This window comes from Lynx canadensis, chromosome E3, assembly GCF_007474595.2.
Source record: "Lynx canadensis isolate LIC74 chromosome E3, mLynCan4.pri.v2, whole genome shotgun sequence".
Lineage (NCBI taxonomy): Eukaryota > Metazoa > Chordata > Mammalia > Carnivora > Felidae > Lynx > Lynx canadensis.
In genome coordinates this window covers 1,517,513-1,787,427 of record NC_044318.1, presented here as the reverse complement: position 1 = coordinate 1,787,427, position 269,915 = coordinate 1,517,513, and the positions used below count along the sequence as shown (strand labels likewise).

At 59.6% G+C, this 269,915-nt stretch overlaps 10 protein-coding genes, 1 long non-coding RNA gene and 1 other non-coding gene across 33 annotated transcripts in view; 4 read left to right on the top strand and 8 right to left on the bottom strand.

The window, feature by feature from the left end:
• MAPK8IP3 (mitogen-activated protein kinase 8 interacting protein 3) overlaps positions 1–46,092 on the bottom strand; it is a 47,903-nt gene extending 1,811 nt beyond the window's left edge. Inside the window, exons 1-30 of one of the 10 annotated variants that reach the window (XM_030301162.1) lie at positions 45,716–46,092; positions 30,039–30,159; positions 28,721–28,791; positions 28,399–28,490; positions 21,947–22,091; positions 18,178–18,424; positions 17,483–17,585; positions 17,166–17,284; positions 10,643–10,654; positions 9,290–9,307; positions 8,041–8,098; positions 7,726–7,878; positions 7,103–7,157; positions 5,872–6,002; positions 5,351–5,407; positions 5,098–5,268; positions 4,391–4,517; positions 4,152–4,247; positions 3,877–4,032; positions 3,128–3,293; positions 2,292–2,474; positions 2,008–2,197; positions 1,785–1,904; positions 1,627–1,707; positions 1,475–1,542; positions 1,241–1,389; positions 669–840; positions 467–580; positions 233–271; positions 1–57 (exon numbers count right to left, since the gene is read on the bottom strand). The exon at positions 1–57 is cut by the window's left edge and continues 123 nt beyond it. In XM_030301162.1, coding sequence (XP_030157022.1) covers positions 1–57; positions 233–271; positions 467–580; positions 669–840; positions 1,241–1,389; positions 1,475–1,542; positions 1,627–1,707; positions 1,785–1,904; positions 2,008–2,197; positions 2,292–2,474; positions 3,128–3,293; positions 3,877–4,032; positions 4,152–4,247; positions 4,391–4,517; positions 5,098–5,268; positions 5,351–5,407; positions 5,872–6,002; positions 7,103–7,157; positions 7,726–7,878; positions 8,041–8,098; positions 9,290–9,307; positions 10,643–10,654; positions 17,166–17,284; positions 17,483–17,585; positions 18,178–18,424; positions 21,947–22,091; positions 28,399–28,490; positions 28,721–28,791; positions 30,039–30,159; positions 45,716–46,033 — 3,589 coding nt within the window. In that variant the 5' untranslated portion in view covers positions 46,034–46,092. Of the gene's footprint in view, positions 58–232; positions 272–466; positions 581–668; positions 841–1,240; positions 1,390–1,474; positions 1,543–1,626; positions 1,708–1,784; positions 1,905–2,007; positions 2,198–2,291; positions 2,475–3,127; positions 3,294–3,876; positions 4,033–4,151; positions 4,248–4,390; positions 4,518–5,097; positions 5,269–5,350; positions 5,408–5,871; positions 6,003–7,075; positions 7,158–7,725; positions 7,879–8,040; positions 8,099–9,289; positions 9,308–10,642; positions 10,655–17,165; positions 17,285–17,482; positions 17,586–18,177; positions 18,425–20,510; positions 20,694–21,946; positions 22,092–28,398; positions 28,491–28,720; positions 28,792–30,038; positions 30,160–45,715 lie in introns of those variants that run through there. The other 9 variants (XM_030301158.1, XM_030301166.1, XM_030301159.1 and 6 more) reach the window with 9 other exon arrangements.
• Positions 13,174–16,147, bottom strand: LOC115504301. The gene is made up of 2 exons (XR_003965651.1): positions 15,731–16,147; positions 13,174–15,223 (listed from the first exon to the last, which is right to left on the bottom strand). It is a non-coding gene; the product is annotated as an uncharacterized LOC115504301 (long non-coding RNA).
• A 3,611-nt stretch (positions 46,093–49,703) lies between the features above and the next one.
• JPT2 (Jupiter microtubule associated homolog 2) lies at positions 49,704–68,011 on the bottom strand. 3 transcript variants are annotated; one of them, XM_030300854.1, is made up of 5 exons: positions 67,926–68,011; positions 61,158–61,306; positions 55,923–56,065; positions 53,322–53,370; positions 49,704–52,396 (listed from the first exon to the last, which is right to left on the bottom strand). In XM_030300854.1, exons 1-5 carry the CDS (start codon positions 67,967–67,969, stop codon positions 52,209–52,211), a joined length of 573 nt encoding a protein of 190 aa, XP_030156714.1. In that variant the 5' UTR covers positions 67,970–68,011; the 3' UTR covers positions 49,704–52,208. The 3 variants fall into 3 exon arrangements, with proteins under 3 accessions (XP_030156714.1, XP_030156715.1, XP_030156716.1); XM_030300855.1 differs by lacking the exon at positions 67,926–68,011 and adding an exon at positions 63,980–64,121; XM_030300856.1 differs by lacking the exon at positions 67,926–68,011 and adding an exon at positions 61,771–61,810.
• A 4,006-nt stretch (positions 68,012–72,017) lies between these two features.
• Positions 72,018–125,508, bottom strand: CRAMP1 (cramped chromatin regulator homolog 1). Its single transcript, XM_030300111.1, has 21 exons — positions 125,237–125,508; positions 122,740–123,092; positions 113,007–113,209; positions 106,902–107,055; positions 102,201–102,284; positions 99,306–99,354; positions 90,111–90,196; positions 89,561–89,684; positions 88,213–88,294; positions 86,646–87,788; positions 83,780–83,957; positions 81,762–81,943; positions 81,593–81,667; positions 79,228–79,309; positions 78,313–78,417; positions 77,949–78,127; positions 77,432–77,500; positions 76,630–76,861; positions 75,815–75,979; positions 74,722–74,867; positions 72,018–72,329 (listed from the first exon to the last, which is right to left on the bottom strand). The coding sequence occupies exons 2-21, from the start codon at positions 123,089–123,091 to the stop codon at positions 72,165–72,167; spliced, it is 3,855 nt and encodes a 1,284-aa protein (XP_030155971.1). The 5' UTR covers position 123,092; positions 125,237–125,508; the 3' UTR covers positions 72,018–72,164.
• A 1,708-nt stretch (positions 125,509–127,216) lies between these two features.
• On the top strand, positions 127,217–202,664 carry IFT140 (intraflagellar transport 140). Of its 3 annotated transcripts, none has more exons than XM_030301613.1 (31): positions 127,217–127,249; positions 127,916–127,982; positions 131,309–131,486; positions 133,054–133,275; positions 137,350–137,471; positions 137,587–137,729; positions 139,282–139,457; positions 140,430–140,521; positions 141,008–141,114; positions 141,693–141,838; positions 144,796–144,999; positions 145,134–145,206; positions 146,755–146,846; positions 156,898–157,025; positions 159,551–159,668; positions 161,519–161,649; positions 162,984–163,152; positions 164,427–164,558; positions 168,213–168,412; positions 189,160–189,337; positions 189,780–189,970; positions 190,377–190,472; positions 190,692–190,824; positions 191,139–191,282; positions 191,786–191,914; positions 192,026–192,208; positions 195,206–195,412; positions 195,606–195,818; positions 195,908–196,074; positions 197,293–197,434; positions 202,242–202,664. In XM_030301613.1, exons 3-31 carry the CDS (start codon positions 131,340–131,342, stop codon positions 202,449–202,451), a joined length of 4,395 nt encoding a protein of 1,464 aa, XP_030157473.1. In that variant the 5' UTR covers positions 127,217–127,249; positions 127,916–127,982; positions 131,309–131,339; the 3' UTR covers positions 202,452–202,664. The 3 variants fall into 3 exon arrangements, with proteins under 3 accessions (XP_030157473.1, XP_030157475.1, XP_030157474.1); XM_030301615.1 differs by lacking the exon at positions 202,242–202,664 and adding an exon at positions 197,541–198,215; XM_030301614.1 differs by lacking the exon at positions 127,217–127,249 and adding an exon at positions 127,394–127,444.
• TMEM204 (transmembrane protein 204) lies at positions 170,760–185,529 on the bottom strand. Its single transcript, XM_030301641.1, has 3 exons — positions 184,556–185,529; positions 180,505–180,660; positions 170,760–171,506 (listed from the first exon to the last, which is right to left on the bottom strand). Exons 1-3 carry the CDS (start codon positions 184,833–184,835, stop codon positions 171,262–171,264), a joined length of 681 nt encoding a protein of 226 aa, XP_030157501.1. The 5' UTR covers positions 184,836–185,529; the 3' UTR covers positions 170,760–171,261.
• On the bottom strand, positions 186,615–186,746 carry LOC115504635. Its single transcript, XR_003965739.1, has one exon. It is a non-coding gene; the product is annotated as a small nucleolar RNA SNORA72 (small nucleolar RNA).
• Positions 202,665–203,027: 363 nt separating the features above from the next.
• Positions 203,028–215,058, bottom strand: TELO2 (telomere maintenance 2). Of its 3 annotated transcripts, XM_030301621.1 has the most exons (21): positions 214,822–215,058; positions 213,518–213,853; positions 212,296–212,573; positions 211,205–211,273; positions 210,846–210,993; positions 209,569–209,671; positions 209,292–209,360; positions 208,970–209,111; positions 208,686–208,822; positions 208,254–208,333; positions 207,942–208,043; positions 207,583–207,671; positions 207,310–207,401; positions 207,065–207,181; positions 206,902–206,973; positions 205,675–205,839; positions 205,307–205,398; positions 204,817–204,916; positions 204,630–204,694; positions 204,262–204,377; positions 203,028–203,397 (listed from the first exon to the last, which is right to left on the bottom strand). In XM_030301621.1, the coding sequence occupies exons 2-21, from the start codon at positions 213,850–213,852 to the stop codon at positions 203,291–203,293; spliced, it is 2,478 nt and encodes an 825-aa protein (XP_030157481.1). In that variant the 5' UTR covers position 213,853; positions 214,822–215,058; the 3' UTR covers positions 203,028–203,290. The 3 variants fall into 3 exon arrangements, with proteins under 3 accessions (XP_030157481.1, XP_030157480.1, XP_030157482.1); XM_030301620.1 differs by lacking the exon at positions 214,822–215,058 and adding an exon at positions 214,032–214,576 and having other exon boundaries at positions 203,306–204,377; XM_030301622.1 differs by lacking the exon at positions 214,822–215,058 and adding an exon at positions 213,261–213,403 and having other exon boundaries at positions 203,306–204,377; positions 213,518–213,609.
• Positions 215,059–220,228: 5,170 nt separating this feature from the next.
• PTX4 (pentraxin 4) lies at positions 220,229–223,299 on the top strand. The gene is made up of 3 exons (XM_030301635.1): positions 220,229–220,406; positions 220,970–221,633; positions 222,639–223,299. Exons 1-3 carry the CDS (start codon positions 220,269–220,271, stop codon positions 223,277–223,279), a joined length of 1,443 nt encoding a protein of 480 aa, XP_030157495.1. The 5' UTR covers positions 220,229–220,268; the 3' UTR covers positions 223,280–223,299.
• A 4,403-nt stretch (positions 223,300–227,702) lies between these two features.
• On the top strand, positions 227,703–252,495 carry CLCN7 (chloride voltage-gated channel 7). Of its 7 annotated transcripts, none has more exons than XM_030301623.1 (25): positions 227,703–227,904; positions 235,484–235,555; positions 240,005–240,076; positions 240,195–240,260; positions 240,601–240,733; positions 240,955–241,064; positions 241,661–241,741; positions 242,701–242,763; positions 242,883–242,966; positions 243,595–243,688; positions 243,923–243,987; positions 244,436–244,552; positions 245,170–245,224; positions 245,685–245,745; positions 246,253–246,391; positions 247,230–247,323; positions 247,584–247,753; positions 248,738–248,789; positions 249,066–249,193; positions 249,368–249,453; positions 249,703–249,832; positions 250,325–250,384; positions 250,470–250,646; positions 251,057–251,137; positions 251,403–252,495. In XM_030301623.1, the coding sequence occupies exons 1-25, from the start codon at positions 227,752–227,754 to the stop codon at positions 251,487–251,489; spliced, it is 2,430 nt and encodes an 809-aa protein (XP_030157483.1). In that variant the 5' UTR covers positions 227,703–227,751; the 3' UTR covers positions 251,490–252,495. The 7 variants fall into 7 exon arrangements, with proteins under 7 accessions (XP_030157483.1, XP_030157484.1, XP_030157485.1 ...); XM_030301625.1 differs by lacking the exon at positions 227,703–227,904 and adding an exon at positions 230,948–231,055 and having other exon boundaries at positions 240,005–240,069; XM_030301626.1 differs by lacking the exon at positions 227,703–227,904 and adding an exon at positions 231,126–231,835 and having other exon boundaries at positions 240,005–240,069.
• Positions 252,496–253,853: 1,358 nt separating this feature from the next.
• On the top strand, positions 253,854–260,895 carry CCDC154 (coiled-coil domain containing 154; the record flags this gene model as incomplete). Its single annotated transcript, XM_030301634.1, has 16 exons — positions 253,854–254,119; positions 254,220–254,409; positions 254,506–254,552; positions 254,831–254,926; positions 255,383–255,506; positions 256,954–257,055; positions 257,135–257,263; positions 257,346–257,470; positions 257,714–257,840; positions 257,923–258,060; positions 259,119–259,238; positions 259,325–259,401; positions 259,669–259,786; positions 260,065–260,151; positions 260,389–260,576; positions 260,672–260,895. Coding segments are annotated over 16 exons (2,061 nt in total), but the record flags the coding sequence as incomplete, so codon positions are not given.
• A 138-nt stretch (positions 260,896–261,033) lies between these two features.
• PERCC1 (proline and glutamate rich with coiled coil 1) lies at positions 261,034–262,258 on the bottom strand. Its single transcript, XM_030301640.1, has one exon. It carries the CDS (start codon positions 262,256–262,258, stop codon positions 261,491–261,493), a length of 768 nt encoding a protein of 255 aa, XP_030157500.1. The 3' UTR covers positions 261,034–261,490.
• Positions 262,259–269,915: the final 7,657 nt, after the last annotated feature.

Genomic DNA, 269,915 nt, shown 5'->3' with positions numbered 1-269,915 from the left:
CGTGGATGACACCCCCCGGACGGGCCCCCTCTCCGGAGGTGGGGGAGGTCTTGTTGGCTGGGGAGAGAGCAGGGCCCCAGGACCCGAGCCTGAGTAGGAGACCAGATCTCTAGCGGGCGAGGGGCAGAGGGTGGGAGTGCGCCCTCGCCGAGGGGCCGGGCCGGCCTCGGCCCACAGGGCCTCTCAGGCGGGGGCTTCCCTCTAGGGGCGGGAGACAGGTGCTCTGACTTACCCCGGAGCCCCAGGAGCTGGCCTCGGTGCAGGACCACGGCTGGGGGAGATGGGGGGGACGGAACATGGAAGAGAGAGGAGAGGAGTCAGGGGAGCGGCGGCAGGGGGAGGCGCGGGGCAAGGCCGCAGCCCGGGAGGCACCCCAGCCCCCCAGTACGGCCCGGCAGAGCCCGCCCCGCAACCCCGGCCCTGACCCTCGCCCTGTGGCAGCAGCCGTCGGTGGGGGGTGACTCACTCTCGGTCAGCGGGATGGAGATGACGACGCCGTTGCCGGTGCCCACCCAGAGGCGGTTGCCCGCGATGAGCAGGGCTGTGATGCGCACGAAGGAGAAGCCCAGCTTGCCTGTGCCTGGGGGGGGTGGGGGGAGGAGGGGGAGTCAGCATGGCGGGGCCAGGGGCCCTCCCTGCCCGCCCCCCGAGCCGTCGCAGCCCCTCACCCAGCATCTTGCTGACATAGGGTTCGATGTCCACGTCCTGCAGGTGCTGGTGGGTGTGGGCGTGGTAGAGCCTCAGCGTGGAGTCCAGGCGGATGGACACCCACACCCCGTCGCCGATCCACGCCAGCTGCCGGACCTGGCTCTCCCGCCGTGGGTGGGCGTCAAACGATTTCTGTGGGGTCACGGCTGCTTGCGTCAGTGGGGGCGGCGGGGGGGGGTACTCTGACCCCGCCACGGCCACCGGGTCACTGCAACTTCCCCTCTACTGCCTGCTTTGCTCCTCAAGGTCCAGGCTCCTAGGAGGAGCTGTCGCCACCCCCCGGCCCCCTCCGCGCACGGCCAGGTGGCCGAGGGGAGGCATGTGGGGCCCACGTGGTGTCACTCTGACTTGTCACAGAGTGCGGCAGCAGGTGGGATCCGGACAGACGCACTCGCAGCCTGGCCGGTGACGACGTCTCCCCGAGCACGTCTCCCGTGACCCCACGAAGCCCCCAGTGCCTGTGAGAAGGCACGTTGGGAGTGACCTCAGCCGACCGCCCCTGCACGGAGACCCTCCTGCCGCCAGCACTCACCTCGATCTGCATCGTCTTGGGCTGGATGACGTGCACCTTGTTCTTGTAGCCGCACCAGACGCGGTCGTACACGACGGCCATGCAGCGGATGGAGTGGTGTGGGTGGCCCAGGTCCATCAGGTGGTAGTTGCTCAGGTCCCACTGGCCATCTGCAGAGAGCCCAAGACACCTGCTCACACCTGGCCGGGGCCCAGCTCCGCTCACACAGGGGTGGCTGCTCGGCCCAGGCCTCACCTTCGCCTCGGTGGAAGATGGCCAGAGTTCCGTCTGCCAGGGCCACCAGCACTCGCCCTTTCACGTGCCTGGAACGGAATGGTGGTGAGCGGGTGGAGGCCAGGCCACCCCGGGCCCCTCCCGTGCCCTGGCCTCTGCTGGCGGTCACATACACCAGGCTCAGGACGGAGTCCTTCAGCTTGATGGAGTGCAGACACTTCTTCCAGTTGGCCACAGCCGAGTGCACGTAGAGCCTGTGGGAGGAGGCCGTGGTGGGCAGGGGTGCTTGCCCGGGGACCCTGCCCCACCGCGGCCCCAGGGCCCCACCTACCAGCCGTTCTGGGCTCCCAGCCACATGGTGGGGGCAGCGCTGGTGCTGGCCCCCGCAGGGTCTGCACTGGGCTCCGGCTCTGGCTGCACACCCCCCGTGTCGGCCTCCTGCCCGTTCTCGCTGCAGGAAGGATGGCGGCTCCAGGGTGGCCTGCGGAAGCCCGTCCCCGCCCGCCTCCGCCAGTCTCCCTCCCCTCTGCCTGCCCCGTCCCGAGATCGCCCACCTGCCAGGCTGGGTGCTGGGGGCCGGGGTGGGGGCCAGGTCAGTGAAGACGTGCTCCGTGAGGGGCCCGGGCCGCACCGCAGCTGCCTCCGCCTCGCTGGGCCCAGAGTCTGGCACCTCCGTGGCTTCTGTGGCCTCTTCCGTGGACTGAGCTGGGTTGACCTTCCCGTTGGCGACGGCAGCCACCTCCCCTGCGTGAGGAGAAGGTGAGCCTGGCTGGCTGGGCAGTGGGGAGGAACGCGGGGCTCAGAGAAGACAGCCGCCTGGGCTCAGGCCCAGACTCACCTTGGCCCTTGTCCAGCACCGGGGTGTCCCCTCGGGAGGAGCAGTTGCTGCGTGGCACGTTGCAGCGGGTGGCACAGCCCACCAGGGTGATACCCGCCAGCACACCGTCTGCACTGGAGTCTTCTGGGTTTACGTCGCCGTCCAGGAAGATCTCCCCCGGAGGGTAGTCGCTGTCACTGGCCGCTGGGGGGAGAGTCACCGCCCCGTCACTCCTCACCAAGAAGCCCCTACTACAAGACCACACCCAGGGCTCCTGTCCCCGTGTGGGTGCTGGGGGAGGAGGTGGGCCCCAGGCTCTCCTCTCAGGCCAGCCCAGCCTCAGCACGGGGGCCTGCAGGCCACCACCGCCTGGAGGCCTGGGAAGCCTGCGAGAGTGGAGTAGTGAGACTCCGGGCTCTGAACAAAGGACTGTGGTCACATGACAGAACCTTAAGAAGTCTGAGGAGCTTGGAGTCATCTCAGCAAATGGACCCCGGCAGGGCCCTGGCCACCCCCAGGTGCTGGCATGCGGCAAAGCCAAGCCTGGGGGGGGCCCCAGCTCTCCCTGCTGCAGCCGGGCAGTGGGAGCTGGGCCCCCCAGTAGGTCCACGTTCAGCACCCGACTGACATTTCCGTCTGTCCCGGGGCCCAACGCATCTCCTAACAGTTGGGTGAGTGGGCCTCACCTTGGGTCTCGCCAGGTGTTCACAACACTAATGGGGACACCCCCACAGGCTCCCGAGTGTCCACATCATGTCCCAAGCAAGGCCGGGGCCGCCTCTACGTCGCAGCCACGTGCGGAGCGGCACAGACCCCAGCGCTGTGGCTGTGGGCGTCCACGCGGGGCTGGCCCTCACCTGGAATGCTGGAGATGCACAGGACGTGGGCATTGCAGACGGTGAACTGGTCCACCACGGTGCCCGGCTGGTTGGCATCGATGATGACCACCTTGCTGGTGGTCAGGGTGCTGGTGAGGATCCACACGCGGCTGGAGGTGGCATCCACCTCGGGGAGCTCTCTTGCCTGTTTTGGGGCACAGGAGACGGGGGCTGGTGCCGGGTGCGGGCCACACCAGCAGCCGCACGGGGCGGTGGGGCCACCTGGATTCCATCAGGAGATAACCTTGCCTGTGGCCTTAGGGGAGACGGCTGTCCTCCCTTGTAGCAGGGCGACAAAAACTCAGGACTGGACTTTCTACCAAGACCGCTGGCATGTGTGGCCTCACTCCCATGGAGAACTGAGCTCCTGAGTCTAAGTCCCTGCCCCCCAAGTCAGCCTAGGCCACAGAACAAGGACCCGTGGGTGAATCATTTCCTGCCACCCTCCTGTGCACAGCTCGCAAGGACAGAGATGCGCCGGTGGCCTGACCCCTCCAGCCCTACCGCCTGCAGAGCGTCTGGGCCTCCACACTTCCCCACCTGCCGAGGACAAAGCACAGGTCCCGCGTGCCCTGGACAGGGGGTGGGTCCTCAGATGAGCCCAGTCTCCAGCCCTGGCCTTAGTCATCCTGTCTCTGTCACTCCCAACAAGACTCCAGTGCCGGGCACAGCCCGAGTACACACACGGCAGCAAAGCAGGTGTCCCCGGCCCTGCCTTCCACTCTGACCTTCTTCTCGGGGGACGTGTGATTGCTCTTGGTCTCTCCTTCCACTTCCCGGTCGCAGGTCAGAGGGTCACGGCCTGGCGGGGGCTTGACTCCATTCGCGGAGTCGTCCTCGCTCGGTTTCCACCCACTCAGGTTGACGCCCGCAGCACACCACAGCTGGGAGAAGGGTCGTGTGGTCAGGAGCCCAGTCCCCTCCGCTGGCCCCTGGGGGCGGCGGGGCCTGAGACAGGTGCTCCCGCCCACCCCCATGTGCCAGGCGGACCGGGCCGGCTCACCTTCATGGTTGGGTCCTTCTCCACCAGAGGGCGGCAGTACACGGGGACAGGCACGTTCTTCATCCGCGTGTCCTCCTGGCCCCCATTGGGACTCAGCTGCAACCACAAGGCCGAGCGGCCACGTGGGCGCGAGGCGTGGGGCAGAGGGCCGGCCCCGGGCAGGAAGGGCCGCGGGGGCACTGCAGGGCTGCCCCAGCACCCTCCCCGCCCCACCCCGCGCCCCGCGCCCCCTGCAGCACCTGCTTGTACTTGGCCGGCAGGCTCCAGCCGCAGGCCTGCAGCCGCCCGTCGTCATTGCGCACGTGCTCGCGCACCTGCCGGTACTGCTCGCGCTTCTGCTCCCGGCGGGCGGACGAAGTGCAGTCACTGGGCAGGAGACGCGGCAGGTTACTCCTCGGCCGCGCGGGTCTGCCCTGTGGGGCGTGCGCCCCGTGCCCCGGTGCCCGTTCGGCCGTTGCTGCCACCGAGGGCTGGCTGGCAGGGCCCTGCAGTGAGGTGCCCACCCCCCCCCCGCCCCCGCCCCTTAACAGGGCAACTTCAGTCTCCCCACTTCTGCCCTGGAGCCAGATTCTTGGTATCAAAACTAAGGAAAACGTAAAATTCCGAAGGACGCCTATTCCCCGGAAGAAAGCTAACCTTGCTGGTAAACTTCCCATCAGCTCCAAGCGTCCCTGTGGGGCGCAGGCGCACAGGCCAGGCGGGGTTGGGGGGGTCCCCCAGGGCAGGGGAGCGCAGCTGAGAGACTCTGTGCAGGGACTGAGGGGAGGGACACCTGGGGCGCCCCGTCAGGGTGTGGGCACAGAGAGGTTAGCCTCCTTCCCAGCAGGGACCCCGCCCCCAGCACAGGCCTCACGCTCCTGCCTCGGAGCCCAGAGGGGAGAGGCCCCGGGACACGCCGTGTCCTCCTCGCCCCCCGCCCCCACGCAGGCCAGTGGGAGACACTCACTCATCGGGGAAGAACTCCAGAGGCCGGCTGCCAGCCGAGATCTGGCACATGGCATGGCTGCGGCGCTGGCTGAAGCCGGCCGTGGTGGGTGATTTGTAGTGAATGTTCACCGAGGGATAGGAGCGCTTGGCCGGAGGGGGGCTGGAGGAGGAGCTGAAGAGGCGGCTGAAGCTGCCAGCGGAGGCATGGGAAGTGAGGGGCGGCCAGTGGGGAGCCGTCCCTGCCCCCACCCCACCCCGGCGCCCCAACTCACAACTGCCAGATGGTGGACTTCTTCTTCTCCTGGACAGACGGATGCTCTCGGGACGCTCTGCGGGGAGGGGCCGGGAAGGAGCCCCGCTCGGCCAGCGTCCAGTGGACTTGCCCACACACCACACCCCCTCTGGGCCCTACCCAGTCAAACCCTGCACCGCTGTTGCCGGACTTCTCTGGCTTCGCTTGCCCAGGACCTTCTCGGGGGGTGGGGCGGGGGGGGGCCCCTCCCCGTGGCCAGGAACGGAGCCTCGGGGAAGAGGGGTCCCTGCGTGGGTCGGTTCAAATCCCCCGAGGGGTTCCAGCACACCAGGCCCAACATGCCCCAGCCCAGCTCTAGCCCCTGGCCGGGTCGGGGCCCCCAAACAGCTCCCATGAGGCCCCTCCAGTCCTCCTATGAGACACGGGGCTGGGGTGCAGACCAAACTCAATCCCACCGTCAGGGCCTCCTCTGGGGGTCACAGATCACAAAAGGAGATGGGGGTGCCTTCCAGAACCCCAAGGGCAGCCTGGGGGACCCACCTGATCATCTCGGTCCACCGCACGGCCTCCTGAAGCTCCATCAGCCTTTCTTTGTACTGGTTCCGCTCCATGAGCACACGCGCCATCTCCACCCGCGTGAAGCGGCGGCGCTGCGCCATGGGGATCTTGTCCTGGAGGGGGAGGGGGGCGCTGCCGGTCAGCCAGCGAGGGGCCTGCTGGCCGACTCACACTGCGCTTCCTCGCCGGGCCGGCCCAGGTGTGGGCGAATCCCAGGGCGGGTTCCCACGGAGCCTCAGGAAACGTGGCGGGGAGGGTGTGGGCAGGGGGCAGGAGATGCCGGGGGCGTGCCCACCCGCAAAAGGTCACACGATACACTTGAGGGCTACGACACGGCCCCTGGACACCCTGGCGATCCCAGGTGAAACCGTCCGTCAACGCTAACAGGTGAGGCCGGTCCCAGGTGGAACCATGGGAAGACAGGTTCTAGGGAAGGTGCAGTGAGCAGGACCTGGGGTCACACGTCCGAGTAGGACGTGGGAGGTTCTGGCAGATGTGTGGGGTCTGCCGTCTGTGGGTGCTGTGGCACGACCAAGTCCGCTCCGAGGAGCTGTGTCCTGGGCTGCTACAGTCTGGCACAGGGGTGAGGGGCCAGGGGGAGCTGCTGGGCCAGGGAGCACGAGACCCCGGCCCCACGCAAGGAGGCACGGGCCCCGATTGATGCCTCCCGTGGCTCCACGATTCACCCGCACCTTTGTTTCTGCTCCTGGGGGTGGGGTTCGCTGGGCTCAAGGAGCACCTACTGCGTCTCGGATGGCTGCTACGTGAGCAGCACCCTGACACCCCCGAAGCTAAGAGCTGACAAGAGGTGCGGCCAGGACGCACCACTCACTTTGGGACGAGGAGCTGGGCCCCACCCTCTCCTGCAGGAAAGCGGCCCAGTCACCAGACCTGGGCTCTATTCCGGAAAGGAGGCCAGAAGGGGTCCACGAATTACGGGCAAAGGCCCCTACAAACATTCCCTGCATGTCAGGTATGAACCCCCAAGGAGCAGAGGGCTCCTGAGAACATTCCTTGCACCTCAGAGGGGGCCCACAGGCCGAACGGGGGTTCCCGCTAAGAAGGGGCAGAGGAGCTGACAGAGGAAGGATGAGGACGGCCCAGAGACCCAGAGAATTAGCGCGCCCCGGGAGCCCACCCCGCACCACCCGCCCCCCCTGCCCCGCATGTTAATAGTGGAATATACCAATTCTGTACAGAGATAGCTGCTTACATCCTCCACCTCTTCTTTGGGTTCGCGGCGGGCGATGATGGCTTCTGACTTCACTCTGCAGGACGAGGAGGGAAATGTGACTGTGGGGAGGGGGGGCGGAAGCCCACAGCCCCGCTAGCTCACGCCCGGAAGCCCAGATGTCTCTCCTGGCTGCCCAGCAGGGCCGTGGGGCCTGGCTAACGGGCAGGCAGGGCCACGTGCACAGGCGGCAGGGCCGCAGGCCGGCCCCAGACAGGTGTGCGGCACCTGCAGGCCCGACAAGTGCCGCCTGCCCCCCCCCCCGTCACACCCCCACTCCGGTCTGGAGCTACAGGCACCCCTCGGATGAGCATCAGGCTGGAAGAGAAGCCACAGGGAGGTGCAGAGTGCTGGGGAGGGGACCCCAGAGCTTCCTGGGTGCCTGAACTCCCTCCTCCTCAGTAAACATAAGGCACGAGAGTGGCAGGACACCCAAGGCGCGACATCCGTGCCTCCTGGGGGACTCCCGGGAGGATGGGGAGAGGAGGCCCACAAGTGAGCTGGAACAGAGAGGAGGTGAGGCTGCCGCCCGGGGGAGGAGAGGACTGGGGTGGGGGGCGGGCCTGGCCCCTCTTCCTCCCAGGAGCCTCCAGGCCTACGCTCACCTCCTCAACTCCTCCTCCAGGTCCTTGATGCGGCCCTCCAGCCGGGCTTTGGCCTGTCTGGCAGCTTCCAGGTCCCCTTTCAGCACCTCCTGCTCCCCGGACAGCTGGTCCACCTTGGCGATGAGGTCATTCTTCACCACGTTCAGAGCGTTTCTTTGGAAAGGCAGAAAGACGAGGGCTCTGCGTGAGCCAGCCTGCTCGCTATGATGGGGGCCTCCAAGGGGCTGAGAGGTCACAGCTCCGGGTTGCTACAGGGAGGCCCGGCCCTGGGGGACGGCCATCTCAGCAAGCCCTGTGCCAGACAGGAGTCCTTACTTGGTTTCTAGAAGCTGTGAGTTCTCCAGCAGCAGATTCCCCACTTCCTTGCCCATTCCTGCAACAAAAGGCACAGAGAGATTACCTGTGCCTGGCGAGGCCAGACCCTGACACTACTATACCTGCCCCAGAGTACCAAAAATCCTCCCTGGGGGGTGGCTCAGCCCTGGGAGGGCAGAGGCGAGGGCGCGAGGCCAGCAGTCTGGTCTCCGGGAAGCCAGACAATCCCTGCAGAGGGGTCTCTGCGGCTCCTCAGGCGGGCTCTCAACCCAACAACGCGGTCAGGAATGGAAGCCCAGAACAGCCCCTGGAGGGTACTGAGGAGGGCCCTGCTGCCTCAGTGGGCATGGCAGCCCTGGGTTGAGCTCCTGCGGCTATCCACGTGAGGCCAGCGTGCCGCAGGGCCCAGCCGGCACCAGCGTGAGCCGGCCCCAAGGACCACCTCGATCTGTCCTCTCTGCCAGCATCCTCCTGTCTCCCCTCGCCCTTCGGGAGGCACGCCCTTCGCAGGGCCGTCCCCGGGAGAACAGCGGTTGGTGCTGTGGTGATGGGGACAGAGAAGGCAGCTCGGGACGGCACAGAGCCCCCGGCCAAGGAGATGGGATGGCCCCATGGTAGGCGCGGCCCTCCACCGGGGCCAGGAGTAGGGCTGGGGGAACCTGGCCCGCCGCGGTGGGGACAGCAGGAGGCAGGGGTAAGGGAGAGCGGGGAGGACACGCTCCCTGGGGTTGGTGCCCAGAAGGGCCGACCCGGCCCCTGTAAGCCAGCCCCAAAGTGGACCCCGCCGTCTGAGCTTTGCAGGCGCGCCACAGCAACTCCAAAGGACTGAACCTCATCTGTTGGGACAGAAAGCCCCAGAGACCCAGGGTCTGTTCCTCCCATTCACCAGCCCCCCCACCCCCGGTACGAGGCGATCGTGAGACGAGCCCCCCGACACACACGGTGTGCGCAGAGTGGGTTCTGACGGCTGTCCCCATCTGCACCCCCTGGCCTCGGATGTGGCCCGCCCCCCCTCCACCTGTCCAGGGTGTGCTCGGAGGGAGGCGGCTGGGGGGCTCAGCACTGCAGCTCCCCACTCGAGCCCCAACCCCACCCTGGAGCCAGGAGTGCCTGTGGCCCCTGCTGACCCCACCGCCAATCCCACCATGCAGAGCAAAGCAAAAGGCTCAGGAAGCACGAGAAGGTGGGAGGCAGACAGAGGAAGCCAAGAAAGGGAGGAACGCAAACTGAAACAGGGCCTTGGGCTTACCAAAGAAATCATGGCGCACTGCAAGAGTCGTCCCAGTGCGGGAGCCCAGTGCGGGAGCCGGGTGGCGGGGGGCGGGGGGGGGGCAGGGGAGGGAGGGAGGGAGAGAAAGAAGCGCATTAAGCCTCAGTGAACAGCAGGGCGGCGGTGCCGTGTGGCTGCTTCTTGCTGTGTTAGAGGTGGACACGGGGGAGGGCAGCAGGGCCAGGGAGGTGGCACGGAGCCTGCTTCTCGCTGGGTTAGGGGTGCACACAGGGGAGGGCTGGGGGGGCTGGGGGGTGGACACAGGAGAGGGCGGGAGGGAGGGCCGGGGGCTGGACACAGGAGTCGGGGGGAGGGAGGGCTGGGGGGGTGGACACGGGAGGGTGGGCAGGCCGGGGTGGTGGCACGGAGCCTTCTTCTTGCTGGGTTAAGGGTGGGCACAGAAGAGGCCAGGGGTGCCGGGAGGTGGATGCAGGGGAGGGCTAGGAGGGCCAGTGGGTGGCCACGGGAGGGTGGGAGGCAGGGGGGGTGGACACAAGGGAGGCCGGTAGGGCCGGTGGGTGGACACAGGGGAGAGCTGGGAGGGCTGGAAGGTGGACATAGGAGAGGGCTAGGAGGGCCGGGGTGGTGGACACAGGAGAGGACGGGAGGGAAGGCCGGGGGGTGGACACAGGGGAGGGCCGGCGGGCAGGTGGGATGGACACAGGGGTGTGTTGGGAGGGCCGGGGGGTGGCACGGAGCCAGCTGCTCCTTCTGGACATTGCATCCTTGGCTGCACAGGTCACCAGGCCAAGGGCAGGGGGTGATGAGATGAGGGGCCGGGCAGTGTACTTGACCCCGTGCACCAGAGTCCTGGGCCGTGCGGGTGGTGGTTAAGGGCACAAGTCTGCAAATGAGGGAAAGCTGTGCCCGGGGACCCGGCACGCCTTCGAGTACACGGGGGAGGCCGCGTGTGGACGGGCCGGGGCCTCAGAGTCTCCTGCTGCGAACAATCGGAGAAGCCCGGAGCTGGGCCATCTGCCACGTGGGCATGGGACCCCTGACCTCTGGGGTGTGCCTGACAGGGGAGAACCCTGAGAAATGTCACTGGGGCACTCTCTGCCTTTGAGGGACAGGGTCCAGGGCACAGCCATTCTCCCTCACGTGTCAGGGCCATTGTCAGTGGGCTAGTAGAGCAAACCAAGAGAAGCTTCCGAGCGGCAGTAGGCTGGTAAGCAGAAGCACGTGTGCCTTAGTGGCCTGGAGGGGACCCAGGAAGGGACAGGCCGCACAGCCTGTGGTGACTGGACAGCAGTGGGGAGTGTCCCCAGGATGCCCCCCACCGCAGCCGGACAGCGCCGTGAGGAGGGGTGGCAGACGGCTGGAGATACGCACCTGAGAACTCCCCTGGGGCCGTGTCCAGCAAAGCACAGAGAGACGGGGGAAGGAAGTGACAAAGGTCAGTTGGTGACTGGAACCAACAAAATAAAGAAATTCTTATTACAGAGAAAGCAACAACGCGTGAAAGAATACAAGCAGATGTCACCAGGCCTGTGGGCGACAAATCCCACTGGGGACGGCAACCCTGAAGGAAAACAGAGACCCCGAGCGCCGGGCCCCACGCCTGCTCAGCCCTCAGGAGGGCCAGGCCCCCGAAGACGCAGCAGCGACGGCCGGGGAAGGTGAGAGGGTGTGCGCGCGGGGGCTGCGCCGGGGGGCCCGGGGCGTCCAGGCCCCAGGTGCCCCCAGAGCGCGTGAGCTTGGCCTCGTGGCCCCCCGCCTCTCCCGCCAGCCCAGGCCTTTCAGGAAGGGCACGACCTCAGGGAAAGGACGGCCCGAAAAAGAGGAAGAAGCAAGGGCCCGGCTGGCAGGGAGGGAAAGGCAGGCAGAAAGCAGGGGCGCTGGGGACAGGGGTGGAGGCGTGTGGGGCCGGCAGTGCCTTCCTCCTGGGCTCCAAACTTTTCCCAGCTGAAGACTGGGTGCAACAGTACTGTGTACGTGGTCACTTCCTCACTTGACGTAAATGACACAACGCACAACGTGCTGCAGGAACTGAAATGATAAAGGAATGTGCCAGCTCAACAGTGGACGTGACCGCTCGTCTCGACGCCCCAGGGCGACCGTGCTCAAGAGCTGATCTTCTGTCTCTCAGAACTCTTTCCAGATAAACACCAGCTTTTCTTTTTAATATTTTTATTTTTGAGAGACAGAGACAGAGCACGAGCAGGGGAGGGGCAGAGAGAGAGAGGGAGACACAGAACCCGAGGCAGCTCCGGGCTCCGAGCTGTCAGCACAGAGCCTGACGCGGGGCTCGAACTCGTGAACTATGAGATCCCGACCTGAGTTGAAGTGGAATACAAGTGATTGAGCCACCCAGGCGCCCTGAAGAACACCAGCTTTTAAAACACAAAACCAAAGGGGCACCTGGGTGCCTCAGTCGGTTAAGCATCTGACTCTTGGTTTTAGCTCAGGTCACGGTCTTGCGGCTTCGTGGGTTCCGGGCCCACGTTGGGCTCTACGCCGGCAGTGCAGAACCTGCGTGGGATTCACTCTCTCCCTCTGCCCCTCCCTCCCCACGCTGTGTCTTTCTCTCTCCCAATAAATACGTACATACGTAGGCACATACGCACAAACCAAGGGCAAATACCCAGCCTCTTGGGCCGTTTGCTCTGTCCCACCTGACGCCGTGTCACGGGACTGTGCACTGGAGATCTGCACTCGCCTGGGATGAGTGCTCAGCGCACAGGGGCGTGCACTCACCGCCCAGCACCCCGGACTTCCAGGCGGGGACGGGTAGGAGCGACCGCTCACCTCACCCCGCCAGCACGGCTCCGCGGGCTGCACGACCACCTCCCGGCCGTGGGCGCCCTAGCACCTGCTTCGTGTTTGTTGCTCTTGTGAGAAAAAAACAAAAACAAAAACTCATCTGTGTTTTCTCTTTTCTGTCCTGCCTCATTCTTGAAGTTGAACATCTTTTTGTGGTAGGTGGGCATCTTCTGGGAACTTCCCGATTTCATCCTCTGCTCAGGTTCCACTGTACTTGACCTCTGTCAGCGAGGGAGATCACGTATATGTTGACTTGTGCGTAGCCACACCTGGCAGCGCTTTCCTCTACGGTTGTGGCCATGCAGAGAACACTCTCCGGCGTTCTTCCGGTCCCGCTGTCCTTGCGTGTTTGTGTTTAGGTCCGAAGTCCCCCTACAAAGTCTTCTGTGTACGGCGGGAGGTTGGGACCAGACTTCATTCTTGACCAAATGGCTATTCAGCTAATCCACCCGTTTTCCGGTGATGTGAAGCACCACATTCAGCGTCGGTGAATTCCCACGCGGGGCCGGCTCTCCTCACACGAACCGGAGGGGTCACCGGTCTGTTGCCACCCCGGGTCCGCCGCCCTCCGCGTCACAGCTTGTAAACCCTCTGGTGCCTGGAGCGTCAGGCAGCCCTGCAGCCCGTTCCTTCTTAGCCCTTTCCGGGCTCTTCTCACATGTTCTCCTGGACGGAGTCTGGAGTCTGCTCACGAAGCTCTTTGGCCGGGGCTGGGTACGGACAACGGGCTGAGCCGTGAGGCCACCTGGCAGCTTTACAGAGCTCAGCCTGCAGACCCGGAGTGTGCAGAAGTTCTCGATGCATGAGGCCTTTCGTGTTCTTTTTTTCAATGTTTATTTTTTTCTGAGGGGAGGGAAGGGCAGAGAGAGAGGGAGACACAGAATCCGAAGCAGGCTCCAGGCTGTCAGCACAGAGCCTGACGCAGGGCCTGAACTCAACGAACTGCAAAATCATGACCTGAGTTGAAGTTGAATGCTTAACCGACTAAGCCACCCGGGCGCTCCTTTCTATGTTCTTCCGTCATGTTCCCGAGTTCTGTGCACATGGGCTGGTCTCTCTCTCAAGGTTAACGTCAAGACGGCGTCTGGGTCTGGTTGCCACGGGGCGGGACCCCGCTACCTGGGCACAGTGCACCGGGTAGAATGCACGTCCGGTCGGCCTGTGCGGCCTTCAGACTCCAACTCAGTGACGCAGGGTGCACTGCCTGGCTCGTCTGAGCCTCAGTTTCCTCGTCCATGAAGGAGAGACGTGACCTCCGTAGCTCGGGCTCCCTGGTAGACGCCCAGCATGTGCTACGTGGTCACTAGGTGCTAACTCCTCGGCTCCCCAGCTATGTCAGCTCTGAGAGGCGCACTCTCGAAGCACGGCACCTCTGAGACTGGGCGTGCTCTCACGATCGAAGGCGTGTCCCCCTTCAACTTGAAGCAAGGGCTTCCTTTCCTGGAGATTTCTAAACTAACGGTGTATCTTACAAGCGGTGCGGTCAGCTCAGTGAAACGTAACAAGACAGGCCCATCCAGGGTCCTTCCTTCTTTGCTAAAGGAATTCACAGTCCAAATGCCGTGGCGAACAGACACGATCCAAATGCCCGATCCAGACACGCGGAGCTTTGAAGGACGCCGTCCTCAGCCACGCCGACAACATCACCGTGTTTCTGCTATCGCAGGACCTTGCCACTGTGAGGACGGCCGCCCACTGGCCGCAGGCTTTTTGCTGTTTAGCAGCCACACAGGGAACGCAGGGGACAGGCGCGAGGCTCTTCAGAAAGACTCTAGCCGAGCCAGACGACGGGGCTGGGGCCCCTCGGCGAGGGGTCTGGAGCCGACCACAGCCCGTTCCTCCACCCTGCTGGGCAAAGGGAGGGCTCCTCTGCCTGGCGCCCCACTGACACAGTGTGACAGCGCCTGATTCCTTCTCAGCTCCCCGGGGCGCCCTGTCTTTCAGATGCCCGTCGTGCCTAAGGCTCTGGAAGGGCACGCTCAAGAACGGGGCCCACGCCAGCCAGAACAGAGCGGTGCCCAGGGTGGCCACCGGCCAGTGACCAATGACGGGACGTGCTGGCGGGCAGGCCACCCAGAGTCACGGGCGGCGACGAGGCCGGCCAACTCCAGTCATCCTCCACGACCACGCGAGGGACCAAATGTGGAGAAGCATCAGCCACGATGGCCAGCAGTGGATGAACGGCCACGTGAGGTGGGGGCCCGTCTGTGCCACGGAGCACCGCTCTGCCGGGGAAGGATGGAACGCTGACCCCTGCTACAACACGTACAAACCTCACGGGCCCTCGTGCACAGAAAGAGGCCAGGTGGAAGAGGAGGGCCAGGTGACAGGAAGCGCCCGGGAGGGCAAGCGCACAGACACGGACGGGTCACTGTGCGTGGGCGCAGGCTTCCTTCGGTGGGGACAGTGCTCTAGAGCTGTGGGGTGCTGACCTCACGGCCCTGAGCTCACTCAGAGACACTGGACCGTGCGCTCTGGGCAAACCCATGACGTTCCATCCCTAGCAAGCACAGAGGGCGGTCAGTCACGCCAGCTGCTCTGGCTGGACCCGGGTTCAAGTCCCCATTGTGCGGCTTCACTTCACCTTCCCCGGGCTCAGCTTCTTCATCTATGAAATGGGGGCGGCGGCAGCACCCCAGATTAAAGGCAGACGCGCACATCTAACGCTGGTGTGACTCTTCTCGTGACCGTGTCGATGACTGGAACCGTGTCGTGAGACGAGACTGAAAAGCACAAGGTCTGGGACTCCAGCTGGGCGCCTCCCCTACGGTCCCCTCCCCAACCTGCGGCCGGCCCCTAAACACGGCGCGGGGCAGCTGAGCTGCCCACGGCCAGGAACTCGAACGTGGAGCCGGGTCGCGGACACGCGAACGCCGTGTGCCTATGCGCTCTTCCAGGGAGAAGGCCGCCACCTCTTTCATCAGAGACTCAGGAGTGCAGCACACACGAGGCCCTCGCGCCCTCACAGCCTCCAAGGTGGGCCTGGCAGAAAGGTGCTCCTTCGCGGACACACACGTGTGCCCGGTCGCCCACTACAGCCTTGCTCCCGGGCACAAACTCTAGGGACAGGAGTTCCTTCCCATGCCGCTCCCGGCCTGACAGGTGCAACGTCTGAAGAACAGCCAGGCACAAGCCCCACGGAAGCCACATCTGGGAAAGCAACGTGGAGCCAGCGTCAGGAGCCCACATCTCTACGCTGAGGTTCCCACCTCTAGAAACCTGTCCTAAAGAAGTCTCCAGGGGGGCGGGCTGATTTACGCCCATAGGTATCTGTGACCGCAGTATCCAAACAGCAAAAACCAGAACGCTGGCAGAACGGGTTGAGTAATTTACAGTCTCATGCCACAAGGTGAAGCGCACTGGGGGTATTAGCAGGTCAGAGAGATGGTAACATCGCCCACAAAGGGGAGGACAGACATGACCCGAAACCCTCCACGTGCCACGTACGTGTGTGTGCTACGGCACCTGGGAAGGTGCACTCGTCACGATCGTCTGGTTTTTACGCTCTTATTGGCGATTTCTGGTATTATGCGAATATTGTTATAAACGCGTACTACTTTTCCAAAAATAAAAATTGGAACGTATATAGGATTACCTGAACTCTATAAAGGAGAGGGGAAAGGTGTCAGAATATTGAAAATGATTTCCTCTAAGTACCTTTTTTCTATATGTTAACAGTTTCTGTTATTTTTTTAAGTAGGCTTCACCGCAGGCGGCTGTGCTCCCGGGGGGCCTCGGCGGCCCGAGCGAGACAACCAGCAGGGCCGGAGCTAAGAGAGTGAGGCTGTGCAGATGGAAACCACCAGCTGGTGGCCCTCCCTCGTGGGCTCCAGCCGGGCCGCGTCTGCAGCCGGAAGCCTGGCCATCCACCGAAGACACTGCCGTCCGCACAGGGGAGCTGAGCCCGAGGCAGACACACTCTACAAATGTCCTCAAGTCCCTGATGGCCAAAGGTCACCAGTGCAGAGGGACAATGGTGGGAAGTAGAACTCTTCGACGCAAGGGGCGCCTGGGCGGCTCAGTCGGTTGAGCGTCCGGCTCCTGTTTTCAGCTCAGGTCATGATCTCATGGGTTCGTGGGTTCGAGCCCCTTCGTCAGACTCTTGGCTGACAGTGCAGAGGCTGCTTAGGATTTTCTGTCTCTGCCTCTCTCTCTGCCCCTCTCCCGCTCTCTCTCTCTCAAAATAAACAAACATTAAAAAACAAAACAAAACAAACCTCATCCACGTGAGGCAGCTCCACCTCCTTGGGCAGCACGTGACCAAACCCGGGCCACAGGGCCTGCAGGCGGCCTCACGGATTTCTGGGCTGAAGTGGCACCGCCGACTGGCTGCCCCCTCCTAAGCCACGAGAGCTGGGGGTACCATCCCTCCACAGAAGCCGGCGTGGGGAGGAGAGGACAAGCCAGAGCCACAGATCCCCCACAACACGGTCACCCTCCGCCCCGGAGGCTGCCTTGCTGGGAGGAAGGGACCGAGAGCTCTGGTCCTGCAGCAGGCCTTCAGGGGACGAGGTCAGCAGGGGCAGGAGCTGGCGGGGGGGGGGGGGGGCAGTGGGGGTGGGGGGTGAGGCGTGCCACTGCAAGGATCCGATTTCCCACCTGGCCCCGGACCCCGAGGGCAGTGCTCGGCCGCATACATGGCCTCTACATGCCTGACGCCCGCCCCAGGACAGGAAGGAGGCCCCGGAGGGAGTCCACACGGGGAACTGTCTCTGCACCCATTTCTGACCCAGGTGCAGGGAGCTCTGGAGGCGACCACGGTGCCGAGGGCTTGCAGATGGGCACCGACCCTGTCTGGGCATTTTCTGCGAGGAGCACAATTGCTAAAAAGTGCACCGCCTAGGCACGGGCACGGTTTTCAGGGTGACGGAACGCTCTAAAATTAGGCAGTAACACAGCTCTGTGAGCACCCTGAAACCCACCGAACTTTATACTTTAAGGGGATACCTTTTATGGAATGTGAAATATATCTCGACAAAACTGTGAAAAGAAACCCCTAGGTTGCAGCTGACAAAGACTTTGCTTTCATTACGAACAAAAGCAACGGCAGCAAGCCCGAGGCCCTGGGGTCACGGGGGTGGCCTGAGTTTACCTAGCAGGTCCGCTCCTTCATCCACGTCCCCGATGACCTCCGACCCCGCGGTCGACAGTTCGTGGTACAGGGAGTCAGTGTTGATGCCAAAAGCCTTGTTCACGATCCCCTGGGTTGGGCTGTGAGGACATGCGGCCGGGGGAGGGCAGGGTGAGTGGGCAGCGTTCTGGGCTGTGGGCGGGGGCTCTCCAACACCGCCCAAGGGGCCGCTCAATGCCAGCGCTGCCTGTGCAAGAGGCTGCAGGGGGCACCTTCGCCAAAGGCCCCACCTCCACAGTGAACACTGAGCCCACCCGGCCCCCGGGCTCCGTGAGTACCTGTTGCCCGTGCGATCGAGACGGGGCTCCCGACTCATGTCCAGCTCCGGAGTGGAGTCGATGATGTCTTGAACATCAGACCACTCGTCACTGCTGCCCATGCCTGAGGGGTGGGGGGGACACACAGGAACCCCAGGGTTAGGGGGGGGCGCCTGCCCTCTGGCCCCGTATCTGGAGACCCCACACTAGACCCCCGCCAGGCAGGGACCGTCAGGAAAGGGCTTCCTCCTCGCCGGCGGCCACGTGGGGCCCCTTCCTCAGAACCGGGTCTCCTTTTCATGACCTCCAACGACCAGACCCAAAGCCCTGTGTCTCCTCCTGTCCCTCCTCTAGTGAGTGCGTCTGCTGGGTGATGGCAGTGTACCGTCAGAAGCCGGGTTGCCCCCTGAGTCCACGCGCTGAAGCCACAGCCCCCGGGACCCCTGCATGTGACTGCATCCGGAGATGGGGACTCTGAAGAGGTGAAGGCCACACGGGCAGGCCCTGGTCTCATCTGACCGTGTCCTAAGAGGAAGGGACGACCCCACGAGGACACTGCCACCCTGATCGCTCCCTTCTGGCTCCGTGGCCGGGGAGCCCACGAATGTCTGCGCTGTCTGTGCTGGCACCCGAGCTAAAAGCGGTAGCCAGAAGGGACGGCAGGATAGCAGGGGGGGGGGGGGTGCCGCCCGGGAGCACGCGGGCGGCCGAGGCACCTATGCTGACGTTCCGCATCTCCTGTGTGACCTGGACCTCCATGTTGCGGCTGTTGCGCTTCTCCCGAGCCCGCTTGCTGCTCTTTGTGCTGGCGCCGTAGTCCCCCAGCGGCTGCAGGCTCTCGTTGAGCGGCGTCACCGCCGCCGAGGGCACGGAGGACGTGGGCGTGTTGGACTTGGTGCCCGTGGTGCTGGGCGTGGCAGCCGCGGAAGACTGGCCCGACTCGGACATCTCGTCCTGCGGACACTAGGGCCAAACACAGGGAAGGGAGAAGCTCGTCATGTGGGCCACCACGCCCCCAGGCTCTGGGTACGGCCGGGCACGCCGTGCAGGGCCAGCAGGGGCCTTGGTCACCTCCACGGGGCCCCCGTGCTGGGCTCCCTCGGCCACGGTCAAACGGCACTCTGTGCCGGGACCGGGAGGGACAGGAGGACCCCTGCTCTCCTGTCGGGCCAGCTCCTCGGGCCCGGTCCCTTGGTTCACCCAGCCACTCCTCCCACTTTGCAGAGGCTGCTGCCACCTTATTTAAATGCTGCACATCGGGGCTTTTAGCCTACACGCTCCCGGGAACAGCCCGCCGATGCCGCGTGTGATGGACATGAAGCTAGGTGAACGTGACAAGCAACCCTTTGCAGCCAGCGGGGCGGGGTCGGAAACAAGGTGCGCCTCAGGGCGGGGCGGAGGGCTCTACGGGGCCTGGGAGGAGGCTGAGCATGCCTTCGGATCAAGCTACGGGTGCTGCGGCCGGCCAGCCCCGCCTCCCGCCTCCCGCCTCCCGCCCCCCACTCCATCTCCCGCTCCCAGTGCTGGCCGCAGCCAGGGGCTGGGAGGGGCACAGACCTCCCAAACGAACGAACGCAGAGACTAGAGGGAATGTGGAATTCTCGGCCCCCACGGCTCAAGCACCTACACATCTACACAAATGCCAACAAACCGTGACTCTTCTTCCACGGAACGGGTCACCCTCAAAACATTCCCGGAGCGGACAGAGACCGACCATTAAAATGCGCCCTCGGCCGCTGACCGTGAGAGCCTCCTGCCGCGAACGCGCTCTACTTGAGGAAGTACGACGCAGGAAACCAGCCCGCTCCTCTCCCGGTCTTTCCTCCTGAAGCTCCTGACAAGATCCATAACCTGGCCCCACGCGGCTACGAACACCGACAACCGTGACTCACCCCCAACCCGGTCCTCGGTGGGCGCGCCAGAACCTGCCGGCAGCACCCCCAGGCCCTATCACCACCCTCTTGCGGGGCCCAGCTCCCGGTGCGCACCCCAGTCGCCAGCGGCAGTGGCTCACACGGTTTCTCCAGAAGGGGTGCTTCTGGGGGCGCCGAGGGGAAGGAGCTGACGGCAGGGGTGCATGGCCTTCTCCATAAAGCTGGACACACGCTGGGACCCACTCACACCCGCCTTCAACTAGGAAGGCCTGACCAGGCTCCCGTGGCTGCCTCTAGGTGACCGGGAGGCAGAGCTGGTTGGGGACCTCTGAGACCCGCCTTTTCCTGACCCGCGTGGTCAGTGTCAGGCCAGGGCCTGGGGTGGTGACCTCCAGCTTCATCTAACAGGCTGCGGGGACGCGTCTGCCTGGAATCCAAATCGACACCCTCCTCGACCCGGCGGCCAGGTCCGCGGGGATGTGTGTTGATGTGTGGGAACACCCGTGGCTCTCACAACTGGGGACGGGTAGGTGCTCCTGGGGTCCAGTGGGTGGGGGCGGGGGTCCGCTCACTATCCTGCAGGCCACAGGACGGCCCCCACAGCCAAGAACAACGGGCCCGGATTATTAATGTGCTGAGGCCACAGGCCCCGCGTGACAGGTCCTGTCTCCCTGGGGGCACCCCGTCCAAGCATTTTCTATTTGGGTTCCACTGCCTAAGGCCGATTTGAGAAGGAAAAATCCTCTTTGTGACACGAGGCACACTGACAGCCTCTGTGATGGAGCTGCCCCAGTGGTCTGTCCACCCCACACGACACAGGCTCCCAGGCCTCCCGCGGGCAGGGGCCCTCTGCTGCACGGAGCCCCGGGCCAGCACTCGAGAGACGGCCGCAGGGGACCCGAGGCACGGGGAAGTCCGAGAGGGCCGAGGGAGGCCGGCATTCGAGTCCACACCTCTCTGGACCACACGTTTTCTGGGCCGCCTCCTCAACGGCCACGTCCGGTGGCCTGTCTGTGCCCCGCCAGCTGGTGTCTGCGGGTCTGCAGCGGGCCTCCTCGCCCCCAAAGTCACCGAGGGGAACCGTGCGGCGCAGCCAGGCCTCCCCCAGCCCCTGGCTCTCCCTGAGCCTACAGGCCGCCGCCTACCCGCAGGACGCTCCCCTGGCCACCACTTACCTAACGGCAAACCTCTCAACCTCCTAAACCATCAACGTGTGGCAGTGACCTCCAAATGCAAAGAACCCAAACTCTTAGCGGTCATTCCTCACCATGAGTAGCCACAACTGTTTGGTTAAAACACTGAAAATACAGCACATAAAAACAAAAAACAGAACAAAAAAACAACAAAAAAATTAAGAAATTAGAAAGACCTTAAAACCTAGAACACAAAATAAAAAGAACTTAAATGTAATTAAAAAAAGGCAAATAAAACACATATACGAACTGAAACAGAAAACAGGTGATGAAGAGTAAAGCTACTTTGGACGTCGCAGCGGCAGGAAGAGACGCAGGAAGAAAGCTGGTGGGGGTGCGGGCAAGAGGCGGGGCTCAGCGGCCCCGCAACCCCCGCGGCCACCTCCCCCGGCCGCCCCGCATGAGCCGTCACCTCCAGTGGCATAGCCAGGCTCTGCCGGGGGGGCGCACCTGGCCCCCCAGGCCCCTGCCCTTCTGCCCCACCCCCCCACACGGGCAGGTCCATTAACAGGTGGGCTGGCACCCAGGTCAAAGGTCGCAGAGACATGCTCAGTGTCTGCAGCAAAAGCGACAGCGAGTGGGGTCACTTGGTGACAGAACGGGCAGCTTGCAGCCACCTCCAGCAGTCAAGCTGGACGCCCAGGGACGAATGGACAGTCAGCCACAAGCTGCGGCAGGGAGAAGCTCCACAAGTTCAGGCCCCACAACCGCCAGCCCGCCCCAGTCCAGAGGCCCAGGAGCTTGGCCTTCCACAGGCACCTCCAACAGCCTCTGCGGGAAGGGCACCAGGCCTGGGTCGCCTCCTCCAGCCCTGGGGGTGGCATCCTTACCTGGCGATGGGGCCACAGCCTGTCTGGTGAAGGCAGGCTGAGCTCACAGACCGAAACCGGCAGCACGTGACCAGGGGCCCTGAATCAGTCCCTGCCCCTGGCTTTCTCGGGGACCCCGCTGAGGCGTGCACTCCCCAGATAACTGCACACACCCAGGACAGCCATCTCCCCAGACTCGGAGACCCAGAAGTCAGGAGCACAGTAAGGACAGTCTAGAGGAGAAGACGCCGACCCCTCACCCTGGACTTCCCGGCAACTGGCGTGCAAACCTCAGATGCTAGGAGGACGGCACGTTTTGGGCCGGTGTCCAGTCTGGCCACGGGGCTCATGCTTTGGGGCGAGTTGAGGAGCAGACGTGCTTGTGCCCCCAAACAAAGGGTCAGCTCAGCCCTGGCCTGAGGCCCACGCCCCCCAGAGCAGTCCTTCTCTCCAGCTCGGACGCCCCTCCGCGAGAGGCCCTGCGAACCCAGGGGCAGCTGCAAAGGGTTGGCCGCAAAGACAGCTTCCTGAATGAGCATGGGACGATGGGGGGACGGGACGGGGGAGAGGAGGTGGGGGGACCCTCACTCCACAGCACGGCTACAAAACCTGGTAGCTGGAGCTCAACTGCAGCTGGCCGAGGTCACTCAGGTGCCAGTGGTCCCCCGCAGGCACGAGCTTGCCCCCCATCTGTGCACGTACCATGCCGTCGGCCAGGGGGAAGACGTTCAGAGAGGTGGGGCGCTCCTTCCTGCTGAAACATGAGGGAGAAAGGAAGGAAGCGCACATTAGAGGTGGCTCACCATTCGAGAACGGGACTCGCTCTGGACACGCAGGGGCCTGCTCTGAGGGAGCGGGGTCCTGGGTGGGGGCACAGGGGCCGCCTGCCCCGAGCTCCTCTGGAACCAAACGCGGTCTCATGTTCAGGGGAACCTGGGCTGTCCTGCGGGCCTGTGTGATACTTCCTTGTTTCACCGTGACTCACGTTTGGTGATTTCGGTCTTACACCCGCTATGTGCACTAAGAAGTCCCACGGGGGAGCCAGCAGCAGGCCCCCTGGCAACGTGGCCGCACAGAGCGCTCCCGGGGGGAGACTTTACGATGGCGGTCTTTCCTATAGGTGGCGCAGCGTGCCTGCTTGTTGCTGTCGGCCCTGCGTCTGTGTCCTGCGGCCAGACAGAAGGGATCGACCTCTTCGCTCTGTACTTCGCTCCCTGTCCCCCAACCCGCTCCAATGTTCCTTCATGAGATCTCACTGCAAAACGTCAGAACCGACGTGTGCAGAGTGAAGAGGGGCTCCGTCCTCCTGTTGGGTGTCGGTGTCCTTGACAGCCCGAGGGGGCCCCTTTCTCCCACTCCACGCAGTTATTCCTGGTCATCATGGAGCAAAGACCCCAGAGGGGAGTTCTTTTAAAGGTGTGCCAGGAGACAGGGATGAAGCCAGGATGAAGCCGAAAGCTGCCTGCCAAGTTCAGTCCCCAGGGGACGTTCCATTGGGGGCTTCTGATTGGATCCTGGGTGGCACACAGCCCAGGCCGGCCCATGCATGCCCTGCCCCGGGGCAGACACACCACACCCGGGAGAAGGTGGTCCACTCAATAGCCCGTGCTGCCCACAGCTGTTCGGGCCAAGAATTAAAGCCCCCGCACCACAGCATCTCACGCTTGGAGCCTGACCCCGAGAGAGTGTGGTGGGAGGAGTGGCGGGGGGCTTCTGCAGAGTTCCCCAACGGCCGGGTCCAGAGGCTGGACTGTTCTGGAGAGAGAAGACAGGCAGCTTCTTGCGGTGCTTGGAGGGTGCAGGTGACAGGGAGGAGACGTGAGGCCGTCACCCCTGATGTGAACTTGCTGCAGCCAGGCAGGGGCTTCGTGAGGCCTGGCCCTGGGAAGGGTGGGGGGAGGCTCTCTGGCCGCGGCCAGGATGAAGGAGAAAAACACGGGGTCTGAGTTGGAGTCCTGCCTCGTCCCCTTTGAGGCCGGCTCGTGTGTCCTATTCAGCAAGACGCTGCCTCCCCTGGACCCGCTGAGACCTGGCTGTGCCGTCCCAGAGTCAGTGTGTGGCAGGGACAGACCCAGAGGAGTGGAGTGCTCCCGGGGGCTGCACCCTTCAGGGCCTCTCAGGAAGCTGGATTCCCGTGGACGACCTCAGGGGCCTCACGCAGCCCTCGTCACCCGTGACAGAGGACGCGTCCTCAGGCGTGTCTCAGCTGCTCACGTGAGAGCTAGAGACTCAGATCTTAAGAAGGACATCAGGTTAGCAAGCTCGGAGACTGCAGGTCCATCAAAACCTCAGCAAGCCTGAGGCTCAGCCGGGGCTCAGGCTGCCTCCTGCCAGCAGCCCGTCACGCCCCCCTGCCACGCCCAGGTGTCTGGGAAGGCAGCGGCCGCCACACACGGTCAGCACATCCCCAGAGGAGGGGCCTGGTCTCAGGCCACAGCGGCCAGGCTCCCAGGAATGCCCATCGCCTGCTCTTCCCCCTCGGGCCCCCGGGGCCAACGTGGGGATCCCTCTCCTCAGGCCTGGCTCCACCTCCGGAGAGATGCAGAGTGGGTCCCTGGGCCCCAGGTGGAGGGCAGCGTGTAAGCATCCCGCCTCGGAGGACACGTGTCCCCCACTTCCATGGCTCTGTGCACAGACGTGCCTCGTGAGCAGTCAGGCTGCTCTCTTGCAATGGCGTCCTCCCTGGGGACCCAACATCATCTCCTCTCTCTGCTCCTCACGCAGCCACGGGCAGCCGGGTCCACAGTCCCCTGGGCACTTGCTGGGCACTGCCCACCTGTGGCCCAGACCTGTCCGAAGCTTGGCCGCTTCAGAAGCCGCAGCCCTAGGGAGTCACACCGCCTGCAGCGGTCAAGCTGCCCGCAAGGGTCACGGTCACACAGCGGGCTCTGGGCCCAGAATTGGGAGCGACGGTGAGTCCAGGACCGTGTGACACCAGAGCACAGGGTCTCCAGCCCTGCCCGGCCGGGTCCAGCGCGGCAGACCCAAGGTCTGATCTGAGAACAAGGTGGATGCTTGCCGGGCAGGGCCCCTGCACCACCACCTAGTCTGGGGCTGGCTCGGGAACCCGGGCCCAGCCCACTGCCGCCTCTCCACGGCCTCTGAGCGCCACATCCAGACTCGATGATCGGTAACACTGCTGCGAAGAGCAGGGCGAGGACCAGCCCTGCACCTGTAATTAAGAACCACTGGCCGGACTGACTCTCCCGAACCCCAGGGCACCCCGAGCGCTCCGCGCAACAGCGCGGACGCTGCCCCAGGCTTTACCTTTTCCTCCACGACTGGCGAGGACTGCAGGGCAGCGACAGACAAGGGCCGGCACACAGCGGCAACAGCACAGAGGGCGAGACGAGAAGACAGTATTAGAGGGCAGAGGTCAGGAGCTCAGGTCACACGTGCTCACATGGAGGGTGAGTGTGCGGTGCGGGCCAACGGCCAGGCACCCCACTCTGGACTTCCCTCCACAGGAACAGACACGTGGAAACACGCAGACATCTGCACGCGACAGACACACAACACAGACACATGACCCTCTCCGTTTCACCGAGAGGCCCCCAAGTGGGGCCTGCGCAGGCGAACAGGTTGCACACATACTCTGCACAGGGAGGAGGGCGAGTGCCGTCTGGCACACGTGGGCACGTGGGGATGGAGCACGCGTCACACATATCCTAACCCGCGTCTCTAAAGACACACAGACTAAGAAGACCAAGCCAGGAGCGAAGAAAACGCCGGAGTAGGTTTTGCAGCGATCGGTGGCTCCCAGCACCGGCAGCCTCCAGGAGGGGCCAGAGAGACTGAACTTGGAAGCTGGGGCAGACGTACATCTGTCCCCAAAGGGCTGCGGCAGGAGAGGGACACCCTGGAGAAGCAGGTCAGGATGGTGGGGGGGGAGGGGCCTCCCCGGGCCCCCAGGTGCAGTAGCGCGGCAAGAGAAGGCTCATGCTTCCTGTTTCCAGCTGCACTCCCTCTGGGAACGTGGGGTAGAGGCTGTTCACCCGGAAACAGTCCTGAGCAGTCAGACACGCACAGTGCACCCTCAGAGAGTGTGGGCTGCGGGCACGCGATGCAGGAGAGGTGGCCGGTTTCGCGGGCTGCTGAGGAAGTTCAACGCCGAGGGGCCGGCTAGCAGGGCGATGGCGGCCGTGCAGACCCACAGCAACCCCCTCCACCCCCCACCCAGACAAGTGCCGCTCCGGCCATCACCAGGCAGGAGCACCTTCCTCTTGGTGGCCAGAGGGACCCGGCAGAGGCCGACCATATCCAAGGAGGTCTCGGCTGACAGCTCAGGTGCCTTCTTCCTGCGAGTAGGACTCTCTCACACGGGTGGGGCTCTGGCTCAGGAAGGTTTGTTAACGGACTGCTGACGGCCTAGAGACCATGGTGACTACATACCCCTCGACCGTGGGGTTCCCTTCTAGTAGGATCAAATCAGGGGGAAGAGGCTCGGCAGATATCCGCACCAGAGCCCCTCCCTCTCCTGGACAGCCGCCAGGTCCGTGTTACAAAAGAAGGGGCTCCTGTGGGCTCTTGCCAGAGTCCCCCCTCCCCCCCACCGAGGGCGGTACGGTCTACACCAACAGGAGGTGGACTGTCAGCTGAACAGGTTGTGGGGCTGCTTATGACCATCCTGGGGCCCGAAGGGAGGAGAGCGCACAGAGCTTCCACGAACGGCCGTGGGGCCTCGGAGGGGACCCTAGACGGGACCCTGTGAGCCGGCCCCTCTCGAGTTTGAGTCTTGACCAGCAGAAGGGTGGCACCCGCAACGGGCTGGAGCCCAGCTCCGACACCAGGGAGGCTGGAGGGCCTGGTGCCGTGCTCCGTCCAGACCGGCTCAGGGTCGAGGGAGCCACAAGACACGCGGGAGGGCAGGTTCCCAGACCAGGTCCTGCGTCCGGCGCACACGGAGACATCGACGGAAAGCAACCCCATCCTGCAACCGTGGGGCCTCTTCCACATCCAGGAAGAAACTGAGGCCTGACCCGGCCCCCGGTGACGGCCAGGATGCTCGGTGCCCGGCTTTGTAACTTGCGCGGCTTCTGCTTTTGGCTGAGCCTGCGTCGTCCTGAGGTTCTGCGCATCCCTGGGGCCCAGCGTGCTGACCCCTCGTAGAACCCTGCACGCTCATGGCCTCCAAGTCCTGAATTCAGAAGTCACACCTTCCCGGTTTCTGGGAAAACTGGGCCCTTCTCCCTGGGCTCTCTCCTTTGTGACCTTTGAGGTGCTCCTGTCCTAAAGGAGGCTGGCAGGGAAACAGCCTGAAGGTGCTGGAATGCTGCAGCTCTCAGGAACTGGCCACGAGCCCAGCGCTCATCAGAGATGCCCAAACAGCCCAGCTGCTTCAGCCCCAGCCCAGACTGCCCTGACCAACTCCCCACAGAAAACAACACAAAGACCCCTGCCCCAGGTTAGCATTCAAGTGCCGCTGCTCAGAAATCTTCCCGGCACCTCTGAGCGCAGGAGTGAGGACCTCACAGTGCACTCAAGAGAAAATCTCAGCCGTGAACCAGTAGCTTGCGAGATCGCTATATCCCACCTTCAGACATCTGTGACCCAGAAACGATACCTACAGAGTTCTGTCACTCAAACCGTTCGGTCCGTATGCCCTCACTACCTGGTGCTGACTCAGCTAACGAACGGCACAGCGTGTGACACCTCCCTGGGGCGTGAGAATTCACTGCAGGGAAGCGTCCTCAAGGGCCGGCGCCCCCGCTCCCCGCGAGAAGCAGGGGGGCTGTGAAAAACAGGCTGACCGTCCCCGCACCTCCTTTCCTAGGTCCTGCTAGGCCTTCTTCACATGCGTGCTCGGTGTTTCTGTTTTCAAGTCAGACGCCTCTAGCACAGGATACAACAGCTCTGCCCGCTGGTAAAGACCGCGGTCGGCAACGGTCACAGCGGCAGGGCCCGAGCCCTCCCGTCTGCGGCGTGACCCATCGAAGAGGCGGGCACGGAGAAAGCTTTCGCAGCCAGCAAGGGCTTCATGCGACGTGACCGTGACTTGAGGCCTTGGCCTGCAGGAATGACGGGCCACCGCTGGAAATGGACCCATCACCAAGCTCGATCTGGGGGACCTGGGATTCCAACCTCCGGCCCCTCCTCCGACCTACTAGAGACTTGGGACTTCTGTCCCGGCCCACCCGGCCCAGGTCCGTAACCTGCGTCTCCCCAGGCCAACTCCCTCAAGTTGCCGACACCCTCGGGAAGTTCGCTGACAGTCCGCTCCTTTGGGCCTTATCCCGACCGAAGGGCACAGAGTGGGGAGAAAGCAGCTGGCCTCGGCAGGCCTCTCTCCACCCGCCAAATAAAACCAGCGGAGCTCCTGGACTCAGACCAGCGAGGGCCTCTGGATCTGCTGGTGCCACCCTGGCCTGCAGTAACAATGTGGCTCCACGCGGCGGTCACCGGGCTGTCTAGGCCTCTTCCCCACCCACGCATCAGTGCTCGTGATTCGAGGTAGTTAAGGCCCACAGTCACGGAGACCTGGATTAGCGAATGAGACCCACACGCCTCACAGAGATCAGCACCTTCGTTCCTGACTCCTCCTGGGAGATTCCACTTGCTATGTTTTACAAAGGAGAAAATGGGGTGCGGAAGAGGCTGCTCCAGGACAGGGGCCAGAGCTGGGCTTCCAACGTCCCTGAGCGGCCCTGGTCCGGGCGTCCCACACAACACTGCACCGCCCCGCCCGCCTCCACACTCTGGGCGTCTCTGCACCTGTCTGTGCGTGACCCCAGAAGCCCCACGAGTGTCGACGGGAGGCCACAGGCAAGTTTCAGTGAGTAGGTGGGTCCAGAAACAAGGCCCTGAGATGATCAGGAACGGCCACCCCATTATCCCAGGGCCTTTGTAATCGCACATGGCCAGCAGGAGGGCCACCCCGTTCCCCCGGACCGGCTCGGGCACCAGGGGCTCGGGCGGGGCACGTTCCTGCTCCAGCCACGCACCCCGGCCAGGAACCCGAGTCAGGGAGAAGCAGCTCTCCAGAGCGCCCTCTGCCCTCCCGGCCCAGGCACCTCGGGGATGAGGGAACCAGAGAGCCTGCCACCTCCAGCTTCCCGCCTTACCTCCTCCCGGGCAGGCTGCCCTCGGTTTGGCTGTTTCCCCCAACCTGCTGCATCTTGGACCTCTCGATATGTTCTACGTAGGTCTGGATCATCTGTGGAGGAGGAGGCTGCCATGTGAGTCATTCCCACTGACCCCAGCCCCTCTCCCCTCCTCTAACTGTGGTACTTTCCAGGCCCGCTGTGCTCCGACAGCGGTAAAAACGACGCTCGCGAAAGGGAGTCTGGCCAGCACGTGGCTAACCGCTTTCCGGCTGGGGCAGGAGAAACCGGAAGTAAAGGCCAGAAGCCTCGCACGGCTGCCGGGCCGCGGGCGGGCACCCACCTCGGTGTGTCGCTGGTGCAGGGCGTTGTACTCCTTCTTCATCTCGGACTCTCTCTCCTCCAAGCGGGAAACTAGAAAACACAGCCGCCGCGTGTCAACGGCACAACCCGCATCTCCGCGCCCCCTCACTTCCCCTCCGGGCTCGGCACGTGGGCAGAGGGTCCCAGGACAAACTGACGCCTGGTGCAGAGGGCCACCCTCAGGAGAGAACGCCGGGGCCGCCAGAAGGCAGGTCCTGGCTGGTCTGGGCGGCGCCTGGTGTGCTCAGTCCTGCCACGAGGAGAACCGGGGTGCCTGAAGCTCGGCCACGGGCGACTGGCTGCGTCTGAGCTGGCCGGCGGCCTCCGAGACGGAGTCAGGTGCAGACAGGACTCCAGCAAGTGGCTTGTACAAGGGGGCAGAGTTCATACGTGAGTAGCCTCCGTGCCGAGGCAAAGAGCAGAAGACATCTGAAATGTGGGACGGGACACACAAGTGTCCCTTACACGTACCAAAGGCTGCAAAGACCACGCCGTGACCTGCCACCTCCGGGCACGGGGGTTCCCCCTGAGTTGACAATCCCTGCCCCTCAGCAAGGGCCTACTCTGGCCACGAAATGCAGGGAAGTCACCCGAGTGCCCCACAGGCCTGCTGGGGAGCTCACGAGGCAGCCAGGCACCCTGCACCTGTGCCCCACCGAGCAAGCGTGCGGCCAGGACACCTTCCGCCTGTGGCCCTCTGTTCAAACTTCAGCTGTGTCCTTTCTCCGTCACGAAAACTTCTACTCATGGGTCACCATAACGTTGACTTTTAAACAAAGACTTGTGAAAACCGAAACAATGCTTCTTATAACAACCCTCTTCCAAAAGCACTCCATTGCCCCTGCATGCAGGGGACACGGTGATCCTGCAGGCCCCCGGCCAGCCCGGCACCCCCAGGCAGGGCCACGCCGGCGGGCTCCCTCAGCAGGCCTGGCCTCCCGACCACCCAACAGCGGCGTCCCCTCGGTGCCACGCAGACAGGGGCCCGCACCTCACGGGAGCTGTAACCCAAGGGGTCACACGGGATGGCTCGGACTGCAGCCTGAAGCCAAAATGCTTTGTCATCAAAGGAGCCTCGTTTACTTATTTCCACAATCGGAGGCTGATTACGGGAAATGCGTGGCAGCGTAAAGAGGTAAGACAAAGGGTAGGGCGAGTGACAGTGCGGGTAGAATATGGCTGTCCCGGGCTCCCTTGCTCTCCTTTCATCAAAGGCTCTCAACATCCTTCCCAGCTGGGGTCAGCCTGGGAACAACAGACACATTCAAATGCCGGTCCCCCTCTGGCGGGCCACTTACTCTGATCCGCGTAGTTCTTGGCCTTCAGTTCCAGCTGGCGGGTCTGAAACTCATAATGTTCCACCTGGATTTGCAGCTCCTTCTTCTCCTGTTCCAGGGCATCTTCAAACTCGATGAATTTCTACACGCGGGAGGAGAAACAGAGCAGGCGTCGTGAACGCGGGATGCCAGGCGACAGCAGCCTCTCACAGAGGGGTCAAAGGCTTCCGGGACCGACATTCACAGGCTCCCGAGGCCACACGGCCTGTCACCCTCAGGCAGCAAACCCCGACACACGGGGGCCCCTGAGGAGGGGCCAGAGTTTCCCAAGAAACCTTCGGTGTGCATGGGGGGCTCCGTCGGTTAAGCATCAGACTCTTGATCTCCACTCAGGTCATGGTCTCACGGTTGATGAGTCTGAGCCCTATGTCCGGCTCTGCACTGATGACAGAGGCTGCTTGGGGTTCTCTCTCTCGTCTCTGTCCCTACCCCGCTTGTGCTCTTTCTCCCTCTCTCAAAATAATAAATACCCTTATTAAAAAAAAAGGGGGGGGGGGCTCACACCTGGTTTAATGTTCTGCTGTTGCCATCCTGCAATTCCTACTAGTATTTGAACAAGGGACCCCACAGTTCCATTTCCACACTGGGCCCCACAAGTCGGGTACCTGGTCCTTTTGCAACAGAGTGACGTTACTCCTCTCGATACCACAACACACCTAAACGAGGTCAAGTCTACTTGGCTCTTCATCTGTATTCCCATTGCCACTCAGTTCAGGAAGCCATCACTACTGGAATAACCAGCAATGGAGATCGGTCTTGGGAATCTTTCCCTTACATGCTAAGTAGCTAAGCAAAATTACCATCAAATCAAGTGAAAAGAAAGCACTTTGGAAAAAAAAAAAAAAAAAAAAGGACAATTCTTGGGACTCCCGGGTGGCTCAGTCAGTTAAGCGTCTGACTCTTGATTTCCGTTCAGGGCAGGATCTCAGGGTTCATGGGATTGAGCCCCGCATCAGGCTCTGCGCTGACAGTGTGGAGCCTGCTTGGGATTCTGTCTCCCTCTCTCTCTCCCCCTCCCCTGCTCACACTCTGTCTCTCAAACAAACATCAAAAGCAAATGACTGCTACCAACAATTACATGACACGCAAATTCGTGAAGCGTTCCCTATTTTTGTGTTGTATGGAAACCAATTTGACAATAAATTTCATATTAAAAAAACAAAACATAACAAGCCTAGTAAAAATAAATAAATTACAATTCATTTGAAAAACAAAAAGCGATTTCGTTTGTAGGAAGCAGGAGTAACAGCTACGTTAACACATGAAGAGTTTCTCAGAAGATGGGAATACAGGGGTGCCTGGGTGGCTTCGCCGGTTAGGCGCCCAACTTCAGCTCAGGTCACGATCTCATGGTTCCTGGGTTCGAGCCCCGCGTCGGACTGTGTATTGGCAGCTCAGAGCCTGGAGCCTGCTTCAGATTCTGTGTCTCCCTCTCTCTCTGCCCCTCCCCAGCTCACATGGTCTCTCTCTCTCTCTCTCTCTCAAAAATATACAAACATTTAAAAAATTTTTTTTTTAAAGAGATGGGAATATAAAACTGATGGCTGGTTTTGGGTTTCGGGCATCTGGAAGAGTGCTGGAATAACTGCACCCAGGACCCAGTGGCTCAAGGCCTTTGTGTCCCAAGCCGACTTGTCAGTGCCCAGCGGGAGGGGGCGGGAACCCCGGGGGAGGGGCAGACAGGCGCCCCAGGAGCAGGAAAATGCACGCTGATAGTGCGGCTGCGCACAAAATACAAGTCAGTTGTTCTGTGTGCTTGGGACTGAACCAGTGTGTGAAGAATAAACTGTTGTTAACAGACTGATAAGGATATTTTTTAAACTGGGTAATTTTAATTCCCATTACTTAAAAAAAAATTATGTTGGGGCGCCTGGGTGGCTCAGTCGGTTAAGCATCTGACTTCGTCTCGGGTCACGATCTCATGGTTTGTGGGTTCGAGCCCCGCGTCGTGCTCTGTGCTGACAGCGCAGAGCCTGGAGCCTGCTTCGTATTCTGTGTCTCCTCCTCTCTCTGTCCCTCCCATGCTCATGCTCTGTCTCTGTCTCTCAAGAATAAATAAACATTAAAAAAAATTTTTTTTTTAATTATGAAAATAATGAAACGTAGGGGCGCCTGGGTGGCTCAGTCGGTTGAGTGGGCAACTCCTGATTTCGGCTCAGGTTATGAGCCCAGGGTCGTGGGATGGAGCCCCACGCTGGGCTCCATGCTGAGTGTGGAGCCTGCTTGGGATCTTTCTTTCCCTCCGTCCCTCCCTGCTCATGCTCTCTATCCCTCTCTCAATTTAAAAAAAAAAAGAGAGAGAGAGAGAAGAATGAAACGTAAACAACATGTGCTTTTGTAGGAAAATCAGGTGAGAGCGTGAAGTAAAAAGAAGGCTATTTTCAAGAAACCACAATTCTACCCTCTGGAGTCGGTTTAAGATTAGGAGGTGTTCTTCCAGATGTGTGTGGGTGGGGGTGCACAGGGCAGACGTGCAATCTCTTGGACGCAGGGTTGCGTGGCCTGATTTACTCGGTGGCTTCGGGTGGAGCTTCTTTCTACATCCAGAAACACTCTACCACCTCCTCCGTGAGAAGCGGGGCGTCCAGAGCAGATTCTGTCCCGTGGATTACCCGCTGTCGGGGCTTCCGGGCTGCTCGCACACGCCCGTTATTGGGGTCACCGCCTGCGCAAAGGCACGATGGCTACCTGCTCTCGAAGGCTGTGGTCGCACTCGGCTGACGACCCTTCGGCAGGGTCGCCCAGCTCCGGCTCCTCCGGGGCTAGGGCAGCAGCCCTTCCCAGAGCCCCCCCGCTGCCTCGGCACAGAGCTTAACCAGAATGCTGCCAGCCGCACGCGTGGGAAAGCGACCGGCCACGATCGTCCCGGCTTTCAGTTCCCTGCTGACTCTGCGAGTGAACATTTTCCACAAACTGACCGGGTACATACTGCACCTCTTCCACGAGCAGCTCGCTACATCCTGGCCCAGCGTCCTACGACCGTGTCCCCGCTGCTCTCCGTGATCTGCAAGGACATCTACTGTGCCTGCTCGGGTCTGTCTCACAGGCTACAGACACGCCCCAGGACGCGGCTGGGTGCGCACACTGTGCAAGTTGACTTAATGGTCTCTCCTGTCCCGTTGCTTTGAAATGCCACCTTTATCACAGGCAAAACCCTAGTAGAGATTTCGGTCTGTCTGTGAGCCAGTACCAGGGGGCTTTCTGAACGTGGACTGTTAACGTTACCCTTCAATACCTATTCCACACTCATCCTCTCAAGTCCCCTTTCAACGTTTTCTTGGTTATTCCCACTTGCTCATCCTTCTAGAGTGGAGCTTCTTTCTACATCCAGAAACACTCTACCACGTCCGCCGTGATAGAGCACCGTCTGGAGTCACTTCTGTATTTATTTTTGAAGAAGCAGTTTCCCTGTCTCTAAGCACCAGCTCTCTGCACCTCGGGAAGGGGTCCCGGTTTTTGGTGACCAAGTCCTCAGGGCTGGGATGAAGAGAAAAGTCATCGCGAGCCCGTCAAGGGCTGTTTGACAGAAGACGGAAAATTCTCCCTTCCTTTACACCGACCCCACCCGGGGCCAGTGGCACCACTGTGGTTACACACAAAGAAGGGGCCACGTCGTGACAACCGCCCCGTCTCTATTTCGTCACGTGTTACTTGCACTTGACATGTGGAGACCAGCTAAGGGATTTCCAAACTAAAGACCGTGTCAGAAAGCTGTCCTTCCCAGGTTCTTACGAAGCTCAAGACAGACTTTCTTAAGTGTGTCCTGATAGGTGATGACTAAAATTTTTTAACGTCTATTTTTGAGAGACAGAGAGCAAGCAGGGGAGGGGCAGAGAGAGAGGGAGACAACAGAATCCAAAGCAGGCTCTAGGCTCTAAGGTGTCAGCACAGAGTCTGACGAGTGGCTCGAACCCACGAACCATGAGATCGTGACCTGAGCCGAAGTCGGACGCTTAACTGACTGATCCGCCCAGGAGCCCCCCCGACCCCCGATAGGTGATCATTAAAATCCACCTAAGTGCCAGTGCCAGAAAGCTTTGCCATGGAACACAACCACCGACGTGTCTGCAGATTCCCGATGAAGCCAGCCCCGAACCAGACCACAGCAGAAGTCCTCTGACCTTGGCATGTTACGGCTTTCAGCGTCGGGAAGGATGGAGACACTGACCAGGAGCAAGCACCAAGTGAAGCTATGAACACGGGCATCCTTAAGGCCAAAGGCGAAGGGCACGCAGGGGGCAGGGACACAGAGCCCACGGTGGGTAAGCAGGGCATCTGTGGTTCTCGGGCTGCGTGGAGCCCTGTGCCCAAGGAATGGCCCTACGGGGCGGGAACCGCTCCATCCTTAGGGACGGGTCTCTTCCACCCTCTCGCACCCCTGCTCAAAGGCGCGTGGGCGCTCACGTGGAGCAGCCCCTCGGGTGAGCCCAAGTGACCACCAGCAGATGTGAGGACCCCGGCCTCGGGCCCACGCTCTCCACGCTGGCTTCTGGACCACGGCGTGTGCGGCGGGGAGCCCCTGTTCCTGGGCTCCCTGACGTCGGCACCCTACCAGACAGAACCGACTGGGGGCCCCGCAAGGCCTCCGGGTCTGTGACAGCATTACAGACACGACGTGGCATGGACAGCTTGCAAGAAATCCTCCTCTCTTCCCCTCTTGAAGGAATTATTTCAGTGTCATTAAAGTAACTCTGGTTAACAACAGCGCAAGCCCGCCATTCACCCGAAATAGAACACGCAATGGAATCTTCATCAAATATTAGAGGGAACAAATAACGTGGAGGAACAGTGCCTGGCCGAGACGCCATACGGAATCTTTGCGTTTTAGCAGGACACGCTCAGAGCTAGACTCGGGAAGAAGCGCACGTCATCTGGACAAGTGAGGGAGAAGGCAGGGGCGCCCTGGCTGGCAGCGAGCTCAAGAGAGAAGCAAGGAGGCTGCCAACCCCAGCTCCCCGGGCACAGGGGTGGGCCGTGTGGGGGAGGGGCTGGTAGCAGGACACTGTATCATCTGGGTGAGCAAAGTCACCCCAAATTCAACAGATGGCTTCAAAAAGGCAGAAAATATTTAAAAAAAAATTTTTTTTAACGTTTATTTATTTTTGAGACAGAGAGAGACAGAGCATGAACGGGGAGGGTCAGAGAGAGGGAGACACAGAATCTGAAACAGGCTCCAGGCTCTGAGCTGTCCGCACAGAGCCCGACGCAGGGCTCGAACTCACAGACCACGAGATCATGACCTGAGCCGAAGTCGGATGCTTAACCGACTGAGCCACCCAGGAGCCCCAGAAAATATTTTTAATTAGATACTACTTAGTTTAGATTTAAGGGAATCAAGATTTTTCAGTGCTGGCAGACAGGGTAGGGTGGAGAATAAGTAAAGTCTGTAAAGAAAATCTTCCAAAATTTTAAAAGTAGGATCTGACGAGGGGCGCCTGGGTGGCTCAGGCAGTTAAGAATCTGACTCTTGATCTCAGCTCAGGTCATGATCTAACGGTCTGTGAGTTCGAGCCCTACTTTGGGCTCTCGGCTGACAGGGTGGAGCCCGCTTGGGATGCTCTCTCTCCCTCTCTCTGTGCCCCTCCCCCACTCGCAGGAGCTCACATGCAGGCTTTCTCTCTCAAAATAAATCAACAAACATTAAAAAAATAAAGAATCCGTGGGGCGCCTGGGGGGGCTCAGTCAGTTGAACACCCGACTTCGGCTCGTGTCATGATCTCGCAGTTGACGAGTTCGAGCCCCGCGTCGGGCTCTGTGCTGACAGCTCAGAGCCTGGAGCCTGCTTCCGATTCTGTGTCTCCCTCTCTCTCTGCCTCTCCCCCGCTCATGCTCTGTCTCTCTCTGTCTCAAAAATAAAGATAAACACTAAAAAAAAAAAATAAAGAAAAAAAAAGAATCTGTTACAAAATATGACTACAACTGACAAGAATAAAAATTTGAGGGGCGCCTGGGTGGCGCAGTCGGTTAAGCGTCCGACTTCAGCCAGGTCACGATCTCGCAGTCCGTGAGTTCGAGCCCCGCGTCGGGCTCTGGGCTGATGGCTCAGAGCCTGGAGCCTGTTTCCGATTCTGTGTCTCTCTCTCTGCCCCTCCCCCGTTCATGCTCTGTCTCTCTCTGTCCCAAAAATAAATAAACGCTGAAAAAAAAAATTAAAAAAAAAAAAATTTGACCGTCAGCATTTGGGCTGTGTGGGTCTGCATGGTACCGAAGACACAAAAACAAAAATCTCCCACCTGAACCCACTCTACACATAGTAGCATCTCAGGCCCAAAGGTGTCCGGAAGGCGTGACTGCAGCAGAGCGAAAACTCGGTGCACGTGCTGACTATACGTACCACGGGTTTGAGTGCATTTGAAGTTAACCATCTGTCTAACCAAGTCTCCTCAAAATATCACGAAGCACAGGATAACGCACTGTGTTTACGGTCACTCTTGTGACAAGTCTTTTGAGCGCCCCAAAGAGCAAGGACCGGCCAACACACAGTTGAGGAAAACGTGTCCTATTCTCAGCATCTAGACATCAAACACCGAAGGCGCACTTCTAAATACCAAGAGACCACACAATTCTCTTTTTCGATTTGTTTTAAGGAGTCTGCCCCCTCTCTCCCATGAACAAAGTGCTGTTTTATTTTATTTTATTTTTTTTAATTTTTTTCAACGTTTATTTTTGGGAGAGAGAGAGACAGAGCATGAACGGGGGAGGGGCAGAGAGAGAGGGAGACACAGAATCGGAAACAGGCTCCAGGCTCTGAGCCGTCAGCCCAGAGCCCGACGCGGGGCTCGAACTCCTGGACCGCGAGATCATGACCTGGCTGAAGTCGGATGCCTAACCGACTGCGCCACCCAGGCGCCCCCAAAGTGCTGTTTTAAAGTGAAACTAGGGGCGCCTGGGCGGCTCAGTCGGTTAAGCATCCAACTTCAGCTCAGGTCATGATCTCATGGTCTGTGAGTTTGAGCCCTGTGTTGGGCTTTGGGCTGACAGCTCAGAGTCTGGAGCCTGCTTTGGACTCTGGGTCTCCCTCTCTCACTCTCCCTCCCCTGCTTGCACTGTCTCTCTCTCTCTCTCTCTCTCTCTCTCTTTAAAAAAGAAATAAACATTAAAAAAAAGTTAAACTCAACTTTGGTTTTCGAACTTGCTTTCAGGTGAATTTCAAGACACACACTGAAATAACCTGAGCGCGGGCTCTTTCTAACTCAGAACCAGAGAATTTCCTCAGTGTTCCATGGAATGAGGTCATTCATCCCAGTGTGTCCACAAAAGCAAAGGTAAGAAGTAAACCGACCTTTTGTGTCAAATATAAAATTAAAAACACAGCAGAAATCAGTATCCCTAATTCCCAGAACGTAAGTGAGATTATCAGGTAAACACTTTTTATAACGTAATCATTAATTCTGGCAACTTCCATAACACAAGGTTATTTTAACGGCAAAGGAAGTTAACATATTCAATCTAATCCTTCCCTCATATGTGTCCTTTAGGGCAGGCTCATACACAGGAAATAACTCAACTCTGGCTGGTTTGTTAGAAGAGAATCCAGGGGCGCCTGGGTGACTCAGTCAATTAAGCATCCGACTCCAGCTCTGGTCACGGTTCTCACCGTTCGTGGGCTGGAGCCCTGAGTCAGGCTCTGTGCTGACAGCTCAGAGCCTGGAGCTTGCTTCGGATTCTGTGTCTCCCTTGCTCTCTACCCCTCCCCTGCTCAACGTCTCTCTCTCCCTCCCAAAAATAAATAAACATTAAAAGAAAAAAAATGAACCCAACAGAAATCAAAGACCTTGTTTTTTTGCATCCGTCATCATTTAATTCCTTCTGGGGTGGTGCAGGGATAGAGTAGATTTCCAAAAAAGTCCTCTTTTTTGGACTTTTAGGCAGGCAGGGCAGTAAACAGTTGGGGTGCTGGGCACAGACTTCATGCACAGGGGGAGGCGCCCTTCTCCTGGAGGCTGACCCCCTGTGCGGTGATGGCATTCATGAAATGTTTACCGGGCTCTCCCTGGGGCGATGAATCCCTAAGACCTCACACCACAGATGTTCTTTTACAGCTTGCTTTCCAACGGTGTCACCACGTAGACCATGAAACGCAGTGCGGGCAGCGGGGCAGAGCAGCCGGGAAGTTACCCCCAGGTACTGGCCCCCTGAGCCCGGGGGGGGGGGCCCACAGGGTGAGAGAGGAAAGTGCGCTTTTGTATTCTGGTAGGACGCACACCTGTGGGGGGCCAGGCCGTGCAGGAATCCAAGAATCAGGCTGGATTCACAGAAAAAGCAGAAGTTTCTCACATTCATGTCACAGGGACCACTGGTTTAGCATCCGCCTGAACCGAATCCCAACAAATGGCGATGGTTTACTTCACGCTGACTTCCAAGGATTGGCAAGACAGGAAAAATATCTTTATTTTTATGTCTCAAAAAAGATTTTTATGGGTGTGTTTACATACCAAGTATTAACATATACTTTATATGTTAAGTATATGCTATATAAAACACACACGCCAGATACACAAAATACCTGACGTGGGTGGTAACGTGGGACAGAAGGAAGGGAAGATAAAACTAAGAGCCTGACTGTCCCAGCCTGGGACAGATGGCCGAGTCTCTCTCAGGGGTGTGCCCGGCTCCTTGCACGTGCTTGCCCGCCCCGTTCGTACCCGGCCCCTGCTCCTGCGAGGCTGAGAGCACGCATGCCAGGGGCACTCTGTCTGGCCATTCCGTGGGCACAGGGGGCTGCTGTCTAGAGATGAACACGGCAGGCATGACAGAGACCCTGAGCCACACGCGTGAGCAGGCACCCACGGGCTTCCACAGTGCTGAGGAGGGGGCTGGGAAGGCCGGGGAAGGACCCATGAAGCAGCAGGGCATCTGGACAGCGGGCAGAGTTCCTGGGGACGGGAGCCCAGAGACTCTTATGAGAAGTGTTGCTTTGAACCTGTCGCTATTGACAATCAGAATCGAAACTTGCCAGCCTTTGCCCCACAAGGCCTCCCGAACAAGGGGTAGTCCTCGGGGACAAGGACCTGTCCCCACCTAACCTGGCATTCCCCAAATCTCCTGGCCATAAGAGGTGATGGCTACGCGGGCTCCAAGTATCTGCTGTCAGCCACCCACTGCTCGTGGCCTCTCCTGGGTTCGGGGTGTCTCCCCAGGACCCCCGCAGGCAGGGGCTCCCGGGCTGGCCTGTCCCAAGCTACAGCAGCAGGGCCTTGGGCCGCGGACAAATGCACCTCCCCACTTCACCGGCACGGGCGGGACGGACAACGGGGCCAGCTCAGCAGTCAGGGGAGGGTACGGACAACACCTGCAAGAACCCGGATGAGTCTCAAAGTCATTACACAGAAAGACGCCGGACCAAAAAAAGACCAAAAAACTGCACGATTCTATTTATATAAAGTTCTAGAAAACGCAAACTAATCTACTGTGACGGAAAGCGGATCAGCGGTTCCCTGGGGGTGGGGGACGCAGGGAGAGGCCACTGAGGGGCAGAAGGAAACTTCAGGGATGGTGGCGACCATCGTCACCCTGACCGCGGGGACGATTTCTGGGTGTGAACAGGTCAACACTCGCCACACTGCACAAACGCATACAGTGTAGCGCGTTGAAGGGAAGACGCGGCCGGGGTCCCAGATCTCCACCTGGGCCGTGACGCCAGCCATTTTGTGGGCGCTGGGGATCTCTCGACAGGTTCTTCCCAGCCTTTCGAGAATTCCCTCGCCTCCTGCTCTTTCCCGAACAGCTGCCATTCCTTTGTTGTTGCTTATGTCACAATATTTTGCTTTCGTCTGGTCTCCTGTGTCCAATCCTCCTGCTCTGGGTGCTCTCCTCTTTCGGACCACAATCCACAATCACTGCCAGCGGCTCCCTTTCTGGCCCGAGGCTGTGTAAGGGGATGCCTCCTGCCTGCCCTGCCTGCTCTGTCTGCCCGGGGCGGGGCCGCTGAGGCTGTGGCTGTTTATGGGAATTAAAGTGACATAAAGTAAAAACTCACTTCCCCTGTGGCCCGAGCCACCTGTGCAGTGTCAGTGATGCCATGTGGTCACTGGCTATTGAACCGGACAGCTGCCCTGTAGACTCAGTGGTGGAGGCCTTGCCCTCCGGGAACTAGAAGGACGGTTGGGTGTGGTGTGCACTGAGGCAGAGGGAGGCGGCTTCCCTCACCCTCATGCGCAAGGGCGGAGCCCACTCCCGGGTAGGGTGGGCCGACTGGGGCGACAGGGCCCCTCCCTCTGGTCGGGCACTCATCCATCCAAGCACCCAGCATCTGGATGTGTCCACAAAGCCCCTGCGCCAGACGCTGGGGAGGCAGGGGTGCACGGGGACTGGAAGACCATGCAGAGGGGCAGCGTGGGGGGAGCAGAGCGTGGTGCAGGGAGCTGGCCAGAGTGAGGTGGGCCTGGCCGGTTCAAGCATGGGGGTGGGGTGTCGTCTCTGTCCATCTACCCACAGTGGTCCCGTCCCCACTTTTCACCCCGCATCCCGTGCCCCCACTGCACGGGAACATGGACCAGCACCTCCCCCCGTACCTCCCCCCCCCCCCCAGACCTAATCCCCAGAGCCTGCAGCCGAGCCTGGCACTCAGCGGGCTCTGGTGAACGAGGACACGGGTGGGTGCAGGCCCGGATGGGACGTGTCTTTGGAAAAGTCCCCTCTGGTGGAGGGGGGGTTGGGACAGGGAGAGAGGCTGGCAGGCCAGCGTGACGATGCCGACTGGAACCAGGACCGCGGCAAAGGAGACCAAAAAAGCACGGGAAACCTAAAGTCAGGCCACAAGAATGGCCAGGACTCAGTGAGTGTGGGGCTTGGGAGGTAACGTCCTGACCTTTCCCAGAGCACAGGAAACCCGTGCCCGAAAAGGCACATTGGCCCTGCCGCCGATGGCGCCCCTGGCTGTCCGCTGCAGCTCTGTGTTGGCACAGTGAACAGGCCATCCCGCCACCCTCACAATGAATGGGACCTGAGAGAGGTGCCTCCGCCCGACACCCATCTTGTACACAGCAAGGATTTCAGGGACCCCAGGAAATGCGTGACGTCACCTATGGGGGCTCTCTGCTGTCCTGAACCCGGTCACACGGTCACGTGAAAGCCAAACCGAGGAGCGTCCTGCAAAACCAGGGGCCTGTGACAGTCTCAAAAAGTAGAAAGCGAGGACCCGATCCAGGAGAGAGGACCAGCAGGACCCCGGAGTTGTTGGCAGAGTGCGGAGGAGGGATGGAGAGAGAGAAAAGCAGTGCAGGGGGCGCGCGGGGGGCTCAGTCATTAAGCCTCTGACTCGTGGCTCAGGTCATGATCTCGCAGTCACAGTTGGTGAGACCCAGCCCCGCGTTTGGGATTCTCGCTTTCCCTCCCCGCGCCCTGCTACCGCGTACACGTGCCCTCTCTCTCAAAAACAAATAAACGTTAAAAAGTTTGCAAATAAAAAGAACAAGGTAGAAAAGTGCTCCTATTTGGGAATGTACGCAGAGTATTATTTGTGCACCCTCTATAAATGGTTCCAAAACAGCAAGTTTTAGAAAACTTAAAAATAAAAAACCCAGCGGGGTGCCTGGCTGGCTCAGCTGGTAGAGAATGTGACTCTTGATTTCAGGGGTTGGGAGTTTCAGCCCCGTGGGGGGGGGGGAGGGGCAGAGCTCATTAAAAAAAATTAAATTAATACCATTAAAAAAACCCCCAGGTATTAACTTTAATTTAGCATCCGACTTCGCCTCAGGTCACGATCCCCCAGTTCTGGGAGTTCGAGCCCCGTGTCGGGGTTTTTGCTGGCAGCTCAAAGCCTGGAATCTGCTGCAGATTCTGTGTCTCCCTCTCTCTTTGTCCCTCCCACGCTTGTGCTCTCTGTCCCTCTCAAAAACAAACTGAAAACATTATAAACAAACAAACAAACAAACAAACATACATTAAAAAAGAAGCCCTCGCTTGGGAAGAACTCACACTAACTTGTTCCAGTCCTTGACCCCGCTGTCTACCGCCGCCACCGGGCCCGGAGGGTTCCTGACACGGCAGGACAGGCAGGTGGCAGGGCTGTGGGCCCAGAGGCCAGCAGACCGAAGTGGGCACCTTCCACACGTTTGCTCTGGCCGGGGAACGCCCCAACCTGTCTGCACGTTTAAGGGCGATTCGGTGGTTCTCTGGGAGACTCAGGACAGCTACAGCGGGCCAGCCTTTAGAAGTAACCGGGAGAGGCAGTACTGGCCACTAAATCTTAATGGCTTTATCTAAAAAAAAAACCTTAAAGGCTTTTAAGAACTACTTTTAACATTACAACGTGGCAAAATCAGAAGATGACATGCCTTGTCCAAGCAGCAGCGAATTTACTATTTGTCATCTGGGAAACAAGAAGAAAAGCTTCTGATTCAGTGCATTAATTCACTTATGAGAAGAGGCAAAATGATCATCTCTACAGAGTGGATCCAGCTTAATCCTATCCAAATGTTCTCCCGAGAAATAAATTACTTTTACAGAACCAGAAACAGTTTGGGGCAAAACTTTCTTCCCGTTGGATGCCTTCCTTTGGTAGCACCAAATGCCGAGGCATCGGCACACGTTTCTCTGAAAGGGCATCCACTTGGTTGATTTGAATGAGTTGGGGGCACAACGAGTAGTCTCTTTAGGGTGAAGATGATTTTGATGCAAGTAACGGCTATCAAACTCACATCTGGCCGAAAAACGACTGTTTTTCCTCCTATGAACTACGTGCCTGAGCCCTGCCCTGCCCCGGGGAGCCCTCTGCCTGTTCCTCCCTCAAGTCACACTGGGTGGGCAACTACTTGCTCTGTGTTGCTCTCACCCAACTGCCCACCGCCACCCTTCCTAACAGGAAGGAACCTGGTGGATTTAAAAAACAACTTCCTGTCAATCAGATAAGGATTCAGAATTTTTAAGGTCTCCGTAGAAATTTTAGAGCCAGCAATAGGTCCGCTTAGCTGCACAAGCTTGAGCAGGACTCCGAGATCTCAATTCCAAGGGCAAACCCCACACAATCAGAGACCGAGATGCCCAGCGCTTGCCGTCTGCAAATCCACCGAGGTGCTCTCCCCTGACTCAACTAAATCTGCCTCGCCGCAGTTCTCCAGGCAAATGACAGCCAACGAGGAGACTTGGCACTTGGTAGGAAAAGAACTTCGCAGCTGGCAAGCCGCTTGCCCTACAGAGGTGGCCACTGCGGCCGGAAAGGGGCACACCAGGCGATGCGAGTGCAGCTCCCAAGCGCAGGGCTGGTGCTCAAGCCCACGTGGACTCCAGGGCTTGGCCCCGCTGCTTGGCCCCCACCGTCTCTAGCCGCCCTCGCTCCCACCAAATGAGCCATCCCAGAACCAGAACATGCTCGCAATCCCTGGCTGCAGTGATTACGGGCAGCAGTAGGGGGACATGGGTAGTTGCTCTGCTCAAGGCTTTTTAAACAAAACCTGCAGATTCTGTCTGCCTGGAAGGCTACAGTGGCTCAGGTTACCCAGCTGTGACTAAGCCTTCTTGAGCAGAGTGGCCAGGGACGCAGGAGCTACTCTGCGCCACGAACGTGCCTCAGCCTGTGACGTTCCAGCTCCTGTGTTAGGAGACACACATCTGTGATCTCGATTCCCTGCCTAGAAAAGAAGTGGTCTTTTCCACAAAACTGGAAATAAATGTCTGGCAGATTTAAGGAATGAGATAGAATGCCAAAATGGTTACAGTATTTGGCCTTTCTCTTTACTCGTAACATGGCCTGAGGTCTTTCCAAGGGCGTCCTATTAGCAGCTAATCACAGCCCTGGGCCGGCTAGCCAAGCATTTGTCTGCTTCATGGCTTTCTGCTCAGGAAGCTCTAGGCAGCTTCTCTCAAGAGCCGGGCAATGCCGATGCCGGGTCTCGGCCTCAAAGGCAGTGTCCTGCTAACCACACGCACACCCCCCAGCTTGTAATCCAGGCGAGTGCAAGTGGGAGGCAGGAAGCACAGTCACTCATGGCTGCACTCAGAACTGCACAGAGCAGAGCAGAGGCCTGATCCACACCTCGCTAATTTTTTAAGCTGGAAGGTTATCATTGTGAGCCTTACGGTGGTCAATCTTGATCTTCCCCTTTCATCTCTTCTCACCCACCACGGGGACCAGACAGGCACAGGAAGAAAGAAAACACGTCTATGGGAAACATCAGTTAGACATCACGTGGCTGCAGAGAGGAGTCAGAGAAGGGGAGGCCGCAGCCACTCCCCACCACCACGGCCGGGCAAGGGTAACCCCCGCACTCCACTTTTCTGGGGGTGCAGCTCTCTGACCTCTCGCGATAGCATGATACAGAAGAGACCAGGCCAGGAGTCCGGGTAGACTGGGTCCAGCCTGGCTCTTGTAGGGCTTGTGACCTTGGTCCAGCCCCCCCCACGTCTTGGGCCCACTTCCTTCCCCAGTTAGGGCCACTCTGAGCACTAAAATCCTATGAGCTCTTGCACCCCCTCCAGCTGAGAACTTTAAACCAGTGGCCAGACTGGTACCCCAACGAATACACAACAGCCTCTTGACAGATGTGTGACCCCAAAGGCAAAATAACTACCCTGAGTAGGAATGACTTAAGAACCAAACTAGAATGTAAACCACTCCGATTCAAGAAAAAGCCTGAACACCCAAACAATCTTCTGCTTCAATACTAACATCAAAAATTGCGCTAAGCCAAACGAACTGAAAAGAAATGTGGCCCATGTAACAAGCAGCTTCGCATTCATACATCAAAGACTATCACCTAATGCCTAGAATGAAAGACCCTCAGAGAGGCTTAGAGATTGTCTAGAGCACCTGATTCATTTGATGGAAAATCAAAGTCCAGAGTGGGCAGGCGATGTGGACAAGGTCACAGAGGCAAAGCAGGGCTGGGGACCCACACCCCCTGCACCCGCCCGGGGCTGGCACACAGTTGGCACTAAGCATTTGAGAGCGAATGAGTAAGTCAAGCGGTGTTCCCCACAACGCATGGTTCTTCTAACTGGTTCGTAAATAAGTGATTTCCAGGTTACGGAGGTTTCCTAGAACGTAATCAAATATTTCAAAATTCCACTCTTAATTTCCCAGAAGCCAGGGTGAAATTTCTCAGCCTTTTCCACGTAAGCTAATAACATTCCCAACTGAGGGAACCACAAGGCAAAGACGTCACCTCCAGAAACCTGGGGTCTTTCCCCTGGTGCCAGAGGAGCAACCCAGGTGCCGCTTCAGTTAGCTGTTTACATCAATCACCAAATTCATCCATGTCGCTGCACTGGGGCCTAAGGGAAAGGTGTTGGGACAACACCCCGCTTCGGGGCGCAGAACCCCAAGGCCAGATGTCCCGTTTCGGGGAGGATTTAGAATGGCAGCAGCCAAAGGCAGTAACGGGGGGTGGGGGTGGGGGTCTAGGAAACGGCTTCGCAAAAACACACACACGGGCCAAGAGAACGGACGCCTGGAGTGAGAGGTGGGTGTGGAGCGGGCAGAGAGGCCTGGCCAGAGGCTCAGGCCGCTCAGGCTGCCTGGTGCCGCTGGCTGGAGCAGCGGGGTCAGGACCCGGGGAGCGGCCGAGGGGCGCGGGGGGGGGGGGGAGGGGCCCGGGCGGGGCAGGGTCCCCCGGGCGGCGCGGGGCGGGGTCCCCCGGGCGGGAAGGGGTCCCCGGGGCGGGGCGGGTCCCCCGGGCGCCGCGGCCCGGCCCACGCACCTCCTCGGCCTGCTTGCGCAGCGCCTTCTCCCGCTCGTACTGGGTGAGCAGCTGCTCGTTGTCCTCGCGCAGCAGCTCCAGCTCCACCTCGTGCTCCTGGTTCTCGCTGAGCACCGAGTCCAGGTTCTCCAGCACGTTGACCACGAGCGGCATGAGCTCCTTGACCACCTCCTCGTCGTAGCAGTGGATGAGGCGCTCGAACTCGCGGTAGATGGAGCCGGCCAGGCCCGACACCCGCTCCGACATCACCGAGCCGGAGCAGTAGTCGTCCTGGTACACCACCACGCCGCCGCCCTCGTCCATCTGGATCTCCATCATCGCGGCCACCGCCGCCGCCAGCGCGGCCCGCTGTCCGCCGGCGCGCCCGCCCGCCCCGGCTGCCCGTAGTCCGCAGGCCGCGGCCCGTCGCTTCCTCCTCCTCCTCCTCCGCCGCCGCCGCCTCAGGGCTCGGGCGCCGCCGCCGCCGCTGCTGATGCTGCTGCTGCTGCCGCTGCCTAGGCTGCGCCCGTCAGTCAGCGGCCGGAAGTTCTGCTGCCCGGAAGTCCCGCCCGAGCCCCGCGGCGCGGCACCACTTAAGGGTCGCGGGGCCCGTGACGTAGAGGTAGCCCGCCCCCGGGTCGGAAGCTCGGCCGAGCGGGGCAGGGAGCACTTCCGGTCTGGCTTGTCACGGCCGCTGCTCGCCAGCGCACGTCACCCTGAGCGGGTTCCCGCAGCTCCCACGACACTGGTCCGACTTTAAACGTCACCTCGCCCTGTCCCAGGAGCATATGGACACGGTCGTTGCGCCGTAGGGGCTGCGGCCGCAGCAGCCACCCCGCGCCTGCCGCGGCGCAGAGCTGCCTGCCCCTGAGCTCCGCGCGCGTGCGCGCGTCCCCGCGCTTGTGCCCGGGTACCAGCGAAGTGACGCTGCCCATCTTGTCCCCAAGTCCCCGAATAAGCTCTTCCACCCGGGCTGCTGCGCTGTCCTGCGTTGTCCGGCTTCGCGATAGCTGTAATCACCCCACTGGGTTCTGAATTTCAGGGCTTGTCCTTTGAATTTGTCCTTCTTGACCCTACATTCTATGTCTTGATAGGCTCTTATTTCCTCCACTTGCATCCACTTGAATGAAATCGCTTTAGCAAGGTTTTTTTTTTTTGTTTGTTTGTTTTTTAAATCATAATTACAGTATCTGCAGCCTTTGCGAATCTGATTATGCGGTCTGTTGTTTTGGTTGATTCTTGCTTAGGCTGCTCCTCCTTTCCCTTCTGAACTAGGATCCCTTGGATCTTTGTGGAAACACTTTGAAGTGTGAGTTTAGAGTTGCTCCACAGGGATCTGCATTTGCTTTCACCGGTATCTGAGGACACCAACGCACAAGTTACACTTGCATCTTGAGATAGTAGTAGATAGTAGTAGTTGATTAAAAACAACAGCCACTAAACTTGTCAGAGCTTAATACGAACAGAAATGCTCTCATCCCTTTCACCTAATGAAATGCTTCAAGGTCAGTTCATCCTAACCTGACTGCACCAAATCAATGAACTCTCCTGCAGATAATGATGTCCTGAATACTATTGCACAAATTTTCCCCTTGCAACCTAATTTGCCGTATGGATGCTCACCCACCCCATTAGAGATAAACTAAGGTTTCTGTCTCAGATCCAGATTATCTGGATTAAAAAAAAAAAATTATTTTTGAGAGACAACATGAGTGGGGCAGGAACAGAGAGGGAGACACAGAATCCAAAGTTGGACGCTTAACCGACCGAGCCACCCAGGCGCCCCAAGATTATCTGGATTTTGATGCTAGCTAAGTGACTCAGTCACCCCATTTCATTTCCAAACTGAGCCTAAAAATACTACCAACCTCCTAGGAAAGTTCTGAACATTAATAAGCTAATCCATTAAAGGGGCTTCATACATTTCTAGCAATATAGTAAGGGCGCAATATAGAATTGTTAGGTTTATTCTCAAGATGAAGAGTCAGGACAAACAAGTATGTGTAATTTTTCTTTTTAAGCCAATGACAAAAAAAGCTTGTGAGTGTTTTGGGGGAATGTTCAAGACTTCTGCCTTAGGCCTTTTTTCAGAAACATGACCCCTCTGAACCTTCTTAGTACCAAATATACAGTAGGGTAGCCCCCGCTGTGAGGCCAATTGGTCACCAACTTTATTGGTTTCTATTACTAACATAACTGGGCAGATTTACTTGAAACTGGCTAAAACAGAACGAAGTTTTAACAAGATGAGCTGCTGGGCAACTCCTGATGCGTACTTGAGGACGCCACTCATGTACTGGGGCGACATAAGCTAGCACTTGCTTTAACAGACTTCCATTCAGATTTGTAAGCTAAATTGGGGCACAATTTTTTTTCCCTCTGCACATGACCCTAAAATGTAAGGTGAGTACTTGGGTTTCAAAAGTGCTGCTTTGGCCCGGCTCTGTGGCACAACGGATAGCATCCAGGAGTGCGCTCGTCATGATGAGCAAAGGGCGATGTATCAAAGTGTTGAATCGCTATACTATACACTTGAAATAGTACACTGTTTGTTGACTAACTGGCATTTAAATAAAAACTTTAAAAAGGTTATACTTTAATTTGCTAGGAAGTCACCTAGGACCCTGTAATGTCTCCCTTAATTCTTCCTATGCTGAATTTTGATGGCACTTCGTGGTCAAACATACAACAGGAATATTTCACCCGTGATCTTCAAGAATGCTAAGGATTAAGGAGATAATAAGAAATGACCGGGTAACAAAGGAGGAATATACATTCTTGCCACACTTGAAAATAGAACAAGTTCCGTTCCGCTAATGGAGCCAGTACATTCTGGAGAAAGCACAGGACGTGAAATGGCAACCCTTTCATGTTTGTCGATCGCTCCCTCACCGTAACATTCGTAGAGTTACCTTGGTCCTTTCAGACGTAGCCACTGCCCAGCTGCTGGAGACAAATGGGTTGTGACTCTCCAGGACTGAGCTGCCCTGTGGCTGGGGCCGCTTTAACGTTACCAGTGCCTAGCGCACATCTTGGGACATGCTCTGCACTCGAACCCGTTTTCGGAAAGGATGAACAAACGAAGACGGCGTCCGCGGCGTATGTCCGGTTTCTTTCTGATATGCTATTCTGGTGCTGGCTGTGGTCCAGCAGGGAGAATGGTGTGCGGCCTCCTGCGGGGTGGGGCTGTGGGGGGGGCCTCCCAGCAGGTGGTCTGAGTGGTTTCATCACCCTAGGTCCATGTAACGCATATTGTTTGCTTTTACGACAAAGGGAAATAGCTATCATGTAAGAGGGAAAGACATTCAATCTGCTTTCTTTGCAAGACTTTAATCTAATGGCAGACTAAAAGCTCAGCACCACATCTACTTATTACCAAGCTTGTTACTGGAGTTGGAAAGCCCACTCAAGAGGCAAGTTCAATGCTGTCATTTCTTTAGGAAAACAAGTGTCATTTCTTTAGGAAAACAAGTGGTGCAAAAAATGATTACCTTTAACTTACCTACAGAAACCCAAGAGGACACTGGCAAATTTCTGTTCATTCTATTCAAAGTTAGGTCTTTGGTTTCCAAATTTAAAACTGTAAACCCATGGGGCGCCTGGGTGGCGGTTAAGTGTTTCACTTCAGTTCAGGTCATGATGTTGCAGTTTGTGGGTTCGAGCCCTGTGTTGGGCTCTGTGCTGACAGCTTGGAGCCTCGGGACTTCTTCAGATTCTGTGTCTCCCTCTCTCTCTGCCCCTCCCCCACTCGTGCTCTGTCTCCCTTTCTCAAAAATCAACCTTAGAACAATTTTTTTAAATAATAAAACAACCCCTGTAAATCCATAACCTCTGAGAAGATTCACTTGGGCATCCTCTGGCTAAATGGTGCAGGGGTGGGGCGGGGAGGGGGTGAAGGCAAACCCCTTCAGCAAAGAACACCTGTGAGGGAAGGTGCAGGGTCCAGGCATCTCGGGAAACGGATGCTGAGAAGCACATGTGAACGTGCACACAAAAGACTGACCCAGACTTCGAGTACGTGATTGCGAAGTTTAATTCAACGTGTATACCCAGTCCTGCTTTGTAACAAGATGCCCCTATCAAAACTACATTGTGCTGTGAGTACAGACTTCTCGTTTTTGATACAGCTCTGGAAAAAAGTTGGCACCAAATGCACATAAAAAAAATTTTAAGGCTTAATAAAAATACAGGCATAACTTCTCAATGCAGCTGAGAGATTGAAAACAGGATGCTGAGTTAATGCATCTTCCAAATACAGGCAGTCCCCAGTTACAGAGCGTTTTCCACACAGGAATGGCCACCCCACTGGCTCACAGGAGCAGAAAGGCCTCTCCTGCTCCTCCCAGTGGCCAGACCACCAGGCACCCTAAACTTGTTTCTGCGGCCCCAGGGAGGGAAGGATGGAGATCAAAGGCAGCGCGTCTGTCTCCACTGCACAGAGGCTCTGGCTACAGTTCTGGTTTCCCTCCATTCCCACCCCTACCCCCCGATCTGTGCCTGAGATCCCTGCCGGTGGACAGAAGTAGAGAGCTCCTCCTTGCTTCCTCTCGCTGGGTGGGCAGCGAGGGCAGGGGTGAAGCCACAGGGGCCAGCACTACGGTATCAGGGTTCCTGGCAATCCAATTTGGAATTCACAAATCAGTTTCTTGCACACTGAAAACCACAAGACAGAGTCATAAATGGTACTTCATTTCTACGAGAACACTGTGTTAAGCACGTTAACGTGTGTTTGGGCTTAAGCCCTAACCACCATTTATGACATTTTTTAATGGGGGGGGGGGGGAGATGCTCTGAGTTCCAACCAACTTTCCTATAAATGGCCATTTGAAAGGTGGAGACAGGAAGTACTTGCACGAGACAGGAAGAGTTGCATGGAATGAGTTTCTTGGCTCCAGAGAGCACAGGGCAGTTGAAAGGGGGAAAACGGTCTTTGGTTGACAAAGCCACGTGCACCAGGTGTAAGAGTGGAGCTCGGCAGGTGGCTCCCGCAGGCACTTCGGTGTCTAGGCCACGGTGGGTGTGACTGAACCCAGCGTTGTTGCTTTTCTACACTGTGATAAGGATGCAGGTGTTTTTAGCACATGGCACTGGCTTTGTAGGCACTCGTACTGACAGGTACCCCCACCCAAACCCCGTCCCCTGTGGGCTGTTGGTCCAATGTGAGTGAGCCTAAGAACAGAGAATGTAGCCCTGTAGGGGCAGGCGGGAGAAGCCTTCGCCCGACAGATCAGAGCGACAGGACTCTGGCCAGCCCGTTATCTCAGCTGGCGAGTAGCAGGAATTGGCCAGTTGAGACTTCACTATCGAACCATTTCATCTTCTGGCCCAAGGTCTCCAGGTTTCCTCTGGAAACTGAACATGGTCCGGAGGTTCTGCAAAGCTTTATAAAGAGCAGCTAAGCAAACTTTGCTTCCTCTTTACTCTACCTGAGCAAGTGACTTTTTCCTAGAAAGGTGTCAGAAACAGATCAGCGTCCACAGTCACTTATGTAAAGCTGGGATTTTATAATAGCTCTTTAGGTATTATTAAAGATTCAAACCTAAGAACCCAAGGTTCAGGAGCACTGCTTCCTCCCACCGTCAACAGGACTAAAGATGTAGGAAGGATTTAAGTAACCCGCTGTCTGGATGCATGTGGACAGTTTTAAAGCTGCAGAAGTCAGGGGGGCTGGCCAACAGGAAGATCTGACTTGAGAAGGGGTCTGTCCGCCTGGCTGGCGATGGGCACGGACCCAGCATGGAGGCCGCTGAGGAAAAGAGGGGACAAATCACAGTGAAACCAGCCTGCGCATGGCCAAGCGTCTGGATGGCAGACACGGAGCACCTCAAAATGCTGCCACAAAGCGTGAGACTGAGAACGACTTTTTGGTTTCTGCTGACAGCTGCCGAACACGAGCAACTGACGTGTCAGGAAATGTGCGGAGCCACACGCTGGGGCTGATGGCAAAGGAGGCACCGGGGGGCCACAGCGGCAGGCACGGGAACCGTCCTGCGGTCAACGGGGTGAGGATCTGAGGGGCCAGCCACCCAAAGACCCCACCCCCACCAGTCCCCGCCCGTAGTGTTCTGGCCAACACCTTGCTCCTGTATCCCACGGCAACACACATGTTGTTTTTGATTTTCTTGCCAAGGCTTTAAATTTAAACTCTGCTGCCGTGTTAGTGATTTCTGGACCCCCGGCCGGCCAGCAGAGTGCCAGTGCGGCAAGGCCGAGGGCAACCCCATGCCACCAGGACTCACCGTGGCCCGGCCCCACTGGCCCCCGCGCCCCTCGCAGAGCCCCATCACGTCTGCAGTTACAAGCAAGGCCCGTCTTCTACCCACCAAGACAGGTCTCCCGGCAGTCTGGAAGGTGAGGTCCTCCGCGGCTCTGGGATGGCCACGTGCCCGAGCTGCGGCTTCAGATACACAACAGACCCTTTCCCCACCCGGCTCCTTTGGGCTACAAGACTACAGTATTTGAAATCCTATCTCTCCGGTGTTTTGTCTGGCTACAGGGGAAGCGGCAGCCCCTCTTAGTAGAAGGAGATACTGGATTTGCCTCCAGGCGGGTTCAGGACTTTGTTGTGAGAACGAGGGCGGGGGCCCAACCTGGGCTCGTGGCTGTCAGCTGTGGGCATGGGCACAGGCTGCTGGGTGCGGCCTGCGTCTCCAGGGCCGCCCTTCTGCCCCAGCTCTTCTCCTGGCGAGGTGCTGGCTGCGGCTGTGGGACAAAGTCAGCATGCCATCCCGTTAGAGGCGGCCCAGCAACCAGACAGGCGAGCTCCACATAAAGGCTGGCACAGACCAGCCGCCAAGGGCACACCATAACGAGCACAGAGCAAGGCTTCCGTCTTGTCCCAAGAACACATACCGATTAGCAGAGGGCATTCTTGAACCAGGGCTTCATACCATAAACTCTTTGGAAAATTCCTTAAGTTAATTATTCCTTTACACTGCTTTTTGGACCCCATTCCCCTTTCTTCCACGTCAAGAACAAATAACAAACTTTCTCAACTTGAGCATGACGAGGAAGAGAGGGATCCAGCAAGGTGAGGCAAGGCTTGTGGACAGTCACTCAGCCTTTCTAGATGAAGGGACTCCCGTTTATCTTGGTTCCCCATCGGGGGAGTGGTGACTCTCAGCACAGCCAGCTGGGAGGGCGAGGCACAGGCTGGCACGCACCTGCCAGCGGGGCAGCTCTCCCGGCCACACACCGGCCTCACGGTCCCCCCCCCCCCCTTCCCACTCCACCGGTCTTGCTGTCCCCTGTGCGCTTCTCTTCTGCATCAGTGCTGCCTGCGCTACCCTCGGTCATACGTCCATTCAAGGCTTCAGATCCCTGCCCTTCACTACATGACATCAGCTTCTAGAAGGGGACCCCCAGTCTTAGACGTAGGCTGACCACCAATGACAAGAAGTGAAGAAAGGCCCATGGCGGCCCACTGGGAAGTTTTCACCCACCCAACTGAGCCCACGTCCCTGGCTTTCTTCAAATACTACACATCCTCTCAACAACAAACACGACCTTGCCTGTTTTTGTCAGCAGGCCGGAAGGGGCATGGAATATTCCCTCATCCCCTGGGGACACACCAGCAACTCTCCCAGAGCGAGCACACTCAGGGGAGGGACAGAAAACAGCAGCTCACCTTTAGGGGCCGACTTTGGGTCTTCTCCTTCGCACAAGAACACGTGGTCCTGCAACAAGGCAAAACGCAGGTCAACACATGATTCAGAAACATTTTACCCACCTTCAAATGTATGATAAAAATCGGAGCACAGACGGGTTTATTTACTTTTAACTTTTAAAAATGTTTTCACTGTGGAGAATTTTACCCACGGACGGTGACACAAACCCCCACGTAACATACTGCAGCGACAGAGACATGAGCTCTCTGCCGTCTGGGGCTCAGCCACACTTCCAACTGCGATGTTGAGCGCCTTTTTTTTCCTCTAATTTATTCTGAGAGAGACCACATGCGCATGTGAGCGCAAGCAGGGAAGGGGCAGGAGAGAGGGGTAGAGAGAGAATCCCAAGCAGGCTCTGCACTAGCGTAGAGCCTAACGTGGGCCTTCACATCACAAACTGAGATCCTGACCTGAGCCAAAATGAAGAGTCGGACGCCTAACCGACTGGGCCCCCAGGCCGCCCCTGCTGAGCATGTTTTTATGTGCTTACTTGTAGATCTTCTTTGGGGGAAATGTCCAGTCAAGTCCTTTGCCCATTTTTGAATCAGACTGTCTTTCTGTTGCTGAGTTTCGGAAGTTCTTTATGTATTCCTGAGAATAAACTGCTATCCGATGATAGGATTTGCAATGCAAACGATCTCTCCTGCTCTATGGGTTGTCTTTTCATTTTCCTAACAGTGTCTTTTGATGCACTTAAGTCTAAAAAATTTCTTTTAAAGATTTTTAAGTAATCTCTACATCCAACGTGGGGCTTGAACTCATGACCCTGAGATCAAGAGTCACACACTCCTACTGACGGAGCCAGCCAGGCGCCCCTAAAGTTTTCAATTTTAATGAAATCCAATGTACTTACTTAAAATTTTGTTCCCAGTGTTTAGTGTCACGTTTATGAAACCACTGCCAAAGCCACGCAAACACTGATCAGGCACCCGGCCAGCTCCGTCAGAAGAGCTCTTGGGGGTCATGGTCATGAATTCGAGCCGCACGTTGGGTGCACATTATTTTAAAAATGAAATCTTAACAAACACAACAAAACAAAGCACAAAAAGATTGTGAAGAATTGTCCCTATGTTTTCTTCTAAGAATCTTACTGCTTTAACCCTTAAATTTCGGTCTTTGATCCATTTTTAGTTCCTATCTATACACAGTGGAAGCTAGGAGTCCGCCTCCACTCTCTGGCACGCGCATATCCAGTTGTCCCGGCAGAAGAGACTGTCCTCCCCCATCGAAATGATCCAGGCGTCCTTGTGCAAGTACCAATTAAACCCGCACGTGAGGGTCTATTTCTCAGCTCTCCGTGCTACTCCACGGTCTCCATGTCCTCAGGCCAGCACCACACTGTATGGACGAATGGAACTTTGTACCGAGTTCTGAGACTGGGAAGTGAGAGCCATCCAACTTTGTTCTTTGTCAAGCTGTCCGGCTACTCGGCGTTCCTTGAGATTCCCTATGAATTTTAGGGTGGGTCTTTCCCTTTTTTACAAACAAAAAGTAAAACCAAACCAAACAATGTGATTGGGACTTTGATAGGAATTGTATTCTTTTAAATTTTTTTTAACGTTTATTTATTTATTTGGGGGGGGGGGGGCTCAGAGAGAGAGAGTGAGAGAGAATCCCAAGCGGGATCCACACTGTCAGCGAGGAGCCTGACGCGGGCCTTGAACTCTGGAACCATGAGATGACGTGAACCGGAATCAAGAGTTGGATGCTCAACCCGCTGAGCCACCCAGGTGCCCCAGAAGTGTAATGTTCAATCTCTTTTTAACCGTCGGGATTACTGACTGGCCTCCTGTGACTGCTACGTAGAGCCCTCTATTTTGCATTACTCTGCCTGAATCCCTGTGGTATCAATTAACGTGAAGTTCGGTCTGACTCTGCCTCGATTTTTTGACAAGAATTCAAAGGTGGTCTATGATGTTCTATCAAAAGGAACAGCCTGTAATTTCTGGTGGTCCCGTCTTGTGATGTTGTGGCGTAAGCCCGGGGGATTCCTAAGCTTATCCCCCACATGACGTCAGCCACAGATGCTCATCGCCGAGATCCACAGTTTCATTACAAGTTGGCAAAATGGTGATATTTGAATTCTGTTATTCCTTCCTCATTTTTGGCTGAGTACTCCTGTAAAAGGAAAACTCCCTCCACAGCAGCCACCCTGAGGTGCGGCTCACGCGGGAATGCTGGCACATGGTACATTCTGTCCTCCGGCACTCTCCCGGCAACAATTAGACTTTTCCAAGGATGATGATGAGCCCGTGAATTCGAAACGCCGGAGCAAGTTTAATCTAATGGGGCTGCTGTGCTCCCGGTGACCACTAGCACCTGCAGGGAAGGACAGTCGCCCAGGTCGCCCATCGGCACACGAGACCAGCTTCCCAGGCTACAGTCATCACGAGGCTGGCGTGTAGTCTCCCGTGATTCAGGGGAGATGGGAAACCCTGTGTCTAGCGACCGCACTCAGGAAAACCAACGTCAGCCACTTTGCCTCCTCCCCCTCACACACCACACCTGCCTCAGAGCCTGTTTTTCCTACTTTCACGTGTGCTACCTGACGTAGCCCATACCTTGGGTTTGTTTGGGTGTGCTGAAGGCGACGTAGCAGCAACTGGGGACCCAAAGATATCGCTGGTCTTCCCACCGGGTGGGTTGAGACGTTGTCGCGTCTGCACAGGCGTGGATTCGTCAAAGATACCGCTTCCTTTCCCCCCTGTGGAAACAATTACACAACAGTGAGCAAACCCACGACATCCATCTGGTCCCATCCTCGACGTTCATTACTTCAGAGACTTCTCCTCCTAGGGACACCTCAGTGCCAGTCCCTGGTTTAGGCCAACAAGGTTGGGGTGATTGGGTTGATGAGGGTCCCTAAAGCCCTATGTCAGACCTGCTTTTTTGGGGGCCTTCTGGGACCCTCATTTCTGGAAGCTGAACCAGGCTGGCCTCTAGAGACAAGACGGTAAGGTGGCATAAAACACCACTTCCCATCTACTAAAATTTCCTTAACTTTCAACTTGGTGTGTTGTCTGTTGAACAGTCTTCTTCATTAAACCCGTGAAAAGTTCTTTATGTTAAAAGCAAATAGCTGTTGCACTTTCAGGTCAGACAGACATAAGTGAATTTAACAACATGTCATATTCAAGGCAGACCTGTAATCTGGAAAATAACACAGATCAGTCATTCTTCTGACCTCATTCTGGCCAGAACGCCCAGTGACAACTACATGCGTCAGCAAATTTCAGACACGGAACGCCTTGCAGTACAGGTAAGTGACTTGATGAGCCATAATGAAGATATGCATCTAATGCCTAACTTTTCACAGCTGATGACTCTGGCCAGACACCAAAGTCAACGCCCAAAAGCCTCCGTGAAGCAGAGATGGCTGTCACACAATGCCAGCTGGCCGTCTCTTCACTCCACAGATGCCAGCTCCTCTAGGCACGCGGGGGCGGGGGAGGGCTGTCACAGTCACGGCCCTCATGTACCAAGGATGTACCTTAAAATCTCACAAGAGGAAAAAAGATGCATCCCACTAACTAGCTAGGTGACCACACACAAATTACTTGGCCTTTCTGTGCCCGCAAATCCTCAACTCCAGAATGAAAGGACCTTGCTCACAGCGCTGTGAGCGGATTCAATGCCTCACTGTAGCTCAGACATCACATGCTTAGAAGGATGCCAGGGACACAAATGTTCCAGAGCGTTCGCTGTGTTGTCTACGTACCGATAACAAAACATCTCCTGGATGTATATACCGCTCAGCGACAAAAGGCACACAACATTCTGTACAGCGTATATTCACTTGTATCTGAATCAACAAAGTGGTTACTCCACGTCCCCCCACCCCGCCCCGGGGGGCCGTGTGCACACAGGACACGGGATGGACGGGGTGCAGGACTCACGACTGCTTATCATGTCATTTTTCGCAGCGCTGAGCTTTGCCTACTGTTTAAGAAAGCACGTGGCGAGCAGTCCCTGCTTGGCTCTAGTAACACGCACAGCTGACACGGAGAAACACGAGCACGCAGGCCCGTGGGCTCCCAGGGGATGGGCTCCACCGCCAGAGTGGATGGTGACCCAGAGCGGCTGCTGGGATGCCAGTGTCCCGGGGCCACCTGTGCAGGAAGCGGGCGCATGCTCGTGTCACCTTGGGGCGTCCACACACCTTGCCCTCCCAGGCCCTGCACACCGGGCTGGGGAAGCCAGCACAGCATGGCACAGCACTGGACTGCGGGGGGAGCTCCTGAACAGCCACTTGGCAACTGAGCCTGGACAAGTGGCTCCAACCCTCTGGCCTTGTGTGTCAACTGTCAGGAGGCGATACGTAACAAGAGGACCGACCTAGGGCGGCTGGTGAGGGGGCAGCGAGTCTAGGGGGCAGAGCGGGACCGGGCAGATGAGCCCTCAGTGATCCCCAGTGATGCTGCTGAGCTACAGTCAGCAAAAGCGTCTCCACCACAAAGTGGAGAAAAGTACTGCTGAAGGTCGTCCCATACTGTGTTGTTTCTGGTTGTGCTATACAAAGCCTTAATTAAATTCTTTTAAAAATGTGCACTCAGCTTTTAAAAAAAATGGAACATAAAAGTAACTCAATTTGGGGGCACCTGAATGGCTCAGTCGGTTAAGCGTTGGGCTCAGGTCACGATCTCACGCACGGTTCTGAGATTGAGCCCTGCTTTGGGCTCTGCGCTGGACGTGGAGCTCGCTTAGGATCGATTCTCTGTCTCCCTCTCCCTCTCCCTGCCCTCCCCCCACGTGCACGCATGTGCTGGCTCTCCCTCTCAGAAAGACAAACAAAAGTAACTCAAGTTGAAGTTTTTGGCTAAAGACACTGATCGTTAAGGAAAAAAACCTTTTTTTAATGTTTTATTTTCTTAAGAGCACATGACTGGCAGAAGGGCAGAGACAGGGAGACAGAGGATACGAAGCAGGTTCTGAAGCAGGCTTCACGCTGACGCACAGAGCCCGACACAGGGCTCGAACTCACGCACCTCTAGATCAGGACCTGAGCCGAAGCCGGACGCTCAACCGAGCCACCCAGGTGCCTCCAAAATTTTTTTTAATTATAAAATGTAACTGAAAATCTCCTAAGACATAATTGTCTCAAATAACGACACAGCCAACACCCAGGTCACCGCCGGCCGAAGCGTACAGAGGACGACCAGCTCCCAGAAGCCTGCGTGTCTCCCCCGCCCCAGGTCACCACACGCCTGAGTTTTGTGGAGACCGTGGCAATGTCGGTGTGCTGCTCCTGTGTGTAGGTCCAGCCCTACACAGTACAGCTCTGTTCCTGCCCTTTATGAGGGGTCAGCCTGCGTGTCTGCTGGTCGACATTTACCTGGGCAATGAATTCAGCTGAGGAAGGAAAGGTGCTCGATGCACTCATAACCGAAGGAAGATGAAGTCAAGGTGCGCTCTTTGAAGAATCAAAGTGCGTAAGACAGACATGGCGTCGGCAGGGTGGGGAGCACGTGCGGCACAGGGGGTGGCCGACATGGGGGGCAATTTTAAATGATCCCGCAATTCCATTTCTAGACACTTACCACAACTGGTTTTCCAGGCGGTAAGTTCAGAACACGAGCACTGGAGTCCAGAAAAGTGCCATCTGAGGGCTAGTTCCGCCCCTGGCGAGGTGGGAGGTCCAGGTGCTGCAGGGAACCCCCTGAGCCTGTTTCCCTCTCTGTAAAGAACCCCGCCCCCCCCAACCTCCTAGGGGTGTAGAGACAAAGCACCGTGAAAAATATCCGGTCCCTGTTGTTAGAACTGGAGGACAAGCTGTGGGAGATGTGAGCCGGGCAGCCAGCAGAGCCCACGCGTGAAGGGTCGGTGAGCACTGGGCCCGACCACGCCGGTGAGTCCTCAGCGATGATGGCGAGCTAAGTCACACCCTCCGCCCCGGACACGTGGGCAGGGGCTTAGGTCTGCGGGGGCGGGCCACGCTGGCACGCTTCCCTTTCAGGCTTCCCTTGAGAGTTCCACACAGATGGTTTCCAAAGAGCACCTGGCAGGACCGAAAACAGGCCCCAAACGACAGGACCACGAGGTCCATGCAGGAACCCAGCCCAGGGAGTGAGTTCCGGCAGCTGTGGCCACATCTTGGGACCACACACCACACAGAGGCTCTCCTGTTCTCCCTCTCTCTCCCTCTCTCCAACCAGGAGGGGCCCAGGCTGCCCACTGGGGAATCACTGGAGGGTGTGCCAAGCAGCACCGCCATACTTCCCAGGGAACTCGCCACCCCAGGGGCAGCCCCAGACACCCTGCCGAGCCAGCGGCCAGTCGTAGGTGCAAGAGGCACATAAGGTAACCTACACGGCTATCGCGGACACACAGGAAGTGCAGGGCTGACCCCTCCGGCCCACACCTGTACGCCAGATGCGAGGAGAATGTTGCTCACTTTGCAGAACTCCTGCTTCTTCTGCTACACCCAGAACTTTAACCCTCCGCCCTCCCTCGCCATAAGAAAACCACCAACCAAACACAGAACTAGCCGTTCGTCTAGGGTTTGGTAAAGAAACACGTGCAGCAGGGCTGCAGCGGCGTGGGGAGCCGTTCGAGCCTCGCTTCCGCAGCGTCTGCCATCTGGGTCCGGCCTCTCAGATCTTCACTGACGAACAAATGTTATCCTCCCCAGGATACAGGTAACTATCACCGTGGTCACTCAACTGGATAGTCTATCAGCCAAAAAACATTTTTCTAAGACTGTCTCACTGTGACTACTGGAAGGTGGGCCAAACGGTAAAGCGTTATATGAACAGAGTCATCTTTTTAGAGCTTCTATCCCATTGACAATCGGATTAAAATGCTCTCCCTAGGGGCGCCTGGTGGCTCAGGTCACGATCTCACGGTTCCTGAGCTCGAGCCCCACATCAGGCTTTGCACGGATAGCACGGAGCCTGCTTGGGATTCTCTCTGCCCCTCCCCTACTTGTGCATGCGCTCATGCTCTCTCTCTCAAAAATAAACATAAAATATCTATTACATAAATATTCTCCCTAAGAAAAATGTTTAAATGCGTAACCTGCACATAATTTCTGAAATCACAAGGGGCCCTTCAAACAACTGGGAGAGCCTCCCTTGGTGGGAACCGAACCCCTTCGTCTCCTCTGTATCCTCAGGGCCTGGATTCAGCCAGGGTCTGTGGTCAGAGGAAGGAGGATTCAAGAATGACTGAGCCACCGTCAGACAAAAAGCAGAAGTCAGGATAAAACTGTCCATACATTCCAGGGGCGCCCAGGGGGCTCAGTCGGTTAAGCATCTGACTTTGGCTCAGGTCATGATCCCACGGTTCGTGGGTTAGAGCCCCACGTCGGGCTCTATGCTGACAGCTCAGGACCCAGAGCCTGCTTCAGATTCTGTGTCTCCCTCTCTCTCTGCCCCTCCCCCACTCACACTCTGTCTCTCTCTCTCTCCTTCAAAAATAAACAAACATTGGGGCGCCTGGGTGGCACAGTCGGTTAAGCGTCCGACTTCAGCCAGGTCACGATCTCGCGGTCCGGGAGTTCGAGCCCCGCGTCGGGCTCTGGGCTGATGGCTCAGAGCCTGGAGCCTGTTTCCGATTCTGTGTCTCCCTCTCTCTCTGCCCCTCCCCCGTTCATGCTCTGTCTCTCTCTGTCCCCAAAATAAATAAACGTTGAAAAAAAAAAAATTTAAAAAAAAAAAAAAAATAAAATAAACAAACATTAAAAACATTTAAAAAAAAAGGGGGGGGGTCAGCACAAAGAAATAAAAAATGTTATCAAAAGAGCAGCATAGAACCGAACAGACAGAGGCAGAAGGATTAATGGCTCACAAAGGCCCTACCTGGGGGATTGGTCCTCTTAGGTATGTTCTGAGGCTCTTCAGTTGGTCCAAAAATATTAGATGCCATCCTATTGGGCCTGCTTGAAGGAGCAGCTTCTTCTGGACTTCCAAAGAGATTGCTGGCCTCTCCTCCCGGGGGCTTCATGGCCCTACGAGCACAGAGGGAGTGTGAGTCACTGATGGCCCTGGACATCACCATTCAGGCAGTACGGCATAACCACACAGGACAGATACACCTTCTGATGTCTAAGAAAAAATTACAATTATTTAACACTAGCCCCTCTAGAAATGGTACACTTGCAAATTATTGTGACCTGTGGTAAGTAAAATTAATTTCCCTAACACAAAGTGACAGCCACATTCAGTAGAGTTTAATGCTAATTTTAATTAGTACACAAGAGTACACAATACTACAAACACAATTGGGGTGCCTGGCTGGCTCAGTCGGTGGAGCGTGTGACTCTTGCTCTTAGGGTCGTTAGTTCAAACCCCACGTGGGGTGTAGAGATTGTAGAAATTCCTTAAAGAGTTAAATTTACAAAATTAAAAATTTAATGCCACAAACGCATTCGGTAGTGTTTAATATCATAGCTGACATTTGTTAAGTACTTACTATTTCCGTCAACTGTTCCAAGGAGCGCACGCAACAAACCCTCTAAGGCAGGCAGTATTTTCACAGACGGTGCATCAGAGACAGAGAAAAGTCAAAGAAAGGTCGTGTGGGAAGGAGCAGAACCAGAAGGCAGGCCCAAGCAGTCTGGGTCTAGAGTGCAGACTACAGCCTCAGGCCTCTGTTAAAGGCTCTAAGAAGAAACGAGGGTCAGGACTGGTCTGTGCAGTCCACACTAGAGTAATCGCCTCGGGTCCTGAAGTCCGGTAAAACCAATAGAAAGCCGATCACAGAGATCGGAGGACACACCCGCCAGCACAACTGCTGGCTTCACCTCAGCACACAGGCACCACGTGACCACTCGGGCACCCCCCCCCCCCCCCCCCCCCCGCAGCATCTACCCCGAGTCTCGACCGGTGAGAAAACAGCCTGCATCATTTGGAGGCTTTCAGGAAACATTTACGAAGGGGAAGACCGGGACCTCGAGTCACTTTTTATTGCGGTAACTGAAGAGTTAAGAAACTTTCACAAAGCTCCGCCTGGACTCCCCCAGAGCTTCAAACCCCGTCAGTAGAGCAGTGGCGCACCGAGTTCGTGTGCATCTTTGCAGAACACGTACAAAGATCTTAAAAATGCATTTTAAAGGCGAGAAGGCACTATTGAAACGGACTTTGAAACCGGGGAGCGGCCCGTGTGCCTTCACTAGTCCTGGGCAACCGGACCATGCTACAGACAGGGGGAAACTGAAGGAAACTCAGAGCTCGAAACCACGTGAAATGCATGAGGCTTTGCAGGCACTGCGCATAACTTAGGTCACAAGAAAAAAAAAAAAGAAAAAGACATTTAAAATGCTTTTTGTTTCCTTAAAAGAGCGAGAAAGGGAGGGGTGCCAGTCGGTTAAGCACCTGACTGGCTCAGGTCATGATCTTGCGGTTTGTGGGTTCAAGCCCCATGTCGGGCTCTGTGCTGATGGCTGTGTCTCCCTCTCTCTCTGCCCCTCCTCCACTCGCACTCTGCCTCTAAAATAAATAAACATTAAAAAAATTAAAAAAAAAAATAAAGAGCTAGAAAGGGAGCTGACCATGGACTATAATTTAAAGCGAAGGGTGTTCTCAGACTCTCTCTGGCTGTAGAGCAGGACTGCAGAAAAGTACCCTCTGCTTTATACAGGGCAGATGACGTGCCAGCTGGGACCCAGACACACTCCACAGGCAAGCCTTGCTATACCACGTGCCAGCAGGCCTTCCACACGGTGCCGGTGCCGAATCCCTGGCTGCCTGGGAGGGTGGGGAAGGTGGATACCTACTCAGCAGTTAGTATTTCCTTAACGATTTGGTGAAGGAAAAAAAGTTACTTTCATTTGAGAGAAAAAAAAAAGAAAAAAAGAAAACCAGTAACAAGATTTAAATTAGGAAGTTAAAAAAAATTTTTGTTTCTAACATTTATTTATTTTTGAGAGACAGAGCAAGGTAGAGCATGAGTGGGGGAATAGCAGAGAGAGAAGGAGATACAGAATCTGAAGCAGGCTCCAGGCTCTGAGCTGTCAGCACAGAGACTGATGCAGGGCTTGAACCCACCAACTGTGAGATCATGACCTGAGCCGAAGTTGGATGCTTAACCAACTGAGCTACCCAAGCACCCCAGAAAGGTCTTAACAAGGTCAGTTTCTGCAGTGACAGGGCAGAACCTGCTTGGGATTCCCTCTGTCTCCACCTCTCCCCCTCTTGCGCCCACACCCCTTGCACCTGTGCTCTCTCAAAATAAACTAAAAAAAAAAAAAAAAAAGGTCTTAATAAGACCTCAGGTCACCTACTTTGTTGGCGACCACACTAAGGCCATCTGACTTCTACACCATTTATAGATCACACAGCCCAGTCTCACACTCCTGGCTGGCTACAGCAGGCCAGACATTCTCGGGTCTCTACAACCATCTCGCTGACAAATGGGATGGGGATCTGCAATCTTCAGAACTGAACTGAATTTATCATCAAGCCTCCTGCTGAGTTCAAATTCCTATTTTACGAGTTTACTTGAAACATGGCTCTTCCTTCAACCTCCCAGGTCCTGCTCTAATCTGAAGCGGATTCCTTCTGATTCAGAGCTCTTTAGGACTCTCTCCACAACCTTGTAATCTCCCGGTCCCCTGTGCCCTGCACCCTTGCTTCGCTCATCCGGGGGCCCAAGTGCCTGTCCCTGGGCACGTGCACCATACCCTGTGCACGGAAAGATGGCAAGAGCAAGTCCTGAGCCTGGAGCAGCTTTGTTTGTGGGGAAAGCCAGCGCCGTGCGCCGGGGGCTCTACTGTTCCAATCAGCGATGCCACTGAGCGCTGGGTCTTACTGAACTTAAGATCTCTGTGGAGGAAGCAAGGCCCAAATTGAGTCTGTGGTCTCTGTGTGGGAGGGGTACTCCCGGGGGCAAAGGAGGGAAGCCAGAGTTAATGGAGATGACCAAATATTAATTTGGGGTGGTGGAAATATAGCGTTTATTACATTATGCTATGTACCTTCCTGAATTTTATTTTACTTTGAAAACAAAGGGAGCACAAGAAGCCCAGAATGCTGCAGTCAAGAGATCGCTGTGCCTGCTGACCAAGCTACCTGGGTGGTGACATCTTCATCACAAGGCGTGGGGTGGGCGCTAGGGCTGCCCACCCTTGGAGCAGATCTGCAGACCACACAGGCTGCCCAACAGGATCTCAAATAAGGGGACTGAGAGTGAAAGAGGTTATTCCGATAAAAACAGAACCCATGGCAAAGGCTCCGAGTGGCCTCCAGGAGGCTCATTACCAGGTGCAGTTATCACTAGGACACTAACTGCAGGGAGGCAGATGGGAATACTGGTGAGTTCAGAACTCCCAAAGGAGGGGCACGATCCAATCACCTTTTTCTCTCGTCTTACCCCTCAATATATTCCAATAAAAGCATTCAAGTACACAAGAGGAGCGAGAGGGCACGTGACAAAGAAAAGCCACAGATAAAGCTCAAGGGGACGGCGGTACCAGCAGAGGCAGGTCCCCGTGCCCCTGACCCTCCCTCCGAGAGCTCGCGTCCGGGTTTCAGAAAAGCTTTCTGGGGACTGCTCAGACTTGGAGAGAAGCGGTAACAAGACTTTCCAAACGCACAGTTTACAGCTTAGGTGGATGACCTCAGACTAATGCTGGCTGGAGTGTGATGCCTGGACGGCTCAAAATCTCTTTAACACAAGATAACCCCTTAGCAAGGGAGGAGAAGATGTAGGCTCTTCAAAGAGGAAATCCCGGCCAGGTGGTCTTGCAGCCACCACTTGACTCCCTCCCTCAACAGCCAAAGAAACGTGAGCCTTACAAGGCCCATCTGGCTAATCAATCCTTTAACATGGCTGCGGAAACCCAAAGCTTGTGACCGATCCCAGCAGCAGCTTCCAATCACATTGAATCATTCAACCAAGAAGACTGCTTTTCCTTCTTCAACGTTCTCCAAGAAATTGTCTCCTGTCCATAATACCCTCTCCAAAGGAAGCGTGAACTGATACTTTAGAGCAGAGGCTCTGCAGCTCGAGAAGTCCATAGGACATCAGCGTCAGGGTGTTTATTCGTTAACGCCAACGTTTATTGGGCATCCAGTGCCAGGCCACGTGCATGACAGGGGACAGACCCAAGGACAGAAATGAGAAAGTGCTAGAAGGGGCCTCCACCCAGCGGGCACAAGTGATGCTCCCCAGTGGTTCCTGAGCACCAGAATATGGGTGCATTCTGGGCACTGCGGGATGAACCTCTGGCCCCCGCCAGTACAGATCTAGACGTATGTGACTGGATTGATAGCTAATTACCTGGTCAGGTGTAGAAGTGACGACTGCCCTAACTCCCCCGGATGTACAGGGTTTCAGCAAATCAAAGCGGCTCTCTGAAGGAATATTTACACTGTATCGATCTCAACAGCTGCTACACACACATATTCCCTTCTACTTTTAGGTCAAGGCTGGGGCACAGAAGAGGCTCCCGGTAATAGGAACTTGTTGGCATCTACAACCCCCCCCCCCCACTCTACAGTACAAGCTGGCTGCTCCAGTGCCAAGACAGACCTTCTCCCTAGCTCTGGCAACTGTAATCTATGTGACTTCTAATACCCACACAGCGTTTACAAGTTAAAAAGAGAGCTTGCCATGTGCTCCTGAATGTTGAAGCCGAGTCAGAAGCCCAACAATTGGTCATTTGCTTCTACTACTTGCAGTAAGCCTGGTTCTCCATCAGCAAGGCAGGGAAGACACTGCCTGGCTCCCAAGCTATAGGGTTAGGGGAGGGCAGCGCCTGGTCCCACAAGGCCCCGGAATCAGGGGAGGGCAGCGCCTGGCCCCACAAGGCCCTGGGATCAGGCGAGGGCAGCGCTTGAGGGGAGGGCAGCGCCTGGCCCCACAAGGCCCTGGGATCAGGGGAGGGCAGTGCCTGGCCCAACGGGGCTGCGGGACCAGGGGAGGGCAGAATCCCGCCACATGGGTCTGCGGGATTAGGGGAAGGCACAGGGGTTGGCCCCACGGGGCTGCGGGATCAGGGGAGGGCAGCACCCGGCCTCACAGGGCTATGGGACCAGGGGAGGGCAGGGTCCGGCCCCACGGGGCTGCGGGATTAGGGGAGGGCAGCGCCCGGCCCCAGGGGGCTGCGGGACCAGGGGAGGGCAGCGCCTGGCCCCAGGGGGCTGAGGGACCAGGGGAGGGCAGCGCTTGGGCCCACAAGACCCTGGGATCAGGCGAGGGCAGCGTCTGGCCCCACAGGGCTGTGGGATTAGGGGAGGGCAGCGCCCGGCCTCACAGGGCTAAGGGACCAGGGGAGGGCAGCGCCTGGCCCCAGGGGGCTGTGGGACCAGGGGAGGGCAGTGCCTGGCCCCACGGGGCTGAGGGACCAGGGGAGGGCAGGACCCCGCCACATGGGTCTGCGGGATTACGGGAAGGCACAAGGGTTGGCCCCACGGAGCTGCAGGATCAGGGAGGGCAGGACCCCGCCACACGGGTCTGCTGGATTAGGGGAGGACAGGGGCTGGCCCCACAAGGCTGCAGGACCAGGGGCGGGCAGGGCCCCAACACATGGGTCTGTGGGATTAGGAAAGGGCAGGGGCTGCAAGATCAGGGGAGGACAGGGCCCCACCACATGGGTCTGCGGGATTAGGGGAAGGCACAGGGGTTGGCCCCACGGGGCCGCAGGATCAGGGGAGGGCAGCGCCCGGCCTCACAGGGCTGCAGGACCAGGGGAGGGCAGGACCCTGCCACATGGGTCTGCTGGATTAGAGGACAGGGGCTGGCCCCACAAGGCTGCGGGACCAGGGGAGAGCAAGGCCCCACCACATGGGTCTGCGGGATTAGGAAAGGGCAGGGGCTGCAGGATCAGGGGAGGGCAGCACCCCGCCTCACAGGGCTATGGGACCAGGGGAGGGCAGGGTCTGGCCCCACGGGGCTGCGGGATTAGGGGAGGGCAGCGCCCAACCCCAAGGGGCCGCGGGACCAGGGGAGGGCAGCTCCCGGACTCACAGGGCTATGGGACCAGGGGAGGGCAGCGCCTGGCCCCAGGGGGCTGTGGGACCAGGGGAGGGCAGCGCCTGGCCCCACGGGGCTGCGGGACCAGGGGAGGGCGGGGACCCACCCGAGGGGGCTACGGGACCAGGGGAGGGCAGGAGCAGGCTCCTCGGAACTGAGGGATTAAGGGAAGGCAGGGCCCCGCCACATGGGGCTGTAGGATTAGGGGAAAGCAGCGCCCGGCTCCTCGGGATTAGGGGAGGGCGTGGGCTGGCCCCACGGGGCTGCGGGATTAGGGGAGAGTAGCGCCCGGCCCCACAGGATGCAGGATCCAGAAGGACACCCACGGTGACCCCCCCACCTCTCGGCCCCGTCCACCGCACACCGGCGCTAGCACGGGGTCCGGGAGGGCGGGTCCCCGTACGCACCGGCATGGCCCCGAGGCAGCACACCGCTCGGCCAGCGTCCCCGGGCGCGCCGGACACGGAAGGGAACGCGGGCCCGTGGTGAGACGCGAGGGGCGGCGCGCCTCGGGCCTTCCGCCGAGACCCTAGCGGGCGCGGGGAACGCGTCCCGCCTGAGCGCCCGCCTCTCGGACGGGGAAGAGGGGGGCCTCGGCTCTGTGAGGTCACCCGTCACCCGCGCCCCGCCACGTGGCCGCGCCCGCCACGCACCTGGAGCCGGCCCGGCTGCCCTCGCTCTCCAGGCCCTGGAACATGTCGCCCGCTGCCCGGCGCCTCCTGGCCCGCTGTGCCGCCGTTCCCGCCCGGCCCCACGCAGCGCGAGGTCCGCCCGCCGGAGTCCATTAGATATCGCCAATGCCAGTCACGCCGCCGCAGCCAATAGCGACGCCTGGCCCCGCCCCCGCCCCACCGGACAGGCCCTGGACGAGGCCCGCGCCGCGCTCGCAGCCGATTGGTGAGAACAGATGCCGCTCAGGCCTCGGGCGCGGACATTGGGCAGCAGGGCGGCAGGGGCGGAACGTAGCCCCACCCGAAGCGGACGCCAGGGCCGCCCGATCCCCTTGCGCAGGCGCGGGCCGCGCACCCCGGAAGCGCCTCAGGGCCGGGGACCGCCGCCCGCCCTGGAGGCGCGCGGGACTGCCCGGCGTGCGGCAAGCGCCCGCTAGCCGGGCTGCAAAGACGTCACTCGGGGACCGCGCGAAGGAGAGGCTCACTCGGGAAGTATTAGATCAAGTATTAGTATGTATTTATGCACAATAATAAAAACAGATTTACAAGTTGAACTGGAAATTTAAACATAAGAAGTTTAACAGCTTTTGTTTATTATATTAAATAACCAAAACACCTTTTATTCCCAAAATTGGTAAAGAATAAATAATATAATTTACAATATGGTACAAAAAATAATCAGGAAGGACAGGCATTCTGCTTTATACATACACTGTATATGTATATTTATAATCTATAAAACAAATTCACATCTCAAACAAGCCGAAACCTTAGATGATATGGCTTAACGATTATCGAAAGAAACAGCGGTAAGTTCTGCGGCCCAGACCATAGCTCTAGCGTCAGCTATCCTGTTACAAAACAAAGGGTCCAGGTTGCTGTAGTGCTTCCAAGACTTAACGTGAGTTACAAATTACTGCGGGGTCCAGAGAGGTCTGACAGGAAAGGTTTGCGGTGGGTTTCTTCCTTTTTTTTCATAAGACAAGGTGCCCTATTTTCTCACAAATGCATTTGATAGATCTCAATGTCTTAAAAAAAAAAAAAAAAAAAACAACTGCTGCTTTCCTCCTCTACTGGTCTCCAAAATATTTTATTCCATAACTTTTCTTTGCACAAGTTTGGATCCCATGCTGTGATCAAGTTAAAAGATGCTATCAAACTGAAAAGGACACCCTTTCCAGGATTCTGATGCTAAGTTGGAAATGTGAGAAAGAAAGTAGATCAATGGATGAAATGTTTTCAAATATCCCCACTCCCTGAGCAAGTACTCTACACCTAGGAGATACGGAAAGATGAGGAAAATGTCACCAACAATCCTATGTGGGGCCTCCAGCTTCGACTTCTGTCTCTATTTTCTAGAGTGTAATGCTCATCACTGGATAGTCACCATAGGAATCAAGGCCCAAACACACCAACTCCCTGGAGACCAGCTATCTCCCGTCTCAATCTTTAAAGAAGATGAATCAGCAAAAAGATCCCAGACAGCAGTAGACTGACTCGGGAGGGATTTTCTGAGGAACAGCCCTGGTCTTACAATGTGCTCGAATGCACGAAGAAAGCCAGAGGTTCACACGGAGATGACAACTTTCGTTGGGAAGGCAGAGGAAGATAAAGGAAGAGGGAAGTTTCTCTGCTTGGGTCTTTTGAAAATTCCAGCCCTGAACATTAGCTGCTTATTTTTATACACATACATTCAGGCTGGGAGAAAACACACTCATGCTTTTAATGCTAACGACGCCACTTCCCCTTAGCGTGGCGAGCAAATGCTTATTTATACCTGTCTGGTTGCTGCAGAAGTGGCAGAACTCTCTGGAATCGTGTCAGCTTTATTACAGGTGAGAAGAGTCCATCCACTGTCCTCATTAACCCACCTCCCAGCTGGATGACACTCCAGAGAGTCTGTGGTCCAGCCCCCAAGGGGAGGAGACACTAAATGGCCTACAAAAGCTGATCCAGATCCCTACTTTTCCTCCTTTTAGGTGTCATTGAGCAACCTGTGCCACCCTACCCACCAGAGTGCCTCGGGGCGTCCCCTAAGGAGAGCAGCTTAAGACCTTCTACCGTCCCTGGCAACGTGCACACTGCCACCAGGCACTGCTCCCAGCACCGGTGCCATAATGTTACTTGGCGTCTCTGGTCCCAGACAGTGGGAGTAGAAGCAAGTTATGAGTGGCCTGAACTTGGTCTGGTGTCCTAACCTACTAAAGACCTAACAAAGTCAGATGCCCAGGGACAGATCTGCTGATCTGATCACCTCAACAGGGCGCTATTTCCAGGAAACGGACGGATGGATCACAAAACCACATAAGCTAGTTTAAAGATGCTGTGGTTCAAGTGATGCCATCTGTATCTTTTATTAAAGGGGCGCCATGTCCCTCTCCGACACATCTCCAGAGCTTTAGGATTTTCTGTAAGAGTCCAGAAGAGTGGCTTTATTGGTGCTATTTGGACCCAGACCCAGACCCGAAAGAGGGAAACCTCCTTATAGGCAAGAGCTCTGAGAGACACTTAAGACGAGGGAAGGAGGCTACGGCCCGGAAGCCCAACTGCCTGCTCTCCTCCACTGCTCGGGGGGAACGACCCTGCCCGCAGCCTGTAGCGGCCACATCCGTCTGCTGAGACGGTGAGATCAGGAGCATCCCCTCTGCTCGCATAAGACCTTTTCTCCCTTTTCACGCTGCCTCAACTCTTCACGGCGGACAGGGAGAGAAGCCCGTGTAGAGGGCCGGGGCTGGCCCGGGAGGCTGCCGCTCCATTCTGCTGCCAGTCGGGAAGAGGAAAGAGAAACGGTGGTCAGTTCTGGCGGGTTTCAGAAGCCAAAGAGCCTGGCTGCGGGGCGGAGGGTGAAGCAGCAGGTGGGACGGCGGGACGCAGGTTTCACCTGAGCAACACCACAGCACTGGCTCCCGGCCGCCACGGATACGGCCGCATGGTGCTTTGTCTGTGGAGCCTCCCAAGGCCGAGAAGCAAAGGAGCCTTGTTGGCTCCGCTCTGCGGGAAGACCGGGCACGGAACCATCTGCAGCGATGCCAAATGGTCACCGGGGCCGGGGAGCACACCAGAGGGATGTGGTTTTGTGTGCTCCGACTACACCCAGGCGTTCTGACCTCTGCTTGCGTTCCCCGCGCGGGAAGAGGAGAGACGGAAGGCCACGGGGTGGAAACAACGTGAAGGATGAAATCTGCGCGCCTGGGAGGCTCTGCGCGAAAGCCCATGGAAGGGACAGGAGATGCTGAGGCAGAGAAACCCCTCCCCACAAGGCCCGTGCCGTCAGGTGCCAGACAGCAGCATGCCGGCAGATCAGGAGCTTGTTGGCAAAGGCTCAAGTGTGGTCCCAACAGAGAGAGAACATCTTAGTTGACCAAGAAGAGACTCAGATCGCCAGGAAGAAACTTGAACACAGGAAGGAAACCATTAAACTCTGCTCTTCTCTGACATCTCCTAATTCTCAAAACACGAGGAAAACTCTTTTCCAACCAGTTTAGCAGAACTTTTCCCCTAAAAGTCCACACAACCTGCGTAAAACAGGATTCTTTCCTCCTTCCCATTGAGTCAGAACAAACCTCTAGGTTTCTGCGGTGATGGCACCCGTTAGGCCGCCCTGTGATCCGAGGGTCCTCTGAGGGGTCTGCTAAGGGTAGAGACCCCACGAGGCAGAGCTTAGGCCATGCCCTGCTGTCCCTGTCATCACTCTGCAGAGAAAGCAACCCAAGAGTGCATAGGTTTGGCAGAAAGAAAGCAGCGGTGGCTGGAAGCATCCCTGCAGAGAATGGGGAGGCCGCAACTCCCTGGGACCAGTGACTACGCCAAGGCACACCCATTCCTTTCCCTCAGAAAGAAAGCCCACTGGAACATCGAGCACAACAACTGAGGCAGAAGCGTGGGCAGAAATGTGGTTGCTATGCTGACCCTAACAGGAGACCCCATGGCTGGCAGGGAATTGCTCCAGCCCCATGGCCACGGCTGACATAGGCCCTTCCAGAGAATTCGTCCTCGTGTCCCGCGCCACCACTGGCCTCTGCCCGTTGGGACACGACTTGCTGCGTGTTGTGCGTTCTGGGGTGCAGAAGTTCCTCTGTTCGGACCGTCCTCTGGAGGGCCTGGGCTTGATTTGTGTTTTCTCTAGCCTGAAGAGGGCTACACCTACCACAGTTGAGGACCACCAGCCACGTGAGCCCTCCTCTGCAGCCTCCAGGATGCCCTGCCAGTGACGAGGTGTGGTCACTGGGACAGGTCACCGACGGGGGGCCCACCTCCACTGCCATCAAACAGGACCTCTCGGCGGCTGGGGTCGGCGATGGCTAGCTCTTGGGCCAAATCATTGAATCGAGATATGTAATCGATGCTGTTTTCATTCATCATGCACACCAGCTGGGAATCCACAACCTGTGGGGCAGAGGACACAAGGGAAGACCATGTCAGCCGGTGACTGGCTGGCTGCTGGACCGGAAGCGAATGGCCACCATGACGGGGACTTCGGTGGATGGCCAATGAACCTGGCGTGTGTATAGTGAAGATTAGAATCCCCCAGCAACTAGCCATGTCACAACGGCTATGCTGTCACTTTGAGCACTGCCTCTCTTGACAGGTGTGCACAACAGCTAACCAGGCTATCCGGCGGCCGGGATCAGAGTGGTAGTTCCCAGCACACAACACTTAACGGGAGACGATCAATAAGCAACGAGGCAAACGAGACGGAAGCAGAGATAGCGGGTGGCCACAGGGGTGGGGAGCACATGGCCAGGAAAGAAATAACAAGTGCAAAGACCGTGAGGGAAGACAGGCTTTGGCTCTTGAAGACACGAGCAAGCTAGCGGACAGGGCAAAGGAAGGAAAACAGGGACAAAGACCAGCGTGTGCGGAGCAGAGCCCTGGGCACAAACACAGGAGACTCGGTCGTCAGTGTGTGTCGTCTGCCTCCTTTGCAAGGGGCGTTGCTTTTGTGCACTCGGGGCCCAGAGCAGTGCCTGGCATGGAGTAGGCCCCGGGTAAGTATTTGTCAATGAATTGCATGACACAGTGAACAAATGAGAAGGCTTTGAAAAATTCTGAGTACAGCTATGGTAGGAACCCGAATTTTAAATTTTTTATGAGAGGCGCCCGGCCAACTCAGTTGGAAGACTATGTGACTCCTGATCTTGGGGTCATGAGTTTAAGCCCCACAATGCGATGAAGACGTTACTTAAATAAGTAAACTTTAAACTTTTTATGAGAAATATCATAGAAACTAAACTTCGTTTTCAAAAAGTAAAGCAAATAGTGTCTCTCTTCTCCATGTACGTCCCCCATCAGCTTCATCATTGTCAATCTGGGCCAGCCTGGCTCCACATTTCCCACCTACAACTCACAGCCATCGCCTCTGTTCACATCTTATCAGAAGGGCCTGGAGAGGGCCTAGGATGAACCCGGGCTGATCCTGGGAAGAACCGGGGGTCAGTCTAGCACGTGCCTGGGATGAACCTGGGGTGGGTCTGGGGTGGGCCCAAGAGTCTACACTTCTAACAGCTCCAGACACTGCCGAGCTGCTCTGGGGACCGCCTATGAACCACGAGGTCCTGGCGTGCCGTCTACGGGTACGTGTGCTGCACTTGTCTGCACGGACGCTGAGCGCTCGTAAGCGTCCGCGCACACACGGGAAGGGGACAGATGGGCTGTGCACGTGACCGCAGAGCCATGGGGTTTAAGAAACGTGCAGGGAGGGTGGGTACGGCGTTCTTCTGTCTGTGTCTCTGTCTGGGCAGAAGATCTGTTCACATCCCGGGTCGGCTCGAAACTCTGCAAAGCCTCCCTGCGAGGCCCCCACATCTCCAGGCACAGGTGAGGACTCACAGAAGCTGAGGATCCCTGGGAGACAGCCGTGAGCGCCCTTCCCTCCAGAACCTGACTATAAAATCCCCAGGAGATACCGCTGACGCCTGGACGTCCCACAGGAAAAGTATGTAAGAAGCGTTGCTTGAGAACCTAACAACTGACTCGACCCTTCGGGGTGGGGGGACCTAGATGTGGCGTTCTCTCCCTCTTAGGCACATCCTCTGCCTCAGTCTGAGCGCCAGGGCTGCATGCCCCACACTAGCTCAGTGCACCTGTGTCCACTCCGTCGACGGGCACCTGTCCTCGCTGGCCTCACCTGCTTGTTGACACCATTCGCTCCTTGTGGGGCGGGTACCCGGGGAGCCTCGTGAGCAGACAATGAAACGGGCCTCTCAGACCGAGTCTCAGCTCCACGTCGAGGGTCTGCCATCACCCGACGCAGGCAGGAGCCCGGGGGAGCAGAGCCCACTCTCCAGCTTCGCTGGCCAGCAGCCTCCTGCCACGACGCAGGGGAATGCTGCCCGTGCTGTCTCTGCCTGTCGGGGGCAGCGCCGATGACGGGCCTCTACCGCTGCCTGCACTGTCCCTGTCTATCGGGGAGGGGCAGCAACGATGACAGGTTCCCTACCACTGCCGCCCACTCGGCTAAAACCAGAAGCAAGGCGGCGAGGAGTGGCACTCCCGCCTCGGGTCACGCAGCTGCTGTAGGACAGAACGAGATCCAAACCCTGGCCGGGCTGCCCCCAGAGGCCCAGCGGTTGGCCCGACGCCAGGGCGTCCCAGGCTCCCAGCCTCCAGGGCCGAGCTGTCACTTAGGGTATGTCACGTGCCGCCGCGCGGGAACGGACGCCGCCTCCCTAGTCGGGAGAACTCGCAGCTCTCAGGCACCACACGGGCCGGCTGGAGGGGAAGGCCAGCTCCGGGAGGCGGGCTGGTGGTGGAAGTTGGGCGAAGGCTGCGCACTCACCTCAGCGACGTCAGCCAGTGACCTGGACACGAAGGAGTCTCTCGAGTTGCCATCCAGCAAGCTGGGGCCCAGCAGAGAGGTGCCGCTGGGGGGCCCCGTGGGGGTCGGCAGCATCTTCCGGCTCTTCTCTGGGGAGATGAAGCTCGCTGCCGAGAGAAGGAGAACGCATGCTGAGGCCGGCTAGCCCGGACCCGTCCAAGGGGAGGATCCCGCGGGCCGCACGGGGCCGGCATCAGCCCCATGCTCATGTGGGTGCAGCCGTTACGCGGTGCGTGGCCCTTCTCACACGGGGAGGCTGGCAGAGCTCTCCGTGCAGCGTCTGGTCATCACTCTCTCCTCCGTGTAAGGTAGTCTCCAACTCTTCATAATTTATATTTGACCTCGCAAACACCCGCACTGTCCTTTGCGATTTCATCATCGACGCTGCCTACCCGTACCGCCATCGATGGAGCCCCCACCGTTCGGGGCCACCGGGCCTGGTGCCCACACGTGCGCCGACCCGGCTCATCGTGTGTACAACAGCCCCTTTCAGGGGCCACCAGTCCCCTGACGACGCGCACGCCCAGCTGCCCTCAACACCAGGTGCGCTGACCCCAACGTGCCACAGGAGCTCCTCCTGTGTAGGCCACAGAGGCTGGTGTGGCTGTCCTTAGTAGCTCCTCCCACCATACGAACACCTGGCTCCTGGGGAGGGGACCCATCCCACGATGCTCTGATCTTCAGAACACGCTGAGGATGGGGGAGGAAACTGAAAACCCCCCGAGCCGCATCCGGCCCTGCCGACAACAAGGGCAGAAGGCCCGCGCAGGCAGGAGCCAAGATAGGGGGCGGCCCGTTGAAAGGCACAGGAGACTGAGGGGCGAGGCACCCATCTCAGCTGGGCTGAAGGTCACACGTGTCCACGTTCGCCATAGCACGGTGATGTGCATTTCCCCTGCATAAGTGCCGCGGGATGCACCCCGAAACAGGATAGGAGTTCTAGGACTTCTGCCGCAGTGTGGAGACGTTAGACTCCAGCCCCCGCCTGATGTGCCACGGGGAGCCCGCTGGCGCCCTGCTGGCCTGCGATGACGACCCAGGCGCCTACACTCACCAAACAAGCTGCTGAGCGATGAGTCTGTGGGATCGCTGGGGCACCACTGGGGGTCGTGGGTGGGGGAGGCGATCCAGTCCGGCTGGGGGCTGCTGGATGGGGACGGAAGGCTCTTGGAACTGTCACTGCCATTCAGCTTCGCTGGAGAAAGAGGGACTCCCTCACCTGTCAACAGACACCCCGGATCAGAGATGGCGGTGGGGGGGGGGGGGAGAGCACCCCACCTCCCCAACCTGCCATCAACAAACAGCAGCACGGCACAGTCGGGCACCACTGAGCGCCTAGACCCGGGGCCACGCGGGGCCCCGTGGAGGATGAACAATATTGGCCTGCAGGGGAGATGCGTGGTGGCAACCCCAGTAGCTGTGGTTATGACTGACAGGGCCAGACCCCATGTTGCGGGCCACCCCAACCTGTCACTGGTGCCGACACCAGCCCTCTGAGGCACACGCTTCCCAGCTTCACCAGGAAAACGCACGACGGTGCGAGCTGAGTTGTGTGTGAATCCATAGCCGGAAGCAGACCAGCTGTCTGGGGAGCCAGGGAAGCCAGGGCCCCAAAGGCCCCAGGCCAACACCCTCCAGGGGCCCGCACAACCAGGATTCACAGCTAGCCAGAAAGAGGCCCTCTCTGAGCCTTGGGCTGCAGAGGCCTTGCGGGCCCTCCACTGGGGCCGCCCCCACAGGCAGCAGACCCTCCACACCCCAGAGGGGACTCAGGACGGGAGCGTGCCCAGCAAGTGTGCAGACACCTGGCAGGAGGTCAGGTCCCCGGGGGACCTAGAAAGGAGGGCACACGGGCGCCCTGACCCTCACCATACTGGCCGGAGCTGATGGCGATCTCGATGATGGAGTCGCTGATGTGCGTGGCGGGCTCGCCCTGCGAGAGCACGTCCTCAGGCGGGCCGGGCAGGGAGATGTCCAGCAATGCGGAGACGTTGGGCGGGGACAGGCGGCTGCTGGAGCCCTCCGGCGCGGGCACGGGTGTGGGGAGCCCGTTGTGGAGGGGAGCCTTGGCCAGCTCAGATAAGGAGAGAACGGGTGAGCCCTGGGCGGAGACACAGCGGGTCAGTGAGGAGCACGGAATGCAAAATCAGCCTCAGCTTCACCAGCAGTGACACGTGACAGGCGGACTGCCGCAAACGAGGACCCGAGCGGTCGCTTCTTCCTCCCCGGCGAGGAACACGCACAGGGGATTCACTTCTCTTGAAACCACTCCAGGGCGGGCAGCGCGGGAGGGCCTGGCAGAGGCGGCCGGCAGGACAGCTGGTAAACCGGGCAGAGGGGTAGTGCCGGGGGGGGGGGGGGGGGAGGGGCGCTACCCACTGCCACCCTCCTCCGCCTTGGCCCAGGACACTTAGTCCTTCCAGGGGTGCATCTGAAACAGGCCGCCTTGCGGAGGAGAAGGAGGAAGGACTTGAGGTGGAGAACACACGTTCACCTGTCTGGGCGAGGCAGGTGGACGGACAAAGCCACCGGGCGGCAACGGCTGTCTGTGTGCCCTTGCCACAACCTCCGGAGAAGCAAGGCGAGGGTCAAAGGAAGACCCCGAGGGTGGGGGCCTGGCCTAGGGGTCCCGGGGCAGGCACCGCGCTCAGCAACTGACAGCACATCCTACCTGGAAACTGTCCGTCACTGGCTCCTGCTCAGACCTCGAGGGAACGCTGACGAACGGGCCGCTGGCGCCCTACAACACCACCAGGACAGCCCGTGACCCTCCGCCCACACCTGGGGTCGTCTGCCAGTTCAGAAGGCAAGCCAAGTCCCAGCAAAGCCCGAGGGCACGGGCGGTGGGGGGAGCCGGAGGCCAGGCGGGGAGACAGGGCGAGCGACTTCTGCAGACAGACAGAGCTCCACGCCTGTCTTAGCTCTGGATCCTGCCGCCTCACAGCAAGCCTGTCCCCACTGCCTTTCTCGGTGGCTCTCCCCTCGGGACCACACGATGCTCACCCACGCCATGGCCTCCCTGGTTCGGGCACTCTCCTCCGGCCTACCGGGGCCCGTCCACTCCTCAGGCAGAAATGGGAGCCCAGCGTGACCTCAGCCCGTGGCCTTGGTGCCCACATATCTGGAAAGTGACCGACCTATCCCAGAAGCTGGTGGGGATGCGAAGAAGCCTTTCTAAACACACTCACCCCCACGGCAGGGATGGGGTCTCCGTTCTGGTGGGTGCCGGTGGAGTCCTGACCCGGGACGGTAGCGGTCACCTCGTCCGAAGAGAGCGGGGAGATGCCAGACAAGCCCTCAGTGTCCAAGACAGGCAGGGGGCTCCCGGGGATGATGCCGGCACTTTTAGCTGCCAAGTCGATAGCACCTAGCAGCAGAAAGGACATTTCGAACCTCGGCTCCAGGGACACCCTGACACGTGCCCCAGGGGGCTCCCTCACACCTCATTTCCAAGAAGGCCAAAGGCCCCGAAGGGTAACCACACACAAGGACTGCAGGAGAAGAGAACAGAAACCTCACTTGGAGGCTGTCGTGCTGACGACAGAAACTTACTGGCCAGATGGCCCGGGGCCTGGGGTGGAAGGGCCTTGGGCACAATCGGCCGAGACAGGGCCGCTTTGGTCAGGGAGGACTGGATGGGCCGGAACGAGCCTCTGCCTGTGAGGACAAGAACAGAGACAGACGCGTCGGCCTGCACCCTCCGACCGCACAAAGGGGGCCGCACACGGTTTCCTTTGAAGCCGCAGACAGAAGGTGAACCATTTCAGGAAGCACTGAGCCTCCCAAACCCTGGCTGACGTCTGACAGGGGTCAGACGGGGTCAGACGGGGAGAAAGCCCCGGCTCCCGGGACTCAGCGCCGCCACGCTCCCCAGGCCGCTGGAAGGGTGCAGTCGTACTGCCGCCGGCGCAGGCCCGAAGGGGGACGTGCGCCCGCACAGCCTGACTCTGCCTCGGCAGGTGGGCGCCCCCGCTGGACGGGGCAGCTGAGAGTGGGCACGAGGAGCCATCGACACTCTGGCGCGTGCACCCGACAGGTGCGGATCGAGGCTGGCTTAGAGGGTGCGTCGCAGAGTGCGAGCTCCGCTCGCCATCCCTACTGTGTAACAAAGTGTCCCTCAAGAGCCAGGGCTCCTGCTGCGCTTCCAGACCCGTGGCAGCGTGCCATGCACACGCCAAGGTCACACCTGCCGGGGGCGGACGACAGGTGCTCCCCGGACACTAGCGAGCAGAGCCTCCAAGCCAGGGCCCCCGAGCCCACCTGTGAAGGAAGCTGCCCGCACCCCGCCTGCCAGGGGTCCAGGCCCGCCGCTGCACGGCCCCGGCCCACACGGGGGCACACCCGGTGTTTGTGGACGGGACGCACAGAGGAATTCTGGGGAGGTCATGCCGAGAGCCAACGGCACAAACGTCTAGCGTGCCCAAAGATGAGGCCGGGTGTAGGGGAGGAGTGAAGCCAGGCACTTACCAGTTATGGAAGAATTGGACAGGATGGAAAAGGAACAGACGTTGTGGGACTGGTTTTCAGATGGTCGAGGAAGAAGTGTTCTCTGTGGAGGAAGAGGACCCTGTCATCAGGTGATGGAGTGGCCCTGGCACCAAGAATCACTCAGGGGATGAGTGACGGGCTGGAGGGGACATTCCAGGTAAGAGGGGCCCGAGTGGGGCTCCGGCACTAGAGCTGATGATACGAGGGCCCCCAGGGCACCCGAGGACAGCTGTGTCCATGGACCCCAAGTCCCTGAATACTGGAGCCTCTCCGGGTAGAGCCCTGGGGAGCGATGCCAGGCTAACCCAGAACGCCCCAAGTCCTGCACAACTGCTCACGAGCGCTGGACGGGGACAGTTACGAGACACACCCTAGATCTGGGACTCCTCACGTTTGCGGTGAAGAAAATAAAGTGGCTCCTTGCGACGCAGATGGGCAAAGGGCCTTCGCCACTCTGCCCACCCGTCCCTGCTCCTGGCCTAGGTCTCCTGGGTGTGAATAATTAAGTGCCAACCGGGCCACTGCCTGGTAGGGAATTATGGGAATTGCCGAAACCGTTAGTCACTGAAGTAAAACGTGAACGCGGTCTGACACCACAAAGCGTCACGAGACGCTGCCGGCTCTGGGTGCACAAGTGTAGTCTCCCTATCCCGCAGAGGCTCCCCGAGGCGTCATCACAGAGAGAAGGTGGCTGCTACCAGGGCCGCTAACGACACAGAGGGCCGACAGGTCTGCTCAGCTACCAGGAGGCAGCCGGGCAGCCCGCTTCCACGGCAAGGAGCCGTGCAGGTTGTGTGTTGGCCTCGCTTCAGACGTGCGCCGATGGAGAGGGGGACAGGAAATGCCGGGGCTGCAGCAGCCCCGCCGCCCTACTCTGGACGTGTGACAGCAGCCTGGATGGCAGGGGAACGAAAGACCAGGGCCGTGTGCCAATGACACTTTCCATAAAACCGTAAATGCAAAAGAGCACATACTGTGTGCGGTTCCGTTTACGTGAAACGCTCAGAGGAGGCAAATCCACAGAGACAGAAAGTGGGCTGGTGGTGGTCGTGGCTGCCAACGTCTGGGGGGGAGGGGCAATTCAGGTAACGTGAAGATGTTCTGGGATCAGACGGCGGTGGCAGGCGCACAGCCCTGGGAACGTACTAACGCCACTGAACAGTACACGTCAGGCCTTTACGCCGCGCGAATCGTGAACCGATAGAGTCGTCACAAAACTAAAGGCCGCCACGGAAGGCCACGCAAGTCTGTAGTCCTGGATGGACTCCCACGAGCCAGCCAGCATCCTCCCGCTTCCCCGGGCAGGACTCGCGAACTTCACCCGACACGCAGCTTCCACGCGCGGCACACACGGGACCTGGAATACAACCGTCTCCCACATCCACAGGGGACGTGTTCCAAGAACCCCCCCGGAGGCCTCCAAGTGCACGTGGCATCAAACCCCGCGTGGGCTTTTTCTGTGTGGACACACCTGCGATCAAGTTTGTAAGTTAGGCACGGTAACAAATCAACAACGCCGAGTCACGATGCGGTAACACCATGACGATATACTGGAACGGGAACGTGTGAGCGTGGTCTCGAAGGATCTCGGCGCCGCACGGACTCCTGTCCCTCAGTTCGTCGCCCACGTGAGCGGCACAGGCACGTGACGCAGCGAGCCTACTGCTGCCCTTGTGACGGGCTGTCAGGACAACGTCTGCTCCCCGCTGACCTCGGGTACCATCCGTGGCTAAGGGGGGGGCTGCTCTACACCATTCTGCGTCAGCCCTGTCGTGTCAGCTCACTTCTAAGGAAGTTCATCTCGAGACAGGAAGACGACAGCACTAACAGAGACCTACGCGTTTATTCTCACGTAACACGTTGGTCAACGTCTAAGCTTACGGTCCTTTCAGAATCCGAGCGTCACCCCTTTTATCTTTTTACCTGTAAGTACAAATGCCCCTGCAGTCGCAGGCCTGTTGCTCCCGGGCTGTGCCCTCGGGGCCGCATGTGGCTCCTATGGGGTCTCTGGCACTCACCGTTAGGAGCTCAGGAGAGCCGTTCCGCCCACCTTGCCAACTGCTTCCACTGACTATGTACACATAAACAGAGGCTCCGACGGTCCTCGAACGTATCCCCGCCCGGGACACTCTTGGGACTCAAATCCCCACAACTTCCTGGTTGTTTTGCAAGGGCTTTCCAAGCTATGCAAAGATTATCGTTACTTCGGGGCACAGTCAGAGCCCCCGTCACTACTCCGTCCCAGGCATAAGGAAGGAAGGAGGGGCGGAGGCCTCGGTCTCACAGGAGGAGCCGCAGGAAGGCCGAGGGGTGGGAGCACCCAGATTCCCAAGGGCACCCTCACCTGGACCACCAATGGCTTCCGCAGGTGCCGGTTCCGCAACTTCCTGGGCTTCGGCAGGAAGAAATCCGACTGCATCTGTGAGGAGACGGCGCGGGCCTGAGAGCGAGCCCCCAGAGCCCCCGGGACGCAGGGCCCCCCCCTCTGCCGGCAGGGCGCCGCCCCCACTTACGCTGATGGAGTTCAGGTGCTGACGGAAAGTCAGTTCTGTCTCCTTACTGGGAGAGTAGAGCTTCCCGTGTCGGCTGTTGGGCGGCAAAGTAGTGGGGACAGCGAAAAGGCCACCGTCTGAGTCACTGCTGCCTGTGCTGGAGGGGCCAGCCACCAACAGGGGTCTCGGCGGGTTTCTCAGACCTAGAGACCAAAGGAGAGCCAAAACAACCACTCACCCAGCAGCACCCCCAGCGCAAACAGAGCGGTCTCAGGAAAAGAACTGGGAAGGAATTCGAGACAACTATTCCGATTTCAGTCCCCAAACCTGCTTTCTATCTTCTCCCTGGAACTCTAGCTCCCACTGTGAGTAAAACCTTGGCCCTCGCCGATAAAGGCACTCTGCCGCTTTCATCGACAGCAGGAAGTGCAGATAGGCCTTCAAAGACATTTAAGAGCTGGAAGAACCTTCCAGATCATCTTGCGTAGACCAGAGGTCAGCAAGCTTTCTCTATAAAGAGTCAGAGAGTAACTGCTAGCTTGCTGGGCCATACAGTTCTGCAGCTGTGGCGTAGGCGGCCGGCCCCCAGCAGCCTGTGCGCCTGCGCGAGGCCACGCGCCACGGTCTACCGGTCCCGGCTCTCAATCTCTGTTACACCAGAAACAGCCCAGAGATAAAAGGACAGAAAATATTTACTTAGGAACCACGACTTTGGGACTCTGCTGTTTCCTGCATGCCCCCTCACTTCGTGGTGGACACGGGTCCCCTCTCCTTAGCTCATTTACAAATGTGTGGAATTCAGCTCCTACTCGTGCAGTCCAGAGACAGGCCCTCGAGGCACTAGTTGGACTCTGGCACCACAAACGTGATGGTCTAGAAGGATCCCCAATTCAGAAAGAGATGGGTGTCAGGGTGCCTGGGTGGCTCAGTCAGTTAGGCATCCGACTTCGGCTCAGGTCATGATCTCAGGGTTCCTGGGTTCGAGCCCCACGTCGTGCTCTGTGCTGGCAGCTTGGAGCCTGGAGCCTGCTTCGGAGTCTGTCTCCCTCTCTCTAACCACCCACCCCCCTTCCCCCACACTTCATGCTCTCTCTCTGTCTCAAAAATAAACATTAAAAAAAAAAAGAAAGAGATGGGTGTCCAAGAATGCACAGAATTATGTAATTTCAAAAACAGAACGGAAGGCAGGAAAAGACCACACCATCCACCAGCCAGCCCCACCATCGACACTTGAGCCTCCATCTGCAAGGACACCAGACCCAGTCTCGGTCACCCCAGAGGACACCACACGGTGCTCTCGTTCAACAGGCAGGCTATTCCCAACACACAGAAAACAGGAAGCTAGTGACGTGCTCAGAACGTCTCAGAAAACAACCCCGGAGAACCACTAACACACAGGACACTAAGTCTGTTCGGTCAGATTAAGAACAAGGCGTGGGGCTGGTGGTCAGCACGCAGAGACCCCGGCTGGCGAGGGACATTCAAGACGTCCAGGACGGCCGAGGTCCTGCAGCGAGAGCACCCACCTACAGGGACCGTTATGACACCCTTCACACCTGGCGAGGACGCACAGCATGTGCCCATCCTCAACGCCTGTTGCCCCGTGTACCAGGTAACCCAAGTCATGACCCCGAACTTAAGCTGTTCCCCAGTTACAGCTGGGACAGAGGGACAGCGCAGATGGGCAGGCCAGAGTTAACTGCTCGGGAATCCCTCAACCCGAGGGCTGACTTGTAACGTGAAGGGAAACACTCCCTTCTCCGACTCGTAGCCGCCGATTCAGCATGTTAGAGAGGCTTCCGCTGACCTCACAAGGATCCCCCGAAGCGACCCAACTGTCACGGGCCACCCCTTGTTTCCCACCGGGAGCGCCCCAGGACCTCAAAGCCTTATGTGCCAGGCACGTGCTCACCTCCCCGTGAGGGGTGGGGATTTCTGCTCTAACACCCGGGCCAGCGGGGCCGGGCGTCAGGCATCCCCGTGCCCTCAGCTGACATGGCCCACGCGGCCAGGAAGTCACCGGGACGGATGGGTCTCACCTGAGGAGCAGGACGCGGAGCTCGGAGAGAAGGCCTTGCTGTTGCGCAGGGCGGACTGGCTACGCGGGCAGCGCGGGCTCCGGGAGCTGACGGTCACCACCTTCCCTGGCGGGGTCGCGGACTGCTCCTCCTGGGCGGGCCTCGCAGAGGCCGTGGAGCTGACGTTCCCTTCTGGAGCCTGGGACAGAAAGGGCCACCACAGGAGCCCAACTCAGCCCGTGAACAATGGTTCTGGGACGAGTGCCCCCGAACGGAAGGCAGGAGAATGCCCTCAAGCTTAGGGGACACCAAAGGGCTCAGAGACCACACTTCTACAATGGCAAAGTGCAGCGTCCCCAAATCACTTGGCAGAAGGCCACTTTTAAAAGCCCTCGGTCGGGCAGGCCCTCAGGGGCACAACCATTCTCTGTTCCTGGTTTCGCTGCCCGTAGGTGACACAGACAGGCCACCCCCTCGTGCGGTGACAGGAGGCAGAGATGTGTGAAGGTAGCGGGTCTCCCACCAGCCTACGAAGTGCTCGCGCTGCTGGAGGGAGCCGCTGGATGGCCGGTGACACCAACCACGTTTCAAAGGCCCGCCCGAGGGGGATGCACCGGCCTGTCCTGATCCTGAGCCGGAAAGTCTCTACAATTAACCACGCTCACAGTCCAAAAGCCCTCTGCGGAGTCGGAATGCCAACCTCGGGGCTCTGCAGGCCCCAGCGCGGGCTGCTGACCCGCAGGGGCCCCGGGGGGAGACACGCCCTCAGGCCCACCTCAGGCCTCACTCTGGTGACCTCCTCCCCGACCGCCCCCAGGGCCCACCGGGCCGAGCTTTCTGTGAATTAGGGAGCCCCATCCCCTGCTGTCAGCACAACCTGGTCTGCTCTGCTTGTTCAGTGACCCTGCGTCTTCCTGTGCCCCCCCAGCCCCTGCCCACCTTTCCCGTTCTGTGGGACCCTCCCTCTCCGTCCCCTCCCACGTGGCTTATCCAGCGTCCCCATCCAACCAGCCAACAGCGCGCCCAGCAGCCTCCCGTCGAGGTCCCGGCTGTCTGGGGCCCGGGCGTCCGCTGCACTTGCTGGCAGGCTCAGCCGGCCCGCCTTTCACTCAAGGTCTCTGCGCTCAGCTTAGGCCTCTGCCCGCTGGTCCTCACACCTGAGCCGTATCAGAATTGCCTGGGTCCGGAGGTCCAGACGGGGTCTCTGGGCCACAAGAGCCTGCATCTCCCACAAGTCCCCAGGAGACGTGGAGGCTGCTGGGCCCCACCCTGGGGCCATGGGTCTGAGCACCCTGCTTTGAGTTCTCTGCAGTGTTTCCAAGCTGCTCCTCCCTCCTCTCCCAGGCAAGGCCAAGGCCAGGACCCGCGTCCCCTGCCGCCCCAGGCTTCTCAGGAGCTGGCCTCACTTGGCCTCCTTCCCCAGGGTGCCGGACATGCTTCTGTCTCACCAGGATCCTCCCCTGAGGCCTCCAAAACCCTAACTTGAGATTGCTTCCTAAATTCTTCATCTCTGTCCAGTTACCCAAACACGGCCCCTGTCTGCGCGCAGGTCGCCGGCCTCCACACCACTAAATCTAAAAGCTGCTGCTCACCCTCGGGCCACACCCATGCGGCCTCTGCAGCACCCGGCCGGTTCCCACCCACCCGAGAGCGCCACCTCCCCCACGGCACCACTCGCACCCTCCACGTACTAACGGAGCACCTCTCAGAGGCAAGAGCCGTGCAGGGACGCAGCCAGGAAAGGGATGGGGAGCCTGAGGGAGAAGAATGGGAGAGGGGGGAGGAGGCTCACCGAGGGCCGTCCGCCCAGGAGAAGCGGGTGTGCTGTGTAGACGGGACTTGGCACCGAAGGGTCCACAGGGACCCCACAGTCCCATTCTGTCCCCCAAGCTCCACTCCCTCCTGGCCACCATGTTCTGCCCGGAGCTCACGGACCCTCATGCTACCGCTGAGCCCACACAGCAACTTAGGAACCCGCTGCCGCAGACTCTGTTTCTTGTGCCCAGGAAAGCCCACCGGACTTTCTCATCGGTGGCACCTTCCCACCCCGTCTCTGCTGACTGGACGCCCCAGGAGGGGGTCACAGCCACTCCCCTGGCTTAGGGGCCACCCCATCACAGAGCCTCCTGAGGAGCCCCGGAGCCCTCACCGCGTGGGGCGGAGCCAGCACCCGTCCGTTCTCACCTCCTCCCTCCTCTGAGCCTGTGCCACCGTCCTCCAGGACGGCCACACTAAAGCACAAACTGCCCTGTCGTTCTCTCTGCTGTAACTCGCAACGTTCCTGACATGAGCCGAAGCCCAACCCCCACTGGGCTCCTGGAAGTGGCTGCTGCATCGCCGTCCCCTCGGCCAGCACGTGAGGGCTCAGCGTGATTACTGAGGCCTAGCAAGGCACGGCTTACTGGTCACTGTCGTCTTTGGAGCCTGGTGTGAGCCACGAAGGACAGTGCCCGGGCCTGGCAGCAAACAGGAGCCCTGCTCTGTGAAGCATGGCCTCTGTGGTCACCCCAGTCCCTCCTGTTGCCCTTCCAGCTGAGAGCCCTGGGGTACATGGTCACCCTGGGCCCTCCTCCCCTCTTGCTGAGAGCCCCGGGCACATGGTCACCCGGGTCCCTCCTCCCCTCTCGCTGAAAGCCCTGGGGCACATGGTCACCCTGGGCCCTGCCTCCCCTCCCGCTGAGAGCCCTGGGGCACGTGGTCCCCCCCTTCTCCCCTCCCTCTGAGAGCCCTGGGGCGCATGGTCCCCCAGGTCCCCCCTCCATCTGAGAGCCCTGGGGCACATGGTCACCCTGGGCCCTGCCTCCCCTCCCGCTGAGAGCCCTGGGGGCGCAGGGTTATCCCGATCCCCCCTCCTCCCCTCCCGCCAAGAGCCCCGGGGCGCACTCACCAGCCTGGGGTTGACCTCGGTGGAGATGAGCTTCAGGAGGCAGCTGAGCAGGCGCTGCTTGTGGAAGGTGGGGGGCGGGGAGCCGCCGCGGGGGCCCTGCGCCTGCCCGCCGGGGGCCTGGCCCTCGGGGCCCAGCACGGCCAGCCAGTCGTACTCCAGCTGCAGCTTGTTCGGCTTGCCCATCATGAGGTAGACTTCGGCCAGCGTAAGGCTTTCGGAGGTCTGCAGGTTCCAGCCCTCCTCACGGAGCTGCTGGGCGAGCCGGCTGGCAGGGACGTCCTTCGGAGGCTTGGCGGCAGGCTGTCCCTGAGGCAGGGGTTCCAGGGGGCTCCCCTTGTCCTGGGGCTCCTCCGCGGGTGCGTCTGCCAAGTCTTTAGTGCAAACATCTGGCTGGAGCCCGGGACTGGACTGAAGCTCTGGACCCGGTGGGGCCCGGACGGGGGATGGGGCCCCGGCCCGGGCAAGGTCAGCCGCCTCCGCGCTGCCAGGACCACGAGTCTCTGGGGAGGGGCACCCCGGGGGCCGCGAGTCCGCGCATCGGCACTGCTCGGGGATGATGAGGTCCTGACAGGACTTCATGTAGCGGGGGAAGGGGTCAAGGAGGGAGAGCTCCTCCTCCAGCTCTGGGAGCTGGCCGCAGGTGCACGGCACGTCCCCGGGCTCTCGGGCGGGGCCATCTGCAGGAGCAGCCGTGGGGGTCTTCTCGAGCCGCGCCCCCGCATCCTGGAGCCTGTCAGGAGCGTCTAGACCACCGAGGCTTGGGGCGGCCCCCTCCCCAGGGGCACTTTCAGGGGAACTCTCTCCGGAGCTCTGCGAGGCGTCGGTGGACGGAGGGGGACGTCCGGGGCCCTTGCCCTCGGCGCCACCCCGTGGACACTTCACCTGGCCCCTGGCCGTGCCCTGGCCGCTCTGGATGCCCAGGATCTGCGCTGGAGGCAACGTGTGGGTGTCCCTGGCGCTCTGCCTGCACCGGCCGCCCTCCTGCCAGTGCACCGTGCAGAACGCTTTGGAGTGCACCACGCGGGCCACGCCCGGGAGCGGTGTCAGCGTGCAGCTCTCTCCGGGGAACAGGTGCAGGGCCACCTTCTCCTGCGCGGGCGCCGCGAGCGAGTGCTGCAGCTGCCGGTCCTCCAGCGTCTTCCGCTGCCACAGAGGTCAAGGAGCAGCCGCAGCAGTGGGCCCCACCGGGCAGCGCCGGGCCTCGAGCAGACCACCGGCCAGGCACCTCCTCCCTCACCGATGTCACACCCAACGAGCCCCTCCCGGCTGGGGGCAGCCCGGGACACAGGAAGTCTCGGGCTGTCCTCGGCCGTGCCACTCAGCCTGCCAGCGGGGACGCCGTGCACGCCCCCTACCCCGAGCCACATGGACCAGATGCAGCCACCGGCAGTGTGGACAACAGGAAGGAGCTCACACCCGAGCCCCAGGACAAGGGGCTACAGGTTTAGTTCTGGTTCTACGTAACCCCGTGGGCCCGCTGTACTCTCAGGCCAGAGAAGCGAGACCCCACCCTCAGGCGCAGGGGCCGCGGGGTTTGGGCGAGTTTGTTTTAGTAGTAAAAGGATACGATCCGCACTTCGTGGAGCGCCCACTTCTGTTTTAAGAATTCGATGAGGCTGGAGACCTTCCGGTGGAGCTCCACGATCATCCTGCCGAGAAATCACAGGCAGGACAAGGCGGCCATTACACAGGGAGGGGACCTTCTGAAGGGCAGCGTGAGGCCATGAGGCGAGGCCATGGGATCGAGGAAGGGGTATCAGAGGGGCCGAACCCACAGTACCCCAGCAGGCCACACACTCCTTGTCTTAGAAATGAACCCTTTAAATTCAAATAACTAGAAACTCACACGAAACCGTAAGAAGACAAGAGCAATCCCTTGTGCCCACTGCACACAGTACGAGATCTCCCTCAGGACACAGGCCGTGATATGACCCACCCTCCTATTCTGTTAGCACCTTTTGGGTCCAGAAAGCGTGGCCTGACCAGACTTAATCAATACCAAAAAACTTAAAACAAGGAAACAATGAGGTCCTGACACAAACAAACCTCAAAAAAGTCCTGCTCCCATGGAGCGCCTGGGTGGCTCAGTCAGTTGAGCATCCGACTTCGGCTCGGGTCATGATCTCGTGGTTCTTGAGTTCAAGTCCCGTGTCGGGCCCTGTGCTGACAGCTCAGAGCCTGGAGCCTGCTTGGGATTCTGTGTCTCCCTCTCTGTCTGCCCATTCCCCCCTGTCCCCCAACCCCGTGTCTGTCTCTCTCTCTCTCTCTAAAAAAAAAAAAAAAAAGAAAAAGAAAAAAGTCCCGCTCCCTGAAAGAAGCCAGACCTAAGACCACATGGGCACCATTGTCTTTAGTGAACTGTCCCCGGCAGGCAAATCTAGAGACAGACAGCAGATGGGTGACGGCTGGAGGCTGGGGGGGGGGGGGGGGGGGGGGGGGGGGCAATTTAGTGAAACGTTTCCTTTCAGGGAACCGAAATGTTCTGGAGCCAGACGGAGGAGATACTCATACAACGCTGCGCGAAGGTCCTCAAGGCCCCCGAGTCAGATGCCTTGAAGTGACCAACGGTTAATTGTACGTTGTAGAATTTGACTCAACCAAAAAAGAGGAGGTATAAACGGAAGACGGTGCACGCCCACCACGGGGCCCCGTACACGAATCAGACCTACACGTCCAGGAAGATGACGAGAGAGGAGCGGAAAGGGCTTTTGAGGGTAAACACAAGGGAAAGATTCTGGAGCCATCAACCTGGGAACCACATCATGCACCCTGTGCTTGGCCCACGAGCACCTGCCCAGGTGGGACTCCGGGTCTGAGGGCCACAGTGAGCGCACGCAGGGTCAGAGAGCGCGAAGGCCCGTTCAGAGCACTGGGGGAGCCCCACTGCTCCCCACGGAGGCCAAAAGCCACGTTACCTGAGCCTCGGGTTCTGAGCCAGGCTCTGCACGCGGGCCCAGGCGTGGTTGTTCCTCGGCTGCAGCTCCACAGGGACTTTCAGGGGCAGGCGCACCGGCTTCTGGTCCTCGTCGTCACTCAAGCCTATGACAAGAAGGGGCCGTGAGAGCCGGGCACACGGACGCCAGTGCAAAATGTGAAAAGGTGCTCCAGGCAGACGGCCTCGAGAGTCTCGAGAGGGAGACTGGCAGGGGAGCCTGCGAGGCTCCACGTTCTGAAGGAGAACTGCGATGTGGCCGCTTGTGCATCTGGGAGCCTGAGCCACGGACCAGGCTGCGACGGGCCAGGAGAGAGTCACCTGCGACGCCGGCTGCCACTTGGTCTGAACGAGCCGGGGCCTCTGAGGGCACCCTGATCTCCTATGCGGATGCGCTGCCGTGACCAGGGGTTTCAACTGCAGGTGCCGCCAACCGGCAGGACCACATTTAGTAGACTCTGAACCAGCTCGAGACTCCGAACCGTCCATCGAGAGCCCGCGCGAGCCCCTGCCCCAAGTCCGTGTTCACGTACCATCCGGGTCACACAGCTTCTTCAGAGCTCGGCACATGGGCGCTTTGATCCGCAGGTTTCTCCCTTTGTAGCGCACGGTGGTGGCCCTGGGAACAGAGTTTCAAGGAGACAGTGAAGCCTCCAAGTGACCGGCCGCTCCCCACCCGGCACACACACAAGGGCCAGCCTGCCCGGAACACACAGAGCCTGGGTAGGTGAGGGTCCCCAGGAAGCTGCTAGGGTCACAACTGTGCATGGCGAGACCTCATCATGACCCGGGCGGTTCCACTATTTTCCTGCCCGAGCCTCACGCTGTAGAGGACATCTGCGCGCCCTCTGGCCTGACGACCGGCGTGGCACCAGCTGCTGTCCATCCCCTGGAAAACCCACCTCGCAGAAACCCCCATCAGACATCAAACGCGTGCCCTTCTCTCCTCCCCTTCTGCCTCAGGTCCCGCGAGAGAAAGTCTGAGCCCCCCTCGCGATGAACACCACTGTAAACCACGGCAGTGGTGCCGGGGGAGTACGGGACACTCTCAGCCGGCAGGCACGGTGCCACTTGTTCGTGCTCTCCAGAACTGACCTGTGGGCACATCCACACTGTCACAGCTGTGGGTGACACTCCGTCTGGATGCTGCTATGGCCAAAATGTATATAGTACACAAACTAAAGTAATTCCGTGTACCGACAAATAGGAAAACCACAACGGTAGCTCCTTTCAAAAAGCACACTTAGAATGCTCCAGAGATAATAACGGCCGGCTGCTCTGCAAAGCGGCAGTGAAGTCACGCACGGGCAGGACAAGTCCGAAAGACGCTGCAGCGCCACTGCCCTGGGCCCTGCTGCTCTCTCGCTCTGCCTCCGGAAAGTCACAAAGGATGCACGTTGGCTGGAGCTGCCGTACAAAACACGGACCTCCGGAACGAGCTACCCGATGCCAGTGAGCGAAAGCGGTTTTCATTTTGGAAAAATGGTCAAGGTCTGTATACCGTTTACGACTGTGCGTTAACCAGTTCTTCGAATGCTGGCCAGCTGGGACCCCCTCCAGGAGAGCTGCTCTGTCCTTGCCATTTCTGAGAAAACCTCGGTGAAAAAGTTACAGAACGCACGCGGTGTGCTTCCAAGGATGTGAAAAAAGTGACGGATTTCTATCTGTACGCGCCGACCTCAGAAGGACACGCGTGGAATCTGCGCACAGTTACTTCTGGAGAGGGAAGGGGGTGGGGGGCTGGGGTCCGCTTCTGTTTTACACTGAGGGTGTGCACCACTGACGTTTTTACAAGGTCGTACTGGCACACCACTCACGTAGCTTTACACAGTATCGCCCTGAAATGGGAGCTCTGAAGGCCAAGGGCACCCTGCAGTGGGGCGCGGCTGGGGGGCACACACATCGCACACGCCACAGCGCGTCCCAGCCTCTGCCTCTGAGGAAACAAGGCCGCACGCCCCTCCTCCTTGGCAAGGAAGCCGCTCAAATTTCCAACACGGGTCCCCTAAAGGGCAGACTTCACCACTGCCCCCCGTTGAGCGTTTCTAGGGCCAAGCGGGAGGCGCGACGTGGGGCAGGGCTGACGGCTGGAGACAGCCCGCTCGAACAGGAAGTTCAAGGATTCCAGCAGCGACACGCCCGTGGCCTCCGCCTCTGTACCCGGCGCCCCCAGTGTACCGCTGGGCCCCCTGTGCCGGGAATCCGATGCGGGATGCCACGAGCGGCACTGAGGACGGGCAGGCTGCCCAGAGACCAGGGGGCACCAGGAGGCCTCCTCCCCTGTGTCAGGTGGCACAATTCAGACGGCGTCTATGCAGAACGTGCCCCTCGCTCCACTGAGACCAAACACGTGCAGTATAATCATCTCAGTCCGGGAAACGGAGGTGGCCACGTGCGGCCGGGGGCGTGCCACAGATGGCCTCAGTCCCGGCCCGTCCCCAGCGACAGCTCTGGGGCTGACGGGCCTCTCTGCCCGTCACTTCTCATTCCGTCTGTGCCAAACCAACAACACAGAGCGGGAGGGGCCGTGCCAGGGGGCACCTGCGCTTGCGATAATCACATTTTCCGTTAAACTGCTCTTTTGAGACTTCCTTTTTTTTTTTTTTTTTTAAAGTGAAATTGAGCAGCCTTTGGTAGGACCAGAACATTCTGAGATTACAATCCCTTCCCTATTCTCTCAAATGGAAGTTCTATGAGTGGCCTGAGGCCAGAGCCTGCAGGGGCAAAGCCGTACTTGAGCTCGGCTCTGGGAGGCCAGGCAGCAGCACCCCAGGGCTCGGCGTCTGCACGAGACTCACAGGTTGCCCTCCGACAGGTTCACACACAGAGGGCTCCATGCAAACCGCCCCCCTATCGTCACTTTGACACAACAGGCAACAAGCTAATTCCTCTACACGTACATGCACAGGAGCCTGGCTTTCCCGTCTGCAAAATCACGAGATGAACCCAGAAAGCGCGTGCTAAGTCTATGCTGCCCGCCTGCAACCATCCTAGGGAGAGGGGACCTCAGAGCTCTCCTCAGCCCGTCTGCTCCCGAGTCCCACAGATCTGTAATGAAAGGACACCCACAGTTCACCGAACAAAGCCTGCATGAGAAGCAAGGATGGGAAGGCACTTAAATAAATGCCCCACGAGCTCCGGCCTTAAATAAAGCTGCAGTTCTCCACGGGCACCGTACGGATCCCCCCCCCCACCTGCTTCACCTTTACGGGCCATTTGCTCTGTTTGTGGGAACCAGGGTCTGCTGCTGGAAGAATGGACACATCAGGCAGGGGGACACAAGGGAAACCTAGAGACAGACCCACACAGCAAGGCCCCTGGCTTCACACAAGGGCGCAAAAGAGCCAAGGGAGGAAGGACAGTGCTTGCAACAGATGGAGCTGGAGTAAGCCGTCACACAGCCCACAAAAACCCACCCCGGCATAAAGGGCACGTCACGTATCACGGACCAAAATTTCCCACCATAAGACTTGCATACAAAGACACGCAGCGGCGCGTGACCTTCGGGCACACGAAGTTCTCGGACGAGACCCAGAGGTCACGGCCTGCACAGAGAGATGGCGGACGGCACCCTGGCGGGACCGGGCACCTCGCCCTGCCGTGGGCACCACGAAAGCGGGACAAGCCGCAGACCAGGGGAAAACACTGCCCGCCGCCTATCCGACACGAGGCTCGTGTCTGCGAGGAGGGAAACAGAGGCAAGAAAAATGCAGTTTCAGGTAAGCCTCTTGAGGGCCCGCAGCCCCCTAACACCCGGAGCACGCCTGTGACCTTCCGCGAGGAACTCATGGCAGCCTTCCTGCCTTAACGTTTCTGTTTGATTAAGGACTAAAAGTTACCTTAGCCTAACAGGAGCTAGCCCCTCCAGGTCCTGAAAGCCTGCTTCCAAATTCCTTAGAGACTCACCCTGTCCCTAACCCCCACTAACTTAAAAGCATATACTCAGCCACTCCTCACAACCCCAGTGCGGCTTTTTCTGCCCACGGGTCCTGGCCCCCTGCTTTAATAAAATCACCTTTTTGCACCAAAGACGTCTCGAGAATTCTTTCCTAGCAGTTTGCTCACGAACCCCATCAGATGACACCTGGAGAACTTTCTAAACTCAGTAATAAGGAAACGGACATGAGATTTGAGCAGGCCCATCACCAGAGACAGACAGAAGGACAAGCACAAGACATTCAATGCGGTCTGTCGCCAGGGAAACGCGCACCAACACCACCGGGAGATGCTGCTGCCCGTCCCCAAGGACGGCTCAGGACAGCTGCCACGCCAAGCATGCAGGGCGTGGGCAGCGCCCGGGACGGTCACTGGAGAGCGGCACGCCATCTCCCCACGGAGCGGCACATGCTCACCTGTGGACTTGCCCAGGCGACACGGAACACACACCCGCAGGCGAAGGTTTAGAGCAGTTCCTTCTGTGTAACAGTCCACGTTCCTCACCAGGGGACAGACCAGGGGATGGCGCAGCAGGGACACTGCTCTGCAGGAAAAGGCATGAACTACGGACCCAAAGGGACCGATCTCAAGAGAGTACCGCTGAGTGGAAGATGCCAACCTCCGAAGGCCACACGTGGCATCACCCCCATTTGGATGGCGTTCCGGGAAAGGCAGGACCACAGGGGTCAGAGAGCAGCTGAGGGGCTGCCGGGGCTGGGTGTGGGAGGCGGCCACGAGGGGGCGTGGGGGTGACGGAGCCGCCCGTATCTGGATCGGGGTGGTACCCAACTCTGCACACTTCTTGGAACTCAGAAGAGCAAGTGAGAGGAGCCAGTCTGAAAAGGACGTCTGCTGTACGACACCAACTCAGCGACATTCTGGAAAAGTCAGCTGTGCAGACAGTAAAGGTGGGAGGTCACCAGGGGCAGGGAGGAGGGAAACGACCGGGGAGCATGGGGGACTCCCGGGACAGTGACACTACTCTGCAGGATCCCGGAACGGCGAAGCAAGACACTGCACGCTTCACTGTTGTTCACGGGCCATCGTGAGACACGGGCACACACACTGAAGACGTCAGCTCAAAACCCACTTACTGCCAGCGACACGCGGCACGGACCACAGACGAGTCCACAGTCCAGCAGGGGAAAAAGACACATTAAAACACAACAGGACAAGTAACACACGCCCCACGCGCGTGCACACTCTGGATGCACTCCTGCACTGGTAAATCCAGGTGAAGGGTAAGGAGCTGTCTGCCATACCTCTGTTCCAACCTTTCCGATGTTTAAACTTTTTCACGATAAACTGCCTGGAAGGCCAACAGAGTGACCGTCTTGCTTCTTAGACACAGGCGAGTTTGCTGTGCGACACGCGTCTGTCCGAGCAAACAAAGCAGCTGGCAGCACCTGGCGTCGATGTACTTCTCCGCCTGGGATCTGCCGGGGGGCGGGGGGGCAGGGAGGGGCGCCCGGGGAACCACGACGGACCGGTAAAGGGCCTGACAGGTGAACACCCGCAGCGCTGGATGGAGTGCCGTGCTGACCAGTCACATGCAAAAGACGCGTCACATCCAGACGTCACGGAGTCCCAGGGCTAGGGAGGGGCGGCCCAGTTCGCAGCTGAGGGACGAGCAAGAGCCCGTCACCGAGGGCACGGAGGGAGCGTCCCAGATGGGGCAGCAGGAGGAAACGGCAGTCAGAAACCCGAATCCCAGTGAGGCGTGCAGCCTGCCACCCACAGCTGCGTTCCGGCGACTCTCCGGAGCACCGCCCCACCCCCAGCCACAGCCTCGGTGATGGGGCCAGGAGGAAGAAGGAAGAAGGAAGCAGGAGCCAGGGTACCACGCCCTGTGCTGAACCTGCCGCAGCCCAGGGCCTCACGAGCTCTGCACCAGAGCTGGCTCCTACCCGTCCCGGAGGGAGACCAGCACTGGGGGGTCTCCCTCACCCCAGAGCCCTCCAGGGGCTCCTAGACGGTCCTACCACCAGGCAGTGACAGCACCCATGCACGATGAGGCCCAGTCAAGGCTGAAGCCACAGATGTTACGTTTTCGCTGCCAAAAATACAGACAAATACGTTTTATAAACATAGCTCCACAGAACAAATGTGATTATAGCAATTTAAAGCTAATAAAAAAGAACACCTTTCCCCAACATGGAACTTTTCTCTCCTAAATAGACAAAGACACTATTATTAAAGACTCAAATAACAAAAGACACGTGTCAAGTCAAGAACGGGGACGCCCCACTGTGTGGGTGGCCCAGCTGGTTAAGTGTCCGACTTTGGCTCAGGTCATGATCTCACAGCTCCTAACTTCAAGCCCCGGGATGGGCTCTGTACTGACAGCTCAGAGCCTGGAGCCTGTTTCGGATTCTGTGTCTCCCTCTCTCTGCGCCCCTCCTATGCTCACGCTCTCTCTCTCAAAAACAAACCCTGAGGGGCGCCTGGGTGGCTCAGTCGGTTAGGCGGCCGACTTCAGCTCAGGTCATGATCTCATGGTCCGTGAGTTCGAGCCCCGTGTCGGGCTCTGTGCTGACAGCTCAGAGCCTGGAGCCTGTTTCAGATTCTATGTCTCCCTCTTTCTCTGATCCTCCCCTGTTCATGCTCTCTCTCTCTCTGTCTCAAAAATAAATAAATGTTAAAAAAAACAAAAAACAAAAACAAAACAAACCTTGAAAGAAAAAAAAGAACGGGGGTACAAAGAGAACCCCAGTGTGAGGTGGGAGCCCCGCATCGAGCCACCTCACTGTGGCCACGCAGCCACGCACACACCCCGCCTCACTTCCAGAAAAAGAACAGAGGCCCCTATGTCCCGCCCAGGAACGGGTCTTCTCTGTGATGCCCTTTTGCTAGCGAGAGCCAATCTGAGATGTTACAAGCGTGGCTTGCCCATTGATCTGACCGCTCTCTAGAAGTGGGGTGGGGTCAGAGGGCATACGCACCGAGCTCCCGCTGTTTGCAAACACCCACTGTGGACGGCCGAAGCTAACGCCTCTCCATTCACGCCTACCACTGTGACTGTCTGCCTTCCTTCTTCTCCTGAGCAGAGGGGGGTGGTACAAGGCATCTAGGGAGGCGGGCGTTAAACATTGACCCCCTTCCGGATCTGGGTGGGGTCATCACGCACTCACAGGGCTGTGCAGGAAGGAGGCTCCGAGGGCATCCCTGCAGCGGTCCCCTGGCAGCACGGCTCAGGGAGGGAAGTTGCTGCCGGGGGACTCCGGCTGCAGCCCCACACCTGTGCATTCAGAGAGTTCACAATGGAAGGTAGACACCCTCTCACGCCCTCAACGTGACCTGCTACTGTCAGCCTTGACCTTGTTCTCGGGGTGAGGTCGTGTCCCATCTGGCTCCTTCCCGCCTCCCCGCGCATAGCCCACACCCTAGGGGGAAGGAGCCGTGCTCCCCTCCCAACAGGCAGAGGCTCTACACAAATTACGTGGAACCTTGCATGGGAAGTTCACCCCTTGTCCCCCACAGAGTCACCCAATCACCGATGGCATCGGTCCAGACTCACGCGTGTTTAATGTTTACGGGTCATAACCCAACTGTAAACATTCAAAGCAAACAGAAATCCTTGCTTGTCCAGAATAATCCTGACCATCACGTTACCTCTGGGCTTTACTGTGATGGTTCCTCACTGAGACCGAGGGCGCCCGGTGCCGTGTCTGAGGTTACCTGGACCTTCGGACCCCCAGCTCAGGGCCCGGGGCTCTCCAATCTCTGGCAGCCCCTAAAACTGATCCTCTGGACACTTTCAAACTTATCAAAACACGCCTTCCTCACATCAGATCAACCATGAGGCATCAGGCCCGCGTGCCTTTCCAGAAGCCCAGGAGCCCACCCTCTCCCCGTGCGGGCCCTCCCAACAAGACCAAGACAGAGCCTAAGACAGAGCCAAACGAACTGGCTTTGCCATCAAGCTGGCCACACACGCCCTGAGCAGAAAGAACCAGGAAGAGTCTCGGCCAACGACTCGGGTGACTCAGGTACAAGGTCGAGTGAGAGCTCCCCCAAAATCGCATCCGGGGACAGCACTCCGCCTCAGGGCAGCTCTCGCCCGCTGGGCAGACGGTAGCGTCAGAAACCACCTCGACCAAGGACTTCGCCTGCCGTCCAAGGCTCCTTAGGTGCACACAAGCCGTTCAAAGAGCCCACAAACTCAGAAACTGTAGCAGGCGGCTGGCGGGGGAGGGGAGCCAAATGACCCACAAGGCCACAGCTGGTGGCCTCCAGGAGGCTCCCTCTGCCCAAAGACGAATTTTTAAGGTGACCCGCACTCCCTGGCACGGGGGGGGGGGGGGGGCGGGGGGTGAATCGGGGCTCGCCGGAGCAGCGGTGATACGCACAGCCCAGTTACCATCGGGCCTGTTCACAGAAATAAGCCCCCGGAACTGAACAGGGGCATCTGTAAGGGAAGACGCCGGGCTGGAGCCAGAGCACAAGTCACACGGCTGGCCCCACTATCGGGGGCTCACACCTGAGGGACAGGCCTGCAGACCACCCGACAACACAATCAGGGAGGAAAGGGACCTAGGTGCAGGAAGGCCGTGACTGCAGAGGTGGTAGGGCCGACCAGCCTTCCACCAGCAGGGGGCTGGGGACGGCAGGTGAGTCCAGCTGAGACGAGGAGCAGGGATCTGGGGAGAGTACACGAGCTCGGGGCGGGGGGACAGACACGGCAGCTGGCGACGGGGGCCAGGCCGAGAGAGAAATGCACGCACACAGAAGCTGCAGACCGCCGAACGGGGGTGGTCAGGGCACCGGCTGGAGCAGCTATGAGAGGCCGAGGGGCCACACTGCCTCCACCTGACGGGAAAAGAGCAAGCGGTGGCCAGGGGAGACCTGAGAGTGTGGGGTCGGGGCCTTTCCCAGAAAGAACTCCCAGAGGCTTCCAGCTGGGGCCCAGGAGACGTCTAGGACACGACGGGATTTATAAATCGAGGCACAGAATTGGGGACAAGTTAGATTTGGAATCCCTCACCCACAAACAGGGACAGAAGCCCCGGGGAGCACTAACACGGCCCACGGAGAGCACGCAGGGGCACAGAGCTCAGTACGCCCTTGGGATGGTCCCAGGAGGGGCGAAGGAGGAGAGAAGACCGGGCAGTTACAGGGCTGGAGAGCCGCGAGTCAGACACTTGGCTGGGGGCCGGGATCACCTAGCAAGGCTGACAGCGCAGGAGGGCTCCAAGGCCAACACCGGAGTCGGGGCCAGGGGGCAAAGCACACGGTGCCACTGGGACGACGGGAGATGGGGCACGTGGCAGGGGCCACGTGCCACCTCCGTGGCAGGAACGGCCTCTGCAGTTGGGCTAAGCAAACAGGAGAACCCCAAGCTCCCGGACGCCGTGAGGGTGAGGGCAGAATGCAGCAGCATCAGACCTCGCTTCGCCTCGTGGGGCACAGAGCCCCAGCAGGTGCAGGAAGGGGCAGCACAGGAAAGGGACCGGGAGGGCGACAGAAAAGTGGAAGAGGGCTTGCTCTGGTGAGAGGAGAAGGCACTCCCCAACACGAGGTGGGAAAGGGAACGTGAGGCGGGGAGGGCCGCGTGGACGCTGCCACCCCCGTGGGGGACCCGAGGGAAGAACGAGACAGGGAGCAGCCCAGGCCAAGTCTCCCTGCTCTCCTGGGGCTCTGAGAGGCTATCAGCTTGAACCCTGGGGAGGTCAGCACTTCAGGGACCTCGGCGAGCAAAGGGAAGAAAACCCCACGCATCTTCAGCTCTGCATCTCAGGGAAGGGCGCACGCGTCCACACAACAGCAACGCTCCCCGAGACGGGCCTACTCACCCCGCCTGGATGAGCTCGTTCAGCTTCGTGGCATTCTTGTCGTCCATACCTAAATGCAAAATAAATAAACGTGAGCATGGAGTAGTTCGGAGCAAACTGGGTAAACGGTCCCAGGTTGTTATCTTCAAGTAGAAAGCAAACACCCCAGTTCCTTTACAGAACATTCAGGGATTTCCAGAACACAACCCCTCCGGCAGCCGCGGCTCCTCCGGCAAAGCCGGTGCTGAAGGTGCTGTCGGCACCTGCACGGCCCTCCTTCCCTCGGGACTTTCTCAGGGGAAGCAAGCGCTGACTGCCTCCGGCCCAGACCCCCGGCACGCTGCACCTCTCCTCATCCCTAGCCTCCGAGCTCAGAGACTCGCTTCTCAGGGCACCCGGCAGGCACACTTCTCCCTCTGGGCACGTGCCATCCTTGGGCCCGGTATCGTCGGTTGTGGATGCCTAGGTGCCCGGGGTGGACGAATGACAAAGCGAGACCCTGTGCGTTCAGTAGAGCAGACGCCACGTTCCTCTGCCCTCCCAGGGTTACTGCTGTCCTCAACAGAAGACACAGGGACAGAGAGCACGCGGAGGTGGTGGGGGTTTGAGGGTCGTTGCAAAATTCTTTGGACTCTTCTGTACGTTTTGGGGAAACGAAATTAACAGGCCATAAACACACAACCAGGCGGAAAAGCAAGACAAGAACAAAATCCTTAGAGCGGCCAGAGAAATGTGGTGCATCCCCTCCAGAGGCACGAGGACACAACGGTCAGCGGCCTCTCACCAGAAACAGCGCAGGCCAGAGACAGGGGAATAACAGCTTCAAAGAGAAGACAGGGAAAACTATCAAACCAGAGCTCCACATCCGGCAAAAACACCTTTCGAGAACGAACACAACCTAAGGGCTCCTGGGTGGCTCAGTCGGTTAAGCGTCCGTCTCCTGATTTCGGCTCAGGTCATGATCTCACGGTTCGTGGGCTCGAGCCCCACGCTGGGCTGTGAGCTGACAGTGTGGAGCCTGCTTGGGATTCTCTCTTGCTCTCTCCCTCGCTCTCACTCTCAAAAATAAATGTTAAAAAAAGGTTAAGAAAAAGAAAAAGAAAACAACATAAAGCTTTACAGATGACTCACCACTGAAAGAATTCACAGCCACACACGACAGCTGTGTGGCAAGAAAGACCAGCGCGAGTCCCGCAGACTGAAGGGAAATGGCGCAGAGGGAGCAGGTGCTGGGAAAGAGGCGCGGCAGGGGGAGGCAGGTGCGCAGCCAAGCAGCCGCCCTGCAAAGAAAAGCTGCCCAGACACACGGGTGTCTCCCGGGCCCCCCAACACCAGCCCCTGTCACAGAAAGCCCCCGTGTGAGACTCAGTCCTGGGGGCAAGAAAACCTGTCACTTAATGGCCAAGGAGCCTACGGTCACTCGTTTTCATCCAACTGGAGCGTCCTGAGCCCCAGGGACAACGCCTAGGACAGGAGCTGCCACGATGCTAGACATGAGCAGTGCACGTCCGAATCCCAGGAACACAGCAGAGACACCACGTCCGCTGCTTCAGGATTCGTGAGTCTAGAGAGCTCAGGGAGAAACAGGCGTGTCCACCGCTGGCACGCCCTGAGCACGCTTTGTGCACAGCCCGGAAGCGGCTCCCGACGAGCAGTCACGAGAGGCTGTGGCCTGGGGGTGCCCTGCACGAGGCAGTACCCCGAAGCCTGCCCTTCCCTGCAGACTCACAAAACGACACAACAGTGTCCCCGCAAATGGACCCGTCGGGGGAGTGTTGTGGGGGGTGGGGCGCTCAGGCAGGGCCTCATGGGGTGCGTGTGCGAGAGAACGTGCAAGTGTGACGTGCAACTGGGCTGGGAGGAACCGACGAGGCACCACCGGCAGGACTGGGTCAGCTGAGCTGCAGGGCGGCAGGAAGAGGGGCTGAGGTCCAAGTGCAGGGGATCCTGCGATAGCCACGGAGGGTGACGGTAAGCCGCCTAAAGTTAGGGAGCAAGGCGCTGACAGATCAAGGCCAGCATCACGCAAAGTCAGACTGGCTGAGACACGGGCACAGCAGGGACAAAGAAGGGGCCCCACACACCACCCACCAGAGGACACAGGCGGGGAGCCAGGCTGGCCTATGCGGAGCAATCCATAAACGCCTGTCCCCCCCTCCTCTGCTTCCACGCCCCTGCCCCGCTGCCCCCTCTGAGTGGCCCCTCGCACGGTCTCATGGGGCCTCGGGAGCGGCCCTGTGGGTGAGCGCTCTTCCCCCGTGCGACGGTGGCCAGGGGCACCTGCAGAGACCAGCGCGCCCCTCTCCTTGGAGGTCACATGGGGAGGCAAGGTCGGCCACGAGCTGCTCGGTGCCCCAGGAAGGCCAGAGCAGCCAATGTCCATCGGAAATCTGGGTGCAAGGAGACGAGCACCGAGACACCCGCGGAGGGACCTGGACCCTCCCAAGTACCAGTGTCTCGGGAGACCAAACGTGAGGCTGTTCTCGTCTACGGGCCCAAGGGGTGCCACAGGCTCAAGTGGGACCACGTCCCCAACTGGCGCCCAGACAAGTGCGTTGGGTTTTCCGGGAAAACTGAACGCGGACGGGTACTAGGGAAGACGGCAGCACGTCGAGTGGTGACAGGAAGGCGGGCACGCATGACAACATGCCTGGGTCTAGGACGCCTGAGCGAGAGGGCGCGCACGTGTGGGGAGGGGTGCAGGGACGTGGCCAATGTCAACGACACGCCGGCCTGAGGGAAAGTGAGGGTCTGTGGGGCCGTGGTGCTCGCCAGCGCACCGCACGTAAGACGTTTTCAAGAGTCAAGTCGGGGAAAGGAGAAGAGCCATGGCAGTAAAGACCCAACGGCGACGGTACGGCAGGCCCCGTGAGGAGCAGCCACACGTGCGGGGACCCCCTGGAGCCCCATACTCACAGCCCCCAACCTTCTTCCGCAGCTCGCCATAGCAGATCAGACCATACAGCTCCTGGGACGACTTCTTCAGCCCACGGGAGAACACTGAAAGATGAAGGACGGACAGCGTTAGGGGGGAAGACACACACGCCGGGGTCGGCCAGCTCGTGGCAGGGAGGGGTGTGCGGGACGTCGACTCTGGGGACACGGAGTGGCGAGCCCACGGGAACACAGGGCCGCTTTTCAAATCTGCAAAGTGAGAAGTTAAACAAGAAACCTGGGGAGGGGCTAGAAGATGAGTGATGTCCAGGCAGCGCGATGGCCCCCAGGAGGAGAAACTGGGAGGGGGGTGTGGCCAGCTTCAGGGAGGCGGGGGGGGGGGGGGGGCGGGGGGGGGCGGGGGAGGGGGGCGGGCGTGACCACTCAATCTGTCACACATCTCTCTGCGCACACACAGAATCTGCCTGAGCTCTGTGTGAGGCCGGCAGTCCCAGAACCGGGGAGGTAGGGTGTCGGACCATCTCTGACCGCTGACCAGCCCGCCCCGGGCCCCGGGCCACACGGAAGAAGAGCCACAGCCCCTACGATTACAAGTATTGACACCCAAGTCCTCAGCAACAGACCCCCTTCATGGGGAAGCGATGCATCCGGGTCAGACGCCACACATCCCTGCCCGCACCCTAGGTCCTGGCCTCTGGTGTGAGCAGAAGGCTTCCAGAAGCTCCTGAAATGACTGAAGACAGACTCGGGACAGAACATGTCCCTTTCACACACCTCTCTTTCCTGCTGAGTTGTTGCCTGGAGCCGTCCTGGACCCAGACAGCATGCAGGGACGGCAACGCAGAAGGAGGGCAGGCCCTAGGTCCCTGGCACCCGCCTGGACCGCCTATGCGCTGAGGTCTGAGACGCGAGAGAACCCTTCCATACTACCCAAGTTCCACGGCAGCTGCAAGCAACCTTGGATACAACTTATCAGCCCAGCCCCAGCAGTCTGGTGGCTCTTATGTCGCCTCACAGAGCCGTGACCGGTGCACCTGAGCCTCCACTGTCCTCACGACTGCTCTCTCCGGCCTCTCCTCGGAGACCCCTTTCCAAAGTCGCAACGTTCACCCATGTGTGATTAAACCACCAGGCAAGGAAAACTACGATATATTAACAACTAGAAAATAAGACCTCGAATAAATGATCTAAAACAAAAGCTCCAAACGTCGCACAGGCTGCAAGGAGCCGGGAGCTGCTAACACCACCGGTCAACTGCTCCTCAAGGTTCTCCTGACAAAGACGCAAGGTCTCATTGGATTCCCACAGGAGATCGCTACTAAGGATGCTTTAGGGTCCGCTGGGCAGAGGACGAACAAGCACGGGTCGTACCGACAACAGAACGGTGACAGCCATACAAGGGAACGAGGCTCTAACGCCCGCAGTGACGTGAATGCACAAAGAAGACGCGATGCTCGGTGTGAGAGGTCACACGCAGAAGGCCACACGCTGTTTGGTACCGTCTGTGTGAAGCGTCCAGAGCAGCCAATCTACGGCTGCAGCGGCTGAGGACGGGTGGGCGGCTGGGCAGCACCGAGCCCTGAACTAATGCCCGTGCGCCACGAAGGGGCGGCCGGCTGCCACCAACGTGCACCAACGTGCTCGCTGGGATCGGCCAGAAACCCAGGCGGAGCCGCCAGCTCAACAGAAAGAAGGCTCTTCTCGTGGGCCACTATTCTTAGACGCCAAGAAGCACACAGGTCAGGTAAAGGACAGCGGGGACGTGGGCCACACCGTACAGAAGGGAGCCCTGGGTCTGAGCCCGCAGGGCCTGCTGTGGAACCGACATGAGGTGCAGGGGTGGGACCCGAGAGCGGCGGCTCGTCCACCCCTCGGCCCAGTCGGGGAAAGAGCCGAAGAGGAGTCGCACCTGCCGGGACCAGGGGGGTTCAGGAGGCCATCCAGGAGGAGGAGGCGACAAAAACACAGAAAATCGACCCTAAGTGCCTCTCAAATCCAACCAAGAAAAAACCCCTGTGTGTGGTACTGCATCTGCCCTGGGGACCCGAGTGTCCCCAAAACAGTGGCCACTCTGCCCACAGTCTGGTCGGCATGAAAGACAGTGTGTCCGCTGGCGGTCCCAGAGTGACCTCCCCCGTCTCGCCCTGCAGCTTTCTCACGTGAAGAGAGCTTTCTGGGACGAGCCCCTGGGGCAGAGCCCCCTCTCGTGGATGACTGAAAGCCGCTAGAGAACAGGATGTGCAACAAAAAAAAGTATTAAAAAAAAAACACAAAGAGCCAAAGAACTACGACTGTGCCTGCGGCCGCCGGCACAAAAACATCTGTGAAGATGATGGATGTTGTCGAGTCTCAGACTCGACAGGACCTGGACCAGTGGTGATGTTTTCAAATCAATTAGAGATCCAAGCAGCGCTCTCAGGCAGGGGTGAGCACAGCCAGCAAACACACGGACGCCGTGGGGACAACCTGGTCAACGATGACACATGGCTGACTGGCCACCACGCACCCAGGCCAGCAGACGATCTTCCGTGACTGGTCACGTGGACACCGAAAGCAAATGAACAAAACAGTATCGGCAAGAGGGCTGCCGACTCTGACCGGGTGGTCCCCATCCACGGAAGGGGCAGGCTGCTAGGAGGTGCTGGACCCACCCATCGCTCTGTGATCTGCTCCGCCCCGAGGCGCCAGCGGAAGGTGCTCCAGCAGTGAGAAATGACGACGCTTGCTGGCCAGACAGCAGCTCAGCATGGCCAACCCCTGGGCACAATCGTGCACTGCACACGGGGCCTTGGTGGGAAGGCAGACGTGCCGCGAGGGGGACAAGACACTCAAGATGAGACGCAGCTCGTTTCACCTGTCGTGTGAATTTACCCAAAGAAAGGATTTCTGGAGGAGACTGCCGTGTGGACAGGGACGCCGCATTACTTAAAAACACGAGAAGTGAGGTGCCGGTCTGAAAGGAAACATTTGCGGTAACGCCGACTCAAGGAAACAAGGCTGAACAGAAAGCACACGGAGAAATCCCACAGTGGCGGGAGAAGGTGGCCTGCAAGCCGACGCACAAAGGAGGGAGGGTGAGCCACTGTGCTGAGAACACGGCGGGGGCGTCTGGGGAGAGGGCACTGGCTTGGCCGTGGGGCTCGGCTCCCCCGCTTACCGTCAGGAAAGGATCTCCGTGTCCGAACCCGGGTTTTCTCGTGTGCCCTCGGGGTGGCGTGCTCAGCGAGCACAGAGCGGGCCAGCCAGCAGACCACAGGGGGCAGGGAAGGATCCGGGCCCGGCAGACGCGGCCCCGCTGTGGATCTGGCGACGTGAGGGGCAGACTAGGAAGGGCAGGACCAGACGGGGAGAAGAGCGATGCTCTAGAACAGGACCAAAGGGGACCAGGCGGTGGGGACAGACCCCAGAAGCTCTGAGGTATGACCAGCAGGACTCTGACTGGCGGGTCACAGATGTCCACAAAGATTCAAAGGGAAGAAACGGCAAGGGACGGTGTCAGGTGATAACCGTGACCATCTAGAGCTTAGGCGCCCCCTCCCCAAGGGCTCCCAGACAGGCCAGTGGCAGCGAGAAAGGATTCCTCTAGGATAGTGGTCGCCAAATGCAGGCCAAATGCAGCCCACGGCCTCTTTTTGTGAAGGAAGTATTTGGGGAACACGGCAATACACACGTGTGTACATCTGGTCTACAAATGAGCTAAGGCGGCAGAACGTGGCAGTTTTGTTAAAGACGGTAAACCCCGAAGTCCCAAATATTTACCATCCGGCCCTTGACACAAAGGCACACCCCTTGAATCGTGCTCTCTGGGCCTTTCTAAGGTCAGAGGAGGAACCCCAGGTGCCAGGGGGAGCCAGGGAAGAGGGGCTGATGGGTCACCCTGGGTGGTGCTGGCTCCTGCGTGGCTAAAATACACCCCAATGTGCCGAGGGAACGGCCCACAGGCGGGGCCCAGGCGGCAACACGGGAGTCCCCAAGGGCTGACACAAAGGGCTCACGGCAAAGGCTCAAAGTGGGGATGACCACTGCCATCTCGGTCGTCCTACGTGAGGATTCGTATTGTTTACACAGAAGGGTCAGAAATGAACGCAGTCGGGAGAAGCAAACGTCTGGAAGGACGGAGCTACAAAAGCGGTTGTGGAAGTGAAGACCAGCGTTGAGAAGGGTGGAATCAATGATCGAGTGCTGGTGTGACCCGTGGGGACAGAGGGGCTGGTCAGAATGGCTGCTTCGAGAGGGACGTCAGACCCGCACTGGAGGATGACCCGGGTGGGTGAACTGAAGACACGGCTACCCAAGCCTGGCCTCAAACCCAGACGTGAGCCTCGGGAGAGCTAGCCCTCCACCCCAGCCCTGCCCAACCCCCGCCCGGAGGAGCCACCATCGGGAAGAGAAGGGTGGGCGTTGGCTGTGTGTGCGCATGGTGGGGGGGTCCGATTCTGGCCTGCTGCGCCTGTGGCCGCCTCTCCTCATCCACTGTGGTGATCCCCCCTCCCAGTGGGGTACGCAGGCCCAGAGCACGAGGAATGCATTCAGCTCAACGGCCGGCGGTCACCAGAGGTACCAGCAGCCGGAGCACCGCGAGGCACGGGAGCCCTGGCAGCAGGGCCGGGTGAGAACCACGCCGCGGCGTGTCTGACGGGTTTGCCGGAAACCAGCTCCGACCGGGAGCCGGCCGCGCCTCCCACCTGCCACCTCCCGCGAGCCAAGCCTCGGCACACTCACCGTTATCAAAGTCAATGTACTTGGTGATCTTGTGCCACGTGCGGTAGTAGAAGTGGCGGACCTGCTCTTTGTTCTTCACCATGCTCGCGGGCTTCCCTTTCTTCTTGTACTTGAGGGCGATGTTGTTCTGGATGGCTTCAAAGTCTTTCCCGTGCTGGAAAATTAAGCGCACGTTAAAGGCACAGAGCTTACAACAAGGCAGGCTTCCGTACCGCACAGATGCTTCCCGGGAAAGGAGAAAGCCGAACGGACCGTGCAGCGGTCAAGCACGTGTCCTTCACGGCATCAGCTTCAACCTCGCCTCTCCAGAACCTCAGGGGGTTTTTTTTGTTTTGTTTTTTGTTTTTCTGAAACCCCAAAGATGTGCGTGAAGACTGAGGTCTTAAGTGGAATAATGGATAAGGCAGCAATAGAAACTCAGGGATAAAACCGTCATAGCATGGGAGACCAAAGAGTAGGACCCCAGAGCAGGAGGACACAATGCTCATGGCTCAGATGAAAAGCTTAATGCCCAGAGTCCCCTAGAGACCATGAAAGAAGACAGCACCATGAAGACAATTGTGCGAACACAGAACAGAAAGACGAAGGAGCTCAGAGTGTTGTATACCTGACCTCTTAAAACAATACAACCATCCAGAAACATCCTCACTGCTCTGGTCAAACAAAACGCATCCTATACTCAAATACGGGCCGCAAATATAAACACTTAGAGAACCACAGAATATGCTCTGAATACACCTATGGGCCATCCTTCCTTCAACATCTTCATGCAAAAGCTGAGAATTTCTGAGAATTTCAGACTGGAACTGATGCTCCAGAGAACACCGTCACCACCAGCACTGTTCTGGAGCTGCAGATGCCATCGAAGCTGAGGCAGTGAGGAGTCCTGGGGAGGGCCCAGAGATGACAGCATGCCAGCAGCACTGTGCACCCCCAGCACCCATATCTTGGTTTCTAAATCCCACTTCCCGAGAGGAACCAGGGCCTCTTGGAGAGATGGGAGCAGGGAAAGTACCAGTGAGGCTGGAATATCTTGCTGTGCACGGATGCAAGTGCCGACGGCACCACAGGAGCTTGGGGGAAGAACACAGGAGGCAACCTGAAGAGGCTCCCAGTGGACAAATCTGCCACAATCTGGGCAACAAAACCATCAATGGTGTGAATAGACTGTGACCCAAAGACTAGCCTACATATCCCTGAATCCACATATAAAGGAATTACTGAATTCACACCTAAATACGGGAGACGAAAGAACTTTTTCTTGAATGAGATTTCCAACTAATAAGTGTAGGAATAATGAAGTCAGAAAATCGTGACGGACAAACGCTGCAACAATGGTTATTTCAGATAAGAAGTGGCAATAGTGGCTAAAGTTAGTGAGGAAAAAATGAAAAATGGGGTATTTATTTACGTAGCCTCAAAGTAAAAAAAAAAAAAAAAAAGACTAGGCAGCACAGGACCTGGCAGGTGCCACCTGAATGCAGTCACCAGGGGTCACACCACGAGGACAGGACAGAACACCTCACACATTCCAGACAGGATGCACCCAGGACAGCCCACACTCCCGTGGCTTCCTTGACAAAAGTGCAAAGTGTGTTTAATCATAAGGAAAGCTCAGAGAAGCCCAGAGCTAGGGGCATTCCACAACCTAACAGACCACAAGTCTTCAAAGGGTCCAGGTCTTGAGAGCCAGAAGGAGGTCCCCAATGGAGTGCTCAGGAGTCATGTCCACTAAATGCAACGTGGGACCCTGATCCAGAACGGACATCAGTGGGAACACCAGCTAAACCTAGTAACACCTGCGGGTCAGTAAATGCTACGGTCCCACGTCGAATCTCATCATGCTGGCCCCACTGAGGTTACGTACACATCGGGAAAGGTATATGGAATTCTCTGTCCTCTTTCTGCAAGTTTTCCTCCAAGTCTGAAATTCAAAGTTAAAGGGTGCCTGGGTGGCTCAGTCTGGTTAAGCGTCTGATCTCGTAGTCCATGAGTTCAAGCCCTGCGTCAGGCTCTGTGCTGACAGCTCAGAGCCTGGAGCCTGCTTCGAATTCTGTGTCTCTCTCTCTCTGCACCTCCCCCACTCGCACTCTGTCTCTCTCAGATATAAACGTGGAAAAAAAAATTTTTTTAATGTAAAGTTAAGAGGCATCGGGGTAGCTTAGCTGGTTAAGAATCTTACTCGTGATTTTGGCTCAGGTCATGATCTCACAGTTCGTGGGATGGGGCCCCGTGCTGGGCTCTGTGCTGACATCATGGAGCCTGCTTGGGATTCTCTCTCTCCCTCTGCCCTCTGCCCATTCCCTGCTTGCTTTCCTCTCTCACTCTAAGTAATAAGCATTTTTTTTTAATGAAAAATGAAAGTTTGAAAAAGAACTCGTTCATTGTTTAAAAAAACAGCTTGGGCACCTGTGTGGCTAAGTTAGTTCAGTGACCCACTTTGGCTCAGGTCATGATCTCACAGTTTGAGTTCGAGCCCTGCGTCAGGCTCTGTACTGACAGCTCAGAGCCTGGAGCCGGCTTTGGATTCTGTGTCTCCCTCTCTCTGCCCCTCCCCTGCTCATGCTCTCTCTCTCTCTCTCTCACTCTCTCAAAACTAAACATTGAAAAATTTGAAAACACACACACACACAACGGCAGGTAAAACACGAAAAGGCGTCTTCGATGCCCTCCTCTGGGCGCCCGGCTCTCCGCAGCCCCCCGCCCCCCACAGCCCTTGATCAGAACCACAATGCAACGCGTGCAGACGGCCTCTCCATCTCTCGGCTTCGCTGCACGGCGGGAACCAAACCCACGAGGCACAGTGGGCTCTCAGTGGGCTGGAACCAGAATCTGGGTTTGGTGATTCCCCATCCCGTGTTCTAAGACGACGCTGCCTTCTGAGTTCCTGGGGTGCCTGTCAGCATGGACTTAAAACTTTTCAAGCTCCTGTTACACTCCCTAATCAGATCGGCCCTTCGGGGCGGCTTTTTCGCACCCTGGCACCGCTCCCGCGCTCTGTCCCGCAGGGGCCTGTACCCACAAGCTACCCGGGGAGAACTAAGCACGGGAGCCTGGCCACTGAGGCGGAAGTCACAAACGTGAAAAGGGAAAACGGGAAGTCGGCAACAGGCTTTGTGAAGAACCAACCAACACCGAGCGGGTAATGACGTCAAGGATGACAACAGTGACGTCAGCTCCCTGACAGGGGCCACGGCCCACACCCGTTGCCACAGGAAGAGTCTGGGACAGGCCTGGCCCGTCTGCGTCCCTCCCGGAACCGTCCCAAGTTTCGTGGGTGGCGAGGGTGGAACTCCTGCCTCTGGGAAGTGTCTGAAACAGGAGACAGCACAGAAATGTCACCCCCCACACACACAGGGTGACAGAGGCTCCGTGCCGTCACTAGAGTCCTGCACGGGTCGGGCTTGAACTGCCCCTCCCCGTTCCTCTCGGTCATGACAGCTGCTCAGTCCCTTGTGCCTCTCTGTGCCGAGCTGGGTCTGTGTCGCTGGAAGCACAGCTGAGTCCCACGTGTGCGTGGAAAAGGCAGGAGTGACTGACACACACCGCAGGGGCCCCCACGCCCCTCAGTCCAAGCCGTTCTGTCACCCCCCCAACCCCAGCTCGTCAGCCCTACATCAAGGCCTCGCCAGGGTCCTGCCGAGCCCACGTCAGACACACAGCTCAGTGGTAAAGCACACACTCGTCCTCTCTCTCTCATGCACAAACACACACGACACGTGGGACACCCAGTCTCAGCTGTGGAAAGCATGAAGTGACCAGAAATGTCAACTATTATGGTTAATCCAGGATTTCAGAAGATCTCAAACACCTCGCTGGTGGAAAACGTACAACCAGAAAGCTGGCCCAGCGACAAGGGACTGAACTAATTTACCCAAAGACAGGCGGGGCTGGTCACTGCCAGGGAACCCTCCCCGCACTTTTTAACAGACGAGCGTATCTTCCGCCCTCGTTCTGCACCCCGGCAGCCAGACCCCCACAGAGCTGCACCCCCCGCCACCCCCCGGGAAGGAGGGGCCACACCAAAGCAGCTAAGGTTTCAGGTGAGGGTCAGCTACACATTCAAGGCCAGTCCTCAGCCCTCCGGTCTTCCACGCCTAACACACAACTTCAGGGAGGCCTAGTCTGGGGACGTGAGTATACAAGACCAGCCCGTGCCGTGCTCTGAAACCGTCACGGGGAGGGAAAGAACATACTTGACCTGTGTGAGGGACTCTGCACCTGGCAGGACGAGCCTCAAATACACACTCCGTGATCTCCCCGGACGACTGAGTCCCTCGGCATGGACACGGTGGCCTCCTCCAACAGGGACAGCAGAACCGAAGCACTCCCCGGAGGGAGAAGGGCAGCCAGGGGAATATTCTGCCATCGGCACGGAGTCTTCCCTCCGCGCGGCTCTAATCTCTCCAAGGACACTTGGGCGTATCAGGTCCAAAGCCCCTTTCTGCCATGAGCCCTGTTTGCCAGGCTTGGGAAGACTTTTCCATCACTCCCATTACTTCGCTATTAAAGGAATCAGGCTCGGGGCACATGGGTGGCTCAGGGGGTTAAGCCTCCGACTTCAGCTCAGGTCATGATCTCAAGGTTCGGGGCTTTGAGCACCACGTTGGGCTCTGTGCTGACAGCTCAGAGTCTGGAGCCTGCTTCAGATTCTGTGTCTCTCTCTCTCTGCCCCTCCCCTGCTCACACTCTGTCTCTGTCTCTCTCTCTCTCTCAAAAATAAACAAACACGGAAAAAGTTAAAAAAAAAATAAAACAAAGGCATCAGGCTCGCTGACTGAGCAACCCACTCGTGACACCGCACCCCAATGAGGCAACCTACAACACCACACGTACACGGGCGTTCGCTCCAGCGCTACTCATCACAGAATCCGGAAGGAACCACCCCAATCAACAACACAAAGACGGTTAAACAGAGCAAGGGTTGGATGGAGGGTAAGCACTGAGGTGCTGCAGGCCACTAGTGTCTGCTGTCACTGCTCGATTTGGTCACTGTAGTCAAAAGCGGCCAGAAACCACGTACAAGTGAATGGGTGTGGCTGTGTCCCAAACTTCGTTTATAAAAACAGTAAGCACGCAAGCCGGTTTGTTCGCACGTGAAGTAGAATATTTTTAGGCGTTAACAGTATACCGAGCAAAAGAACTGTAACGTACCACAAAAGGGTACTTGAGATTAGTAAAAAGGGTATGTCTGGGGCGCCTGGTGGCTCAGTCGGCGGAGCGTCCAACTTCGGCTCAGGTCACCATCTCATGGTTCATGAGTTCGAGCCATGCTGACTCAAGTCATGATCTCACGGTTCCTGGGTTTGAGCCCCGCATCGGGCTCTGTGCTGACAGCTCAGAGCCTGGAGCCTGCCTTGGATTCTGTGTCTCCCTCTCCCTCTGCCCCTCCCCGGCTCATGCTCTCTCTCTCTCTCAAAAATAAAGTAAATGTTGAAAAAAAATTTTAATAAAAGTAAAAAGAGTATGTCCACTACGGTTGCAAATATTTGGGAAAGCAAAACAGAGAAGTGAGAAAGGTTGGCAGGGAGCACAGCAGTGAGCACGGCAGGGAGCACGGCACCTCTCTTTGGACATTGGGATTGGGATCGGGGGCGGGGGCAGGGGGGGACAGCTTCTATTTTTAGGACTTTCCACTCTGTCCCAGGTCAGCTGTGACATCTCTCAGGGTTGAGCTGCCTGCTCTGACTGATGTGCCAAGTGTCCCCTTGTCCCTCCCTGTCAGGGACCGACCAAGCCTCCCGAGTCAGCCCACTCAACTGCACAGGGAAGGCACAGGGACAGGACAGCGCTCTTCAGGAGAGAATGTTCCTGAGACAACGGAGAGACTCTTGGAAGAGAAGGAAAGGAATCCAACAGAGACGCTTCCTAACAACCACCTCACTCTTAACTGGCTTTTAAAGTCACAGGGTGAGGACACAGGGCGAGGTCCATGGCGAGGCATGGGTCTCGGGGACCCACGCCTACAGCCCACCAGGGGCTCCCCACCGAGCTGCTGAGCTAGGAGATCTGGTAGCCACGTGGCTAGCGAGGCAAAGGCAAACAGGGAAACGCAGACAGAGGCGAGAGGCTGGCCGTGCCGCCTGTCCTGGCCCCAGAGCTCACCTCGTACAGCCCCTCGAAGAAGGTGTTCTTGTCCTCTGTGCTCCACGACTCCCACTGCCGCCGGGCCTTCTTGCCTTCTTCCTTCTCACCGCCTGATGACCCCAAGTTCCGGGAAGAGGAGCGGGAGCCCCCGGCAGGGGCGGCAGGGGCGGCAGGGGCGGCCCCAGACCCATTTCCAGACGACGATCCGCCACCGTCGGCTCCTTGGAGAGAAAGAACTATACAGTGATCTGTTCTGAAGGCTGCAGGGCTCGGGGACGCCCCGCGGCACCCGCGTCAAGGGTGGCGCCACACGGGACGGCACCTGGGACCCACCACTTGCCCGGTGGGGCTGTTCACCGATGACCTCATGCTGACCTGACCTGACCTGACTCCTTCCGATCTTTTTACGGACAGCAAAAGCAGAAAGAGGTTTCTGTGGACCCACTGAGAGAGCACAACGTCCCCACCGGAGGCAGACTGCCCTTTGCCCCGTGACCTGAAAACACACGTCACGTGTCACAGCGTCTCTCTTTCTCAGATGTGTCTGGGGTGAAGTAATTCTAGTCTTTCCAAAAGAACGCAGTGAAATTCAAACTCAAGAAAACATTTAAGCATGTGTGAAATACCACCATCTCTTAGAAACAACCCATACTTCAGAATGCAAATCACTTGATGCCTTTAAAGGAACCTTTAAAAGATCTCAAAGGTCCTCTTTGTTGAACAACTTCCACCGACAAAATCTGACATTCCAGAGTGACTGGACAAGCCCGCAGGTGCTCTGCCAGCAACAGTGACGAGTCCCGGGAACGCACGCTGAACGGGAAGAGCACGGCGAAGTGTGACGGCTTGGCACTCCCGGGGGAACGCAGGCAATCCGCGAGGGGCAAGGGTCACCGGTAGAACACGTTTACGACCTAGCCCACTCCTCCCACCCATCTGGCTCCTTCCTCAGAGAGAAGGGAAGCCCCCGCACACACCCACGATAGCCGGACTCTCCCCCAGGGACCTGCAGGACCATCGGTGGGGAGCAATGCAAACTCTCAACGGCTGGGGACGGGGGTAAAGTAAGACCATAAAGATAAAAGCACTTGGGAAAGCAAAAGCGAAACCAACGCTGAATATCGTGAAATGCTTTCCCAGTGAGATGATCGGCGGCTTGTCCAGGGAGGCCGCCTCCCCGCTCGCTCAGGCAGGGCCTCCCGGCGAGGTACGCCCGCCTCACCCCCTTGACAGGCGTGCGCCTCCAGATCCGGGGCAAAGACGGGGAGTTCACAGCAAAGCACAGGACGTGCAAAACTTTAAGCCCAGTGATCCATCTCCGCTGGCCAAGACCACCCTGGAGAAACATGAGGCGTGGAGCGGGGGTGGCCTGAGGGACGGGGGGAGGCAGGGTCACCGCGCACCAAGAGGTCTGCCGGACCGCGGCTCCACGTCGCTGTGCCGAAATAAGGAGCATTTTCCCCACGAGTCAGCCCCCAGAAAGCAGAATGCGTTGTCACACATGCAGAAAGATCACGCGGCTACGCAGAATGGGTGGGATTCTCTCACGTGGAAAAGTATGCACAAGTTCAGGGACTTCAAAAGCCAACAAGACTGGGGCCCAGAAACCGCCGTTCGTCACCGCTGCCCTGTCCAAGTCACTGCCGCTACCACGAGAGACCCTATACACACACTAATTAAAACTCAGTAAAACACAAAACTCATATCCTCGGTCACACCAGCCACGTTTCTAGCGGTCAGTGTCCCCAAGTGGCTAGTGGCCCCTGTGCGAGACAGCACAGACTACTTCTACCGTGGCAGGAAATGCCAGCGTGGTGTCCGGGAGCTTGATGCCCACGGTCCCAAGCACGCTGTTGGAGGGGAAGACACAGTCAGGGTTTGCCAGCGCGGCCCGTGTGCCTGTCACTCATTGCGCCGCCCACGCGCACAACAGAACCGTCCCCTGGGCGTCCTCCCTCCTCCCAGGGGGCTGAGGGTGTGCGCCACACACATCTGACTTCGTCCATTCCTCACCAAACCAAACCCAAGATGTGACCTAGCGAACAAACCCAACACCCCCCAGGACGCCTCCAACAGGCGGCGACCTCCGAGCACACCTGTCGGGACACCTGGCTTCACACCATGCCCTGTAGAGGCGGAGGCGCTTCTCCCGCCAGGGCACCGACACCCTGAAACCCAGGCACTCGTGGCTGATTCTGGAGCCTGTAATTCCTGAGGTGTAGCGACCCGAGGAAGGGCTGGCTGATCGCCCCTGCGCCACCCACAACAAAGGATTTCAGAGTCCTTTTCAACCTGTGACGAAACGCTCGCTTAGCTCTTTTTCCAAAACAAGAGCGACCCGCCCGGCAGGCCTATCGGTGCACCCGGGGCCGCCGGCTCCGCCAGCCCATGCCTGGGGCTGCGTGTGCTCGGAAGTCACACGCGCGTCTCTGCGGTCTACGACGCAGGCAGCCCGCCAGCTCTCGCGACAGGTCCCCGATCACGGTGCCGGGGAGACTCCAGATCAGGGGAGTGCAGCCTGAAGGCCAACAGGACCGAAGCGCTTCCGAGCAGAAAGGAACCTCAGGGACAGAGAGCAGAGTAAAGCGAATGTCTGAACATTCTTGTTCAACAAACAAAGCAAATCACGCCAAGTAACTATTTCTAGTGTTTGCTGACCATCACTTGAGACCTCGACTGCTTCGTGAAAGTCAAGTAGGATCGCACAGTTTCATTGGGAGAGGACATGCTGTCCGGCCCATCCCCCAAATTCCGGCCGAGGACGGAGGGCGCCTCATCCCGGCTTATTCAAGCCCTCAGCCGCGGGCAGAAACAAGACGCAGGAGCAGAGACACTGTGGCAGACCGTGACGCTGGGTCCCCGGGAGACGCCACCACCAGTGCAGAAACATTCAGATGCCAAGAGCGACGCGTGAAGGGGGAGAGGGAAGCCAGCGAGGACAGAGGGGAGCTGCCGCAGGGGGAAGAGAAGACCGCCGTGAGCAAGACCGGGTTGGGTATGGGGGCTTTCTCAGGGCTGGGAGTGGATGCGCGCAGAGGACCAAGGCCCACGCCCCAAGCGAGGCCACAGGGAGAGCGAGAGCCTGCGTGACGAGAAGTCAGCGTCCAAGAAACCTGGAGGGAGGGGCGCCCGCGTGGCTTAGCCGGTTTGAGCCTCCGACTTCGGCTCGGGTCAGGATCTCACGGTTCGTGGGTTCAAGCCCCGCGTCGGGCTCCGTGCTGATGATGTGGAGCCAGCTCGGGATTCACTCTCTCTCCCTCTCTCAATGCCCTCTCCTACTCACGCTCTCCCTCTCAGAAATAAATAAAAACACTTAAAACTCAAACAAACAAACCTAGAAAAAAAACGTACAAGAGAAGGATCCCAACGGCGAGGTCGCAGAACGTAAGAACAGGCTCTGACCTTTCTGTGCCCAGGCCTGGCACCGGGCCTCACAGCAGACACTTGACGAGAGCTGGGGCACCGCAGGAGAGCAGGTCAGAGGCCCCCCGCCAGGCCCCGAAGCCCAGTGCCTCCAGAACAGAGCCCACCCTCCCTCTCAACCTGCTTCTGTGCCCCAGTCCTCCAGCTGCCCAGGGGCCGCCCAGCTTCTCCCCGTTCCCAGGCCAGCCCTGTACCACCCCTGAGTGAGACAACTTTAACGGCCTCCTCCCCCGTCTCCAAATCATCAACCCTGGCCATGGCCTGCCCTCCAGAGCGTGCACCTGACAAATGCACACGTGTGGCCGGGGTCTGCCGGCTGTCGCGGCCCACTCCCCGCCGGGACGAGCTAGGCCGTCTGCCTCCTGCATGCGCCCCCCCCCCACCACATCTCTGCAGGAGCCCGGGGCACCATCACTCACGCCCCTCACGTCACTGGAATAGGAGACGATGCCCGCCTTCCGAATGGGAACACTGAGGCACAGGGACAGTGGCCTGGCGGGCACACCACGCAGCTGCTTGGACCAGGAAAGGAGGGTGGATTTCTACGGCATCTTTACAGCACGTTTGAACGCTTTACTCCTTTCTGTCTTCACGGTGTGCGGTTATTATCCACATTTCAGAAACAGGGAGACCGAGACTCCAAAAGCACGAAAGCCCTGAGGCCTCTGGGCAGCTAGAACCAAGCCTCCTATTCCAAACCCCGGCATCCTCCCCTTGAGCCACACAACACCATGGTGGCTGACGCCCGCATCACAGATGCTTCTGTATTTTTACTACGCATCGAGCTGAAAAATCCACGGATTTCAGGACGGAGGGAACTTGACCTCGACATCCTTCCCTCAGCCTGCGACGCAAAAAGGAACGGATAGGTTCAATGACGTGCCCAAGCTCACTCGGCAGTCAGCGGCAAGAGTTAGGACTGGGGAGCACGTGTACCGCTGAAAACAAAACCGTGGGACGTGACCACGTAAGACACAGAAGACACACTAACTCGCTATCCTGGACGTTTCCTTTCGAGTCTGGGGAGCCTCCTTCCAAAGGTACGAACGCAGAGACTGGCAGAAGACCCGCACCGCGAGGTGCTGCGTGACGTCCCCCGAGGGGGACTCGGGCAGGCCACCCCGCACTTCGTCCACCCTCAGCTAGAAAGACGTTCCAATGTCTGCGGACGGAAGCGCGTCTCCAGGCACCGGAATGCTTCCTCGTGGCCTGGGTCTGCGGTGAGAGGGGACGGGGACCTTTCAGAGGCCGAGCATGACACACGCTGGTCCGTTCACCTGGCCGCCTCTGGTCACAACATGCCACGGTCGAGACAGGGGCTGCTTCTGTGCCCCTCGTAGCGCACGCCCTCCACGTCCGACGCCACAGCGGCCAGGCTCGCTCTTAGAGCCCAGCCGTGACTGAGGGGACGCCCTCGCCACCAAGGCCGGAAGGACGACGTGGAACAAGGCCCTTCCCGGGCAGGGCGTCGCGTCAGCAGACGTGGCGCACGCCGGTCTTCCGCAAGCTGCTTGCCTCCGCCAGGACGCCTCCCCCCTGCTCGGCCTTTGCCGGGTCTCCACAGAGCGCAAGGGACACCGCAGCCGTGCCGTCGGGAGTCCCTGCGTGGGGTCCCTGCCTCCGAGACATCCTCTTCCACCAGCCGAAGGTGACCTGGACCCACACGGTCCCGGTGCGTGTCCCGGGCCCTGCCCGCAGCGTCTGCTGCGTCTCCAGCCTCCACACGACACCCAGCCTCGACCTCAACGCGCCCGGGGCTGGTCTCCCTCCAAGGCACACGAAACATACGCCTTTTTCAGCGAATGACGAGATTTTCTGCAGGTAACTCTCGAGACCCCAGGCAAACACGACACCCGAGAATCTCTTCGGCCTTTCACACGTCGGTCTTCGGCGCTAACGCTGCGGTCACACGAGGTAAGATGCTTGCGCACGCCACCGCCCACGACAAAGCTCGTTGTCGCGTTTCCTCTGTTCTCTTTACCACTTCGTGTAACCCAAAACGAGACACGGTGTACAGCGTAAAACGAAAATCCAATGGAATCCTCGGTGGGCCAAGGGCAATTCCACAAGCGGGCGCCGTAGAAACGGTAGTTCTGATGTTAACAGCCAGCGAGGTGTTTGAAAATCAGCTCCACCTTCCAGCCAACACTCGGATGTTGCCTTATCTACTCGCCTATGCTCTCTGTCCGGCTCTTCAACGTGAAGCCAGTGCAGTCTGTATGACCCTGAATTCAGTCTTTCACGGAGAGCCCCTGGGCTACGGGTGTTTTCCTCTCTATCCCGCACAGCTTCCTCAGGGCCCAGATTTGAGGTGGCCAGGGACGCAGGTCTCCTGACCCGACGTGCGGTCAGGGGTCACAAAGCAGCACCGTGTGTCAGGGCTACCGTGTCTTCTACAATGTGCCGCACCACATGGGGCGCGGGGGGGAACACCCCGCCTTCCTCCTCCTCTTCTCCCCAAGAGGTCTGAGAGCTCTTGGCAAAGCCTGGTATCCCTGCCCAGGCGGCCGCGGTGGGCTCCGTAAGGTCATCGCTGAAATTTTTTTTTTTTAATTTATGTTTGAGAGACACAGAGAACCAGCAGGGGAGGAGTAGAGAGAGAGAGACAGAGGATCCGAAGCAGGCTCTGAGCTGTCAGCAGACAGCCTGAGGCGGGGCCAGAACTCACAAACCACGAGATGGCGACCTGAGTCAAAGTCGACACTTAAACTACCGAGCCACCCAGGCGCCCTGCCGCCGCACCTGGTTTTATTAAACGTCACTTACCGACTGACACTGGGCACAAGAATCCCAGGCCTGGGGCCTGGCCCAAGAGCCCGAGAAGTGACAACACGAGCGACCGGAGCAGATGAGGAGCAAAGTGCCGGTGCCGACGGACAGAAAGGCCCCGGGGGGGGGGGGGGGGGGGGGGGGAGGGGCGCACTCTGACCACGCCCTGCGCAGGGCTCTCCCAGAGGCCCACACACGCAGAGCTCCACTGACTTCACGGAACCTACCTTCCAGAATGCTCTCTTGAAACACAGAGGACCCACGTCCAGACTGCAAGCTGACCCCTTCATCCCTCAACATTACCTTAAGGTGGCTTTCGCCACTATCTCAGCCGACCCATTTGGAAAGTAAAGAACCTAACGTTTGGGCCGCTGAAGGGACCTCCGTTTGTCCCACAGCCGAACCGGCCCCACAGCAGCTCCGGGGGTAGAACCTGGGTCTCCCGACTGCCGGCTCACCTCTCTTTCCAGTATGGTATTCGTCTCCCAAAGGCTGACCCCATTGGGGTGGCAGAGCTCACATGATGTCTTCTAAAAACACCAAGAAGCTACGAGTAGCCCACAGTTTGTGCAAAACATACGCAAGTTCTGCACAGGGATTTGCTGATTCCCTCAGAACGAGCACAGAGAAACCAGGTGACACGGCCCAACTGTGGAGCCCGCACTTTCACGACCAGCCTGCCCGCAGGTGGGTGGAAGGAAGGGTCTTGGGCAGGGAGCAGGGGAGAGGGAGGGCAGCAATGCAAAGCGAGAGTCTACTCTGCACCCGCCTCAACTGGCCCGACAGGGCAGGTAGCAGCTCACGGGCGTTCCTGGGACCTCTCTCTCCCCCTCCCCACAGGTGACACCTGCCCGTGTCCACCTGCCCAGCCTCTCTAGCTCCCTAACCTCAAAACTATCCACGTTTCCTGTAACAGAGGCGTTGGGAGATTCTTAACGACTTACACCAGGGCTTAGCGGTGATATTTACTGCACCGAGGCAGACGCTGGCGTTATCCCGGTTCACAAAGAAACCAAGCCTCCGAGAGAGAGACAGGTTTGCTCAGTCACCCACATCGCGAACTGGCCAAAGGCAGAATAGCCTCGAGAGCTCTGTGTCCTCGACCTGGTTCTTACAGATATGTGAATTCTGGGTTTCAGGCTCAAACACATCCTTGGTTTGCAGCTTACCTTCCGCTTAGCTAGAGCCCGTCATTCAAACAACAAACTTCAGTTTCTGCACCCACTTGACACTGAGGTAACAGATACGAGATGCCCGGCACCTAGGTGCTAAATCCTGACCTTTAGAATTCAAAAAGAATTTAATGCAGGATCGTGCTAGAAAAAAGTCACTGTTTGTTGAAGTTGACAAAACACAGTCCTCTTGGAGAGCAAGAAAACAGCACTGCGGACAGCAATCCAGGGGGACTTCCTTCCCTCCACAAGACCATCCCCCCTACACTCACCGCAAGCTTCGCACGCCTGTCTGCAAGCTATCGGCCAAAGAACCGCCAACAACCAGACGAATGGAAATCTCATTTTTTGAAAAAACTAAAAAACGCTAGGACTGTTCATTTCCCCCTGGATCTGCGCTCCACACCCCAGGTGGAGATTTCCACAATCTGTAAGACAGATGCCCCTCTAAGAAGTGTCTGCAAAGGTTACGGGGCACACAGTCAGAACCTGACCGTTGCTGGCTACTAATGGAGATGATAAGCAAGCAGAGGTTCCCGAGACACGTGGCAGGGCACCGTGAAGTGTGGAGCCAACATGAGACCCCACCAGGGAACTCCAGGCTCAACCTTCCCTGTGAAGCAAAGCAGACATGCTTCCGACTCCTCTCCTAAAAGCCACCATTACGGTTTGACTTTACTCTCACTCCGGGAAATATCAGCTTGCTAAAATAAGAAAGTACGTAGCTCCCAAGAAGCACATATCCTGACAAGCTTCCGTTTTCCTAACGGAAAGTCGATCGCCACTCAGAGCCACACTCTGGGACAAGAATCGACGATGTGATGTGAGGCTCCTCCAGGGGCCCTTCCCCATCGGAGCCACACTCTTCTGGGCAAATGAAAGCAAACCTCCCCTCATCACCTGACAGCTGTGAGTCTAACCACACACCAAAACCAGAGCGCCGCGGCACCTGACGCACAGCTGGCCATTTACAGGTGACCAAGGGCTTTCACTTGGCCCGTCACACGTGAGCAGCCACCGCTGTGCCTGGTTTCTCAGGAGAATGGGCGCCTCTCTCTGGCAGATTCAAGAAGCCAAACAAGCAGACGAAAGGTCAGAGGGCCAAGTTGGCAAGGCCCTGAGCTCCGCCAGAGCTTCTGAAGCCACAAACCATCGACGGCATCCCAGGGGCTGAGCTGACTTACGCACCTGTAACCAGGAGCGGAAAAGCTATTTGGTTTACACAACAAATAAAGCAAATTAACGTTTTCCTAATTAACTGACAACTCTCACACCAACGTAAACGTATGTGACCCAAGGTTTAATTTCTGAAACGTGCCAAATTACCGCACACTTACAACTTTACTTAAACCCAATCTACCAAAAACAAAAATCTGGTAAAGCTAGGATGATTTCAGAGGCCGGCCTCCTCAGATGAGGACAAGGCAGAACTCCGCTGAATCGTACACATTTGGCACAGGTCTCCAAAGTGGGTTCTTTCTCTATTGGTTTCTGAAATCTTTCCTTCTTAAGATGATCAGGGCCGTCTAATAAATTTCACTTACCTTTTCCCAAGGAACTAAACATGAGGCTTTTTTTTCCTGAAAAACTCATTGGAACTTTGTTCCATTTGCTACCTGTAAAAGTGCTGCAGACTCGGCCTCGAACGAAAAGGACGTTAAGAGCAGCTCTCTTACAGAGAAAAGCGGTACACGACGGAGAACAACACAGCAGCAGCAGCACCACGGCGCGGCTCTCCTCCCGGTTCTGGAAGGGACCCTAGTGAAGCTGCACTCCTGTCCATCGGGCCAGAACGCGGGGCCAACACCGCAGACGGTAGGTACGTCCCAGGCCACAGGTGTTCTCACTACCTCCTGCCCCAGGGGACAGCCTTTCGTGGCGCCCGGTGGAAAGTCTAAGGGCTGCATCCCCGTGTCCTCAGCACTTTTGAGCCTAGACTACAGGAGGCAGGGAGCGATGGGCCCAAGTCAGACTCTGTGATCCGTCACTTTTGGCTTCTTATCAAATGAGTTTCAAAAGCCCACTCCTTTGTTGTACGTCCACCAGCTCGTGTCCAGGAAAGAGACATGGTAGGTATTTCGCCTTTCCTCTCCCAACTATTGTCTGTGGTTTAAAGAGCCCACCGTGTAGGTCACCGAGGCTGCTCTACCAGGAAAACCCCCCCCAGACTCAGGAACCCATTGTACTTGCCCAGAACGCATACTCACTGCCTCTTGCCGGAGTTTCAGCACGGAGAGCAACAGCCTCTTGGGAGGAGAAAGGGGGCACGTCCCCTGCCCAGTGCCACCTGAAGTGAGCGGCAGCGCGCGCGGGGACGCGGGCGGGGGTCCCTGTGAGCCACCCCCCCGGGGTCCGGGGCACACCCTGGAGGAGCGGGGGTCCCGTACCTTTTCCTCGCGGCCCCGAGCCGCCGGCGCCGCCGCTCCCCCCGGCGCACGACGAGTCCTTCCTGAGCCTCTTGCTCTGCGGCCTGACGCTGGACCGGAGGAAGTGGTGCTGGTCCTGCGGGCAGGCGGGCGGCGGGGACGGGGCCTGCGGGCCGCCTGCGGGCGCAGGGGGGCCGTCGCCGCCGTCCCGGGGGGTCCTGGCGTCCCTCTTTGTGCCGCCGCTCTCCTCGGCCGCGTCCCCGCCGCCGGGCCCCTCGCCCTCCAGCGAGTCCTCCTCGGCCGACCGCTTGCCCAGCCGCTTGAGCCCGTCCTCCCCGCCGCCGCCGCCGCCGTCACCCAACTTCACTGTCATCCTGGCGGGGCAGGGGAGGGGACCCCGGTGAGGCGCGCGCCCGGCAGCCTGCCCGAGAAGTTTAGCGCACCGATGCCCTCTCAACATGGCCGCCGTTGTTTGTTCCCGATCCCCTCCCGGCCGCCCGCCGCCGCCGCCGCCGCCGCCGCCGCCCGGCCCGGCCCGGCCCCCGGCCCCCGGCCCCCGACGCCGACCCCGGCGAACGGCGGCCGGCAGGCGCGGAGGCGGCGGGGCTGGCGGTCCGGGGGGCCGCGGCCGGACCGCCCTGCCCGCGCGGCGCCCCGGCCGGCGGGGTCGTGGGGTGGGGGTGGGGGTGGGGAGGGCCGGGGACGGCGGGCCCCGGAGGCGGTCCCGGGGTCCCGGGGCCGAGCCCCGAGCCACCTACCCCGTGGGGCCGCGACTCATGGCCTGCGCGGCGGGCGGCTCGCGCGCCGGCGTCTCCCAGAGCCGCCCCAGCCTCGGCGCCCGCGCCCCCGACCCCACCCCTCCCCGCCCCCAAAACGCGCGGGGCTCCGGGCCCGCGCACCTGCCCCACACGCCGCTCCCCAAAGTTGGCCCCGGAGCGGGGGCGAGGGGCCCGGATCCACCCCGCCAGGGGAGAGGCGCCGGCTCGCCTGCGTGCACAGGGGACTCCATGGTGGCCCGCGGCTGCCGGTCCGCCTGCTTATTTTAAAACACACGTAAAGAATAATAAGCTCGGGGTTTCTGGGAATCTTGCTTCCTAGGGTGGGAGGTGTGTGCTGCTGCCGAGATTTACGAATTAAAAATGCTTCTACAACAAAGGAGCCTGGGGCATGGAACAGGTTGGAGCCACCAGTGAACGTGACATCCGCAGACACGTCCAGATCCAAATGCAAGAATGGGCAGAAGACGGGGTCGTGTAAAAATTCTCGACAACCGTTGATAAAACCCTTGCATTAACTTTGTTACCCGCGGCAGTGTGAAATGTCAACCACAGAACTTGAGGACCCTAAAAATGTGCGCAAGCCCGAGAAGCAGATCCGCTCAAAAACTGAGTCAGGATCAGGAAGCATCACATTATAAGCCCCAAAAGGGTCAGTAATGTGTACCTGTGATAAAGCAAGAAAGATGAAAATTAGATTCCTCAACAGGTGATGATACTATGTCCAAACTGTTTGACATCCTCAACAAAGCTGCTGAGAATGGAAAAGCTTCGTTCAAAAGGGAAAAGACAGCAAGGCATCCAGGCTATGGGTGAAATACAGGAATAGGGGCAATGGTCTCTCACGGAAACATTTAGAAAAGAGTAAAAATCAGCAAAAAATCATAGTAACACCTCCCACTGCTCCGATGTATTGTCACAAAATGATCTGTGCCAGTTTTCATCTGCTGGAATTGGTCTTACAAATTATTCGAATTTAAGGAATGACAGTTAAGAAAACAAATACAAAAAAAACTCTGCCAAAGAACAAAACCATACAGGGCAAACACCCAAACTTTTTAGAGGACTTCACTGCACAGCACTTAAGACGACCTATTTCTCAACCTATCGTTCGTACTTAAGAAACCTGGGAATACCCCAAAGGGCCTTTCTCTGGGTTATAATGCGGAGAAACCCACTCCCAGGGACCTTTTATCCCCAAAACTACCCACAGTCAAGCCAGGCAGGACCCACGCAGGGCATACACCGGCCACAACACAACAGACTTGCCTGTGTGCCTGGCTGAATACAGGGAAGACCTGAACGCAGAAGGACACGGCTTCTCAGAACCAAAAGGATATTGACACATTTCAGAGTTTTCCCTTACAGGAAAAGGAAACCGCGGGGATGGAATCCTTTGACCGAAAACCTCCAACGCTACTTCCTGACCGTTCGCAGAGGTGGAATCACCTCAAGCGAAAAATCCCGACTCGACACCGTTTTGTCAGGCTTCGGGAAGGAAAAAGCAAAACCCTCCCTCCCCTCTCCCGGGCCGACTTCTGGCTGCACACAAAGAGCGCTGTCACCGCGCCACTCCTCGGTCCGGACTCCGCCGGGCCACCCCGACGGAGTACCGCGTGCGTAAGCACCGACTCGAGGGCACAGGCCGCTTCTCCCGCAGCCCCGCTCCACCTGGGGCCCGGGCCTCGCCATGACAGGCGGTCGGGGCGGCCCACCCCTCCCGAACCCTGGCCCCCGGTCACCTTCTTCATCAACGCCTCGCAGCGGCCTGGCTTCGCGGGCTCCCCGGGGGCCTCCCGGGCGCCCGCAGAACCGGCCGGGCCGGGCAGCCCCGGCCCCCGAGAGCCCGCTGCACAGAAGCCGCGACGTCGATGTGGTCCTCCCGCCTCGGAAGCAGTTGCCCGGGGGCCCTCGCCCCGGCACGTCCCCTCCGCGGCAGGCGAGCGGCTGACGAGGCTGCGGGCGCGGGTGCTGCCGCCTCTCAGCTCCCGGAGGCCCGGCCAGTCGCGCTCAGCAGCAGTTCCGGCTACGGCAGCCGGCGGAGACGGCGGGCACTGCGCGCGGGGCGGGGCGGGGCGGACGGCGCGCGGGGCGGGGCAGGGCGGGGCGACGCGCGCGGGGACGAGCACGCCCGAGTTTCCAGCGGGCGCGCCCCCCTAGGGGCGCTGCCATTGGCCAGCAGCGGGCGCGCGCGCTTGCACGTACGGACGCTGGGAGGGGGCGCGGGGCGGGCCTGCGACGCTGGTAGTGTTGTGACGCCGGCCTCGCGGCCGTGCGGGCCAATGCGTCTCTCCGGATTGGCGGATAGACAGCCAATAGGGCCAGCGCCCTGGCTGTGATTGGCCGGAGCCGTGTTGACGGATGCGTGAGAAGTAAACGCCGCCTCAGCTCAGAGTCTTGAATCCGGCGCGAACCGGGTTTTTGACGACAAAGTATACAAACGCAACTGAGTGAAATAAATACGCCCTTTATTAGATTGAGTGTGTGCTTTTGAAGTTTCTTAGTGCAGTGGATGGCGCTGGGCACGTGGGTCATATTTCTTCGTCATGGCGATAAAGGAGTGTGTTCTAAATTCTCGCGTTTATTGCGGAAGAGAGGATAAGCGGGGTGGTGTTCGAGGGTACAAACCTGGAAGGAGCAGCGAATGAGTCATAGAGCTCTAATGCACAATAACACGGATGCAGACGATAATATTGTACTTAGTTACGTCATATGACCGATGTCGCTACAGCCGCCACATAACATGAATGCATCAAAGTAACACGCAGTACACCTTAAACCTACAGTGTCTCATGTCAGGGTTTTTTTTTCCCCAATAAATGTTTTTGTTTCTGAAAATGAGGTCTTTAAAAACGGCATATTCCTTGTACCTATGTGATCCAGCACCTATCCTGTCGGATCCAGTAGTATCTGCATTTTCCTTTTATTTTTTTCACTTAATGTGGACTTCTTTGCTGTAGCAACATTTTTTTCCCTTTAACGACATGACTTTGCTGTGTTGTTCAAAGTTAATTTCCAAGTTTAAGCACGCCTGACCGAAAAGGCCAGGGCGCACGTTCTAGTGCCTTTGGGAATGCAATCTGCCGCCCCGAGTCACATTGGTTTCTAATGGGATGAAGCCATAGGTACCCTTGGCTACCATTTTCTCGCCAAAGGAGTCCATACGGCCCCCAAAGCGTTGCATGCACATCAAGTATTACGTCGAATCAATCGGCTTTGCTCAGAAATCCTCTTGAACCACACCCTCCTCCTTGAGATGAGACAAAGTAGAGCCCAGCCAACGGTGTACGGTCCCAAAGACTGAAGAAGATGAACCGAAGAGAATCTTAAGGAAGATGGCGTTCCATTTCTCCTCCACACTGTCAGCTGACCAACCCGTTTATTAAGGTGTAACTGCAGGAGCCGGTCCCAACAGGCTTTGCATCCTCATCACACCTATAAAAATGTCACCCGCTTCCCTTCTCTGCGCAGCACAGGCAAATGCTGGCCTCCTAGCTCCCCTTTCTGAGCTGGCGTTGTTGGTTGTAAACTGCGACGGGGACAAAATGCCCCGCAGCACCGCGGAGCTGGCCGCCGGCGGGGACCCGCCAGGGACTCTTGCCCTTGGCGCCTCACGAACACTCTCGACCGTATTCGGCTCTTTCCGGCCTCTCGAGGCGCTTCGGGTGGCCTCGGCCTCCGCCGCTCTCACGTTCGGCAGTTTCCGCGTTCCGCGCGCAGCCGTTGTCCGGGCAACGCGCTGCGGCTCGGCGGAGGTGAGTGGGGTCGAAGGGCGAGGGCTGCGAGCCGCCGGGTAGGGGCTCCGTGGCGGTCTGGGGCGGGGGAGCGGAGCGATGACGAGCCGGGCCAGACCCCGGTCCCGCGGACCCCCGGGCCATTTTCCTCCGGAAACCGGGCCTCGGCCGAGCGGGTCGGGTCGGGGTCGGCGGGAGCTGGGCGCGGCGTCCGAGGTCAGCACGCGATGATGGCCACAGCGGGCTCAGTCCGGGCTCCACCGACGGCCGCGGGGCGGGACGAGCCCCCGGCCGGGCCCGGGAGGGGAGGCGGGCGGCGCCGGCAGGGCTCCCGGGACCCCCGCGGGACGGGGTTGGGGTTTGAAAACCGCCCGTATGCGCGGCCGGTCGGCCTTCGCGTGCAAGGCCTGCGGCTGTGACCCTGAACCGTCTGCGGTGAGGGGGCGCCGGCTGGGTGGCCGCGAGTGCCCGCGCCCCTGCATTCTGCCGCCGCCCCCCAGAGCCTCCCCTCGCCCCCCCCTCGCTGCTCAGTCCGCCTGCGCACCCCGAACGCCCAGCCGAGCCGGGCGCCCCGAGGCGGTGGTCCGCGGCAGGGACTGGTGTCGGACAGAGCAAATCGCTTAGAACTAACGGAATTTGCTTCTTTTCCTCAAAGTTTGTACATTTGCCACTTTTTTGTTGTTCTAGAGGCCCTGAGTTTAAGGAAAGGAAGTGCGCTTGTTTGCGAACTGATGCCACTGATCGGTGTCGTTAGGTAAGGATAATATTGTTAGTCACCTCTTCTTGTGTTTACTCTGGTAGCTTTTGTTTATGGTCATGCAGATAATACTTCTTCGTGGTGGAAAAACGTTGAAACGCAGGTACAAGGAATGGTGAGCAATCCATCACACTGGGTAAAAACGGACTCACCCACCTTGGCCGCTGTTTGCAATAAACCAGCAAGAGCATCTTCCCTTGCTAATCAATCTCTTCATCGTATTCGCCTGGAGGGGGTGCTGTTCTCAGGGCTGGGGGTGCAGCCAGGGACTCCCACCTGCAGCAGGTAGAGAAGTCAGTCAAGCACACATTTGCAATAAAGTCTGAAGGACTTTGCAAATGAAGGACCGGCCTGTGTGGGGACGCCGTAGAGAAGCCTAGAACAACCTGGTAGTGAAGTCAGAGAGGGATGGGGCTTCTGAATATCCAAAGGTGGAGTGGGGGGGAGGGAGTCTCCCAGGAAGTCCCAGGCAGGAAAAAGTAGTTTAAAGACCTGAGAGTGGGCCGCCTGGCTGGCTTAAGCCGACTTGGGCTCAGGTCATGATCTCACGGTTCCTGGGTTCGAGCCCCGCATCGGGCTCTGTGCTGACAGCTCAGAGCCTGGGGCCTGCTTGGGATTCTGTGTCTCCCTCTCTGTCTGCCCCTACCCCGCTCATGCTGTCTCTCTCTCTCTCTCTCTCTCCGGGTCAAAAATAAATAAAACGTTAAAAAAATAAAACCTGTGAGCACCCATGCTTATTCCACAGTGATGTTTGAGACAAAAAATACAGGGGAAGCCAGGTTTTACCTCAAATGCTGTGGTAACTCTTCCTTCAGTCTAACAAAATTAACGTGACTTATTTTTCAGAGCAATATTTTCACCAAGTAAACTTGTTAAACACGAGTACAAATTTGTCATAGCCCCAAATTTCCACCCTTGGTTGGCGGCGACACATGAAAACTCAAAAGCTTTCCTTTGCTTTAACGCAAACGTTTCCTTTCGTTTAAACGCCCCGATTTTTATGCGGTTTTTTTCCGTTGTACTGACTTCATTTGAAAGTGCATAAGGATAATCGGAGCCCCGTCCAGAGTGGATGTCCCCTTTGTGATGGGGGGGAGAGGTCTCTGGATCCTGCCCCTTCCCCTGACTCCGGCCCCCCACGCCTCCCGCCTGTGCCTCCCTGCTCCACCAGCAGCCCCCAGCATGTGCTCTTTACTCCATGGCAGTGAGAACACCACCTCAGAAAGTGTGCGTGTGTTTCGGACTCAGAATATACTCAGCAGAAAAAGGGGAACGTTTGATATGTGACTGTTCATTTGTACCTTCGTGCATTTAGCTTCTTCCTGAAACGGGTTTCCTTCTCTAAATCCAAGCTGAGACTTCGAGGCTTCCTCTGATGCAATTATTGTTGCTGCTAAAGCAAATGGCATAGTCCATTCTCCACTCCGATGGTAGAGCGTCGCAGCATCCATTTTTTTTTTAACACCATTTTTTTTCTTGTGGTTAAATATACGTAATATAAAATCTACCATTGTAATTATTTGCGTGTATACATTGACGTGTGGTGTAACCATCCCCACCAACCCTCTTCAGTATTCTTCATCTTCCCAAACAGAAATCCTCTCTCCATTAAACACTAGCTCCCCATCCCCCAGCGCTACAGGCCCTGGTACCCACCCTTTCACTTTCTGTCTCTTTGAATGTGACTGTGCTAGGTCCCTCCCAGAGGTAGAAACACACTGCATTCGATCTTCTGTGATTGGCTTATTTCGCTGAGCGGAACGTAACGTCTCCTACGTTCATCGATATTGTCACGTGTCAGAATCTCAAGGCTGGTTCATTCTGTGTCCTGTACGTGCACCATATTGTGTTTCTCCATTCATCTGTCAAGAGACCGTGGTTGTTCCGTCTTTCTGGCTACTGTGAATAGTGCTGCTGTGAACGTGCGTGTACAAGGATGTACCCAACCCCCTGCTTTCAGTCTTCCGGGTGTACACCCAGAGGTGGAGCTGCTGAACTCTGTGTTTGAGTTTACAGGAACCACCATACCGTCTTCCACAGCGTCTGCACCAGTTTGCACTCCCACCGGCAGTGCACGAGGGTTCCGATTTCCCCACATCTTTGCCAAGAGTTATTTTCTATCTTTCTGGTAACAGCCATTTTTTAAAAAATATAAGTTATTGCTGCGTTAGCTAACATACAGTGTATACGGGGTGCTCTTGGTTTTGGGGGTAGATTCCCGTGATTCATCGCTTACGTACAACACTCAGCGCTCATCCCAACAAGTGCCCTCCTCGCTGCCTATCACCCATGTTCCCCTTCCCCCCGCTCCCCCATCAACACTCAGCTTGTTCTCTGTATTTAAGAGTCTCTTATGGTTCGTCTCCCTGTTTTTTCCCCTTCCCTTCCCCCGTGATCTTAAGTTTCTCAAGTTCCACATATGAGGGAGAGCCTGTGATATCTTTGACTGGCTTATTTCACTCAGCTTAATACCCTCCATTCCATCCACGTTGTTGCAAATGGCAGGATTTCATTCCTTCTCATTGCCAAGCAGTACGTCTTCTACGTAAACCACATCTTCTTTATCTGATAACGGCCATTCTAACGGGCATGACGTTGAATACTTTTAAATGATAGCACACGAACCTGCAAATATTGTCTTATCTGCCAGTTAGCTGCCCCAGGCTGACTCGAGGGTGTGAGAAGTGGGCAGCGGGACTGGCCAGTCACGCACCGTCCCACCCTCCTGCGCAGGGCAGTACGCAAATCTTTTCCGGGAAAGAAAGACATTAAGTACGGAGAACGAATCAAGTTCACCGTCCCTGCTGTTGCCATGGCTTCATTTTTTCGATTCTCTAACAAAGAAGCCCTCTTGGCCTTCTACTACCTGAGGGTCTGATGTTGAAGACAGCCGTGGTCTTCAGGCTTTATAGCAAATCGAATACTAGGTTTTTCTATATATTTCTGTGAAGCAGTTTCACTTCTATTTGGCTGGAGATTTTTGCACAAAGGGCAGCTATGGAAATACAAATTGTCCTCCTTATGATTGGAATAAGGATGTCGTCTGGCCTGCCGGGCTTTACTTTATTGTTTTGATGGCAGTGTTTTCTTCTTTCCGTCGTGCCTGGATCATTCCGGGTCCAATTTCTTGCTTCTTACTGTACGCTTTCCCCCTGTTAGAGCTCTCTTCCACATAAAGTTGCCTGCATGGTCTTAAGGGGCCTTTGTCAGTTGCATCATGTTCCGACGTTGGCTTCATGATGCTCGTCCTTCCCAGCTCCTCGTACGGTCGCTGTCTTTGCTTTGTTCAAAACCAGCAGGACTTGGCCATCTTTCCCACGCAGGTTTGAGCCCTGACTTGGTCTGAGTGTCATCATGGCCCTGTATTTTGACCACCGAGTGGAAGCCCCGGACTCCGTTGGGTCTCCTTCCCACATCCACTGGCACCCTGTGCATCCGTTCCTGGCCGTTGCCTCCGTCAGCCCGACCTCAGGAGGCAGCGTGGATGTATACCTGGAACAAGTGAGTAGTAAGAAGCCACAGTGCTGACTCCCAGAGCTCTGGCTCTTGTCTCCTCTTCGTTCTCACGTATATGTGTGCACACGGGTGTGGGGGAGTGTGTGGCATGTGGGGGATGTGTGTGTGTATGTGTGTGTGTGTGTGTGTGTGTGTGTGTGTGTGTGTGTATCACGTTTTCCTGGGGTTCAAACTCCCAATATTATAAAAGCCCTTCAGTGTGGACAGTTCTCTCAGCCCCGGCACTTAGGTTGGGGACATGGTTAGGAGTGTCTAGCAGATTCCACAGTCAGCCTGTGGCCTCTGACCAGAGCCAACCCCTCCGTGCATCTGTGCGTCCCGGGCCAGTCTCCTGTTGGCCACGTTGGCCATCGGAAGCTCTGCTGGTGTCCTGTGGCCGCCATAACGAATCCCCGTGAGCTGAGTGGCTTAAAACAAATCTGTCCTCTCACAGTCCGGAGGCCACAGTCTGAAATGAGGGCTCCTCAGGGCCACGCTGTCCCCGAAGACTCTGGGAGAGGACCGTGCCAGCCCTCATCCTGGCTTCCGGCGGCCGCCTCTGCTTGTACCCACATCGCTCCACTGCCATCATGTGTGTGTCTCTCTCCCCTTCTTGTAAGGACACCAGCCATTGGCTTCGGGCTCATTCTAATGACCTTTTCTTAACCTGATCATGTGCAGAGGCTCCATTTCCAAATAAGGTCGTGGCACAGGTACCGGGTCAGGACTTCAGCACATCTCTTTCCGGGATGGCTCTTTGAGAGCTTTGTGGAAGCCCCCCGACCCCCTGCTCCCCACCGCTCTCCGTGCACGACACCCCTCACGTGTCACAAAGACAATCTCCCTTCCCGCTGCAACCCTCTGCAGCCCCACCGCACCTTCACTGGTGCGGCGAAGGGCATCAGTGATGTCTGCGTGCTTCTGGGTCCTATCTGAGGTCCCCCGCTCCTGGAAAACAGCCTGGAGGTCAGAGGGGCCGCAAATAACTTTGGCATTGCAGACCCTGGAAAGGCTCCTGGGGTCACCCAAGAGCCTGCCCTCAGGGGTGCCTGGGTGGCTCAGTCGGTTGAGCGTCCGACTTCAGCTCAGGTCATGATCTCGCCGTCCATGAGTTCAAGCCTCATGTCAGGGTTGGTGACACTCCCCCGCTTGCACTCTGTCTCTGTCTCCCTCAAAGTAATAAATAAACATTAAAAAACTTAAAAAAAAAAAAAAAGAGCCCGCACTTCTAGAACCTTGGGGTCAACGCACTTGACCTCCGGGCCTAGTGCTTATTTTTGTAAATAAAGTTTGATTGGAACCCACTGAAATGCTAGCTAGCAACCAAGCCGTTGTGAGTATGAGGTATGAGATCATACGCCTTGATAACCTGGTCAGCGTGGTCAGTTGAGTCTTAATTCTATGTGTTCATAGCCAAGGGTAAGATTGGTGTTTCTATGAAAATTAAGTAGAACATTTCCTTAATAAACAGATCTTTAGATCCTCTAGCTGATACCGATTTCATTGATCAGCCAGAAGTTCCACAGTAGCTGTCTCCCTTCACCACGTGGGATTTACCTCTTGTCCGTTGTAGGGTGAGCATGCGCCCGATACGCATATCGAGAGGTCGTTCCGGGTCACTTCCTTGTGCTGGCATCCGACGCGAATGATCCTGGCTGTTGGCTGGGAGACCGGAGAAGTGACAGTGTTTAATAAGCAGGACAAGGAGCAGCATGCGGTCCCCCTGACCCACACCAGCGACATCACCGTCCTCAAGTGGAGCCCCAACGGGAACTGCCTCGTGTCGGGGGACAGGGTAAGCAGACGTGGTTGTCACTGATTTCGGATCGCTGCATCCCCGTCGGTGCTGTTAGAGTGCAAGTGGGGAAGAGTGTTAAAGGTCAGAATTTGAGACATAGTGGTTGCTGACTTCACTTGACCTTGTTGGATGTCATGGCAGAATCTGTTTTATACTGAAAGTAAGGTTTGAAAATTTCATCCTACCGTCATACTCTGGCAGAGGTGTGTCTGTAATTTTTTAAGTGAACTTTTCTAGGAAACTATGTTCATCAAGGTGAGGTGACTGTTACAGGTACTGTCACGTTTATGCTCCCCCCACCCCCCACCCCCGAATCAGCAGGTTCCCTGAGCACACTCCTTCGTTGCCTGGGAGGCCCTGGTCCTAATTGTCTAGCTCAGGGCTTCCTCATGGAGCTCACTTTGCCCCCGGGGGACAGTTGGCAGAATGTTTCTGCTGTCAGAGTGGCTGGAGGGGGCCGTCTACTGGCATCTAGTGGGTGAAGACCCGAGGAACTTCCCACAACACAGAGTTATCAGCCGACAGTGCTAAGTAAGTGTTCCCAGGCTGAGAGTCAGCATTTATACCTAATTCGATTCACAGACAGGTGGCAGAAACTTTACACTGTGGTCATTCATTTCCCTTGGGCAAGGTAATACGTTTACGTGTGTCAAAGTCCACAGACTATGAAAAGGTCTCTACCGTGACAGGACTCTCCAACCCCATGCACTCCGCTCCCCTCCACCCCGCCCTCCAGTGCCCACAGCTTCCCGAAGCTTCTCCCATTTCTTCCGATTCACAGCAGCACGTACCGATGCATTCTGTCCCGTTGCCACTTCTGAAAAATTTCAAGCTATTAAAGGAGTTGAAAGACTAGCCCGAGGAGCACCGTGTACCCTTCACGTAAATTCTCTGGTTGTTACATTTTGACACGTCTGCTTTCTCTATCTTTTCCCCTGAATACTTGAGAATTTGTCGCAGAGATCACACTTCACCCCAGGTCCTCTGGCGTTGATGTCTTGAGGACAAGGACTTGTACACAGCTGCCATGTGTGTGGCACTCGCGCTGAGGAAGGCAAGCGCTGAGGCGGCACCCTCTCGGGCTGTCCCGTCCTGTCCCGTCCACGGCAGGTGTTGTCCTAACCCAGAATGTGGCCAAGGACCACGCGCTGCGTTTGTCCCTTCTCTTTGGTTTCCCTGAATCACGAACGGTTCTCTGGTCTCATCTTTCCTTTCTTCTCTTGTTTTTGGTATTTGGTGACATCACCAAACAGAGGAGTCCAGACAGGTTATTTTGTAGACTGTCCCTCAGTATAGACTTGTTGTGCTTGGCAGGGGGTGGCAGTTAGGTGACAGGTAGCAATGTGGGGAGCCTTGCAGGTTCCCGGAGCCAGTGCCAGCAGGGGTGGGGAACAGGGTTCCCCAACACCGAACACTAAGTAGTCCTTGTGCACGGGGTGCCCAGAATTCAACTCCATTCTGACACCGTGCACCTAGAGACAGCGCCAGGTCCCACGGGTCAAGGCCTCCGTCCCGCACCCCCACCCCCACCCGTGCTCCCGCCACAGGCCACAGAGTGGAGGGTCCTCCTCGGGCTCTTGCAGCCAGTTAGAGCGGCTCCTAGAGGCCAGGGAACCACGTACTCGCGCTTAGCGGTGTGTGGAGGATGCGATAAAGGACACGAGGCAGCAGCCGGATGAAGAGACGCACAGGGCACGTCCGGGGAGGGCGCAGAGCTCCCGAGTCCTCGAGTCCTCGCCAGGTGCCACTCCCCCCACCCCTCCCTGCCCGGAGGCCTGCGATCGCAGTCCTGGGCGGTTATGGAGGCCTCGCTGGAGCCCTCTGACCCGTGGCGGGTCCTCCCGGCAGCCACCCCGCCCCTGGGCAGAGACCCAAAGTCACCTTCGTTAACGTGAGCGGAGACACCTCTGTGGCCCTTCTCACGGGAGATTCCGTGAACCGGTGGTGAGGGAACGTTTGGTCCTCTGAATGAGCGAGGACATATTTGTTATCAGTCAGGGTGTCGTGGGTCCTAATGTGTCACGGGTCACGTGAAGTGATGGTATGTCCCGACACTCACGTGTCAACACACTGACTGCGCTTTCGTCTCGTACGACATTAGACTCTTGCTCGTGCGTGGGGCTGATTTCTTGTCTTCCGAGGTGACCTGTGTCTAGAGTGTATAAAACCGTGATGAATGTTGTCGCCACAAGGGAGACCGGGCGGCTCAGGTGTTGCCTCCGGTCTGGCACCTGGTTACCAGAAACCCGAGGGGGCTTTGCTGAGAGACTTTGTGTGTAAGTTGCCTTTTAAGGCCGACACTACAGCTGATCCTGGAACCACCTGGGAGTTAGGGGCATCAAGCCTCTCCCAGTCAGAGATCTGAGTATAACTTTGACTCCCCAGAAGCTTACCTGCTAACAGCCTCTGTTGACCCAAAGCCTGGCCAGTAACATAACAGTTGAATAACAACGTTTTACGTGCCGGGTGTATCATATACCGCGTGCTTACCATAAAGTAGGCTGGAATAAAGAAAACTGCAAAAAACTCACACGGCAGAGGAGATACGTTTACGGCACCATACCCTGAAAGTCCACCTATAAAGGACCCACCTCAAGACCCGAGTTGTTCGAGGGCCATCTGTATCTGGAAAGCACTTTCCCGTTTACGATGATATAGTGCTCTCGGGCCTGAGGGACGATCGGGGGCACGCTGAGAGAACAAAGGATGGGAAGAAGAGTGTGTGGCAGCCTCCTCGAGCGGGAGATGTGTCCTGACAGCTGCGTGGGCCTCCTTGCTGACGGATTCTATGGAAGTGGTGCCGTTTGGCAAAGCTCAGCATGCCTCCGCAGCCACGGAGGCCTCCTGGCCCGGGCCCGATGGCACCGTCTCCCCACCCGACCTCTCGCGCTCGTGAGCGCCCTAAGCTTGAGAGCTCGATGACTTAAAAATTGCACACGTAGTACGCCTGTCCCCAGGTGGTGGTTTCCTGGGAAAATGGCTGATCCCAGGACTGGGGCCGGGCCCTGAGCCCAGAGGATCCGGAGAGCCAGCAAGTAAGGGAAGTGCTCGCAGATCCCGCGGTCCGGGCTGGGTCGGAGGGACGCAGGAGCTAACGAAAGACCTCCCGGTGGCCGAAGCTGGAGCTCGAAAGTGAACCAAGTGGTGCTGGATTGTAACCCAAAGCGGAAAGTCACCGTCTGTGACATAAACAGGGGTATGAACCCGTGATGTAGTAATTAGTGAGTGGTGGAGAAGAGACAAATCTCTCGTCCTGAAGAACCCAAGCGATTATGTAGATGGTCCACACTCAAGCGGGTGACTTCGTTCCAAATAGTACGGGACGGAGAGGGGGGAGAAGCAAAGACTTCACCGTGGACGGGGTCATCCAAGGGACCTCACTGGGCGGAGAGGGTCAGCAGTGGCACAGATGAGGCTCGTCAGTGGCACCGATCACCCGTGTGACGTGACGTGACGAGAAGGGCGCGCGGTCTCCGTGGCCTTCTCCCCGAACCTACAACCCAGCCCAGTCGCGAGAAGAGCGTCAGACGGGTCCTGACGGAGGGACGCCCCACATCATCCCTGACCAGTCCTGCAAGCTGGGGGGGTCAGAGACACTGTCCCGGCCCAGAGGAGCCTAAGGGGACGTGACGCCCAGATGTCCTGTGGCTCCTGGTGGGGGGGGGACCCAGGGAGAAAGTAAGTGTGAATAAAGCACGACTCTAGTCAATACAGTACGTCAGTGTCGGCTTGTTAAATCTGGGAAACGCACTATGCTAAGTAAGGTCTGCTCACGGGAGAAGTGAGGGGTGGAGAACAGGACTTCTCTGAATGATCTCTACTGCTTTTGGTAAATCTGAGTCTATTCAAAAATTGAGTTTTGAAAGCTGGCTGTGTGGCAGGTGTTATCTGGGGGAGTGAGGGTGGCAGAGGGCGCACGGAAGGCTCCTGTTCCTCCCACGTTCACGGCGCACGCATAACAGTTTTGTGACTTGTCGTAAAAGGAATCGGCCTTTATTCTCTCGCACCGCGTAACCCTCCCACCGGTCACCGTAAGATCGTGTCTCCTTCACACGGTGTTGGGTTTTCCAGCTTGGCGTCCTGCTCTTGTGGAGGTTGGACCAAAGGGGTCGGGTACAAGGGCCTCCTCTGCTGAAGCACGACTACGGAAAACACCTAACCCACTGCATCTTCCGGCTTCCCCCTCCTGGCGAGTGAGTAAGAGCGCGGGGCTGGTGCGGGGCGGGCCGCGGGCACATCTGCAGTGACCACGCCTTCCTGTAAGGAACCTCTGGGAATCTGACTTCCTGTCGTGTCTGCCTTCCAAAGGGACCTCGTTCAGCTGGCGAAGGCGGCTGTGAGTGGCGATGAGCGAGCCCTGGACATGTTTAACTGGAGGAAAAGCGGCTTTGGGAGTCTCCTGAAAATGGGCTCTCAAGAGGGACTGTCGTTCTTTGTCAGCCTGATGGATGGTGAGAATCTTAGGTGGGGATTCTAGGACATTGAAGCGTTTAGGGGCGTCTGGTAGGGACTGTGAACAAAGAGGTGATGTCTCTGCATAAAAAAGCAGTAGCCTGTGTGTGTGCCAGCCTTAGAGTGACGTGTCAGCGACTCTTGGCCATCACTGACCCAGCGTTCAGAGAAGGGCCTCACCTGGTCCTGATGGAGGCGGACGGGCTCGGCTTGTGTTCGGAGGGTTCTCAGGACGAGGCCCCGTTGGTACCTCACCCCGCCCCAGCTGCTCCCGTGTGCAGCTCCGGGCAGGGGGACGGTGCTGCCCTCTTGTTGTCCAGTCTGTGTGGCCCGGAAGCGCCCTGACCTGAGCTCTGGGGAGGGAGTGTGACAGGACAGGACGGGCGGGGGCACCGTCTGTCTGGGTCCTGACTCCTCAGTGTGAGCAGGGACACGGGCACCCACGGCAGCAGATGAGTGCGGTATGGGGTGCGGGCAAAGAAGAAGGGTTACAGTCATGGGAGACACGAGTGTGCATGCCGCAGGAGTGAGAGCAGGGAAGGGGGGCTCACAACGGCTTCCACAGGGCGGGCCGCCGCGCAGCTCAGCCTTGACGGGAAGAAGAGAGCAGAGGGCAGCTGCCAGGGCTGGGCTTTGCCCTTGTTAGGGTAGAGATACCACTTGTTTCTGGAGGTAAAAAGAGACGGCTGATGGAGGGGACTTGGAGGAGGTCCAGAGGGCCAGGCGTGGTACAGAGCCGTGGGCGGTGCCGGGAGGAAGAGGCCAGCGCCAAGGCCCCCTTAGCAGGGAGTCGAGGAGATGATGTGGGAAGAAGGCCCAGTGGGCAGGGGTGCGCGGTGGGGACAAGCCTGGCTCTGGAAGTGTCAGGCCTGCCCCTCCCACAGGAGCTGTGGGCCTCGGGAGGGTCACCCTGTGCAGTCAGACCCCTGCCTGCGAGCTCGCGGGACACGTCAGCTGAGTGAACACGTGTGGGTGTCACCAAGCCTGCCACAGATGCTCGCTGAGGCGGTGCCGGCACGGTGACGTCGTGCTGACCGCGGGCCTCGGCACAACCTTGAACTTGTAAGGTTGAACGGGAAGTCACGTTATCCTTGGAAGCAGATGAGAGCAGACGGGGAGGGTGAGGAGGCTCCTGAGGGCAGCAGACGGGGCTGCTTGGCGGGCACTCACCGGAGGCTCCCCACCGACTCAGAAGGCTGAGGAGGGGCCGGCAGGCCGGGCAGAGCAGGGGAGGGAGGGCCTCTGTGTCGGGAGAACGCGTGCGGCTGCGGGAGGGCCGTGGCTCCAGGTCTCGGCGTCTGGGTGAGGGATGTGCACCTAATGTCAGCACAGCAGGGGGAACAGAGAGTTTCGAGGCCACCCGGCAGGTGGGCAGGGCTGAGAAGTGAAGCTTATTTCAGACATGGCCGGGGAGTCTATGTGCAGACGGCTTTTCAGTGTTTGGTTTATAAAGTTTTATGATGGACGTGTTTATGCTTTGCAAACGCACCTAAGTAGCTACAGGGACCGCCGGCGAGTGCCCCCCACCTGGACTGACCCCTTTGCCCTTAGGGACGGTGCACTATGTGGACGAGAAAGGCAAGACCACCGAGGCAGCGTCCACGGACAGCTCGGTGCAGGCGCTCTTCTACCTGGAGAGGAGGGAGGCCCTGGTGGTGGTCACGCGGAGCCTGCTGCTGTCCCTGTTCGTGGTGAGGCCCGAGGGCGAAGCGGAGGAAGTGATGAAGGTAGGCGGGCAGCAGGGCGGCCGGGCCGGGCTTCACCCGACCTGAGCACCGCCGTCCAGGACCGTCACGAAGGTGACTCCGTTCCCAGGAGCTTTGCGGGAATCCGCCGACGGGCGGGGGCGGGAGAGGGCGGCCAGCTCGCAGCCTGGACACCCGGCTCTGACTAGGGACAACTGCTCACCCCGCAGCAGCAGCTCAGTTGACCTTCACGGTGGGAACGGGATGGGGGACAACGTCCTGCTTCCCACCCTTGTGCAGATGGGGCCCTCACTTCCCTCCGTCACAGCCGCCGCTGCCCCCCCTCCCCTGCACGCGCCCTGTTTTGCCCCAAGGCGTGTCAGTCGCCCTCCTGGGCAGCACACGTCCAGCTGTGGGGCTGCCGAGATCCAGCGAGGCCTGGAGCAGGTGTCTCAGCCCCATGTTGGCCACCGCTCTCGGCCTGCCGCTCAGCGAGGGCTGGTCCACCCTGCCTCTGGCCGGTCCCCTGGTTTGTACCAGCTGAGTCCACGTTCCTGAGAGAATTCTGAAATTCTCCTGACGATGATCCTGTAGGTTACCGAGCTGATTGATTTCTTGTGAATAGGTGTTTACACAATTACTTAGTGCCCCTGGCACAGCAGTGGAAAATAGGGTCCTGAGTCATGTGGACCCGGGTCCAGATCCCCGTGAGCCTCTCACTGGCCGGGGGGCCCGGGCAGAACGGGGTCACGACACCTGCCCGAGAGCGTGTGGTCATGTCTGAACGGGGCTCGCCTCGGTAGTTGCTCTAGAAACGCGCTCACCATGCGCCATGCGTGGAAGCCACAGTCGTTAGCCATTTAACATACCACAGAGAGTCGGTGGCTGAGTGGGCGTCGCCTTTCCATGTGTCTCCGCCCACCCGGCTGGCACATCCCCACCAGGCCACTGCACACTGGACGCTCTGGGCTCCAAAGAGCAACGTGCTTCCTTCAGGTTGTTTCTCGTCATCAGGTCAAGTTGAGTGGGAAGACGGGTCACCGGGCAGACATCGCGTTGATCGAGGACAGTGTGCTCGTGACCGCCGTAGGGGAGCCCATCCTCAGGTAAGAGCCCGGATGCTCGGCAGGCACCGCCATCGAGGGTCAGTCCCTTTGGAGTCACATCCATACAACCAGCTCTGAGGGCAGAGAGTAGAGCACAGCACCGACCCAGGCGTCCCCTCTCGGCCCTCACCGGGCAGGCCCGTCCCGATTCCGACGCGTGGTTTTCTCGAGCCTGGCGTATGTGGAATCACATCTTGGCTTATCTACCTGCCTCTGCTCCATGTGATACTTGGGTTTCTCCCATGTTAATGCCTGTGGTTGGGGTCCCTTCGTTCTCGTTGTGACCTGGTGTGTCACGAACCCTGCTCCCTTTGAATATGAACAAGGCATCAAATAGATCTAAGCATAATGACGGCGGGCCTTTCGTGTCGAAGTCCCCTGGGCTCCGTCTGCTTCCCGATCGCTGTGCACATGGAGCAAGACCCTGGGAGGCGGGGAAGGGCGCGACGTGGTCCCCTGAATGGCGCCATCTGCCTTTCATTGTAGATTCTGGGATTTGGAAGGAGGAGAGAATTACGTGCTGAGTCCAGAAGAGAAGTTTGGTTTCGAGAAAGGAGAGAATATAAACTGTGTTTCTTACTGTAAAGTCAAAGGTGAGCCTTGTCGGGTGCCGGAGAGAGAGAGGCGGCCTCAGTCCTCGCTCTGTGGGCTGCAAAACGGCTGGTGGCGACTCAGAGAGCGGTAGATGGGTTGTAACTGTCAATCGCCTGAGCAAAGTCACTGGGGAGCGGGAAAATGACAGCACGTGAAGGTCGGCGGGTTTGCTCGACAGTGTGGCCACCGTGGGTACAGGCAGGTGACCTGTGTTCCCTCCTGAAACCGCGAGGAAAAGCGTGGGAAAGTAACGATACGCATGCATGTGCCTGTACGCACGTGTGCACGCGTGTATACACACGGAGGACAGGAAAACGGGCGACGAGCCAGGCCATCGTTTATTTTGCGCCTGCCGGGCACTGGGTGCCAGGCTAGCCCCAGAAGCAGCACCGAACGGGCACACAGGCCCCTGCTCTCGTGGAAAATTCAGAGGAGCAGCGCCAGCACCCCCGGCGCACGCGGGTGAGGGCGGGGCCGGTGCCGGAGCTCACCGGGCAGAGGGCTGGTTCGGATGTTTGAGAGCCTTTGCCCCTGCCTTTAACCCTTTCACCTCAGAGAGCTTCGTTTTTACCCGCAGGTCTCCTGGCAGCGGGCACCGATAAGGGGCGAGTTGCCATGTGGAGAAAACTGCCGGGCCCGCAGAGCGGCCGAGCGGCCGAGGGCAAGGACGGGTGGGCCGTTCAGACCCCCGCTGAGCTCGAAGGCAACATCACACATATCAAGGTACGCGGCACCGGGGCGCTGGGCACTCTCTCCGCCCTGTGACGGCGGAGGACGTGATTGGCTTTGAACCTGCCAGTTCTTCAGCCTAGGGCCCTATAAAAACAACAGAATGACTCTGAAGGCCTTTGGGGTTTCGGAACTGTGGATACGGGACTGTGGGTGTGTAGTCCTCGGTACCCGTGTTCTCCGTCCACCCACCCTCTCTCCGTCACCTCTCTCTACGCTGACAGCAGCTTTGTCGAGATGGGTAACACCCTGGTTTTCCTTTCAGTGTATTCGGAGTGTGCACTCCTCCCCCTCCAACCCCCCATCCCCTGGCCTCTGTGCGCACACGCGCGCGCTTTCTGTCTCTGGGTTTGCCCGCACTTGGCGTGTCGTAGAGACGGAACCGTACAATCCGCCGCTTTCCGTGTCCGGTCTCTGTCACCGAGCGTCACGTGTCCCCCGTCCGTGCCCGTTATGGTGCATGTGGGTGGTTCATCCCTTCCCACAGCTGAGGGGCGCCCAGTGCGGGCATGGACCACGTTTCGTTTCCGTTCTCCTTCCGTCCGTTCCATCGATGGACACATGGGTTGTTTCCACGTCTGGATTTGTTGTGACTCACGTGGCCATGAACGTTTATGTACAAGTTTCTGTGTGGACATATGATTTCATTTCTCTTGGGCGTATGCCTTTTCTGCTCTTTTATTATGAATTGTCTCCCTGTCGATGGCCCGTATCTGGGGAGATGCAGTGTCACACCTTCTTTCGCTTCTCTAGGTGCCGTTACCTGTATTGTTTGAATATGTTTGTAGTGGCTGCTGTGAAGGCCTGTTAAACGTGACGTCTGGGCCTTCTGGCAGTTTCTGTTTGCTTTTACTTTCCAGGGTGTCTGTCATACCCTCCTGTTTTACGTGGCTCTCGATTTTTGGTTGCAAACCGTTCCTCTAGCCGCCCCCCCCCGCCTCTAGGGTTTCTTGCTGCCGCTTGTTTATTTGTTTGGTGGCTGGACCACCGCAGTGACGTCTCTGTCCCCTGGCGCAGCAGGGACCGTGAGGCTCTCTGACCGTCCTCTCCCTGATCTGCCGAACTTCGTGTCTCAGCCGCCCTCAGCTGCTGGCCAGTGGCTCTGGGCATCGATTGCCCCACGGTCCAGTCCCATCCGATTTGGGCAGGTGTGGTCTTTGAGCTCAGGGTCGGTACTTCGTTGTGACCCAGTAAGGCCGCTCTAGGCGTGTCTGTCCCCCATTCCCTCTGGGCATCGGTCTGGCTTGTGGGGAGCTTGTAGCTCTCGTGAAGCTCCCAGCCTCCTCCCGATGCTCACACCCAAACCCCTGCTCTCTCCGAGAGCACCCTGAGGCTCGGACTTGCCCACGTTCTGTTTCCAGCGAGGTCACCTCCTCTGGGGAGCGCTTCGGAGCTCTGTTCCCATGGGCTGTCTCTCCTCCTGGGGGAAGAAAGTCTGAGTCCCCCCTCCAGGGCTCAGAATGGGGACGGTGGCCACTTCCGTGCAGTGATACCTTGCCTGCCCCGCGAGCAGGGAGCCGGGCTCCGCGGCCTGTGGTCTCCTCAGGCCGCCTCTCCCAGAGTGGAGCCCACGCACCATGAGCGAGCCGGGGTGTGGGCGCGGGGGCCCGGCATTCTCGGGCACCCCGTGAGCCGCAGGGACCCCACCCTCACAACGTGGAGCCGGGGGAGTGAGAAACGCCACCTGGGAGATGCTGTGGCCGCGATGAGACAGGGAGCCGACCTCCCGGCCACACCTGCCCGGGGGGGGTGGGGGTGGGGAGGGAGGGCGCCACAGACGCTGCTGTTCCTGCCGGGTCCAGCGGACTTTCCTGAGGCCTTCTTCATTTGCCTCTTGCCCAACTTCCAGAGCGTTAGGTGGCCGTTGCCTCACACTTTCCTCGAGTTGTGCCCACCCCCGCCTCAGGGCTCCTGACCTGCTGCCTCAGACCTGGTCCTCAGACCTGCGGTGTGCGGTCCTCTGAGACCAGATCTACCTGAGCGCAGCCGGGTCAGGACAGGAGGACACACGTGCTAAGTGGTCAGGGGCGCCATATGGCACTTTGGGGGCTACCCTTAGACCCTTGTGGCACAGCCGGAGGTAAAAGTCGCTTCTCGGTGAAGTAGGGAGTTAAATATCTTACCGAGGCCGAAACGAATGGCTGCAAAGAGCATAGATTATTATCAGGTCGGCAGAGAACGTACGACTTTCTCAGATTTGAAGAGATAGGAAGAGCCCTGCTAATTTTCCTGAAGAACTTAAAGAGAAACCAAGTAAGCGCTGAGACATTCCTTAAAGAGAAGCCTCGATCTCATAAAAGTGTCATTTCTTCCCAAGTAAACTTACCCGTTACGTGTACGTCTGTGCAAATCATGACCTTTTTTTTTTCCCTTCCGGAGGAATTCAACAAAGTTAACTCCTCTGGGAGAGCACATGGCACATGGCTGAGGAAAACACGTACAGAATCAGAACATTTCCGTATCCCCGACCAGAACATATCTCAAAACTACAGCAATTAAAACAGTGCACGCTGGTCGCGAATGGGTAAACGTAGCCGTGGAACGGGATAGCGCAGCCAAAGCCAGACTGAGGTAGATTTGGAGGGTGATGTGAAGTTATCAAAGCAGGAGTTCGTGTCACCGGAGGAGAGCCACGCGATTTAATACACTGTGTCAGCCTGCTGTCCGTTTACAAAGACTAAACATCCCTAAATTGACAATTAACGGGTCAGAACAGACCGGAGACGGGACAGCCACGCCAGTGTCTCCCTGTCGCGTCACACCTCGAGCGTCCGCGTTTTACGGTTTTCCGTACAGCGCGTACTTTACGCATAAAAATCTGTAAATCGGTTTCCATAACGAGGGGAGGTAGTGCCGGGAAAACTGTCGACGCTCCGCGCGTGTGCCGCTGTCCTGACCGCGCCTCCCTCCTCTTTGCCCCACTCTCGTCTCGTCTGTGGCGCGGAACCCAGTGGGGCTCGCGGAAGAGCCTGCTGGCGGTCAACAGCATCAGCTCCGTGGTGATCCTCAGCGAGCAGGCCATGTGCTCACACTTCCACCAGCAAGTGGCCGTGGTGCAGACCTCCCCAAGCCTGCTCAGCGTGTCCTTCCTGTCCACGGGCGTGACGCACAGCCTGCGCACAGACATGCACATCCGCGGGGTGTTCGCCACCAAGGTGACCGTGCGGGGAACGCTGGGCTCGGCCGGGCTCTTCGGTGTGGACAAAGGACCTGGCCAGCTGTCTGGGTCACTCGGGGCGGTAAGGGTGCCGGTGGCAGGTTGCTTTATGATCTCCGTGACTCTCTATAGGATGCTGTTGCTGTCTGGAACGGAAAACAGGTGGCGATCTTCGAGCCTTCTGGAGCCACGTTACGGAATGCAGGTGAGAGCCTTGTCCCCCCACGGGGGGCTCACAGCACCCTGCTTTTATCTTCTCGCCATCTAACAGGGGTGCTGGTGCCCATGGTGTGGGCCCTGGCCCAGGGCTCCGGCCCTTCACTGATGGGCGGCACCCTACCGAAGCCAGCGGGGGTGGCCCGGAAGCCCTCCTGGGCGCCGGGACAGTGAACAGCCGCAGTGCTTTCTGGGGAAGGGGGTTGCTACGATAACCCGGCTTCTGAACTGGTTCCCGACCCGCTCAGAGCAGGAGCCCCGTGGCACCTTGACCAAAGCCAGCCTGTGTCTGGAAACGTGAGATGGGCTGTCAGAGACGCTCTGTCAGCCTCCGCCTCCTTCTCACGGGCGCCTTTCCCTCACTCTTCAGCACAGGCCTGCGGGAGTGTCCTGGGGCTGCTGTGACAGTGACCGCAACCTAGGCAGAAATTTTCTCTCTCACAGCCGTAGAGGTCAGGAGTCCAGACTCACTTTCCCCGGGGCCAAATCGAGGTGCCGACAGGCCGCGCTACCCCCTGAGCACTTGGGGAGTCTGTCCCTCGCTTCTTCCAGCGTTTGGCGGCTGCTGGCCATCCTTGGCTTGGGCCCCACCGTTCCAGGGCCTACCCGCACCGTCACCTCGTTCCTGTTGCAAATCGGCTCCCACTTACGGGGACGCTTGTGGTTGCCTTTAGGGCCCACCTGAGTCATCCGGGACAATCTCCCCATCTCACAACCCTCCAGCTTTGCCCTTATCCTCACATTCACGGCTCCAGGGATGAGGACCTGACAGCTCTGGGGGTCGTGTCCAGCATACCCGAACGAACCTCGGGATGCGCTTCTCGGCCGGCTCTCCTATACGGTTGTCATGTCCACCCGTGCTGACCCCACGGGTCCAGTCATCGCGTGCTCTGGGAGGCTCTCCCTGTGGGCTTGTCTGAGCCGCTCTCACGTCCCTGGGGGTGTTGCTCCCTCACCCCAGAGGAGGCTGTCCCCGCTTCCCAACCCCTCCCTCCTTTTCTCCTCTAACACTTCATTGCCTAAATTTTCCTAGAAGACTTTTCCTGCCCTGCCTCGTGTTCTGGCCTCACTTAACGTCCTCTCTTCCAGGGCAGACCCCCTCAGGGCAGGGATGAACTTCTTGCCTCACGGGAAGACAGCACGGCAGGTGCTGACGTATTTTCTGTCTCGTGTGTGTCATCACCTCCCTGACTAGATAAGAACCGGTCTAGACCCAGAGACTAGGGCTGGTGGCCTCCAAAGGTCCACCTAGAGTGGACGGACACCTGCTTGAACAGCCGCACCAGCTACTAGTTGGAGGAGAGAGGAGACGGCTAGTGAGTGGGGCAGGGCGGGGTCCCTAGTGCCGCAGCCCCGCACCAGCCCCGGGCCTGCACGCGCCGTCCCCGTGCCTCGGGCCTCACTTTCCCGCAAGAACGCACCCCTCACTGCGCTGTGGTGAGGGCCGGGGCGAGAAGGAAACGTGCGTGAGGAGCTGAAGTGTGAGCACGTGTGCAAAGGTGGGCTGCCGTCGTATCCTGTTCATCTCTCGTCCTAGGAACCTTCCTGTGTGAATCTCCAGTGTTAGCCATGCACGAGGAAAACGTTTACACCGTGGAGCCAAACCGAGTTCAAGTTCGAACCTGGCAGGTAAGTCATCGCTCTGGAGCGAGAGGGTTTGATGGTAAAGCAACTAGAACGGTGTAAACGGCCATCTGTCAGTCCAGCCACAGCCACCTACGGACTGCACGCGGCCAGACCGTAGTCCCCCGGCCCGGTGCTTGGTGGTAAACCGGACCCCAGGCTGGCTGCTCCACCGGTGACTGCCGGGATTTGTGATATCGGGGGGCGGGGCAACGGCCCCGCACAGTGATAAGGACTGGGTCGCTGGACCCCGAGGCCGCGGGCTGGAAGTGGGAGGAAACGTCTGCCGCAGTTAATGTCCATCCTGAAGGCTCTGGACAGGCCCTGCCCTGCACGTTGTGTCCGTACCCCAGACACGCGCAGGAGCCCGGGGCTGACCGGGTGCGTTAGTTTCCTGAGCCTGCCATCCCAAAGCACCATAAATCGAGCGGCTTAAGGCAATAGAAATTTACTTTCCGCAACCCAGGGGTGGGCAGGGCTGGCTCCTTCTGAGGTTCTGAGGGAGCGTCCATCCCACGCATCCCCTGCTTCTGGCGGCCCCGGCGTGCCTTGCTGTGCGGATGCATCGCTCCGTCTCCGCCTCTGTGTTCACTTGGCCCTCTTGTGTCTGTGTCTTGTTCTCTGTGTCTTAGAAGGACGCTCGTCCTCGGATTTAGGGCCAGCCTAATCCAGAGCAGTCTTCTCTTGAGATCCTTAATTCCATCTGCAAAGACCTTTTTTCCAAAATAAGGTCACGGTCACAAGTTCCAGGTGGACAGATTTAGGGGCCACCACTCAGCCCGGGACACGCAGCAGCGTTGTGTCGAGGTCGGGAAAACTTTCACGGCCCCGGTCTCAGCTCTTAGTGGGACTGCGTCGTCTGTCTCTGAGTCCTTTGCTGGGATCCGTGTTCGGTTTCTGTGGGCTGCAGTTCGCCTGCGCCGTGTCATCCACTGCTCACCCTGCGTGCCGCAGATTTCCAAGTTCTTCCTGGTGGGGCTCAGGGCGGGTGGGAAGTGCCCCTCGGGGAGGCCCTGGAGTAGAGCCTCACGTGGGGATGCCGCCCCCCGCCCCACCTCCTCCGTGAGGTCCTCAACCTGTTTGAGGTGGGAGGGGAGGCAGAGAGAGAGCTGCAGGGAAGGAGGCCAGAGCCCGCTGCCGCTGGCATTGGTTGGGGACACCTGTTGAGGCCAGGAGGGGCCATGTTAACAGCCCATGAATGGCGCAGCTATGTGAGCACAGGTGGCCCGCGGGCCCCGCTGTAGGGTTGGGGGGTGGACAGCCAGCAGAACTAGGCTCATCGGGGAGTAGCAGAGAATTGCATCCGGGATGAGCAAGTTACAGCAAAACCACAGCAAGTCTGCGGAACCGGGAGAGGAGGCTCTTCTGCGGGTGCGGGGAGGCTGTTGTAGACAAAACGTCCCCTGGGGTGAGCTGGGGGCTGGGCTGTTGTGGGAGGGGACCTCCCTCCTGCTGGGGTAGCAGTCTACGCTTGAACAACTTATAGGCAAGGGGGCCAAGCCCCCAAGCAGTCAAAATCCACATGTAACTAGACTCCCCAAAACTCTGGTGCCCGGAAGCCTTACCAGTAGCACAGTTGGTTAACGCATATTTTGTAATACGTGTTGTACTACACTTGATCTTAGCCGAAAGGCCAAGAAGCAATTATCTGTGTTACATACTGTATTTTGACAATAAAGCAAGCTAGGGAAAAGAGAAGAAAATCACAAGGAAAATATCTTTAGTCTGTACCATATTTACAAAGAAATGTGCAGGTCAGTGTGTAAGTGGACAGCGCGGCTCAGAGCCCTGTTGTCCAAGGGCCAGCTGCGTATCCACTTGCACGATTGGTCTCTTCCTGTGGAGTCTGCAACCGACCTGGCAGGTGGGGCTGAGAGCGCCCCCTGCCGGCCTCCTGACTTTTTTTTTCTAACATTTATTTTTGAGAGAGAGAGGAAGATACAGAATCTGAGGCAGGCTTCAGGCTGTGAGCTGTCAGCACAGAGCCCGATGTGGGGCTTGAACTCTCAAACCGTGAGATCACGACCTGAGCCGAAGTACGATGCTCAACTAACTGAGCCACCCAGGCGTCCCCCGACTCCATTTTCTAAACGAGGTTTCCCTTTATTCTCACATTTCCCCTTTTTGATCAAGATCTTTCTTTGAAAGCATCACTGATCAAGTCACGTTTTCCATATTTAGTGGTCCTGTTCCTCCGTGCCAGGAAGGACCTTGCCTGGTTGTCCTGTCCCACATCACAGGTCAAGTGCATAGCTTGCTGCAAACCACTTAGGGCCACGTTTCAGTAACACAGAAGGTCAGGAGGCGGAGAAAGGCAGCCTGAAGGTACACAAGCCTAAAGTTTGTACGGTTCCAGTGCCATAAGCCTTGGAGATCATCTCCTTGTTGGGTACGTCGTGTTTTAAAAGTTTGAAGAAGTGGGGCGCCTGGGTGGCGCAGTCGGTTAAGCGTCCGACTTCAGCCAGGTCACGATCTCGCGGTCCGTGAGTTCGAGCCCCGCGTCGGGCTCTGGGCTGATGGCTCGGAGCCCGGAGCCTGTTTCCGATTCTGTGTCTCCCTCTCTCTCTGCCCCTCCCCCGTTCATGCTCTGTCTCTCTCTGTCCCAAAAATAAATAAACGTTGAAAAAAAAAATTAAAAAAAAAAAAAGTTTGAAGAAGTAACAAAATACAGACCTTAAGATAACATACAAAAGAGGAAGTAACACGATAAGGCCAAATCATATGACGAGCCAGGACCAGGTGTGAAGGGAGCCGACTGAAATACTTACCAGCACTTACTCTGACGTAGGGGGAAGGGTTCTCCCTGCGGAAGCAAACTGAGGCCGTGTCTTCCTCCTGAAATCTCCCTCGACGACAGCCACGAGGGCAGCACAGCGGGCCCGCAGGGGCACCCTGAAAGAATGAGCTGTGCATCTGGGCGGATACAGTGCAAGCAGAGAAAGAAAGCAATAGATGAACTTCTTGCAAAACGGCAAAACTTCAAAGACGTCTTAAATCAGTACTGTCATCTCAAACGCGCTGTGTGGAACCAGAGGTGTTCTCACCGATACAACACGTACACTTGTAAATTCAGACACCGTGAATCTGGGTAATAGTTTCGACGAAGGAAAGACTTCTGCAAATTCTGAACCTTCTCGCTCTTCAGAAAACATTTGTGAAAATGAAAGATTCATGTGTCATTGGATCATGACGAGGCTTCAGCGAAAGGCCATAAACGAAGAGGTTTGCCCTTTCTCGAGGGTGTGGGAAATGCAGACGAAAGCGTCCCTGTCATGAAAGACAGCAGCTGCAGCGGCGAGGAGAAGGAGCACGGGCCTGGGCTGCACGTCTTGGCAAAGCGGTCTCGTCCGCCTCAGTTCCAGGAAATCTGTGCTCTCAGGTCACCGGACGGCACGCAGGGCCACTCGGGGTTCACTGCTTCGTTTAGATGCATCACATGAATCCAGAGTCTATTTCCTGTAGTTCGGCAGCACAAAGGCTGGTTACCCATGGCTGATAAGAACCTTTCCAGTGGGGAAGAAAGTCTTTCTGGAGGCTTCTTTTCTGACAGCCTCCAGGTGGCAAGGCTGATCTAAGGTCACCGTCTCCCAGGAGCGCACGGTGAAAAGATCGCTCTGTCAAAGCATGGTTCTTTTTAATGGAAGCATTTAGGCCTTTACAACATTGAAGTGCATCTCCTGTTATCAGCTGTGAGTCAGAGGTGGCAGGGGCCAAGTGCACTGACACCCTGTGACGACCTCACAGGGTGAGAGCCTAGGAGTCCCCACGGCGGGGGATCTCAGATACAGGACCAGCCACAGTGCTTTAGGCCACGATGGTTGGAGGGCCTCTACGCATTTTGCCAACTGAGTCTTAGCGGTGCCGTTAGGTGAATGTGACTCACCCACGGTGACGACGCTGCACAACCAGCCAGACAGGACAGACTCACCGCAGCGCCCGCCTGGGAAATGGGTCCCCTGGTCACTGCATAGCTGGAGAGCGGTTCCATAGGGGTAATGTTTTCTGACAGAATTTTAGCCACAGAAATGGCAGGGGCCTGTGTGTGAGGAAAACTTCGGCCCAGTGAGAAAAGATACGGACCGCGACCAAAACATACTACGTCCATGAGACGAGCATGTTTTATGAAACGAGCAGCCTTCTCCAGATTATACGTTTGACAGGCAGGGCGAGCGAGGCGGGCACTTCTCGTGGCACTTCTCTTAATACTTCTCCACGTTTGTTCATGAACCTTATCATTTTGTGAGTAAACCAGTGGTTTAATACGTGTCTGGTGGTAACAAGTGGGACTTTGGAATTTCTGGCGGGGCCGGGGTGTTACTTGGTCGAACTTTTATCAAACCGACAATTACCAATGTTTCCAACATTGTCTTTCTCTTCTGGGGCCAATCGTTGGGCATCTCTGGTCAGTTGTTCCAGATCGTCATTTGGAAGAACATCCCTTTGGAAAATGACTGAGGTCTAGCTACCGGCCTCCCTGACAGCGGCACTGTTGGTGGAAATAGCAGCCTAGTGGTTTCCTTTGGCCTCCAGGGAGCCAAGTCTTGAATGCCCTTAACGACAGTCAGAGCTGCTGGCCAAAGTGAGGCTTCTAATACATTTCAGACGTAGGAGCCATCTGAAATTTCATCCCCATTGGAGCTAAGGAAATCTTGTAGCTCCCGGAACGTCTCCAGATCCCGGGCGGCCCCGAAGGCACACCGAGTGTTGGCGTAAATGTGTGCGGTTTTACCCCGGCTGAGGTCCGAGCTCCGGGACGGGCCTGTGGCAGCCTGTTGGGCTGAAGCAGCAGGCGGTAAAGCAGCCGCCTCGATGGCTGCCACGGGAGTTGCTGTAGCAGAACTGGCACGGTGCCCGCCGCTTCCCTCCGCAAAACCATGAAAGTGCGCGTTGGTTGGACGAGTTTCCTGTCACTTGTGATGGGCAAGGTGATCTGTCCGCGTCAAGCAGTCATGAGGGGTTTCATGTGCGTCCAGGTGGAGTCCTCGTTCTGAGATCGGATGCCCAAAGCGTCGAGCCTGAGTTTGAGCAAACTGCAACCTTTCTTTGGAGACTTTGTCTCTGTTTTTTTTTTTAAGTTTATTAATTTTGAGAGAGGAGAGAGAGAGGCTGTGTGTGAGCAGGGGAGGGTCAGAGCGGGAGAATCCCAAGCAGGCTCTGTGTTGTCCGCGCAGAGCCCGACGCGGGGCTTGATTTATGATCGGCGAGATCGTGACCTGAGCTGGAATCAACAGTCGGACATTTAGCCACCTGAGCCACCCAGGCGCCCTGGAGACTTTGTGTCTTTAAGGCCAGAAGTTTTAACAGGTGAACGCTGTTTCCCACGAGGAGAAGCAGAAGCAAAGCAAATCCTCTACATGCTGTAACAGCCCAGAGTCTCCAGAAAACTGCATCCAAATCCGCTTTAAAGGTTTGCGAAAAGGAGGAAGGACACTCTGAGAAACACTGGGGCATTGCTGGCTATCCTCGTCAACTAGAATACTAAAAACGCACACATCAATTGCGGTGAAACTTTTGGTTGCAATGGATGTTGGCATAGGAGGGTTGGGAACAAGGGGGTGCCCAGGGGCAACTCATTTATTGTTTCCAGCTCAACAGACCGACACGCTCAGCCACTGGTTTTTCTCATAGGTAAAACGGGGCTGTTACAGGGTCTCGTCCAGGGGATAACAAGGCCCTGAGCCTCATAAGTCATCATAGGTCTCGTGCCTTGAAGGACATCTATATTTGAGGGTCCTGTTCCGGGGACAGGTTGTGAGGAATCTGTTTGAATCTTGATGGCACATGCAGTATGGATTCCGCCAATGTCGGTTGAGGATTTTGCTTATAAAGGGGATAGTAGCTCCTCCAATAGGGACAAGTAACCAGTGTCCCCAGACTCGGCCCCGGTGCCATCAGAGAAGGAGCTAATAAAAGACGCCAAAGGGTCTTTTACTTTGAGTACTGCTGTCAAATTGAGAGTTAATTCCCCCTTTTGGGAGAAAAAAAATTCTAGCCTGATACTTTCCTGAGAAAGCTTGACCCAACAGATGACTAGTCAGAGGAAGTAAGGAGAAAGGGTGTGTGTCTCTCACAGGACCTAGACAAAAGGAAAGGGGCTCAGGGACAGGAAACTGTTGGGCTCTATTGGAACCACCCACTATTTGAACTGTTTTGGTATTCCAGTATTCTAAGGCCGGGGCAGCTTCACAGCAGTGAGGTTGAACGGGAGTGTGGCCCCGGTGTCAGTAAGGACAGAGGGTCATTCCCAATTTGGAGAGTAGTTTGAACCAGTTAAGAGGGAACATTGGGAAGAGCCCCTGTACCTCTTTGGAGCCCCATTACTGGCAATTAGGAGGGCCTGGAAAGGCTGGCCGGAAGGCTGAAGGTGCCTGGTGTGCTTCAGCCCGTAAGTAATAACAGTCTTTTCCAGTGTCCCGGCCCTTTGCAGTAATACCAGAAAACAGGCGTATTTGGTTCTGTCTAGAGGCCTTCGTTTGCCACAGTTGAAAATTAAGAATTTTAGCAGTTTTTCTTTTAGGCGATTCATCCAGGATGCACCCTGGCTGGTTTGCCAGATAACTCCATGTGGAGTGGATGTCATTTCCCATTCCATCCTGGTTGTAACTAAGACCCGGGTTCAGTCTGTGAAATAAACAGTTAAATGCGACCCAGGTGGGCTCGACATCTAAAGACCAGAGGGGCACCTGCGTGGTGGCTCAGTAGGTTAAGCGTCCGACTCTTGACCTCGGCTCTGGCCATGATCTCATGGTTTCGTGAGTTCAAGCCCCGCATCGGGCTCTGTGCTGACCGCATGGAGTCTGCCTGGGATTCCCTCTCTTCTCTCTCTTAAAATAAATAAACACTTAAAAACATTTTTTTAAAGAAGACCAGTATTTTCTTTGAAAGCGATCTGAAGTCAATTATAATAGTTTTAAAAAAAATTTTTTAATGTTTATTTTTGACAGAGAGACAGAGCATGAGCGGGGGAGGGGCAGAGAGAGAAGGAGACACAGCATCGGAAGCAGGCTCCAGGCTCTGAGCTGTCAGCACAGAGCCCAATGTGGGGATTGAACTCATGAACTGTCAGATCACGAACTGAGTCAAAGTTGGATGCTTAACCGCCTGAGCTGCCCAGGCGCCCCTGAAGTCAATTGTGATAGTTAATGAACAGGTTCATCAGCCCTTTTTATGTTCTCTTTTTGCAAATATGAATTTTATTCCAATCAACAGGCTTGGGAAGAGCTACTGTAATTGCTTGGTGATTTCCAGTGAGTGTTCTAGCACCTTGCAAAATCACAGAGTTTAGTTTTTCTAAATCCCTTTCGGAATGTTCCCATCGGGCTAGGTTCATCCAGTATTTGGCCTGGGCTCATGCACTAAATGATAAAAATAAGAAACCAGGTTGGTAAGTTCGAATAAATGTTAAATTATTCAACAAACCTATGGCGGGGCAGGTCCCAGTCACTTTAGGAAACTGCACCTAAGGCTCACGATTCATCCTTGGGCCACGGAACATAAAAAATTCAAGGTTTATTTGGATCTTCGGAAGCCTTAACTTTAAGGAGGCAGGTGTGAATAGTTCAGGAGTGGAGGGAGACTCAGAGGAAAAGGGAAGTTTGACAAAAGGATTGGAGTGAGGCAGCAGCACTGTGTGGGAGTGGGGGCAGGTGCAGAGTGAGGAAGAGAAAGTGGCCCCAGAGCTGGGGCCCAAGCACAAGGTGGCTGTCAGCCTGGGGATAAGGACCACCGGGGGAGAGGAAATAAGAGTCCTCAGAGGCCATTTTGACTTATTTCAGTTGTTTGTCTGCCTCAGTTAATTCAGAAATGGTATTTTTGTAAAGAGGCAAACTGAGAATCCTGAAAACGTCTGCAAGTGTCAAGGCACCGATTAAGGTGGGCACCCCGTTCAGGCTTGTGTGTTTCGAGGTTGTTTTTGATTTTTTCGAGTTGGAGCTTTGTGATTTAATTTTGAGCAAAACAATTTGAGGAAGATCAAACGTTCCCCATAATGGCTTTTGAAGTTAGAAATTATTTTTCGTTAAGTCTGTCCATTTGGTTAGAAATCCCATTAGGAGGGGGCATAGTTTTTAAACGTGGGTCCAGTCAGGATCCCAGAAAGGAGGGGCATGGCATGACCTCAAGAGCATTTTGGTGCCTAGGATCCTATATCTTACGAGCTTTTTTTCTAAAAAAAAAAAAAAAAAAAAAAAAAAAAAAAAAAAAAAAAAAGACCTAAACAGTTGCAAAAAGAAGTTGGACCAAAGGCCAAACAACTCTCAAAAAGGACAAAGCCTTAAAACATCTCAAGTAAGCCCAGAGAGCTCAAAACACAGAGCAAGGCTCAAAATCCAGGAGCAAACCTACCCTCCAACCCCAAGGTGGGTGGCACACTTCGGGGAGCCCAGTGGGCTCTGTGGGCACCGGCACCTGTTTGCTCAACAGCCTGGAGTCACTGGGAGTCTTCTCCTCGTGTTGATTTTCACAGGGTGGTCAACATGCTGAGAAAGGATGAAAGGCATACTGGGAACGGGAGCGTGGCCTGCTGGGGAAGGGTGAAAGGCACACTGGGAACGGGAGCGTGGCCTGCTGGGAAAAAGGGTGAAAGGCCTGTGAAACATGGAGACGACTGACAAGCCCGCTGACGGCCTTAGGGTCCTCCAACAACAGACAGGCTGTAGCCGGGTGTGAATTTTCTAACTAAAAGGCATATGTCCCTGTGGAAACTCGTAATCAACGTGCAGTAGCTCTCGGGTTTGGAAAGCCTGGGGGCGTCTCTGCACACCGTGCTCCCCACTCTTGAGGACGTACACACGCACACCGCGGTCGTCGTTGCCTCTTTGAGACGACGCCGGCTGCCATGCACCGTCCACTTCTCTAGGGGGACTCCTTTCCGGGCCGGGAGGTGGCGCTCCACTCGCCCCCGGTGCTTTCTGCTGTTTGGTGTCGGTGAGGGCACCTCGATTTCGGGGGCCCGAGCTTCCGAAGAAGGGGCTGGTGGGGGCGGAAGCAGTGGGAGAGGAGGCAGGAGTACCGGCTGGCCTGACTAAAGGCCCTCACCCGAAGCCCGCGGGGGGTGTGAAGCCCGGAGGGATGGGGACAAGCATTCCGGCTTTAGTTTTGTTACTTTCTGCTGGAAGATGGGTTTTGTGTGTGAGCGGCGTGGTGGGGGGGGAACTGCCCGCAGTGAGGTCAGGTGGGCGGGGCCACGGTGCGGTCTGAGGACCTGGAGCCAGGCAGCTGGGAACTGAGGCCACAGCCGGGGAAGGGGCCAAGCAGTGCTTGGGGGTGGTGGCAGTTAGGTGACAGGCAGCAACGTGGGAAGCCTTGCAGGTTCCCGGAGGAACAGGGTTCCCCACCAGCGAACACTAAGTAGTCCTCGTGCACGGGGTGGCAGAAGTCAACTCGGTTCTGACACCATGCACCCAGAGACGCGCCAGGTCCCACGGGTCACGGCCTCCGTCCCGCACCCCCACCCCCACCCGTGCTCCCGCCACAGGCCACAGAGTGGAGGGTCCTCCTCGGGCTCTTGCAGCCGGTTAGAGCGGCTCCCAGAGGCCAGGGAACCACGTACTTGCGCTTAGCGGTGTGTGGAGGATGCGATAAAGGACACGAGGCAGCAGCCGGATGAAGAGACGCACAGGGCACGTCCGGGGAGGGCGCAGAGCTCCCGAGTCCTCGAGTCCTCGCCGGGCGCCACTCCCCCCACCCCTCCCTGCCCGGAGGCCTGCGATCGCAGTCCTGGGCGGTTATGGAGGCCTCGCTGGAGCCCTCTGACCCGTGGCGGGTCCTCCCGGCAGCCACCCCGCCCCTGGGCAGAGACCCAAAGTCACCTTCGTTAACGTGAGCGGAGACACCTCTGTGGCCCTTTTCACTGGAAATTCCACGGGTTTTGGCAGCCGTGAACACCACACACCCCTGAGCCTTCCCTGTGTAGTGTTAGAATCTGCTAGGTTCTGCGCGTCTTACCTGAGAGCCTGCTTAGTGCAAACACGATTACCTGTGAGTAATGTTCAGTACCAAAAGTAAGATGCTACGTGCACGCTGCTTCCCTTAATCATTCTCCTTTCCTTTTCCTCAGGGGACCGTGAAACAGCTCCTACTGTTCCCAGAGGCAGAGGGGAGCCCATGCTTCCTTGACGTCTGTGGAGATTTCCTGGTTGTGGGGACAGACTTGGCTCACTTTAAAAGCTTTGATCTTTCCCGAAGGTACGGTCTCTGTCCAAATAAAAGTATAGATGTATATCGGGAGATATTGCGGGTTCAGATTGAGGCCATTGCAATAGAGTGAATTTCTCAATAAAGCGAGTCAGATTAATTTTTTATTTTCTCGGTACATGTAAAAGATAGGTCTGTTCTCTAGTCAAGTGTGCAGTAGCATTATGTCAAAAAAAAATGTTCGTGCCTTAAATAAGAAAGCGGTTTGTTGCTAAAAACCGCCGACCGTCACCTGAACGTTCAGCACCTGTGAGCACAGGTCACCGTAACAAATATGCCAACGATGAAAAGGTTTGAGATAAGGCAAGAATTACCAGAATGGAACCTGAAGACACAAAGTGAGCAAATGATGTTGGCAAAACGGCACCGACTGACTTTTTGACCACGGGGTTGCCGCAGACCTTCCGTTTGTAAAAAACACAGTGTGTGGGACGGGCAGTAAAGTGAGGTATGTCCGCACACTTTATAAAAACTAACCAGGAGACAGTGTGGTGGGCAGAAATGGACAAGAGTCATTTCAACGTTAACGTACCGCTGAATTTTTTGAAATGCTCTGTGTCTTGGCTTTGAAAATTTGTTTTGGGCCCATTCTATTCTTGGGTTTGTGCTGCTGTCCGGTGAGCGTGGAGTGAAGGCAATATTGCTAACGCCTAAACAACACCCGTGGCAGCTAGAGCTTTGCTTTACCTTGGTGCAGTGTTTGGAAAAAAGAAGGATCTCTTTCCATTCCTTTTTTGTTGTTTTTGTTTTTGAGAGAGAGAGAGCGAGAGAGACAGCACACATTCACGTGAGCAGGGGACAGGGGCAGACAGAGAGTGAGAGTCCCAGGCAGGCTCTATGCTCAGCGCAGAGCCTGATGCAGGGCTTGATCCCACAACCCTGGGATCATGACCTGAGCAGAAATCAAGAGTCAGACCCTCAACCAGATGAGCCACCCAGGGACCCCTTGGCTTAAATTCTTAATACTTGCGTAGTGGGGGAGGGCACATATGGGACGAGGGTTGAGCAGGCAGAGCCCAGGGGAGTTTTTAGGCAGTAAAATTTTCTACGTGGTAGGGGCACCTGGGTGGTTCAGTCGGTTAAGCATCCGCCTTCGGCTCCGGTCATGATCTCACGGTCTGTGGGTTTGAGTCCCACGTCGGGCTCTGTGCCGACAGCTCAGAGCCTGGAGCCTGCTTCGGATTCTGTGTCTCCCTCTCTCTCTCACCCTCCCCCACTTCCAATCTGTCTCTCTCTCAAAAATAAACATTAAAAATGTTTTTCTGTGGTGAATACAAGGCACCACGGTTGTCAGAGCCTATAGCACTTTACAGCAGAAAATGAGTCTTAATGTGCGTCAGTTTTAAAAATCTTTCAGGGGATCACAGGATAGAGTACGGAATGTGACAGTCACCTAAGTATGGTAGAAATGTGTGAACCAGCCCTCGGAGAGGCGGTGCTGACCCCGGCCCTTCGGGTAGTGGTGGTGGTGGTGTTGATACTGGGGGCTGAGGGACCAGACACAGGACCGCACTGCCGTCCACAGAGCTCCCCGCACAGGGCACAGGGCAAGCGTCCCGCGCCGCCACTCAGCTGCACAGAGTGAAGGTGCAGGTTTTGGGAGCCGGGGCTTCAGTGTTGGGAGGAGGTGACATAAGCGAGGGGAGGAGGCCAGAATGAGCCTCGTGGCGAAGGGTTGAGCACAAGTCACGTTTAGCTTCATACGGACACAGACGTCGGGTGCGCGTCGAGACATCTCCGGATACACGTCCGGGCACCAGTGAGTCCGCGTGCGGGGCCTTGTTCTGCCAGCACGCCCAGGGCCCAGGTGCGGGTTTCCACAGTGCTCTCCAACAGGACCACGAGGCTCCTTGGAGAAATTCTAGGACGGAGGCAGGAAATGTCACAGGAGCCTGGAGTCAGACAAACTGTCCCAGCCTGGGGGGCCTAAGGACACGGGGCCTGGAAGGGATCCTGGGACACAGAGGACACCAGGGAAGCACGGAGGAAACGAGAATTAAGTGGAAACAGTCGGGAGGAGCCACCGCTGCCGACCCAGTGCCGTTTGTAACAGCGTCACGCCAGAACCCAGTAAACGGGCTAGAGACACGCGTGTTTGTACGTGGCACGTGGGACAGCAGCCCGTTCTGGCAGGACGAATGGCCAAAACGTGTCGCAGGGACACAGGCTGAGCACAGAGGAGTAGGGGGAGGGATACGTATTCACTTCTGTTCGTTAAACCTGGGAACTTTACAGACTGACCCAGACGTTGAATCAGTATGTTTATGCCTGAAAGTAATACGACGTTATTGTCGTCGTGCCTCAGTTTAGCAACTTAAACTGCTGACGCTCGCCCTGTACCCTGATCTGGGCCCTCTGCCGCGGCGCAAGACCCCCGGCGTGCGAGCAGCCACGCTTTCGAGGAGCCCCGAGTTCTTTGAAGGAAGGTTTCTGTTCTCTCAGAGAGTGGGCTCTGGCCCTGTGAGCTGCCCAGCCACAGGCCTGCGCCTCCCCTGAGCCCCCGTGTCCCCCTACAGAGAGGCCAAAGAGCACTGTGGTGACCGGAAGCTGGCCGATCTGATCCCGGGCGCAGCGGGCATGGCCTCGCTCAGGTGTAACGCCAGCGGCGGCAAGATCAGCATCCTCCTCAGCAAGGTGGGTGCGCGGCGGCAGCCGCTCCCTGGACCGCGGCCTCCTCCGGCCGTGCCCACTGTGCTCCCTTCCTGCCACGAGACCTGAGCCCCCACCTGTCCCCGGTCCCTGGTTCCTCTGAGACAGGGGGTCCCCCTGTGCAGGGTCCCCCTCTGCACCTCTTTTCTGTGCCTTTTCACCAGCCGGCTGCGTTCTCTTGGCATGAGAGGGCAGCAAGGCCCTCTGAGCCTCTGGCTTAGAGAAGGCAAGGACAGCCAGGGAGCAGAGTCTGACAGAAGGGACACGGACACGTCTGTCCTGCCCTGCAGGCAGTGAGCCTTGCTGCCCACGAGTTTGCTTGCGAATCCATTCGTTCACCACCTACTTACCGGTTGCCTTCCGGGAACCAGACACTGTGTTGGGCACCGCGGACACAAGCCGATGCTTAATTAGGAGAGTGTGGCCCCTTCCTGTGGACAAACAGACGGTCCAACTGCGGGCCATGCCGGGCGGGAGGCTTCCAGACGGGCATGTGGCAGGGGCAGGGGAGGCACAGGGAGACGCGCCCGGAGTATAAGCAGGTGGTACAGCGCGACCCGAGGGTCTGCCATCCCTGGCAGAGGGTTGAGGCTGAGGCCGGCACGGTCAGTGGGCCATCACACGGGCGCCGGCCTTGGCGCAGGGGCAAGACAGGACCGTCACGTAGCATCTTTCTACAGGTTGCTTCTCAGCGGTGGGGGGGTGTGCAGAAGTCTTCTGGGGGTTGGGGATCATCTGGGGCGGGGGGCATGGATGGGCGGGGACTGACTCCACCCCGGGCAGCCACGTGGAGGTTGAAAGGGGAACGGTGGGGCGTCTTGTCTCAGTGCTGAGTTCGAGGCTCCTCAGGGTGGCACGTGGGCCAGCGAAGACAAGCCTGAGTCTCAGAGGCTAAGTCTGGCTGGAGATGGGGGTCCTCGGGCGGCAGGAGGGCGGTGCCAGAGCCCAGGGGCACGGAAGCAGAAGCAGGGTGGGCATCCCAGGACACGGCACCATGTCCCTGCTGCTGGGGTGAATGCATGGCACGGGTGGGGACAGTGCGGTGACGCTAAGGGACAAAAACATCTCTCCTTGCACCAGGAATTCTTGTCCGCGGTGAAAGAAAACATGGCAAAGAAATAAAGTTCAGGCAGCACAAGCGAGCTTGTGGTGAAAACCAGCTGTCCCCAGCCCCGCTGGCGCTCCCCGCGGGAGGGTGCACTTTGGAAAGGAGGGGCTGGCGCAGGCAGTGGTCCACCGTTCCCCTGGGCGGGGGGCGGGGGGCGGGGTGGGGGCAGGAGGCTGGGCACCTTCAGTGTCGCTGACGCATCTCCCGGTTCGTTGTTGGTCTTTCCTCTCGCGGACAGTGTTTGTGATGAGAAACCGCTGATGCCATCGGGCTTACGGTGTTCTCTGAAGTTTTGAGGGGCTGATCTTCTTGTTTTTCTTGAGTCCTCAGGCCCCATTTAGCGTCCTGCCGCCTGGTAAGACAAAGCCTTGCACAGTCTCCCCGAGTCGTTGGCATTCGTTCCCCCACCAGCCAAGCTGCTCCCCTTCTCTCGTCTTCATTCGCCTGTGTGAGAACTGGCGCGTGGGGATCCACTCCTCCGTGTCCCTGTGGTTCATCCACCTCAGCCGGACAGCTGGTGTTGGACCTCCACAATGTTCTAGAGTTTCTCGGCCCCCTGAAATTACAAAGTACCCACCGGACAGCTGTCTCGGTGGGACAACGGTGCACCGACACCCACGTTAGGAGTGCTGGAGTGGCTGGTGGGTCGTGAACGCCACACGCTTGTTCTCAAACCCACGGGGTGCCAGCCACGTGGTTCCGTGAGCCCCGTTTTGTCTTCCCCTAGGCTGACGGCAGCCCCGATTCCAAAATCTGCTTCTATGACGTGGAAATGGACACTGTGACTCTCCTGGACCTCAAGACGGGGCAGATTGATCGGAGGGAGACGCTGTCCTTCAGCGGGCAAGAGACCAAGAAGTAAGGCTATGATTCGGCGGGACTTCAGTGTAAAGCTAGTGAAAATGATACACAGCTTCCGAGCAGGTGGTGGCTGAGTGACGCTCCAGACTTGAAGGCCCTTAGCAGGTGGTGGTGGAGGAAACAGTGAAGCCAACAGCCCTGACAGTTGGGATGGATGGGAGCCCCTGGGGTCCTGGAATTACCCAGCAGAAACGGGCTTCTGGAAGGGCAGTGGCAGCCATGGGCACAGGGTGGCCCGGATGTTGGGGGGAGTGGCGGTCACTCAGCCTTGTCTGCACCTGGGAAGGGAGCGTGTCTGTCTGGGTGGTGGTGTCTTTCTAGAAAAGTAATCACTGCTCTTCAGGGAGTTCGTATAACCTGTGTTTGAGTTCCTGCTGCTGCCAGGGACACGCTCGCCCTGCCCCACTGAGGGCTCACCTCTGACTCTGGAAAGTGACACCTGAGGGCCCAGTGTGCGGCTCAGGACCCAGGGCGCACGCTGCGGCCGGCACCCACACCGCGTGCCCGACAGCAGAGCCCGAGGCCGGCCTTGCCGGGCACGTGCTCCTTTTCTCTGTTACGGTCCCCTCCCACTCCACTGCTGAAACCCTTTTCCAGAACCTTCTTTCTCCTGGGGGCTTAAACTGGTCGCCACTGGTGGCCCTGCCCGAACAGGCCCGTCCTCACCTCTCCCCAGCCTCGCTCTGCTTTCTCGGCCCTAAATGTCCGCTGGAATCTCTTGTCATCACCTGCACCTCATTTCCAGAGATCACTCTTGTCTCGGCTGTGTGCTCGGAAACCTCACAGCTCACCCCTCCCTTAGTCGCCTCGGCTGTGACTCGTCCCATTTCCCTTGTTTGAATCATGTCTCAGACTCACGCTTTCCCTCTGCCCTCCACCTTCAAGCCACGTCCTCCCCGGCCCGGCCTGTCACTCCTCCGGTGGCAGCAGGGACGGTGCGTGGCCTCCCCGCAGACTCCCCACCGCTTCTGAGATCTGACCTTCCTTTGCCTCCAGACCCACCTTGTCTGTGGGCAGCGCACCTACCCCTCGGCACGTGTCCGCCCTACAGGACGCGAGGTCCACACCGGCCCTGGCAGGCGCCCTGTGTGGAGTCTCCAGAGCCACGGCGTCACACGCCCTCCGACGAGGCTGCCCTGGGCCTCTTTGACTGGCTCTGTTTGATGTGAGCGTGCCCCCAGCAGGCTGGCTGCAGCGTGCTGTGGGAAGGGGCCCCGGAGCAGGCAGTCTGTGGAGCGCACAGCAGCCTGCGGACGCGGACGCCGACCCTGGGCACGCGTTTCCAGAGCGCATCTCAGCCCTCGGGACTCAGGATGGGCCTTCTCTTTCAGGAGCCCCGCCTTTGCGGACGAAAGACTGAGGGATCTCGTTCCTGTGAGCCACTTCTGGGACCAGAGCGAGCCCAGGCTGTTCGTGTGCGAGGCCGTGCGGGAGGCGCCGGGGGCCCCGCTGCAGCCCGGGGACAGGAAGCCCCCCGCCGAGGACGGCCCGGACCCCACGGTACCCTGTCTGCGTCGTGGTTGTCTCTTGGTGCAGGGGTCTGGGCAGGTTCACGGTCCTGACGTGGTTTATGGGAAAGCTGGAGGGAGGTTGGTGCCCGTGGAGCAGTCTGCCTCCTCGACACGTGGCCTGCGTGGCCTCTGGGTTTGCGTGGCGGCGGGCCCCACCCTCTCTGCTCCCACTCGGGCTGTCCTGTTTTAGTTCTCCCATGACGTCGAGTGCTGCATATTACTTTCTCCCTGGGACCGAGCCTGCCACCCTAACGGTTAACAGAGCTAACCCATGGCGGGCGTGTGTCCTGGGGCTGGGTCAGCAAGGCCGGTTCCCACTGACCTCCTCGCCCTGACCCCTGACCTCCACCCTACCAGGCCCCCCCCCACCCACCCCCCCGTAGCGTCCAGGACTCTGATGCTTTCCTTACGTACGTTGTCAGAACGTCTGGAGCTCCCTGGGAGAGGCCAGCAGCCGGCTGTGCCTCCCTGTGATGACCTTGTTCCGAGAGGGGTCTGTAGCAGGTCCCAGTAAGTCGGCAAGGGCAGCCAGCCTGCTGACGCTGGCGGCCTTGTGTCCCTGCCAAAGGAAGTCCCCCCTCCCCAGGGTGGTGAGCACAGGGCCCAGGATTATCAGCGGCGGGTGTCTGTGCCCCCAGACATTCAGACGCACGGCCGATCCTTGGTTCTGAAACGCTGAGTGGTAAACAGGTGGCATCTCCATGACTGTGTGACTGGAACAGGAGACGGCCCCGGGCGGGCGGTGAGGGTGCGTGCTGATTGCCACTCTGGGGCCCTTGCCGGCACGCTGACCGGGTGCCGCGTCCGGGCTTCTCGAGGAGGGTGAGGCCCGAGAGGGCTTCGCCACCTGGACCTCCTGCTGCTCCTGTCCACGGGGGGCTGGACGGCACTGCCGCCCCGGTCCCTCCCCCCCCCCCAAGAGCGGATGAGAGAATCTTTCTGCTGCTGTCTTTGAAATGAGAGTCGAGGAGCTGAACAGAAAAACCGACACCCGAGAGTTCTTTGGTGTCGTTCACCAGCTGGGTGGGGAAAGATTTGTTTTTGCTACAAGAAAACCCGTCCCTAAGAGGGTCTAGCGGCTCTCCACGCAGGATGTGGCACATCTTCCAGAAGGGGGCTAGTGGATTATCCGCACGAGGCTGTGTGCCCACGTTCGTCCTTCTTCTCTGTGTGTCAACATCCTGGCCGTGAACGTGGGGATCAGATACACGCTGGAAGGTGACGTGGTCACACCAGAGCCGACGGCGTCTCCCTCTCCCTCAGGCTGACGTGCTGGTCCTGTCCTTCTTCGTCACCGAAGAGCATGGCTTCTTGCTCCAGGACAGCTTCTCCCGGCCTCCCGCCTACCAGACCCTTCTGGGAATTCAAGTGCCTCACTATTACTTCACGAGGAAGGTGGGAGCCCCGCGAGCGCGGGGCCGCGTTCCCGGGTCCCAGCGGGGCGGGGGGGTCTCTGGCGGCCGCGGCTCACCCCTCATTACGCACCGCGCACCACGCGCTCTAATTTGTGCCCCAAAACTCCAGCAGCTGGGAGGCCCCCGGGTCAGGAAAGTGACAAGCCTTGGCTGTGCCGTCAAGACAAGGTAGCACGGACGTGACGTGTCCGCGGTCCTCGGGTAGGGGACTAATGGTGATGCGGGCGCAGAGGTGGCCCCTGGGGACAGGCCAGCCTGTGGCTTTTCAGGAAGCGTGTCTCACTCACATGTCTGCTTGTTTATTTTCGACGGAACGGGATTGTTTTCACACACGTGCACGCTCCCAGCTAGCTTGTCTTGCAAAGAGTTGTCTGCCTCCCCTGGGGCTTGGCCTCCTTGTCGCCAGGGTCTCCGGACCCGTGAGTGTCTCACGGCTCCGCCCACAGCTTTTCTTCATTCCCTTATTTTAAACCATCTCTGCCCTCATGCCGGCATTTTTCTGGATTTCATTCTCATTTCACGTTCCTCAGGAACATTCGTCTTTCCTTTGACCTGAGGACTCAAAACATCATGAGAGTGAATTTACGGGTCCTCCTATCGAGTTTTCCTCCTAATTTCCCTGATTTGGTTTGAAGCAGGGTTCAAGAGCGAACAGTCAAGAAAGAGTTCTTGAGATGTTCTGGTACAAAGGGGTGGTTTTATTACGGCAGGGGGACAGGACCCGTGGGCAGAAAGAGCCGGACCGGGGTCATGAGAGGCAGCTGTTATCCTTGGGAGTTGGGCGGGCGGAGGATGGTAATGACAAGGAGGTTTCCAAACGGACCGTCCGTACGCTGGGGACTCCAGGATCCCGGAGGCCTGGCTGTCGTCCGGCTGAGGGGGTTTTCCCGCTAGCAAAGCATTACCGACCGTGAAGACAGTGGGGTTCCTGGGGGAACGTCTGCTCTGCCGGCCTCAAATATTTCTCCACGGGCTGCAGGTTAGAAGGAAAGTGAATCTTATCCGCATTTCCCTTGTTCTGCCCGTTATTCCCAGCGTGGACTTTGGTTTCTCCCGTTCGCGTGAGCCTTCCGTGTTCCCCTCACCATCCGGCCCCTGGACTTTGCCTTACTCGTACGTGGCCCCTTCTGCTTGCGTTCCTCTGTCCCTCTGCCCCCAGGCTTGTCGGGGAGTCTGATGGCACAGCAGCCCCGGTGTGGGAGCCGCACGCCTACGTCGCTCCGCATAGCCCCTGTCCTGGCTCAGACGGTGGCTTGAACAGTCCGTCACCACGTTGTAACGCAGGAAATAGTTTATGAACTAGATTAGCAAAAGAGGGAATCTTATTAACTTGATCTCTAAAGTGCTAGTAAGAGGAAGCTGTGAAGTATCGTGTTTCTTTAAAAGCTGCCCTTCTTCTGGATTACTGAACCGTATCCGAGGCCGTCAGCACCGCGTCCGGAGGTCCCCTGTCTGCACACTTGAGGGTGTGGATGAGAACGTGACAACCCGGGGTCCCCAGCTCAGTGCCCCCTCTCGGAACAGAGCTGAGGCTCCGAAACGAGGGCAGCGGCCATTGCCTGTGGCGGGTGAGCCACGGCACTCTTGTTTCTGTGAGAATTCCCCGGCGCAACCACAGTGGGCCCGGTTCTGATCATAATGGGGCACCGGGTCCACAGCAGACTGACCGGCTGGAAGTCTGGCCTCTGCCTCGCAGTGTGTGCACACGTTTTCTGAAAGTTCCCGCTCAGGGCCGACTCTGCAGCTTTCAGCCTCCTCCTGACGTGACCCGGCCTGCGCTCATCCACCCAGACTGGGGGCTGCCCCAGGCCCTTTGCTTATGCTCTGCTCTGTGCCTGGAAGGGCCTTGCCATCCACACCTGGGTCTGACAAATCCTACCAGTGTTTCAAGTGCCCCCCCAAGTTAGAGACTTTAGGTGAACGTCAGGGAGCAGCAAGATGGGGGGCTGCTGAGAACCGAGTGGGGGCAGGGGTCACGCAGCAGCAGCCACGGCGATGAGATCTGTTAGGGTTCCTAGACCCAATTCCGCCGTGGCGAGGGAGCCCGCCACAACACGAAGAAAGTCTCAGATACCACCTGGAGGCCTGAGAATTCAACTCCATTTTTTTCTTTTTTTATTTAACACTTACTCATTTTTGGAAGACCGAGAGCGAGTGGGGGAGGGGCAGAGAGAGAGGAAGATACAGAATCTGAAGCAGGCTCCAGGCTCTGAGCTGTCAGCACAGAGCCCAACGTGGGGCTCAAACTCACAGACCGTGAGATCATGACCTCAGCTGAAGTCAGACGCTCAACCGACCAAGCCACCCAGGCGCCCCCATTTTTTTTTTTCTTAAAAAGATTTTTTTTACAGAAGTGTAGTTAATATCCAAAGTTACACTGGCTGCAGGTGTACAACATAGTGACCTGACCCTTCTGTACACAGCTCTATGCTCAACACAGTCCAGTCGGTTCTGACACCGTGCACCCAGAGACAGCACCAGGTCCCACGGGTCACGGCCTCCGTCCCGCACCCCCACCCCACCCGTGCTCCCGCCACAGGCCACAGAGTGGAGGGTCCTCCTCGGGCTCTTGCAGCCGGTTAGAGCGGCTCCCAGAGGCCAGGGAACCACGTACTCGCGCTTAGCGGTGTGTGGAGGATGCGATAAAGGACACGAGGCAGCAGCCGGATGAAGAGACGCACAGGGCACGTCCGGGGAGGGCGCAGAGCTCCCGAGTCCTCGAGTCCTCGCCGGGCGCCACTCCCCCCACCCCTCCCTGCCCGGAGGCCTGCGATCGCAGTCCTGGGCGGTTATGGAGGCCTCGCTGGAGCCCTCTGACCCGTGGCGGGTCCTCCCGGCAGCCACCCCGCCCCTGGGCAGAGACCCGAAGTCACCTTCATTCTGAGGCCTTATCATGGGGAAATTCCAGGGGTTTTAGCAGCTGTGAGCTGTGAATCTGTGGTGAAGAAATGTATGGTCGTTTGAGTGACCGAGTACACACTTGTTATCAATGACAACGTCCCAGGAGACCAGGGACTAGCCAGGGGAGCCGGGTCCAAGGAGCGTGGGCCGTGACCACGTTTAGAGAGGCAGAGAACCGGGGCCTTCGCAGAGAGAAAAGCAGATGATGCCGGAGGCGGGGCGCGTGTGGGCCCCAGGCGAGATGGAGCAGAGCAGCACCTGGCAGGGCGGAAGGGAGCAGGGGGGGGAGGGGGAGGGCCCAGGTGCCGTCAGCACGTTGTCTCCCCAGGCCCGTCTGGGAAGCGCTGCGCAGGGTCAGTGGTTCTTCTGAAAAACATCAGTGAGGGCACACGACTAATCTGGGTTATGGCTTTGGAAAGTTCTGCCGGAAATCTTGTTGGCGTTACTTGATTCTAGGGCCCCGTGCCCGTGCGAGAGCACCTGGCTTGGCAGCGAGACCTCTCGAGGCCGTGGAGTAACCGAGGGGTCGGCATTCGTGAGCTAGAGGCTGAGGGACAGGTCCCTACGCGGGACAGCCTGTGCTTTCTGCTGCCTGAAACCGGCGCCCACAGCTTTCCCGGTGCCCGGCAGGGACGGCGGCCACCTCCGCGCACGGGCACGCGTCTCGAGCAGAGGCTCAGTGTGCGTATCCGCTTCCCCGACCCGACAGCTAACGGTGTCCTTTGTCATTCAGCCAGGAGAAGCAGACGGGGAAGACCAGGGGGACCCGGGGCGCCACCGCGTCCCCCACCTGGTGGGCAGGAGACCCCTGCGAGACTTCGTCGGACTGGAGGGCTGCGATAAGCCCACTCAGGATGCCATGCTCGACTTCAGCTTCTTTGTCACCATCGGAGACATGGATGAAGCTTTGAAATGTATCAAGCTCATCAAAAGGTGAGGACTCTGCTCGCTGAGGTATGAGGGCACGTGTGCACCTCCGGGAGCCTCTCTGTAGGCCTCTGTCCCTTCTCGAGGTTCTGAGAAGCAGTAACTCTTCTGTGACTGTGTCACAGAGGATCTCCTGGTTTGTCACCCACGGAGGCAGGTGAATTAGGCAGCACAGCAGGGCGTGGGCAAGCCCAGCTCCCCTCTGCTGGGCTCAGAGTCTCTTGGGCTGCTGTGTATTTGATTGATTTTTAAGTGTTCCGGGTACCTCCTAGTCAAAAGTTCTGCAGTCGCTAGATATTCGCAGTACCTGTTCCTCTGGGAATAATTGCTACTAAACAGGAAGGTTTCGGTAACAGACACCTGAAACAGTACAGGGAAACACAGTTAAAATCGCTCTAAATTAAAAAAAAAATTTTTTTTTAATGTTTATTTTTGAGAGAGAGCATGAGCAGGGGAGGGGCAGAGAGAGAGAGAGAGAGAGAGACAGAATATGAATCCCAAGCAGGCTCCAGACCTCGAGCTGTCAGTGCAGAGCCTGATGCGGGGCTCGGACCCATGAACCCCGAGATCATGACCTGAGCCAAAGTCAGACGTTTTACCGACTGAGCCGCCCCAGGCGCCCCATGCTCTAAAATGTTTAATCAAAGGCTGTCTCCAAGCAGCCTCGTCTCCATTCCTGAGAGAATTCAGCAACTCTTCTCAAGAGCACTTACAGGCGTTCACATCCAAAGGGCAGGAAAATTATTACGTGGTGAAAGTGAAGCGGGAACACAGAGATGAAAACTGAACCTGTCACCTAGAACAGCCCCTCGTTTGCGGTGATGGTACTTTTCAAACGAGCGCGTGACTCCCAGTCCCTTGTCTTATTTCTAAAACTGTGGCCAAACCTTGTTTCTGGAGCAGGCCGTGTCCACACTGACCTCTCTACGAGAGGGCTCTTCACTTGACAGGTGAACCAGAGTGGCTGATGGCACAGCCTAGTCTTTCTCTGGCCTCCTTTCATTTACCATAAACACAATCACAACTACGTGGTTAGCTTTAATACTTTAACGTACCTTAGCATAGTCGTATGTGTAATATTATGAAATCGTACATCTTTTTTTACGTTATTTATTTTTGAGAGAGACAGAGTCAGTGAAGGGGTGGGGGGGACAGAGAGAGAGGGAGACACAGAATTCGAAGCAGGCTCCAGGGTCTGAGCTGTGAGCGCAGAGCCCGATGTGGGGCTCGAACTCATGGACCGTGAGATCATGACCTGAGCTGAAGTTGGACGCTCAACTGGCTGAGCCCCCCCAGGCGCCCCTGAAATTGTACATCCTAACTGTTTCATTATTCTTTTAAAAATCTATTATTTTTAGCATGTGCTTGGGGGGTGCGGAAGGGTCCATTGTGGAAGGAAGCTCGGAGGGAGGAAGGTCAGACTTAAACGTTCCCATGAGTGTGCTGGGGTGGGACACAAATCTGGTTATTTCTACAGCATGTGATGAGTTTATTGTAAATGGTCAAGCTTTAGATGCTTTTCAGTCGTTCTCACTTGCGTTATGATTTTTAAAGCACGAGCCGCACCGCACTGTATGTCTCACTGAAGACAGGCTCCACACAGCTACCTCATGTTCACCAGAAGGTCGAAAGAGCGAGGCCTAACGTTTTTTAGTGGGAGGCGGCCTGGCTTGGGGGGAGGCGGCCTCATGTTGGGGGAGGCGGCCAGCGGGCCTCTGATCTGACCCTGGCTTGGTGTGCTACCCGCGGGCCCCAGTGTCAGCTTCCTGGGGATCACTGCCGCCAGGTGGCGCAGGGCCAAGCGTTTCAGTGCACAGGAAGCGTCCAGGTGGGTGCGGTGGGCACTCTGTCCTGACAGATGTGGACAGGCATCCGGGGTTCTGGAGGGTGAGGGCCGGTGTTGGACCCCTCAAGTGCAACTCTTCAGTGTTTTCCGTTTGGCCTGGGGAGTAACAGCTGACTCACCTCCTCCCGATTTAGGACCAGTGTCATTTGCAATCAGTGTCGTGTCACGAAGGCATCTGTAGACCACCCAGAATTTGGCTGAAGCTAGGTTGAAGGTTTTTATAGGGGAAAAGAGTAAAGCGGTCTCTCTGAATTTTCTTAAACAAATAAACGTTTCCCCCTCTTCCCCTGCCAGTGGTGGACCTGTCTTACCACAGTGTTCGTCTGCAGGCCCTTGGTGGAGCAGGAGTGTAAGGGCCTGAGCGACCCACAGGTGTCTTCCCACCGGGCCTTTAAAAATGTTTCAAGCCTTCCCTTCCTGCCGGCCCACAAAATGCCACAAGGCCAGACCAAATTCTTTTCACCCGCGTGGCAGCGTGATGGATAAAACACGAGTTTTAGACAGCGGTGGGAAGTTTGCATTTTATTTTAACTTAGAAAAATAATCAGGAGCAAAACGGACATTACTGACACAGTCCTGTCATAAAACCGTAGCCATCTGGTTGTAAATTCTAAGTCACTCGAGGAAGATCACGGACCGTTCCGGAAAATCTTCCCGGGTAGTGTGCTTTACCAAAGTAAATGTGACCGAGGACCCACCCCTCAGCAGATAGAGAATAAATTAATCCTAGACCGAGGCGCAGAGTGAGCTGGCTGCCGTCCTTGCACCTGAGGAGCTGCTCTCCTCCTGGAACGTGCGGACAGTGAAGCCCAGTGGTGGGCGCATCAGGAGCGTGGCGCAGGCGGTATATAACCACGTAATATGCTTATGTGTAACGTAGTAAACGCAGCTGTGGGTCGTACATGTATATATGGGAAACCCTACGGATGGCCCGCACGGACAGCCCTGCGGCTTCTACGCTGTTTGGTTATAGTGGAGAGAGTCCTGAGCAGGTGTCCCCCAGCGGCCCTCAGCACGGTGACTCCACGTACTCGTTGTCCAGCCCTCGGCGGAACCGCGCGGTCAGGGAGCGGCTGATGACAATCACCCGGGGTGCGATGCAGTCCTCTCTCCTGTGAAGGATGTTCCAGATGAGCATGGCGGCTGCCAGGGTGGCCAGGAGGCAGGCACCAATGTTCAGGTAGCAAGACCAGGACAGGCTGGTGTACGGGCCGATTCTGTAGAACGTCACCAGCCCGATGACCAGGACGAAACCTGCAAGTGAGAGAGGAGAGTTCAGAAAGGCCCGTGTGGAGCCGGGGCAGGACCGGCCGCTCCGTCTGTAGAGCCCTGCGGACACGCAGCCCCTGCTCCCCCTGTGGGCCGTCGCCCCTTTGTGTGCCACGCTTCAGCGTGGAGCCGCTTTTCATTGGCCTCTGTGGGCCTTTATGACCTTGGGGGGGCCGTCTAATCCTGGCACGGAACAATTTCCGGGGGCCCCGTGAGAAAGCTGCCTGGTCCCGGCACACTATCCCTTTGGTCCAGCAGGGCCGGGCCATTTCCTCTGCGTGAGCTGCTCCCGGCTTGCAGAAATGCTCCATTCGAAAGTAAGGCGTCCCTTACTCTCCCAGTTTATCGGCTCTTGCCTCAGGGAAACGCGGGTTTCGTGCCTGGGGCCTGCCGCCTAGGATAACAGGACACTGGTGTTTGATAGAGTTCAGGGCTGAGTCCGGGCCGGGAGCCCGTACGGGCACGAAGGAGAGGCCCCGCCACTCCTTGTGTGGGTCTCGGACCCCTCAGCCAGGAGGCGCCGGATGAGGCCGCAAGGAGGCGTGATGCCGAGCCGGAGCCGTGGCCGGAGTGGCTGGCGTGGCTGGAGAGGGCAGGGAGGGCTGGGCAGAAGCAGGGGCCTGGGTGGCTCTCACCACACCTCCGCTGTGGCGACCTAGGGGAAGCCGTGTCTTGGAACCCAAAGCACCTGACGAGGACAGAGCTGCTTACAGTGATCCGGACGGAACCCTGGGCGCCTGCCGGACTCGCCCGTGTCCCCCGCCCTGGGCTCTGGCCAGGCCAGCCTCCCGCTGCGGTCCCTCCCCCGCCCTGTGCTGTGACATCCGTCCGTCTGTTCCTGTGGTCCCTCCGTCCCCCACAGCGTCCCCTGCTTTCCTCAGGAAACCAGACCCTGCACGACCCCCGTTGCCCCGGAGCTGAGCCGCAGTGGTGCCAGCTCATGGTTCTGGAAACTTATAAATTAGTGCAGGACGGGGGCAGGGGTAGGGGGGAGCCAGCTTTCACAAGCAGCACGGTGTCATTATCGCGGCACCTTCCAGAAAGCATGAATTAAACATTGATCCACCCCAGTCATGTGCTAAACAATAGTGGCAGTGACTAATCTCTGTTAATTCTCCGCAGTACTTAGGAGAGCTTTTTATACACAGAAAGCTTCTGGATACTTCCTTTCTGTTAAAAATAACTATTTCTCTTTGTCATGCACACTGACAGAAAGAATCTTCTGGCGTTTCTCTCTCCCGGTGAAGAGTGTATCCCTTGCTCGTCGTTCTGTGGCCCCAAGTTTTGTGTTGTCGGGGAAAGGAGTCCGAGTCTGTGTTTTGTGCCATGACAATGAAAACACTTGGTGTGTGCCCCTCAGTTCTCTGTGTCTTCGGGCATTTTCTGCCGGCGAAGGGAGCTCCTTGTGCACCATTCTCCACAAGGCCCGGCAGGATGGGGCAAGCAGGGAGCACCGGGAGAGCAGGCGAACGCGCAGGGTCGTGCCTGAGGTCACCCAGGAGGCACCGGGACGGGTGCTCCCACAGGGCAGGCGGGAGCCTTCTGTAGGGAGCCAGGCCGAGCAGAGGGCACACCAGCGGGTGGGAAGGGGTTCACCCGAATGGCCGCCGCGGTCCAAGTCTGTGCCCGCCCGTCGCCGGCGTCTGGCGTCCTTGCGCTGCTTATAGGAATGTCTGTAAACCTCTGCTCTGCGGCCTGAGCCCCGGTTCTGCAGCATCATTTGTGGCGGTGGACAGCCCCTCCCCAGCTCCGCGGCTGACTGGGGTCGGCCGACAGCACTGAAGAGTAAGGATGGGTCTGTAAAGTCCGTCGCGAGACATTTCGGGACAGGCCGGTGCAGAGCTGGCCCTGAGCCGGAAGGATCCAGGCCCCCTAGCTCACCGGCACCGGAAGGGAAAAGGCGCCTGTCACTCAGATGCGGGTGCCGGGGCCGCCCGCCTTTGCCAGGCCTCGAGTCTCCGCCTCCGCCCTCTGTTAGGCTGCAGCCACGCTGGCCCCTTTTCGCTCCTCCGGGAACCCGGGTTCCAGCCTCTCCGGGCCTTTGCTGCCTCAGTCGGCCCGTGCTGGCCCAGCCCTGGGGAGGAAGACTGCGCTCGGAGCTCAGCCCGGACGCCCGGCCTGTCCCCCACTGTCACCCCTGGGCTGGCGGGAGGCCTCCCGGAGGGCCTTCCAGGAATCCCTTACGGAGTGAATTATTTGAGACAAACCAAGTAGATCCCGTGGTGCGGAATTAAATGCGGCGTGGCCTCTGGGAAGGAGGCGTGACGAAGAGCGACTTTATAGCACCCAAGCCCGTCGGAGGGACGGGGCCCTTTAGCCGCGATGGCGTCTCTCAGCGTTGGAGCCACAGCGGGACGTGCCAGTTCCCGCTCTGCCCCCTCTGCCGGTTTCCACACGCGTGTGCTGTGCGGAGGCTTGACGCGTCCTCGGGGAGCCGAAGCGGCGCTCTTGTTGGGCTAACCAGGGAGGTGCGCCCTGGCCCAGCACGGTGAGCGCAGGTGGGGGAACGCTGCGCCGGGGGAGCAGGCATGAGCCGGCACAGACCCTCCCGGAGGGTGGCCACCTGTGGACGGGGCACCTCCAGGCACTGAAGACCCTGACTCACGGGACCCGTCCCCGACGCGTGTGGGCGGAGCGGCCGCCGGCTTCCCACCCCCACCCAGCACCCACGCGCCGTCCGAGCCCCGAGTGGCGGGTGCCCCTCGGGCCCATGCTGGCCGGCCTCATGGGGTTACTGAAATGTATTGTTGCTTATGTTCTCAAGACGAGCGTCGGGTATTTCTGAAAGCAGGGTCGCTGTCTCCTGTTGCCGTCCGAGTCTGTTTCTTGGCCCCTCCCTGGGGCCGTGCGGCCCACCCGATGCTCAGATTCTGGCGTCACAGCGTGGAACGTTTTTCATGTTAGAGATGAAGGAACGGGCGGGGGAGGACAGAGTAAAGAACAAGAGTTCCCAGGTGCACCAACGAGCTGCGCGTGGCGCCCACGTCCCGCAGTCGTGGGTGACAGAGGTGGCGGCTCCGTGTCAACGTGGAGCCTGCCGGACGGAATCTTAGAGTCTGGCCGGCGGTAGGCGGCACCGGGCGGGTTTCCAGCACAGTCTGCGGTGCGTGTCCCCTCTCTGGCTTGGTTCAGAGGCTGCACCTTACTTGGCTCTTTTTTCTAGGAGAAGTGGGGGGGGGGAATCTATAGTGAAAACCGGTTTAGAAATCTGCGTCGACATGACTCATCCTGTGTAAAGACCAGTTCAACTCAGAACACGTGTGGCCAGAGAAGGGCTTGACTCCCCAACATTAAAAAATGGCTTTAGAAAAGCCTCTCCTCAAGCGGGAAGATGCAAAGAACCTGCCAGAACCGCGGTACGAGCACAGAACCGCGAGAAACGCCCGAGCCACGCGGGGGGATGTTCCGGCCGGTCGCGCGAGGACAGGTGACCCCGTCTGGGTCCCCGGGGGCGGTACGAATGGCACAGACACGGGGATGTCCTGCGTGCCCTGTGTCGGCAGTGGAAAGGATGGGGCACATTAGGCACGTGGCCCTTCATGAAGTTCTCCTGCGGGGCGAGGGGCCCGGGTGTGGGAAGGAGCCCCGGCCCCGCCGGCCTCAAACCACGGGCTTCCCGGCTCTGGCACGTGGTGTGGAGACCCCCTGGGAGTGTCCTGGAGACGGCTCTCCCAGGACTTGTCAGCGATGGTCACGTCTGTCCAGAAACACACAAAAGGGGCGAGTGTGAGCACAGCCTGAATTCTGCATGCGGAGTCAGTTCCATTCTCGCGAATCTGTTTCCAAAGCAAACAGCCGCTTCCTGTGAGCCGGCCACGCGGGCGCTGCGAATCACAGCTCGGCCTGCACGGCGTCCCTTTCCCCTCGCTTCCTTCCTGCCTGCTTCCGAGGGCTGCGGTGCCTGTCACAGGGCCTTCCTGTTGGAGTGACTGTCGAGCACACGCAGGTGGCGTAAGGAGAGACCGTGCAGCTGAACCCTGAACCTTCACACAGCACGCCTGCCCCGTGGTGCCTGCGACTTAGGTGTCGTGACGGCTTCCAGGGAGAGCGTTCCCAGACAAAGAGCACATGGCCCGTCTCGGCACGGCCGCAGCTGGGATGTCCCAGCTTCTGTGAACAGCAGAGTGACGGGGTCCACACGCTCCTTCCTGGAGGGAGGGATTCTGGGAAAGGAAGAGCTGAAGGTTCGACGGGTCTGGTCACCTTTCCACGGAGCTGCAGCTCCCACGCGGCGCCTGGCATGCCAGGGCTGAGGGCGCCGAGGCCCCCAGAGGACGTGGAAGTGAGCGACAAACTCAGGATGTGGTTGGGGTGCAGACCAGCGCTGTGGAGGCAGGGGCCAGAGACAGAAGAGCACTCCATCCAGACCAAGCCAAGCCCTGTTCTTCGTGAAAAACAAAAACTCAGATATTCCCATGAGAGGATCCCCGAGCCTACAAATGGCAGAATCCCCACCAGCTCACGAGCCGCCAGGACCGACAACATCAGCATTCTCACGGGCACGGGGTGCTCAGTGTGCATGTAAATTTTGCCATCCCAAGATAAAAAAATGCTGATTTCCAGAAGCAGAGAGAGGAAGCCAGAGACGCGGGGCCCAGGAGGTTCTGCCATGATTCTGCTCCCAGGGTCGTCCCGCTGGAGTTCCGGAGGCTTCGCGTCTGGAGGAGGAGCGGGCTGGTGAAGGTTGGCGTCCACTGGCCGGGCCACGTGTGCAGGGACCCCACACTCTGCAGTGCCAAGGGACAGAGCATAAGCCTGTGAGCTCGGGGCTGCTCGTTAGCGGCCTAGAGGACGTGAGGAGTCCCTGGACAGGGGTCCCGAGGACAGCCTGGTGCTGTCATGAAGGGGTTCAGCACAACGCAGAACACTGGCCTGCGCGAGTCGGTTGTTCATCTGTCCTCAAACTACAGCGTTTCATGGTGGGATTGTGCTGTACGGAAAGCCCTCGGTCTGAAAAAGCTGCAGGGCCTCTCGGATGACAGACGAGGAGGCTGGACTGAGATTCTGCAGACGTGGAGATGAGGGGCCACTTAGGATCAAAGCTAATCGTAAACCAGGAGTCACATCAAACGTTACAAAGTCGCGGACGCTTGAGACGGAGGAGAAGCCTGACACCACGGTCGATTTGTCACCGGTGGACCCAAAGCCAGGGAAGTGGGACGCCTGGACTACGGGCCCCATGCTGGGACATCACAGAGGGACTGGAGTTTTCCTCAGCGCCCCTGGGCGTCCCCGACACAGTGGGCCCAGCCGGGTCGGCCGTCGGGGCCCTTGCTGCAGCGCGGGAGGACTTCCCGGTCTCCGGAGGGGCTGGGAGGTGCCGCACATGCTCTCCGGTGAGCAGTGGGGGTGAGGGAGGGGTGTGGAGGAGGGAACAGATGAGCGGCCTAGTCCTTGGGTCCCCCACCGCGTCATCAGGCAAGACAAGAAGCAGAGACTGCTAGCCGAGGGCTCTCGGGACTGGGGCCTCACCCCCAGGAGAGCTCAATGCAGTTATTGCAGAGAGGCCAGCCGCGTGGGACCCCGACGCCAGCCTGAACGTGCACCTGCGGCCACGGTGCTCTGAGACCACTTCCGCGACGACCAGGGAGTTGCCCTTCAAAGCTGCAGCTCGACTGAGGAACAGAGCCCTGAACAGCCGTGAGAGTGTCCCGCCTGGAAATAATCCGCCTGGGGACAGATTTGGTTGGTTCCCGCGCGGCAGCTGGAGCCCGGGGGCCACTGGCACCTCACAAGCCATAGGTGGGGTCAACTTAGGAAAGTTCGGAGCCACCAGCGTTCTGGCAAGGAGACTCCCCTCCCCTGTGCTGGCTGCTCCGGCACGCACGCCAGGCTCCGTGGGGAGTCTTCGGCTGACCCAGGAGCCCTGACGACGCTGCCCTGTGGCATCCCCAGCAGACACGAGGTTGGAGGTCAGGGTAATCACAGCGGCAGGTGTGGCTGAGCCTGCACCTCGGGTCCCGGCTGCCCGAGAGCACAGGGTGAGGTGGCTCATCCAGGGCCTCGGAGCCTGGTGCAGCACCTCGACGCCCCAGGAAAAGCCCCGGTATGCTCAGGAACCCTCCAGAGCAAAGGAGCCTCCCTGTGACGCGCCTGCCGGGCAGGCCGCCTGCCGAAGCCGCCCTCGACTGTCTTGCTCCGGGTGTCACTTAGGTGTCTGATGCAGGGTCCGACGGCCACCTGCCTGCGGTTGTCAGACCAGGATGACCGTGCGTTTCGTGCACACGAGCAGGGAGACCAGACACGGACAAGCGAGAGAATAGAGGACAGGGGAAGGGTCAGCAGAGCCAGCTGCCAGGAGCCTGCATGGGCACATGGCCATAGCAGGGGGCCGCCCATGGCGGCTGTTCACCCTGGGATGGGGTCCGCCAGGCCGCCACAGCCCCCATGGGAGCTGTTGTCACAAGGAGCACGTGGAGGCCACACGGGGATGTTAAACTTGTGGGCGGAGGTGGAATAAGGGACAGAAAGCGTTTCCAACTCTAAAGCAAATTAGAATTACACGTGGAAAGTTCTACAAGGAGGCGGGAACCTCCCGTGTGGCAGCTGGAGCAGGTGTGAGGGACAGAGCGGCGGACAGGAAGGGAGTCTGGCCCCTGCACGCTCCAGCTCGCCCCGCCGCCCCGCGGACTCGCCTGCACCATCTCTCCCTGCTGCCCACCCTCTGGCCCCGGCACTGGGGACTGAAGGTTCGCTTGCATAACAGGTACCAGCAGGCATTTCCCCTCCTGGGACAGGATATCCCGGCGCCCTTCAGTCTCTCCCTGACTGTTTAAAGCAGACCAGAGCACAGGAAAAAACCTAACTCTAAAATTAGCAGCGTGGTGGCAGAAAGGCACACGGCTGCATTCTGTACTGTTTGTCAATGAAACAAGTCTAAACACGGCCAAGTGCATTTCCTTTCTGGGCAAAACAGACCTGTGGGGGTGAGGGCAGGGCGCCACCAGGAGACGCCTGCAGGGGCAGGAGGGGCCCCAGCGCCCCTCGGCGCTCCTGGCTCTTCCCGGCGGCCTCCGCCTGTGTGATGGTCTGTGCGCGGCGGCCCCACGGTCTGGAAACGCCCGGGAGAGAGAGCGCCTGCCCCACAGGCAGGACAGGCCGCGGGGTGGCCTGGGCTGCCGCCAGGCAGCCGGGTTTACCTAACGGGGCCCCCGGGCTGCCTTTTCAAAACTATGTTATCTGGAAACAACGCTGTCTTGCTCTGAAGTGAGGGCTCGCAGGAAGTGAGCCGACCATTCGACGCCAAACCTGCCATTTCTCTCCCGTAATTCTAATAAAAGATGCCGTGGTCCGTTTGGGCTGCCACAGGGAGTTACTTCCAGGATCCAGATCTGTCCCTTTCTTTGCTAGGTTGTCACTGAATGTCCGTTCCTAATCTTCCACTTCCTTCTGGGAGGGGTGGAATTTCAGATAAGCTCCCTGTGGTAGGGGTGGGCAGTCTCCACGAGGCCAAGGACCCCGTTTGTGCCTTATGGCCCTGAGGTCAGCAGAGGGCAGAGGGGTAGTTTTCTGAACGGCCGCCGTCCTTTGGGATGTCTGTGTTTCTACCCACAGCCGTGGACGAGGCAAAGAGGCCGAGGTGATCAGACATCCCAGCCCACCTGCCTCTGTAATTCTCAAGACCAGCCTGCTGGGGGCAGACAGAGGGGCCGGTGGGCTGGCGGTTTGCCCCGACCCCCACGGATTGCGGGTGGCAGAGCCGGCGTGCATGCCCGGCACCCCTGCCCCAAGGCGACTCCTTCCTGGAAGCCGCCTGGTCGGCCCTCTGTGCTCCCAGGCCCTGTGGGTGACGGGGCCGTGGGGAAGTGACCGGCCCAGGACCACCCGCCTTCTATGAAAAGGCGCAGAAAGGCCTGTTTCCAATTCCCGATTCCCACCCGGGTCACTCGCAGCGTGTGAATTCCTGCCAGTCGGTCAGCTTCCCTCTCCAGAAAGATAAGGGCCGGGGGCCATTATTCCCGGAATGATTCACTTCAGACTTCCTGCCGTTTCTTTCGCCGGGTTTGTTGGAACTGTACCTTCAACTTTGGGGCCTGCTGCAATTCTCTGCTGGCTGGAGAGGCAAGCGGGTCGGCCGATAACGTCCCCACACCCTGGCCACGCCGTCCCCGCTTCGGACCGCGATCGTGCTTTCCCCAGCAGGCAACAGGGGACCTGAACTGCCCCCAGGTCTCGGTGATCAGGAAAACTGAGCCGGCGGCCAGAGCCGAGGGCACACCAGCAGAGGAGCCCCTCTACTCGCCGGGCTCACCTGGACAGCTTCCGTGGCTACCTGCGTGGAACCTCCCAGAAGAGTCGCACTCCTCATTTACGACTCCCACCACCCCTCTCAGCTTTTCAGGACCACGGGTGCGTCCGCACCCTCCCTGTCCTGCTACCCCCAACAGCCGCCCCTAAGGCCTCGCCACTCTGCGGCCTCCCGGCCCGCTCCCGTGGCAGCGCGGGCGGTGGGCGTGGGTGCCAGGACACGGCGCGTATGCTCGGACACTGGTGTCCTCTCTGCTTTTTGCTGCTCACGAGAAAGGGCCCGTAGCTGAGCCAGGCCGGAACCACGAGCTTGCCCAGACCTCCCCGCTAGCACAATGTGAGCGGGGAAGGCAGAGGCGTGGGCTCAGGTGGGGGCTCTCACCCTGCCTGTGCCAGGCTGCTGCACTGTTGCGGGAGGACCGTGAGCCCAGACCACCAGCCACACCGGCTGCGTGGTCCCAGACTGTGGGAAGCAGAGCAGGTCACTCTAGAGCCTCAGCAGCCGGTGTTAAAATGGAAAAAGGCAGGAGCTCAGGAGTGAACAGAAATACCCATCCGGATGCTTCCTGTGTCTTCACTTCCCCAGGCGCGTTTTTGTGTCATTTCCACCCCAGCGACGGGCCAGAGGGTGACCCACAGGGGTTGTGGTGACAGGAGAAGGCCACAGTGGGCCCAGCAGCCCCCCACGAGCTGAGGGTGCAGTCGCTCTGCCTGCCCGGGGCCCGAGGCTACTTACTCGCCAGCTGGAACGCGGCGGCCATGGCCTCCTCCCAGCACTGTGAATCAGGCGACATCAGGGGCAGGCCCGTCAGACCCAGGACGAAGGTGAGCTGACCCGCAGCGAGTGCCGCCGTGGCCACCAGGTTGCAGGCGCGCATCATGTCAAACTGCACTGTGAGAACGACAGGGGGAGACGGGTGGTCAGCTCAGGTCGGGACTCCACGTGTGCCCGGAGCCCCGCGGCCCTCTCTCCCTGGCTCCTAGCTCCCCACTCCCCTCGTGCCCCAGGCCCGGGGGCCAGACGCACGGGGGATGCACCACAGACGGGGTCAGGGCTGCGGTGCTGCCTCGAGAGGCCCGTGGAGAGACCTCCCACGTGCCGGGCAGCAGAGCGCCGGCCTGCAGCAGTGCACCCGCCGTGAAGTCGGACCCCTACCGCACGGAGCCCCCGCCACGAGAACAGAGGACCGGCCCCACCGGGCCCCAGCCCACGGTGGTATCTGTGACTCGCCCACGGGTGGGCAGGCGGCCTTCAAATTTCGCAGCCGAGGAGCCCAGAGGGAACAGGGCCGCTCCTGCCCACTGTGTGTCCAGCGGCTTCCTCCTTGCCGTTGTCCCTGAGCGCAGACCCGCGCAGGACTGTAGCAGTCAGGGTGGCCCTGCGGGCAGAGAGGCTTCTGAAAGGAGAGGAGGAGGGAGGGGCCGCGGGAGGATGACAGTCCCCACGGCTGAACACCTTCCGGAGCCGGCAGCTGCCTTTGACCTGGTTTGCTGTGTAGATGAGCTGTGTAGACGGTGAGCGTGGCCGGTTATGCCCTCCCACAGGGAAGACACCGCTCTCTTGCCCTGTGGGCTGACAGCTCACACACCGTGTGTTTCAAAGTCGCCTCGAAAAAGTCCCTGCGGTTGCTAGAAGGCCTGACGCTCCTCTGACCCAGTAAACGGCAGGGGTGCCAGGGGCCGGACCCGGCGAGTGGGAACTCCTGGTGCAGAGGGAGGCACCGGCACCGGCACCGGCACCCGCGCTTCCTCGCCTGCCCTCTGGGCTGCGAGCCAGGCTTCAGGCCGATTTGCTCGAACCTTCCTGGCTGCCCACACAGTCTTCGGGGCACAACCCAAGTCGCGGCCAGCCTGACCAGTGGCCACACGTGCGTGCAGGAGACCAGACGGGCCCTGCTGTGCGGACGGAACGGGCTCCAGGCGGGTCCTTCCCGTGCACTGGAAGACTGGCCGGCCTCCCTTCCCGTGGAGGCCCCGCTCTTCGTATGCTCTCTGGGGGGGTCTTCCCGCTCTGTGTTCTTTGCTGTTACTTGTACCGATACGTGACCACACACAAGTTTCTTCTACGCTAAAAGGCGGTCGAACGCGGGAGGTGGGGGCGACCTCAGAGACGAGGGGCGGTAAACACGGTGGGCACTAACAGCCCAGGACCGCGGGCACTCCGGTTCAGAGCCAGACCCGGGGGAGGTAAGGCTGGATGTACACAGAGGAGAGTGGCCTGCGTGGCCCCGGGAGCCAGGGCCCTGCCCTCCCGCTCGCCCACCCCCAGCTCTCTGTCCCAGTGCACTGCCCGCGGCCCCGCGTGCCGCCCCCACCCCCTCAGCCTCTGCCCCCGTGGACGTGAGGATGTAGGCCAGAGGGTACAGCACCGACTGCCCGAGCCCACTCCCCTGACCAGTCGCGGGGGACCTGCCCAGCAGGCGTCCGCCACGCCCGGGGTACGTGACCTCGTGCATAGCCTGGGCAGCGGCACCCAGCAGAACTGTGACATGAGGGACTGAGGCCGGGCAGTGTGATGCGCACAGTTGCGCCTGGGGCCCCGGAGCCGTACACGTTTACCCGTGCCGCGCCTCGCTTCAGAAAAAGGCTAGGGTGCTGGACGGAATGCCTGGAATCCGGAGCTGTGAAACACGCGCAGAGAGCCACGCTGCCGGGGACTTGGGTTGTGAGGTCTCCGTGGAAGCTAGGGGAGGACCTCGGGGACGCTGCGTCCCCACATGGCCTCACGGGGACGAAAGCCACCTGAGCAATGGTCCTGCAGGACAGGACCCCGTGTGCATGGGGGGCCAGCCCCGGAGTCCCCGACCCGGCACACTTGGGACACCCTGCAGCGGGGTCCCCTGACCCGTCATGGCGGGTGGTCCCTCGCCGTGCTCATTCCATGAGTGCAGAGTGGCTCTTACCGGGCCACGCAGGGGCCCCCAGAGCAGAGCGGACAAGCGTGTCCGCCATCGTCCCACCTGCCTCAACGTCTGAAGTCTCTCGGGCCCTGAGAAGGGAGCTCGGAGCAGATTGAGCCCGGCCTGACGCCACACATGCCTGCCTGTCGCGGACGGAGACGACCGCGGAGCCTGCAGGTGTTCAGGGCTGAGCGGGCAGGTGCTGGCGGAGCGCCACTGCTCCCTCCTGCCCCATCCCTGTGCCCAGCGGAGCCGCACGCCGGGTGCTGGTGTGACGGGTGGCGGCCGCGGGCCGGGAGATGAGGTGCCAGAGCCCCCGCAGGAGCGCCGGGCAGCGCGCAGTCCGCCCGTTCGCCGCTCCTGCTGCCCTGCGCTCGCGCCCTGGGGCAGGTGAGAAGCGTGTCAGCAGCTCAGTCTCCCTCACGAGAAGCTTCCATGGCCTTTCCCTCGTTTGCGGCGAATATTTGACACTCGTGTCGGTTAAGGATTAGCTCCACAGATGCCGTACCCGTGGGAGGATGTCCTAGAAGTCTTACGAGTTGCTGATCAGGTTGTCGGGGGATGCAGGCGGCTGGCCGGGTGGGAAGGGGGTCTGGAGGCAGAGCACGTCCCAACCCGTAAATCCTCCTCCTGGCCTCGGCAAGGGGACAGAGGGTCTGGACGCCCAGGGCGGGCACCAGCTGGAGCTTGAGGCCCGGGCAGGGGCTGGGTGATGTGGGCTGCCTCTGGGCCAGGGGTGCTCTGTGGGCCAGGACAACCTCAGAACCCAAGAGGCCTGCCCTCCGCCAGCCAGTCTCCTGGCACCCAAGTTCAACTGCACTGAGTTTTGAGAGCTTGCGGAAAAGTTTGAAATTCCTGCTTGTGGCGGAGGGGGAGGGGCTGACAGGCACAGCCCCCCCCCCCCCCCCGCCAGAAGACTCCCAGACCCAGAGGAAGGGGCTCTGAGCAGAAAAACTGGGGTGGCCTCCCCACAGGGACCTTGGTGGAGCACGTGCCTCTTGCAGCCTCTGTCTCTGCCTGTGGAACGGGACCCCACCCCCACCCCGGCCCCTGAGCCGGGCAGGGCCCCCGGCACGTGGCAGGTGGGGGTAGTCACCGATGAGGACTCTGGGCACCCCCCGAGAGCAGTTACAAAACCCCCACCGAAGCCTCACGTTCTCTAAAGGACCAGCTCGAGTTCGGTCTCCTGCTGATCTTGGAGTTAGACCCTCAGCAGCAGCTTCACAGGGTCCACTCCGGAAGACCTCTGCCTGTCAGCCACTGTGACCACATAGGTGACACATTAGGTGACAAGTGTCTTACACCTGTGAGCCCTTTGCTCCCCTACCCTCAAACCTGACCCCACGGTCAAAGTCCTGTTCCCACCTTCCAGAGTGGTGAACAGACCGGCCGCGGGCCACCAGCTGGGGCGGGGACAAACCCGTGAGGGGCTCTGCTCTCCAGAGCCACTGTCCTGAGCCCCTTCCCTGCCCCCAGGCTGGTCCCCTCCCAGAGGTCCTGTCTGCCATCTGACCCGAGTCGCTGCCTGAACGACTCTGTCAATCCGTGGAATGAAGTCAGAACTCAGCCGTGTTTTTAAGCTTCTTGCTTATTTCACTCACTAACGATCTGTATTTTCCATCAAGGAAAGTGTATTTTCCTTGATTTCGTTAACGTATCTGCCCCCATAGCTTTGCATAAAGGCAGAGAAAAGCCCCATGCTCTCCCAAGAATTCCACCCAAAAGGAGCCAGAGTCAGGTCTGGCTCAGCAGAACTGTGGCCGGGGCTCCCCTGGAGGGTGAGCACAGAGCTCGGGGTTTGCCCGGGTCCCCGTCACCAGACGCGCGCCCCATGCCCACGACGTGCCCCGACCGTTCTAAAGGAGACGGAGAAGTCGGCAGACTTACGTTTGACGGTGCCTCGAGCCTCCTGGAAGCCTGCCGCCTCGGAGCCCCAGCCCAGGGCCTCACAGTCTCTGGCGTCCGCCGGCCCCGGCCGGGCCCCGGGGCTCGGCCCTCCCCGGGTCCCATCTGCCAGCCAGCAGGACTTCCACAGCCCCACGCTCCGCCTGCGCCCGTCCTCCAGCGTCTGGTACACCCAGTTGGGGGTGAAGGCCGCCGCGTTGTTGAGGACAAGAGAGACCAGGGCCACCAGCACCGCTGTGGCCACCAGTTTCTGAACAGTCATCGCTGACTGCCGGTGCCGTCCGCTTGTCCTGGAGAAAGTCCCAGCCCCGGTCAGTCGCTGTGGCCAGGGAGAGCCGAGACCAGCTAGGGGCTGCTAGAGGACATCACCGCTCATTCTCAGAGGCGTCTGGAAGGCCCATGTGACAGGTGCCGGTGAGCCCACCTGGGCCCGTCCTTACCCTCCCTCCTGCACCTGGAGCAGGGCCAGGCCCCAGCTGCAGCCAGCCTCTCCGCCCATCCCGGGGAGGGATCCGGGGCGCCAGCAACAGTCCAGAGTGGTGCGTGCGCCGTCTTCCTGAGAAGCTAGGCCTCTCCTCCCCGTGAGCCACCGGAGAGGTGGGCGGCGACGTGGGGGTATGTCCCGCCTGGCTCCCTAGAACCAGCTCCTCGGAGCAAACCCAGCAGCGGGGCTCCGAGCGGGGCCGGTTCAGCTGTGCCGGAGCGCTTCAGCCTCTGGCTGCCCGAGGCCCTGCCCTGTGCCTCCGCCGCGGAACAGCCGGTCCTGGAAGGCAGAGGGCCTGCTGCGGGGAAGTGCCTGTGCGTCTGTGTGTGTGCGGCGCGCGCGTGTGTCCCCCCCTCGGCAGAGAGGAAATGGTTGTTTTTGAGGCTGTTTTTTGTGAGCTGGATGGAGGGCGTAGCCAACTGCAACAAAGAGCGGCAAGGCTGCTGCAACCAGACGCCGACAGGACACGTTTCCTGAGAGGAGAGCAGGGGGCTTCTGAAGCCCTGCTCCGGGGCCCTCCTCCCCTGCCCTCCCGGAGCAGACCCACGGTCCCGCCAGCCTGGCACTCGGGCACCACGAAGCAGCCACGGCGGCAGATAACCGCCCGGAGCATGAGCCCCTGCGCTGGGCCTGGGGACATCTGCACCCAGCTCAGGACGGGCAGGGCTCTGGTGGCCAGTCACCGGCTCTAAGGACTTGCCGGCCGTTCCCCCAGCGCGTAGGTACCCACGGTGCCCCGGCCCTGGTCGTGGCAGTTCACAGACGGTGGAGGAAATGGCCGGGCATGGTAGAGAGGCCTCCTGACACAGGCCTTTGCCTGGGTCGGGGCCACACCTGCAGACCTGCCGGGCCAGAGCATTGTCCTGGAGGTGCAAGAAGGTGGGCTTCTGGACGTGCAGGGCAGGTGGCCCAGCAGGGCCTGAGGGCAGAGGGCACATCCCTGCCGAGGGGGCTGCAGCCCCTCTGCGTGTGCAGACACTCGGGGGAGGCTGTGCCACCCCACTGGAGAACCCCATGCCCGACCGGGGCCCCGGAGCGGCTGTGCACAGAGAGAGCGGCGCCCGCACCCCCCTCTACAAACACACGTACCCTGGACGTCGCGCGGGGAAAGCCCTCGGGCCCCTCTGGCTGCTCGCCGCCTTCACTAGCTGCCCGGCCAGCACCGGGCGCCCTCGTTATGGGAGAGGAGGCCACACACCTGCGAGAGGGGCCCGACAACCTGGAGAGGGACGGGCTCGGTCCCCTCGGCTTGGCCCTGTCCGCACCTGGGACGCCTGTGCCCTGCTCGCCTCCCGCTTCTGGAGCTCTGGAGAGTTCCAACGACTTCGACACCGAGCAGGCCTCGTGCCCTGGAAGCCTCGGCCCCTCGTGTGTGTGTGCGCAGGGGGAGGGGGGTTCAGTTTTACAGTTCATTCAATGGCAAGCAGTCATCGTGAGATTAGTAACCGTTGTGTTCAAAAAGTACATTCGAGCTTGACGTGCCGTCGGTCTCAAGGACGGTCAGGTACCTGGAGTCACAGACTTTCCCCACGTGACCCGTCATGTAAATCAGACTTAGTTTCTCACCAGCGTTGATAAGAGCAGACCCAGGGAGAGAAGTCGGTCTGGGGTCACGTGCATGGTCTTAACCTGGCGAGTGCTTAGGTTGTGCTGATGATCACAACATCAGGATGGCGGGAACAGTCACAGCCCCCCCGACTTTGCATCCCATTCTTGTGGGGGGGGCCCTGTGCCTGCTGCCTCGGGGAGCCCCACGCCACCAAGCCTATGACCCTGAAAGGTGGTTGGGGGAGGGGTGGGCAGGTCCTTGGAGAATCATAAGTCTCAAGACAACGTCTGTGCTTTGGGTCCCTGATGGGCTTTGCCCGTGTCACAGCACGTGTCCTTTGTAGCAAATGTGCCAGCTGACTTTTTCCCACTTGCCTTCTTTCCTTGGCTTGTGCTCTCTCCCACCTCTGCTCCAGCCTCCCAGAGGCTGGCGGGGGGAGGGGGGGGCAGGGTCCTGTCTGCCCTCCAGGGGCACCCCTAGCCCTCCGCCTATGGCCCCTTTCTCCAAGGTCTGGGACCAGCGTGTAATTCCGAGTCCCTGAGCGCATGGTAGAGGGGTCACCTCGCCAAGGCACCTCTCCCCCGTTTTCCTTTAGAAGGGATCAGTCCCCTCCCCCTCATTTATTTAGGTCACTTCTCCCAGGGTGGACTTTGGTGTCTACTGGGTCAGCTCCCTCCAGCCCCTCTACCAGGTGAGGCAGGGAGGCCCAGGCCACTCACTGGGTCCTCCTGTCAGGCCATCGGCCATCTGGCCCTGCCCACAGAGGACCCTCCTCAGCCACCCGTGGGACCGCGGGGCCCACCCTGGGCACCCAAACCCCCAAGGGCCCTCCCTGTGCCCCAGAGCTGCTTGCGCCGGGCACTGTGGCGGGAGCTAAGAGCGGCGAAGCCGGGGCTGCTGGGTGCACCGGGAGGCCGTGAACCCTGCAAGCCTGAGGGGCAGGCCCGAGAAGAGGGGCCTCGGGGGCCAGTTCCGGCAACTCTTCCAAGAGAGGCCGTCTTGAGGCCAGGCCCCTCGGCAGGCGGCCCGTGTGCCTTGGCGTCAGCGTCTCTCATGTTGATGAAGTGCAGATGTGAGCGTGTCGTGGCGGGGACGACAGGAAGCGCGGAGCTGCAGCGGGCTGGCGGCTGTCCAAAGCCCAGGGCCCCCGGTCCTGCGTGCAGGCCGGTGGCGGGGCTCCCGGGCCCACAGCCTCAGCCCCGCGGCCAGGGCTCGGGCTGTCCTCCCGACACATGCTTGTCCCCTGCTCGTGCGTACGGCCTGCCGGACCCCTCGAGCCTAGGAGCGCACCGGAAACCGAGTCGGGAAAGAGCTGAGATGAACCGCCGGGTTCCTTTGCTTCTTTGGGTTTTGCCCCTCCATCATACGCAGATGGCAGCCATCTGTGCTCACAACTCGGCAGAGGGTGGGGACACACGAGGACCCCGGGCCCCGGCCCGCCCCCACACTGGTCTCAGCCTCGGGTGGAGAGTACGTTAAAGAAGGCTCTGATGTGGAACGCGTCCGGAAGGGAGGGGGAGCCTGTTTCCATCCAGTACCTCGCGGCGGCCCTGGCTCGTCCGCCTGGCGGAGGAGGGGCAGCGACTCCATCAGTTCCGTGAGCCGGAAGAGAGCTCCTGAGCTCTGACTGCGACCACCAGGCTCACCGGTCACCACCGGCCCTCCTGGAGCCCCGGCCACGTGCTCACGTGCCTCCGCTGACAGGAGGTTCTGCCCTGACAAGCGTCCCCTCCCTCCCCCTTCCTCAGCAGTCCCGCTCTTCACAGGCAAGGCTGCGGTTAGATGCACTGACCACACAGCCGGGGGCCCCAGGGGCGCCGCAGACCCAGCCGCCCCCTCCTTGCCCGCGCTGTGCAGAGAGGATCTGAGTGCAGGGTGCACAGCGCCAGGACCCCTGAATTCTATTGTTTCCCAAGGTGGGAGGGGGAAGCTACCTCAAGGCAGAAGTTTCTAGACCCAGGGAGGGCAGGAGCCCCAGGTCATTGTCGGCAGGAGAGAGGTTGCTGGAAGGTTAAGGTGGGGGGTGGGACCCATACCTCCGAACCTCCCCTCCTTGGGGCTGCGTGGGGTCACGGGGGCCCGTGGGTATGAGGACAGGGACGGGGTCCGGGGGATGTGCTGGGACCCCTGCCTCTGTTCAGCCCAGGTGAGGGGCCCTCCGACCCCACGCTGGGCATCGTGCACTGGTCCTCAGTCCATCAGGCTTGGGGCCCCGCACCCCCTTCCCCAGGCCCCTTGGGGTGTGAAGGTTCTACGGCCCCCCCTCCCTGTGGCCTTTTCCCTTCTTCCTCGGCCCAGCTGAGGGCATGGGCAGGTGTGTTTCAGAGGAGCATTTGCACAGCAGAAGGCCATCAAGGCAGGGAGGAAAACGTCCTGAGCACGTCCCTGGCCCTGTCGGTTGCAGAGGACACGCAGGTGGCCTTCAGCCCCGGGAGGAGTCGGGGCCCCGGTTTGCCGTATCGCTGTGCCGAGGAAGCCCGTCCGGCACGCGTCTCTGTGGGGCTGGTGGCGTGAGGGCCCCAAGCTGACACGGCTGCCGTGTCCCCCGCACAGCGAGGCAGTCTGGGAGAACATGGCCCGCGTGTGCGTGAAGACCCAGCGGCTGGACGTCGCCAAGGTGTGCCTGGGGAACATGGGCCACGCGCGCGGAGCCCGAGCGCTGCGCGAGGCCGAGCAGGAGCCAGAGCTGGAGGCCAGGGTGGCCGTGCTGGCCATACAGCTGGGCATGCTGGTGAGTCCGGCAAAGCCCCAGGGCGGGCGGGCGGCGCAAGGGGGGGGGCTGCCCTGCGGCCGAGGTGGGGTTGCGGCTGGCCCCACTGGGGAGGCCATGGCGTCTGCTCCTCTGGGTCACTAGCTTCCGCCAGAAAGCAGAGCGAGGCCCCTGAGGCGCCACCGAGGCCTGTGTCCTCCGCCGCTGTCCTCCCCGTCTCAGGCACGTGCGTGAAACTCCCAGGCCGTCATGCACCTGGGAGGCCAGGTGGGGCTGGGATCCGCAGGACGGTGCAGCAGGCGGGATCTCCTCCCCGGCATGCAGGGGCAGCCCCCCAGCCTTCCTGGCTGATGCTTTCTCCCCGCGGGACACACTGCCACGCTGGCCTGGGCATCGCCGCGCCCAGGGGACACCAGCAGGCTTCCTGGAGCCCGAGGGCCCACGCTCGCTCTCCCCTCTCCAGGAGGACGCCGAGCAGCTGTACCGGAAGTGCGGCCGCTACGACCTCCTCAACAAGCTGTACCAGGCGTCCGACCAGTGGCAGAAGGCCGTGGAGGCAGCGGAACTGCGGGACCGCATCCACCTGCGCACCACCTACTACAACTACGCCAGGCACCTGGAGGCCAGCGCCGACCGCAGCCTGGCCCTCAGCCAGTGAGCGAGGGCCCGCAGGGAGGGCCGGGACGGGCCCCTGTTCCCCCTGCTCCCTCGGCCAGTGAGCGAGGGCCCGCGGGGAGGGCCGGGACGGGCCCCTGTTCCCCTGCTCCCTCGGCCAGTGAGCGAGGGCCCGCGGGGAGGGCCGGGATGGGCCTGCATGCCCCTGCTTCATTCTCTGCCCCGGGGAGGGCCTTGGAGGCGCTCAGAAGAAGCTTGTAGGCTGAGGCACCGCCTCAGAGCAGGTGGCAGCCTTCTGGGTGGGAGGCTCTGCAGGGCAGCTGGAGCTCAGTCTCGTCAGAACCTCAGGCCCCCGAGCGTCTCGCGCTGGGCTCTGGTCTCCGGGCCTGGGGTCGCCGGCAGCGCTGAGACCACGGGAGGAGCCACTGCCCCTCTGGCCTTGCAGCTACGAGAAGTCGGACACCCACCGCTTCGAGGTGCCCAGGATGCTCTCGGAGGACCCACAGTCCCTGGAGCTCTACGTCAATAAGATGAAGGACAAGTGAGTGTCGCCGCCAGGTGGTGGGCAGACGCAGGGTTGGCCGTGGTGCCCAGGGGCATCCTGCCGCTGCTTCCCTCGGGTGGGTGGCGGGGTGGGCGGAGCATGAGGCATCCGTGCTCTCCTGCAGAGCTGCGCCCTCCTGGCTGCTGGTGGCGCTGGGGTCCCGGGGCTCCTTTCCAGGGTGTGCAGGCCCTGAAGGGGATCGTGGGCTCCCCCCAGGACCCTGTGGAGGTGGTGGGCCCAGTACCTGGAGAGCCAGGCAGAGATGGACGCCGCACTGCACTACTACGAGCTGGCACAGGACTACTTCTCCCTGGTCCGCATCCACTGCTTCCAGGGCAACATCCAGAAGGTAGACGCCTCTGGGGCTCCTGGGGGCTCAGTCGGGTAAGCCTCCTATCTCGGCTCAGGTCATGATCTCATGGTTCGTGGGGTCCAGCCTCGCGTCGGGCTCTGTGCTGACAGCTCGGAGCCTGGAGCCTGCTTCCGATTCTGTGTCTCCCTCTCTCTCTGCCCCTCCCCTGCTCACTCTCTGCGTCTCTCACTCTCTCAAAAATAAATAATCATTAAAAAAAATAATAAAGAAGGTCGGAGGGGGCCGGGGGCAGGCCTGCCGGGTGTGGGGAGGCAGAGACATGGCCCCAGGGCTCCCTGCTCTTTTTCCAGGCTGCTGAGATCGCAAATGAGAGCGGAAACTGGGCCGCGTCCTATCATCTGGCCCGCCAGTACGAGAGTCAGGAGGAGGTGAGGCAGGCAGTGCACTTCTACGCACGCGCACAGGCCTTCAACAACGCCATCCGCCTGTGCAAGGTAGGCGGCCGGCCGGCGTGCAGCCCCTGGTGGCTAAAGCCGGGCAGGTGGGAGGCTCTGTCCAGGTCACTTCAGAAAGAGGAGAGGGTTGTATCGCGAGGCCCTATTCCCCACCCCGGCCTGTTTCCACCACGCCCGCCTCACTCTGGGCGCCGGGAGCGTCCGCCCCCCATCCGCCTGCCGCAGCCTCCTTGGCGGTGTTTGTAAAAGCGAGCACTCAGGCTGGCTTGGCGCTTGGGGCCTGTGCACAGCAAGGGGGGACATTCTGAGTGGGCGAGAGTGTCCCCGCCCAGCCTGGAGAGCCCTCGTGTCAGATAGGTCCTACAACATTGTTAATAGGAAGAGAAGGGAGCCCCCCCAGAATTCTGTGTGCGGACCCGGGGAGACATTCGACACTGGAAACCACAGTCATGTAGACCAACAGCGTGCCGGGCAGGGGCGGTGGGCTCCTCGGGCGCCCTCAGCACAGTGCACAGGAGGCCCTGGCGACCCCGTCCCCGCAGGAGAACGGCCTGGACGACCAGCTCATGAACCTGGCCCTGCTGAGCTCCCCCGAGGACATGACGGAGGCGGCGCTCTACTACGAGGACAAGGGCGAGCACGCGGACAGGGCGGTGATGCTGTACCACAAGGTGAGCCAGCGGCCGGGTACCCCGGGGCCTGCCGCCGTGCCGGGGGCGCCACTCGGGCGTTCTCGGGACCTGGGGCCTGGGCGGCCGCTCAGAGTGCCCCGCCATCCACAGGCCGGCCACTTCTCCAAGGCTCTGGAGCTGGCCTTCGCCACCCAGCAGTTTGTGGCCCTGCAGCTCATAGCAGAGGACCTGGACGAGAGGTCGGACCCTGCCCTCCTGGCCCGCTGCTCGGACTTCTTCCTTGAGCACAATCAGTACGAGAAGGCGGTGGAGCTGCTCCTGGCCGCAAAGAAGGTACGGCCTGGGGCCCCCGCGTGGCGCCCACTCAGGCACCGAAGCCCAGGGCCACCTTTTCCAGACACGGTGGATGTAGTTTTGCCGTCTCTCATGGTTACGGTTTCACAAGAAGGCTGTGGCTCTGGCCTGTCCTGGGGGTGTTGGAGCCTGGGAACGGGCTCACCCGTGCAGCCCCTTCGTGAGTCTTCACGTTGTAACCAGGGCGGCGTGCTCGTCCTTTCCGTGTGTGCGGCAAACACACGTGACATCAGATTTAGCATCTGAGCTATTTTCTAAGTGTGTTTAAAAAGTTTTTTAGCTTTATTTATTTCAGAGAGAGAGAGAGAGAGACAGACAGAGCATTCACACGCAGGAGGGGCAGAGAGAGAGAGAGAGAGAGAGAGAGAGAGAGAGAGGAGAGAATCCCAAGCAGGCTCCGTGCTGTCAGGGCCCAACATGGGGCTCAAACTCACGAATCATGAGATAATGGCCTGAGCCGAAACTAAGAGTCAGACACTTAGGCGACTGAGCCCCCCAGGCGCCCTGCTCTTTCTGAGTGTCAAGTGCGTTGACATTGTGGTGCAGTCTCCACGTACCTCCTTTCATCTTGCAAAACCGAAGCTCTGTCCCCCTGAAATGCCAGCTGCCCATCCTCCCCTAGCCCCGGCACCCACCGTCTACCTCCTGTGTCTATGAATTTGACGACTCCGGAGACCACACGTAAGTGGAATCGTACAGGATCTGCCCTCGTGGGTCCGGTTTGTTTCACTGAGTGTCGTACCGTCAAGGTTCATCGGTGCTGTAGCAGGTGTCAGAACCTCCTTCCTTTTTCCGGCCAAGTAGTACTCCGTTCCGCGTAGGCAGTGCCTCGCGTTTCCCTGCCCTCGGACACTGGCTCGCCTCCACCTCTTGGCTCCTGTGAATACTGCTGCTGCGAACACGGGTGTACAAATCTCTCTCCGACCCTGCTTTCAATTCCTGCAGGCATTTACCCAGAAACGGAATTACCAGACTATCTGGCAACTCGGTTCTAGTTTTTTGAGGACCCTCCAGACCGTCTTCCACAGCCGCTGCCCCGGTTTTCATTGCCAGCAGCCGTGCACAGGGCTCCCATCCCGCCACGTCCTAACCGTCACTTGTTGGTAACGTTTTATAGAGAGCACTCTCAGGCGTGTTGCAGCCATACTCTACGTAGAAGGCTTGTCCCTGATAGCCACTGAATGGAGATGAAGAAAACTGTTAGCCATGCGAAATCAGCCTGTCCAAATTGGAAGTTCTTTCTTCCTGAAGCCAGAGTTGTGCTTGTAGCCTCGTGCCTCCCTGGTGAGCGACACGAGAATTCTCGCCCAAGTAAGAGGCACGTGCCGGGTTCTTGGCCAGACCCAGCAGATAGATGCACATGTCCACCCTGCCTAAGGCAGCCCCAGGCCTAATCTGAGCCAGCAAAAACACCACAGGGCTTTTTCTAGCCAGATAAGTGGATTCTGTAGTTTCACAGTGAAACCCAGATAAGCCAGAACAGCCGGGAAAAATTTGGAAGATTAACAGGCGGCGACGAGGCCCCAAGGTTGTAAAACGCATCGGAGATAGAACACTTGAGGTCGAGTCCATGAGCAGGCCTACGGGTCAGTGGAAAATATTAGAAAACCCAGAAGGAGAACCATTTACGTAGGCACATCTAGCAGGTGCTGAGGAGCACTTCACAACCGGGGGCAAAAGGTGAACCGTCCGCTCAAAGGGGTGGATGCAACGAGGCAGCCACTTGGGGAGGCACGCAAGTAAACCCTCTTCGTCTCCTGTGTCCCAGTAAGTTCCAGATGTGTCTACGATTTAAGTGTGCCAGTGAAACGGCAGCCGGCACCGAAAGCCACGGGACATCTCGTACAGTCTGAAAACACAGAAGGTGTGTTCTGAGTAGGATTCAAAACCCACTGGGAAAGACTCATTGATGTAACCAAATATAAATTTGAAAATAACACGTGGAAAAAACACCATAAAAAAGTAAAGATAAATAATAAAATGAGAAAAGATATGTTCTACCTCTATCCCAAAGTCTCCTGTTCCTAATATGTATGGAGTTCCTATAAACAGTAGGAAATTTACCAGCAACTCACAAGGAAAGGACAAAGATTATGGACGGTTTCTTTTAAGAAGGAAACGTAGGTGGGGACGCCTGGGTGGCTCTGACAGTTAAGCATCTGACTGTTGATTTCAACCCAGGTCATGATCCCAGGGTCGTGAGTTCGAGCCCCATGTCAGGCTCCTTGCGGATGGCTTGGATTCTCTCTCTCTCCCCTCCCCCCCAAAATAAATAAGTAAACTTAAAAAAAAAAAAAAAAAGGAAGGAAATGTGGGTGGTTCCAGCACATCAGATTCTTAGCCTCGTTCGTAATAAGAGAAATACAAATCAAAACTCACGGAGATCCCGTTTGCCCCGGATTCCACCCATGAAGGTGAAAAGGTAAGCAAACCCCCTGGATTGTCGTGGGACGCAGGTGTGCTCGGGCAGGACAGGAACGCGGCAGGCACTGCCCGTCCCGGCCCGGGATCAGTCCCAACAGCGCACTGGCAGGCGGCCGTGGGAGTGGCACGCCAGGGCTGTACCCGCGTGACGAGGCAGGTGTGCACCTGCGGGCGGGGCGGCGAGGAGCCAGCGTCCTCTTGTGGTGGAGCGCCGCGCAGCCATCCAAACCACAGAGGTGGCATCTCCTCCAAGACCTGCCCTCAAGTGAAGCATACAAAATTTCCCCTAAATTTTTAAGAAAATTAATTCAAACCCTTAACTTAAAAATTTGAGAAGAATCGTGGAAGAAAATCAATTTCTGGCTTCTCTTTCCTCCCACAAGCAGGACAGTGTGCTCTGGGGCTCCCCGCCCCCCGCTTGCCCTGCATAGTGCATAGCGTGACACGGTCACCCGGCTGAGCGTCGGCCTCTGCGTGGTGAGCCGCCGCCCCGGGCCCCGTGGTGACCGCCCCTTCCGCCGCCCCCCCCCCCCCCCCCCCGGCGCCTTGCAGCACCACGAAGCCCTGCAGCTCTGCCTGGAGCAGAACATGACCATCACCGAGGAGATGGCTGAGAAGATGACCGTGCCCAAGGACTCCAAGGACCTGTCTGAAGAGTCTCGGCGCCAGCTGCTGGAGCAGATCGCCAACTGCTGCATGCGCCAGGGCAGCTACCACCTGGCCACCAAGAAGTACACGCAGGCGGGGAACAAGCTCAAGGTGAGCACGCCCGCCGGCGGGGTGGCACCCACGTGCCCGTGAATTGCGTCTCCGCTTGCCCCAAGTTTAAGCGAGTTTAAGCCCGACCGACTTTCCCTGCCCGGGCTTGCCTGCGTCCTGCGGGGACCAAGGAGCCCTGAGCTCCCTCTGGTGGTGAAATCCTCGTGAGCCCGCCTGGCGCTTCCCCGTCTAGGCCATGAGAGCGTTGCTGAAGTCGGGGGACACGGAGAAGATCGTGTTCTTTGCGGGCGTCTCGAGGCAAAAGGAGATCTACATCATGGCTGCCAACTACCTGCAGTCCCTGGACTGGCGGAAGGAGCCGGAGATCATGAAGACCATCATCAGCTTCTACACCAAGGGGCGGGCCCTGGACCTCCTGGCCAGCTTCTACGAGGCCTGCGCCCAGGTACACGCCCTCCGCCCGGTCCCCGGTCCCCCCCGCCCCCGGGGCAGCTCGTGGACCCCTGCGGGCCCTGACGGGTCTCCTCCTTGCAGGTGGAGATCGATGAATACCAAAACTACGACAAAGCCCACGGGGCGCTGACCGAGGCCTACAAGTGCCTGGCCAAGGCCAAGGCCAAGAGCCCCCTGGACCAGGAGACCAAGCTGGCTCAGCTGCAGAGCAAGATGGCACTGGTGAAGCGGCTCATCCAGGCCCGAAGGTGCGTTCACAGGACAGCTGCACCTCGGACCCCACGGAGCCCCCAGGCTCCCCCTCACGGCTGGGAACCAGACCCGGGTGTCACATGCAGCCAGCACTCAGCAGGGAGCCCCGTGAGCCCTGGGTGGGAGGTGGCGGGCACTCCGTGGGGAGCCCCGTGGGCTCTGGGTGGGTTGCGGTGGGCATTCTGCGGGGGTGGGGGCCCCGTGCACCCTGGGTGGGATGCATGGACGTCATGTTGGGTCCTTCACACTAAGTTTCTCCTGGGGAATTCTCAAACCTAGGTGCGTTCCCAGGCCAGTTCCAGAAAAAAAAACAGAGAAGTCTGGGGTGGGGGCAGTGAGGCAGATGTGGGTCAGGAGAGCATGTGTGTGAGGGGAGCCTGGGGCCTTCTAAAGTGTGTGCAGAGCTCCAGCTTGATGGTTGGGAGCCGGCGGGCCACCACAGCACCCAGTGGTGCGGGGACGGTTTGAAGGGCGCTTGCAGGCAGCAGGTTGTTGCTGTTTTTAGGAGAGACCATGTAAATTCGGACATGATGCCAGTTTTTATCTCCTGGCAACCCACCCGGCTTTGCCAGGAGCCCGCTGTGTGGGCAGCAGGGTTCGGCTTATGCCTGAACCAGTACAAGCCTTTTCCTCATCTGGGAACAGGCTTTTAAAAGAAAAGTTGCAAAAATATTTTGAACCTTTGTACAAAGTGGGGCTCCCTGCTTGGATACGTAAGTTCTGGAATATCTGCTACACCTGGGCTGCGGGAGGGAGAGAGCCGGACATTGGGAAGCAAGGAGCAGGGCGCCCTGGAGCTCCTTCCTGGTCCCCCTGCCGCTTACACCACCCCTGTTCGGCGACGGACCCCGGACCCCAGCGTGTTGTGTGCAGCGCGCCGCTGCGCTGGTCTTCGCTGGTGCTCACCCCCTGCCTGACCTCCTCGGGCAGGGCGCCCTGCATCCCCCTGCATCAGTGTCCCCCTCCAGACTGGTGGGCCGGCAGGGATTGGGGTGACAAGCTGAGTGTAGCACAGTAGCAGGAGTGCGAGCTAGCCCAAGTTTCCATTCAACGAATCGGTGAGTTTATGAATGAACCCAGTAATGAATCAGTTTAATTCATGGGAATTAACTTCACAAAAGTTTCTGCCTCGGACTCCAGGAGCTCCTCATTCAGGTGGGGAGGCTGCTCTGACCCCTGACCCCTGACCCCGGCCGTGTTCCTGCTCTGGGCAGGACATATGCCGAGGACCCTAAGGAGGCGGTCAAGCAGTGTGAGCTGCTCCTGGAAGAGCCCGAGCTGGACAGCAGCGTCCGCGTCGGGGACGTCTACAGCTTCCTGGTGCAGCACTACCTGCGGACGGAGGAGTTCCAGGCGGTGAGGCGGGGCGGGGGCGGGGCTTCCGGGGAAGGGGGCGGGCTCCGCTTCGCGGCCGTCCCCGCCCTCTGAGCCGCAGGTGTTTCTCCTGTGTTTGATTTTTCAGCCTTTTTTATTTGGAATAATTTCAAACTGAGAATTACAAGAATAAGAGAACCCACACATAACCCTTCATCAGATTTGGCAGGTTTAAACATTTTGCTACGTTTACTTACTCATTTTACGTGTGTGTTTTCAAATTTCTATTTTCTACCTAACACGGGTATTTTTCTGAGCGCTCTGAGAATCGCAGGCGCCCTGCCCTTCCCGCTTGGTTCGCAGACACTCGGGTAGATGCCCAGGGCTGGGATGGTGGGGTTGTGTGCTAAGTGTGTGTTTAACGTTTTAAGAAACTGCCAGACTTCTTCCTTTTTGTAGTGTCTTTTTCGAAACTGCCAGACTTCTTCCTTTTTGTAGTGTCTTTTTCACGGTTGGTTTCAAGGTTATTCTAGCCTTATAAAATGCACTGGGGAGCATGCCCACCTCCTGTATTTTCCAGAAGAGTTTATGTAAGATTGCTGTGATTTTTTCCTTCCTTGTTAGAATGCCTACCTGAACCCACCTGGCCTGGAGCTTTCTTTGCGGAAGGGTTTCAGTGATTCATTTTAGCAGAGCACTTCTCAGACATTTTGGTGTCTGGACCCCTTTGCACTAGGAAAGTTATTGAGGACCCAAAGACCATTGGTCTGTGTGGGGCGCACCTACCAGGATTTACTATTACCCAATAAAACTAATGTAAAAATATTTGTTAATTCACTTAAACCCGCGATATGTTAACATAAGTAACATTTTCATTGAAGCAATTTTATATTTTTTATATTTTGCAAAACAACTTGAGTGAGGAAAGTAGCACTATGTTACATTTCTCCAAATCTCTCGTCCGGCTAAATCCGATGGGATCAGTTTCTGCTTTTGCACTCAATTTGGTAAAATAGGGTTTTTCTTAGCTGAAATATATGAAGAAAATGTAGCCTCACAGCAATACATAGGTGAAGGGGCCTTTTCAGACACGTGCAGGCCACCTTTGATGCTGCGCCACAAGTCAACAAGTGGTAATTCTTTTTTTTTTAATGTTTATTTTTGAGGACAGAGGATTTGAAGCAGGCTCTGTGCTGAGAGCAGAGAGCCCAATATGGGGCTTGAACTCACAAACTATGAGATCATGACCTGACCTGAAGTCAGCTGAGCCACCTAGGCGCCCCAGGTGGCAATTCTCAAAAGTTAGTTGTGATGTTGGAATGCTGTTGTATTCTGTCACATTTAAAACTCGATGGTCTGTCTCAGATCTTTTACACACGCATCGTTTTATGACATCATGTTGTTTGCGGAGTTAGAAGATGTTGACACATTTCATTATATGTATCAGAACACCATATTTGCAGAAATCACCACCAGCCTCGTCAGAAAATATGGCATTGGGAAGACGTCCGGCTCGTGGTGGCCGATATGTAAGGTTTCTGAAATCCTTCCGTTTGAAAGCTCAGCCTTTATCCTTGGCAAAACTATTGCCTGTTACTCTTTTCCTTGATGTGGTGGCCCCCTTGGTTCCTTTTTGAGACAGTCTGCCACGAACCCGAGTCTGAGTAGCCACGCTTACCTGCAGTCACGTTTACAAGTAAAGGCGGTATTCTATGCGCGAGCGGCCACTTTTGCTCACGACCTCCAAAGCTGTGCCTCGTCTCCGCGCACGTTCGGTACGACCCGTCTTTCACTTCCACCATCCTGGTGGGTGCGTCGCGGTAGCTCATGGTGGTTCCAGTGCCCCTCTCTCTCTGACCACCGGTGTTGCACAGCTGCTCATAGGTTCGTCTCCTCCTCCAAGTGCCTGAATCCTCCCCTGTCAGTTTGTTGGGGGTTTGTCTTCTCAACGTTGCTTGTGGCCCTTATGAATTCTGGGTACCTTTCCTTTACCAGCGTGTGACCACTAGTGCTTTCTCCCTGTCTGGGGGAAATTCCCTCCTGTCCCCCTCTCCTCTCCTTACGGAACTCCAATTATCTGTGTATACTATCCCCTGGTTCAATTGATTGTCCTCTTTTTTCTCCAGAATTCTCTCTGGTTTTCATTTTTGGTGGTGGCTTTTACTGTTGCTTCAAGTTTACCAGTCCTGTTCAGTACTCTGATGTTGCTCCTGGGCCTGTATTACACCTGCTGTTATAATTTTCCCCACTAGTAGCTTCTGGATCACATCGAGTTAGCTCCCTTGTCTTTTCTCTCGAGTTTGGTCACATCTTGTTGTTGTTCCTTACGTCTAGCAGTTCCTGGACATTATGGATAAACCACCATAGAGACTCTGGAATTTTTAGGTTCCTTCCTTCCTTTCCTTTCCTTTCCTTTCCTTTCCTTTCCTTTCCTTCCTTCCTTCCTTCCTTCCTTTCTTCCTTCCCTTCCTTCCTTCCTTTCCTTCCTTCCTTCCTTTCCTTCCTTCCTTCCTTCCTTCCTTCCTTCCTTTCCTTCCATCCTTCCTTTCCTTCCTTCCTTTCTTCCTCCCTCCCTCCCTTCCTCCCTCCCTCCCTCCCTCCCTTCCTCCCTCTCTCCTTCCCTTCCTTCCTCCCTCCCTCCCTTCCTCCCTCTCTCCTTCCCTTCCTTCCTCTCTCCTTCCCTTCCTTCCTCTCTCCTTCCCTTCCTTCCTTCCAGCATTGCAGGCAGCAACAAGAGCCTCTATGCTCAGCACATCACCTTGGGCTTGGCTTGAAGTCAGCCCCTGTCCCCACCACATGCAGCATGTGCTAGCTAGGTTGACCAGAGAGCCGAGTTCCTGCTCAGGGTGTGGGCTCCCCTCAGCGATTGTCTTCTGACGTCTCCTCACTTCTGGCAGCTGCAGTTGACCTCAGTTCTGGTTCTGGTTCTTCGAGTCCGTGAGGGTGGGTTTTCTATGTGACATTCAGCTTCCCACAGTGGCCCTTGTTTGGAGCCTGTGGGACTTAGCAACCTTAACTTAGAAGAAATAAACATGAGTGGTGAGGTGGACAGACCTAGGTCTCCTCCGGGCAGGGAAAGAAGGCCCCTGTCGCTGCTCTGGTGTCTCCCATGCTCCCTCGCACTCACCTCACCACCGCGTCGGAGCCCAACCCCAAGGCCCCTGACCCTGGTCAGTGTCCTCAGTGGCCAGGACATCCAGGAGCACTTCTGTCTTTGTCACCCTTCAGCTGTGTCTGGTGACCGTGCCTGCCTTCTGGAAACTGCTTCCTTGCCCGTGCCGACACCAGCTGTGCACGCGGAGGGTGACGCCCCTGGGCCACAGTGCAGCCCTGCGGTCTGTGGCAGACCCCACCCCGGGGGGGCACGCCCTCAATTCCCCTCGCTCCTGAAGCTCAGAGCCCTGGCATTGGCCTTGGCCTGCCTTGTGCTTGTGTCCCGTGAGCCCTGCATGGTGCCTGGGTCACACAGGCAGTGGACACATTCTCGGGAAATCTCTTCCTGTGCGGGTGTCCCCCCACCTCGCTTGAGAATGCCAGAGGGCTTGCATTCTGCCCATCCTCCATCCTTCCAACACTCATGGCTCACCTTTCCACTTTCATCTTTCTCTCTTACTTTTTATATCTTGGTTCTGTCTGCTCAAAATAAACTTGCTCAGGAAATTTATCAACTTTAAGAAATGCTAAGATTAAGGGCACCTGAGTGACCCTACCTGTTGAGCATCTGACTTCAGCTCAGATCATGATCTCACGGTCTGTGACTTTGAGCCCCATGTCAGGCTCTCTGCTGTCAGTGCAGAGCCCGCTTCAGATCCTCTGTCCCCCTCTCTCTGCCCCTCCCCCCGCCCAAACCAAACATTAAAAAAAAAGAATACGAAGATCTGGAGCACCAGGTTGGCTCAGTCAGCTAAGCGTCTGGCCCTTGATTTTAGCTCAGGTCATGATCTCGCAGTTCATGAGATCAAACTCAGTGTCGGGGTCTTTGTGGACAGTGTGGAGCCTGCTTGGGATTCTCTCTTTCTCCCCTTCCCCCACTCACACACGTGTGTGCTCTCTGTCTCTAAAAATACACTTTATTTTTTAAATGTTTATTTGAGAGAGAGAGCAAGCAAGGGAGGGGCAGAGAGAGAGGGAGACACAGAATCCGAAACAGGCTCCAGGCGCTGTGATGTCAGCGCAGAGCCCGACCTGGGGCTCGAACTCATGAGCCTGATCATGACCTGATCCAAAGTCAGACACCCAACTGACTGAGCCACCCAGGCGCCCCTCCAAATACACTTAAAAAAAAAATTAAGATCTGATCTTTCCCATAAACAGTTTCAAAGCTCCTAGAAATTTTGATCACATCTGAGCTGATATGAAGCGTACCTTGGGAGTGGGCCTTAGAAGCCACATGGGACCCTGTTCCTCCCCTCATTCTTGTGTGTGGCCCTCCCTGTGGGTGCAGCAGGTGTTAGCAGGTGCGGGCAGGCGAGGGCAGGTGTGGGGCGGGCGTTGGCACGTGTGGAAGGGGGGACAGGTGTAGGCAGACGTAAGCAGGCACAGCAGGCGAGTGACGGGCCTGGGCACATGTGGACAGGTGTGGGTCCTCGAGCACAGGCCGCTCACGGGACTCTCCGGGGCAGCCGGCTGGACCTGTTCGGCCGGGGGTGCTGATCACAGCTGACAGCATTGACAGAAGCTTAAAGTCGGACACCTCGGAAAGGCCGTGCAGTCACAGACAACTGCCCTGTTGGGAAGGTGTCCCTCACCACCTGGGGCGGGTGCCCAGGAAGCTCCGTGCCCCGGACCGAGGGGGTGGCTCCCCTGGTTCTCGCTGCGGACTAACCCGGTAACGGCTGTCCCCACCCAGGCACACGGGTATCTGGAGGAGATGCGGAAGAAAGCGCCCTCCGCCAACATGTCCTACTACGTGAGCCAGCAGACCGTGGACGCCGTGCACCGGGGCCTGGGCCTCCCTGTGATGCGCGCCACGTCCGGGCGGGCCCGCCACAACAGCGTCGACGACCGCAGAGAGGCAGACGACGAGGTGCAGGAGGCGGAAGAGGATGGCGAGCCCTGACAGCCACTGCTGCTCCCCCAGAGCCTGCCAGGGTTCATGGCAAGAGCCTGACTTTCTCGTTGAAATGACAGCTGTGTCCGACACCCCAGGGCACCGGCTGTCCTGCTCAGAAGGGGCCTTGAGGTCCCTTTCCTGCCCAGGGACTTGGTTCCTCTTCTCCAGGACCGTCTCCCAAGCATAGTCTGTAAGGCCTAAAAACCTTGTGGAACTCGATGGACTGCAGATATTAGCGTGTTCACCGCGCCTCGTCCCAACACCCAGGCGAGTTCCAGGAGAGCACGTCTCACGGCTCCCGGCAGGACACGCCATCCCTGACCACGGGGCCCGGCGTCCACTGGAACAGAGACATAGGGGTGGCCAGCACGTGTGTGGGGGGGGTGCAGTCCTCTGCACGAGGCAGCCTGGTGGCTCCGTCCACGTGGGCGTGTCCCATCACCAGCCCCCACCGTGAAGGGCTGGCCCCACGACACGTCCGTGCAGGGAGGGGGACCTTGGGGTCTCCCACCCCCAGCTCGTCACCAGCTGCCAGAACCGTGTCCCCCTTCAGAGGGACATCGAGGCACCGCGGACCCTGCCTGAGCAGTCAGTGCCAAGAGGAATGGGTTTGAACACCTCTGGCTCCTTTTTATTCTTCCACTTTGTTGCTTTTTAAAGTCTGCGTTCAGGTGAGGAACAGGCTTGGGGACAGGCTGAGAATCAGCCCATAGGGGCCCCAGCGGCTCCCTCCCTCCTCGGGGACCCCCCCCTCCTGCCATGTTCGGGTGGCCCTGTCTGTGGACGCAGGGCCAGAGGCCCTCCCGCGGGCTGCTGGCGGGGCGGGCCTCCCTCTCCGGTGAGGACTAAGGAGAAGCGAGGGGGAGCAGTCGGTCTCTGAGTTTCTCCAGAAGCAGCAGGGCTTTCACAGCCAGCATCCTGCAGTCCTCGTCCGCGTCCCGGTCAGCCACATCTGCCAAAGACGAAAATAGGGCAGGACATCGGCGGCGCCCACAGCCGGGCAGGCCAGCCCTCATTTCCTCTTAGGGAGTCATCCCACACGAGCCCCCACAGGGCCTGGTGGGGCCTGGCCGTGTGCGGGGGCAGCACCCCACTCTCCCTGGGGCTGGGCGCGCAGCCAGCGGCCGGCGACAGGGAGGCAGCGGGACGGAGCGGACACCATCGTCTCCGCGGGGAGGCCACCGGTCCCGGGAAGCGGGACGCCACACGCCTGTGGCACGGGGCCCGAGGACCCGGAGCCGACCGGACACGCGTGATCGGACAAAGCCCAAGGGCGCTCTGCCAACTAACTGACGCGACAAGAGGGGCCCGGCCTGAACCCCGGGCCCCCGAGCGTGGCGCCACGTCAGAGTGTCTACTCCCGGCCTGGAGCCCCGGGTGGACACCGGTGGGTGGGCAACACAGGTGCCTACGGGCAGGAGGTCACGTGTGCTCCAACAGACTTTTCAAAGAGAACACTGTGGTGAGGGGTGGGAGGGAGGGTGCAGGGAGGTAAGTTTATCCAAGTTAGTTGGCGAGTCTGGTGAGGTAACGTGCCTCCTGCATGGCTCTTGTGACCTTACAGAAGATACAGAATTTTCCAGAACAAACACACCGTCTCCCACATCGGGGCACCTTCTCTTGGGTCCTCCTGCAGGACCTCCCCAAAGTGACTCAAGAACAGCTGAGTCCCCACCCCCCCACCAGGGACCATTTCGTGCACAGACGGGGGGGATGTGACGGTCCTGGGGCCTCTGCACCGCCCCGTGCCCCGATGGCCGCTGCACCAGCCTCCAACCACCCGCCTCGCCCATGCAGCTGGGGGCCTGGCACTCACCCGCCAGCCAGGATCGGGTTTCCAGCAGCTCGTCTGGCAGGTCTGCCAGCAGTCGCTCGGCCGGAACACTGAGGAGGACGGAGGAGACCGCGGACAGCAGGCCCCGGCGCACGTAGCTGCCAAGCCAGGCCGGGACGCTGAGCGCCGACGGAGCCCAGGCCAGGGAGACCCCGCTTCTCCGCGGTACAGCAGACCCACGGGCAAGCAACGCCCGCTCCAGCCGCCCTGCCCCTTCGTGCTTGGGAAGCACCAGGCCGCCCCGCCTCTCGGCCACGCCCACGGGAGTCGCCCCCCCACCTCCTGCTGTCCTGGGAGCCCCGCCTCCACGTCCACGTGGGACCGCTTTCCTCAGCCACACGGCCACTCACGCGTCACTGTGGAAGCGAAGGGTCCACACGAACTCCAGGAGGGCCTTGCCCATGGTCACAGCCACCTGAAACAGCAGAGGCCAGTGGGCAGGGGTCCTGGCACCCAAAGGTGGGTCCCAACAACCCAGCCCCAGGGCCAAGGGGAGGCCCACCGGGAGGACGGCCACCGGCTCCGCCTCCCACTCACCGTGGTGTTCACAGCCAGGTACATCAGGGCCCCCAAGGTGTGGGCCAATCTCCCGAGAACCAGCTGGTCTTCTCCCAAAAGGTCGAAGGTCACCAGCGGTCTACAAGAGCATCAGGTGTGTGTGTGCGGGACGCGTGGTCGGGGCTCTTTCTCCAACCCCTGGGCCACCAAGGGACAGCCAGCGCCCTGGAGGCGCCCCCTCACCGCACGTCCCCGTGTGGCTCCCACAAGCCATGAGGAGAAGGCGTCAGACAGACACAGAGCGCGTGGAGCATCGAGGCTCCACGGCGAGGCTCCGGCCCCGCCCACCGGGAAGCCGCCAGCAACCCGCCATCCGTGACAGACACCGCAGATCCTGACGCCCTCGCTTTGCCATTTAAGCTACGAAGGACCGAAAGCCAGGTGGTGACCTTGCTGCTGCCCAAACCCCGCCACAGACCCCGTCCTGGGAAGCCTCCGGTACTCGAGGGCGTCCAGGCCTCCCGCTCACCTGTCAAAGTGCCGAACGAGTGGGAAGAAGAAGTAGCCGGCCACCGAGCTGAACTGGTTGGCGCCAGCGTCCCGTCCCCGCCTGGCAGAGCCCTGCAAACATGGTGCGCACAGGTGCCGCGTCCCTTCGCTGTCCCGTACGCACCCCCGTCACAGCCCCGGCCCACGCGGACACGGCACATACAGGCCGTTTCTTGCTGACGCAGAATTCCGGGGCTTTTTTCGCACTTGCATATTAAAGCCATGCGGCTCTGATGCCCTAAGGCACGTGTCCCGACACGCAATTTGTACCCAACGCCCTCCCTCCACACAACAGCAGTGTCGGTGCCGCCCCGTCCCCCACCAGGACCTGAGCCCGGGCTGGCTGACCTGCGAGAACCGCCGGGTCTTGTTTCTGATCCGCTCCTCCACGACCGCGCGCCAGGCGGGAGCCACGGCGCTGCCGGGCGGGGGGGCGGGGCCCCGGGGGTCGCACTGGGGGGCCTTGGGCGCGCGGCCAGGCCGAGACAGCTCCTGGGCGGCCAGAGTCAGGACCTAGAGGAGCGGGAGACCCGGGGCAGCGGTCCTTGTTCTAGGGAGGGGCGGCATCTTCTCAAACCCGAGGTAAACTGAGTGCCCGTCGGCGCCATCGGCCGTCACAGGCTGCGCCAGGGAACATTCTGGGGACCGCACGGGAAGTCAGTTCCGGCTACCCCAGGATCGCTTCACTTTGTGGGGGACAGAAGGGAAAGGCGGCCCCGCTCCTGCGCCCGGAGCTCCTGCGGTTCCAGAGCCTCACCGACCTGCTGCCCAGCCGCCTGCACACAGGTGGGCCCCGGAACAGGCCTGCGCCGTCACATGCCTGGAGCCCTGGAACAGGCGGGGCACGGACAGCAGCCTGGTGGCTGCAGGCACCCGGCCGGGCAGTGAGTGCTAAGGGCTGTTCCTCTGAGGGTGACACAGGACACTGAACCGTCAACGTACCAGATGCCCCTGAACTGCAAGCACGGAGGTGGTGACTGTTCAGCGCCGTCTCATGAGACACGCAGCGTCACGCTTGCCGTCTTGACAGCCGTGCGCGCACAGCTCAGCGGCAGCAGGTGCGTGCACATCGTATGGCCGTCGCCACCATCGTTCCAAGACTCCGTCTTCCCAGACGCAGCCCTTTCCCCTGCGACGTGCCCTCCCCGCCGTCTACTTCAGTCTCTCTGATTCTGACGGCCCAGGGACCTCACGCAAGTGGAATCCTACAGGGTCCTCTGGTTCATCCACGTTGTGGCAGGTTACCACGTCCCTCCTCTGCGAGGCCCAAGTAACATCCCGACGTGTGCACAGACCACATTTTGTTTGTCTTAAGATGGGGAACTGTACCGCGTGGGAATTCTGTCCCAATAAAGCTTCTGTCTCAGATGAAGGACACGGCCCCTACTGAATCCTGTGCGCCGCCCAGAAAACACCAGGCAGCTGCCAGTCCCAGCCCCTGGGTCCAGCCACGGGGGACTTGGGGAGGCCTCTGGTCCTGACCGTGGAGCTTTCGGCAGGGCGCTGTGCCAGGCCTGGCCCTCGTGAGGGCAGCTTGGGCGTGACAGGTGGGACGGAGGGCCCCGGGGCACTTACATCCAGAATGTCCATGCGCTGTCGGAGGCTGAAGTTGAGGGCGTAGAACTGCGAGGTCAGGTACTCTGCTACCTGAGCCAGGCACACGAGAGGCCGCTGTGGACGCCACCCAGAGGCGGGGCCCCAACGCAGACACTGACTGGGCGGCGGGACGGGGACTCACCGGGGCCGGGTCTGTGACCACGACGGCCACAAGGGCTCTCTGGCGCAGCCCCTCAAAGCCCTCCACGCTCGTCTTCTCCTCCAGGTGCAGCAGCACCTTGGCCAGCTCCACACTCACCTGTGCGCAGGGGTCGGCGTGCCTCAGGCCCTGCGGCCCTGGGCCCCCGCAGCCCTCCACCTCCCCATCCCTGCCACGGGCCTCCTAGGCAGACACACACCCCTCCCCGACGTCCCTGCCCCACTCACCTCGCGTGCAGCAGCCGGGTTCCTGATGACCAACGCCTCGAGGGCCCGCAGGGCCGCCTCCCAGCGCTCCCAATCCTCGGACGAGGTCAGGGCTGCACAGAACACACACGGGCCTGCACTGGTCCCCAGCCCTGACCTTGCAGAGGCAGAGCCGGCAGCCAGGGTGTGGACCCTGGGCAGAGGCAGCCGAGTCCCGGGACACGCAGGGTTCCTACGGCTCAGCCACCCCAGGGCAGGCGCTTGGAGGGGCCTCCCGCCAGGGAAGAGACCCACCTTCCACGCAGTCCCGAACGTAGGTGGGTGCCTTGCTCTTCTTTAGCTCTTGGTCCCCCGACATGTCATAGGGGACAAGCTCATCGTCACTGGGGAAGCAACAGAGGCCGGCGGGGCCTGCCCGTCACCCGGGAGCAGACAGGCCGTGCTCCTGAGTCCCGGGAATTCACCCCAAGACCTTGCGCCTCAGGAACGGCACACTTTCCTACGGGAGGGCACTCGGAGAGAGGGCGGCCGCGGGGCCGACCCGTGGCCTCCAGACAGCGTGGGCCGTCCACTCCCACGCTCATGCGCGGCTCTGAGGCCAGCGCGGGACTGCTCCCCCACCTCTGTAGTTTCTACCCGAGGCCTCCCCCTACCTGTCCAGGTCAGAGCCTGAGCCTTCCGGCAGGGCCTGGGGGACGCCACCGTCCACGCTCCCTCTGCCGGGGGTCCCTGCAGCCTCTGGAGTGACGACAGGGCTGTGGGGAGCAAAGAAGGAACCCGTCGGGGAGGCCCCACACAAGCTCCTGGCCCCGGAACCCACCTTCCCCAGGGAAATGCTCTCCCGGCCCCCACCCTGCGCTTCTCGGCTTCTGTCTCAGCAACGAGCCCAAGACGACGAGGCAAGGGAGCAGCAGGAAGCGGGCCCGCCCAGCTTGGGGTGGAGACCGGGGGCAGGAAGCCCTCACCTCGCCTCCAAGGGGCTGCCGGCCGCAGGCCAGGGGGCTGCCAGGGCCAGCATCTCACGGCTCAGCTCGTCTTCCTCGTACTGCAACGCACACGGGCTGGAGCGAGTCACGGGGAGCGCCCGCCACCACCCCCCACTTGCCCCACTTGACAAGTGTCCACGTGGCAGTGGGCGGTGCTGGGTGCACGGGCTCAGGAGCCCGCCCTCCTGAGGGGCTGCTCTCCCCCCCACCCCCACCCAGGAGGACGTCCCAGGGGCTCAGCAACGGAGGGGAGGGGACGCCAGAGAGATCGCTTCCAAACACCTCCGGAATCCACCCGGGGCATCTGTTCAGGCACCGCTGAGGGGTCAACACGCAGAAGGTTCGTGGGCCTGGACCCCAGAAGGCAAGGGGATACCAGGGAGGGAAACACAGGGCGCGGCCCTTGCTCACCTGGAACTTCAGGGGTGGCCCCTCAGGGTGGAGCCGGGCGCTGGCCACCTCGGCCACGATCATGCCCAGACGGCGCACAACGGGCAGGCTGCTGTCCAGGCGACTCTTCACCCCCGCCATCAGGCTAGTCAGCAGCTCTGGAAGCACCAAGCCCACACTGAGCACTGGGGGGGGCCAGTAGGGACGGGCGGGGACAGGAGGGGACAGCTCTGCACAGTGAGCACGGGGGGCTGGCAGGGACAGGCAGAGACGGGGTGGGGACAGTGTCGGCGTGGCCCACTCACCGTCTCGGCTGTCCTGGAGCTCCGCATCCCCCAGGAGCGCCAAGCAGATGAGGACGGCCTTGCTAACGTAGCGCTGCTGCGCCAGAGGTGCGTGGCGGACGGCACTGCAGCTGCCCCACGTCTCCAGGAGCCCCTTCAGTGCCTGGCGGGTGGCGCGGCCCGGTTACACAGCCGCAGCGACCTCCGCACCACAGCGCGGGAACGCACGGGCCTCGGTGCCCCCGTGCTTGCCAGCGTCCTCTGTTCCAGGCGGGAACGTTCTCTCTCTCCCACCAAAAGGTGGTCCCAGAACACCCCAGACAGAGGACCAGACCGCGCTTACCTGTACGAGGAGCGGGCGCCGTTGGCTGTCCGTGGCCAGGTACCCCAGCAGGCTCTGCAGCATGGGCGTCTGGGACAGAAGCCAGGCATCCTGTCACTGTCTGTCGGCAGACGCCCGCTGCCCACCTGCCGGGCTAAGACCCGTCTGCCCAGGCTCCCAGAGCACAAACGGCTCTGGGCTGAGGGTCAGCGGGGTTTCCCGGACAACCGAGCTCAGCTGCACCTGCTACGGTCACTTCTCCTGGGCCCCCAGGGTGGCCCTCGGCCCATGCCCTCACCGAGTACTGGTACTGTAGGAACAGAAGTTTCCGGGTCATCACGAACTGGGCCTTCTTATTTTTCATCACCAGGTTGCCCAGCAGCCGTGAGAGGACTTCAGGCCTGTGAGGCACAGTGGGGGGGGGGGGGGGGGGGGCGGGGGGAGAGGGAAAAGCATGAACCCCAGATCTCAACAGGTCCGAGCTGCACCCCTCCCCAGCTCTGTGCTAACCACTGGGAGCCCAGGGCCTGTGCTTCAGCTCGGACTCCGTCCTGATTCGCTCTCCTCCCGGTAACGTGGAAACCTGGGACAGCCCAGTGCCTCCGTGCAAGAGGATGTCCTTTCCCCGCTCTGCCCAAGCGGAGCAGGGGTGGCCAGGCTTATCTGGGAAGGGCCAGAGAACAAAAGCTCTATGTTTACGGGCCATCGGTCTCCGCAGAACTCCTGCAGCCAGAAGCAGCCAGGGGCGTGTGCGTGAGCGAGCGCGGCTGTGGACCCACAAAACGGTTGTAAAAACGCACGGTGGGCTGAGTTTGGCCCAAAGTCCGCAGTTTGCAGACGACTGGTGTAGAGTGGGATCCCTCCCCGCTCCCCTCCATGGGTGAGAGCCCAGCAAACCCTCCAGCCGGTGTGGAAAGACGGGAGGATACAGCCCTTCCTCCCTCGGCCCTTTCACGTTCTACGCAAAGTCGTAAAGATGACAAGGAAAAGAAAAAAGAACGGCAGCAGGAACCAAAAAAACAGAAACAGAAGAGACAAACCCATGCAAACCAACCCACAGCCTCAGGGCAGGAGCGTGACACAGCCCGGAAGACAGAAGCCATCGGCTGGCTCGCGGCCTGAAGCGCTTACAGGGCAGTGTGGACACCTTGTAAAAGCCACAAACCAAGGACTAGCTGGGAGGGACCAGAAGCGCCTGGCAGGGGGTGAGTGCCTTCCTCACATTATTTTGCAAATAAGCACCCGGCAGCAGAGGGGGTGAGACCTCAGACGGTTCAGAGAGAGAACACGGGTCCCTGGACACACACACCCGCGCCCAGAACCGAAGACACAGCCGGCGGGACCCAGCCAGCAGGACCCACGCTCACGCACTCGCGCCAGGGGACGCCGTCTGAAGGCGGGCGCCATCGCACACGCACATGCCTGCGCAGCCCCGGGGGTGGGGGGTAGCGAAAGGGGTCTCCACGGCCACAGCCAGGGGAGGGGCTGGGCTGGGCCGGTCCGCCACGGCCTCACCGCATGAGGTCCGACAAACCAGAGGCTTGGGCGCCGCCGCCCGCCCTCCCGGCTCCTTACCCCGCGGCGACCTCCACCAGTCCCGTCAGCAGCGCCTCCACGGCCCGGTCGGGCACACGCTCCGCCAGGCGCCAGCAGACCCGCTGCCAGAGGCAGCTGCCCTGGGTGAGCGCCGTCAGCCGCGGCACCAGCACGCCCAGCATCTCCTCTGAGGGAAGCACACGGGGGCCCCTGAGCCCGGGGCCGGGGGGCCGGGCGATGGACATCAGCCCACCCGGGGCCAGGCCCAGGCGAGGGAACTGCGCCGTCTTCCCCCTCCCGGGAGGGCCGACGGGAAGCGGGGGGGGGGGGGGGGGGGGGGGAGGGGGGGGGAGACGCCCAGACAGCGCTGCGGACCCCCCGGGACAGGAAACACTCACTCTGCCTCCCGCGGACACAGGCTTTCCCGAGCACCTGCGACAGGAAGGAGACGGAGCAGTCCCAGCCACCTGCGGCAAGAGGGAAAGCGGGATTTTCAAGAAGGGCGACGGTTAGGGCCACGGGACAACACCTGCCCAGGCGGGGACAGACCTCGTTTCCAGACAGGCGTCTGTGCGCCGTAAAAGCACCGTTTTTCTCGATCTGATTCCGACTGGAACCTCAACAGCTGGAAGCCAAGAGTAATCGCAAAAAGCCTCACACGCTCTTGCTCACCTAATCCCCACAATGACCCCACAGAGCGGGGACCGGTGTGGTGGCGCGGGGAGGGGGAGGCACCAAAGGCCACGTGAGGCGGGCGGGCGGGAGGAAACAGGACTCGGGGACAAGGGGAGGATGGCGCCCCAGCCCCACCGGAAGTGGCCACCCTGAGACGGTCACGATGCACTCTGCCACCTGAAGGGAGCGGCTGAGACCCTAAAAGGCGAACTGGACGCAGTCACCCAGCCGAGAAGCGGACGTGGCCCACAGTCGCTCTGGACACGTTCAGGACATGCTGGCGACTCCCCCCAGCACAGAGCAGGCACGGCCTGGCAGGGGCCCCAATGGAACCCGTGGGCTCCCTCCCGATCTACAGTGGCGGAGGCTCCCTCGTGGGGCGGGCACAGGGACCACGTGAGCACACGCGTGAAGGGCCTCTAGTGGCGCCCGAGCGTGGCACCCACTCCACGGCCTTGGCCGGTGGGATGCTGGACGTGCAGGGGTGAGACCCTGAGCTGCCCCGTGGTGGGAGAGCAGACACCAGGGCACCAGGGCCCGTGGAGAGCAGCCCCGTCTGGACGGCTCCACCGGCAGGCCAACCAGGAGCTAAAGGATTCAAGGTCAGCTCCAGCTGCAAGGTCAACAGCCAAGAACGGGTGAAGCTCAGGGTACAGGTCGCTAGCTCCCCACACAGGAGGCAACATCTGACCTGCCAACGGCATCGCCCCGAGAATCCCAAGTCCCCAGAGGCCGTGAGAAGCCGGGGGGGGAGGGAGGAAAGGGACGGTGGCCAGAGAAGCCGGCCGGAAGGACAGCGCGGAGGGGCCCGCACCTCGGAGGGAGTCCACCACCGCCTGCAGCGCCCGCATCATCTCCTCGCCGAGCAGAGGGAAGTAATTCTGGGGGAGGAACGCGTCCAGGTTCTCCCGCTGCAGACGGTTGCCCAGGCAGTCGGGCAAGCCCACCACCTTGGCGAGGAGCGTCTCCTGGAGCAGCGGGGACGCCGGCTCCGTCACCTGGCGACACTGGCCCTCCATCACAGCGGCCATCCTGCCCGCGCTCAGGAACCTGGCCAGGAGCTGTGCCATCTTCATCAGACGGAAGCTCGGGCTGCAGCAAGAGCAGGTGTGACGGTTGGAGCGGCGAGCCCCCCACCCTCGGCGCCCCCCGCCCGGAGGGGGAGCCACGGCCGTCAGTAAACCAGTAGTCCCACGGCGTCATCAGCGCTTAAAAAAACGAGCATTTAAATCCCGCCGCTGGGGCGCCTGGGTGGCTCTTGATTTCCGTTCAGGTCACGATCCCAGCGTTTGTGGGATCGAGCCTCGCGTCAGGCTCCGTGCTGACAGCCTGGGGCCCGCTTGGGATTCTCTCTCTCTCTGCCCCTCCCCTGCTCATGCTCTCTTTGTCTCAAGCTAAATAAACATTAAAGAAAACAAAAGGTCTACATCCCAGTGCCAAATAGCCAGCCAGTGGTGCGGCGTGAGCGCCCGCCGGGCCCCATGGAGTCACCGACGCCACCTCCTCTCCCGCTCCGCGCCACAGGGCGCTTGCCGCTTATCTCCGGAACCGCTCAAACCCAGCTTCGCCACCGCACGAAGGCCGCGTCCCCACAGGCCCGTCCCGTGCTCTGACACCTGAGTCTGGGAACCGCCTTGAGCAAGTCCCCCCCCCCCCCAGGAGTTTGCCGGAGCACCCCGGGGGCCTCACTGCAGAGCTGACAGCCACGAGTGAGGCCAAGGGCCCGCGGACGCTGGCGAGGCCCACCGCCTGCCTAGGTCACCTCAGCCCGGAGCTCACCCGCTGCCGAGGCCACCGGGATGGGGACGCTCCTGCCCCCTCCCTTCACCAACACGGCGAGACCTACTGCTCCAAGAGCCTCTTCGTCGCAAGGGAGGTTAACAAACTGCTTTCGGTGTCCAGGGGCTCTGCTCCTCCCGCACCTTTCAGGACACCAAATTCTCACAGAACCTGCTGGTTCGCAACCCTCCCGGCCATGCCCCTGCCTCAGACGTTACAAGTGCCCCGGAATCGGGCCCCCCCCCCCCCCGACTCACCCGGCGGCACCCTCGATGGACTCCATCAGCACCAGGAAGGCCTGGTCAGCCGGGCCCTCCAGGAAGAAGCTGGCCCACAGCTCCTCCACCTGGCCGTCGGGCAGAAGCCCCAGCCAGCCTGGGCTCAGCCTGCCCACTAGACACCTGAGGAGGGCGGAAAAGTGCACCCTGGCGAACTCCTCCTGCTCCCCGGGAAGGGCTGGGTTCTCCGCGCCGCTGAGATACCGCCTCAGGGACCCCAAGGTGGAGAGGACGCGGCCGCCATCCTCACAAGAGGAAAGGGTGTGAATCGCTTCCCGCACGGTCAGCCGGACTGCAGAGCGCGCTGGGTCCATCCTGGGGCGCAGAGAAGCACATGAGAAGGCCGAGGAGCCCCTGGCATCTGCGCCAGTCACAGCTCACATACGCTCAGACCCTCTGGCCCCTCTCGTTAAGCTTCTGGGGACCCCATCTCTCCTCACCCCTGCTGTCACCCAGCAGCATCCTCCCCTCCGGCATCCGTCACCATTCCTACCAAGAGTCTGTGTCATAGCTGGGGCCTCCATGATGCCCTCTACAGTAGGGTCACTGTGCCCCAGGGCCACAAGTGGGGGTGCTGTTGGCATCTCGTGAGCGGGTGGCAGAGGCCGGGGATGCTGGTTACACAGCCCACGTGTGCAGGACAGCACCCACGACAGAGGGTGATCCAAACCCAAATGCTAACAGTGCTGAGCTTGAGACCCTGGGCTACCTGCGTTGCAGCATTTCTAACTGCCTGACCGTCCGTCTAACAGACTGTCCGTCTGCCAAACCCCCTTCTTTCCCAGAAACCATCCCATCTGTAGGTAGTATTTCGGGTCAGGCGCCCCTGCAGCACTGAGTGCCGTTACGCAGGCACCTGTCCATCACCAGTGACCCAGCCCTAGATAAGCCTGCCTCAGGGGACCAAGGAGGGTCCCCAACAGCCTAGGGCCTCCTCACCCAGCCGGGTCTAAGCGGGCTCCGGTGGCCAGCTAACACGCCAGCGACCCGCCAGTACCACACCCCCCTTCACAGCTGTGCCGGAGCCCACGTCACGGCGCCCAAGTCACGGCGCGGCCAGCAGGGGTCCCCGAAGCGGGGGTGGGGGGGGGCGAGTCTCGGGAGCGCATGGGTCTCCGGGGCGGGAGGGGATCTCGGGGTGGGCGAGGGTCTTAAGGGTAGACGGGGTGTCGGGGCGCGCACGGGCCTGGGGACGGACGGGGGGGGGGGGTCTCAGGGTGGGCCCGGGTCTCGGGGAGCGCACGGGTCTCCGGGGCGGGAGAGTGTCTCGGGGAAGCGCGCACCCGCTCGATCTCGGAGTCTCCAGGGTGTGCTCAAGGCCCGCCCCGCCGCTGCCGCCCCGCGCCGATTCGCCACGGTCGCCGAGGCCCAGTTCCGCAAGCGGTTCGCGGACTAGAGACTGAGAGCGCGGAGCACGAGCTCCCCGCGCGCTGGCAGAGCTGCTGCTGAATTTTTCGAGCCTGCGAGGCCGGTCCCGCGGTCCGATAGCGACGAATCCGCCGCGAGGCTGGGGAAGCCGGAAGAAGCGTGGGCGAGCGGCCGCTTCTGCGCCTGCGCCGGGCGGGGCGGGGCCCTGGTGGGCGGGGGCGAGCGCGCGCGCCTCCGCAGACACCCGCTGAGCGCCGAGCGCGCTCCCGGCCAACTCCGGGGCTCTGAGCCGCGGCCGCCGGCTGAAAGCAGCGAGGGCTCGAATGGGTTCGGGTCCCGATGGGCGGCCCAACAGGGGTGGGCACCGCACGGTTCCGCGCGGGGGCCGCCAGCCCCAGGTGGCCCTGTAAATTGGCCGAAATCCACTTCCTCGGTGGTCACGTTCCAAGGGCTGCCCTCCGTCCTGACGAACGGGCGGTGGGCAGTGCCGTGGGCGATCTGGAAAGACCTCACAGGGGAGGCGCCGCTTCAGCCTCGACTGCCCTTGCGAGGGAGCCCGGGAAGGGTGTATTCATTCAGCATGCACAAATTAAATGCCTACTGCGTACAGCAAGCACTCTTCCAGGACAGAGAATGAAGAAAATAAAGTGCCCGCTCACAAATCAGGGGCACAAGCTGGGGCGCCTGGGTGGCTCCGTCGGTTGAGCGTCGACTTGGGCTCAGGGCATGGTCTCCCGGTCCGTGAGTTCGAGCCCCGCGTCCGGCTTGCTGCTGTCAGCCTGTCAATGCAAAGCCCGCTTTTGGATCCTCTGTCCTCCTCTCTCTGCCCCCACCCTGAGCGCGCGCTCTCTCTCTCTCCTTCAAAAATAAATAAACTTTTTTTTTTCTTAAGTTAAAAACAAATCAGGAGCACAGTGAGATACAGGAGCGATAATGTCCGTCGGCAAAGAGAGATAAGAAAGTTCAAGCAGGCTGAGGAGTCTCCTGTTGGAAGGTTCGCCCTGGGTGCAGGCAGGAGAACGGCCGGTAGGGGGCAGCGGCGGTCGCAGGGTCGCAGGTGCGAGGCTCGTGCTGCGCAGGTATGGGCCTGGCGGTGAGGACGGCTGGCCTGGGATGCTTCTGCAGGAGCGGAGCCGATGGAGTGGGTGTGGGCTGTGACAGGTGCGAGGAGTCCAGGACGATGTCTTCCTGGGACTCGGGGAATTCCTCCCAGTCCGCTTCTGGATGAGAGCCTCACTCTCGGGTTCCTACAGCAACTTCATTCAACTTCCATCCCCGTGTTTTCCCCAAGCCTATGAGGCCCATAGGTGCGCAGAAGATAAACTTAAGCCTATACGTATTTGAAAAATGCCTTTGGGCCAGTTCACATTGGAGCGAGATGAAATTTTTTCTAAATTTTTTAACATTTATTTTTGAGAGAGAAAGAGAGAGAGAGAGCGAGTGGGGGAAGGGCAGGGAGAGAGGGAGACACAGAATCCGAAGCAGGCTGCAGGCTCCGAGCCGTCAGCACAGAGCCAGATGCGGGGCTCAAAGCCACAAACCACCAGATCATGACCTGAGCCGAAGCCGGACGCTTCGCCGACGGAGCCACCCAGGCGCCCCATGAGCGAGATGAACAATTTTAAATGAAACTAACTTGGGGGCGCCTGGGTGGCTCCATGGGTGAAGCGTCCGACCTCGGCTCGGATCATGATCTCACGGTTGGTGACATGGGGCTCTCTGCTGTCAGTGCTTGAGACCCTCGGTCTCCCTCTCTCTCTGCCCCTTCCCCACTCAAACTTACTCTCAAAAATAAATAAACACTGAAAATAATTTTTACTCAGAAATGCTAAAGTGTGCTTGTGTACTTTTGGCAGCCAGCATTCAGTTCTCTGAGGAATGGCTCAGTCTTTCCCACGTGACCAGGTGTTTCCTCTGCGGACACTTTTAGCATCTTCTCCATCCTCCGTGGGGTCCTGACCCTGGAGGAGAGACCTGGCCCCCTCTGGCGTGTGGCCTTGGGGATGGTGGGTGCTTTGGGCTGTGACACCTTCCTGGATTATCTTCCCCACTTCCTTGAGTCTCACTCTCTACACTCGTGTTTTATCGGGTTGACCTCAAAGGCTGTTTTTTTCCCTTTTCTTCCCCATCTCGTCATCTTTCTGCCCTACTTTCTGGGCAATCACTCAAACCTTGTCTTTCAGCTTTGCGGATTTACTTATTTATTTGGAAAATCCTCGTTTTCATTTTCAAGAGCAACTTCTTCCTCTTGATTATTCCTTTTCTCATAAGATCCATTTTTTTTTTTTTTTTTTTTTTTTTTTTTTTTTTTTTTTTTTTTTTTTTGGCCTTGCAGACACAAAGCTTTTCTTCCCTCTCCGGGGGTAGTGATTAAGATGTTTTTGAGCTTTTCCTTGGCTCTTGGCATTGTTCCGCCCGGGGAGATTTCTGTCAGCAGGTCCCAGGGTCCAGTGACCCTTAGCTGAGCCGTCACATGAAACATGAGACAGTGAAGGGCGGGAAGCTCTGTATGTGGACGAGGGGAATTTGTTTTGATAGATGGGGGAAGGGAGGTGCTTTCTGTTGGTAAATGCAAGTTCCCCCAGGCCCGAGGAAGCTCCCGCCCTTGAGTCGCTGGATTCTACTCCTGAGACCAATATTGCCCTGTGTGTTAATTAACTAGAGTGAAATAAAAACAAAAAAATCTAAGAGAATTTTTTTAAAATAGCTCCCACCCTCCTACCACCTACCTGGGGGCAGGTGCCTGGCTTTGGTTGCTGCTTTCTGGAAGCTAGCGGAACCTCAGAGTCCCACAAGCCAATATGTAGACATTTATTTCGATTACTCGCTTTCAGCATTAGCCTTAAAATAAGTGAATTTTGTGTATAATTTCCACTACGATTATTTTTTTTTAACTGGCGATGAAGGAGATTGAAAGTCACCTGACGCAGTGCACCTGCACGCACTTGCACGCCCGCACACGCTTGCACACTGCAGACTTGCACACCTACACGTGCTCACATGCCTGCACACAGCTGCATATCCAGTCTTTCCCCGGGCAATGCTGTCCCATCACAATAGGTTGTGAGCCCCATATGTGACGTTAGGTTTTCTGTTAGCTGTACTAAGACGGTAAAAAGGTCAGGTGAAGATCATTTTAATTTTACATACACAATACAAATATATATATACGTACGTCTTAAAGTAGGCTCCACACTCAACACGGGGCTTGAACTCATCACCCTGAGACCAAGAGCCGCGTGTTCTACTGACTGAGCCAGCCAAGCGCCCCAAGAACATATTTTGTTTAACCCAGTCGATCCAGAATATTACCATTTCTTTTTTTTTTTTTAATTTTTTTTTCAAGGTTTTTTATTTATTTTTGGGACAGAGAGAGACAGAGCATGAACGGGGGAGGGGCAGAGAGAGAGGGAGACACAGAATCGGAAACAGTCTCCAGGCTCTGAGCCACCAGCCCAGAGCCCGACGCGGGGCTCGAACTCACGGACCGCGAGATCGTGACCTGGCTGAAGTCGGACGCTTAACCGACTGCGCCACCCAGGCGCCCCCAGAATATTACCATTTCAATGTCACATGTAACGTACGATGCTTAGTGAGATCTTTCACATTCTTTTTTCGTATGAAGTCCTGTAATCCAGTGTGGGTTTCATTACACCCGTGGTGCAGCGCAATTCCGACCAGTCACATGGCAGGAAAGGGGGGGGTGGTTGTTCCGGGGTCAGACGGCTCGGCTCCAGAGAGCCACCTGACCACATCCCGCGGCAGAGCTGACGTGCAGAGGAGTCGCCAGCTGCAGGAGGTCGAGCAGGCACTGGGGACCGGGCAGCTCTGTGTCCAGATTCATGCGAGTCTCTTCACTGAAGCCTGTGCCGTGTCCCAGCCTCCCCACCATCCCTGGACACCCCTAGCCTCTCAAACCTCCGTGTCACAAGCTGCATGGTGGTTCCCAAAAAGTAGATCCAAGTTCACGAATGCAAGCTTATTCAGAGAAAGAGTCTTGGTGGATGTAATTAAGTTACAGACCTCAAGATCGTAATGGATTATGCAAGTGGGCCCGAATCCAGGGAGCAGTGTAACTTACAAGAGACAGAAGGACAGAGACACGGGGGAGAAGCCCGTGGGAAGACAGAGGAAGAGAGTGGGGTGACGTGGCCACAAGGAGAGCCCAGGGCTGGACCAGGCAGGAGGGTCCTCCCCTGAAGCCTTGGGGAGGAAGGAGAAGGGCCCTGGGACGCTGGTCTCCAGAACTACAAGAGAATAAACTTCCATTGTTTTAAGCTCCCCTGTGGCGATCACTGGTTACACTAGCACGGCCATCGGCCTAAATAAATGGGGCAGGTGGGGACCTCATCCCAGGGCCAGCTGTAGGGACCGAGATGCAGGGAGGAAGCAGGATAAAAGCACGGTCAGTTCAACACGCGGCTGTGCTCAGACATGCATGGCTCCTCTGCCCCCCAGGTGCCCCTTCGATGGCAGCAAAATGACAAAGGTGAAGGAGCCCAGGGCCAGGGGAACACAAGGGACAGAGACAGCAGCAGGAGCAAGGATCCAACTGGCCTGGGAGAGTGATAGGTGGAGGGTGGAGCAGGGGGAGCCCCAGAGGGCCAGAAGTGCGGCAGTGTCCTGGGCAGCAGCCTACGGCCAGTAACCAATGGAGGTCCAAGGTCAAGGTCCTCAAGGCTCCAGGGGGAGGACCCTTCCTGCCTCGTCCGGCCCCTGGCTCTCCTGGTGGCCACGTCACCCCAGTCTCTGCCTCCGTCTTCCCATGGCCTCCCCGCCGTGTATTCGCGTGTTCTGTCTCTTCTAAAGACACCCTGATTCAGCATGGTCTCATCGCCAGACCCTTAATGACACCCGCAAGGGTCTTTTTTCCATACAGACTCCCATTCACAGGCACAAGGCAATTCACAGAGTTAGGACTCAGACCTACCATTTCGGGGACCACCATGCAGCCCGCCACACAACCTACACCCCAAAATAAGTTAAGACGTCTCCCAACCCCGTCCTCTGCCTTATCCAGAGGAGAGAGATGGGCCTCATGGGACTGGCACGCTGGGCCCCACCACAGACCTGGCCCCGGGGGCTCCCTGGCCCTGGCTGGGCCCTGTCCTGTTTCCGCTTCTCTTTGGTGGGAACACGAGTCCGTGCGTCCCTGCTAAAGCCATCACCTCCGTCTGCCTCTGAGCCAGCCAGGCTAGGGCTCTCACCCAGAAGAATTATTTTCCGGAGAAACTGTTTGCCTCTGTTTTTAAGCTCGTGTCCTTGGGACACGTGACCATCTCCCCGGAGCTCGCCGGCTGGCGGACAGATGCTTTGCACGAAGGTGGTGGAGGGAGGAAGCTCGCTCCCGCGCGTCCTCGGGATGGGCGGCCCGCGGACGACCCTGTCTGTCTTCCTTATTTTTGTGCCTGTGTATCTGCATGGGGTTCTGTCTCAGGAAGCCGGCCCTGCAGCGCAAAGAAAACCATTTTTCGAGAGGCTCCGCAGACTAGAAGAGCAGGTAAGGGTGCCCAGTTACGCGGGGCAGTTGGTGGTGTCACAGAAACAGAGTGGGAAGTTGTCGGCGCTCTGGGGACCCAAACGTGGAGTCCTCGGTTCTTCCGTTCAGCCGATGCTATTGTCACCTGTGGTTGGAAGGCAGCACAGAAGGTTACTTAGGCTCTGTTATGAAGATAAGCCAAGTGACCACGGGACCGGGTGGGCGTCGGGCTGGGAGGGGGCACGGGGAGCCCTGGGGGGAGCAGCTGGAGGGGCGCAGGGTCACGGGGGGGCAGGACCCTGAGGGTCACAGGGCCGGGGGATGTGGGGCGGAGGGGGCGTGGGAGCCCGAAGCCCTCGCCCCACCTAGTGCAGCCCGGGGCCCTCGGGTTGGTCACCCACGTCTCTGAGCTCGGCCGCCCCGGGGCCGCGGTAATCGGCCCACCCCTCAGCAGCGGCCTGGGGATCACATCAGTGCGGAGCACGGCCAGGGCTTGGTAGGCGCCCAGACGCATGAGCGGGAAGTCATGTGCCGCGTCCTCCCCGGCCCTCGGCCCTTGTGATGGCTGTGTGTCCTCTCTCTAGTTTCGGAGGCTCCAAGAGGTGACCCTCACACACCTGCGGGGCCTTGCCAGCAACTACAACCTGTCCTACGACATTGACACTCGGTTCCAGAGCCTGGCCCTGGAGACCCAGGCCGTGGCCCTGGCCGTGAACCGGTCACAGGCCGCCGTGCAGGGCGACCTGGGCCGTCTCAAGACCTGGATGCAGAAGTCACAGCGCAGGAGCCGGAAGCTGGACTCCAGGCTGCTGGCCTTGGACTCCGCCCTGAGTGACAGGGACAGGCAGCTGGCCCAGGCGGGGAAGGAGCGGGAGGCACAGGGGGATGGCCTCGCCGGCCTGGGCCTGGCCCTGCGGGCCCTACAGGACACGGTGGCCGGCCTCACGCACCTGGTGCAGAGCCAGGGCGCCAGGCTGGCTGCTCTCGAGGGACGGCTGCAGGTGGCCCGTCCTGGCGCCGTGGCCCCGGGGCCGACTCCGGCCCTGCCCCCGCCCCCGCCGCTGCCCCTGCCCCAGCTGGGGCTGCCAAGCCCAGGCTCCCCGAAGCTGCAGAGGGGTGGGCAGGCACTCAGAGCTCCGCCTGAGCCCGGGGACCCACCTCAGGACTTCGCCGGCCGTCTCCAGGGGACGCGGGAGCCACCAGGCCCAGGCAGCCGGCGGACCCGGCCGCCCGAGAGACCAGGAGAGAGTAAGTACCATGGCCCGCCCTTCCCCCGCTGGTGCCTCCTTGGGCCTCCGGTCCCTTCTGAACAGCCTTCTCCCCAGAGCTGTGCGGAGAGGACACTGGCCTCACAGTCGCACCTGCTGGCAGGAAGGAGGGGGCCGTGCAGGGGATGGTCTGTCTGCGGATTCCCCGCAGCCTGGGCGTTAGGGACAGATGGGCACACAGGACTGGGGCGCCGCCCGGGGTAAACGCCCCTTCATCCCTGAGTCCAGTGGGCCAGCGAGTTAGAGATGTAGGTCCGCAGCCTGCCAATCGGGACCTCGGAGCAGGTACAGCCGCCCCGGGCCCACCCCCTCCCCCATGGACCCTTGGTCAGGCAGACCTGAAGGGCAATGACCCCAAAGATGTTCACGTCCTGATCCCTGGGCCCTGTGGATGCGTCACCTCACACAGCAAGGGGAACTTCCATCTGCGATGACGCATCCTGAGATGGGAGGGGAGCTGGGATTATCCCTTCTAGGGGAGGCAGGAAGGTCAAGATCGGAGAAGGAGGTGTGACCCCAGGGGCAAAGTTTAGACGGATGTACAGGAGGGGCCGTGAGCCACGGAGTGGGGGCATCGCTAGACTGGAAGGGCAGCAAAGGAACCACGGCTGCCCACGCTGTGAGTTGAGTCCGGGGGAGAGACCCGCGTCTGGCTTTTGACCTCCAACCTGCAGACCCGGAAGACACTGAATTTGTGTGGTTTTGAGCCTCTAAGTTGTGGGGCTCCCTTACAGCAGCCCCGGGGGGCTCAGTTCTGCCCAGGTGTGTGACTGCCCCAGCTCCCGGTGTCCCCGGCTGCGAGACAGGCTGGTGGTTCGGCCGCAAGGACCAACAGGGCCGTGCACAGCCACCCTCGCAGTTACCGCCTGAGGCAGGTCGGCCACGGGGGTCTGTGGCCGGTGCCCCACAGCAAGGGCAGTGCCCGCGGTCGTGGGTGCTTCTGCGGCCCCCTGGTGCCCGGGCTGACTCTCCCGTCTGTCCCCAGCCTGCAACGTGGGCCCCGTGCTCGTCTTCCCCAACACCTCCACCCAGAACGTCGCCTTCCTGAGCCCCGGCTTCCCCGCAGGCCTGCGGGCCCTGTCTGTCTGCAGCTGGGTCCGCGTGGCCTCGGGCCACCTGGGCACCCTGCTCTCCTACGCCACCGAGGAGAATGACAACAAGCTCGTGCTGCACGGCAGGGACTCCCTGGTCCCTGGCTCTGTCCACTTCGTGATCGGAGACCCGGCCTTCAGGGAGCTGCCCCTGCAGCCACTGCTGGACGGCCGGTGGCACCACGTGTGTGTCATCTGGACGTCCACGCTGGGCAGGTACCGGCTCCACGTAGACCGCAGGCTAGTGGCCACCGGCTCCCGCTTCAGGGAGGGCTACGAGATCCCTCCAGGGGGGTCGCTTGTGCTGGGCCAGGAGCAAGACAGCGTGGGGGGTGGGTTCGACAGCTCCGAGGCCTTCGTGGGGAGCGTGGCGGGCCTGGCCATATGGGACCGGGCGCTGGTCCCCGGGGAGGTGGCAAGCCTCGCCACGGGGAGGGGGCTCCCTCCGGGCGCTATCCTCACGCTGGACGACGCCCACCGGGTGGGCGGATTCGTGCAGAGGGTGAACTGCAGCTGCCTGGCGCTCTGTCCCTGAGGCTTTGTTCTCGGGCTGGACGGGGACAGCCTGAGCAGCACCAGCCACCCGTCCCCCGGCCCCAGCACCCCCCCCCCCCCGTAGAGGGCCCCCTCCCGGACTGGGGAGGAGACAGGGCAGCGTGGAGGGAGGGGGGGGGCGGGCCACCGGGCAGAGCGGGGCTGTGGGAGGATGGCAGGCAGGGACAGAATGGGCTGTGACACCATGCCAGCTGGGCCCCACCTGCCAGCAGGGAGCGCAGGACTCCAGGGGAGACTCTCTGGGCTGGGGCTGCCGATGGAGAACCCCGTTTTCCTGGAAACAGTGTGGGTGCATTTGAACTACCGTGGGCCTCTCTAAGGCGGCTTATGGAAGAGTCCTTCTGGGCTGTCCTTGCTCCCGTGTCCCTCGTGGAGAGGACCAGGGATCCATTTCCTGCCCCGGGGCTCCACTGCCCTCTGCCGGGTGCCCTGGGGGTTCCCTTAAGGTGCTGTGGTGGCTGGAGAGGCTGCCGGAGCCGTCGGGACGGGGGACCCACAAAGGGAGCAGGCTATTCAGGAACGAACGGCAGCCTCGCCGGACCCTCACCGGAGCGCGTGTCACCAAGTTCACCCGTGTCACGGGCGCAGTCCAAAGATGATCAGCGAGTTTACCGAGCTGGGCAACCGTCACTGCGTTCCACTTTGAGGGGGTTTCCACGGCCCCTCACCCGCAAACCACGCCTGCTCGTGGTCGCTCCCGCCGCCCCAGCCGCCGCGACCACGGAGCGGCTCCCCGTCTCGGCCGACCTGCCTGGACGTCGGACATCTCTCGTGACGGAATCCCACTCCGTGTCCACCTCTGCCGCTGAGCCCCCCGGCCTCGCCCACGAGGCAGCACGTCAGGCACCCGTCCTCTGCTGTGCCCGCCCCCACCAGCTGATGGGCACTGGGGTTGTGTCCAGGCTTCGGCTTCAGCGAATAAAGCTGCTCCGGGCATTGTCACGTGAGTCCCTGTGCAGACACGCGCTCCCATTCCCTCGAGTGGGCACCCGGGAGGAGGTTTTCGGGGCCACATGGTGGGGCGGGGTTTACTGTGTTGACATCGTAGGGTGACGGACATTAACCCCTCCGGGAGTGGAGATGCCCAAACCGAGGAGGAGCCAAACCCAGGCTCACAGAATCAGGAAGGAGTCAGTGTAGACAGAACAGGGCAGTCGCCCCCTCCCCCCCACCCTGCCCCACGTGGGAGAGGTGTGGAATCACTGAGTTTGGAAACGGGCTGGGTTCTCAGCACTCCCCCTGTTGAGTTTTATTTATTCTTTAAAGATTTTATTTAAACAAATTTTTTTCATTTACGTTTATTTATTAGTCAGAGACAGAGCGTGAGTGGGGGAGGGGCAGAGAGAGAAGGAGACACAGAATCCGAAGCAGCTCCAGGCTCTGAGCTGTCAGCACAGAGCCCGACACGGGGCTGGAACTCACGGACCGCGAGATCGTGACCTGAGCCGGAGTCGGACGCTCAACTGACTGAGCCACCCAGGCGCCCCTAAAGATTTTATTTTTAAGTAATGTCCACACCCAACATGGGGCTCAAACTCACAACCCTGAGGTCAAGAGTTGCACACTCTACCGACTGAGCCACCCAGGCATCCTGAGAACTGCCCCACTTTAAAAGTGAGAAGGGGCTCCTGGTGGCTCAGCGGTTAAGCATCCAACTTCGGCTCAGGTTGTGTGATCCGTTCGTGAGTTCGAGCCCGGCATCGGGCTCTGAGCGGGAGCCTGCTTCGGATTGTGTCTCCCTCTCTCTCTCTGCCCCTCCCCCACTCTCACTCTGTCTCTGTCTCTCTTTCTCAAAAATGAACAAACATTAACGAAATTTAAATAAAAATGAGAAAGCAAACTGGAGAGGCCCCCAAGCCCGCACCAGCCCAGCCTCAAGGGACCCTGGTTTCAGCCCTGCAGCTGCCCCGGGGAACAGGTGACTCCCTCGCTCTCTGCAGAGCTGTGGCCCCAGCAATCTGGGGCCTTCCGCTCAGACTCAGCCAGGCACCTCCCCCTACGCCACCTGTCCATGAGTCAGGGTCTGAGGAGGGGTTCTGGAACTGAACCCCCCCCCCCCACCGGGTGGCCACGTGAATGCCCCCTGAATCACTGGGCTCTGCTTCCTCTGGAACTTCCCCAGGGCACCACACCTTCAGGGAGAGCTGCGCCTTCTCTTTCTTCCCAGGCGCCTCGGGCTCTTTCTGGAGCTCTTGCTCTGTCCCACTGTGCCGTTAAGGAAGGAGAGAGAACATCTTTCTTTAGGGAAGACTGGTAATCTGAGCAGTATTTCTTCAGAGACAGCTGGGCCCCCTGCATAAAAAGACCGCTCAGGATGTTACTTCTGAGTGTCCCCCCCCCTTGGGTGCTTCTAACACCCCGGGGTCCAGGTAGCTCACAGCAGCACCCCTACAAGTCCATAAACCCTAAACCACAGGGATTTGGCAAAGACAACATCGCCGTGGGCTCTCACATCCACATTCAGGAAACTTCGTGGGAGAGGGGATCCCAAGAGGGCACAGCGGCCTGGGGAAGGGCTTGCAGTCAGGGCTGACCCAGCGGCAGGGGCCGGGGGGGGGGTTCTGGTAAGTGAGTATTTGAGACAAGGGAAGCCATCCAGGGTTTGGAGCAAGGCAGTCTGAATGGGGCCATCCCCATGGGGCCAGTGACAAAGTCCCTTGTGCATTTTGAAGCATGATCTGTCGAATCCCAGCTGTGACCTGAGTCTGCCGTGTTTCTGGGTAAAGAGGACAAGACGACCCAGGTGTCCTCCTTATGTTGCGGGGGCCAGGGCCTGATAGGAAGCTGGGGCTGGTTTCTCTCTTCCCCACCTGGCCATCTATCCTCTGCAAGGGCCACTGGTCCCGCAGAAGCACAAGTCCAGGCCCTTCGTCTGACAGTGTTGGCCTTTAGGACCAGCCTGGCCCTGCTTGGCGACAGGGATGCCCCCCACCTCCAGCAGGATCCCTTCATCCCCCATCGGTTCTCACCTCCCTATCACTCAGCTCAGCACTTCTGCTGGCCTGGACCCCATCATCCACTCCACTCGGTCAAATGCACCCAGCCCAACCCTGCCTGCTCCTCTGGGCCGGTGTGTGCCAGCCTCCGTGCGCTGGGCCACAAACTGGAGGCCACCATGCCGCTCTTGTCCACCACCAGAAAGGGCAAAGCCCTAAGACGCTAATGACAAAACACCTCTTTCGAAAGAATGTTATTCTTAGAATTTCCAGAAGAGCATTGCACAGTAACTGTGGGGAAAATTTAAAACCCAGTTGGGGATTTCTTTCCTGTTAGTTTGGTTTTAGTTTTGATTTTGAGTTATTCGGGGGAGGGGCTCTGTTACCTTCTCAGCCTCAGAGCCTCTAACACACTTTTTAAAGTTGTTTGTTTGTTTGTTTGTTTTTTTAATGTGTATTTATTTTTGAGAGAGAGCGCGAGCAGGGAAGGGGCAGAGAGAGAGGGAGACCCAGAATCCTAAGCAGGCTCCAGGCTCCGAGCACGGAACCGATGTGGGGCTCGAACTCACGAACCGTGAGATCATAACCTGAACCGACTTCTGTCGCTTAACTGACTGAGCCACCCAGGCGCCCCTCTAACACACTTGTTACATTTTTTTCTTTTGAAAAGTTTCAAACCTAAAATACAAAAGTTGTAAGAGGAATACATTGCACCATCATAAGTGCTTGGCCTAGACTGACCGAGTCAACATTCTGTCACATTTTGTCCTCCCTGTCGGTGGCCACCTGTCATTATGATGACCGGGCCATCCACCTGTATAGGTCGTGTGTCTCGAGAACAAGGACCTTCCCTGCGGTGACTCCAAGACAATGCTCAGCCTTGAGCGCTGAACCAGACTATCCTACCACCCAGCGCAGGGGCCATCGGGAGCCTCAGTCTGCCCGGTGGCGTCAATCCCGTGTCACACAGGGCGGTCCCAGCCCTTTGTGGAACAGAGCTGCCCAGCAGTTTAGCAGATGTCCCCCAGTCTGCGTGTGCGTGATTCCCCACCGTGATTCTGCAGCAATGCCACAGGGGCCACGTGTCTCACGGGCGCCGGCGACCGCTCACTCCCCGGCAACCCGGCGGCCACGTGTCCACCCGTCCTTCCGCGCTACTGGTCGGCGGCCACCTGCCCTCTTCCCCTTTCCTCTGGTCTCGTCCGCGCGGACGCCGGCCCTCCCCTCCATTCCTGCCGTGACCCGTTCTCGGAAGCCGGACTCCGGTCGGTCACCCAAGCGCCCGAGCGGGCGGCGCCCCTCTCGTCGACCCCAGCTGCCGCGGAGCCCCCACCACCCAGGACGGCGCCGGGCGCGGGACTACAACTCCCAGAAGGCCCCGCGCGCGCGCGCCCCTGCGCGGCCGCCGTCGCGCATCACGTGGGGCTGGCCTCGCCGGTCACGTGGCCGCGGCGCGGGTCACGAGAACAAACACTCGGCCGCCGCGCTTTCCGGGCCGGTTCGGCCGCTGCTGGCCATGGCCAACGTGTCCAAGAAGGTGTCGTGGTCCGGCCGCGACCTGGACGACGACGAGGCGGCGCCCCTGCTGCGGAGGACGGCGCGGCCCGGGGCGCCAGCCGGCGAGGGCACGCCGCTGCTGAACGGGGCCGGGCCCGCGGCCGCCCGTCAGGTGAGTCCCTTCCGCCGGGAGAGCCCCGGGCCCGCTCCTCAGGCCCCCCGCCGCCGGGAGCCGGGAGCCGGGCGGGTGCGCCCCGGGCGGCCTTGGGCCACGCCTTCCCGGCCGCTCCGTCTCGCGGGTCAGCGGCTCTGGCGGGCGAGGGGTCGCCGGGTCGGCGGTGGCCCCGTGCCCAGCGGGTGCTGGCGGGCGCATCGGTGCTCTGACCATCCCCCTGCCGAAGAGGAGGCAGCTGAGGCTCGACTGGTTCCGGAACGTGCCCCGGGGCCGCTTTGGCAAATGGCAGCGCTGGCTGGAACCTGGGCCCTGGGTTCTGGAGTCTTGGGAGGGAAGCTCTGGGCCGGGTGACTAGTGGGGTTCGAGGGGCCGGCCCGGCTCCACGAGCTTCCGCTTGCACAGTGTTCTCTGGCGGTGGGGAGCTCTGCCGGCCCCCCTTTTCTGCAGGCACCAGTACGGGGCGATCTTAGGAAGGACGAGTATTTCCACCCAGGTGCCCTTAGCAATTAGTTGAAACTGGGGCGTCCACACAGACGCTGGGAGCGAGTCAGGGTGGTTGCGGGGTGGTCAGCACATCGGCGATGCAGTGGAGGTGTTTGATGAATTGCGTGTGGTGTTGATTTTGAGTTCTTGGACTCTTTTTATCCATCGCTTGCTCTTACTGTTTTTGCGTTTATTTTTCAGTTTTTCTTGTCCTGGTCTAGATCTGTCCTTTAGACGTTTGGACAGTGTTTAAAGATGAGAGAGGACCCAAGCCTCAGGCTGTTTCTCTAGGGCTTATCTTTGTACCGCCCCCCCCCCCCCCAGAGGCATCGGACAGCCAAAGCCCACGTCTGCTCTTTGAGTGAAATCTTAACGTTGAAATGCTTTCTGTGTCTATATGAGAAGTGATCTGAAGTGGCTCACTTGGGGGGAGGGGGAACGCATAAGGGTGCTTTGTCATTTTCTTCTTGGAACGTTATTTTTTCATCTTCTAAAAGAAAGTAACCCGAGGCCTACAAAATGGAAGCATAAAACTGGCTTTAATTAAAGAAATTGGAAACTTTGGGGTGGAATTTGGGTTTATCTCGAGAGTGAACGTGCTGGGGTTTCCCACTTCTCTCTCTTTTCTTTAGCGTTTCTATTTATTAGTGAGAGACAGAGAGAGACAGAGCACGAGTGGGGGAGGGGCAGAGAGAGAGGGAGACACAGAATCCAAAGCAGGCTCCAGGCTCCGAGCTGTCAGCCCAGAGCCCGACGTGGGGCTAGAACCCAGGAACTGTGAGATCATGACCTGAGCCCAAGTCAAATGCTTAACTCACTGAGCCACCCAGGCGCCCTGGGGTTCCTCGTTTCTCTTTGCAAATAGACACAGGAGTTGGCTCTTATGGTTTTTGTTTTGTTTCATTTTCTTTTTTTAAGAGCTCTTTGAAATCTTTTCTTAAAAAAAAATTTATTCCCTTAAAAAATGCTAAGCTCTTTGTTCAGCTGTGTTAGGTAGTAACAGACTAGCCTTTCTTAAACAATTAAGAAAAAAGTTTCTCCTGCACGTACTCAGTGCCCGGCTGTGTGCAGTGTGCCTGGGACACCGAAGCGCACGAAGCAGCTTCCTTCCGACCGGCTGCAGGCTCACGGAGACACAGGCCTCCTGCTCCGGGAAGACCGTGAGGGGCCCCAGAGACAGAAGAGGTCACAGTTGGTTCCGTTCTTTTTTTAAAAAAATTTTTTTTAACGTTTATTTATTTTTGAGACAGGGAGAGACAGAGCACGAACGGGGCAGGGTCAGAGAGAGGGAGACACAGAATCTGAAACAGGCTCCAGGCTCTGAGCTGTCAGCACAGAGCCCGACGTGGGGCTCAAACTCACGGACCGCGAGATCGTGACCTGAGCCGAAGTCGGCCGCTCAACCGACTGGGCCACCCAGGCGCCCCTGGTGCCATTCTTGAAGAGTGTGAGACCCTCAGGCAGGCCGATGGCTGGGAAAGGATGAAGGGTGTGTTTGGGATCCTGTGCAAGTTTGGAAAGTAGGTGGGAGTGGGGAGAGAGGCGGGTGGGACCTGCAGGGGACAGCTGCTGGCTTTGAATTTGGCCGTATCTTGCGGAGAGCGCTGCAGGAAGCTGGCCGTTCCAGCCTGAAAGGATCGTAGCCCGCTGTGTGCGGACTGGCATGCGGGGGACTGTAGGCATTTGAGCTGGAAGTGTCGCTCCGCACCCCGGGAGGCGAGCCCCGCAGCCTCCTCTGCCTCAGCGTCCCCGCCCGCAGAAAGGTCCGTGTGCGTGCTGCGCTCAGCGCTGTGCCCGTCCCAGCCGGCCAGCGGTAGCCGCTGTTCGTAGTCTTTGCGTTGGGAATGGCAGCACGAACGTGACTGTCCTTGGGTTGTCGTTCACGGGGTGACTCCGCTGGAGGCTGACGGGATTCCTCGACGCTGGCCTTTTGGTGGCAGGGTCTGCTCTGGGCCCGCAGGCCGAGCTCAGCGTTAGGCTCGGGGGCGCCCTGGTGCTGCTCTCAGTCCCGGGTCCATTTGGACTAAAATGACATCCCAGGCCAGCAACCCCCCTGCAGGAATGTTCTAGTGAATCAGACGCGGGAGCTCGTCTTGGCCACCTACTGGCCCTCTGGGGTTTGTTGCATTGTGTCCAGAGTCGCGTGGTGGTGGTGGTGCCACCGCGGCGTGGGCGTAGCCTTCTCCGCTCCTGAAGGAGCTGTTCTGGGCAGTGCCTGCCGGGTGACCTCCCTGCCAGGCTGCTGAGTGCCCCGTGGGGAGCAAGCACGGTGGGCAGGGTGGACTGGCGACCCTCCTGAGCTCAGCCGCCTGCCCGGAAGGAAGCAGGCTGCTCTGAGCCACCTGTGGGATGCTGTCCCCTTGGGCAGGCCCCTGGGCCCGTGGGGCCGGAGTGTGGGGTGATGGTGAGTTATCAGCGAGTCACTGCTGTTGTGTTGCTGGGACAAGAAGAAGGTGTGGTCAGCCAGTCATGGTTACGTATGTGGGTAGCGGGGAGCGGAGCATTTGGAGAACTTCTGGGGGAAATCTGAGGCAGAAGCAGATGCTTCAGCGGTGGGGGGTGGGGTGTGTGCAGGGTTTGTAAATGCAGGATGTTTCCAGGGACCTCAGCCTTGGGAAGATCTGCCTGGGACACCTTAGGGTCAGGAGGCGGGTAGCACTGTCAGGTTAGTGTTTAGAATCGATTCCAGGGATCTTCTCTGGAAGCTGGGTTACCTCCGGGTCTTCCCTGGTGACCTTGGAGCCGCAGACCACAGTCGGGGAGCTCCAAGGGCCAGGGCGGGGTGTTCGGGGAATCTGCCCGGGCGGCTCATCCGTCGTCCCCCCCAGCCCCTTGAGTGCTGGACATAAGCGAGCCCCCCGTCTTTCTCCTCGGTGGTTTCTAGCACCTCGTCATTCCATCCTGGAAGTTCCTCTGCCTTGGCGTCTGTGTCCTGTCCTCCCTTTTCTGTCTGCCCAGCCCCACCTTGGAGGGTCCAGGCTGGTTGCCCCACTGCCCTCCGTGAGGGCTCCCCAGATGGGTGTCCCTCCTGTCTTTAGTACCACTCAGGCAGGGTCAGCGTGGGTGGGACAGACCCCTGTCGTCAGCAAGGAGGCAGGCTGGAGAGCTGAGGGCCAAGACCAGGCCCGGGCCTAGACAGAACGTCCGGGGAAGCCTCCCGGGCAGAGGCCATGGTGGCGTTCCCGTCCCAGACGATTCCGCCCGCCGTCCCCTGCCCCCTCTGCACGGCTCACTCCTTCTCGATGGGGCTCAGCCTGCCGGCCTCCTCGCCCACCTGACCCAGCGTGCCAGGTTCTCACAGGCTCCCTCGGGTTTGCACTCGGTTTACAGGCGCCTGTCTGCTTGCCTGTGTGCCCCTGGCCGCTGCGGCCCTGTCCTCAGTGTGGAGCATGGACCTTGGCGGCCGTCAGAATGCGGCACGGTCGAATAGAACAAGAGACAGCTTGTAAGTTGTTTTTTTTTTTTAATTAAAAAAATTTTTTTTAATGTTTGCATATTTTTGAGAGAGACGGAGACGGAGCATGAGTGGGGGAGGGGCAGAGAGAGAGGGAGACACAGAATCCGAAGCAGCTGCAGGCTCCGAGCTGTCAGTACAGAGCCTGATGCAGGGCTTGAACTCACAGACTGCAAGGTCATGACCTGAGCCAAAGTCGGACACTTAACTGACTGAGCCACCCAGGCGCCCCAATAAGTTGCTTCTAAACTTTTGCTTTATGTTTGAGTAAAAACGTACGACAGAACTTGGCACCTTAACCAGTCTTTAGGGTACGGTTCAGTGGTGTCAGATGCATTGATGTTGTGCAATTGTCCCCACTGCCCGTCAGGGAACTCGCCCGCCTTGCACAACTGAAACACTGGCGCCCCAGCCCCTCCCCAGCCTGGCGCCCACTTTTCTACTTCCCGTCTTTGTAGACCCGAGTAGGAACCGCGCTGTGGTGTACGTGCAGTCACAGCGTCTGTCTTGCCGTGGCCAGCTGCCGTCTCTTAGCATAACATCCTTAAGGTTCCTCCGCGTCGTAGCAGATTGCAGAATCTACTTCCTTTTCGAGGCCAGACCGTCTTCTTTTGCACATGTGGACCCCAGTGGATTTATCCGTTCATCCGTCAAGAGACACTTGGGTTCCCCCCCAGCCCCCCGCCCCGTGGCCTGATCATGCTTCCGTGAGTGGGGTGTGCAAGGGTCTCTTCAGGTCCCTGCTTCCAGCTCTACAGTGTACCCCCAAGGTGGGGTTGCTGGGTCACGTGGTCATCTTGTGCTGAATTGTCCGAGGAGCCACCAGGCTGTGTGCCGCGGCTGCCGCACCATCACGCCCCCGACCCCGGGACACAGGGCTCGGGCTCCTGGGCACCCCTGCCGCATTCACGACTCCGGGCTTTGGTGGTGGCCGTTCTGACAGGTGTGAGGTGGCATCTGGTGGTTTGGATGTGCATGGCTCTGGTGACGTCGAGCACATTGTCCTGTGCTCACTGGCCATATGCATCTCGCCTTTGGAGACGTGTACTCGGGGCCTCTGCCCACTTTTGTGATTGGCTTCTTTTTGTGGTTGACTTGCGGGAGTTCTTCAGGGTTAAGGTGCTTGACTCCTTTCAGAAGTGCGATTCACAGCACGTTCTCCCTCTCTGCAGGCTGCCTTCCCCTCTGTTGTGTCTTCTGATGCACGGGGTTTTTTTTGGCAGGTCCCATTTGCACGTGCTTTTGTTTTTCATTTTAAAAATAAGTATGGATTTACAGGAAGTTGACAAGGCCATACAGAGCGGGCCCGAGCGCCTTGCCCCCATTTCCTTCACTGCGTCAGTCCCCGTAGTGACAGCACAGTGCTGAAACCGGGACACTGATGTTGGCACACGGGCGGTTCTCCGCCCTACGTCACGCAGGTGCCTCCGTGTGAGCGCCACCACAGTCAACGTGCAGACCGTGTGGGTCGGCACGAGGCTCCCTCATCCTGCCTCTTGTGGTCACCCCTCCCGCACCCCGATCCGTTCTCGTCCCCCAGACCCGACGTTTCCAGAGAGTCAGGTCCATGCAGCTGCACAGTGTGTAATCTCTGGGATCTTCGCGCCCTAGAGATTCCGTCCCGGCTGTTGTGCGTATCCGTAGTTTGAGGAGCTCATATGTCATCTCACCCGTGTTTAAGAGAGAAACAGACACGACATGAAATAAATCACTGAACTTCAAGTAAATGGTTTTTCTCACCATGAAAGATGTTTCCCGGAAGATGCCTTGAAGCCCAGAAAAGACGTGGAGAAGCTGGGGGTGGGTGCTTCACCTCCACTGCCATCACGCGGTCCGGGTCCAGCGTGCTCTGCTGGGGTGCGGTCCACCCTCCACACCTGGCAGCCTCTGTGTCACCTGAGCACGGGGGACCGTGCCCACTGGACCCTTCTTGCCGCACCTCTCCGGAGGTGATGTGTGTGCGGCGGCCTGGCCCCCTGCAAACCATTTAGATGTCAGAGGAAGCACTTGGCGGGTCCCGACTTTGGGCACCCTTTTTGCGGAGGAGTGATTGCCTGGTGTACTCGAGCTCCTTTCGTGATCACCGGAGAATAAGTGGCTCCGTCTGCCGGGTCGAAGAGCAGACCACCGTCTCCAGATGCCCCTCAATTCCAGCGCTCAGTTCCGCCCAGGCGTCGTTCAGCTGGGTTGTCCACGCTTGTGCCCCGTCCGCCGGCCGGTCAGCGTGTGTGGATGTGCGCCCAAGGAAGTACACTCGGTGTTGGCCGCGCTCAGGCTTGCGGCAGGGGGCAGTGGCCCAGGACCCCTCCGGGTCCAAGCTTCCTGTCTGCAGAGCGGAGGCTGTTCCAGGGCCAGGCGGCCTCCTGGCTGCGATTCCCTCGAGAACTGGGACCTCTCGCCGGCCCAGCGCAGTCGTCAGCGGGGCTGGCCCTCCTGCCCAGGGCGTGAAGCCGGGGAGCCCCGTCCTGCCTTTCTGCTCAGATTCAGCAGTTTGGGGCCGTTCCCGATCGTTCTTAAGAGAGAACCAGATGTTTCTGTCAGTAACCCCGCTCTACCAGAAGTCGCTGCACGTGTGTGAACGGACGTGCCCAGCTGCACACGGGGCACGGGTCCTCACGGGAACACGCAGCACTGTGGGGTGAGCGTGGGCCCCATGGATGACTGAGCCCGCAGATAGGACGAAGTGAGAGGTCGACAGCAGTGACTGGTAACGAAATAGGACAGTCGTGACGACGTCCCGTCCCAGAAGGTACGTGAATGCGGTCTCCGTCTCCAGGCGTCGTACTGTTGTCGTGCACGCGCCCTCGCTCCTTTGAGGATGCCAGGTGGCAGAATGCCCACGTGACGAGGTGGAGGGAGGCGGCTGGCGCCTTGTGATGTGGCGCCAGGTGGCTGCTGACCTTGTGACCGCCCATCAGGAGGAGGGTCATCTGCCTGCTGACCACGCGGCGGGATCCGTGGCCGGGGGGCTGGCATCTGATTCGTTCTCGTGCTGCGTCCTGTCCTCTGCGTCTGGGCCGACCCCCAGCGCAAGGCGCCCAGCCGCATGTGCCCTCCTCAGAGAAACCACGGGTCACGTTTCGGTGCCAGTATGTTCCACGCAGTACTTGGGGCATACTTAACGCTGCAACATGATGTTTCTCTGAAGTGCGAACGTTGGCCGGTCCCCTGACGTGGCCGGGCGGTAGGTGTAGGAAGAACCATGCGCCCGGGTGTCTGTCCTCTGTGGCTGACCAGCCCCCGGGCCCAGGAGCCCGCCCCGCTTCAGAGGCACCCTGGGGGTGCGGGCGCCCTGACCACACGTCTGGAGGGGCTGCGTGGAGACCTGTGACAGGTCCCTGCCGGCCGGAGCCTCCCGGTCTCCCGACGACGAGACACAGGAGGATGGGTGGGGTGGGGGGAGCCTGGAGGACGCTCGCGTGGGCGTCCTGCAGCCCTTGGTCCCCGGGGCTGGCAGCTGTCTGCAGTCTCGGTAGAGCGGAGGAGGGCCCGGCCTCTGGGGCCAGGAAGGCCTGGGCTTCCCGTTCAGGGGCTCGACTCGTCCCGGGCCCCCCGCCGGCCGTGCGGTAGGGTGGGGGGCCCCAGATGAGTCAGCACCGCCTGTGGCTGAGCGCCCTGTGATTTCTCTCACGCTTCCAGTCACCACGCTCAGCGTTTTTCCAGATCGGACAGATGAGCAACGTGGATCTGGACGACGAGCTGCTCGACCCCGTGAGTGCTAGACTCATCCCCTACCCTTCGCCTCTCGCCACCCACCCCTTCCTCCTGTGGGGGTGCCGCCCGGCAGGGGGCGGACGGGGAGCGCCGAACACGAAGGTGGTGGACGGCGGGCAGGGCCGGGCAGAGCAGGGGGGCAGCCGTGGGTCGTGCAGAGCTCAGGGACAGAATGACCAGCTGTCTCGCGGGGACCCCAGAGCCTGGGCGACCGAGGGTCTGCTTGAGCAGAGGCTGAGCCACGTGAGCAGAGATGGGGCAGCGCGAGCCGGGAGGGAACGCTGAGCGAGAGTGTCATGTGGGAGCACGAGACAGCTGGGGAAAGGCCAGGGGAACAGGCACCACCCGGGGGAGAGGGGCCTCGAGTGGGCCAGAGGGGGACTCTGGGGACAAGGACCTCAGGGGTGAGGGACCTTTGGACAGCGTGATGCCCTCTTGCCCTGCCCCGTGCCGAGCTGTCCGGCAGCTGCCGGGGAGTGCTTCCTGAGCCCGCCCGGCTCCCCCGACTTGCATTTGATTTCCTCCTCGGTGCCTCGTGGTTCGGACCTGCATTTCTGTGATGGCTGGTGGCAGCCCTCCGTATGTCTTCTTTGCAGAAATGTCTGTTCCCATTCTGTGCCGTTTTTATCAGGTTATTTGTGTTTTCGTTATCGGGTTGTAAGAATTCTTTAACTTTTTTAAAGATTTTATTTACTTATTTTTAAATTTATATTCAAATCAGTCAGCATGTAGCGCAACAATGATTTCAGGAGTAGATTCCTTAGTGCCCCTTCCCCATTTAGCCCATCCCCCCTCCCACACCCCCTCCAGCAACCCTCCGTTTGTTCTCCATATTGATGAGTCTCTTCTCTTTTGTCCCCCTCCCTGTTTTGATATTATTTTTGTTGCCTTTCCCTTAGGTTCATCTGTTTTGTCTCTTAAATTTTTTTTTGAATGTTTATTTTTGAGAGAGAGACAGAGCATGAGTGGGGGAGGGGCAGAGAGAGAGGGAGACACAGAATCTGAAACAGGCTCCAGGCTCCGAGCTGTCAGCACAGGGCCTGACGCAGGGCTTGAACCCACGAGCTGTGAGATCATGACCTCAGCCGAAGTCGGACGCTCAACCGACTGAGCCACCCAAGCGCCCCTCATCTGTTTTGTCTCTTAAAGTCCTCATAGGAGTGAAGTCCTATGATATCTGTCTTTCTCTGACTAATTTCACTTAGCATAATACCTTCCAGTTCCATCCACGTAGTTGCAAATGGCCAGATTTCATTCTTTTTGATTGCTGAGTAATACTCCATCGTGTATATATTCCGCATCTTCTTTTCCATTCATCCATCAATGGACATTTGGGCTCTTTCCATACTTTGGCTCTTGTCGATAGTGCTGCTATAAACATGGGGGTGCATGTGTCCCTTTGAAACAGCACACCTTGGGGCGCCTGGGTGGCTCAGTCAGTTAAGCGTCCGACTTCGGCTCAGGTCATGATCTCGCGGTCCGTGAGTTCGAGCCCCGCATCAGGCTCTGTGCTGACAGCTCAGAGCCTGGAGCCTGTTTCGGATTCTGTGTCTCCCTCTCTCTCTGGCCCTCCCCCGTTCATGCTCTGTCTCTCTCTGTCTCAAAAATAAAATAAAAGTTAAGAAAAAATTAAAAAAAAAAAAAGAAAAAAAAGAAACAGCACACCTGTATCCCTTGGATAAATGCCTAGCAGGGCAATTGCTGGGTCGTAGGGTAGTTCTATTTTTAATTTTTTGAGGAATCTCCATACTGTTTTCCAGAGTGGCTGCACCAGCTTGCATTCCCAAGGATTCTTTAATTTTGATGAACTCCAGTTAACTATTTCTTTCTGTTGTTACTGTACCTTTGCTGTCTTATGTAAGAAGCCACTGCCTAGTCCAAGGTCATGAAGATTTTCTCCTGTGTTTTCTTCTGAGACTTCTTTGATTTTAAAGATTTTGTTTGTTTTGGGGGAGAGAGAGAGAATGCCCACATGCACAGGCATACGAGTGGAGGAGGGGCAGAGAGAGAGAGAATCTCAAGCAGGCTCTGTGCTGCCCGCACGGAGCCCGACTTGGGGCGTGATCCCACAACCCTGGGGTCATGACCTGACCTGAGATCTATGCTCAACCGACTGAGCCACCGAGACACCTCGAGAGTTCTATGATTTTGGGTCTTGAATCTGTTTGTCACTGATTTTGTCTGATGGAAGGTGAGGGTAGAGCTTCACTCTTTTGGATGTGGATGTCCAGTTCCCTAGCACCGTTTCTCAGAAAAACCCTTCTTCTTTCCACACTGAGTTGTGTTGGCACCGTGTTCAAAAGTCAGCCATCCACGTGAGGCTCTGGGTCCCCCTTGTCTCCACCGGTCCCTGTGTCTGTCCTGGAGCCAGGGCCACACTGTCCGGGGGACCGGAGCTTTCATGTGAATCTTGAAACTAGGAAGTGAGTGTCCTCCAACTTTGTTCTCCTTTTTCAAGCTCGTGTTGGCCGCTGGAGACCCCTTGTGTTTCTGTGTGGTTTTTAAGCATGTCGGTTTCTTTGGGGACGCCAGCTGGGGCGGCCCGGGACTCGCCGCTTCTTCTTAGTGCTCAGTCCTCTGACCTGTGAGCACAGTGTGTCTGTCCACATATTCACATCTCTAGGTTCTCTCAGCGGTGCGTTGTGGTTTTCAGCGCACACGTCTTACGCTTCCCTTGGTAAATGTATTTTACGAGTAAGTATCATTTCATATATTGTACTTTTGGTGCTAACGTAAGTAGGGTTCTCTTAATTTCATTTTTGGTTGTTCATTGCAGGCATTTAGATATTTGTTTAGATATTTAGATATGTGTTTGATATTTGAGTGCTGATCGCATATCCTTCAATCTTATTGAATGCATTGTAGTTTTAATAATTTTTTAGTATGTTTTTTGGGATTTTGTGTATACAAGATCATGTCACCTGCAAATAGAGAGTTCTGTTTCTTCCTTTCCACTCTGGATGCCTTTTCTCTCTTGTTGCCTGACGGGCCTGGCGGAGCCTCCAGGACGAGGTCGAGTGGAAGTGACCATCCTCGTCTTGTTCCTGGTCTTCCGGGAGGAGCTTCGGTCCTTCGCCATCGAGGGTGATGACTGACGCCTCGACCAGGTTGACCTGGTTCTTTTCTTACTTTGTGACGTATTTTTGTCATGAAGGAGTGTCGAATTTTTATCAGACACTTTTTCTGAACTTACTGAGATGATTGTGTGGATTTTTTCCTTTATTCTGTTGAAACGGTATTGAACTGTTTTTACTCAACCACACTTCGGACACCAAGTGTGTGGGTTTTCCTCGCCAAGCAGTTCTCTGCAGACGTCGACCGGGTGTGCTACAACTTAACTCAATTCTGACACTCTTATCCGGCATTATGCAGACGCCCGGGGCTGAGGGCCCAGTCCCAGGAGACCACCCCCTCTTCCAACGCCAGTCACAAATCCAGGCTGTCACCTGTGCCTCTGATCGATCAACTCTAACTCCGGTCAGGGTTCTTACGCCCCCCCCCCCCCCTTCTCAGCCTCCATAATTTGCTAGAACGGCTCACAGAACTCAGGGAAACCCTCACTCATGTTTACTGGTCCCTCGTCAAGGATAGGACTCTCGGGAACAGGCATCCTGCAGAAAGGCCATGGGATTTCGGAGCCGGGTGCCGGCCCCTGGGACAGACCAACAATGTATTTCCCATGGTTCCGTAAACATGACATTACTTGATTTTCGGACGTTAAGCCAGTCTCACGTCCCTGAGATAAACCTGCCTCGGTCATGGTGCCGAGGGATCCGATGCGCTGGTTCCTCGTCCAGGACTTAGTGTCTGCATTCCTAAGGGGGTGTGCCTGTGCCCTCCTGTCTTGTGGCACCCTCGTCTGGCTCTGGGGTCCACAGACTACTGGCTTCATAGAACAGATGGACACATGTCCCCTCCCCTTCTCGTTTGTGCTTGCTCTTAAAAAAAATTTTGGGGGGGGGGGCGGCTGGGTACCTCAGTCGGTTGAGCGTCCGACTTCAGCTCAGGTCACGATCTGGCGGTCCGTGAGTTCGAGCCCCGCGTCGGGCTCTGGGCTGACGGCTCAGAGCCTGGAGCCTGCTTCGGATTCTGTGTCTCCCTTTTTCTCTGACCCTCCCCCATTCATGCTCTGTCTCTCTCTGTTTCAAAAATAAATAAAAACGTTAAAAAAAATTTTTTTTTAAAATTTTTTTTAAATAATGCGTGTTTATTTTTGAGAGAGAACGAGCAGGGGAGGGGCAGACAGGGAGACAGAATTCGAAGCAGGCTCCGGGCTCTGAGCTGTCAGGACAGAGCCCGACGTGGGGCTCAAACCCACGAACCGTGAGATCGTGACCTGAGTCGAAGTCGGGTGCTTATCCAACTGAGCGCCGCAGGTGCCCCCCTGTGGTTTTTTCTTAAATGTGCTGGCTCGTCAAGTATGTGGCTCTACTCTTTCTCCTACAGGACTTGGAACCCCCTCACCCTTTCCCCAAGGAGATCCCGCACAACGAGAAGCTCCTGTCCCTCAAGTACGAGGTGGGCCTCCTTCCTCTGGGCCCCACCCCAAGCAGCCCCTGGGCACCTGTCCCCCGCCCCCGCCCCACGTGAAGCTGGAGCGTGGGGTCAGGCGTGGCGTTGTGTCTGCCGCCCGCAGAGCTTGGACTACGACAACAGCGAGAACCAGCTCTTCCTGGAGGAGGAGCGGCGGATCAACCACACAGTGAGTCTGCGCGGGCCGCCCACGCCACTGCCCCGTGCTGCCCTGGCGCCATCTCCCTCCCCCTCCGTGGTCCTCGCACCTCCATCCCTTCTGCAAGAGACACCAGCGTGGGGCCCTGTGTGGGAGCGGCTGTGTCCTGTGGGTGGCGGAGGCCGCCTGCGCCCAGGCGCCCAAGGTGGCGGCCTCTGATGGCAAATCGGTTGGGAAGGCCCACTGCCTCTGAGATGACCAGAGGCCGCCTCCCCGTGATGCGGGGTCCGTGTGTAGCGTGCCGTTCCCGGTGGGGGCCTCCCCCCCGCACCCGCTTCTGATGGGCACCCCCGCCCCCCCCCCCCCACAGGCCTTCCGAACGGTGGAGATGAAGCGCTGGGTCATCTGTGCCATGATCGGGATTCTCACGGGCCTCGTGGCCTGCTTCATCGACATCGTGGTGGAGAACGTGGCTGGCCTGAAGTACAAGGTCGTCAAGGACAGTATCCTTCGTCTGTGGTCCCCAGCACAGGAGGGTCCACCGGCAGCCAAGCCTCTGAGCCCCGCGTGTGTGCTATCAAGGGCGGGGAGGTGTGGCTGCGTGCCCGTGTCTGTCACGGCCGGGAGGTGACGGTCCGGTCAGTGCGCAGCTCCTGGCGCTTGGGGCTCGGGAGGCCGGGCCGCAGGAGAGAGCAGGAAAGTTTTCATCCTTGACGAGCCCTCGACATCGACAAGTTCACGGAGCGGGGCGGGCTGTCCTTCTCCCTTCTGCTGTGGGCCACCCTCAATTCCGCATTCGTGCTCGTCGGCTCCGCCATCGTCGCGTTTGTGGAGGTAGGGCCACCAGGAGGTCGAGGCAGGGGCGCCTGCGTGGGTGGGAGCCCTGACACTGTGCTGGCCGGGTGGGCGTGGCTACACTGCTGGGGCCTCTGGCGCAGGTGTTAAACGTCCAGTCACCCCCGACCCCAGGGCGCCGGGCTCTTGCCCCGCTCAGCGAGGACTGTGGGGCCGGCCCAGGTGGAAGGGACCCCCCCCCCCGTGTCTCTCAGAAGCCTGCCTTCCTTCACCTGCCCCTTTGCCTCTCCCTTGTCGTGGGTATAGCATCCAGAAGCTTCTGTGTGGGGTGCTGTGCGGTGCCCTCCCCCCCGGCCCCTCGGCCAGTGTGTGGCATGTGCCTCCTGTCTGTCTTGTAGCGTCCCCCGCCCCTCGTGCCCTCTTGGGGACACCGGGCTTCCTTTCCTCTCCTTTCCCCACCCCTCCCGTGGTCTGCCGACCCCGGTGGTCACTGCCTGGGGGGTGAAGCGAGAATCCCTCCGTGGGCAGCTGTTCCCCGTGTGGGGCCCCGCGTGTCTGTGTCCTCCTGGGCCGGGTGGTGGCTGCGGCCCCTCGCTACCTGACCCGGCTCAGTGCTGGCCTCTGCCTCCTTCCAGCCGGTCGCTGCCGGCAGCGGGATCCCCCAGATCAAGTGCTTCCTCAACGGGGTGAAGATCCCGCATGTGGTCCGGCTCAAGGTGAGGCCCGGAGGGGGCGGGTGGCTGGCAGCAGGCGCTCCGCGTGGGGTTCTCGCGGGGTCGGGAGCTCCCGGTTTGCCCGCCTGCACGTGGGGACCGGCCCAGACGGACTCTGTGTGCTGCCCGTGAGCGCGTGCGTGGATTTTGCGTAATCTTGCTTTGGAAGGTGGTGAGGTTTTCTCTTAGCGCTTTAAGTCCTGCCCAAATGCTGAAATGGGGTATCTGTTACGGTCACGGCGGTGTGGAACCTAAGTTCTGCGTGGTGGTTAATGTTTCCAAACGAGAACAGCTCTGGTAGAGTGGTGGGTACGCTTGCCGTGACGCTTCTCTTGTTCTTAAAATTGTCCTCGATGTTCGTTACACTTACTGTCTTTGGCACCCTGTTTCTGAGGAGGTTGGGGGGGTCAGGAGCGTGGTCCCTCCGTGGTCCTTTCCGGTGTTGGGTCGGCATGCCTCAGCCAGAGGCTTCTCACCCCGTCTGGGGAGAGGGGGTGCTCCTGGGGGCCAGCAGCTGTGCACTGGGGGTGACACCCCGGGGGAGGCCCCGTGCCCTACTGCAAAGGGCAGGACTCGCCTCGGAGCCGCCGGGAGCAGCGTCTGCCCCGTTGCTACCACACGGGTAGCCAGGCGGCGGTGGGCAGCGACCCTGGCAGGCGGTCGGCAGAGAAATGCACCGGGGGGCCCGGAGGAGCCGAACCTCCTGCTGCTTTCTGCTCCCTGGGACACACGAGTACTCAGGGTAGAAAACGGGAAGATTAAGGAAGTCAGGAAAGAATCAGCCGGGAGCCCGGCTCCGAGGATACCCGCGGTAGACGCGTGGGCCCTCCCCACCTGCCTTGTCTCGTGGGGCTGGGGCTGGACACGTAGTCAGGATTGCTTCACGTTTACAGCTTTGCTACAGGTTCCCAGACCGCGTGGCCTTCGATCAGAGACTCGATGTGTTTTCCCTTGTATTCTAGACCCTCGTGATCAAAGTGTCTGGAGTGATCCTGTCTGTGGTGGGCGGACTGGCAGTGGGAAAGGTAACGGAGTGCGTGTGGTGCCGTCCTAGCCTGAGTCCCCCGCGCTCTGCCTGCGACCCGAGGCCACTGTGTTCTCTCGGAGCCACGCTTGTCTGAGGGCGGCTGTCCTGTGCTTCTAGGAGGGGCCGATGATTCACTCGGGCTCTGTGATCGCCGCCGGGATTTCCCAAGGGAGGTCAACGTCGCTGAAGCGAGATTTCAAGGTGAGTTCTCTCCTGCCGACACGGACGACCACGCATCCCTGGGAGGCTCCGCCAGGACCTTGGCCTCTCCCACGACCATCCCCAAGGCACGCAGAACGAGGAGGCAAGAGTGACTCATGGACACATTGAAGAGGCTTAGTTTCGGGATCTGTTCCAGAGCACTTTTGTCACGTTTCCCCTAAAAGCCACCACGTTTTGATGGCTAGTGCGCTGAGTTGACGTGGGAATGCACACGTTCGTTGTTTTTATAAGCAGAGTCTTAGATTTTTCCATCAAGAACGTGTTTTCAGCTCATCTGTCCGCAGTTGGCGGTGGGGTCTTGAGTTTCTAACGTGTCTCTTAGGCAGACTGTGACGTGTCCTCGTTGTTGTGAATGGGTGTCTTCGGTCCCCTCTCTCGGTTGTTGGCGTGCAAGGGTGCGTTCAGCGTGTGTCGCCTCATCAGCTCTCTGGTCTTTGTGAATGCAAGTCGATGGCTGTCCCGAGACGCCTTCATGTCCCCTCCTCCCTGCCCCCCTCTGCCTTCGGGCCCTGTCTCCGTGGCCTCTGGCTGACCTCGGCCCTTTCTCAGTGAAGTGCCCTCAGGGAGGCTGGCTGAGCCCCACTCTCCGCGTTTCTTCCTGTTGTAGATCTTCGAGTACTTCCGCAGAGACACGGAGAAGCGGGACTTCGTCTCAGCGGGAGCTGCGGCCGGAGTGTCCGCTGCATTTGGAGCCCCTGTGGGTGAGGAGGGCGGCCTGTGCCGGGGAGGTCTCCGTGCCCACTGTGTGGAGGAGAGTTCTTGGTGTTGGCAGACTTTGAGCTCGGGGTGAGGATGGGCACGTGCCCCCGAGAGGCCCTGTGGCCGCCCTTGACGGTCTTGGGGCCCTGGGGTCTCGTGGGGCAGGGGCTGTGGTAGATGCGGGGTCCCCCGTGGACTGGGTCGGCGCGGCAGTGCCGGGCTGCTTGCCGTTCTAGGTGGGGTGCTGTTCAGCTTGGAGGAGGGCGCCTCCTTCTGGAACCAGTTCCTGACGTGGAGAATAGTAAGTCTGTGGAGGGCCGCTCCCTCGCTGGAGTCAGGCACTGCCAGTCCCTGGCCTCTGCTGTCTGGCGGGCCCCTGCTCCTGGGGAGACGTCCCCTGACGTGCTGGGAGCCGTGCACCCTGTGGGTCTGTCATGGCCGGCCCTGCCCATCACTTGACCTGAGCCGCTGCCCGTCCCCCGTCGGCCGCGGGCCTTGTTTGCCACCTGCTCTCCTGCTTATCAGGACCCCAGACCCCGCACAGCTCGTCCCTCGACTCCATCACTGGCTTGGCCCAACGCTCATCCACACAAGGCAGTGACCCACTCGTCCAGCCGCGAGGGTCCAGCCTCGGGAGGGTCTCCAGACACCTCCTAAGTGACAGGGGAAGGCCCCCACCCAGCCTCCTGGCTCTGGGACTTCGGCCCAATGGGCTTGGTTCTGATGGCGCTCGTTCTCTCTGCCTACAGTTCTTTGCTTCCATGATTTCCACGTTCACCCTCAATTTTGTCCTGAGCATTTATCATGGAAACATATGGGACCTGTCGAGCCCAGGACTGATCAACTTTGGAAGATTTGACACAGAGGTAATATAATGTGCTCCCGCGTTCTTCCCGGTTCTTTCTTAGTGTGGGGCCAAGATCATCCCGGGATGATTCCGGTTCATTCTGAGAATGTGGACTGTAGAGAAATAGCTGGTTTTAGCTGCATGATTGAGCTGAGTGCCGAGGGCCGGAGATGGGAGGAAGGCACACCTCGGAACTGCCTGTCAGGTTGGGATGCCTGACACCCATCGGACACTCCCGGGGGTATCTTGGCAGTCTGCTGACTGTTGGACAAAGGTGCTTAGATCCCACTCCCGGGAGGGGCCACGCACGCGGACACAGAGGAGCCCTGGGTGGCTCAGAGGGTCACAAGACGTGTTCCCGGGGCTCTTCCTCACTTGTGCCCCGCTGACTGCCATTTGGCAGAAGCTTGGGCCGTCCCCGCCTTCAGCTGGACGGAGACGCAGACCAGGAGCAGGTGAAAGCCTTACAGGGAGCGTGATCTGCTCAGAACGCCCGGCGTTTCTGTCTGGTGGGACCCCCACGGTTCTGCGTGCAAATGCTGGGGGCGCCGTGTGCATGGGCAGACTGTGGGCCGTGTCTGTACCAGGGTCTGCGTGGAGACAGCTCACGGGCTGCTCGTTCTCTCCCCTGTGCAGACGATGGTGTACACGATCCACGAGATCCCCATCTTCATCGCCATGGGCGTGGTGGGTAAGGGCCGGTCCGTGCTTCCTGTCACTCCCCCAGACGGCCGCGGGTCCCTTCCAGTGGGGTCAGGGCCTGCCAGAGCCCAGCCTGGCCCAGCTTTGAGGTGGCTGGAGAGGAAAACAGCCCTGCACCCCACATCCTCCCGTGTCCTGCCCTGTGCACACGCCCCCAGGAGGGAGCCCACAGCCCGAAGACCAGAGCTTTACCTCTCCACCGGAGAAGCTGCTGTTGGTGGGGGGGAGGCAGGGGGTCCACAGAGAAATAGAATGAGCTGTGGATGGTGCTTTCTGCTGCGAGAAACCTTTTTTCCTGGAAGGAAAGCAAAGCCTCTGAGACAAGCCAGGGCGTCTGTCAGGGTGCGGTGACACAGACATACACTGCTCCCTTCCCACGCCTCTGCTGCCTGGGAGGCCACCTCCTTCCTCCCCTGTGTCCCTCACATGCTCCCCCTTCCCGGTCGTAGGTGGTATTCTTGGGGCCGTGTTCAATGCCTTGAATTACTGGCTGACGATGTTTCGAATCAGGTGAGAAACCTCCACTTTGTGGACCAAACGGACCGGTGTGGCTCCTGGGGCCTTTGAAAACGGATGTATCGTGGGCCCTGTGCCCACGGAGCCACGCGGAAGGCCGTGTGCCAATGCGCGTCCTTCTGTGATGGGCCAGCGCTGGCCAGGGGCTGGGTGAGGCTGGGTTTGGCTGGAGGCCCGGAAAGGGGCCCTGGGGTTGGGGTCCTCCCAGCTGCTCCGTCCAGCCTCGGCGCCTGGTCCATCCGGGCGTCTCGACCCGGGATATAGTCGGGCCCGCAGACCTGCAGAGCAGCGTGGGAGCTCGCGAGTTTCCTGAACCTCCGGGCGGGTCCTGGGCTCAAGGACGCGCACCTTCCTTCTTGTCGTCCGGCCCTGGTGCCTGCGCGCTGTCACCCCGTGGTGTCCTGTGACGGGCTTTCCTCGGAGCCCCGGTCTCCGTGGTCACGGCAGCGGCCCAGGCGTCCAGCCGTCCCAAGGCCCTGTCCATCCTGCTGTCTGCTCTAGGTACATCCACCGGCCCTGCCTCCAGGTGATTGAGGCCATGCTGGTGGCTGCCGTCACGGCCACGGTCGCCTTCGTGCTGATTTACTCATCGCGGGACTGCCAGCCCCTGCAGGGGAGCTCCGTGTCCTATCCCCTCCAGGTAAGGGGTCCGGGGCCGGGGGGAAGGGTCCGCCAGCCGGGGCCCAGCAGGAAGGAGGCTGGCACAGCTGAACTCCGGGATGGAGGGGCTTCCCAGGGCCACCGGGCGTCAGGGAGAGGCATTATGTCAGACAGGGTCTCCCCGGTCCTCCCTCCAGAGCACTGGCCTGCCCGGGGCCACACGAGGACGTGCAGCCACACGCACGCACGTGCTCTGGAGGTTGGCACACGGATGAACACGACCGGGTTTGCCTGTAAATGGGTTTATTTGGCCATGAAAAGGGGTGAAGCCCTGACACACAATACAGCGTGGAGGGACCTCGAGAACACTGTGGAGAGAAGCCAGACACAAAGTCCCGTATGGTGTGTGACGCTCTGTGTGTGAAACATCCGGAACAGGCGGGTCCACGGAGGCAGAGCAGATTCGCGGTGGCCAGGGGCTGGCGGACGCACCAGGGAGTGACCACTGACGGGTGGATAGAAACCGGTGTCACGGGTGTGGGTCTGGGCTTCCCCCAGCCGACTGGCCACCCGAGCCGGCCTCCTCTGTGGGTTAGGCGTCCAGGAACCACAGCTGTGCTCGCCTGGGAGGGCCGGACCCCTGCGCACCAGCGCTCAGGTGGCCGCCTGTTGAGCCCCGGGAGTGTGCTCAGGGGTGCGTCCCGGAGTCCTCGTGTGCCCCATTGTTCCGTGGACTGGCCCCTGCAGGCTGGACCTCTGATGCTCTGGCCGTTCCTGGGCCTGGCTCTTTGCTGGCCCCTGCTAGGCCTTGACCTGCCCCACCCGTCACGTGGTTGGCCCCTGGCCCCAGCGGCCTGTTCCCTCTTCCACCCTCGCAGCTTTTCTGTGCGGACGGTGAGTACAACTCCATGGCCGCGGCCTTCTTCAACACCCCCGAGAAGAGCGTGGTCAGCCTTTTCCACGACCCACCAGGTGAGTGCCCAGGCTCTCTGGTGCCAGCCGCGTGTCCCCACGTGCTCTCTGACCGACCCGCGGTCACTGGGCCCAGGGCCCGGGTGTCGCCTTCTGGCCAGCTGTGCCCTGAGGGCAGGGGTCACCACCCTTGCCGCAGTGGTGGGCACGCTGGTGTGCAGGGGTTCGGCCGGACCCTTCTCTTCCTGGGGGGCGGCTGCTGGCGTGGGCCCACGCGGGTGGGTCCACGCTCAGGCCCTGGCCAGCCCCCTCTCCCCCAGGCTCCTACAACCCCGTGACGCTAGGTCTCTTCACCCTGGTCTACTTCTTCTTGGCCTGCTGGACCTACGGGCTCACGGTGTCCGCTGGTGTCTTCATCCCGTCCCTGCTCATCGGGGCCGCCTGGGGCCGGCTCTTCGGGATCTCCCTGTCCTACGTCACCGGGGCCGCGGTGAGTGTGGGCTCCCAGCGCGCGGGGACGGCGTTTGTGCTCGGCCTTGAGTTTCCTGGACGCTGGTGTTTGACGCGTCCTGTTGGCCCAGCCGTCTGTGCTGCACAGACGCTCGTCGGGGAGGTTTGGTGTTTCCCGTTACAGGACGGGCCCTGGGAGCATGTGACTGAGGCGCGTGTGCCGGCCTCTGGGAACTTGGTTTCCATGTTTTGTGTTTTTATTCTTATTTTAGTCAAGATTTTAAAACCTGTGAGAAGGCACAGGCAGAGTCTCCCGTCCCCCCATCTGCTCCCTTTTCCAGGCTCTGGTTGTGTGTTTTGTCAGGTTTCCTTCCAGACGTGGTCTTTGGGTGGTGGTCTTTCAATCCCGAAGCGGTTTGTGCGCCGTAAGGCCTCCCCCTCCGCGGAAGCACATAGTCTGGCGTTCCTTAGCGTGTTCGCAGACTCGTGTACGAGTCTCCGCTGTCGAGCGCCATGCTTGGCATCCCTCACCGCAGGAAGCCTGCACCCCTGACAGCCGCTGCCACACCCCGTCTCTGCACATGCACCCGTTCTGGGCATTTCCTGAGCGGAACCCCACGCTGTGAGGCGTCGCCCGCGTCTGTCCGTGCTGTGCACGTGCTGGGTTCCCTGCTCCCTCGCGGTGCAGTCATTTCTGCACAGATGGTGCCCACTGCGTGCGTGTGGGCGCCACCGTCCTTCCTCAGCGCACAGAAGGTGCTTCTTGCCTTAGCTGCTGAGTCGTCCGGTGCGTGCAGGTGGCATAGGTCATTCGGGGCATCCTGAGCGGGGCGCACCTAGGGTACTTCCAGGTTTCTGTCACCCTGGATGCTGCCACAGAACACTTTGCTCACGTGTGTGTAAACCGTAGGGTTTCCTTCTAGGGCTGGAATTGCTGGGCCCAGTTGCCCCTGGGGTGTCATGCATCTCTTTGGGTTTGAGTAGGGGGCTGCCAGCCCCTGACCCTCCTCTGTCATCCCCACAGATCTGGGCGGATCCTGGCAAATACGCCCTGATGGGAGCGGCCGCCCAGCTGGGTGAGTCCTGGCCTCCCCGTGGGGTCCCAAGGTTAGGAGGGGGCACCTTCCCCTTGGAGGAGTGAAGGCAGGAGTTGACCCCGTGTCAGTGTGCAGGGTCACTGTCCCCACCCAGTGCGGCCTGCCCGGGCGGACCACGAGGGTAAATGGTGGGGTCGGGGGGGCACGCAGGTGTGCACAGAGAACACAGATGGGCAGGGGAGGTAGGAGAGGCCTTGTGGCCCACAGAGGCTGGACGCTACCCCTGACTCCCCCCCCCCACACACACCTGGACAGGTGGGATCGTGAGAATGACGCTCAGCCTGACCGTCATCATGATGGAGGCCACCAGCAACGTGACCTATGGCTTCCCCATCATGCTGGTCCTGATGACTGCCAAGATCGTGGGGGACATCTTCATCGAGGTGTGGCTTGTGGGAAGAGGCCTGCCAATCCTTCTTGTCCCTTGCTTTGTGGGCCCCCCATGCCCCTGGCCGGGAGCCTGAGCCTGGGGACTGGGGGTGTGCGGCAGGGGTGTGCGGCAGAGGTGGAGGGAGGGACCGACAGAGCCCCCGCGCCAACAGCCCGCACGTCCTCAGGGCCTGTACGACATGCACATCCAGCTGCAGAGCGTGCCCTTCCTGCACTGGGAGGCCCCCGTCACCTCACATTCGCTCACCGCCAGGTACGGTGGCACCGTGGTGGCTTCCGGCGGTTTGGGAGGGCCCGTGTCTGAGGGTCTGGGGAAGCGCTGTGTGGGCGGCCGGCCGGGGAAGCCCCTGGGGTCTGTGGGCTCCTGGCTCCCCGTCCCCGGTTTTCCCGCCTACCGGGGCTGCACACGTATCACGCGTGCACTCCCGTGTGAGCAGAGCGGGGAGCTCCCCTCGGTCCCGTGGCTGGTCACGGCAAGGCCACAGCGGGGGCTCTTCCGCAGGGAGGTGATGAGCACGCCGGTCGTCTGCCTGCGGAGGAGGGAGAAGGTGGGCGTCATCGTGGACGTTCTCAGCAACACGGCCTCCAATCACAACGGGTTCCCTGTGGTGGAGCTGGCCGATGACAGCCAGGTACCCGGGGCGGCCCACCCGCGCCCACGCGGCCCCGGGACGGCTGGCGGAGGCCAAGTTCCCGGCTGCATGCGTGGCCTGTGCAGCCGTGCTGCGGATATGGAGACCCTGCACGTGCAGTTGGGGCTCCGCCCCACTTGTTGGGAAGGAACGGAATCAGGAGGCCGGGCAGAGGCGGCCCGCTGGGGGTGGCCAGCCATCCACGTGTCTTGGGCTCCTGCCCTGTCAGCTGAGGAGCTGTGGGGGGGGGGGGGGGGGGGGACACCCGTCAGGAGCTGCCTGGGATGTCAGGGCCGCGGTGTGCGTCTCACCCTGGCTTCTCGTCGCCTCGTTCTCACGGTCACGTCCCGTTGCCGCTGCCGGGAGTGTGCGAGATGCCTGCTGCAGGGCCGGTGTCTGCCTCGAAGGTCGCCGCGGGGCCACCGAGCATGACAGGAAGGGCCTCGGGTTTGGGCTTCACCCACAGACCACAGACGGGTCTCTTTTCTGCAGCCGGCCCGGCTTCAGGGCTTGATCCTGCGCTCCCAGCTGATCGTCCTCCTGAAGCACAAGGTAGCTGCCGGGCACCTGGGGGGGTGGGGGTGGGAGGCAGGAGGCACAGCCGGGTGCCCGAGTCCTGACACACCACTGCCTGCAGGTGTTTGTGGAGCGCTCCAACATGGGCCTGGTGCGGCGGCGGCTTCGGCTGAAGGACTTCCGGGACGCCTACCCACGCTTCCCCCCGATCCAGTCCATCCATGTGTCCCAGGATGAGCGGGAGTGCACCATGGACCTCTCAGAGTTCATGAACCCCTCCCCCTACACGGTGCCCCAGGTGCCTGCCCAAGAGGCCGTGGCCAGGGCAGGAGCCACTCCGAACACGTCCTTTGTTTTTCTCTTTTTTACATTTTTTCAATTTGAGACAGCGTGATGGGGTGCACACAAGTGGGGGAAGGGCAGAGAGGGAGGGAGAGCAGGGGAGGGACGCAGAAAGAGAGCGAGAATCCCAAGCAGGCCCTGCACTGTCATCACAGAGCCCCACGCGGGGCTCAAACCCACGAACTGTGAGACTGTGGCCTGAGCTGAAATCAGGAGTCAGGCGCTCAGCCAACCGAGCCCCCAGGCGTCTCCCTCCGGGACACATCTTTGTGCGGAGGGGGGAGGTACAGGGGGTCCGCCAGCCAACCTCTTCCCATACTAGCGGGGCTGGCAGGTCAGCTGAGGCCCTGTCCCCTCCCTTTGCAGGAGGCGTCCCTCCCTCGGGTGTTCAAGCTGTTCCGGGCGCTGGGCCTCAGGCACCTGGTGGTGGTGGACAACTGCAACCAGGTGAGTGGTGGGGAGGGCGTGCCCGAGGGAGCCCTGGGGCAGGGCCCGGGTGCCAGCCTCGCCCTTTGCCTCCTGAGCTGACTGCCCTGGTCGCGGGTGGGTACTCGCTCTCGGCTCCTGTGGGGGACTCGAGGTTCGGTATGCAGACTGGCCACCTGCTCGGTCCTGGGGTTCCCCAAACTGTGCTGCCCCTTGGCACGTGGGGCAGCGGCTTCCACAGAGGCAGGGGGTTGCCGGCGTCACTGACTTGGCTTTGCCTCCACAGGTGGTCGGACTGGTGACCAGGAAAGACCTAGCCAGGTACCGGCTCGGGAAAGGGGGCCTTGAAGAGCTCTCCCTGGCCCAGACGTGAGGCCTCAGCCCTTCTCTGGGGCCCCCCCGCTCCCTGGAGCAGCACTGGATCCAGCATCCCCTACTCCTCGGGACGTGTGTGTCTGTGTTTGTGCGCCTGTGAGACCGTGAGCGAGCGGCACCCCGTGGGTCCCAGTGGTGCCAGCCCGCAGGCAGGGCCCTCTGCTGCTTGTGTGCCGTCTGTCCCCCTGCGGGCCGGCCTGGAAGGACCACACTGACTGTGCGTCACCAGCTGGGGCCCGGGTGACGCACGGCTGCGGCAGAGATCGTGGCCTTGTCCCTTTGGCTCATTCTGTGGCCGTGAGGTGATGGGCCTGGGCACTGGACCCTGCCTGGCAAAGGCTCCAGCTGGACACCTGGAGGCGGGGCCCTGGGGAGCGGCCTCTGCAGCCAGCTCTGTAGGGAGTTAGGCTCTTTTGCCAGACTCACCACACGGCCTCTCTGGGGTCTTGGCCAGAGAGAAAGCCGAAAACATCGATGGGGTGAACGCCTCCGTCACCCCGAGCTGTGGTCCAGACCAGACCCACAGCTGTCGCCAGAGTGCACGGCACTGAGAGAGCTGCTATCTAAGCACGTGGGGGCTCCCACTGGCCTCTGAGGACCCTTGGTCCGGGGCCGTGTTCCAGGACAGCTCCAGTTCCAGTCCTGGGGCAGGTGGGCTCTGGGATGGGCAGGTGGGCTCTGGGATGGGCTGGTGAGCCCAGAGCAAGAATGCTGTGCCTCTGTTAGGCTAGATGGGCCTGGATCCGGTGTCCTGTGTCCCCAGAGCCCTAGGAGACCTTTTCTGGAGGTGATTCCCTGGCCTACTTCTGAGACTAGGTGATGTGGGTGCCATTGTAGCAGCTGGGGGTGGGGTGGGGGACGGTTCGCCTTGGTTCTGGCCCCTTAAAGGAGGTGGGTCCTCAAAACGCTGGTACCTTCTTGGTGGCAGCCCCCCTGGGGGACGCGGTGAGAGGAGCGGGGGCTTTGAAAGGGAGAAATAAAGGAATCGTACCCTCACACTTGCAGCTTGGCTCCCTTGTTCCTGCTCAGCACCAGCCACAGTCTAGCAGTGGGGGATCTGCGGGACCGCTGAGGGTGGGGGTGTCTGGGACGGGGCGTCTTAGATGCGCATGTGGGACCCCACAGGGAGGCGGGGAAGGCAAGAGACGCAGAAACTCACGGGTGAGGAAGCAGTTGTGGCCGACACACGCCCATGGGATGTGCTGGCACCAGCTGCCAGACAGCTTCAGGGCCGGTCTGGGCGGTTTGCTGCTCTGGGCCACGAGGGGGGTGATGTGGCCACAGGCAGGGCCTTGAAAGGGCCCGAGACCACGGGTTGACTTCTGAGTGTCCACCTTGTGCCCTCTGTGGGTGGGCTTGGGCGACCGGGCAGGGGGAGCACCGCGTCGGGCTGGGAGGACCTGGCGTGGGAGAGTGTGCATGTCGTGGTTTGCGTTGACGACACGAACCGGCCGCACGTTCGTCACGTGGGATTAAATAAAATGCACCATGGAAACGCTGCAGCCGCCTCTGTTTGCTTTCTTACTGTGGCCACGAGGATCCTGGAGCCCGCGCGCAGCCCGCGCCTGCGGCCCGCACCCTCTCCTGCTCCGGTCGCGTGCCTCTGCCTGTTCTATCTGTCCCGGACAACCCCTTCTCTGACCGGCTGGCCAGAGAATGCCCCCGCCTGTCCCTCCCACCTGGGGCCCGCTGGGGTCCCCGCTCCCGACCCACAGGCCAGCAGCCACTCCCTGCCCCGGCCCTGGCCGGCTGAATGGTGCCCTCTCGGGTCTTTCTGGGAACAGGCAGTTGGGAAGGCCTTGCCGGGAGAGTTGAGGGCCCGGGTTCCACTGGCAGTTGGGCCGTGACGTGCGAAGGTTCTGGTGACGAAAAGACGGTTCCGGAAGAGCCCCTGCTGCCGTGCGGCTCTGTCTACCTTGCTGTTGGATCGGAAGGAGAGACGCGAGGGTGGGTGCCCCCCGAGGCCTTCCCTGCCTCCGTCCAGCCGCCCTGGTGCGAGGCCCGGGGCCTCTGGGCAGCGGCTGAGGCCACGGATGCTGGTTGCCGGTGAAGCCGTGTCGGGTGAGCCTGGTACCAACGGGGGCCGAGCCAGGAGGGCAGGAGTGTGGGCCACCCCGGACGGCACTAATTCCTTGACCCCTCAGGTCACCTCGCTGCCCGGGGGCTCCCTCTGGAACTGGGCAGGCAGAGCACTGCCCCGTTTCTGCTGCCTAGTGCCGTGTGTCCTCAGGCTCCGGTCTCTCTGGGGCAGCGCGAGCCGAGCCCAGCCGGGGCTGCGCTGGGTGACTCAGCCGGACGGGTGGAGGTGAGCGCAGTGGACACTGAGCTCAGCGGACAGGGATTTGAGTCCCTGTTACCCTGAGCTCCACCTGGGGGCCTTCGCCGGCCCAGAGGTCGCCTTCTCACAGAGCTGGCCGCTAGCCACCCCTTATCCGGGGCTTCGCCCCCCTCCCAGGCGAGCACCATCACCCTGGGGGACCTGGGGCTGTCCCTGGAGGAGGAGCTGGCCAGCCCCGGGCTCTTGAGTCGGGAGGAGATCTCCGAGAGGTATGAGTCCTGCCACCTGGCGTCTGCCACGTCCGTCCCCGAGCAGGATCCCCCTAAGCCCTGGAAGCAGCTGGAGCAGCGGTGAGCCCGTGTGGAGCCGGGGAGGGAGAGCCACGCTGCCTGCCGCCCCACCCCCCCCGGCACACGCGGCCCGACTCAGCCTGCTCCTCGCCCTGGCCAGGGTGGCCGACCTGCAGGCCGAGGTGGTGTCCCTGCGGGAACACAGGGACCGCTGTGAGCCGGCCATGCTGAGCCTGCTCCGGGAAACGCTCCGGCTGCGGGCCTGCGTGCAACTCCAGGACTCGGAGCTGAAGAAGCTCCAGCAGGACCTACGGCGGGTGGCCCGGGCCCCCGAGAAGGAGGCCCTCGAGGTCAGCTGCCCGCCGTCCCCACCCACGGGTGGGGCTCCCCGGCCCCTGTGGGTGCCGGCCGTGCTGTGAGGCTCAGCCTGCCCTTCCTCCTTCCAGTTTCCTAGCCCCCAGAACCAGACCCAGATGCAGGCCCTGGACAGGAGGTACCCCACACCGATGGCCTGGACCCCAGCGGGGAGGTCAGGGGCTCTGGGAAAGCGGCGGCTGGGGCGGGAACCTGGGGTCCTGGTCGCCTCGCTCTGGTAAGCAGCGTGTGTCCACGGCCCAGCCCGAGAAGTCTGGGTTTGCGTGGGCCGTGGCACCTGCAGAGGAAAGGGCGGGAGACCCGTTGCCGGGGCCCCTGGGCCGGGACCTGAACCCCAAAGGCGGCCAGGAGGGCGGGCCAGGCAGGCCCCAGGCAGGAGTGGCTCTTGCGTGCCAGGCTGGTGGAGGTCCGGGAAGCCCTGACACAGGTCCGGAGGAAGCAGGCGCTCCAGGACTCTGAGCGGAAGGACACCGAGCAGGAGGCCAGCCTCAGGTGGGCCCCGCCTGCCTCCCTCCTTGGGGGCCGGCTCTGAACTTCCCACGTGTGATCACGTGGGTAGGAGGCACCGAGGCAGGGAAGGCGTCCCCTGGCCCTTGGTGCCACGCTGCTGGTCGGCAGGGTGGAGGGCTCGGACCCCCCCCCCCCCGGACCCTCTGTGGGGAAAAGAGAGTTAGGTCCAGAATCCCTACCGCTCTCTTCCCCATCAGTTACGCTCATCCAAGCCGCTGTCACGTCCCCGCATGGGTACGCGGAAGTCAGCGGCTTATCCTTGTCTGTGTTTGCCCAGGTGGCCTGTAGGTCAGCCTGGGCCCCCCCCCCCCCCCCCCCGGATGCAGGCCTGGCCTCGAGAGGGACTCTCAGCGTCCGGAGGCCCCGAAAAGTTCACGGTAGCCCCACAGCCAGGCCCTCTGGCCGGCCGGGCTGCCGTGACCCTCGCCGTTGCCCTAGGTTGGCCGAGCTGGCCGGGAGGCTGGAGCAGGAGGAACAGTCCCGGGAAGCGGCCTGCAGCGGTCTGCAGAAGAGCCAGGAGGAGGCGAGCCAGAGGGCAGACCTTGAGGCGGCCAAGACGCAGGTACCAGGAGGGAGGCCGGGCCCGGGCAGCCAGGCGAGCCGCCACCAGGAGGGTCCGTCAGAAGAGACCACCGCACCTGTAGCCCGTGTCCTCCCCGCCCACGTGACCGGGCCCACGTGGTCCCCCCACGGTCCTGCCCCGTCCGGTAGGTGGCCACCAGCCACAGGTGGCTTCGTCCGTGGAAACGAGCTGACATTTTAGGTCCCTCGGTCACGCGAGCCACGTTCCGGATGCCCAGTAGCCGCACGTGGCCCACGGCTGCCGATTTGGGAAGCGCTGAGACTGAGCTCATCCTTCTGCACAGATGACACCTCGGTGGCCCTGTCTTAGCCCCCGCCCCTCACCCCCCCCTCCTGTGACCAGCACCCAAATCAGGACATAGGACGTCGTAGCCCTGAAGCCCCTTCCTCGGCCATCTCCCGGTGTGGTCCCAGCCCTGGGCTGGTCAGGTGCCCCCGCTGCGTGAGACCCTGGGGGGCAGGGCAGGGCACGGGAGGCACATCTCCAGACCCAGCCTCTTCAGCTCTGCAAACAGAGACCAGGGCCTGCGCGGGCCAAGTGCTCCCAGCTGCTGCCCACATAGCTCGGCTGCCCAGCTTCGGTGGCCTCCCTCCCTCTGCCCTTCGGGAAGGTGGCGTCTTGGCTGCATCGAGACCCTGCCCACCGCTGCGGCCGGGAGCTCCGGGAGGCACTCACTGGCCCTCGGATTCCTGACGTGCCAGGCGGGTTCCGAGCGCCCGCGTCTTCCCCAAGCACTCTCCGGTGCCCGGTCAGCGACCTGTGGCCTCCGCCCGGTTCTGCAAAGCCCACTCATTTACTGTCGTCCGCTTCTGCTTTTGTGCTGTAACCGCAGAGCGGACAGACTGAGGCACAGACCCTTGGGCTCTCACAGAGACCGTGTGCTGACCTGCTCCAGAGCGCCCCATGTGCAGGGACAAGGCTGGCGGGGCCCAGGGCACAGCTGCCTGCGGGGAGGAGGGGGCAGGAGCCCGGAGCTCAAGGGCGAAGTGCGTGTGCGGTCTATGCACGCACGTCCCTGTGTGCGCACATGCGTGTGGATGTGTGCGAACGTGGAGCGCGCTCGTACTTACTCGGCTTCCCGCACGGAGGCTCCCGGCTCAGGATGCGATTCCCTGGGTGTGGCCTCTGGTGGTCACCACGAGCACCAAGTGCGTTCCGGACCCTGTAGACCCTTCACAGCCCTGGTGCCTGGCGCTCTGGGGGGAACACGGGGCCCCCGCCCGCCGCGCTGGCCTTCCTCAGGAGGGTGCGGTAGGCCCAGCTCTGCGAGGCTCGGGGGCAGTGGGGGACACAGGACCCAGAGCCCCGTCTGTGATGGGCCCGGTTGGGCAAGAAAGCAGAGAAGTCCGAGATGGCGGGGGGGCCGCGGGCGGACGTGGCGAGGAGGGAGGCCCGACCCCATGGCGGCCGCGCCGACCCCCTGCAGGCCCAGGTGACCAAGCTCGGGGAGGAGATGAGCCTCCGCTTCCTCAAGAGAGAGGCCAAGCTGTGCGGCTTCCTGCAGAAGAGCTTCCTGGCCCTGGAGAAGGTGGGAGCCCGCGGGCCTGCGGCCGGGCCGGGCCCCCCACAGCCCCACTCACGGCAGGCGGGGGCGGGTCTCCCCACAGAGGATGAAGGTCTCGGAGAGCGCCCGGCTCAAGGCGGAGGGCGGCCTGCGGGAGGAGCTGGACAGCAGGTGGCGGGGGCTGCAGGAGCTGGCCGAGGAGCGCGTCCGGGCCCTGCAGGGGCAGCACGAGGTGCGCAGTAGGGGGGCAGGGGCTGGGGGTGGCCGGGCCGGGCCGGCCGGCGCCTGGGCTCAGGGCCACTTGCGCACGGCAGCAGGAAGCACGCCGCCTCCTGGAGCAGTGCCGGGGCCTGGACGGGGCCGTGGTCCAGCTGACCAAGTTCGTACGGCAGAACCAGGTGTCCCTGAGCCGCATCCTCCTGGCCGAGCAGAAGGCCCGGTGGGTGTCCCAACCCCTTCCTCCCCCCGCCCCCGCTGATGGGGGCTCCCGTCCCCCCCACGGAGGACTCAGCGTGCCCCCACTGTACACAGCCCCCGTCCTGGTGGGCCCTGTGACCCTTCTCTGCTCCCCGGCTCTCCCGGATGGTTCTGGAGCCCGCCGCCAGGCCCCCGCCTTGACCCAGCGCCTCGGCGGGCAGGCAGCCTCGGCTGAGGGGCGGTCTGTCTGGGCACCGACCCCCAGGGACGTCCAGGGGCACCTGGAGGAGAGCCGGGCGGCGGAGCTGGCCACCTGCCTGCGGGAGGACCTGAAAGCCGTGCAGCTGGCCGGGGAGCTGGCCCAGCGGGAGGTGCACGGCGCGCTGGAGCTGGTGAGGGCCGCGGGGCCCGGGTCGGTCTCCCCGTGGGGCCCCCGCCTCCCCAGGTGCCTGCACTCAGCCCAGCGCCCCGCAGCAACGAGAGAAGAGCCAGGCCCTGGAGGTGTCGCTGGCCGAGCTGGAGACGCAGGTGAAGGACCTGAGTGACCACTTCCTGGCTCTGAGCTGGAGACTGGACCTGCAGGGGCAGACACTGAGCCTTCGGCTGAGCGAGGTGAGCGCGGAGCAGGAGCAGAGGGGAGCACGGAGCAGAGGGGAGCACAGAGCAGAGGGGAGCACGGAGCAGAGGGGAGCACAGAGCAGAGGGGAGCACGGAGCAGAGGGGAGCACGGAGCAGAGGCAGAGGGGAACGCGGAGCAGAGGGGGTCACCTGCACCCCACACCCAGCCCCAGCCATCTCCAGTGCCCGAGCGAGCAGGCCTGACAGGCGGTCCCAAACCTCCCGCCCCTGCCCAGCTGCTGTCCACGAGGCCCATGGTGGCCCCGACCACAAAGCGGATTCCAGAGGGGCCGGCAAGGTGGCCTGGCCCTTGGGTTTTTTCCTCTTTCTAGTAACAGTGTCGTTGACCTGTAATTCCCACGCCCTAGCGTCCACCCTTGGAAAGGGTGGGGATCGCGGCTGCTCGTGTATTCGGGGTGGGACAACCACCACATAACTCGTAGATCCTTCCTGTCACCACAGAGGAAGCCCTGGTGTGGCTAGTGGTCACTCCCTACCCTACCCCGAGGCCCCTGGCGACCGCTGATCTGACGCCCGCCTCTGCGGATTTGCTTGTTCTGGACGTTTCCTATCAATGCTCCCACACAGCGTGTGACCAGCTTATCTTTTCTTCCGCTGATGGACACTGCACCGCCCCCTGGTCTGGCCACGGAAGGCGCTGCTGTGAATACACGTCCACGCTTCCGCTATGGGGCGGGGCCCCCCAAGCCTCCCAAGGCCACATGTCCACCCTTCTGCTATGGGGCGGGGCCCCCCCGGGCCTCCCGAGACCCCTCCCCTGCAGGTGTGGGCAGGCTGCCCGTTGTGCCCTTGCTGACTGACTCCTGGTGGGCTCGGGGCCAAGCCGGGCCTCCTTCTTCCGGATATGGCTCTGCCCAGCCTGGGGGCCCTGCCCGGGGTCCCCGGGTCCCTGGAGAGTGGCTGTGTGCGGACTGGGTGGACGAGCTCAGAGTCGGCCCCCTCCGGAGCTCTCTGCTGCCTGGGTTCAACTCTGGCTCCAGGGGGCCCCGTCCATCCATCTGTCCCCCCTCCCTGTCCCCGCCGTGTCCTAGGCAAAGAGAGAGTGGGAAGGCTCAGAGCAGAAATCCCTGGAGGGCCTGGTCCGCTGTCAGAAGGAGGCTGAGGCGCACCTGAGGGAGGTGCGGGAGCGAGTGGACAGCCTGCCGCGGCAGGTGGGTGAGGGCCGGGCGCCGCGCCTCCCCCCACCCCCACCCCGCTGTGCCGCCCCGGCTGCCCGCCTACCTTGCCTCTGCTGCAGATAGAGGCCGTGTCCGACAAGTGCGTCCTCCACAAGAGCGACTCAGACCTCAAGATCTCGGCCGAGGGCAAGGCCAGGTGAGGCCTCAGCTCCTGACCTCAGAACGGCCCTGCTGCGTCCCCAAGTCTCCTACTCCCGCAGCCCCCCCGCATCTCCCCAGCTCTGCGCTTGGCCCCACCGGGTGCAGCCCACACACATCCTCCACTTGGCCTTCTGTCACCCCCTGGGGTCCCCCCAGTTCCCGCTGGAGGGGTGGCAAAGCTGGGCGCCCCCTCACGCCCTGCCCTCTTCCCTCTGCACGCCCTGGGCCTGGGACCCCCGCCCAGACCCTCCTGTTCCTACAGGGAGTTCGAGGTCGGGGCCGTGCGGCAGGAGCTGGCCTCTCTGCTGTCCTCTGTTCAGCTGCTCAGGGAGGGCAACCCCGGGCGCAAGATCGCGGAGATCCAGGGCAAGCTGGTCACGGTACCCCTGAGCCCCTGTGCCCATCACACTCGGCAGAGGGGCCCCCAGGGAGGCCCCAGAACCAAGACACCCTGAGCGGGGACACCTGTCCAGAGTCCCCAGATATTGGGCTGCCAGCAATCACGGTGACAGGCGCCGGCTGAACGCTGGACTGAGTGACGCGCCCCAGATCCCACATGTCACGGGCCAGCTCCTGCCTGAGTGACGGGGGGACGGGGGTAGGGGCCAGCCTCAGGCCCGAGGGTCCGCCCCGCCCAACAGACGAGGGCCGTGTTTAGTTTCAGAACCAAATAATGAAACTGGAGAACAGCATCCAAGACAACAAGACCATCCAGAACCTCAAGTTTAATACAGAAACCAAGCTGGTGAGAGAGGTGGCCCCTTCGTGGACCCTGCCCCCCCGCCCCCCTCCCCGGCACAACCCCTGACTTTGTGCCCTTCCCCATGTCTGTCCATCTGCGTGTCTGGCCTGAGCGGGGTTTCCCGGTAGATAAGACCCTGGTTTGTCCAGAGGGAGATAAATCCCGTCTGCTGTCGGGCCCCCTGTGGCCAGATTCCTGCGTTCCCGCGCTGGCCCCTCCTCACGGTGCCCTTGTCCACAGCGCGCGGAGGGGTTGGCCAGCCTGCGTGAGAGCGTCGTGCCGCTGTGGAGTGAGGAGGGCCCGTGGGCGCTGACGCTGGGCAGCAGGAGGGTCCTCGGGTCCCTGGTGAGGCAGCGGTTTTTCATCAAGGACGCGGCCCCCGGAGAGGCGGTCCCCATGAACTGCTGGGGCGTGTATCAGGCCGTGAGGTGGGCAGGGAAGCCGCCCTCTGGAGACCCCTCCGGGTCAGGGTGGTGCCGGGGAGGCCCCGAGGTCAGCAGGCGTGAGCCGCGTCTCCCGGCAGGTGGCTGCAGTGGAAGGCGGTCCTCACGAGCCGGGTGGCGCAGCGGAGGGCGAGCGCGGTCTCGGAGAGGTCCCTCTGCCAGGAGCCCGCCCGCCCGCTCACGTCCGCGTCCCTTTCCCGGAAATAAACGTGCCAGCTCCTGTTGCTGTCGGAGTCCAGAGTCCCCTCCCCCAGGAGCGCGAGCCCAGTGAGCCCTCCACCCAGGGCTTTCCTGGGCCTTCCTGCCGACGGCCGTGGCGTCCCGGGGCCCCAGCCACTCACTGCAGGCCTCCTTGAGGGCCAGCTGGCCCGGGTCTGGGGTCCCCTGGGTCACGCCCGCGCGGTGGCCGGCACGGGAAGCAGCTCCCCCTGCCCCGATCTGGGGAGCGAATGTCGCGTTTGCTCCCACGCTCGGGGAGCGCCCTTTCTTCCCGCCTCCAAGGAGGCCCTCGCTCTTCCCACGTGGCTGGCCCTGCCACCTGCCTCGGGGCCTCAAGGAGGGGCAGCCCCAGGACCGGGCGGGTGGGCAGGTGGTGGGAACAGCTGCCCTTTGCTGCCCACCTGGGGCCTCGGGGATGTCTGGGTGGTGAACGGCCTCGCCCAGAGCCAGGCACAGTGTGTAGACCCCCTGAGCACACGACCTCTGAGGGGCTGCGACTCCTGCCCGGGGGGCCTCTGCTGGGGGCCGACTCCCTGGGCCTGCCAAGTCCCGACCTGAGCTGGCTCCTTCTGCTGGCTGCCACCATGGTTGGGGGCCCCAGGGGCTCCTCCGAGAGAGCAGTGACAGTCCAGATGCCTGCTGCTCCGGCCCGCCCCCCACCCCCGACCCCGGCCCACTCGCTAGGCCTCGGCCAGCTGCACCCCGTCCAGGGTCTGGGGGCCCCCGCCGGGCAGTTCGGGGCCGGTCTCCGCAGACCAGCTGGCCAGCAGGTCGCTGAAGTCGGGCGTGCCGGGGCGGAGCAGGCCCAGGGGGCCGGGCGCCGGCTCCTCCCAGAAGGAGACCGGCAGCTTCCTCTGGGTCATGGGGACGATGTGGCCGTACTTGCGCTCCAGCCGTAGCCGGCGGCCGGCCGGGGCCCCGGGCCCTGAGTACTGCCGCAGCCCGTAGTCAAAGAGCTCGGCCAGGGGCCCCAGCCCGCGTGCCTGCCCCTCGGGACCCCTCGGGGAGAGGACGCCGGGCTCCATAGCCTCCTCGCCACCGGGGGGCCCACGCGGAGCCCGGTTCACCAGGTCAGCACAGCGGAGGCCCTGGGCTGAGCTGCCGTCTGCACGGATGTCACCGGTGTCCGGGTCCTGCCCCCTGTCCTTGCGGCCAAAGTACCGCTGGATGTCGCCGCTGATGAGCTCGGAGAAGTGCAGCAGCTGCAGGGGGTTCTCGGGGCTGCTGGGACCCCGGGGGGCTGCTTCTGGGGCCCAGCCTGAGGCCTGGGGGGCTGGGCTGCGGCCCTCTGGCCCCGCCCCCTCCAGCTCCTCCTCCCCCGCCTCCCCCTCCTCCTCCTCCTCCTCCTCAGAAGTCTCTTGGGGCTCCGGGTCTGAGGGCAGGAAGGGCCCGTGGGTGGGCAGGGGCAGCCGGAAGTCGCAAAGAGGCCGGATCACGCCTGCGGCCATCTCCTCAAGGCCCGAGCTTCTGGGGCCTCTGGGGCAGCAGGTGCAGCTGGGGAGGGAGGCGGAGAGAGCACGGGTCGACCGTCAGGTCCCCAGGCCTTGCAGCCACACTGGTGCTTACAGAGGGTGTCACGCTCAGAAGCTGGTGAGGTTCGCAGAGAGCCTGGGACCGTGGGCACCGTGGGCGGTGGGCATCGCAGGGGTGGGGAACAGGAAGCTAAGGGGTGTAGAGGTGGCTCTGCTGGGACCGTGGAGATGGGGCAGGTGGCAGGCGAGGGGAGTGCCAGCCCAGGGGAGCAGAGCCCTGGTCCCAGCATGGAATCGCCCTGGCTCTTGATGGGACAGGCCCGCCGAGGTGGCATCTACCCAGGTGCTGGCAGGGGGGCCCCCAAGATGCCCACACTGAGCCCGGGAACTGGGCCTGACGGCCTCGGCCAGCCTGCTGGGTCCAGGGCCCAGAGCCCTTATGGCTTCGGGGGGCCTCGGGGGCTTAGGGGAGGCTCAGAGCTGGGCGCTGTTTCTCCCATGCCGTCTGATGGGTCCCAAGCTTTCATCTGTCTGCTCCCTGGCCGGGCACCTGGGGTTTGGCAGGGTCAGCAGGTCAGCAGGAGGCAGGGAAGGTGTGGGGTGGGAGTTTGAGGAGGTGGGGGGGGGCAGGTGCTGGCCCTCCCTGGCCTGATGCCAAAGGGGGTTGACTCTGAGCTTTGGAGCGGTCACCCCCCCCCCGGGGGGTGGTGCCCTCGCAGCGGGCAGGCAGGTGGTGAGCCCTTTTGCCTCCTGGCAAAGCACAGAAAGGGAGGGTGACGTGGGGAGAGGGAGAAGGGGGTCCCCGGGTGGTCAGAACCCTCACCCCAGGGAGGCTGGGTGTCACTCAGGGTCAGGCCGGCCTGGGGAGGGCAGGGGCCATGCTGTGCTGTGGCTCCTCCCTGCCAGGGGTCCCCGTGGCCCCAGCTTGGGCTCCTTGGGCTCCTCCTCCTTCAGCCGCACCCCTGTGCCTCAGCGCCGCCCTCCCCCACCCCCAACCGACCTCCGTGGCCCCTGGTGGGTGGTCCCCACAGCCCACTCGGCGGGAAGGGCCCGCAGCCTTCCCGGGGAGGGGGGCGAGGCCGCATCCCGCCCGCCACCCGGTGGGGCTCCTACCTGGAGGCCTGCAGCTCCCGCGGGGCGGGCCCGCCTCCACCTGGGCTCCAGCATTTATAGCTGCGCTCCGAGGCCGGCCGGGCTGGCAAATATTTGGCGACCGCATTGTCATCGCAGACTGGGCAAATAGAGCCCGTTTGCTTTAGCGCCCGGCAACCAGGGCCCCGCGGGGGGAGCCTCAACCTGCCCGGGGACCGTGGAGTGTTTGCCGCAGGCCCAGCTGGCTCACACCCGGGGCCGAGGGCCCTTATCTCCGCCACCGACTGGGACCCGGACCAAGCTTTGTCAAATAGGCGGAAAATTAAATTTCATGCTATTTTGACTTCTGGAGTAGCCCTTCTCCAGCGCACATCCTGCCCGGGCAGTTCTCTGGGTAAACGGTGCTGCAGGCCGGCAGAGGAAGCTGCGGGACCACCAGCCCCCGTGGTGGCCTCATGCGGGGGCCCCCCTGGAACCCCCACTCAGCCCCCTCTAACCGCCAGGCCTTGCTGGCCCTGTGAACAGTCTCATCCCTCCCCCAGCAGGATCCCCGGGGGCCCCACATCCCGGCCCCCTCCCCCGGCTCCTATGTCCCACAGCTGCAGGCGTGTCCCTGCCCCACCCCCGACACAGGGCTTCACCCCCAGGGTCCAAGCTGAGATGACCACTCTTTCCCTGGTGCCAAGCTTTCTTCTGGGGGGCTTGGCGCCCACCCCACCGCACCCCCACCGTGGAGCGTGCTCCTCCCCTCGGGTTACACCATCAGCGGGCCCCCAGGGGGACTGCGTGTGGTGCTCCCCGAGTGTCCGGGGGCCCCCCCCGTAGTCGGTCACCCAAACTGCGGGTGTTGTCCAGGTGGGAACCTGTGCCACGCTTCTCCCCCACCATCTGCTGCGGCGCTCCTTGGCGGTGACTGAGTCCCGGCAGCCTCTGCCGCCATCCACACAGGGCCACGTCCCAGTTCCTCTCTTACAAGGACGCCCATCGTTGGATTCGGGGGCCGCTGGGCTGCAGTCTGACCTCATATTCGTAACATCTGCAAAGACCCTATTTCCACGTAAGGTTCCATTCCGAGGTTCCGGTGGACCAGAGGCGGCTTCTGCCGGGTGCTTTGCTCCCCTGGAGCACCCCCCCCCCCACTGCCTGCTGGGAGGACTCCAGGGTCCCGTCCGCCACGGCTCAAAGCCAGCACTGCTTGTGGGCCAGCCAGGTTCTGAGCACAGGACAGCGGCCCCCTCCCACCCCGGCATGCACCCGGCCCCTAATGTCCCTTCCAGCTCCCTGGGAGGGTCACGATGCCCTGCCGTCCTCCCCGGGCCCTTGGCCTCCGCTCCAGGCTCTGTTCCCTTCAGGCAGGGGACAGCCCCCATCCCACCCAGTGGCACCCCGTTACACACGGGGTGTGGGCACAGACCCAGGCCTTTCCTGCAAGTGGGGGCCGTGGGTGATTGCCGCCGGTCATTTCTCGAGCACCTGGAGGGCCCAATGCAGGAGCCCCTGGTCAGAACCCGCAGCTCTGGGGGACTCAGGGAAATGAAGCCATCCCCCCGGGCCAGGCTGGTGACTTGGCAGGGGCAGACCTACGGAGCTGCCAACATCCCACAAGCAGGTGGTTCACCGGAGGCAGGGCCCCTACGCGTGCCAGGGAAAGGCTGCAGGCCTCCCTACGGCCTGTGTTCACTGACCGGGGTGACGCCAGGCCCCGGGCAGTCTGTGTCGTGAGTCCAGTCTATGTTTGGACCTCAGTCTGCTGTGGGGTGGCCCAGCACAGTCCCGCAGCAGCCCTCTGGGACAGCCCAGGACCCCAGGGAGCGGCTCACCGGGTGTCCAGACTGGAGCCCCAGTGTCCCCTGCAGCTCGTCGGGAAGGACTGGGGCCCGGGCCCGGGAAGGGGGTCAGCTGGTGCCAGCGCCCACCGCACTCGGTTGACCAAGGTGGGCCGCGGGGACCCGAGGGGAGTGCCGTCCGGGTGGAGCCTCCAGTCCTCAGGGGCGCCCTGCCCCAGGCTCTGAGCAAGGTGAGGCGTGGCCCTGCCCTCGGGGAAGTCCCAGCCCTTGTGACCAGAGAACTGGCCTCCTTCGTGAAGCCAATTGCTTGGCACCGGTGGGACCACAGCTCCCTCGGCCTGTCCATGGGAAGCGCAGGGGATCCAGCAGAGAGGACAGCCTGGAAAGGCCCAGGCCACAGGGAGCTGGCACCCCCATGGTTGGCTGGCCCCACGGACAGCCCCGCCATCATCCCCGGGTACTGTGGGCATGTCACTCCACGTGGCAAAGGGACCCTGCAGACGTGACTGTGGCTGAGCCTGTGGGTCCAGGGTCATCGCGGGGGCCCTACAAGAGAGGAAGCTCAGGGCTGGAAGGGGAGACGTGACCACAGAAGCAGGGTCACTGCCGGCTTTGAAGGTGGAACGTAGGGGCCTCGGATCCGGGAAACGCAAGCAAACGGCTCTCCCCTGCAGGCACCTGGATTGGGGGCCGTTTTGGACTTGCGACCCCCAGGACAGCACGCCAGTCACCAGCGCTGTTCTGAGCCCCTCTGCCTGGGCTCAGCAACCACGGGACGCTCACGGCCGGAAGCATGGGCTGGAAAGTGGGGTTGGGTGTTGTGCAGGGCCTCCTGGCGGGCAGCGGAGCTGGGCCCTTCCTCCCGGCCACAGGAGGCCCAGGCCGCCTGGGCCCTCAGCCATGCCCTCTGTGGCCGGAACAAATCTCAGTGTGCGGACGGGCCCGTGACGGTCACCACCCCCCACCCCCCCCCCCGCTCCAGGGCCCACTCCTTCCTGATGGCCCTGTTTCCCTCCACCCCACAGGCCTCCTTCTGCATCCTGGCCTCTGGCGCAGGCCCCTGCTCAGTGGAGCTGGGGCTTTGACGGAGGCTTCGGGTCCTGCAGGGGGCCTGGCGAGGGGATGTCCGCTAATGCCAGCCCTGCCTTTCTCTGCTGGCATTATCTCAGTGCTCTATTTCTGCCTGACCAGAGACCACGGAGGACCCCTAGCCTAAGAGGGAGAATTTTAGAGCAGGGCAGACACCGGAGCAGTTAAAGGTCTGGGACGAGGAACCCGGGCAGCACAGCACGGGGCGGGCATCTGGGCCGGAGGCTGGAGTGCGGGGAGGGCGCAGCCGCGGTAGTCCCAGCAATCGATGCTAGGGCCCCACAAGGCACAGCCTGAGGGGGTGAAGGTGTGGGACAGGCGTGAGGGGTTTAAGAAGCAGATCCGAGGTCTTAGTAGGCGTGTCCGTGAATTAGCCACACCCTTGCTGCTCCCGAGTCTGAGTCTGGGTTCAAGATGAACCCAGGAGTCCGCGAGTGGAGGCTGAACTCCTGCTTTCGTTACCGGCAAGGCTGGGTTGGGGCGCGACAGTCTGGGGGGACCCTGGCCTGGGTCGGTGGACACGCTTTCCCAGAATCACTGCCCACACATGTCTACCCTGGTGTCGGGTGGCCAGGGCCAGGCCGAGCGGCGTGGGGGGCCGCAAGCCCCCGGCTGCCCACTGGGACCCCTGGAGTGGGGCCGGGGACTGATGCACTCAGGCTGCCGGGCTTGGGCCCCGGCACGTGTCCCAGCACCTGCTCCCCGCCGGCCCCGCTGTGGGCAGCGTCAGGCCTTACGGACCTCTGGGCCCCCGCCGCCCCCGTGGTCAGGCCTCGGTCCCCGGGGGAAAGGCCCCGCTCTTCCTAAGGCGTGGGTCTGCCTGCCCCCACGCGCCTCATATAGATCGTCCTGGCGAAAATCAATAACCCCAATATGTCAGCTCGCAGGCGGCCTCCGGTGAACCAGTCTTGTCCTCAGGCCCACGAGGGCTGGGCCTCCCCGCCCATTAGCGGGACATTAGGCCCCAGAGAGGTTTCTCTGTGTGCTTTGAGATAATGAAGGCCCAGGTGTTGGTGTACGCTCTGACGGGGGAGGGGGGGCTCGAACCCGAGCAGGCGGCGCCGGCACCCGGCCTGGCACGTCGGGGTCGTGGAGGAGAGGGCTCCAGACACACCGGGGCCCCCCAGACCCATCCGGTTGTGGCTCCACCGCGTCGGAGGGTCAAGGAGATCGCAGCATCCGCGGCCGTCGCTGCCCTCCAGCCACGGGCCACCGGGGCACACGGGTCGTTGAACAAGGCGGGCCTAAGCGGGAGTCAGGCCCGCCGCGGGACGTGGTGTCTCGGTAGGAGCACGTTGGCAGGGGCTGTGTGGGCCGAGGGGCTCTGCTCTGGGTCCGGAAGCAGGGTGACAGTGACCGCGCTGTCTCCCGGGGGACCGCCCCCCAGAGCGCCACAAACGGGGTGGCCCAAGACACAGAAACCCCTCCTCTCGCAGTCTGGAGGCCAGAGTCTGAAGGGAAGGTGTCGGCAGGGCCGGCCCCTCGGACGGGCCCCGGGGAGAGTCAGTCCCAGGCCTCTCTCTCAGCTTCTGGTGTTGCTGGCGACCCTCGGTGCTCGTTGGCTTGGGGCCGCGTCGCTCCAGTCTCTGCCTGCCTCTTTGCGTGGCCTCCCTCGTGTTTCTCTGTGTCTTTTCTCCTTTCCTCAGGGGGACACCGGTCCTTGGATGTAGGCCCCCCCCAATCCAGGATGCTGTCATCTTAACTACATCTGCAAAGACCCCATTTCCAAATAAAGTCCTTGCTGGAGATCCAGGTGAATGTGAATTTGGGGGGACGTGGCTCAGCCCTGGAGGGCAACCTAATACATCTTCCCCAGAAGGAGGCAGCTGAGGCCCAGCCACAGCTGGAAAAGGACAGGGTCCGACCCACCCGCCGGGACAGGGGGACGTGTTTGAGTGTCCAGATGTGATTGCGGAAGGGTCCTGTTTTGTCGTGAGCCACCGTGGTTCTGGAGTGACCGGAGCCAGTGTTATCCCCTGAAATTGCTTATGTCCACCAGGAGACCCGCCCTGTGAGCACAAGGCCGGCTCCCCGAGATCAGGGGCTTCTGTCCTCTTAAGACTTGGGGCGCCCGGGTGGCTCCGTCGGTTAAGCATTTGACTTCAGCTCCTGACCTGTGAGTTCCAACCCCGCGTCGGGCTCTGTGCTGACAGCTCGGAGCCCGGAGCCTGTTTCGGATTCTGTGTCTCCCTCTCTCTCTGCCCCGCCCCCACTCACGCTCTTGCTCTCTTAAGAATAAATAAGCATTAAACCAAAGAAAGACTCTACAGGAACTGTGTCTTTTGCATAGTGCTTTCACCTACAATGGACACCGAGTGGCAGTAGGAAGAGGAGAAAGAGGAGGGGTCGTCTGGACACTCTGATTTGCTCATTCTTCATTGTGAGCAGGCACTCCCCCCCCGCCCCAGACCCCAGCCTCGAATGCCCCTCAGAACCCGGTGGCAGTAAGGGTGACCCCACTGCCTCAGGGCCGCAGGATGGAAGGGTGTTTCCAGGCCACCCCCTTATCAATCGTAGCTGTCCCAAGACCAGCCACAGACTCCCCAGGCACGGGACCGGTCCTCACAGCGGCCCGAGAAGGGCACGTGACACCCGTTTTACAAGTGAGGCTCGAGCGCTGAGGTCACCTGTCCAAGCTGTCTTGTTTTGTCACCCATCCAGGGCAGTCACCGAGACTGAGATGGGATTCATGGCCCCCTGGAGGCTGCCTTGACCCGGAGTGACGCCCCAGCCCCTACCCCCCTCTCTCAGCTCTGCGCTCACTCTGCTGTCCCAGGCTAGCTTGTGCCCAGTGCCCTCCGCGTCCCCAACAGGTGGCTGCATCAGCCTCAGTCAGCAGCTCCACCCCTAACCTCAGAGCTCCTTGATCTCCGCCTCCACCAGGAAGACCTCCAGGCGGCACATGAGGGTGATTCTGGCCCATCCTGTGGACCACAGCAGACTCTTGGGGGTCCCTGGGGGTGAGTTAGTTTGGCAGCGATTTGGGGTGGGGTCCTGTGGTTGGCCAGAGGAAAAGCTCTCTAAAGTCATGATCTAGAAGGGAAGCCACTTTAGATTTCTTTTATTTATTTATTTATTAAGAAAAAAATTTTCTTGAGAGAAAGGCAGAGACAGAGGAAGAGACAGAATCCCAAGCAGGCTCCACACTGTCAGCACAGAGCCCGATGCTGGGCTCGAACTCCCGAACCATGAGATCATGACCTGAGCCTAAATCAAGGATCAGATGCTCAACCGACTGAGCCCCCCCAGGCACCCCCATGCTAGATTTCTAAATCGGCATGACCGTACATGCACTTTGCTTAGACCAAAAGCCTCATTTACAGCCCCCCATGCGTGTATCATACACCCATCTTGTGAACGGCGGCCTAAAGGAAAACATCTTGTCCTTGAGATACCATCAACACCGCTTGATGATAAAATTCATGTTGCTGCCTATATGCTGATCTATAATCTTCTGAGCTTTCACAAGATGTAAAAAAAAAGTCTAAAAACAATTCATTCTCCAGAACACTCTCTTCCCCGTGAAGATCGCATTTCCTGGGCAGCTGTCCTAACTTGGGTTGGAATAAAACTCTCTGTTTTCTATTTATACTAGAGTGTTCTCCGGTGAATTCGCATGGGCAGGGTGGAACAGGTGGGGTGGGGCCCAGCGAGGAGGACCCGGG

Excerpts from the sequence above, each read along its gene's own strand:
- JPT2 (XM_030300854.1), bottom strand. The coding sequence starts at position 67,969 with ATGTTCCAGGGCCTGGAGAGCGAGGGCAGCCGGGCCGGCTCCAG. Across the intron at positions 61,307-67,925 it reads GGCAGCCGGGCCGGCTCCAG|GGCCATGAAGCCCCCGGGAG; the intron begins GTGCGTGGCGGG and ends CTGTGCTCGTAG. Across the intron at positions 56,066-61,157 it reads TAAGAGGACCAATCCCCCAG|GGGGGAAAGGAAGCGGTATC; the intron begins GTAGGGCCTTTG and ends TTGTTTCCACAG.
- CRAMP1 (XM_030300111.1), bottom strand. The coding sequence starts at position 123,091 with ATGACAGTGAAGTTGGGTGACGGCGGCGGCGGCGGCGGGGAGGACGGG. Across the intron at positions 107,056-113,006 it reads TCTTCGAGGGGCTGTACGAG|CACGGGAAAGACTTTGAAGC; the intron begins GTGAGCTCTGGG and ends TTAATTTTCCAG. Across the intron at positions 81,944-83,779 it reads CTCCGCGTCCTGCTCCTCAG|GTCTGAGAAACCCGCCGAGA; the intron begins GTGAGACCCATC and ends TTTGGTCTCTAG.
- IFT140 (XM_030301613.1), top strand. The coding sequence starts at position 131,340 with ATGGCCCTGTATTTTGACCACCGAGTGGAAGCCCCGGACTCCGTTGGG. Across the intron at positions 137,472-137,586 it reads CGGCTTCCCCCTCCTGGCGA|GGACCTCGTTCAGCTGGCGA; the intron begins GTGAGTAAGAGC and ends TGCCTTCCAAAG. Across the intron at positions 196,075-197,292 it reads CGGCTCATCCAGGCCCGAAG|GACATATGCCGAGGACCCTA; the intron begins GTGCGTTCACAG and ends TGCTCTGGGCAG.
- TMEM204 (XM_030301641.1), bottom strand. The coding sequence starts at position 184,835 with ATGACTGTTCAGAAACTGGTGGCCACAGCGGTGCTGGTGGCCCTGGTC. Across the intron at positions 180,661-184,555 it reads GGCTCGAGGCACCGTCAAAC|TGCAGTTTGACATGATGCGC; the intron begins GTAAGTCTGCCG and ends TCGTTCTCACAG. Across the intron at positions 171,507-180,504 it reads CGCCGCGTTCCAGCTGGCGA|GTTTCGTCCTGGTCATCGGG; the intron begins GTAAGTAGCCTC and ends TCTCACTTGCAG.
- TELO2 (XM_030301620.1), bottom strand. The coding sequence starts at position 213,852 with ATGGACCCAGCGCGCTCTGCAGTCCGGCTGACCGTGCGGGAAGCGATT. Across the intron at positions 209,672-210,845 it reads CTGGTGGAGGTCGCCGCGGG|GCCTGAAGTCCTCTCACGGC; the intron begins GTAAGGAGCCGG and ends TGTGCCTCACAG. Across the intron at positions 209,112-209,291 it reads GGCGCCCGCTCCTCGTACAG|GCACTGAAGGGGCTCCTGGA; the intron begins GTAAGCGCGGTC and ends GCCACCCGCCAG.
- PTX4 (XM_030301635.1), top strand. The coding sequence starts at position 220,269 with ATGGGCGGCCCGCGGACGACCCTGTCTGTCTTCCTTATTTTTGTGCCT. Across the intron at positions 220,407-220,969 it reads TCCGCAGACTAGAAGAGCAG|TTTCGGAGGCTCCAAGAGGT; the intron begins GTAAGGGTGCCC and ends TCCTCTCTCTAG. Across the intron at positions 221,634-222,638 it reads GCCCGAGAGACCAGGAGAGA|CCTGCAACGTGGGCCCCGTG; the intron begins GTAAGTACCATG and ends GTCTGTCCCCAG.
- CLCN7 (XM_030301623.1), top strand. The coding sequence starts at position 227,752 with ATGGCCAACGTGTCCAAGAAGGTGTCGTGGTCCGGCCGCGACCTGGAC. Across the intron at positions 227,905-235,483 it reads GGCCCGCGGCCGCCCGTCAG|TCACCACGCTCAGCGTTTTT; the intron begins GTGAGTCCCTTC and ends TCACGCTTCCAG. Across the intron at positions 249,194-249,367 it reads TGGGGGACATCTTCATCGAG|GGCCTGTACGACATGCACAT; the intron begins GTGTGGCTTGTG and ends GCACGTCCTCAG.
- PERCC1 (XM_030301640.1), bottom strand. The coding sequence starts at position 262,258 with ATGGCCGCAGGCGTGATCCGGCCTCTTTGCGACTTCCGGCTGCCCCTG.